The sequence below is a fragment of the Pestalotiopsis fici genome, assembly GCF_000516985.1.
Source record: "Pestalotiopsis fici W106-1 unplaced genomic scaffold PFICI_Scf_16, whole genome shotgun sequence".
In the NCBI taxonomy this organism is placed as follows: Eukaryota; Fungi; Ascomycota; class Sordariomycetes; order Amphisphaeriales; family Sporocadaceae; genus Pestalotiopsis; species Pestalotiopsis fici.
In genome coordinates this window covers 141,456-387,233 of record NW_006917106.1, presented here as the reverse complement: position 1 = coordinate 387,233, position 245,778 = coordinate 141,456, and the positions used below count along the sequence as shown (strand labels likewise).

At 46.6% G+C, this 245,778-nt stretch overlaps 72 protein-coding genes across 72 annotated transcripts; 31 read left to right on the top strand and 41 right to left on the bottom strand.

Annotated features, from left to right (window-relative positions):
- Positions 1 to 11,940: 11,940 nt before the first annotated feature.
- On the top strand, positions 11,941 to 13,536 carry PFICI_15287 (uncharacterized protein; the record flags this gene model as incomplete). Its single annotated transcript, XM_007843868.1, has 2 exons — positions 11,941 to 12,456; positions 12,511 to 13,536. The coding sequence occupies 2 exons, from the start codon at positions 11,941 to 11,943 to the stop codon at positions 13,534 to 13,536; spliced, it is 1,542 nt and encodes a 513-aa protein (XP_007842059.1).
- Positions 13,537 to 14,142: 606 nt separating this feature from the next.
- Positions 14,143 to 14,823, top strand: PFICI_15286 (uncharacterized protein; the record flags this gene model as incomplete). Its single annotated transcript, XM_007843867.1, has 3 exons — positions 14,143 to 14,552; positions 14,614 to 14,723; positions 14,786 to 14,823. The coding sequence occupies 3 exons, from the start codon at positions 14,143 to 14,145 to the stop codon at positions 14,821 to 14,823; spliced, it is 558 nt and encodes a 185-aa protein (XP_007842058.1).
- Positions 14,824 to 16,654: 1,831 nt separating this feature from the next.
- PFICI_15285 (uncharacterized protein) lies at positions 16,655 to 18,192 on the top strand (the record flags this gene model as incomplete). The annotated part of the gene is made up of 7 exons (XM_007843866.1): positions 16,655 to 16,774; positions 16,841 to 16,900; positions 16,965 to 17,173; positions 17,329 to 17,357; positions 17,414 to 17,496; positions 17,550 to 17,834; positions 17,890 to 18,192. The coding sequence occupies 7 exons, from the start codon at positions 16,655 to 16,657 to the stop codon at positions 18,190 to 18,192; spliced, it is 1,089 nt and encodes a 362-aa protein (XP_007842057.1).
- A 174-nt stretch (positions 18,193 to 18,366) lies between these two features.
- On the bottom strand, positions 18,367 to 18,996 carry PFICI_15284 (uncharacterized protein; the record flags this gene model as incomplete). Its single annotated transcript, XM_007843865.1, has 3 exons — positions 18,367 to 18,434; positions 18,489 to 18,835; positions 18,887 to 18,996. 3 exons carry the CDS (start codon positions 18,994 to 18,996, stop codon positions 18,367 to 18,369), a joined length of 525 nt encoding a protein of 174 aa, XP_007842056.1.
- A 1,466-nt stretch (positions 18,997 to 20,462) lies between these two features.
- On the bottom strand, positions 20,463 to 21,482 carry PFICI_15283 (uncharacterized protein; the record flags this gene model as incomplete). Its single annotated transcript, XM_007843864.1, has 1 exon — positions 20,463 to 21,482. The coding sequence occupies one exon, from the start codon at positions 21,480 to 21,482 to the stop codon at positions 20,463 to 20,465; it is 1,020 nt and encodes a 339-aa protein (XP_007842055.1).
- A 496-nt stretch (positions 21,483 to 21,978) lies between these two features.
- On the bottom strand, positions 21,979 to 22,935 carry PFICI_15282 (uncharacterized protein; the record flags this gene model as incomplete). The annotated part of the gene is made up of 2 exons (XM_007843863.1): positions 21,979 to 22,610; positions 22,668 to 22,935. 2 exons carry the CDS (start codon positions 22,933 to 22,935, stop codon positions 21,979 to 21,981), a joined length of 900 nt encoding a protein of 299 aa, XP_007842054.1.
- A 676-nt stretch (positions 22,936 to 23,611) lies between these two features.
- On the top strand, positions 23,612 to 25,782 carry PFICI_15281 (uncharacterized protein; the record flags this gene model as incomplete). Its single annotated transcript, XM_007843862.1, has 2 exons — positions 23,612 to 25,589; positions 25,649 to 25,782. 2 exons carry the CDS (start codon positions 23,612 to 23,614, stop codon positions 25,780 to 25,782), a joined length of 2,112 nt encoding a protein of 703 aa, XP_007842053.1.
- Positions 25,783 to 26,167: 385 nt separating this feature from the next.
- PFICI_15280 (uncharacterized protein) lies at positions 26,168 to 26,628 on the bottom strand (the record flags this gene model as incomplete). The annotated part of the gene is made up of 3 exons (XM_007843861.1): positions 26,168 to 26,329; positions 26,447 to 26,515; positions 26,581 to 26,628. The coding sequence occupies 3 exons, from the start codon at positions 26,626 to 26,628 to the stop codon at positions 26,168 to 26,170; spliced, it is 279 nt and encodes a 92-aa protein (XP_007842052.1).
- Positions 26,629 to 30,464: 3,836 nt separating this feature from the next.
- On the top strand, positions 30,465 to 30,689 carry PFICI_15279 (uncharacterized protein; the record flags this gene model as incomplete). The annotated part of the gene is made up of 1 exon (XM_007843860.1): positions 30,465 to 30,689. One exon carries the CDS (start codon positions 30,465 to 30,467, stop codon positions 30,687 to 30,689), a length of 225 nt encoding a protein of 74 aa, XP_007842051.1.
- Positions 30,690 to 31,261: 572 nt separating this feature from the next.
- On the top strand, positions 31,262 to 31,956 carry PFICI_15278 (uncharacterized protein; the record flags this gene model as incomplete). The annotated part of the gene is made up of 2 exons (XM_007843859.1): positions 31,262 to 31,435; positions 31,492 to 31,956. The coding sequence occupies 2 exons, from the start codon at positions 31,262 to 31,264 to the stop codon at positions 31,954 to 31,956; spliced, it is 639 nt and encodes a 212-aa protein (XP_007842050.1).
- Positions 31,957 to 34,826: 2,870 nt separating this feature from the next.
- PFICI_15277 (uncharacterized protein) lies at positions 34,827 to 35,617 on the bottom strand (the record flags this gene model as incomplete). The annotated part of the gene is made up of 2 exons (XM_007843858.1): positions 34,827 to 35,123; positions 35,186 to 35,617. 2 exons carry the CDS (start codon positions 35,615 to 35,617, stop codon positions 34,827 to 34,829), a joined length of 729 nt encoding a protein of 242 aa, XP_007842049.1.
- Positions 35,618 to 36,604: 987 nt separating this feature from the next.
- PFICI_15276 (uncharacterized protein) lies at positions 36,605 to 37,654 on the top strand (the record flags this gene model as incomplete). Its single annotated transcript, XM_007843857.1, has 1 exon — positions 36,605 to 37,654. One exon carries the CDS (start codon positions 36,605 to 36,607, stop codon positions 37,652 to 37,654), a length of 1,050 nt encoding a protein of 349 aa, XP_007842048.1.
- A 582-nt stretch (positions 37,655 to 38,236) lies between these two features.
- PFICI_15275 (uncharacterized protein) lies at positions 38,237 to 38,488 on the bottom strand (the record flags this gene model as incomplete). Its single annotated transcript, XM_007843856.1, has 1 exon — positions 38,237 to 38,488. The coding sequence occupies one exon, from the start codon at positions 38,486 to 38,488 to the stop codon at positions 38,237 to 38,239; it is 252 nt and encodes an 83-aa protein (XP_007842047.1).
- A 9,443-nt stretch (positions 38,489 to 47,931) lies between these two features.
- On the bottom strand, positions 47,932 to 48,524 carry PFICI_15274 (uncharacterized protein; the record flags this gene model as incomplete). Its single annotated transcript, XM_007843855.1, has 3 exons — positions 47,932 to 48,199; positions 48,257 to 48,402; positions 48,456 to 48,524. The coding sequence occupies 3 exons, from the start codon at positions 48,522 to 48,524 to the stop codon at positions 47,932 to 47,934; spliced, it is 483 nt and encodes a 160-aa protein (XP_007842046.1).
- Positions 48,525 to 52,016: 3,492 nt separating this feature from the next.
- PFICI_15273 (uncharacterized protein) lies at positions 52,017 to 54,503 on the bottom strand (the record flags this gene model as incomplete). The annotated part of the gene is made up of 7 exons (XM_007843854.1): positions 52,017 to 52,446; positions 52,568 to 52,828; positions 52,910 to 53,495; positions 53,561 to 53,751; positions 53,896 to 53,993; positions 54,124 to 54,401; positions 54,500 to 54,503. 7 exons carry the CDS (start codon positions 54,501 to 54,503, stop codon positions 52,017 to 52,019), a joined length of 1,848 nt encoding a protein of 615 aa, XP_007842045.1.
- A 3,498-nt stretch (positions 54,504 to 58,001) lies between these two features.
- Positions 58,002 to 59,849, top strand: PFICI_15272 (uncharacterized protein; the record flags this gene model as incomplete). Its single annotated transcript, XM_007843853.1, has 6 exons — positions 58,002 to 58,251; positions 58,305 to 58,515; positions 58,568 to 58,782; positions 58,839 to 59,015; positions 59,070 to 59,379; positions 59,480 to 59,849. The coding sequence occupies 6 exons, from the start codon at positions 58,002 to 58,004 to the stop codon at positions 59,847 to 59,849; spliced, it is 1,533 nt and encodes a 510-aa protein (XP_007842044.1).
- Positions 59,850 to 60,213: 364 nt separating this feature from the next.
- PFICI_15271 (uncharacterized protein) lies at positions 60,214 to 61,191 on the bottom strand (the record flags this gene model as incomplete). Its single annotated transcript, XM_007843852.1, has 1 exon — positions 60,214 to 61,191. The coding sequence occupies one exon, from the start codon at positions 61,189 to 61,191 to the stop codon at positions 60,214 to 60,216; it is 978 nt and encodes a 325-aa protein (XP_007842043.1).
- A 474-nt stretch (positions 61,192 to 61,665) lies between these two features.
- Positions 61,666 to 62,917, bottom strand: PFICI_15270 (uncharacterized protein; the record flags this gene model as incomplete). The annotated part of the gene is made up of 2 exons (XM_007843851.1): positions 61,666 to 61,992; positions 62,063 to 62,917. The coding sequence occupies 2 exons, from the start codon at positions 62,915 to 62,917 to the stop codon at positions 61,666 to 61,668; spliced, it is 1,182 nt and encodes a 393-aa protein (XP_007842042.1).
- A 451-nt stretch (positions 62,918 to 63,368) lies between these two features.
- PFICI_15269 (uncharacterized protein) lies at positions 63,369 to 64,039 on the top strand (the record flags this gene model as incomplete). Its single annotated transcript, XM_007843850.1, has 2 exons — positions 63,369 to 63,432; positions 63,564 to 64,039. 2 exons carry the CDS (start codon positions 63,369 to 63,371, stop codon positions 64,037 to 64,039), a joined length of 540 nt encoding a protein of 179 aa, XP_007842041.1.
- Positions 64,040 to 64,474: 435 nt separating this feature from the next.
- Positions 64,475 to 65,663, bottom strand: PFICI_15268 (Phospho-2-dehydro-3-deoxyheptonate aldolase; the record flags this gene model as incomplete). Its single annotated transcript, XM_007843849.1, has 2 exons — positions 64,475 to 64,806; positions 64,859 to 65,663. The coding sequence occupies 2 exons, from the start codon at positions 65,661 to 65,663 to the stop codon at positions 64,475 to 64,477; spliced, it is 1,137 nt and encodes a 378-aa protein (XP_007842040.1).
- A 2,790-nt stretch (positions 65,664 to 68,453) lies between these two features.
- PFICI_15267 (uncharacterized protein) lies at positions 68,454 to 69,627 on the top strand (the record flags this gene model as incomplete). Its single annotated transcript, XM_007843848.1, has 2 exons — positions 68,454 to 68,977; positions 69,045 to 69,627. The coding sequence occupies 2 exons, from the start codon at positions 68,454 to 68,456 to the stop codon at positions 69,625 to 69,627; spliced, it is 1,107 nt and encodes a 368-aa protein (XP_007842039.1).
- Positions 69,628 to 83,214: 13,587 nt separating this feature from the next.
- Positions 83,215 to 84,055, top strand: PFICI_15266 (uncharacterized protein; the record flags this gene model as incomplete). The annotated part of the gene is made up of 2 exons (XM_007843847.1): positions 83,215 to 83,247; positions 83,432 to 84,055. The coding sequence occupies 2 exons, from the start codon at positions 83,215 to 83,217 to the stop codon at positions 84,053 to 84,055; spliced, it is 657 nt and encodes a 218-aa protein (XP_007842038.1).
- A 276-nt stretch (positions 84,056 to 84,331) lies between these two features.
- Positions 84,332 to 85,515, bottom strand: PFICI_15265 (uncharacterized protein; the record flags this gene model as incomplete). Its single annotated transcript, XM_007843846.1, has 3 exons — positions 84,332 to 84,963; positions 85,037 to 85,324; positions 85,377 to 85,515. The coding sequence occupies 3 exons, from the start codon at positions 85,513 to 85,515 to the stop codon at positions 84,332 to 84,334; spliced, it is 1,059 nt and encodes a 352-aa protein (XP_007842037.1).
- Positions 85,516 to 86,105: 590 nt separating this feature from the next.
- On the top strand, positions 86,106 to 87,353 carry PFICI_15264 (uncharacterized protein; the record flags this gene model as incomplete). Its single annotated transcript, XM_007843845.1, has 4 exons — positions 86,106 to 86,180; positions 86,254 to 86,643; positions 86,704 to 87,010; positions 87,100 to 87,353. 4 exons carry the CDS (start codon positions 86,106 to 86,108, stop codon positions 87,351 to 87,353), a joined length of 1,026 nt encoding a protein of 341 aa, XP_007842036.1.
- Positions 87,354 to 87,821: 468 nt separating this feature from the next.
- PFICI_15263 (uncharacterized protein) lies at positions 87,822 to 88,644 on the bottom strand (the record flags this gene model as incomplete). The annotated part of the gene is made up of 4 exons (XM_007843844.1): positions 87,822 to 87,829; positions 87,888 to 88,167; positions 88,297 to 88,346; positions 88,413 to 88,644. The coding sequence occupies 4 exons, from the start codon at positions 88,642 to 88,644 to the stop codon at positions 87,822 to 87,824; spliced, it is 570 nt and encodes a 189-aa protein (XP_007842035.1).
- Positions 88,645 to 92,965: 4,321 nt separating this feature from the next.
- Positions 92,966 to 93,295, bottom strand: PFICI_15262 (uncharacterized protein; the record flags this gene model as incomplete). The annotated part of the gene is made up of 1 exon (XM_007843843.1): positions 92,966 to 93,295. One exon carries the CDS (start codon positions 93,293 to 93,295, stop codon positions 92,966 to 92,968), a length of 330 nt encoding a protein of 109 aa, XP_007842034.1.
- A 6,137-nt stretch (positions 93,296 to 99,432) lies between these two features.
- On the top strand, positions 99,433 to 100,624 carry PFICI_15261 (uncharacterized protein; the record flags this gene model as incomplete). Its single annotated transcript, XM_007843842.1, has 2 exons — positions 99,433 to 99,915; positions 100,073 to 100,624. 2 exons carry the CDS (start codon positions 99,433 to 99,435, stop codon positions 100,622 to 100,624), a joined length of 1,035 nt encoding a protein of 344 aa, XP_007842033.1.
- A 1,564-nt stretch (positions 100,625 to 102,188) lies between these two features.
- Positions 102,189 to 102,911, bottom strand: PFICI_15260 (uncharacterized protein; the record flags this gene model as incomplete). Its single annotated transcript, XM_007843841.1, has 1 exon — positions 102,189 to 102,911. One exon carries the CDS (start codon positions 102,909 to 102,911, stop codon positions 102,189 to 102,191), a length of 723 nt encoding a protein of 240 aa, XP_007842032.1.
- A 677-nt stretch (positions 102,912 to 103,588) lies between these two features.
- Positions 103,589 to 106,890, bottom strand: PFICI_15259 (uncharacterized protein; the record flags this gene model as incomplete). Its single annotated transcript, XM_007843840.1, has 5 exons — positions 103,589 to 105,625; positions 105,696 to 105,804; positions 105,861 to 106,029; positions 106,097 to 106,709; positions 106,801 to 106,890. 5 exons carry the CDS (start codon positions 106,888 to 106,890, stop codon positions 103,589 to 103,591), a joined length of 3,018 nt encoding a protein of 1,005 aa, XP_007842031.1.
- Positions 106,891 to 107,805: 915 nt separating this feature from the next.
- Positions 107,806 to 110,100, bottom strand: PFICI_15258 (uncharacterized protein; the record flags this gene model as incomplete). The annotated part of the gene is made up of 1 exon (XM_007843839.1): positions 107,806 to 110,100. One exon carries the CDS (start codon positions 110,098 to 110,100, stop codon positions 107,806 to 107,808), a length of 2,295 nt encoding a protein of 764 aa, XP_007842030.1.
- Positions 110,101 to 112,864: 2,764 nt separating this feature from the next.
- Positions 112,865 to 114,300, top strand: PFICI_15257 (uncharacterized protein; the record flags this gene model as incomplete). Its single annotated transcript, XM_007843838.1, has 2 exons — positions 112,865 to 113,358; positions 113,436 to 114,300. 2 exons carry the CDS (start codon positions 112,865 to 112,867, stop codon positions 114,298 to 114,300), a joined length of 1,359 nt encoding a protein of 452 aa, XP_007842029.1.
- Positions 114,301 to 118,811: 4,511 nt separating this feature from the next.
- PFICI_15256 (Actin-like protein arp-6) lies at positions 118,812 to 120,152 on the top strand (the record flags this gene model as incomplete). Its single annotated transcript, XM_007843837.1, has 1 exon — positions 118,812 to 120,152. The coding sequence occupies one exon, from the start codon at positions 118,812 to 118,814 to the stop codon at positions 120,150 to 120,152; it is 1,341 nt and encodes a 446-aa protein (XP_007842028.1).
- Positions 120,153 to 122,003: 1,851 nt separating this feature from the next.
- PFICI_15255 (uncharacterized protein) lies at positions 122,004 to 124,884 on the top strand (the record flags this gene model as incomplete). Its single annotated transcript, XM_007843836.1, has 3 exons — positions 122,004 to 122,381; positions 122,492 to 123,707; positions 123,866 to 124,884. 3 exons carry the CDS (start codon positions 122,004 to 122,006, stop codon positions 124,882 to 124,884), a joined length of 2,613 nt encoding a protein of 870 aa, XP_007842027.1.
- Positions 124,885 to 125,395: 511 nt separating this feature from the next.
- PFICI_15254 (uncharacterized protein) lies at positions 125,396 to 126,607 on the bottom strand (the record flags this gene model as incomplete). Its single annotated transcript, XM_007843835.1, has 1 exon — positions 125,396 to 126,607. The coding sequence occupies one exon, from the start codon at positions 126,605 to 126,607 to the stop codon at positions 125,396 to 125,398; it is 1,212 nt and encodes a 403-aa protein (XP_007842026.1).
- Positions 126,608 to 129,350: 2,743 nt separating this feature from the next.
- On the top strand, positions 129,351 to 130,159 carry PFICI_15253 (uncharacterized protein; the record flags this gene model as incomplete). The annotated part of the gene is made up of 3 exons (XM_007843834.1): positions 129,351 to 129,399; positions 129,456 to 129,720; positions 129,781 to 130,159. The coding sequence occupies 3 exons, from the start codon at positions 129,351 to 129,353 to the stop codon at positions 130,157 to 130,159; spliced, it is 693 nt and encodes a 230-aa protein (XP_007842025.1).
- A 195-nt stretch (positions 130,160 to 130,354) lies between these two features.
- PFICI_15252 (uncharacterized protein) lies at positions 130,355 to 132,050 on the bottom strand (the record flags this gene model as incomplete). The annotated part of the gene is made up of 4 exons (XM_007843833.1): positions 130,355 to 131,010; positions 131,072 to 131,203; positions 131,332 to 131,733; positions 131,795 to 132,050. 4 exons carry the CDS (start codon positions 132,048 to 132,050, stop codon positions 130,355 to 130,357), a joined length of 1,446 nt encoding a protein of 481 aa, XP_007842024.1.
- A 645-nt stretch (positions 132,051 to 132,695) lies between these two features.
- Positions 132,696 to 134,307, bottom strand: PFICI_15251 (uncharacterized protein; the record flags this gene model as incomplete). Its single annotated transcript, XM_007843832.1, has 4 exons — positions 132,696 to 133,223; positions 133,311 to 133,393; positions 133,448 to 134,146; positions 134,217 to 134,307. The coding sequence occupies 4 exons, from the start codon at positions 134,305 to 134,307 to the stop codon at positions 132,696 to 132,698; spliced, it is 1,401 nt and encodes a 466-aa protein (XP_007842023.1).
- Positions 134,308 to 135,846: 1,539 nt separating this feature from the next.
- Positions 135,847 to 138,023, top strand: PFICI_15250 (uncharacterized protein; the record flags this gene model as incomplete). Its single annotated transcript, XM_007843831.1, has 8 exons — positions 135,847 to 135,985; positions 136,057 to 136,358; positions 136,461 to 136,559; positions 136,615 to 136,769; positions 136,847 to 137,023; positions 137,078 to 137,114; positions 137,199 to 137,801; positions 137,874 to 138,023. 8 exons carry the CDS (start codon positions 135,847 to 135,849, stop codon positions 138,021 to 138,023), a joined length of 1,662 nt encoding a protein of 553 aa, XP_007842022.1.
- Positions 138,024 to 138,483: 460 nt separating this feature from the next.
- PFICI_15249 (uncharacterized protein) lies at positions 138,484 to 139,578 on the bottom strand (the record flags this gene model as incomplete). The annotated part of the gene is made up of 1 exon (XM_007843830.1): positions 138,484 to 139,578. The coding sequence occupies one exon, from the start codon at positions 139,576 to 139,578 to the stop codon at positions 138,484 to 138,486; it is 1,095 nt and encodes a 364-aa protein (XP_007842021.1).
- A 529-nt stretch (positions 139,579 to 140,107) lies between these two features.
- Positions 140,108 to 142,494, bottom strand: PFICI_15248 (uncharacterized protein; the record flags this gene model as incomplete). Its single annotated transcript, XM_007843829.1, has 5 exons — positions 140,108 to 140,876; positions 140,958 to 141,469; positions 141,635 to 141,935; positions 142,282 to 142,325; positions 142,399 to 142,494. 5 exons carry the CDS (start codon positions 142,492 to 142,494, stop codon positions 140,108 to 140,110), a joined length of 1,722 nt encoding a protein of 573 aa, XP_007842020.1.
- A 3,255-nt stretch (positions 142,495 to 145,749) lies between these two features.
- Positions 145,750 to 146,649, top strand: PFICI_15247 (uncharacterized protein; the record flags this gene model as incomplete). The annotated part of the gene is made up of 1 exon (XM_007843828.1): positions 145,750 to 146,649. One exon carries the CDS (start codon positions 145,750 to 145,752, stop codon positions 146,647 to 146,649), a length of 900 nt encoding a protein of 299 aa, XP_007842019.1.
- Positions 146,650 to 147,211: 562 nt separating this feature from the next.
- On the bottom strand, positions 147,212 to 153,533 carry PFICI_15246 (uncharacterized protein; the record flags this gene model as incomplete). The annotated part of the gene is made up of 2 exons (XM_007843827.1): positions 147,212 to 153,150; positions 153,242 to 153,533. 2 exons carry the CDS (start codon positions 153,531 to 153,533, stop codon positions 147,212 to 147,214), a joined length of 6,231 nt encoding a protein of 2,076 aa, XP_007842018.1.
- Positions 153,534 to 156,196: 2,663 nt separating this feature from the next.
- Positions 156,197 to 156,967, bottom strand: PFICI_15245 (uncharacterized protein; the record flags this gene model as incomplete). The annotated part of the gene is made up of 1 exon (XM_007843826.1): positions 156,197 to 156,967. The coding sequence occupies one exon, from the start codon at positions 156,965 to 156,967 to the stop codon at positions 156,197 to 156,199; it is 771 nt and encodes a 256-aa protein (XP_007842017.1).
- A 2,871-nt stretch (positions 156,968 to 159,838) lies between these two features.
- PFICI_15244 (uncharacterized protein) lies at positions 159,839 to 160,927 on the top strand (the record flags this gene model as incomplete). The annotated part of the gene is made up of 2 exons (XM_007843825.1): positions 159,839 to 159,971; positions 160,041 to 160,927. 2 exons carry the CDS (start codon positions 159,839 to 159,841, stop codon positions 160,925 to 160,927), a joined length of 1,020 nt encoding a protein of 339 aa, XP_007842016.1.
- A 773-nt stretch (positions 160,928 to 161,700) lies between these two features.
- PFICI_15243 (uncharacterized protein) lies at positions 161,701 to 162,673 on the bottom strand (the record flags this gene model as incomplete). The annotated part of the gene is made up of 2 exons (XM_007843824.1): positions 161,701 to 162,197; positions 162,391 to 162,673. The coding sequence occupies 2 exons, from the start codon at positions 162,671 to 162,673 to the stop codon at positions 161,701 to 161,703; spliced, it is 780 nt and encodes a 259-aa protein (XP_007842015.1).
- A 907-nt stretch (positions 162,674 to 163,580) lies between these two features.
- Positions 163,581 to 164,338, bottom strand: PFICI_15242 (uncharacterized protein; the record flags this gene model as incomplete). The annotated part of the gene is made up of 4 exons (XM_007843823.1): positions 163,581 to 163,763; positions 163,835 to 164,018; positions 164,088 to 164,139; positions 164,224 to 164,338. 4 exons carry the CDS (start codon positions 164,336 to 164,338, stop codon positions 163,581 to 163,583), a joined length of 534 nt encoding a protein of 177 aa, XP_007842014.1.
- Positions 164,339 to 166,303: 1,965 nt separating this feature from the next.
- PFICI_15241 (uncharacterized protein) lies at positions 166,304 to 167,215 on the bottom strand (the record flags this gene model as incomplete). The annotated part of the gene is made up of 1 exon (XM_007843822.1): positions 166,304 to 167,215. One exon carries the CDS (start codon positions 167,213 to 167,215, stop codon positions 166,304 to 166,306), a length of 912 nt encoding a protein of 303 aa, XP_007842013.1.
- A 1,278-nt stretch (positions 167,216 to 168,493) lies between these two features.
- On the top strand, positions 168,494 to 169,921 carry PFICI_15240 (uncharacterized protein; the record flags this gene model as incomplete). The annotated part of the gene is made up of 2 exons (XM_007843821.1): positions 168,494 to 168,646; positions 168,794 to 169,921. 2 exons carry the CDS (start codon positions 168,494 to 168,496, stop codon positions 169,919 to 169,921), a joined length of 1,281 nt encoding a protein of 426 aa, XP_007842012.1.
- A 170-nt stretch (positions 169,922 to 170,091) lies between these two features.
- Positions 170,092 to 171,557, bottom strand: PFICI_15239 (Homogentisate 1,2-dioxygenase; the record flags this gene model as incomplete). Its single annotated transcript, XM_007843820.1, has 2 exons — positions 170,092 to 171,424; positions 171,490 to 171,557. 2 exons carry the CDS (start codon positions 171,555 to 171,557, stop codon positions 170,092 to 170,094), a joined length of 1,401 nt encoding a protein of 466 aa, XP_007842011.1.
- A 1,936-nt stretch (positions 171,558 to 173,493) lies between these two features.
- Positions 173,494 to 174,498, top strand: PFICI_15238 (uncharacterized protein; the record flags this gene model as incomplete). The annotated part of the gene is made up of 1 exon (XM_007843819.1): positions 173,494 to 174,498. One exon carries the CDS (start codon positions 173,494 to 173,496, stop codon positions 174,496 to 174,498), a length of 1,005 nt encoding a protein of 334 aa, XP_007842010.1.
- A 787-nt stretch (positions 174,499 to 175,285) lies between these two features.
- On the top strand, positions 175,286 to 177,041 carry PFICI_15237 (uncharacterized protein; the record flags this gene model as incomplete). The annotated part of the gene is made up of 4 exons (XM_007843818.1): positions 175,286 to 175,406; positions 175,462 to 175,713; positions 175,775 to 176,579; positions 176,633 to 177,041. 4 exons carry the CDS (start codon positions 175,286 to 175,288, stop codon positions 177,039 to 177,041), a joined length of 1,587 nt encoding a protein of 528 aa, XP_007842009.1.
- A 273-nt stretch (positions 177,042 to 177,314) lies between these two features.
- On the bottom strand, positions 177,315 to 179,581 carry PFICI_15236 (Copper amine oxidase 1; the record flags this gene model as incomplete). Its single annotated transcript, XM_007843817.1, has 4 exons — positions 177,315 to 177,724; positions 177,796 to 178,598; positions 178,653 to 179,218; positions 179,276 to 179,581. The coding sequence occupies 4 exons, from the start codon at positions 179,579 to 179,581 to the stop codon at positions 177,315 to 177,317; spliced, it is 2,085 nt and encodes a 694-aa protein (XP_007842008.1).
- A 916-nt stretch (positions 179,582 to 180,497) lies between these two features.
- On the bottom strand, positions 180,498 to 182,359 carry PFICI_15235 (uncharacterized protein; the record flags this gene model as incomplete). The annotated part of the gene is made up of 4 exons (XM_007843816.1): positions 180,498 to 181,403; positions 181,459 to 181,587; positions 181,640 to 182,091; positions 182,158 to 182,359. The coding sequence occupies 4 exons, from the start codon at positions 182,357 to 182,359 to the stop codon at positions 180,498 to 180,500; spliced, it is 1,689 nt and encodes a 562-aa protein (XP_007842007.1).
- Positions 182,360 to 184,349: 1,990 nt separating this feature from the next.
- Positions 184,350 to 184,841, top strand: PFICI_15234 (uncharacterized protein; the record flags this gene model as incomplete). The annotated part of the gene is made up of 1 exon (XM_007843815.1): positions 184,350 to 184,841. One exon carries the CDS (start codon positions 184,350 to 184,352, stop codon positions 184,839 to 184,841), a length of 492 nt encoding a protein of 163 aa, XP_007842006.1.
- A 1,056-nt stretch (positions 184,842 to 185,897) lies between these two features.
- Positions 185,898 to 186,893, top strand: PFICI_15233 (uncharacterized protein; the record flags this gene model as incomplete). The annotated part of the gene is made up of 1 exon (XM_007843814.1): positions 185,898 to 186,893. One exon carries the CDS (start codon positions 185,898 to 185,900, stop codon positions 186,891 to 186,893), a length of 996 nt encoding a protein of 331 aa, XP_007842005.1.
- Positions 186,894 to 188,662: 1,769 nt separating this feature from the next.
- Positions 188,663 to 189,436, top strand: PFICI_15232 (uncharacterized protein; the record flags this gene model as incomplete). The annotated part of the gene is made up of 1 exon (XM_007843813.1): positions 188,663 to 189,436. The coding sequence occupies one exon, from the start codon at positions 188,663 to 188,665 to the stop codon at positions 189,434 to 189,436; it is 774 nt and encodes a 257-aa protein (XP_007842004.1).
- Positions 189,437 to 189,853: 417 nt separating this feature from the next.
- PFICI_15231 (uncharacterized protein) lies at positions 189,854 to 190,171 on the bottom strand (the record flags this gene model as incomplete). Its single annotated transcript, XM_007843812.1, has 1 exon — positions 189,854 to 190,171. One exon carries the CDS (start codon positions 190,169 to 190,171, stop codon positions 189,854 to 189,856), a length of 318 nt encoding a protein of 105 aa, XP_007842003.1.
- An 853-nt stretch (positions 190,172 to 191,024) lies between these two features.
- Positions 191,025 to 192,873, bottom strand: PFICI_15230 (uncharacterized protein; the record flags this gene model as incomplete). Its single annotated transcript, XM_007843811.1, has 3 exons — positions 191,025 to 192,474; positions 192,528 to 192,629; positions 192,683 to 192,873. The coding sequence occupies 3 exons, from the start codon at positions 192,871 to 192,873 to the stop codon at positions 191,025 to 191,027; spliced, it is 1,743 nt and encodes a 580-aa protein (XP_007842002.1).
- A 707-nt stretch (positions 192,874 to 193,580) lies between these two features.
- PFICI_15229 (uncharacterized protein) lies at positions 193,581 to 197,882 on the bottom strand (the record flags this gene model as incomplete). The annotated part of the gene is made up of 5 exons (XM_007843810.1): positions 193,581 to 193,620; positions 193,683 to 194,212; positions 194,265 to 196,583; positions 196,643 to 196,948; positions 197,019 to 197,882. 5 exons carry the CDS (start codon positions 197,880 to 197,882, stop codon positions 193,581 to 193,583), a joined length of 4,059 nt encoding a protein of 1,352 aa, XP_007842001.1.
- Positions 197,883 to 200,778: 2,896 nt separating this feature from the next.
- On the bottom strand, positions 200,779 to 203,937 carry PFICI_15228 (uncharacterized protein; the record flags this gene model as incomplete). The annotated part of the gene is made up of 1 exon (XM_007843809.1): positions 200,779 to 203,937. The coding sequence occupies one exon, from the start codon at positions 203,935 to 203,937 to the stop codon at positions 200,779 to 200,781; it is 3,159 nt and encodes a 1,052-aa protein (XP_007842000.1).
- Positions 203,938 to 208,281: 4,344 nt separating this feature from the next.
- Positions 208,282 to 209,223, bottom strand: PFICI_15227 (uncharacterized protein; the record flags this gene model as incomplete). Its single annotated transcript, XM_007843808.1, has 1 exon — positions 208,282 to 209,223. The coding sequence occupies one exon, from the start codon at positions 209,221 to 209,223 to the stop codon at positions 208,282 to 208,284; it is 942 nt and encodes a 313-aa protein (XP_007841999.1).
- Positions 209,224 to 210,104: 881 nt separating this feature from the next.
- Positions 210,105 to 210,837, top strand: PFICI_15226 (uncharacterized protein; the record flags this gene model as incomplete). Its single annotated transcript, XM_007843807.1, has 2 exons — positions 210,105 to 210,308; positions 210,421 to 210,837. 2 exons carry the CDS (start codon positions 210,105 to 210,107, stop codon positions 210,835 to 210,837), a joined length of 621 nt encoding a protein of 206 aa, XP_007841998.1.
- An 834-nt stretch (positions 210,838 to 211,671) lies between these two features.
- PFICI_15225 (uncharacterized protein) lies at positions 211,672 to 212,127 on the top strand (the record flags this gene model as incomplete). Its single annotated transcript, XM_007843806.1, has 1 exon — positions 211,672 to 212,127. One exon carries the CDS (start codon positions 211,672 to 211,674, stop codon positions 212,125 to 212,127), a length of 456 nt encoding a protein of 151 aa, XP_007841997.1.
- A 1,468-nt stretch (positions 212,128 to 213,595) lies between these two features.
- On the bottom strand, positions 213,596 to 214,654 carry PFICI_15224 (uncharacterized protein; the record flags this gene model as incomplete). The annotated part of the gene is made up of 1 exon (XM_007843805.1): positions 213,596 to 214,654. The coding sequence occupies one exon, from the start codon at positions 214,652 to 214,654 to the stop codon at positions 213,596 to 213,598; it is 1,059 nt and encodes a 352-aa protein (XP_007841996.1).
- Positions 214,655 to 215,842: 1,188 nt separating this feature from the next.
- PFICI_15223 (uncharacterized protein) lies at positions 215,843 to 216,730 on the bottom strand (the record flags this gene model as incomplete). The annotated part of the gene is made up of 3 exons (XM_007843804.1): positions 215,843 to 216,052; positions 216,117 to 216,591; positions 216,651 to 216,730. The coding sequence occupies 3 exons, from the start codon at positions 216,728 to 216,730 to the stop codon at positions 215,843 to 215,845; spliced, it is 765 nt and encodes a 254-aa protein (XP_007841995.1).
- A 3,690-nt stretch (positions 216,731 to 220,420) lies between these two features.
- PFICI_15222 (uncharacterized protein) lies at positions 220,421 to 221,608 on the top strand (the record flags this gene model as incomplete). Its single annotated transcript, XM_007843803.1, has 1 exon — positions 220,421 to 221,608. One exon carries the CDS (start codon positions 220,421 to 220,423, stop codon positions 221,606 to 221,608), a length of 1,188 nt encoding a protein of 395 aa, XP_007841994.1.
- A 1,208-nt stretch (positions 221,609 to 222,816) lies between these two features.
- PFICI_15221 (uncharacterized protein) lies at positions 222,817 to 229,926 on the bottom strand (the record flags this gene model as incomplete). The annotated part of the gene is made up of 8 exons (XM_007843802.1): positions 222,817 to 223,917; positions 224,022 to 227,647; positions 227,702 to 228,215; positions 228,273 to 228,470; positions 228,540 to 229,065; positions 229,145 to 229,478; positions 229,544 to 229,688; positions 229,741 to 229,926. 8 exons carry the CDS (start codon positions 229,924 to 229,926, stop codon positions 222,817 to 222,819), a joined length of 6,630 nt encoding a protein of 2,209 aa, XP_007841993.1.
- Positions 229,927 to 231,619: 1,693 nt separating this feature from the next.
- PFICI_15220 (uncharacterized protein) lies at positions 231,620 to 232,390 on the top strand (the record flags this gene model as incomplete). The annotated part of the gene is made up of 1 exon (XM_007843801.1): positions 231,620 to 232,390. One exon carries the CDS (start codon positions 231,620 to 231,622, stop codon positions 232,388 to 232,390), a length of 771 nt encoding a protein of 256 aa, XP_007841992.1.
- Positions 232,391 to 236,571: 4,181 nt separating this feature from the next.
- PFICI_15219 (uncharacterized protein) lies at positions 236,572 to 236,994 on the top strand (the record flags this gene model as incomplete). The annotated part of the gene is made up of 1 exon (XM_007843800.1): positions 236,572 to 236,994. One exon carries the CDS (start codon positions 236,572 to 236,574, stop codon positions 236,992 to 236,994), a length of 423 nt encoding a protein of 140 aa, XP_007841991.1.
- Positions 236,995 to 237,565: 571 nt separating this feature from the next.
- Positions 237,566 to 238,979, bottom strand: PFICI_15218 (uncharacterized protein; the record flags this gene model as incomplete). The annotated part of the gene is made up of 4 exons (XM_007843799.1): positions 237,566 to 237,606; positions 237,669 to 238,137; positions 238,198 to 238,642; positions 238,717 to 238,979. The coding sequence occupies 4 exons, from the start codon at positions 238,977 to 238,979 to the stop codon at positions 237,566 to 237,568; spliced, it is 1,218 nt and encodes a 405-aa protein (XP_007841990.1).
- A 1,070-nt stretch (positions 238,980 to 240,049) lies between these two features.
- On the bottom strand, positions 240,050 to 243,146 carry PFICI_15217 (uncharacterized protein; the record flags this gene model as incomplete). Its single annotated transcript, XM_007843798.1, has 3 exons — positions 240,050 to 241,114; positions 241,159 to 242,299; positions 242,557 to 243,146. 3 exons carry the CDS (start codon positions 243,144 to 243,146, stop codon positions 240,050 to 240,052), a joined length of 2,796 nt encoding a protein of 931 aa, XP_007841989.1.
- A 1,277-nt stretch (positions 243,147 to 244,423) lies between these two features.
- PFICI_15216 (Fumarylacetoacetase) lies at positions 244,424 to 245,761 on the bottom strand (the record flags this gene model as incomplete). The annotated part of the gene is made up of 2 exons (XM_007843797.1): positions 244,424 to 244,764; positions 244,819 to 245,761. 2 exons carry the CDS (start codon positions 245,759 to 245,761, stop codon positions 244,424 to 244,426), a joined length of 1,284 nt encoding a protein of 427 aa, XP_007841988.1.
- Positions 245,762 to 245,778: the final 17 nt, after the last annotated feature.

The following is a 245,778-nucleotide window of genomic DNA, read 5'->3' as shown; positions in this document are numbered from 1 at the left end:
TAACCCTAACCCTAACCCTAAATTTGCTAATCGGGACGCTTTTATGCTGGTTTTTGGATAAATGCCGCTTAATTTCGTTATTTATATAAGCGTAATAATATTAATTATAAATTACGATACGGAAATCGGGCAAATAAATAAAAGGATAAATAAATAATATTATTTTTTTACGATAAAAAATTAAAATAAAATAATATATATATAAATAGGTATATAAAAAATAATTATATAAACCCCGTTTTTTTCCTTTTTTTTAATATTTTTTTTTTCGTCGAAGTTAAGGCAAAGGAAATAACGGAAAAATAAAAGAAAAAAAAAATAAAAATAATAAATAAAAATATAAATAAGGGATAAATAAATAAAAATAGCGTATAGCGAAAAAAAAAAGCGGGGGGAAGCGAATTTATATAATACCGATAAATTTATTTTATTAGCTTATTTTTTTTTTTATTTATCCGACCCTATTTTAGCCCGCGGCCGGGAAAAACGTTATAATAATAATAATAATAATTTAGTTTAACGAAATAAATATAGCCTTTTATTAAAATAAAAATAATTAAATTAGGTTAAATCCGTTTAATAATCGAACGAATTTAACGGAAACGCGTAAAATTCCTAAATTATAGCCCCGCCTCCCGTAATTACCGGCAGCTAATAAACCCCGGCTAGCTGCCCGCGCCCGCGGAAACGGCTTTACCGGCGATAAAACGGCCGTAGCGGCTATAGCGCCCGTCGGATCGCGATAAAAAATAAACCGTTAAAACCGCGTTAATCGAAAAGCCTAAATATTAAGTTTTTGCTCCCCGATCGGGCCCGTTTTCGTAAAATTCTGGTTAAATTCGTATCAAATAAATTTTATATTCCCGATCGAACGAATTTTACCCCTGGCCTTTTTAATAAAAATAAAAATGCCTATATAAAATAAATAAGCTCGACGTAAAATTCTTTTAGGCTATAAAATAGCGTTAGCTTATACCGCGGCTTTTTTTCGTTTTATAAGCTTTGCGATAATTATAAATATAAAAATAGCTTATTTATAAATACCCGGTAGCGTATTTACGCTTTTTTAATTATAATCGGCTAAAATAAGGTATATTTTTTAGTTTTTATATTGCGCGCTATTTCGAAAAAGGTAATAGCGCCGGCTTTAAAGCTATATATTTGCTTTTACGTTTTATTTATTATTTTCGTATAGTTATTTTAAAATGCTTAAAATACCGTTTTTTTTAGCCGCGGCAATTATAATATATTACGTAAGCGTTTTAAGCTTTTTTCGCTTTTAAAATTTATTAAATACCGCGCTTAGTTTATTTTCCGTATTTATAAATTCGATTTTAATTTTTCGTTTATATTATAAATTACCCGGCTAGCCGATTTATTTAATAATACGCTTTTTCGGCTAAAAATATATAATTAAATATTAGGCAACGATTAAAGCGGGGATATTTTAATAATTAGCATTTTATATAGCGTTTTTAGCGGCTTTTTTTTTGCCTCCGCCTTTTTCTCCTTTTTTTTTTATTATTATTATTATTATTATAGCATATCGGCTAAGTTTAGGTCCGAATCGCCGTATATAAAATTTAGTATTTTGGTATTTTAGGGTCGCTTGGATAGTTATCCGTTATATTCGCCGTTTCGCTTTTTTATTTATATTTTTATTATTAAAATAGCATTTCTAAAAATTTCGAAATATCGGCTGGCTTTCCGTTTTAAAAAAAACCTTTAATATTAAACGCCTTTTTTTTACGGGACGGCTGCTATTTTTATATATTTTTTTTATTTTCCCTATTTCCGGCTATTTACCTATTTATGCTTTTATTTATAATATTTTTATATTTTTTTAATATAATATATAATATATATATAATTATTATAGGTTATATTATTTATATAAAATAGGCTAAGGTTTAAAATCGGCCCGTATATCGGCTTTAAAAAAGCGAAATCGTTAAGCTAATTTTATATATAAATAATGCCGTATAGCGTTTGTACGGCATTTCCGATAAATTTATATTTATTAGTCGGGACGCTTTTATATTAGTTTTTAAATAAATACCGCTTGATTTTATTATTTATATAAATATAGCGGTATTAGCTGTAAATTATAATACGGAAATCGGGTAAATAAATAAAGGGATAAATAAATAATATTATTTTTTTACGATAAAAAATTAGGATAAAATAATATATATATAAATAAATATATAAAAAATAATTATATAAACCCTGTATTTAAGGCGTTTGCAGCCGTTTTTAATTTTGCTTTTTTTTTTCGCGTTTTTTTTTTCCTTTTTTCCTTTAATATTTTTCGAGGTTAGGGTAAGGGAAATAAAGGATAAAAAAGGGGGGAAAGAAAGGAAAAAAAGGAGGAAATAAGAATAAACGGGATATAAATAAAAAATAAATAAATAAAAGTAAAATATAGCGAAAAAAAAAAGCGAGGGAAAGCAAGCCTATATAATAATAAATTTATTTTATCGGTTTATTTTTTTTTTTTGTTTATTTTTCGCAACCCGCCTAGCCCGCGGCCGGAAAAAACGTTATAATAATAATAATAAAAGGTAATAATAATAATTTAATCCGATAAAATAAATATAGCCTTTTATTAAAATAAAAATAATTAAATTAGGTTAAATCCGTTTAATAATCGAACGAATTTAACGGAAACGCGTAAAATTCCCTAAGCTATAACCCCGCTTTTTATAGCTATTATTAATTAGTAAACCCCGGCTAGCTATCCGCGAGCGCGGGAACGGCCTCGCCGGCGACGAAACGGCTATAGCGGTTATAGCGCCCGTTAAATCGCGATAAAAAATAAATTATTAAAACCGCGTTAATCGGAAGGCTTAAAGCATTAAATTTTTATTTCCTAATCGGGTCCGTTTTCGTAAAATTTTAGCGGGATTAATACTAAACGAATTTTATATCCCCGACCGAACGAATTTTACCCCCCGGTTTTTTTAATAAAGCTAAAAATGCTTATATAAAACGGATAAGCCCGACGTAAGGTTCCTCCGGACTAGGAGGATAGCGTTTTTTTTTTTTATTAATATAGCGGTGGGTGTGGCGGTGGGTATGGCGGTGGGTGTGGCGGTGGGTGTGGCGGGGGTCGGGTGGGCTAGTGTGGGGAAAAGCTTTTCCCCACGATTTTTAAATCCGACGGCGATAACGTTATTTTGCTGGTAAAATCTTTTTATTATTAATAATTACGTTATTTTATAATGCATCGAAATAAAAAATATACCGTTTTAATCCTTATTTTTCGGGCTTTTTAACGCTGGTTTTATCTTTTCGATCGGATAAAATTTGGTGGAGTTTTGGTTGGATTTATATCGAACGAACTCTACGTTTTTAATCGAACGAACTCTACCCCTTGCCTTTTAAGTGGAGACAAAAAGGCCCATACAAAACGAACGGATTCTACGTAAAGTTCGTCCAAGCTATGGGATAGCGTTTTCCGCTATTAAAAATGCTAAAATAACCGTTAAATCGGATGTTATTGCTTAAATTATTATTATTATATATTTAAAATTACGGGGTTGCTTTATTATTTTCGTTTAAATATATTAAATTTTAGCGTAAGCTAAAAGTTAAGCTAATAGCAAAAGGTTTAAATTTTCAGGGTATAATATATATATTAGTATTAGGCTTAAAGGCATTAGCAAAAAATGCCGGTTTACGGGGTATAATATTTATATTTTTATTAAAAAAAGTTTTTAAATATTATTAGCATTATAGCTAAAAGCGTTAATAAAAATACCGGTTTACGGGGTATAGCATTTACATTTTTATTAAAAGAAGGTTTTCGAGTGCTATTAGCATTATAAAAAAAGGTATTAGTAATAATAAAGGCGCTAATAGCAAAGGCGCTAATAGCCGGTCGAATAAAAGCTAGTATCGGAAAAATTTATTTAGGCAAAAATAAATAATAAAATATTATATTTAAATTATTAACCTTTAAAAATTATCGCCGCCGGTATAATATGCTATTACCTCTTAGAAAAGCAAATAACGCGCGATTTATAAATAAATTAACGGGGTCCGGGTTTAATAAATAATTAAAAGCCTTATTAATAATTCTAATATTTTTATATAATAATGTTATAAATATAACTAATATTTTAGCTTCGAATTATAATATACGGTCGTAATAAAAAAATAAAATAGCTCGTCGGTAATAGCGCTATAAATCGCTAAATTTATCGCTAAAGGTATATAAGCCGAAATTTAATAAACCAAAAATATTTTATAGATTTTCGATACTAATTTATTATTATTAAAAATATATTAATATATAATTTTTACTAATAATATAATTAACGCTAATATATATATATTTATTTTCCGGATATTTAAAGCGCGATCGCAAGGAGCTATTTCGGTAATATACAAAATAAATTAAATATAAATATTACGCGATAATAAAAAAGTAATAACGCTAATTATTTTAATAAAAGGCAGGTGTATAGGTAAATATATAATATAATATAAACCGAAAAGTAATAATATAAATATAATTATTTAATAAATTAGGAAAAGCAATTACGCTGCGATATTTTTAATAAAGTTATTTTATTTTAATTCGATTATTTTAATAGAGTATAAAATAATAATAATAAGGGAGAAATAGCAATAATAAAAAAGAATAGCAATAATTTAAAAAAGGCGGTAAGGTAGTAAGCGCTAATAAAAAAAATAGCGGGAATAACTGCCGGTACGGTTACTCCTGTTATTTATAGCTAATTATTTGCATTTTTACCGTTATTTACTATTTTATATAATAGGCGATATTTTAATATATCCGAAATAAATAATAGCCTTAATATAATGGTTTTAATATAATCGTTTTAATAGGTAATACCGCTATAATATTTATTATTTACGGTAAAGTAGTATTTAATTAAGCTTTGCGTATATTTAAATAATTTAAATATAATTATTATTATTAAAAATAAAATTTATAAATAAATATATAATTTTGCGTAATATAATTATTATTAATTATAAAAATATTAATTATAGCTATATTATTTTATATTTGCTATTGCTATTTTTATTTTATTATATATTATTGTTATTATTTATATATTTTTATTATAATTAATTTATATCGTTTTAATCGTTATTTTAATTTGCGCTTTAGTTTAAATTTATTTTATTATCGCTAATATCGAAAATAATAAAAAATTATTTTATAAAAAATCCTATATAGCCTTTTAAAATAAGCTAAATATTAGCGCGGTCGCTATAAAAATTAAATATAAAGCGATAGCGGTTATCGAAATTAAAATTAATATATATTAATAATAAAATTATTTGCTAACGAATAATTTTAATAAAAAATAAATTTACGCTTTCGAATAATTTAATATATAATTAGCTATTAATAATATTATATTATTACTCCGAAAACTAATAGCGCTAATATTCGAATTATTAGCTAATAATAAAACGCGCGCGAAAACGCGAATTTATTTTACGGGAATAATATATAAAAAAGCGAGCGGCGTAATTTAAAAGCTTTTAATTCGGGAAAAATAATAAAACTCGATTTTTAGCGTAATTAATATTAATAAAAAAATTAATATTATCGTATATTATAAATAGCTAATTATAAATAAAATCGCATATATTTAAAAAGCTAATAATATTTTAAAGGTTTTCGTTTTTTATTTATTATTATTAAATAATTAATTAGCTATAATTTTTTAATTATAAAAGCATTAGTTAATATATATAAATACGGGCTAATCGGAAAAAAAAAATTTAGGTAAATCGAAAAGAAATATAATTATTATTCTTATTTTTCGGGCGTTATAGCTAATAATTTATTGCTTTAATAAATAATCGTATAATTGCGATAAGCATTAATATATTATAATATTACGAATAATTATTATAAGCCGTTAAAAGCTAAAAATATAATTTTTTTTGCTAAATTATATAATAAACGAATAAATACCGCTAATAGCTTAAAACTAATCGCGGTTTTAATGCGATATCGTTAATCGCGTTAATAAATGCGATTTTATTTTAAAAAGAAAAATTAAAATATAATATATAAATATTTTAATAAATAGCAATAAATTATATAAAATTCTTTTTCGGCTAAATTATTAGCGCTAATAGCGGCTAGCTACGCTATCGGAATAGCGTTTTACCTAAAGAAATAATTATTATAATAATATTACCGGTTATAATTATAACGATACAAAAAATATTAATATTATATTAAAAAAGCTATATTTATTACGTTAAATAAGCTATTGCTATTACGTTAAAAAAATTACCGCTATTATATTAAAAAAGCTATTATAATTATATTAAAAGAATTGCTATTGCGCTAAAAAAATTATATTTATTACGCTAAAAGAGCTATTATTATTGCGCTAAAGGGATTACCGCTATTATATTAAAAAAGCTATTATTATTACGCTAAAAGAATTAACCGCTATAATATTAAAAAACTATTATAATTACGTTAAAAGAATTACCGCTATTATATTAAAAAAGCTATTATAATTATATTAAAAGAATTATTGCTATTACGCTAAAAAAATTATATTTATTACGCTAAAAGAGCTATTATTATTACGTTAAAAAAATTACCGTTATTATAATTAAAAAAGCTATTATTATTACGCTAAAGGAACCACCGCTATTATATTAAAAAACTATTATTATTATATTAAAAAAGCTATTAATATTAATTAATTATATTAAAAAAGCTATTGCTATTACGTTAAAAAAGCTATTATTATTATATTAAAAAAGCTATTAATATTAATTAATTATATTAAAAAAGCTATTGCTATTACGCTAAAAAAACTATTAATATAGCGCTAAAAAAACATTAATATTGCGCTAAAGGAATTATTATTATTATTATTATTATTATTATATATTACTTATTAATTTTTATTAAATTATAAAAAAATTAACTTTAATTTAACGCTTTTTATATTATAATAATAATAATAAAGGTAAAAGCAAAGGATATAACGGTTTTATTATATAAGAATTAGAGATATTAAAACAAATATAGTAATTTTTACTTTTATAAAGATGGTAATGGCTTAATTTTAACGCTGGGAATGCTTAGTGAGTGGTGTAAATGCAATTATTCGATAAATTAGGAAAGGCAATTGCGTTACAATGCTTTTAATAAGGTTGTTTTATTTTGGTTTAATTGTTTTAATGGAGTATAAAATAGCAATAATAAGGGAGGAATAATAATAGTGGGGAGAAATAGTAGTAATTTAAAAAAGGCGGTGGGGCGGTAAGCGCTAATAGAAAAAAATAGCGGGAATAGCTGCCGGTGCGGCTGTTTTCGCTATTTATAACTAATTATTTATATTTTTACCGTTACCTATTATTTTATATAATAAGCGATATTTTAATATATTTAAAATAAATAATAGCCTTAATATAATAGTTTTAATATAATCGTTTTAATAAATAATACCGTTATAATATTTATTATTTATTATAAAATAGCATTTAATTAGGCTTTGCATATATTTAAATAATTTAAGTATAATTATTATTATTAAAAATAAAATTTATAAATAAATATATAATTTTGCGTAATATAATTATTATTAATTATAAAAATATTAATTATAATTATATTGTTTTATATTTATTATTATTATTTTTATTTTATTATATATTATTATTATTATTTATATATTTTTATTATAATTAATTTATATCGTTTTAATCGTTATTTTAATTTGCGTTTTAGTTTAAATTTATTTTATTATCGCTAATATCGAAAATAATAAAAAATTATTTTATAGGAAATCTTATATAGCTTTTTAAAATAAGCTAAATATTAGCGTAATCGCTATAAGGATTAAATATAAAGCAATAGTAATTATCGAAATTAAAATTAATATATATTAATAATAAAATTATTTGCTAACGAGTAATTTTAATAAAAAATAAATTTGCGCTTTCGAATAATTTAATATATAATTAGCTATTAATAATATTATATCGTCGCTCCGGAAATTAATAATATTAATATTTAAATTATTAGCTAATAATAAAGCGCGCGCGAAGGCGCGAATTTGCTTTACGGGAATAACATATAAAAAAGCGAGCGGCGTAATTTAAAAGCTTTTAATTCGGGAAAAATAATAAAGCTTGATTTTCGGCGTAATTAGTATTAATAAAAAAATTAGCATTATCGTATATTATAAATAATTAATCGTAAATAGGATCGCGCATATTTAAAAAGCTAATAATATTTTAAGGGTTTTCGTTTTTTATTTATTATTATTAAATAATTAATTAGCTATAATTCTTTAATTATAAAGGTATTAGTTAATATATACGGATACGGGCTAATCGGGAAAAGAAAGCTTAGGCAAATCGAAAAAAAATATAATTATTATTTTTATTTTTCGGGCGTTATAGCTAATAGCCTATTGCTTTAGCAAATAATCGTATAATTACGATAAATATTAATATATTATAATATTGCGAATAATTATTATAAGCCGCTAAAAGCTAAAAATATAATTTTTTCTGTTAAATCGTATAATAAGCGAATAAATACCGCTAATAGCTTAAAATTAATCGCGGTTTTAACGCGATATCGTTAATTACGTTAATAAATACGATTTTATTTTAAAAAAAAATTAAAATATAATATATAAATATTTTAACGAATAGCGATAAATTATATAAAGTTTTTTTTTTCGGCTAAATTACCGGCGCTAATAATAGCTAATTACGCTATCGAAATAGCGCTTTATTTAAAAAAATAATTATTATAATAATATTACCGGTTATAGCTATAACGATATAAAAAATATTAATATTATATTAAAAAAGCTATATTTATTACGCTAAATAAATTATTATTATTGCGCTAAAAGAATTGCCGTTATCGCATTAAAAAAGCTATTATAATTATATTAAAGGAATTATTATTACGCTAAAGGAATTATATTTATTACGCTAAAAAAGCTATTATTATTATATTAAAGGGATTATCGCTATTATACTAAAAAAACTATTATTATTACGTTAAAAAAATTAACCGTTATAATACTAAAAAAGCTATTATAATTATGCTAAAGGAATTACCGCTATTATATTAAAGAAGCTATTATAATTATATTAAAAAAATCATTATTATTACGCTAAAAGAATTATATTTATTACGCTAAAAAAGCTATTATTATTACGCTAAAAAAATTACCGTTATTATAATTAAAAAAGCTATTGCTATTACGCTAAAGGAATTATCGCTATTACATTAAAGAAGCTATTGCTATTATATTAAAAAAGCTATTAATATTAATTAATTATATTAAAAAAGCTATTGCTATTACGCTAAAAAAGCTATTGCTATTATATTAAAAAAGCTATTAATATTAATTAATTATATTAAAAAAACTATTGCTATTACGCTAAAGGAATTATTAGCATAGCGCTAAAAAAATTATTAGTATTACGTTAAAAAAATTATTATTATTATTATTATATATTACTTATTAATTTTTATTAAATTATAAAAAAATTAACTTTAATTTAACGCTTTTTATATTATAATAATAATAATAAAAGCAAAGGCAAAGGATATAACGGTTTTATTATATAAAAATTAAAAACACTAAAACAAATATAGTAATTCTCACTTTTGTGGAAATGGCAATGGCCTAACTTTAACGCTGGGAATGCTTAGTGAATAATATTCGCTATTATTACGATTTATCGATCCGGCTTAAAATATTAAAACTAATTTTTTTATTTATTAATGATTAAATACGCGATTATAACCTTTATTTTAAATAATAATTAAGGTATTTACCGGCATTTTTATAATATAAAGCTTATAAAATTCGGCTATTTTATAAAAAACGGTTTATTTAAAAACGTTTTAGCTCGCTTAGCGCTAAAAAGGCTTAAATTATTTATATTATATTTCGATATATTTAATAATATTATAATATAATAACTTTTGCCCGAAAAAAAAAATTAAGGGCTGCGGATAATCGAAATTAAAAAATAAAAATAAACGCAAATAATTAGCGGTATTTATCGGGCTTTAATTAAATAATTTAAAGCTTTTTTAGTTAGCTTAATTTAATTTTTATCGATAATATTTTTTTATTTACTTTTTTTAAATACGCGTTAATTTTTTTATTTTTTATTTATTTTTCTTTTCCCGGCTTTTGCGAATATTTTCGTTAATTAAAATAAATCCTTTTTATAACTATTATACTAATTATTATATTTTATTAATCGGTATTATTAATATATTTATTTTTAGCGATTCGTTTTAATATAAATATATACGGTTATTTTTATTATTAAAAGATATTTATCCCCGAAGGGAGAAACGGGGGTTTATCCCCGAAGGGAAAAATATAATTAATTAAAAGGTATATCCTATTAATTAGCAAAATCTTTACCTTTAACCCAAAGGCTTAAACAAGAAATCCAATATAATTAATATTAAATAAATTTTACGTTTTTAACCGAACGAATTTTACCCCCGGTTTTTAAAATAAAAATAAAAAGGCTTATATAAATCGGACGAATTTAACGTAAGGTTCCTTTAAATTATAAAATAAGTTTATTTAAAAACGTTTTAGCTCGCTTAGCGCTAAAAAGGCTTAAATCGTTTATATTATATTTTAATACATTTAATAATATTATAATATAATAATTTTTGCCTAAAAAAAAAGATTAAAGGCTGCGGATAATCGAAATTAAAAAATAAAAATAAACGCGAATAATTAGCGGTATTTATCGGGTTTTAATTAGGTAATTTAAAGCCTTTTTAATTAGCTCGATTTTATTTTTATCGATAATATTTTTTTTATTTATTTTTTTAAATACGCGTTGGTTTTTTTATTTTTTATTTATTTATTTTTTTTAGCTTTTACGAATATTTTTATTAATTAAAAAAGGTCGTTTTTATTATTGCTATTATGCTAATTATTATATTTTGCTAATCGGTATTATTAATATATTTATTTTTAGCGATTCGTTTTAATATAAATATATACGGTTATTTTTATTAAAGGATATTTATTCTTAAAGGGAAAAACGGGGGTTTATTTTTAAAGGGAAAAATAAAGATTTATTCTTAAAGGGAGAAATAAGGATTTATCCTTAAAGGGAAAAATAAGGGTTTATCCCTAAATGGAGAAATATAATTAATTAAAAAGCATATTTTGCTAATTAGCAAAGTTTTTACTTTTAACCTAAAGGTTTAAATAAAAAAATCCAATATAATTAATTATTAAAATAATAATTATTTATATAAAAAATCCTTTTATAATATATATTTATTTATTCCCTTATTAATATTTTTAAATTGCCATTATAATAATAACGTTTACGCTTAATTTATTAATTTTATAATAAGCTTATTAACGGCTATTAATAATTAATAAGGGTGTTAATTTTAATTTTTATTTAAAATATTTAAGGACTTTAATTTTAAGCCCCGTATATTATTTTTTAAGCGTTAACACCCTTTATTTACCGTATATAAAAGTGTATATTCGTAATATTACGGCTTAATTTTACGAATTATATAAACGCTTCTTTATAATTAAATTATATAATTTACTAATTATACTTTAAAATATTTTATTATATAAATATACTTTTTGCTTATAATCGAATAATAATAATGCAAGCCGCAATAAGCACGCATTATGCTTTATAACATATGCACCATCACATCTTCCATATTTGCATGTTTCATTGCGGAATAAATCCTTAACATATTTGCTTTTACAACCTTTTAAGCTTGGCTGCAATAAATTTGAACACGTATAGCAAAGCCTTTCAAGGACTCTTTCCTTCCCATGTCATTTCCACCTCCTTATATTTCATGGACATGGTCGCAAGATTCCATTTTCATGCATGGACCATTCATCGCATTATACAAGGACATAAACTACAATGTCACAACAATTCATTGGTGCTGTCAATAAGATGACATCTTTATTCAAATTGATTCAACCTGCTTACCATCCTTTGCCTCAAGATTTGTCGCGGGGAGATCCTTGTGCGTATGATCAAGCGCTCTCAGAGAAGCATGTCGAGTCAACACCAAGATGGTATTGGAGTCTGCTGCCCTGGTTTGTAGCTGCACCTCTCGGCAAAACCACACGAAAGCTCCCTAAAGCAACGTCAACGTCGTACCTGAATGGGTTTCGTGGCATTGCCTGTTTGATTGTTTATACAGAGCACGTCAACATACATTACTTTCGAGAGTTCGCAAGTAATCCATACGGCGCCGAGCCTGCTAGTAGTAACCATGGCTTCAGTCAGTTGCCAATCATTCGCATCATATATGCTGGCAAAGGCATGGTGGGGATTTTTTTTGTGCTTTCAGGGTTCGTGCTCACGTACTCGCCATTGAAAAAGATCACTGCCATGTCAAAGAGGCGATGGGAGGACCGCATGACAACAGAGGTAGGATGATGCTCCCACAATGCAAAGATTCAATGGACTGATATATATCATTAGCTTGACGCGCTGCCACTTACCAACGTCCCCGCATCACCGACACTCGCTGCTGACGAGCTCATCACTGGCCTCTGTTCCTCCATCTTGCGTCGTGGCATACGTTTGTTCGCACCCATGCTTGTGGTGGCATGCATGTCCTGTCTCGCCACGTGGTATTACCCATCCTTTTCTCCTGGGAATTGGAGAGCAAACGACCCGACATTCTGGGAGCACATATGGCGCTTTGTTGGTATAACATTACCAGTCTTCAACCCATTCCAGTGGGGCACATATCATCCAACGTCTTTCAACCAATGCTGGACTCTTCCGGTAGAATATCGCGGCTCCATGGTTGTGTTTCTCATGTGCATGGCTACGGCGCGACTGTCAACGCAAGCTCGCAAAATTATAGTGTTAGGCTCGGCATTCTGGGCTCTCTATCTACAACGCGGAGATGTGTTCACTTTCTTGGCTGGCATGTTTCTCGCCGAGCTGCGACTATGCCCCCTTTCTGATGACTTGCCCTTTCGTCTCAAGGTCCCATGGCACATCACGTACACACTTTCGATCTGCGTCCTACTTTTGTCAATTTTGGTCATGGGCTGGCCAGAGAGTGGACCCAAGAATGTTGAGCCTTTCCAGACATTGTCGCAATTCACACCGAGTGCTTGGAGGACCGACGCGGAGTCCGTTGCCTTCTTCTGGAGCTATGCTACTGCACCAGTGTTACTGGCTGCTGTCGAGAATCTCCCTCCTGCTCAATGGCTACTCTCGACGGCGCCCATTTTGTACTTGGGTGAGATAAGTTTTGCTTTCTACCTGCTGCACTGGATGGGTTTCCTGTGGCCTGGATGGGCAATGATGATCCGCATGGTTAATGTTCTTCATTGGCCAATGGATCGATCCTTTTACATCATGTATTTTACAATCCTCGCTCTTTTGCTTGTTTCTGCCGATTACTTTTGGCGCCTTGTTGACGAGAAATGTGTCAAGTTGGGGAAAGCATTTGCAAACTGGCTTGGAATTCATCCCAAGGCTGGAAACTGACATGGTAATGCATTGCAAGGATGATTATAGATTTCAATAACTTCATATCATGCTTCAAACTGAATCAAGTCTGGAAATACTGCAAATTGAAATAAAAAGAATCCATATTTGTCCTTCTCGATGATTTGTCCAATCTAACATGGCAGGATTCATACATCCTCATCTACGCATAAGCTCAGACGCATCTTAGCACCAAGAGCATCAAAGAGGCGATGGACATTCTGAAAATTCAGATGGAATTCTAAAATCAAAGTCCAAATAATATCCCGGCTGGTCTCGGTCTCTCATGGACCGAAGCGTAGCTGACCCGTTCGCCACCATCATTTCCACAAAGGAAGGTTTACCATCTAACTTTTACGGCAGACCACAGCTGTTCAAAGCTAGCATCGCTTTGGATTGAATACATGCTATGAAATTCACCAAGATTTTGCGGCTTATCCGCCCGTCTTGGCGGCTGCAAAGCTAAATCGCAGCAACTCATTTGCCCCTGAAAGCTTACGTAGAACAGCTGTGAAGTATAACTAGTCTTGCATGGACTGAGACCTTTCAATGTGACCTGGAACAGCAGCTCACCTCACACACTCCTTTAACTTGTCATTTTTTGCCATGGCACAATTGAGTCTCGGAGCTGTAAGGTTGATCCTCCTGCTCCTGCCATTCCTTTTGATACATTCGAGTCATGGTGCAGTTCTCAACAAGCCTGCGATTGTCGAGCGTCAATTTCGAGGTGGAGATTTTCAAAGAGGAGGCGGCAACCAAGGAGGCAACCAAAGGGGTGGCAACCAGGGAGGTGGCAATTCGAGAGGAGGCAACAACCAAATTTGGCTGACATATGATCAATGGAATGCTCTGAACATCCAGAACAGTTATCGACGAGGAAGAAACTTGAGACCATTGGTATGGGATCGCATTCTGCAGCAGGATGCTCAAAACTGGGCGAATCATCTGGCGTACATTGACCAGATGGTACATTCCACTCGTCGGGGCAGTGAGGGTGAGAACCTAGCCTGGATCAGGTATGCACATCCATTTTCCCAGAGGAAAGGCAAGCTAATATCTGCTCGTGTCTTGTCTTAGTGGCGGCAGCAATCCCTTGAGTGCCTCGGCGAATATGTGGATGGCAGAGTCGGAAAACTATTGGGGTCAGATTATTCCAAATGGAGACTTTGAGTCGTATGGCCATTATAGTAAGACACGATTTCCAGTATTTTGTTTATAGTGCTCTGACTAACACTGGTGCTTAGCTCAGAGTATGTGGTGGAGTACCAGCAGAATTGGCATGGCTAGTGCTAGATCACGCAGTGGTCGTATCTACACAGTCGGTAGGTATTGGAGCGCTGGAAATATAGTTGGTCAAAGGCCCTATTAAACACTGCGGCCTGGATTCTGCATACACCTTTCTGAACTTGAGTGGAGGAACTCATGTGGTTGGTTGGTGACCTTGTCATGATAAATAGCTGTGAAGAAGCGCGGTAGAGTTCATGGATATTTACTGTCAAGTATGGGAGGATTGGTTTGTTTTAATACTGCTTATTATCACTGTATCTTTGCGCCGTTTTTATCAAACAGATAATGCAGCCCATCACACAATCGAACTGCTGATTCTTGAGTCACTAATATTGCATGGACCGTGATTCTCTTGGACGATTATAATAATCAATGCTTCCCCATTTCAGAGAATCAGCATGGTTGCTGTGCCGTAGGCTAAGCCTTATTCCCCGCGAAGATAGAAATAAGCTGGAGAAGTCTCTTTTAGCCTGTCTGTCAAGCCAAATGGGAGTTGCTGGATTTCAGGCCAGTATGCCAAAAGTGGCTCACCTTCAAGGTTCATGATGATCAAGTATATGACTGATGAGTTTGCACGCTCTCAAGTTTCAACTCCTGTAGGTGAAAATCTCAGACATGGAAACATATGACTGCAATTTTTAGGCATGGGAGGCCATATTGGGGACTTGTTGAATTTATTGGTACACTACGATCCCAGTCTTTGTTGAAGGGGGGCTATTCAGAGTATTGTGCAAACGAGACAATACAAAAAAGACAATATTCGAGAATCTAATGTTCTCCTGGTCAGGCTCCAATATTTGTGCATATAATCGCCTAACTCCGCTGCATCAAAACGCCGATGCTCTCATATGCCGTTTGCTCAAGTGAGCGACAAATTACCGAATGCCGAAGATTCATGCCATGACACGGTGACAGTTTCATAGGAAACGTCCCACTGTGGTGAACAAAGCTCGTCGAGTGCATCCGTTGAATGGCAAGGGCGCTGGTCACTAATACAAATCCCTGAGAGGCATTATATAAGCGATGATCCAGCGGTCCTGGTTATTGGAAAACATGAATCGTCAATATAATTGCCCTGCTAGACTGCAGTACATCCAAGACAAACTACTGTGTAGCACAGCATTTACTCTTTGCCAGCCGCGATTTCCCATAGGGTAAAAAAAAAAAGAACAATATCGCGACTGCGGCATTTAAGCAAATGTGTCTGCATTAATCATATTCAAAAAATTTGACAGGTGCGGGCAGCGTTCCGCACTCGGGTATGGCCGTTGAAGAAAACTTTTAATGGGGGCATTCGTTGAAAATCCACAGCTCTAGGTTATTAGCCCGAGCCGGATCCGACGGAGCCTCATATTTAGCACGTTCGAGAACAGACACCGAAGCACTCGCGGCAGTGAGCTCGGGTTCGATTCTAGCGGACGGACACCAATGTGGAACAATAATCGGGTCTGCTCCACGTGGAAGAAACCTCCCGATCAATTCTTGTGTCCAGTCCTGTTTTGCTGGCGTATGCTTCCAACCAAGCTGGGAGCTTCTCCCAGTTTGCACAATGACGAAACGCACCAGACGGCGATTCGGATACACATGAACTAAACATCTGCTTTGTAATGGTGTCTGATTTCAAGGCTTGCAAAATGGAGAAGGCAACAGTAATGGGTCCTGTTGATCAGGGGCAACGGCGTCAAGTTCATCATTGTCAAATGTGATATAAGTGTAAGGGCCGTACCGCAAAAAACGTCTTCAATTGTCAACCATTCTTCATTCAAGACTGCTTTCATTGATATTCCTTGTACTTTTATTCCAAGTGCACTATTTAGACACATTATTCAAGATGAGCTCATCCACTGATTACAAGTTCGAGGGATGGCAGGCGCTGGACGCCTCGTCTGCTGAGGGAAACATGCGCTGGTCAGAGTTCCAGCCCAAGGCTTGGGAAGAGACGGATATTGATGTATGATAACATGAGTGCCATAACTTGATAATGCGGCGCGCAGTGCCAACTGACAGATGCAAACAGATCAAAGTCACACATTCCGGCATTTGCGGTTCCGACATTCACACATTGAGATCCGGATGGGTATGTACTTGGCCAAAATAAAAACGCTTGCGCCAACTTGAGGTTCATGAACTAATTGCGATAGGGTGCAACGGCTTACCCCGTCGTCGTTGGCCACGAGATCGTTGGAACTGCTGTCCGAGTTGGATCAAAGGCCACTGGTGGCATCAAGGTTGGCGACCGTGTCGGTGTTGGTGCCCAGTCCGATTCGTGCTTGAGCCGTTTTGGCCATTGCGATGATTGCGCTGCTGGAGAGGAAAACTACTGTGACAAGATGGTTTTCACTTACAACGCGTGAGTCTCCCTCGATTGACTTTTTGTCTGTTCATTGCTCTGGTCAGTGGACCAGTATTTAAGGACGTTCTGGCGACCGTGGGTTCAAGCTATAAAGCATGAAAGGATGACATGTTCTGCTCATTTCATGGTCGGATTCACTAACTGTTTCCAAGTAAACACTTCAATGGCGACGCTGCTCAAGGTGAGTCAACTTTATTGAAAGCTTCTTCATATCAGCAAATACTCACACGATTTTAGGTGGATATGCAACCTATCACCGATCCCCGTCGCATTTCGTGGTCAAGATTCCTGATGGTGTCGACTCCAGCCAGGCTGCACCCGTAAGTCACACTGATGTCTTTCTTGCCGCCACATATACTGATTTGAGTCTTAGATGATGTGCGGTGGAGTTACCATGTTTGCCCCTCTCAAGGCCTACGAGACTGGACCTGGCAAGACAATCGGAATCGTTGGAGTTGGTGGCCTCGGTCATTATGGAGTTCTTTTGGCCAAGGCTATGGGTGCCAAAGTCGTTGGAATTTCTCGCAAGGAGTCCAAGCGTGCTGAGGTTCTCGGCCTGGGCGCTGATGACTACATCGCTACTGATGACGAAAAGGACTGGGTTCAAAAGCACTACCGCAGCTTGGACCTGATCGTTTCGACGGTGGCATCTTCAAAGGTCAGTTCACTTGTTGTTTACCATGTGCGCTTCATGTTAAACTCATGCATCATAGGTTCCCATCAACGACTACTTTTCACTTATCAAGAAGAACGGCACCTTGGTTCAGGTTGGTATGCCCGAGGATGGAGCATTCCCGATTGCTGGTCCTTCCATCGTCTTTGGTCGCAAGAAGTTCACTGGCTCTCTTATCGGATCGCCAAATGACCTTCGGGAAATGCTGGAACTTGTCGCCAAGAAGAACCTCAAGGGTCTGGTTCAAGAGCGCTCCATGAAGGACGCTAACCAGGCCATCGTTGATCTGGAAGCTGGCAAGGCTAGGTATAGATACGTTCTCGTCAACGAGGATGCTGCGTAAAGGATTACAGTAGACGATCATACGTGTCAAGTCCAATGCTAGATCTTCTTGGTTCAATTTACTACTCCACCCCAAAATCACAAATCTTGTGTGTTTATATACATGGCTCTCCATCAAAGGTATAGAACTACCACTGTCTTTTTGCATCGTAAAACAGCCATGTAGGCAACCATCTCAATACTTGTTGACCAGCTTGTATACCAGGTTCACGGGCACATAATCTTGGGTCACAATAGCGTTTCCTATGTCATGACACGTTAACGTAGCCTATGCGATTCACAAAGACAGTCACTTACCGTCATACCGCTTAATTTGCCACCCATTGCCGACAGGGAACGCAACCCAATTTCCAGGAATTTCATGGCTCACGAGGTTGTTTCTGAGAATGAAACCGTCATAGAATGCCGCGGCCCCGCTCTGTCCGATATTTGTCACATCAACGAGCGAATATAGGCCATCACTTCCTTTCAAGCCAAGTACGTGGTCAACAATCCCCACGGGATAAGTATGTAGCGAGCTTCTCCCAGGCTTGGTTTGGTTTGGAATAGGATAGAAAGTGGCAGCGGGCTGGTTCCCGGGGTACACTCCAAGCACAGAGTTCACAATCTCTACGGTTTGTCCGTTGAGTGCGGTGCTCGAGGTACTTCTCAAAGCTGTTAGTACGGCCAGCGGTGATTCAAACATGACCACTTACGTTGAAACGGTCAAACTGTACACTGCAGTCTGTCGTTCATCAAGCAGTGGAAGAGCGGAAGAGGCAGTGGCCAGAAGACCGAAGGACAAAAGTTGCAAGAAATACTTCATGATGACGGGTGAGTTGGAGGTATTTACAAAGTCCAAACCAAATTTTTACTTAGGCTGTTGCTGTATGTGAAATCATCTGCGGAGGTGTGATGGTATTTATATCCGTTCAAAAATGGCTCTCCTATTGTCTCATGTATTCGAATGTCGGTATGCACATGGTTGGGCTTACACTGACAAACATGATACAATTGCCATATTGCCAATTTGAACATCTGTAAGCAGCCTCTCTGATTTCAGCTTCTTGGCATATACCAAGAATACCCCCTTCAGAGTTTCTACTGGTTGAAGATTACGACTTGACAACTTGTCAAGTCTCCTTGTCTCATCCTTTACGCAGCTTTTCCGTATTGGCACATGGTTTGAATGAGACATTCACGAGCCACTTTTCTTAACCCGGTGGCCGCTCCAATGGATGGCAGCGTCTTTGTATATGATCGCGACTTGGCAAATTTTCTTCTTTGAGATGCCAATTCAGATTGAGTGCACAGAGTCATGTACAGCGACTAAGCGAACCCGGTAATCCAAGGATACAGATGTGTGTGTTGCATCCGAAAGGTATATCGTGTCCCTATATTTAGCGTTTGCAAGAGCTTTGGCGCTGCAGCTGGAGTCACTATAGTGTGTGCGGCAACACTGAGATCCGGTAGAATCCATATTGGGCATGACAGGCTAAAATGAACGGCGACGATGCCGGCAAGAATCAAGGTTGCAAGCCTTGTCTTACCATGGCTTGCTCGGAAGAGGATGCATTCGACCATCCATATACTTGGGTGAGCAGTAATACCCTCCGCTGGAAGGCCAAGGGGATGACATGCAGATAGTTACCTGTTATAGGTTCGACATGAAAAACTTGCCCACTAATCCCGCGCGATCGTTTGCTTGCACCTACCAACGTTTTTGTATAGAACACTTCCTGGACCGTCACTCATGGTGCTGCTTATCCGATATTGTGTACATTATATGAATGAGACTTTTCTACGTAACCGAGATCTCGTCCCAACACACGGCACGCAATGGCCTACACACATTAAGGTGTGCTAGCTTGCACGACCGTACCCAGGCCAGCCAAACTGCCAGCCAGGTATTGCGGCAGGGCACCCCACTATTCCCTCCCGCTGTCTCATAGCGAGACCGCCCTGTGCTTTTACGAACCGCAGATCTCTGAACCTTGACTCTATTAAGCCATGCCTCAAGTGGCATCAATAATTAACAGCCATAGGAATAGTACTACACTCCTCAGCAACGATTTTCAAATCGCAGAGGCCAATATTACAATCAAGACCTCGCCGCAAAATGATAACTGCTTTTTCTCGGCTACATGTGGGCTTGCAAAAACAAACTGGCTGAGAACCACAGTATTTCTTGGCAGTAGACGCCTAGATGCGAGGCAGTCAACTTTCGGATACATTATTTCTGACATTGACCGCTTGAACACTCTTGCAGAAAGACCAATATAGGAATCATGTTTATTGCACTGGTTCATGTATACGCTGCTGGCCGGCGCTTGATTCCTGTACAAACTTCTCAATGGTTTCCATGAGCAAATTTGGAAGTATTCTGGATGCCTCGTCGTCATCATGCAATAAATATGAGCTTGCTTCCAGGAACTGAGCTCTAAAGTGTTTCCACAGCTCTTGATCCTCCTTGTTCTCTCGCCCGGGACATGGATAAAATGGATCATTACGCAGAAAAGCTTGTGCTGCCCGGTGTACTCCTTCCTTATTCATCGACATGCTTTTGCAGCAATCAAAGTCCAGAATCCACAAGTTGTGGCCGCCGAGATGCGCCGAATGGAACTGTGACAAAGCAAAATCTGGTGCTGGTGCGAGAACAAACTCGACGTCGTTGGCATCGATCTTTCCTTTCCAATACATGAATGCCAAAGCTCTGGCAATGGCAGTCGAGTAGCCAAAGGCGTCCAGTCCGAGATCCGACATTTGATCGATATGGAGTGGATAATTCCGCAGACTGAAGACGCGCAATTTGGATCGGCATTGTCCGAACTTGCGACGACCTAGATATGGGCGAACTAGGCAATCGAGGTTGTTGGTATCAGCTTTGATGTTTTCAATGAGATGAGTAGGACAGAATTTGTCGGTCAGTGCATGACGAGCCTGCTCAGGGAATGGCGGGATCCTCTGTGTGATAAGAATGTTGCAAGCAGTATACCCTTGTGGAAACCGATTCAGGAGAGTGGTAGTCGTCCAGCCAGCATACGTATCTGGAACGAACTCATGACATTCTGGAATTTGGAAAGCGGCCTGAATATGCTGTGGGCACTCATTGTAGGCTGTGATGAGTATCTTGTGAATTTGAAAGTCGTTAAATAGTGACCGCCCGGGGCCGCCGTCTTCGCGTTTGATTGCGACAGAGGAATCAACATTGTGGTGTTCAGGATCACCCCAAACCGATCCGCAAAAGCCAGCGCCGATGCGTCGATAGGCTGTGGATGAGGAGCTTTCTCGGTGGAATACTTTGTGTGCCATGGTTGAAGACTGGTTGCACTAGTATTGTTGTGGACGATTCGGATACTTGTTTGATGGTAAGTTGGTTATCCCCTTAAAGTAGCTGAGTAGATATTTCTGTGTTGTGTTATGTTGCAGTCAAGGAGGAGAAATATTGTGGCCAAAGTAGTAGTAGTTGGTCTGGCTCATGCAGGTGAACAGGCAGGCACAGATGTTCTTGGTTCACGAGTCCCTTTGTATGCGCAAAGTCTAAAGCAGTGACTCACCCGAGTAAGTTTATTCAGACGGAGAAAGCGATGCTCTGAGGTAGTTGGGACACGATACCCCAAGCTTCCTTTCGCATGGTGTCGATCCAGGTTCCAGGTGGTGGAAGCTGCAAAGGTCAGCAGGCTCCATTACTTCAATATACGCGCGATGCCCATGGATTTTACTGGCGAACGAGTCGAATGGATTGCCAAAGTTGTCTGAAAGATGATGTATATTACGATAGAAACCTTGGGGGTATTCGCGCGCATTCTTAACCACCGACAGAGCCCTCTTCCTCATGCCTCTGTTTCAGCTTCTTTTCCGTCTTCATGAACTCCCGAATACCAACGGGAACGTTCTTGTACAAGCCGTCGTCCCACAAGTCTTTGGCAATTTTGGGTTGTGGTGTCGGCCAATTCGTGTCACTACCTCCTCCATCATCATCCATGCTCACTGCTTCATTGACGCTTGAACCGGGCTGCACATGACCCGAGCCAGAAGTCGCCGAAGCTGGCTCTTTCGATCCATCCATTTCCTTGACAGCACTCGCACTACTCAGCGCATCGACGGGACCTTGAGCGCGCTGGGCTTGCAGACATCGTTCTGCTTCTTTACTAGCAGACACCCAGTCCTCCATTTCGTCACGGTATCGGTCCCAGACGCAATTGACGCATCCGCTCATGCAACAATTGTCTGGTTCCTCAGGTTTAGGGGGTACCCGAACTCCTGCGATCATGGTGCTCTTGTCCTTGATTGCCTGTAGTCTCTCTGCTCGCTCGATTGGGCCAGCGAGTCGAGAGCCGAAAATGATGCGTGCTTTCTCCTGCGCTGTCGCAGGTTCAGTGGAAGGTGAAGGAGCCGGCGCCGGGGATGTATCTACTGGCTGGTGTTGCCGTTGGTCTTCTACATGAGGTGACGCATATTAGCCACGAGGTCTGATTCTAGAAGGAGGGTTCTTACGTGCCGCGGCGTTCTTTTTGGCTGTGCTACGAGGAGACTTGGGCGAAGAGGTGGGCGGCTCCTCTGGCTTGGTCTCAGGAATGGGTTGAGGCGTTACAATGATGGCCTCATAGTAAGGGCCGATAGGTAGAGCTTGTTCGCTACCGCTGTTGGGGCCCTTGTTGGCTGGTGGCGGTGTCTTGTTAAAGGACGAGATGGAACGCTTAGAGAAGGTCGAGGAGAGCTGAAGAGCTCCCCTGAACAAGGGGCGAGAGGCGAGAGGCGACATGACAGGCAGAATGAACGAAGGGTGCGGGCAAACGTGTTGAGAGGATAATGTCGCAAAGTCGGAATCGCACGAACCAAGGCACGAAGGTATGTAGTGATTGCTAACGATGGTGTTTTCAACCAATGGCGCTAATAAACTTCCGCTTGGCAATCCATTAGAGAGAAAACGTCATAGCGCACACTTGTCTAGGTGGACCCTTTGACTGAAGCCGACATGGAGCTTGTGTGGTACCTGGGTGCATTACATACATAGGCACCACACCACATGGTATGTAGCCTGTAGCTATGGCAAAGAGACGCGTTGGCCAACCACGCGATTCAACCAGGACGCGATTGGACATGCGAAGATACATTCGTTACACTCACAAAAGATTGTATCATTGCGATTAAAAAGTATTCAATTTGACAAGTGTTTCAAGACAAGACGTGGGTAGTCTATAACTCTTACCCTTTTCCAATCGGTATATTGATGACCGGTTAGGTCATAATTCATTGAATTGCAACAGCCCACCAGGTTGAGAAATCGTGCAAGATCAACATTCAACCCCACCATACCAACACTTCGCGAGTCTACATACGTCTTGAGAACGACATCCGAGCATCGATATTTCCGAGAGGCTTATGAGGATTCATATGCCAATCATGTCAAGTTAGATACAGTCAACTCTGCCACTGATATGGAAACCTCCGCCCCCAAGCGACGCAAAACTTCGAGTCTTCCACCAGGCGGGTCAGATAGTCCTGCCGCTCCATCATCCGGCGCCCAATCTGTGAGACGGTCGACGAGGAGACAGACCTCTTTATCCATCTCCCCGGACGGAGAGGGCCGGGCGCGTACTCTGCGCACTGGCCCAGCGCCTCGAGAATCCCCAAGCGATGGGAGCGATGGTAGCGATGGCGGAGACGACCAGGCCGTGACCGCCCAATTGGAGGGCGCATCAGAGAATAGACCGGCATCTGATCCAGCTGGTTCCAACATGGCACTTGGTCCGTCAGTCAGAGAGCCACAGAGCCCGATCCGTCAAAGTCTCGGTGGAATGCGAGGCAGACCGCGACGCTCGATGCATCGACCATCACCGCGACCGCTCCCGCCGCCTTCAGTGCAAGAGGAGGAGTTACTAGACCCTTTCAAAGGGCGGGCCCTACGCAGATCTCCACCGCGTGGTGTACTGCCTGTGCAAGAGCCCGATGAGCCAGAGCTTCCGCCTACACCAACGGAGAAGGGCTTATCGAATCCGGATGCAGTCAATACGTCACCCATGGGAATCCATAACACGCCGTCTAAGCGACCCAGGAGGAGTAGGGCTCTGGCTGACAAGCTTCGTAGTGGCAGTTCACCCTTGAAGCAACCGCCGGTGCGACCGACTGACTTCGAGTCTTTTGGAAAGGAGGCTCTGGCAAAAAACTCCGCCAAGGTACTTCGGCCGGCATCAAAGAGCTTGGCACAGCATGAAGCGGCATTGTCGCAAGCGCTTCAACCAGCAGCACGTATAGAAACATCGGATCAGGGCAAAGAAAGAAATGCGCAAGAACAGTCACAATCAACCCCAAGCAAGCCGCACACAGCTCGACGTATCAAAGATCCGGATCCTTTGGCGGAGAAGACGGCGACTCGAGACTTGCTGCAAGCGGAAGTCAGTCAGCTGCTGGCTGACCTAGAGGTCGCACGCAGAGAAAACGATAATCTCAATTCCCCACAACACCGTGGCTCTGCTGGGCGGACATCAACAACAATTCAAGATCCGGATGCTTTATTCGACATTCTTCTTCGGCATGCTCCACCGCTCGAGCAAGAGCCCCAAGTGCAAGCATCAGAGGCTTGGCTAAAGGCAGCGCTTGATCCCATGTCCTTCCTACCTTTTGGGAGCCAATTGGCAGCTCTACCGAGTCCTTTTCAACCATTAGATCAAGTAGACCAACTGCCGCCCACGTCACATGAACCACTGCAGATGAGTCTAGCTGAGGAAAGACCCTACCTTGAACTGTTTACACCACTTAGCTTTGCGTCGGCGACTACAATCATCCCTCGCGAACCAAGTGACGATGCTCCTGATGTGATACAACAGCATCATATATCTATAACATCCATGCCAAAAGGACTCTTCTCAGCACAGATAGATATGCTTGTTGACACAAAGACCCTGTCAATATTGGAGCTTGTTGTGCCCAAGCTGGAGCCTGCAGCTGTTGGCGAACTTGGCCCCTTTATCGAGAGGGTTCTAGGCACTGATACGAATTCATTGGGTTCTTCCAGGCGAAATATCGCTGTCATGACATGGGCAATGGCCGAGTGGACGAGGTTAGCCAGTAAGCGGGCTAGATTGTGGTCGTGTATCGCAAAAGAGTTGGGTCATACACAAGGTATCCTGAAATGTGCCCGTGATCTACGGCGGGCGAAGCGGAGGAAGCGTCTCCACAAGACAGTAGTTGATGTTACGCGAGCAAACTCTGACGAGGAAGTGGAAATTGATGGAAACAAGTTTGAGATGACAAGAAAACAATTGGTTTCTGAACTTGGACGGACTGGCCTCGATTTGGTTCTTGGCTCGCAGGGAAAGGATAAGGTGGAATTGCGGATTAACTGGCAGATTACATTTGACTGGACCGGAGAGGGACGAAATACCATCAAACTCCTGGTCCATACACCGGGCAAATGTAGGTCACAGCCCTTGATCCATGTACGCTCGCTACTGACTGACACTGTTTCTGAAAAGGGCACAGCAAAGATACTGCAGGGCGATTGGCGAAAATTCCGGTCATATTTGACAAGCTTGTCCAAGACGGTGATGACCCGATGGGAGCCCTGAAAACGGTCGTTGCACTGCTGGCTAGGGATGAGAAGGAATAAACGCACAGAACAAGCATGAACAGAATTGGCCCATTCACACCACAAGGAAGTCCGGAAAGCATGCAGGCGTCAGATGGGATCGTGCTAGACAAGATCATCTAATGATGATACAGGTACTCTTATTGACATTATGGTGGCCGGCCCAACTACCCTTGACCCCTGACGAATTGTGTCTTCAACATGTTGAATCTGTTGCCTTTCAGGCTGCCAATGCAGTCACTTGGGCGAGAAGTGACCTCTGGAGAGGGTTCTCTTGTCGTTGCAAAGGTGTGGAAACGTGACCTGATCCTTCCAACGCTGTTGCGCCGCCTGCATCGTGTAACAGTATCGCTCCTTGTTGCTAGCTGAGCTCGCTGGACGTGGATCTTGTCGCAAAATGTCCCGTCTAGTCCACATCGACTCCCAAAGCACGCAGGTCCTTCTTCGCCATTTCGATCTCGCCCATGAGTTCCTTGTGTGCCTCGGGTACGTCGTTGAAGGTCATGACATTCCAACCAAGGCGGAAGAGAAGAAAGGCACCGAAAGAGACGAGTGCCCAGAATGGAAGCTATGAATCAACGGTCAGCAAACATGTACTTGGACTCGAAGGCTTTCGCGGTGAACGGTACGAAACAGTGGGCGTTGGTAGCGGCGGTGGCAGCAATGGAGGGCAAATGTGACATACCACAGGAACAATTTCGGTCTGAATCAGTTCGGGCAGCGGCACGAGCTGAAGGAAGAGGGCGAGGTAGAACTGAGTCCACATTAGCTATCAATGACACTGGGATGCATGGGTCGTTTGATGGGAGGAGAGCGCACAGAAGATGCCAGGAGTGCGATTGAGATGGTCTGCTGGGCGCGGGTCATGGTTGCGTTTGGCTGGCTGAATTGTGTATTGGTTGGTTCGACTGGTGACTAATTGATAGGTGATTAAGGGCGCAAGTAATTACAGAGGCGACAGGAGCAGTGGCCGGGCGCGTTGAGTCCTGATAACAGAGGGAAATAGCTGTCAAATGAGTGGCGTGAAGGTAAGAAAGGGGTGTTGTTGTCCTCAGACTTCTTTCAGTTGGTGTCACATTCAGTCGTCGTGCTTGGTGATGGAGCTACGTAGTAGTAGGTCAGATAGGTACAGGAGAAGTGCGATGGTGCCCCTGTCTTTCAGGACACTTTTCGCGTGCCTTCAGCGCGTCAATAGTTATTCGGTCCCAAGACCGTTGGCCAAAGCTCCAGCACTTCTAATTGCCCCGCTGAGCATCTTCAAATGAACACAATGGCCAATAGATGGCCATCTGGTGTCAGCCCTGGGCAGCTGGAGAACTACAATTCATATTGAGACACCAACACTTCCACCAGAACATCAAATTGCTGCATCTATTCCACGAGACAGTTTTGTATGTCGAGCACCTCATACACACAGTACGTGTACTTTATGTTACTGTCTGTACGTAAGCTGGTGTGATTTCCCTTTCTTTTATTAAACCGTCGGCGGGGTTCTATTGAATAGTGTCGGAGGGAGTGTATATTAGTCTTGCGAGCGACATTGCGCGTGCCGCCGCATTTCGTATAAATGTCTTGAATACTTGAGAGAGTCAAGGGAGAGGGGAAAGACCCATGCCGTGACAGTTTGTCCAAGTTCGTCATCTCGGTGCCATTTTGTTGCCTTTCCCTCCGTGGTAACCTCACTTACTGCACAAGGAAACAAGAAGTTTTCGAGGGCAACAATTCAATGCATCAGATTATTTCTTGAATATACTTGGTGTCGGAGCGGATAGGAGTATTCCTTCTTTACTTGATGGAAATATAGCAGTCCAAGCCTGTGTAATCCTTGATCACAACATTGGTTCCGGTAAGATTGCACTACCCTGCAGTTTTGCATATGGCCAAGGAGATCATGGCACGATACAAGCAGCACCGAGTTCAATGAGATGATAAGACATGTGGCCAAGCTTACAACTGGCTCTACATTGGGCTTCATTTCAGGATATTCGAAACAATCGACTCTTCCTAGTCATGCGTATATCTATCGGCCGAGTTGCTGACGAGAATCAATAGACGTTTCTATCTCTCAACTCCGTCCGCGGGCCATAAGTTCCGGAGAGTTTCCGTTTCTGCGTGCAAGGAAATAAAATCATGGTAGGAAGAGCACGGTTCGCCAAGGCCCTGCTCGTCTCCATTAACCCCACTCCTTGCCCAGGTGCTCATTGCTCGCCAAGACATTGACAGCTGCATTCGGATGAAGATCTATGGAGTATCATGACTTGAAGCCTACCGACTTCAGGCCAGACTGCGGAGAATTATGGACAATGTGTCTGCCAGTACTCGTGGCCAAGTACGTAATTAGGTAAAGGAGAAATCTAAATGTGTGCCTTGGAGATGATAATTCCATAATTGCTACCAGACGAGTCAAGTAAATACTAAGGTTAGGTAGTCATAATTGTTCGTGACTCCAAGAATCTAAGAAACCTGTGCGCAGTTTTGGCCGCCAGTACATAAGAAGAAAAAAGAGCGTTTCCACTATAGCTAGCAAACCGAAATTCGTCAGCGGTAATAAGCTGCTTTGGGGAAAGAGGTGGGGGAAAAACGAATAGCGGATTCCGCCGCACATACTGATACTAATAAGCGTGGTACGCAGCAGTAATGGTCCACTATATAAGAGCATCGAGATTCGCCGAGCAGCGATGCTACTAGGAGTCTTTTCGGGGCTAGAAGATGGATGCGCATATTGGTCATTAAGGTAGGATCGTGGGCCAGACGATACAGGTAAGGCAGTAGGTCTTTCATTCGGCTATTGGTTCTGTTGTGATATTGATATCGGCAAATCTCTCCCTGCACATACCCGAAGTCAGGAAATGTCTGGCAAGCCTAGTTTCTGTAAAAATTCTTCGTTGCATCCGCCAATGTACAAGGCTAGCTCCGTAACATATGAGCCTGCCACCTACAGAGACGTACCAATCAGAAGTGGGACGCGTGCGTACCATAGTATACATTAAGGTATGTATGCGCAACGGAATGTCGATCCGGGGAGCAAGCTATGCCTCTTCTCTAGACTCGCCAGAGGTCATAGCACTTTTTGTGGAGTTGGCGATGCGGATCATGGTGGTGAGAGTTCCACTTGCCTACCTGTCTCAGTAATAAGTATGCAATGTTACGGAGAACACAAATGTCAAAGATCTCGTGAGCGACCTCAGCTTTCCTCTTCTTTGCACTAGAAAGACCAGAAGCGGATCTGGAGGAACAAGTAAGTTGGCTCGGTTGGTAGCTCAATAGAGTCATCAGTGGTGGAACATGACATGCTTTGTACACATGGAATGATGGGGAAAATGCAAGGGGATGTTGCCCCTGGCCCATTTCTTGCATGCATATGTTACTGTCAGTTTTGATTCAACGGGGGGAGCTTGAGAAGAGATCCTAGTCAACCTGAACCTCATGGCTCACGCAGCAAGATGATATGTATAAAGCCGTATGAATCAAGTTGTACCTGCTCCACCTCCATGCCCACGGACGTGTTGCGTCTGGAGATCATCATACAGCAGGATGCAACGGGGGGCAGTCATGATATACATCGCCACGTGCTGTAACTGCGAAGCGGGAGGCCGCGAAAACAATTCTTGGAGATTTGGTGAGAACACAGCCAGCAGATGGCACCGGTTCGATCTGACGGTTAATCCGGCATGATCGGAACCATTATTGACATGGTAAAGGACAAGTGGGGTATGAGGATAGGGGTCTCTACACTACATTATGGCTTCGAAATCTGATTTTTCCAAGTAGAAGAAAAAGCCATATGCCAGATGCATCAGGGCCTTCGGAAAACAAATAGAAATGGAGTCGCTAGCGATAGCTCCAACGATAAGGCGCGCCCAGTTCGCCGCCACCAGAGGTCGTTTGCCACGCCCCGAGAAGAAGCGAGGATGATTGTGGACTAGAGCGTTAAAGGCGTCGGATTATAGACTCAGCCTCTCGGGGATGTTAGTCAATCTTGCCTGTCCATGGAATTATTTCCGATTAGAGTCGTTTATTCTTTTTTTTTTGGGCAAAGAAGACTAAATGCTGGACGATCAAAAAGCATACATCCTGTGCCGATGTACAGTCATTTGTATAAGCTGACAAGGTTGCCAACGTTAAAACATGGCAGGCCGGCACTTGAGATGCAGGTCCCTGACGCTTCGTTTAATTAGTAGTTGGCCTTGTGTCACCTTGACGGTGTATTCTCCATCTGGGTCAAAACGCATGTTTGTGCATAAATCGAACTCCGCTTTGCGGAACATTGTCTCCACGCTATACTCGTGTGGGCCAAAATATCCGTACTTCAACACCATGACCAGCAGGCTGAGAGTAGTCTAATCCACCCGATACTACGCTGCGTGGTAGTGAACCCACGTGGATCAAGTTTCATGCAAACCAGAGTGAAGCATGCGTTGCTGTCAGGTACCCTTGAGATTTGTGGAGTGGAGGCAACTATATTCCAGTCCACTTCGGATATCAGGAAGAAGCACCGGTGAATGTGTGCTCAAGGCTAAGCGAAGTCATATACCTCTCTCTGGCTCCATTTACACGACTCGGGGTCTTTCTCTCTCCCCTAATCATCACATACTTTTTTATACGAACATATACTCATCTCTCCTCTTGTCAGTCAAGTTACATCCACAAAGTACCGTTGGTATCGCCTCAAGAATTCTTCAAACGACACGCATGTACTAGACATGGCAAGCAAAACCGATTATCAGGTCGCCTCACTGGCGGCTGGGTTTACGCTGGGTTTTGGATTTCTGACAGTCTGGGAGGCCTTGAAACAGACGAAGAGGAATAAAAATCCTTTACGAAGCACTTACATCTACATGCTCTGGGGCGAGATCGCAGCCAATTTGGCCATTGCGATAATTGCATGGCTGTTTCTCGATGGCATCCTCTCAGCTACGTACGTTTGAGCCCTCCAGTATTCTTTATTCATTGAACTAACATGTAGCATTAGGGTGCCTGTCTTATTTTTCATTGTAAGCTTATGAGAACACGGCTGACCATTGGGACTCGCTGACTTTTATGGACTTAGCTGCTCTTATGGGTGTTCGAAGTGCAACTTTTGATGCAGATCATTATCAACCGAATAGCAATCATTCACGAGGACAAGAAACTAATTACTTGGTTGAAATGGGGAACTTTTCTCCTTATCTTGGTCATTGAGATTCTGGGTATGACTTGTTAACTTCTGTTGGCTTCACCAGAAAGGCCCCCTTAATGGTTAGAAACAGTGGCTAACATTAGAGACAGTCTTCGCGATTTGGATTCCTGCTCACATGGACCCGCCACCCAGTGACATGCAAGTATAATTCTGTTTTCACTGGATCGCTCTTGGCTAACTAGAGTAACCTAGTTTCACCCATATCAACGAATACTGGGACAGAATTTCAAAGGTCTTGATTCTGATTGTGGACGCTGGCTTGAACTGTAAGCTTCTCGAGACAGCATTTCTTTTTCTATTCTCTATTGAGAAGCCAACCCAATGGAGCACACCACGATTCGAGGTCATATTCATATGGATGGTGCGGCTAATCAAGCAACAGGGTATTTTCTGCGAATTGTAAAGAAGCGTCTCCTCGATCAATATGGTCTTGTAAAGTACAAGCCGCTTGTCAGCTTCAATGCCAAGCTCATGGTGGTTTCCATCCTAATGGATGTAAGTGATCCTTGTCTCAAGGGTTTTGACAGACCAATAGTGCTAATTATGTATAGGCAATGCTTATTGGCCTCATGTCTCTTCCCAATCAAGTTGTTTTCATCCAATTCCACCCCGTGGCGTACATGGTCAAGCTCAACATTGAAATGTCCATGGCAACACTCATCACCCGCCTCGCTCGGAGCGGAGCCAACGACGTCTATCTCAATACTTTATCCGAGTCCGACCGCCGACGCCAGTACGGAACCGACGAAAACACCCACAATAGTAGGAATCGTGATATTGGACTAAAATCATTTACCAAATCAAAGATTCGACATGACCCTGAAGATGTCGATCATGACCTTGCTCATGGTGCTGGAATTCAACGAACATTTGACGTTAATGTTACTGTTCAACAGTCCAGTCCTAGCGATCATGACCACAAGGGGCACGTCATGTTTGATAGAATGGAGGATGAGATTTCTCTCAAACGTAACGGGAAAGAGATAGATGGACGAAGCTCTTCGGCCAGCACTTAGTTCATGGCGTATCACCCCCTAACTCTCACTATCTTTGGAACATCTTTTCTTTGTCTTGGTGGAAAGCAGTGTGGTTTTATGCACAAGGGGAAACCCAGCAAGATGATTACAAATTTTGACATTACTACGTAGCAAGATACCCTTCTAAGTTCTTATATTTGAGCTCAACACATTAATCCGATTGATTTTGCTTTCGTCGCACGGCAGGGTCCATCTGTGAAGGCCTGTAATGATATATCTAAAGTATACAAATCGTCAGGCTTTCGTATAAAGACAAATTCCAGGAGAGAAATGAAAAACACAACGAAAAAAATCAAAGACTAGTGTCACAATACTAGCAGTGCTTTCCATTCATGAAAAATCGCAGAATAAATTATCGACTCAGAATCTGGGCTACTTTCCTACTTGTTTTACTATTTTCAAGTGCTAAATTAGAACTATCTCACCATAATAATCTGTCCAACGTCGGACCACTTCACTCTCGATTGATGATATCTCAATGAAGAACCCAGAAGTATCCCAATAAAAATATGAAAGGTGTGACGAGTGTTTGGACCACGGACATTGGGTTCAGAGCATTGGTTCCGGCAGTAACTGGTGATGAGGTACTGCTGGACGTGGGGTGATAGCTTATGGATGGAGATGATGTGCTATGGAGAGTGGAACAAGTAGTAGTTGAGCTTGATGATCTGCTAGTTGATTGGGTTCGGGGTGAGGTGGAGAAGGTCGAGCTGACTGCCCAAACGCTAGGAGACAACGTAGAAGACTGCTGACATGGTGCGGTACTGTGACTAGTTGGGTCGACTGCGGCTGTGAATGTGGTGTCAGGGACAGACGACACAGCCGCTGAAGAAGAAGAGGCCAGACATGATCGGTCAACCCTCGGATCACATGAATATGTTGAACGAGAAGTGGTACTGAGTATGTAGCCAGACGTTTCCGTGCTGTAGGCACAGGTGTGGTGTGTATATGTCACGTAGGTTGTAATGACCTGCTCTGTACTGTAACAGGCCATTGTCGAATTAGGACGGGAAAGCACAGTCGTGGACGAATAAGCAGCAGATGAAGAGTCCACGTGACATGATCTCGTAATTGAGAGCACCGAAGTATGTCCTAGAACTGTTCGTGTTGCCGTAGTTGGGAGCGTGCTAGTGATTATGTTATCGGGAGAGAGGTAGCCGGTGACAAATGAAGTAGACCATTCTGCTGGCGGGATGATTGGTTCTGACGGCGGGTTTACTACGACGGTCGTGGTAGCCATGGAGGTTTGAGTCAGGCGGAGTGTTTCTTCTGATGCGAGCGCGCATGTCAATAGAGCAACTAGGCAGATAATGTAAGATGTCATGATGAACGAGTGACTGTGGTATTAATATAATGTAGGACAAAAAGGTGGATGCTAGGAGGAATTTGACAAGTGAGATGATCTGAACCTGAGAGACTGTTTCTTTTATTTATAAACGACGTTTTCGAATAGAGTACCATACCCTAAAACTCAATCAAGCCCCTCGGGCTCTCGAATAATCTAACGAGAGCGCTTTCGGACTTGTGCAACATCAATTGATTACCTTTGTTTCTGTACATCATGACCACCAAGCATATATCATTAGCGGTACCTTGGAGATGCGTACAAATGTCCCATGGGTTACACTTTGATCCTCTCATCGGCGGATTAATGGGCCAAAACATGATTGTTGCATTGTTTTCTTATGTGCTTTGTGTACTGCGATCATGTATAATTCCATCCCTATCCCAATCCCACAGTCCCGACCTCAATTTTCTAGCCATTGCTGCAGTCACAAGGGAATAAGGACTGGCAACAACAAGAATAATCACTGTTTAATAATCTTGAAATGACCAAAAACCAAATTCTCTAAAAGTGGGCTGTTCGATACCTTCTCCGTGAGAGATATCTGGTCTTCACATTTGTCTATCAATGGTATTACAGCCACGGAAACACCTGTGATACCTCCTGTGCAAGCATACGGCATCGTGCTTGTATGAACTGCATGTACACAACCGTGAGGCTACAACAATGATGAAACATAACGGCATCCAACAAAACCAATTCGTCCTTGATGCAGCCACACTCATTCCACCCTTGCATCAAGCACTGTCAAATTTGCCTGGAAGCATCAAGCTCGGGATTGGTGTTGAGAATCTAAGGTTCCGCACCGGGGAGGCATGGCTTTTTGCAATTGCAAATACATACCATGATGGACGATGTTTTGACAACGCGCTGTGATTTTCCGGGTACAGCAGAGTTCGAGGGGGGCATTCTCGATCTCTTATGCAAGAGGCCATGTTGCCATCGTAACGCAATGGTGAATGCATCCCAAATAGCAAACACACAGCTTGAGTGTTCAACCGGGAGTGCATGTACGAACTTCGGAATATTGCTCTAATTTGATTTTTCTTGATGTCTATTTTGTACCAATCCCGTACCATTGTGACGGCTCTCTCGGTCATGTATAAATCATCAAAGTAGTTTCTCCAGTTTCAGAAGGGCCCTTTGGGCCTTTGGGGGAAAATCGTCAATCCGCGACCCTGTCAAGATCCTACTAGTGTACTTGATGCGTAATGTAATGACCAAAACATGTTATGGATTAGATTCTTGCTCCGCCGAAGCTCTCTGGGGTATCATAATAGGCGGTCCTTCCCTAACGTCCAAACGCCGGCTGCACAAAAGTAAGAAAACACACTCAAAGGCTCTCTGCCAGGCTCGCCAGCCAAGACTGCACGGTTGTGCCTTGCTTCAAGACATTGCTGTCCTGAGGCCTCTGTCTACCATCAAGCTCCATGCTTAACCCGCTGTGTAAAATCCAAAGACCCGTGACACGGGTTTGGAAATGGCCCTTTCGTCTGCCAGGCTCTCAGGCAAGTTCGACATCCAGGACACTGTCTAGCATCAAATCATGATTCCCAATGATGTGCTTCGCCTCTCCTGCCCCACTTGACGTATCCTCCATTTTGAGGCTCCCGAGACCTTCAAGCATTCGCTCAACCTTCTCCTTGACGTCGCGAATTGCATTGGTTTCGGCGCGGGTCCGGTCAAGCTGGGCTTGCATCATGGAGATTAAAGACTCTCGCGCTTGATGAGGCCGGTATTCATTGATTAGGTGATGGAAGTTGAGAAAAAGATCGCGAATATCTGTAATCTTATCTTCAGCCTAACAACGGGTTAGAATGACATGATTCGACAGAGTACGGATCATAGGCATGGACAACATACCGCTCCTGGATTGCTGGACAGGATACCGGTGAGTTCCAGGAAGTTAAGCAGTAGACTCTTGGCCAGACGCTTCAGTATGGTCGCCCGGTCGAAATGTTTGCCGTCCTGGTCTCTCTCCTCAGGTTCTGGGAAAAGTTTTCGAATGCCAGTGCCATTGTCGAGACTCGGTAGCTCCTCTTGAAGTGCATAATTCTGGCCAAATACACGCCAGGCGCCACTAGCTGGCTCGGACGGTGGTTGTAAGTTTCTCAGATTGTCGGGCAGGCCAGAGAGGCGGACGGTACTGGGATCTGCGATGCCCTCTCGCTCAACTTGCTCCTGGCGTAGGTCGGTGATTCTGGCAACATTGTCGGGAGTGAAATCTTTCCAAAAGGGCGGAGGGGCGGGGAATGTGCTCGTGATGGCGTTTTTCGACTCGCCGTCGTCGGCCATGGCGCAAGGATGATTGATGTTCTGGGAGCGGTGTGTATATTGTAATCGAGGAGTTGACGAGTTGGTTCACTTCTTGAAGGCGGCGTGTGGACTTTCAACGTTTCGGGTGAGCCGCAGTCCGTCAAGGCAAGAAAATGCTATCTGACGGGCTGATTGCGCATCACTAGTCCGAGCGCAAGACTTTAAAGTGCAGGGAAACAAAGTCAGATCAAAGAAAGATCTAGTAGCGAAAGAGGAGTGGGCGGCGTTGGATTAATGCGTGATCTTGGATCTCGCAAAGCATTGGCGGAATGTGTGTACGCAGAGAGTAAGTCGCTACAAACATTCGAAGCTTGAATCCTGGAAGCTTGAGCTCCTGCACTGCTGAAAGTAGGTACTACACACCTTAATGTAAAGAATGGCGGGGCTTAGAACAATCAGGTACCAACCAGACAGTATTACCTGCAGCGCATCCATGGTCGTGTGCATGCACCCCGTAAGGGCCGCGCCCCTGAAATTAAGATACAGCTGCTTGGGTGAGTATTTCAATCCAAACAAACATCATATCAACACGTATTTAGTAGATTCAATCTTGCCCTCTCGAAGCTCACTACCTACTATGTACCTAGTAGGTAGGCAAAGGTCAATTGGTGAGTTGGTAGATACCTGCCTACATTACCTACCTGCCTACCTACCTGCCTGTAGTCTGAAGCTCCAACGTTGCGCGCCAATCAAACAATGGTCTATGGTACGCAACAGCCCACATGCACGGCTTTTGGCTCACCATCCCTGAAATCCCAGGTTCATCCAGCTTTGCTTCCATCGTCCATGGATCGTCAACGATAGGCAACACCATAAACATCCCACCCCCCCAAAGACGACAAACCCGGCATTTCCTATTCTCTGCTATCATCGTATGGGCCATTGGTCATTGAGTTCGTATCTGGCTGCCTCGTACCTTCATGTGCATGACAACCTGCCCATTTTCCCAAGTTGCGCGCCACCACCATGTCCGATGCTCGCTCCTTGCTGAGAGCTCACCGGGCTGCGAACCGCATTGAGCACCCCCACGCAGCTTACAGCGACGCCGGCAAGCTGCTTTGCAAGCTATGTCGCGAAGTTGTCAGGTCCGAAGCGGGTTGGGACAACCACCTACGCAGCTCAAACCATGAACAGAAGGAAGCCGAATCGGTAGCAATTCCTGCACCTTCCATAGAGTCTACGAGCAAGAGGAAGCACGACGATGTCGAGGAAATGGATGTCAATTATGGGGATAGTCTGGATAATCCACAGCCCAAGAAGAGGAACATGACTGCTTCTACCACAAACGGTGACAAGGAAAAGTCAGGAACACCTCCTGGGCTAAACAGACGGACCTCGACTACACCAGCACAAGGCTTTGAGATCTCGATTCCCTCCCGCCCCGCCACGCCACAAATAGGCGAAGGCTCGCAAACATCGACACCTAACATGCCGCCCTTGGGTCGCTCGCCGTTGATCGGCCTCGGGCCAGAACATGCTGGCGCGCCAAATATCAGCCATCTGCCAATTTCGACAGAAAGCTTGCCTGTCTCTACGATTGCCGCTACTACGGGGGCTCCCACGAGTGGTGCTATCGACGAAGCAGAGTGGGCAGCCTTTGAAGCCGAGGTTGCTTCACCCGACTATGCCGATGCTGTCATTTCCGCTCCGGCTCTAACCGCTGGAGAGGTGGCTGCCAAATCGCAAGAGGAGGAGAATGAGCGAAGGAAACACTTACTCGACACTGAGATAGCAGATGAAAAGGAGGACGCGACTCGCGCACTCGAGGACGAGTTTGCCGAGATGGCGCAACTCGAATCCCGCGTCCGCAAGCTGAAAGAACGTCGTGAGGAGTTGCGAAAAGGCACTGTTGCAAACCTGGGGAGTACCGCCATGGATAGCACGATTGAAAAGACTGTCAAGGAAGCACTGGGCAAGGAGAATGCGAGTTCTACGAATGCGGTGGATATGGAAAGTGACGAGGACGAGGATGACGACGAGGACTGGGATGATGGCTTCCGCTTCCGTGGTGCATAGCGTGGCCATGACGCCGGCATCTCCACCCCCAAGAGCATTACAAAAACCGATCACACATCATGTTTGGCATTGCATGGATTCAAGACTTGCACCTGTGGCGCCGGGGACCATGATTTAATGGACTGGACGGCTTCAGAATAGGTAGGTTTTACACAAAGGGGTCTTTGGTGCTGTTCGCACCTATGCATTCAGCGCGGCGTTGGTTACGACTTGTTTATTTTGATATCGTTTCGGGTTTCTAGAGTGAAGCTCTTGCGTAGATTGGATGAGCATAGATGGTCTTTGAGGCATTCACTAGAATTGTCTGGCACTGCACCGATTCACTGGTACATGCATGCTCCGGCGTATATAAAATCTGCAATCACTTTCTGTACCATCATTCGTAATACATGGGTAGATATTTCAAGTAGTGACACGACCACTTTGTATGCGGTCGACACTCTTCCGAGCCCCTGTCAAGATTTCAATACAAGAAAAAAGTAATACTATACTCCAACATATGTCCTCGGAAACAGAAATGTCAACATGTCAACAGAAAGACTGATGAAATGGGACTCCTAGCGCCTTGTAAACACAAACTCCTCACTTCCGCAAATTCAAGCAACGCTGCATCCAGTATTGCTGTTCTTTGCGACACGTTCCCAATACTGTCGCAATTTCCATACTCGTCCGACTCCCCTGCTCTCCTCCCATCGCCTCACCAGGTCGCCTCTCTCCCATACTTTGCCTCTCCATACTGCACCCACCCAGCTTCGTAGGCCGTCTTTTAGCCTCTCTCTTTCTACTGCACGTTTTGTAGCCACGAGTCCAGGAGCTACAAGACCCTCTACGCATTCGCCAGGTAAGACGCCTCGCTGTACAAGAGCCTCAGCTGAAGGCCGCAAAGGAAGCCGGCGGGACAACCGAATGGCAACCAGACTGCGAGCCAACTTGCGCGAAACCTGGGTTGTATGGGTCAAGAAGATGTGCCTCGCAATGAGCTCCGACAGTGATGGTCGCGACGGCGACGCCAGCAGAGCAGGGAGAGAAAAGCGAGCACGTTCAAGCCGATGGTGGTGGAGGATTGGAAGCAGAGAAATACTGCGAAGGTGATGATTGATCTGGGATGAAGGTCAGCAACACAATGATGTGGATGGGATGGAGTCAATGGTGGTGTCCGGCTTTACAAGCCATGTGTGCAGGAATAACACCTTCTCAGGCCAGATACACCATAAATCATGAATTCAAAGGGTTAGAGACAGGTTGGGACGAAGTATCTGGCAACAATGATACGGAATAAAGCACAAAAGACGTAAAGTAGGAAAGGATATGGCGTATGGATCAAAATATGCATTGCAGCGGATGCAGGAGAATGGTTTGTCGTTAGATGATACATCACGAGAGGAAGAGTAAAGAGCCAACATACCCTCGATGTGGTCAACAAATCGGATACATCAAGACAACTGAAAATGTGCATGAGTATCTCGTTTGGCAAACGATCCAAGTTTGGCACTGTAGTGTAAGTCCCGCCACACCATTGATTCACTCTTACGGGGCGTATTACTCGTTGTACCATTGCTGCATGGGTCACGTCTGTTACTGGTTCCCATTCTCGTCTGTCCAGATGCAAGCCGGCGGGCGTAGCTAGCGGTGTGAAGCCACGAAGAGTCTCATCGGTAAGTTGTGCGGTAGATGGGAAAGCTCTCCAGGTAGTCCCGTCGACCGATATGGTTCCGTTCTCTCTCAGGTGAATGTCAGTGGAGTTGGATCCGTTCACGTCTGCAGAGCTTCCACGCCTCACATCGTTGTTTCCGTCTTGGTACTCTGGTGGAGGCGAAGGAGATCTGGCTACGGGAAGGCATTGGGCGCTGACCGGCCCAGCCGGCATCTCCTTCCCGTGACGTGTATATGGGTCAAAGCCCTGCAATGTCGAAGTTGATGATCCAGATGGGAGACGGGCAGGACAAGGAGAGCTAGAGGTAGGTAATGACGTTACTTGCAATACTTGGGACGTGATAGAACCCGTTGGCATCACCGAGGTCAGGCTGAGACTCTGTCCGGGCAATGCCTGTTTATGGTCATGCTGATCCTGGTCCGGATCCCCGTCTCGATATGACAGCGCCTCTACGGCCGGCAAAGTGCCTACCATAGCTTGTGGCATATTTAGATGCTAAGGTGGTATTGGTGATATGTCAAAGCTAGTAACGGCACAGGCAAGGCAAGGCAAGGTACCACGGCGGGGATGGAGCCCACAATACAGAGCCTTCAAGGGACAACACGAATATGTTTTTGTACTGCCGGGTGTTCCCAGTTTAGCGTTTTTCCTGTCTGTAGCACGGGATGATTCCCTACGATTTCGGAAACGAGTAGCTCGAGGTAGATCTCGTTGTCGCAAGGGTAAGTGCAATTGAGATGTTCCGGTGGATGTGATGTACACGCTCGGAAGTAGCTCCGAAACTGCCAGCTGGTTCAGAGAGATGATGTGTTGCCTCGTGGGAGAGAGTTCAAGAGAAATAAACAAAAAGATACAAAATAAAAGGTCGTTCAGGCGGTCAGGCTCCAATAGACCGTCGTGGGGTACTGCAGCTTCCCCTCCCCTCTGATCATGGCGCGAGGTTGGTAATGATGAGGTTTGCTCAATCACATCTGAATAAGGCGAGCGGGCGAGCGGCCTTGAACTAGGGTCTGAGTGCCTTGATGTAGGATCCGACTGCTTGAGCAAGTAAAGCGCGCCGGGAGTGTTGTCTCCTAGCACATCCAAGTTCAGATGTGACGGGGTCGCGCTCCAGAAATTTGGCAGGCCCAGGCAACAACTGGTAAGTGGTGTCAGCTTTGTCAATTCCAGCAAATAAAGGCGAAAATCTGCGACGATGGAAAGGAGTCGCGTGTGATTTGAAACTATGGCCGTCTACTAATAAATAGGTCAGATGTATAGATTGAAGCTGAGCACGGGGCAGAAGGGAAACCAGGGACCGAGGAGGGAATGGTGGTCATGGTTGAAACTTGAGACCGACAGTGCGTGACAAGACGTGACAGGGATGCGCGTCTGTATCTCGTTGGTTTTGAGAATTGGTTGCTTATAAGTACCTTGCAAAAGCAGCACAGCAACATTGAAATGTACGTACTAAAATACCTACCTACCTACCTACCTACCTAGTAATCTGCCTACTTTTCGACTGCACGTAATTCGCGGGGCATAAACATGCTGACGAATTGAACTACTGAATGTACCTAACCTCTTAAGGGATCACGGCTCATTTGCCCTTCTGTGACGACCGCTTGTTGAGTACAGAGTATGCCATGCCATGCTCGCGTGATGATGATGATGATGACGACGGCGGCGGCGACAAGAAAGAAAGGAAAAAAAAAACAAGAAATAATCAGAGAAAACAGTGAATGATCGGAAATCGCGTAGTGCTATCAATTTGTATGGAATGCCTGCAATTCCTACGCGTGCACTAAATTGTCGTCATTGTAAATTGTAAACTACGAGAAAAATCCCGAACAAGATATTCTCTTACCCATATATGAATACCAGGTAACCTCGCGGTCTGACAAGTAGCTCAGGCTGGGAGAGATCAAAGGCGGAAAATCCTGTGACGAGTCGCGTCTCGAAAGTGTGACCATGCAATGGTCTATTGACTTGCCATCGCCTAAGCCTATGGAATGCCGGCCACGTCAATTATAATTTTTATAAGAATTTCCCCCGCTTATTCAAAAAACGATTGCGGGTGTTCTGGGATTCTTTCTGTCTGCTTCAGGAAGTTCCTTGAATATTGGCATACAGTACCAAGTCCAGGTAAGTACCCATTGTCCTATACTGGTACCACTCTAGACGTGGATATGCTGGTATGATTGAGACATCTGACCTGACTCTGAGAGGTCAGGTAGTATGATGAGTACAGAAAAGCTAACCAGGCATGGTTAGCGCATCCGTCCGGGTCTGTATATGGTTCACTTTCTGTGGGTTCAGCCAACTCGGAGCTCTACCAGCTGTCTGATGAAGATATCAATCAAGGGACCCTGTTCTGGCCTTGGATCCTGGCTCGTCACGCTAACTAACCAGGCTGTCGTTTTATTTGCCAAAGAAAGAGTCCATTTCCTCAGCCTTGCCGTGGGACTGTTGTTGTCGTCCAAGGTGCCAAATTGTGACCTGTCAATACTCGTTTCTGTGCAGTGGTTACATGTACCTGACAGGTAGGCGGCGGCGGCGGCGGCGGCAGAAGCAGAAGTAGAAGCGGCAGTAGCAGCAGCAGAATGAGTATGTATCCCGCGCTGCGTTCGTCTATTCGCGGCTCAAAGCCGCAGATTAATGTATGTATTGCATTAGAAGTCTCCCTGTCTATTGTGCACTGCAAGCCGGGTCCCCCGGCCGGCCGCCTTGGGCCTGATAAGGTCGTCGTAACAGGTCAAGCAATTGCAGCACTACTCCCATCTTGATTGCCCGTTTGCATCGAGGCCTAATGAACACCAGCTCTCGGCAAGAAATTGGGCTCCAATCGAGTCCTGATGGCCCTGCGGCTCAAGTACAAAGATATTCATAGTCGTTGGGTCGGTTGGAGTGGATGATGGTCCTGCATAGTGTCTTGCAATGGGGAATAATACCATGCCCGGCATGTGGCTCACTGATAAGTGGTGAGCACGGCTAGGTACTCCTCACTCCAATACTGCACAGTATTCGGTGTGGAGCAAGGGCTGATTGACATCAGTGTCGTGGCAGCTAGATTATAATAAGCCTTCCGGTCGGTCCCCGTCCCAATCACAATGGCGATGGCAGCGGGTGTGGATGCGGCATGCCAGCTTGACAGTTCATAGGACCCTGGAAGGATGGGCCAAGATGTATCTACTTCTTTAGGTCACATACTTGGAGGAAAGCTGCAAAGCCTGCAAGGTGGGAGCGGAGTCCTGCTTCTGCATTTCCGACTCGACACAAGCCTTGCCAAAGTCTGCTATGACGAATGATGTCAAGCTTTGAAGATGGGGGGCCCGCATGGGGGCTCAGTGTTTGACAGGAAGCCAAAGGTCAGTGAAAGATACGATTTGCCAATGATATCTCTAAAACCTGAGGGATCAACATCTTTCAGGATAACGGTTGTTGTCGTCCGGCGCATAGTTCCCACGAAAGCAACGTACCAAGGGTGCCATGGTTGCTGTGATGGTCGCTTACAGGGCCACAGCCTGCCTACAGGCACGTCCCGCTCTAGCCGCGTCTACGTTTTCATGATGGGTGGCCAATGAAGTTGTCAATGGATGCCTTGAGAGGCTCTAGATGAGACAGGTACAGACTTGCCCGAGAAAACACCTGTCTCAATAGCAATGTCCTCACAAGTGAGGCTCGACTGCGATTTGTGATGGCCAGCCGAATGTTTGTCTCGATACTGCATTCCAGCGGCTATGGAAATTCAACAGCACACATACAAAATGTGTAGGTAAAGGAAATTGAGCCGTAAATACAAAATCCTGAAGCAAACCAATTACTGGACCGGCAAAATTTGTCGTGACACATGACAACCTGGCTTGTGTGGGTCGGGAGTAAATGCCAGACTGTTGTGCTCTCTATCCATGCAACTAGTATGATGAGGTTATGAGTGGAAAGGAGCTACTACCCCATGGTACTGCATGGAGAGATGCACGAGTTGTTGAACATGAAATGCATCATCACGAGAAAATTGGGTTGCAGTTTTCCTGTTGCGAGTAATTATTATAGAAATGTACGGGATGATCCGGTCGCCAGCAACACTGCAATTGTGCGTCTGCATTTAAATAAAGAGTCATACAATGCGATTCTCGTCAAGTGCTTGCGCAGACGGCGGTCTTGTCTAGACTGTTGCGATGTGCACAATGTCCTGCTCAACAGAGCCAGTACGATACTACTGGGAATACTGGCTTTCTCATTTCTTTCGACCATAACAGCATTTTCTTCATGTCTTGACTGGGAAAATGCTGAGATATAATCATAATCTGGGCTTCAGATAGAGGAAATGGGAGAAGATCAAGAAAAAAAAAAAAAAAGGAAGGGCGATGCTCAGCCCTACCTGCCCAAAACAAGACTGTTCCGAAAGTTCAATAGGAGGTTGCTAGCCTAGGATGTCAGGTCCATCCGACCACTAAAGCATTGTAAATGCACAAAGCCGCCAGTTGCATAGGCGATTTAGGGACCAAGAATATCACGGCATGACGCAGTGGTTTCGCGGAGGCTCTAACTTTTCTTATATCATAATCAGGACTTCAAGTGTGTTGGGCCGAATAAAATAGACCTTTGATACAGGGATCTGCCATATTTGCTTGGAGTTTTCCTTTCCCTTAACTTACCAGTCTTTCATACATGTCAACAAATAGAAGGAAGTCTTTCTCTTGATCATGAACTAGGCTATGTTTTGGAAGAAAAACAAAACAAAGAACAGCCCTAGGTGCCCGTTCGGCGGTATGGCAGTTCATCGATAACAGCGAAGGGGATACATAGCCGAGTCTATAACGTACATTAGAATGACGAAATCGAGCCACCAAGGATGAGTACATCAGATCGGCTTCTTGAAATCAAAATTCTCACAACTCTCGGCATCAGAGCGTGGCAGTGGGCCTGGCCGGGACCCAAGGGGCCTTCGCCACGTTGTTACAACAAAGTACCCCCCAGTGAAGATCCTTGGCCTTCCTATCCCTTCTAGCCGAGATTCATTCCACCCAGATTGACTTTCCGGGCGTGGATATGCCTGCGATGTACTGCGGTATCACTCCAATTCCTCGTTTACCTCTTGCCCAGATTGAGCCAGAGACCGTGGCTGGCCCAGTTTGTTTCGTTCCAGTCAGGCAGCTCTGTCGCCTGTTGTCTTTCTGCGATGGCACATAACCCTGGCTCAACGCACAATAGTTCTCTAGTCACCATGTGTATTATACGTATATACGTATATCTGATTATATGTATTAGAGTAGTTGTTGTTAAAGGGTAAGTCAACAACTTGGTTGCGCAGCCAAGCCATGTCATCAAGTCTGTCTCAAAGTGTTGCACGTTTTGTCTCCAAGCAAGGCTTTACCTGGTGCATAAATACGGTAGGGGCTTTTATTGTATGTATTTGGCTGGCTTGGAAAAGGCATGGCACCGGCCTACCTTGTCGAATGCCATATAGTTCTTCATGGACAAATGGTGTCTTAGGAGGTGTTTAAGAGGCGTGATCCCCAGCCAAAGACTGGTCCCTGACTTGCAGATAGTAGCGTATGCGGGGGGTTGACTAAGTAGGAAGTAGAGGCAATGCAGGTTCATGTAGTGCAACAAAGTCTCAACGCCAGACCCCGTGATTTATTCTTCATGCCAGACCTACGACAAGTTGTGGTGCCTGATGAATGACAGTAGAAATAGCAGTAGGGTTGACAACCGCCACTAGCCACCTCCGGGCATTGGCTGCTGGGCTGTGGGACTACATATGGAGATGGCACCAGGCCTCGTCCCTTGGCCGCAGACGCGGAACGATCAAAGCTGCGTGCAGACGGCAGCACGCGGGCGTAGGGGTCTCCAGGTCAAATTTGGATGTGCAGGTTACGTACAGGAACACTGTCGGTCGAACATGAGCGACAAGCCAATGGGAAGTTTGCATCAGGAGCAGGGGGGCCATGGGGCTACCTGCTGCAAAGATGCTCAATTGTGTGAGTCCATGTACTGAGGGAGTAGCAACAGGTGGGGGACGGTCGAGCAGTTGATGTTCAAGTTTCCCCTCTGCCGACGTGGCATCAATACATCGTCCGAACTTGATGTTGGGCGGGATTCTGCAAGCACTTTGCTATGCAACCCAACTCAGGAGGCATGATGCGTGGATGCTCCACCAATCCTTGAGGGCACTATGGAAGAGTCGGGTAGAAACTATGGGAACGGCAGTGTAGAGAAACATTTGCCAACGCATGTAGAGTTCTATCTGTCCGTGAGGATATCAACTCGGAATCGCACCAACATATCGGGGAATACAGTCCCAAAGCGTATATAAGACTTTTCGCGGCTCCAACTCTTACTGGATTCGAACTATTTGTCGAGCACTCATTGTACTATCTGACGTTGATACTGTATCTCTCTTACGCTTACCGCGAGGAAAATTGCTCTTCCTCCTTGGATCAAAACGTCAGAGAGCTATTGGACACCACCGACTCGTCTCTGTCAGGGGCCTCGCTGGGCGCAAGGTCGTCAACCGTCTGTATGTTATTGCAATGCGCCACCCGAGCTACCACAACTTGCCAGAAACATACTAATACATCGACTCGTGCAGTTCAAACTCCTTTCAGGAATCAATGTGTTACTTCGACCAGACTCGTTGGCAATGCGGATTTTGGCGATGGGGCCACTTTCGAGAGCAATGTACAAAAGAATACCGGACCGGGGAGACATGCGGTCTCAAGCTCATATACCAAACCAACAATGAACCAGATATTTGCAAACTCTGCAAAGATATCGAAAAGAAGCAGCGAAAATACACCAAGCTCGAGGGTGATATCCATCGATGGCAGCGGGAGGGCAATCGAAATGCAACGATCGAGAAGGCGCAAAGGGATATGGCCGAGGCAGCGAGCGCAATCTATAGCATGCAGCAGCAGCACTGGACTCGTCAGAACTCGACTACATGACGCCGGATCTCGCAAAAGGTGGCAAAAATGATCGGGATCTGGGTCGCACTGTCGGTAACCAGCGGGACCCGTTCTGTTAGTGTTTGAGTATTCGAGTAAGGGATCGGGCAAGGGGGAATGATTCGATCCAAAAAGAGGGAGAGAAAGAAAGGACCGGTGAGAGAGCAAGAAAGAGATTGTGTGAGAGAAAGAGAGTACCAAAATAAAGAAGTGAGGAGAGACGAGTGAGCAGGAAGTAAAAGTGCGAAGAACAGATTAAGGGAAAAAAAAAAAAAAAAAAAAAGGCACAACATTATCGAATCAGCCAGTGGGTTTCGTAAGATTGTGTTCGGGGAACTCGTTCCTCTGTATCTCTCTCCTCTCTCTATCGCTTCCCTTCTACATTGGTTCTTGGTCGAGGGTTCTGATCCTTCCTTCGATAGCGTGCGAGTCTCTAAATTGATGATTGATCAATGCTTCGAGGACCTTGGCCATTTCATCCTACGGCAAAGACGTGATAGCCTCTCGTTCGACACGTAGACCTGAAAAATCACACGATTTTTTCTAAAAAAGGAAAAACCACCCCTTCTGAGAAATCGCTCAACCTCTAACTAGTGTCCCGTTCGCAGACACCTTGTCCGTCATATAGGAGTGGCTAAATATTCAGATCACGAGCGGCAAAGGGGTCCGACACAGCGGCAGTGGCAGCTTGTTTTGGACAATGCAGCGAGGACGTCCGCCTCCAATGACGAAGACACGCGAGCAAGAGAGAGGGGAGATGGGGTCCAATTCGAGAGGGAAAAAAAAAATGCAGCGTCTGCTTAGTACATATGCTCTCTCGGCTATCCCACTAGTTGGCACGCACCATACTCCATAACCATGTGAGTGGAAACCCCAGTGTAGCGGTCAAGCCCGTCTGAGTGGACGAGCGATGGGCCGGGCCGCACATTCTAATGTATGTAGCGCACATGGTTAAATGGATCGGTGCTGCACAGGCTTGGATACATTCGCAGCGCCGGCATTCGCCATCCTTTTTGTGTGTTCTGGAAAACTGAAGGAAACCCGCGCCCGGCAGTCGGCTTCGGAAATGATACCCATTGATGGGTACCTACAATCGGAAACCTCAGACAACGATAACAGCGACAACATAAACCGAGCTGGAGAACAAGGGAGCAAAAAGGTAATTATATCGATAAAGGCAGAGGTTTACAATCGGATATAGAAGAAATGATTATACTATGGGTCTATTTTATATGAACAAGAGGAAACTCCTCTGTCTCGGCGGCCCCAGAGGTCACGAGCACGTGGCTGTAGCTCTACGGGCCAATGTAAACAGTAGAGATTATGCGAAGTCGGTCTATGATTGGCCGTGCCCAAAGAACAGAGTAAGAAATCAGCCCAATCAGTGGCTCGCTATTCGTGTGCGTATGTAGCACATGTGCACCGAGGATTGATTCAGTATCCGTGCCAGAGGACTTGGCGGCCTTGTCAGAGCTGGCCTCGGCTTTTTACATATATAGATCCCTCCCAAAGTCGCAGCTCGACATGTCTGCAGAAACAGGATTGCAATCGGTAGGGCAAGAGCAGCTACAGTCACGACGTCAAGCCTAGCAGCAACGCAACAGATGTCTCACCGCTGCTCGCTCAGCAAGGTTACCCTATGGCACCATCGAACGGCGGTCCGCACTACATGATGATGGGACTGCAACCTGTGCTCATGCTACCGTGACCGCGTCGGCAAAGGTGCCCACCAGCGGCTCACCTGCTTTGACTGTAGGCGGGTCCATTTGCGTTTCCATCGTGTCATCGTCACTCAGCCAGTCCACTTGACCCTGAGCTGTGATTGCATTCGTGTCATCGTCGGCAGACAGCTTGGAAAGAATGGTTTGATAGCGGTTGAGGCGCGAGTCTTGGCCGGTGAGGGCGGTAGCATGGGCATGTTGGGGTTGCGACGGGGCAATCTCAAAGATATCGACCAGATTACTGCAAGATGGTTAGCAGGACAGGACCGTGGGCATCGCGCTTGGGTTGCGTCGGTACTTTGATGTCTTAGCTACAACTTTCTGTAGTGCCTCCAACTCTCTTTGCGACTCAAGAGGATCCGTGTGTGTGTTGGGGTTTTGGTCGCCGAAGCTGCCGTACTGGAAGTTGCTTGGATCGTCTAGAAGTAATCGTGATTCATCCTCCTGCGATGAAGTTTGGTAAGCAAAGAGATACTACATCCCAGCAACGGAATAACATGGGAAGTACGTGCCTCGTCGTATGCATCCTGGCGTCCTCGGCCTAAGCATGATGCGCAGGCTCCCATTATGCTGCAAGGCTCACAGACGTCGAGTGCAGCAGAATGCAATTGATGCTCTGCAGCGGCAGAGGCAGTGTTGTTGTGTAATGTGGTAGCGACTGAGCCAGCAGGGTCCCAGATCGGGGACTAATGAGTATGGACCATAAGGATTGTATAATCTGCCTCGATCAGGGCAAGAGTTAGAAAGCGTTCGCACAACGGCGAGATCAGAAGGGCGACGGGCAACAACAGGCTGTTGAAGATTTGCGGCTCTGACGTGCCCAAGGCAAGGCTCGATCATTGGTGTTTGCGAAAGACAGAAGAGAAAGCCATGTCAGCTTTGCGATCCGAGCTTCTGGAGATTAGGTAATGAGGGACTGGTCTCATATTACACCTCCTCATGGATTATAAACGTTAGATTGGTACAAGCCCCATATTTCTTTGCTTTGATCTGCCTGGTATCTTCCCATATCTGTTCTATGGTGCTATACGGCTCATAGAAATTTCTAGCACCTGGTGTGGGTACCAGACGAAGAACCTCAGTAACAGCCAGTACTGGCCAGCACAAATATTATGACAGAGTACGCAGCAGATCGCTGGATTCAATTACGGGGCTTGTAACGATCTAACGTTTATAATCCATGAGGAGGTGTAGTGGTGAATGTGGGGTTTAGCGGGACATTGAATACCTAATTGAATTTGAAGCCTTGAGGTCAGACGTCACAGTACATTAAGGTACGTTCCCAGGTACCCCAGTTTATATCAGTACCTACCTAAAAAGTGAAGAACATTGAAGCGAAAGGAACATTCCAATAGATCGATCAATTGCTTCAAATGAGGGAGTAGCAATGAATGAATCGAGGTACTGAATGGAGGGCATTGCCGAATCCCTGACCGTGAAGTCATCCAAAAATTAAGGTATGTTGTACCTTGTTCTCATCATCAGGGCAATTTCCAGGGTTCCAAAATAGTATCAATTCATATTTTGGTTCAAATTGCTACAGTCTAGACGGTCTATTACTGGGCGGCGACGTACATCTACCTAGGTGCGTTCTTGTAACATAATGTAGTCGGACTCCCAGAAGTCGGCTTCAGCCACAGGTACCAAGTGCACATGGACATATGTAGCTGCTGCATGTGCTATGCGTGGCAGGCAGTACTCTGTGTACGGCAGCTTGCTGCCAATTGGCCTTGAGCTCGACTGTGCTGCGACTGGTCAAAGCAAGACTTCATCAGTATCAAGGCTCAATATTGGGAGGGAAAGATGCAACACCAAACTCTTTAGTTGATCATCATTTCTATCAAGCAAAATCCAATGCTCGATGGTTTTCGATCGTGTGAGCCTATATTTCATACAGGCTGAGCCAATCGTTCAGCTCCGGCGCTTTATTCTGCCAGGGGAGAGGTCACGTACGAATATACCTTTACAAGCGGCTAAGACCCTGCTCATGCTTTACATAATCACATTCATTGGAAGTAATACCATGAATGTTTCTCGAGAAATCTTTGATGGAAACGGGTGGCGCATCTGCCATATATAAAAGCATGTAAGGAAACTGTGCCCTTGCCTCAAGCGGCGCGAGCGGGCCTGTTTCAGGCTCTGCCTCCTCCACTAAGACCAAAACAGTGAACCTTTGCCGTGCATAGCGTTCATACTATTGGCTTTGTGTCTCGTGATCAGCACGTCTCAAACATCCCAAACCAAAGTCCGCGCAATCTCAAAGATGCGTAACGTGTTTCTTCCTCACTCTGGCTAGTTCACTATATGAAGAAGAGACCACCCTACGTTCTCGTTCCAGCAGGGCCAAGCAAGGCTGGACGAGATATACCATTGTTACTCGAGCAATCTCGTCTGATACCATCACACACACACTTACTAGATTGCACTCATCATGGATTCATACGATAACGCAGTATACTACACTTGCTGTGTGGTGGTTGTCTTGCACACGATTTCAGCTTTTCTACTCGTTACGCAAAGAACGTGCGTCATATATGCCACGGCATTTCTTATATCTTCGGCTATGTGGATCAATGTCTCCGTACTCAATCTTTGGTTTTTCCTCCCAATTATTTTCAAGGAGGCGACAAAAATCCAGCTCGAACAGACGGGCGACCTTTGGCTTGATATGTGTGCCGGTTTACGGGCCATTTTCCTCAGCAATGCAGCATTACACACATGTATGGCCTTGTTTGGCTGGGCCATGGGGGGAATGTCTGTTTGCAACTCTATAACGGCATGGCAGTTGGAAGGCTGCGATTCCCTAGATGCGCATAATCATTCAGGTGCCTCGGCACCACTGATTCGACAAGCCCGCCGAGTCGAGAAGTGCGTTGGGATATGGAACATGGGGTACATAGTGCATGCGAAGGAAAGTGGCCAGACGGGCCAGAGACAGCCAAGTTGCATCTTTGCGGGACCTCGCTGGATGCATCGAGGCTACCTATCCATATTATCGCCACCCGTTAAACTACTCGGTGCACGAGAGAACAGAATACTTGAGGACGAAAAGGGATCATAACAAAACAAAAACAAGGAAAGAAAGAAATCAATCATATACTGTAGCCGGAGGAGAGCCTACTTGATAAGGATTCGTTTCTCCGGACTTGTCAATCCATCAGCAAGTGATGCCGCTACGCTTTCTTGAGTGCGGAGGCGCACGTGGACTCGCATGACTATGTACTCAACAGCATCTGCAATCACATTCATTCCTGATATACGAGGGCCCTGATCGAATGAACCGGAAGAATCCGTAAATCTCAGACAATCAGCTCCATAAATCAATATAGCGTCGTGATGCTTCCTACAAAAAATTGAAAAGTACCTTTGTTGACTTCATGGGCGCAGGAATGATTTCTCATCTCTGCTTCGGAATGATATATGCATCACTAATAGCAGCCTTAAGACGAATGACAAGTTACCAACTTGGTCTGGACATTAATGGCATATATGGATTAACCTCGGTGATGTTAGAATCAATATTCTTTGTGGGCGTGATGAGACTATGGGATCAGTGTTCTTTTACAACTATGGCCACGTGATTATAAACGTAGATAGTTGAAATTATGGCACTGCTCATCTAGCAAGATATTTAATTGTTCGGGCCAAATCATGGACAAGACACAATGTTCGAATATACAGAAAGACGAGCGCGATTGAGTGCTTAGAGGCAACAATCGAGGAGTTGCTAGCCATGAGAAGACCTCGACGTCTAATATCTCCATACGTAGCCTCACTGTAAGGATTATGTACACAGAAAGATGGAGCTAGTTACAATAGGGGTAGAGACACAATGCGTTTAGATTGGCTTCGTGAGTTCCCATTTTCTCACATAGTGCTGGAATGACTATCTTTGGGTGCACAACCACTTTCGTCACATACTTCATAAGGAGATATTGCTCCAGCAGGAAGAGAAATGGATAAGAAGACCATCTTCTGGTTCCCAGATTATTCTGGAATGGTTTCCCCCTTCGTTTCCCCCCTCTTTGAAGCAGTACCAGTGCCATATCTGAGTGTCACTACTGCTTGGCTGAGATGAGCATTTCCTCATTGTTGTTGATAGGTGCCGTGTGGTTTGTCGTCTTGTTCAGTTCATTTTCCCCAACCACATTGACAGTACCCTCCATCTCTAGATGATAGTCTGTGTTGTCGTTCTTTTGGCTAAGTTGGAACTCCTCGGCGTCGATATGCTTGAACATGAAGTAGAAAATAATCGTCAAGACACCACCAACGATGGCGGGGCCGCCAAAGTCCCATGTCAGGTAAGGGTCGGTGATGACAGCAGAGCAGGCCAGTCCAATGATGTATGCCACAGCGGTCGTGAAGAGGTTTATGGCGGAGACCAGACCCCTCATGTTCACAGGAGCCCGAGAGTAGGCAATACCATAGGCTGGAACGTTGACAAACAGCTCCGAGATACCACCTATCGCGAATGGAATTGCCATCCACCTGTATGCCAGTTATTAGTTTGAATACCCATTACAATGAACATTACTGATAAGCAGACGATTTGCAACCGAAACAACCCCAAAAACAAAAATTAAAGGAAGAAAGAAAGAAAACGACCTACCATATACTGATCGGAGCCACGCCGTCGCCAATGGTACAGTCGCTGGAACCATATTCGCCACAGGGTGACAGCTTGTATGCATAATAGTTGAGAACGGTATATGCAGCACCACCAATCGAAGACAATGCCAATCCTGTGGTAATACGGGCAATGGGACCGTAATGAATGCCAGCCTTGCGTAGAAAGGGATACAGGCCATAGTTCAAGATCGGGGCAACGCAGATAATGCTAAGCGTGTTAAAGTTGCTGATCACATCATTACTATTGTAAGGTTAGCTTTTTTGTTTCAGCGGGTAGAATTCAAGAGGGAACTTTGGGATGAATAGTGATGGTTGGACTTACGGCACACCATTGGTTGTCAGCATGGTGGATAAGAAACTGGCGGCCGATCCAATGCCATTGTCGTTGAGGTATTGAATTGGGAAAAAGCAAAAGATTCCAGTGGCCTGGAATGTACGGCGGACATCTTCCACGAACTCGTCGTTCCAATCAGTTTGAACGTTCAGGCCCTTTGCACGGATCACTGATGGTTTCGCAGATTCCCAGAAACCCTTGCGGCCGAATCCCTTGATGCCCGCCCCCTTTACGCAGATACCAATGATCCTGATAATCTTGCCAAGGTCACTACCAGCCGGTGGGTGAAGGATTAATCGCTTCTTGAGAAACATGAGGAGGAAAGGCAATGGTAGGTAAAGGAATAGGGGCACGAGAAATGCTAGCCACCACCCTACATATTTTTCAATGTAGGCCGTGGCTACGTTCATGAATCCACCAATGTTAATCACCAGGTAGAACCACAACATAACTCTCTCGGTACCAGACTCTGGGTCTTGGATCACACGCTCGCCCTTCTTCGTGGTGATGACTTTAGGGACGGTTATTGTCATTTGATCCAGTAGCAAGGGCGAAACACAGGGCTTGAACATGGCTATGGCGGTTTTCAGCATCTTGATCAACCGTTCTCTCTGTACAGGAAATGAAGGTTTGACTTACCAGCACCAATTGCCAAGATATAGATAGAGATGAAGTAAGGAATCTTGGCATTTCCATTGGCCAAAAGATCGGGAGCGCCAGCAGCACACATGAGTACATGGGCAATGCCAAAGACGAGAACGCCCCATGAAATCATCTTGAACCGGCCCGTCTTGACGTCCGCAATGTAGCCAAAGATGAGTGGTGAAGCACTGTGTCGCAGCAAGTTAGTCATTACCAGACTAGAAAGGAAAGCATTGCTTGTAGCGAGGCGAGCGATGTTGTCTATTCTCCCCGTTCTCCGCCTCGGCTTCATTGTCATGAGAGCCAGTTTGAATCACAACGGCAATACTTACTAAGCAATGACGCTGAAAGACTGTCCGATAGCATTCGCAACTTGAGTACCCATGCCCAAGGCACCAGCTGTTTGTTGAGTACCAGCTGGAGGTGCACCCTGTGAAAAAGTCAGAGCGAGTTTCCATCATACCAAAAATAGTACCCTTAAGAGCCAAGTAATCGTAAAGTACTATATCTAAGATACCACACAGGTATGCAAGGCAAGCACCTAGGAACACATCACTTACCCAGCCATTGCCTCCAGTAGGCATAGGGCGGTTAACAAAATTACTTATTAGTGGCTGGACGCCATAGTATGAGGCCCGCTCTGAGAACTCGACAATACAGATGAGGTAGGCGATGATCGGAATGTTCGTAGGGACACGGCGCAGTGTCCGGAGTTCCTCCGCCGTAGGTTTTCCTTCATAATCCTCCTCTATGTTGGCAGCTAAATAGGGAGTATGGTCTTCACCGCCAGCTTTCTCCTGGTCTGGGAACTCATTGCTCGAGGTGTCATTGTGGATTGCTGCCTTTCATGTTAGCCTGGACTCTCCGTAGGTTTTTTTTTTTTTTTTTTTTTTTTTTTGCTTTTTCAACTTGACGAATTCATGGTGAATGACTTACCCATCTTGACAAATCAGTGACACATTAGCCAAAAGGTTGTAAGGGAAAAAAGGTGGAAGGACCACGCCGAGGTAGTATGGGTCGAAAGACAGTTTTATTATGCGGACTACGATGTAAGTGCAGTGGATTATACGTCTGGCTAGGTATGGGCGGCGATCGAGAGAGACCCTGGACCTGGATTACAGATGCGGTAACTCGTTTTGTTAGCTGGGGCAGCTTTTGCATGATCCATAACCATTTCTCCATTCGTGGATTCGAAGAGCGGCTACCTGGTAAGTAGTCCACAAAGTCAGCGCATGACGAGTCGTGCAAATTTCGGTTGTTGTGTAGCACCTACTACGTACGCCCGCATATGCGCACAGCAGTGCCAATAAGAAGGACACGGTAGAAACACAGTAAATAGCTGGCAGATCCAGCAGGGATCATCTGACACCCGCGCATCCGTAAAGCTTGAACGGCGCCGCAACGTTGGCCTGATGCCACCAGGAAAAGTTTATTAGCGCCCGAGACTATGGTCGAGCCATACTTGTGACATGCCTGAGTAGGGAGGTCGGTGCAGATCGAGGATCCTTGAGTAGGCAAATTCTGGGGTGCAGCCAAACAAAGCAAGTGACCATGCGGTTGCCAATCGGATCATATTCGTGCTCTGCAACCTACCATAACTGCCATCATGATCCTACACTAGTATGGAAGTGTGCCCTGAAAGGCTCGTTATTCTGGGGTTTTGCTTGTCTTGGGACACTGGTACAGAATACTTTGTGTCAACTCGATCGTATCAAAGTTAAACTGTAACTTACGAGATGGCGTCTCTGAGACGACTCGCCCATCCAGGTCAATCCACTGTTGAAGCTGAAAGACGTCAAGTATTATGCAAGCTATGCCTTCTCGTTAAAGCTGGTTTACCGCCTTACTTGTCGTTCGTTTACACTGGTAGCAATTTGTTAGCACTTTGTTTGATTCAGTTCAACATTCGCTGCAGATCGCCGTCAGTTGTCGGATACATAGCCACTATAGGCATAGACATCCGGCACTTACGACTGCTAAAGACACTACAGTACGTACACACATTGGCCCATTAGCATGTACATTCATTCCACTTACCAAACTACCCCAGGCGATGGGATCAACGGATGGCACACAGACAGTGGGCAGCAGAAAGGGGCGCGAGCTTTTCACTACTACACAGTAGTCGATCGAATCGGTCCGTTTGCTACAGGCGAATCATGAGTTTTGAAAGCTCCCGATGTTCGATAGCATGCTATTTTAGTAGAGGCAGCACTGATGAAAAGTCCTGGGAAACAAGAGTTTAAGCATTTTGTCTTTCTTTTCGTGGCTTCCTCACAGGAATTATTGGCTGTCCTTAATCGGGGGGAGGGGGGGATGCTAGATTTTAGTGATCTCATCTAGGTGGCTGGTTTCGATACCAAACGCTTGGACGGCGGTGTCCATGAAGGGAGCCAGCTTCCTTTTCGTTCTGCCATGTTGTGGCCATCTAGGATAGCATAACTTATTGCTCAAACTGTGTTGTCGTATGCTAACGCTCCACACGACAAAACTTTTACCTCATCGTTAAATTCTAGATGAGATGAGACTCGAGCACGCCATTGATTGCGGATACCCAAGGGATTTCTCCTCGGTAGCTACCGACGGTAACAACCGGGGCTCTGGCTTTGCAGGCACCTAAGTACGGAGACCAGGAGGAGCCCCAAACTTTAACTACGGCCCCATCGCAGACCAGCGAGACGCTGTCCTGGGGCAGCTGGGCACCCAGATAAATCCCCATCTACTGTGTAAAGTCGCCTTGAACACAACACACACCATCGTTTTCTATTTAAGCTCACCCGAAACCATGCACTCCCGTAGCAAAACCATCAGTGAGCACCCTTTGCCAAGCTATCCAATCATGCTTATACAGATCTACTGTAAAGCTTGTATCAGTGTAAAGAAACAGTTGATAGAACCAAAGCACCCGACTCGTGTCGGCTGAAAAGTCGTCTCAAATATGAAGCATCGAGCAGTTTAAATTTTGGTGTGCGATGATGCCAGTGGCGAAAAGGTATCGCTATCTCACCGCTGCCGCGGCGCCTGGCAAGATACGAATAATGGGAGCACGATAAAAGAAAGGCTCAAGTTGTAGAACCATCTATTTGCTAGTGAAACGTTACAGTATCCAAGTTGTCTAAGGTTAGTCGAGTATTTGAGCCTCGGCAACTTGCATTCTTTAGTGCGCAACGTACCGCCAATCCATCGTCTACTTAGTCCTATAATACGAGCTACTTGTGCACCGGCCACTGGCGTAACACCTACGCGGCGTCGCGGCAGACCGGTACGGATGCGCGGAAATAATCAAAATTTCTGTGTTACTGCCGACCTGTTATTCGCCGATGAGTAATGCAAGGAACTTGGGAACGAATAATCCGCGCGCTGGGCACAATATTGATAGATCAATACTTGACACATCGACCCAGATTTTCAAACTAATAGGAGACCCGAACTCGACAGTCAGGTATAATTCGCACCAAGTATGGAGTCTGTCAGTGTTGCCCCGGTTTCTGCGCGCAGCAATGTCCTCGCCTCTCATATCTTCTGTTGCCGGCTACTTGAGCATCAGGCTGGATTGCAGTAGTTGCTTATGACCAAACATGGACGAAGCATCAAGTATTAAAAACCACCTGGTGGTATGCAGGCTGGGCAGTCTCGCCGACATATATATCAAAGCCACCTCCGAATCGAGCTTTGGCCTCAGATCTACCACTTTTCAACCTTGGGATAAAAACAAATCTTAACCGGTATCTGCTCGCTCGCATGGCTGACAGATGCGCTCGTGATTTGCCGCCAAGGCTCACGCACCAAAACATTGGGCCATGCTTTCGCGTTCGTGGGCCTGGCTGGTTGGTGTTCTTGAAACTTGATCAACACGATCAACATGATACTTATCGCCAACCTAGTGCAAATATGCGCTCTATACTAGCAGAAGGCATCACCGAAGCATCGAGAACGAAACATTTGAAAATGCAAACAGCCTTGCTGAGCCATGATGACAGTTCTTTTTTTTTTTTTTGTATGACTTTTTGCAACAGTCCGTGTTATGGTCAATAGCCTGGCTAAGTACATATATTCCGAAATGCTCCCGCTCAGTGCTGCGCCAGTCTCCATAAGCCGAATCTGTCCAGCGAACAGAGACATAGGTTGCATTATAGCTCCATCAAAACATCAAAAGCATGTGAAGTTCAATTGTCCAGTACCAAGAAAGGGATTGCTGGTATTTTTTATTTTCTCCCCTTTCAAGTTGTAAGCCGGATCAGACTGTTGCTACACTCACCCCGGCCAAACCTGCACGCCATGTCGTGTGCTTACCCGATACCTAGACTCCGACTTGGGCGTGGCCCAATAGAGTTCACCGTAGATGCCGCAAGTGAGGCTCCACTATCTCGACATCAACTCTCCCACCTCTTCTTATCTGAACATAAACACTGCGCTGGGCAGCAAATGAACATTCAACATGCCTTCTCCATACGAGCGACTCGAAGAGCGACCGAAAAGCTTCTTCGCTGCATTCATGTCGCCAATCTCCAAAATAAAGACAGTTCTCTGGGGTCCTTCCTCCGTGGAGAGAGCCCTGGTTATCAAACTTGACAGCACTATTCTGCCGTATTTCTCCCTGATCTGGTTTCTCTTTGGCGTGAATCGTGCCAGTTATAGCCATGCATACATTAGTGGTATGAAGGAGGATTTGAACTTTCAAGGAAAAGGTCAGTATCGGCTTTCAAATCAGCCTGTCGCTTCTCAGCATCTGACTTTGCAGATTTCAATTATATGAGCACAATTTATCTCGTCTTTTATGCTATCTTCCAGATTCCCTCAACTTCGCTTCTCACCCTGGCACGACCAAAGTATGTCTTTGTTTTTGCAAACGTTGGCTGGAGCGTCTTGACAATGGTCACGTTTGCTATGCAACACGTCTACCAGCTTTTCATCTTGAATGGGTTTGAGGGGGCTTTTTCGGCTATTGCCTAGTGAGTAAGAACGATGGTCACTGAGAGACACCGGGAAGTTGACATTACGCAGCGTTGGTGCTCATTTCATCTATGGCTCATGGTACAAGCGATCAGAACTGAGCACAAGAGCAGCTGTCTTTTGCTGCTTCGGTCATTTGGGTTCCATTGCAGGCGGGTGGATTCAGGCTGGTCTCATTGAGTCACTCGACGGTAAAAATGGGCTTCCTGCCTGGCGCTGGGTCTTTATCATCGTTTCTCTAATGACAATACCAGTCGCAGCCTTGGGTATATACTCTTATCAGGCCAGTTACATGCCATCTCCAAGCTAATTCGTCCTGCAGGCTGGTTCATCATTCCAGACCTCCCTTCTCATAGAAGCGCTTGGTATCTGTCTCCAGAAGAGAAAGAAATTGCCGTCACTCGTCTCGGGCAATTCAAAAGACAGCAATGGGACCTGACAGTGTTTCGCCGTGTTCTTCTGAGCTGGCAATTCTGGTTGCTTCCATTTATTTTCATGCGTGAGTTCACATGCAGTCCAATCAACTTGATTCTGCTGACATTTGACTTTGCAGTCTATAGCCTGTGTGTCCAGAGCCTGGGGAATAATGTAATGCCACTGTGGATGGCCTCTCGCGGCTATACCGTCATCCAGCAGAACACTTATCCTACGGCTATATATGCCACTGCTATCGTAGGCACTATCGTCTATTCTGTCATTTCTGATAAGATCAATTCACGGTGGCAGCCTTCAATCGCAATCGGTGTGACCTTTATTATTGGCAGCGCCATCCTTGTGGCAGACCCAGCACAAGATGCCGCTCATTTCTTCGCATATTACCTTCTTGGAACCACCTATGCTCCTCAAGCATTGTGGTACTCTTGGTATGTCATCAAACTTGCTGTTCACTATCCTTTTGAAGACACCTCCTGGCCCAGAAGCTATCGTTGCACAAGGCGGCTAACGTGGTCCATGAACAATCAGGATGGCGGATGTCACGGCGCATGATATTCAACTCCGAGCTATCACAACAGGCTTCATGAACTCATTCGATTTTGCATTTGTTACTTGGTGGCCTCTTATATTTTATCCCGTTACTGATGCGCCAAATTATGAGAGGGGTTATATAGCGAGCTTGGTAACTGGCTCGCTCGTGATTCCGTTTATCGGTCTAATCACGTTTCTCGAGAGACGAGATCGCCAGGCAGGGAAGATTGGAATGACCTATCACGATGACGACATCTCGCAGCCAGCTACTGACAGAGAACACATATCAGAAGACACACATCAGCATCAAAACACACACAGCACAAAATCTCCACCCATTGTCGCGGGAACGGATTTGCAACAATGATTTACACAATCCTACATCAACTATGTGGATGGGCGGTGCCAAGATCTGGTCCATAGGCGGTACGTAGCCGGAGATATTTCTAGCAGTCATAGCTAGTAGTCCATCAAGTACTTATGATTTCCGGTACTCGAAACTTTGAGTGTGTTCAGGGCGTTATAGACGTAAATACATTTTCGAGTCGTCGAGAACATACTGCCTGACTGAGTTCGTACGGTACAATGGATTTTTCCGATTCCATCAGTAAATATTGCGTGCATCGTGGTGGGATTTCCGTCCCATCTACAAGTACAGAGCACTATGGCAGATATGCGTGATCCAATGGCAAAAGACAGCAAGTTTTATCCAAACTTTCAATGTGACGACGTTATGCTCGGGAAAAATTATCACATTCTGCCACAAAGTCAGAAATTTCCGCATTGAAGCGGTCCGGGTCCTCCCAGAACAACCAATGCCCACTTTCATACTCTGACCACTTGGCAATGCCTTCCGCAACACCTCTTTCTTTCCTGCCTTTCTCTACTCTTCGAATCGTCTCCCTCATTCCGTCTAGAGGAAAGCAGCCAGTCCTTTTCCCCGCCAAAACCAAGACGGGGACATCAATCGATTCGCATGCTTCTCGGTGGTCATACCTCGTGTGGTCTGCCAACAAACGAGCCAGCCACGTCGTATCGCATCTTCGAGACTCGCCCATGAAGAACTCCTCGTCTGCCTTTGAGCGCTCCTCACTGATGTCTTCCCCAGCGACCGGAGCGAAGCGATATCCCAGACAATCATTCACCAGACCTCTGAACGCATTCTCTGGCTCTGAGATCCAGGCATCTTGGGCGGCCAGCATGGACGCCTCATCAAAACAACCACGGTGTGCCTTGGACTGGTCCCATGAATCGAACGATGAGCGGTCCTGCAGAGGTGCCTGGTCAACAAAAACGTAGCCAGCAATGCCGGCATCGCCAAAGAGCTCAGAATATGTCCAAAGGATGGCGGCGCCAATGGAGCAGCCAACAGGTAGGATGCTGATGTCCCCGCCAGAGATACGAGAGGCAGCAGACGAACGCAAATGGAAGATAACCTCCCTTAGATCTGCAGCTAACCGCGCCACATGATACCCTCCTTGAGCGCGACCGGATGCACCATGACCCCTCAGGTCTACGGCCACGACCCACGCGACAGCCGACAAACTCTGAACGTTGCGCTGAAAATAGGCCGATGAGCCTGAAAACCCATGTATCAGGAGAATGAGCCTCTTGTATCGTGCGTCTCCCGTGGGGATTGGGCTGAGGGGTAGGGAGGTTTGAAAAGCGAGCTTGCAGCCATCGCTGGCCGTAATGTGTGCGTACTCCATTTTCGCCAAGTGCAACAAGATGATAGCAAATTTTGTATGTTGGTATATTGAAGGGGTAAAATTGGCGCAAGTAGGGGAGAGAATGCGTCTATTAGTACCTAGGCGGAGGCGTCCCTCCGGCAGAAGTTGAAACGAGCCATGATCCACCTCCAGTCTCGACACCGTATACAGCTCCGCTTCAAGAGTTCTAATTGTGCTCTACGTCAATTGAGCTGATCAAACCGCATTTCTCAGTTGCAGACTTGAAACTTTGCACGCATATTCATACCCGACCAAGCACATGAATCATAGCACGACGTAATTTATACGAGAAAGCCTAACATGATGAATACATATCAAAGGGGCCATTATCGTAGGCACGTGATCTGGTCAATTCGTAACGTGCCCTATAGTACATACAGGTCTTTTGATTTTACATAAGCTCGTGGGTGAGATAGTTTTGCACCAGCTTCACGGGCGACTCGCGCCTGCACCTCAAGCCTCGCCTTTGAACCAATACTTCTCCCGTGTTGCGGGAACGGACAGGTGTCCATGGTGAAGATCTCTCTTCCTGAATTCCTCCTCAATAAGCTTGTATTGACCAATTGCTTTGGCCTTGTCACCACGTGTTACTTGCTTGGGGGAGAATGCGACATTTGATAGGCGCACCAGCTGTTGGCCATGCTTTTGAATGTCTTCGGTCAAGGTCTTGGGCTTCGGTGGTTTCCTGAAGGTGGCAAGCAAAGAGGATACATTGCTAATGGCGGCGAGTTTGTGGTCGGGAATAAGCTGGCCGGTCAATTGAAAGATACGCTTCGTGATCTAAAAGGACAGGGCAAAATTATCTTGTCAGCAAAATATATCACGACGCATGACGGGCTGGTTGACTAACCGCAAACTTGACATTGGGATCGGCGAGAGGAAAGTGTGTCCACGTAGGGTCCCAAGATTTAAGATATGCCGTTGCCTCTTCGACTGAGCACATGGGGATGCCACTGCTTGCGGGCCTCTCCGAATCTCTCGTCTCTTGCACCTCCCAGGAGAGATCCTCGGCCACGGCACCATGATCTCCGACAAGCGTGGCTTCGCCACTCGAGTTGCATTGGACATCGAGAGCCAGCGCTCTCGCCAATTCCTCCGCGGCACCAATTGGCCATATCGCCGTCATTTCGCCCTCACGCCCAGCCCTCTTGAGGACGATCGTCTCTACAACTGCCCTGCGTACGGCAGTCTCCAAGACTCGGGGATCTTGGATCTTCTTCTTGGCCTTGAAACCAGCGAAATCCCCGCTCTTGTCCCAGTTCTCGCGACGGTCCCACCAGTTTTCCAAGCCCCCGACTGTGGACAGGCCTGCAGCCGACACAGCAGGATTATATGAAGGATCTTTGACTTGATCGGCTGAAACTGCTGTGCGGCGGGCTGGCGGCGGTCGGAAGGTACCCTCCAGTGTGCGGTACTCCTCTGCAGCGGTTTCTGCTAGAGATTCCAGTTCACTCTGGGATAGCTCATCTCGTCCAAGATTCTTTGTCGATGAGGGCGTCGGTTCATCTGACAAGGACTGAGGCAGTGAGGTCTTTTGCGAGTAAAGGCGCATAGAACAGGCGGATGTTGTCCTCGTCGCGACTTGAGCTGTGGAAAGGGGTGCTGCTCCAGCTGCGGCGCATTGCGTCGAAAGAGGTGCAATGAGCTGCCTCGATGCTGAGCATTGCCAAGCTGAAGGCTGACCTAACCTCGCTATCCTCCTCATTTTCTGTCAGGAATTGTGCGCAGAATGTCGATTTCCGTGCTGCAACAATCGAGGGCGTCGGTCTAGAGCTTCCCAGGTTCAAAGAGAGGTGAACTTTTCTGCCAGGATCACACCAACGAGCCCCACAATTTGAGTCGCGGTGGCTTGGGGCACATGTACAGCATTGAGTTGAGCCACAATTTATTCTATGCAAGTTACGCAGATGTACAAAGGATACTTGGAAACGTAATGTACCCACACTACCTTTGCATCCATTGATTGAACCACCAGACAGGAGGGACTCATCGAGGCATTCCACCAGCCTTTGGAAGGTCTGTATGCTGTCTACCACTTTTTGACAGTAGTGAGATCTCTCTTGATTTCCCTCGACGATGCACACCAGCTTGTCTACTCTGATCTGAGAGGCAGTCTGTCGCCGCCACATGTTTCTTTGACCTCCAATGCCACCACCATGATGCGTTTCCGAGTCCTCCTCCTGCTTCTCGGCGCCTTAGTGGCGCTGGCCGCCGCGGAATGTATGTATCGTCCACCGCGCAGTCTCTACATCAATCACGCTCTCTTCAGATCCATCCAATCATCGGGATGACCTAACGACAGTCTGGCTGGTCCATCTACAGAACGCGATGGCGCTGACAAGTGTTGATAGCGGCTCCGACCTTTTGCAAATGCACCTGCTTCACAAATAGCACAATCGTGCGCCTTGGCCCCAAGGATTCGGCGTCTTCTTCTCCCGCTGACCCTTCCACCAATACACAATCTCTCTTCCGCTCGCTGAATCCCTTCACCGCCGAACCACCGCCGTCTATTTCGAAACGAGCGGCTTCAAGCTCATGCGCACAGTGTACCCGCGCCTTCTGTCTAGCTTACAATTTGCCCATCTGCAAGAACGCAGAGGAGAAGGACGTGGTCACCATGTGCTTTCAGCGAGACTCGCGCAAGGATATGATTATCGTCTGGGCTTTCATTGTAGGCACGCTGGGGTTATTAGGATGGGCCGGCGTCAAGAGGGCCGTAGAATTTCGGGAAGGGAAAAAGGCTGCGGCAGCGAGTGGCAGGATCGGTCTACCAAGCAGAGCTGATCGTGGAAGTTATGCGCCAGTCGGAGCTACAGGTGGGAGATGATAGGCAAATATATGACCCAAAGAAAGGAACCTGGGGCAAAAAAGGAAAAAGAAAAACGACGCGCACGTTTCCATACACCTACCTAGGTACCTACTCAGTTGGGCTTTTGTTACCGATACCAAACATTTCATAGGTACGCTGGTCATCAATCAAAGCCGCCTACCAATAGAAAACACAAAGGGGGAAGAATGGGACAAGAAGTGAACCCTGACGCTTCATTGGGTTAGAGCTGCCTTTATAGGCTGATTTCCTCTTTTTTTTTTTTGAAAAAAAAAAATTCATTTTTCAAGATTGAGATAAAAGACAGATCAAAACGCCGTATCATTTTCCCCGGTGGACATATTCTCATTCCATTGAAATCCATTGCTTCTAGTTTGGCCTCTTCGCCGTCTCTTTTCCTTGCGTTGGGATGAGTGCATGCTTGCATATGAATAACTATCCCAGATTCTCCTCAAGCACAGTGACTTGGCCGGTACTATTACCATTCGCGTGGCCGTTTGCGCTGGTCTTGTGTTTCTCTCGGCGTTCCCGAATGGCGGCTGCCAGGTCTTCGAGTACCGCCACGGTGGAATTCCAGTCGATGCAAGCGTCGGTGATACTGACTCCCTTCTTGAGGCCTGAAGGGCCCTCGGGTGGGACTTTCTGGTTGCCCTCTCTGATGTTTGACTCAATCATGACGCCAATGATAGCGTTCTCTCCGTCGCGGAGCTGATCTCCAATCACCTTGGCAACCTTGGGTTGGTTGCGGTGATCCTTATTCGAGTTGCCTGGAGAAGAATTTAGCTTAAATTTTGACAGATAGAAATAGCATGGACTAACCATGGGAGCAATCAATCATAATAGCCTGCTTCTGGCCCTTCTTGATCAGAGTCTCCTTGGCTGCCTTGACGCTCTCAGCATCGTAGTTGGTTCCCTTGGTGCCGCCTCTGAGAATAACGAAGCCATGCTCATTACCCTTGGTTCGCGTGATGGCAGCAAGTCCCTCTTTGGTCACACCCATGAAGTGGTGCTTGGCGGCGGCGGCGCCAATTGCATCAATGGCTACTCCAAGGTTTCCATCCGTGCCGTTCTTGAAGCCGATGGGGAAAGACAGACCCGAAGCAAGCTCTCGGTGCAATTGGGACTCGGTAGTCCTGGCACCGATAGCTCCAACTGAGATCAGATCTGCCAGGAACTGAGGAGAGATTGTATCCAACATTTCGCTAGCAATAGGCATGCCACTTGCAGTAAGATCGCAGAACATCTGGCGTGATATCCGCAGGCCCTTGTTGATCTTGTAGCTTTCATCAATATCAGGGTCGTTGATCAAACCTTTCCAGCCCACAGTGGTGCGAGGCTTCTCAAGGTAAGCTCTCATGATGATACAGAGGTCGTCCTTGAGCTTTTCTGACAACTGACGCAGAAGTATGCAGTACTCGTGAGCCATGGCAGGATCGTGGATAGAGCATGGCCCAACAACGACCAGCAGGCGGTCATCCTTGCCCATGACAATAGCAGCGGCCTCGCGGCGGCCCTTGACGACCGTTTGCAAAGCGGTCTCGGTCATGGGAACCTCGGAGATCAGCAAAGCAGGTGGGATCAGGGGATCCTGACCCAGGACTGAAAGATCGTTAACCTTGAACATCACTCCCGATCGTATCGAATAATGGTGTAGCAATGATGAGGACACAAGATGAAGAGGGAAGCTTGTCAAGAGCTTTCGGTGCAGGCAGCTATAAGCTGTGGGAAGCGGCAGTCCAGTCAAGGTAGGAACCCGGTCAAAGGATCTGCCCCGCTGCTGACATGGTGGTCAAGCTGTGTTGTCCCCGGTGCATTTGGGGAGGTTGCAAGGCATGACAGATGAGGCCGATGCAGAATTTGTAATACCTACTTCTGGTGTCATCCACTTGAAGGGAAGCCATGTCGATTTGTGGTCTTCCCGTAACGTGAGGCAGGTTCAGGGTTACCACAATGCCTGCGTGGTGAGCAAAGGTTGCTATCAAACGTCTGAGACGGGGAGGTCAGGTAAAGACGTGGACGGGGAAGGCGGGTGAAACGGATAGATGCTTGAAGTTGTACAGAGAAGAAGGGAAGAGAGAAGAGGAGGGTAGGGGAGAGAGATAAAAAGTAATGGTTCCTGGTGGGGATGAGAAGGAATGGGATGAGCTGAGGTAAGTGCAGAGCGGTTCGTTTTGCTTGATTATCAAACAGCAGCAACTCCAACACGAAGAGAGAAGTAGAGTAAGTGGTTCAAAGTCTCAGAAGAGATGTCGGAGTCCGACTGAAGCAGGCCCTATGACTCAGATGTAGTCGTGAGTGTGCAATCAATCACTTAATCAGCCAGTGAATTGGCCGGCGCCCAGAAAGTGTGGAGGTAGGTGCCCGTAAATTTTCTTCCCATCACTGCATTACCGCCCAGGATCAATCTTCGGGGCTGCTGATAGTATGATGTAAGAGCAGGGGCGAGGCTTATCAAATCAAGGGTTTTTCTTGCGCTGCAGAAATTGATGCGTATATTCAATAGACTGGTGAAGCCAATTGATGGCCCCAATTTCTTGTCACGATAATCCATTGCATTATACCAGGAATTGTCGTTGTTGAGATTTGGAAACATGAATGCTGCTGCTCCAAGTACCTGAACTATGCGGTGGGGTAGTATTTAATGTACCGAACCCAGCTCCAATTACAGGTACCTTATGTGCATGCTAAAAAGTGCCATCAACTTGAGGATTGGGTCGTGGTGGCACCGCATTCGCTAGAGCTAACCAGGAAGGGGGGTTTTTTCTTTTCTGCTTGTTCTTCTTCGTCTTTCCTTTTATAAATGTATAAAAACGATTATTGTAATCATAAAAAATATGAAATGAAGACGTTCCACAATTTGAAATGTTGCAGCTTGAATGTGGTATAGATAAAAGAGAAAATAACGTCAAGAAAGAGACGAAGGAAAGGGCATGATCCCACTCGGTGCTTTCATGGATCTGGTTGTAAAGCAGAAATATATCGCATCGAATTGGCTGCTGAAGATTGGGGGCAGATGTACTACGCAGTACGTATCATGCACAGGCATGGCTCCAAGGTACATACCTAGGTAGTCATCATGATCATTTGCAAACATACGCCGATGAGAGATTTACAACATGATTTCCTTTTTCCTTCGTCTGCTACCTGGAGCCCGTCGTCTAATTTCCACACCTTGTAACGTGCAGACTCCCATGATGAAGTCATGGCTCGCAAAAAGCCAGACAGAAGGAGAGGAAACAAAACGTTTGTATTAAAAACTCCGAGAATGGAGCCCCTCGATACGCCGGCAAATAGCTTTAGAAATCCTTTCAAAGTGGATCACTAAGCGGACGGTCCAGACCTACAGACCTTTGGCGTCAGATAATATTCTGCACGTTTTTGCATCATTCGTTCTGTGTGCATTTCGCCCTTCCCGACACACCGCCCGAATTGCAGGTGCCAATCAATGGACAGGTATGTGCCGGATATCGGAGAAATCTATGCATAGCTGACGTCTTCGGGGCGGCTCTAAGCCCGTGCTCGGAGCTTTGTCGGCCATCGCAAACGAGGCGCCTGGATGGCATCGCGCGGCTGAGGTTTGGGCACGCATCATGATATAGAACATCGCAGTAACATGAGATCATGAAAGTCTTTATAGTCGACATATTTGTATACTATTTATATCACTACTATCCTCTTACAGATCCACGGCCAAGTCTAATGCAAGCTTCCCGTTGTCCCGGATCGCCAAGTCTGGGGAAATGTTATCCACCACCGGCTATGTGTTTTCCCCCTTCGGCTCCCATCGACCAATCGTCTCCTCCCAGCCCAGCGTTCAGTGCGCTGCTTGTTCCGCCCTTTTTGCTGCCGCTTAGATTCGGAATCGAGTGATCAACTGCCGCCTGGAAAGGTATATTTCAAAGAAACAGCTCTTCCCAGAATGCACCCTCAAGGCGCCTTCAGTGGACCCGACGATTCCTTTGAACAACTTAACCCTTTTGCGGCTAAATATGTTTCTTGTAGGCCCAATATACAGACACGGAGAACATGTCTCCGGCAACGCCTACGAACTGGTAGTACATGGGTTAAAAATGCGAATGGCGCCGGGTCAAGCTGACTTTGAAGGTTGACTTACTGGACACCCCTCAAAGTCAATGAATTCTCAACATGCTGTCCACGTATACTCAAAGTGCGAGGGCTTGGAGCTTTGTTGCTGAGGTACTGTCACTGTTTCTGCTCCTACTCCCTTCCCAGGCCGTACCCTTTGACGAGGGTTCATTACAAAGTCGGCAAAATGGGTATCACTGGGTTGCTTCATGGACTTCCATGCCACAATTGGTAGAGCAGAGCAATCTACCGCCGTCCCCCTTTGTGAGTCCTCCTGTATGGTGCACCTTGCATTTATAATAATCCCGGCCAAAAGCAAGGCAGTTCGATGTTCAAAGATGCTACGCTACGTCAAACTGTTCACCTATCCGTTGGTGGCGGACGTTTTCGATTTCAGCTATCCAATGCATTTGGAGGTAGTGATCTCCCCATCACAGCAGCATCACTGGCGTTTCCAGCGGACGGAAAGGCAGGAGCCAATACTATTGATTCTTCGCACATTATTGGGCTCAGCTTCAATGGGTCAACTTCGACTACAATTCCGAAAGGTCAGGTAGTCTACACGGACGCCGTTGACTTTCCGGTACCAGCACAGTCAGTGATTACGGTCACTCTATATTTACAAGCAGGGCAAACCGGAAACAGCATCACCGGTCACCCAGGAAGCCGAACAACATCTTGGATGCAAGGGGGAAATCATGTGAATGCGAGTGCAGTAACGGGGGCAAGCACTGTGCATTGGTATTTCCTAAGTGCTGTCGAGGCATGGGCAGACGAACCAACATCTGCCCTAGTTATTCTCGGCGATAGCATCACTGATGGACGAGGGAGTACTGATAATGCAAACAATAGGTGAGTAGTCCAAATGTTGGGCCAATCTTCTACTTTTGTGTCTAATGGGCTAACTCATTTCACGCAGATGGCCAGATCTCGTCTTGGAAAAGATGCAAAAATCCGGCGTAACCAATATCGCTTCAGATAATCAAGCTGCCGGTGGCAATACTGTTCTCTCTGGTGGCCTAGGCCCACCTCTCATGCAGCGCTACAAGCGAGATCTGCTACAGACGGCGGGAGTCAAGTATGCTATCATATTCGAGGGTGTCAACGATATTGGTGGCGGCTCAGCCGACTCTTCGACCCAATCTCGCATAGGAGACCAGCTCATATCTAGTTTTCAACAAATCGCCTCGGACGCGCACAAGGCCGGGATCATAGTATTTGGAGCCACCATCACGCCGTTCGGCGGCAACGGACAGAGCTACAGTAACCCAACGCGAGAAGCGACCAGACAGCGTGTAAACAATTGGATCTTGGGCGGTGGCAACGGTAGTTTTGATGCGGCAATCGACTTTGCAAAGGTCCTGGCAGATCCGGGGAATCCGGCGAATTTGGCAAGTCAATACGACAGTGGTGATCATTTGCACCCAAATCCAAAAGGCTATCAGGCCATTGCTGATGCATTCCCATTGACTATCTTCAATAGCAACAGTACTCTACATTGAGAAAATATATGGAGAGCATGTTCGGTTTGCTAGAGTGGTGGCAGTGGACATTGAATCATAAAGCTCAATTACATGCATCGAGTTGCTAATGTAGTCCAAGATTAGCGGAAAGTTCACAGATAAAAAGTTGTGAAGACATATGAGGGAAAAAGAAAAGAAGTAGGTAATTAAAGCAACCGTCGCTCGAACCGACTTCAATGTCCTTGACTAGCCTGTTCGAAAATTGTTTCACTTCCAATCCTTTGACTGCCGAAGCGAACACTAGTAAGCAACCCAACCTGTAGTGTTACCGTCCTTGGTTCTAATACCATTAAAAAGTAAAGATATTCAAATTATAGTAGAATTATCCCTGCCATATATATATATACATTATATAATCCGGAATATACTACGCTTACGAGAGTGGCTCTGGGAACAATTAACCATTAGCGAAAAAACGCAAGGCTCGCATCTAGTGGCATAAGCGCCATAAAACAGTGAGGAGAAACAAGTGGCGACAAAAAATGGATGATAAAGCCAGGAGGGCATATGAATCTCTCAACTTTCGAAGGAGAAATCGCTAAAAAAAGAAACATCGCCCGATGCGAGGGTCGAACTCGCAGCCTTTGGATGACAGCGGCATCAGGATGTTGATGTAAAAGTCCAACGCTCTAACCAATTGAGCTAACCGGGCTTTTCTTGCTTGGGTGAAAGTCAACTGGCTTATTACAAATTACTAAGTATGTGCAAATCCGGGAATGTGGGCGGATGAAAAGCAGTGGATCTGATTGAGAGATCATGAGTCAGATAGGTGGGACTTGTTCTTGGTGTACGTAAAAGCAATATGCGCGTAGTCATTGGGGGCCGCGTTAATGAATTTGGTTTGAGATAGGTCTTGTTATGCAGGCCGTTTCCAGGGAGGGACAAATCATGTTGAATAATGACCATACTTTAGCAATATCCTGAAAAAGCAAGGTTCATGCATTGTCCCGGGCCAATGCCGACGGGCATGGTATTTTAAGCCGCTGTAAGAAATACTTAAGCTATTGATTGGGCACCTTAGTTACTGAAGTCTGATTCGATATGACATCCCCTTTAGCGCTGTGTTTCCCTTTATCCCCTTAGCTGGCGAGCACCCTCCTTGCCTTATATGGTAGGTTAGGTACGCTAAGTCTGGGAAAACTGGAGTACAGCCCATTATTTCAACGAAAGCCTCCGCGTTTCTTTGCATTTTACTCCTTATGAATCGGGTTCAAAAAAAATGAAAAAATAATATTTAAATATTTTAAATGCTTATTTATCTTATATTAAGTGGAAGAATCAAGTTTTCATTATTAATACTAAATTATTCCAGCTAAACGTTCGAGGTATGCATCCGCATATATTATTAGCTATCCTAATAAATACTTCTTAGCGATTAAAGCAAAAAGGGTGGTGCTCGCTAGCTAAGGGGATATGAACTTTTTGTTTAAATCGTTATCGAATGGCAGCTTAGAAAGCGCTCGCTAATAATTTACACTTTATCGTTAATTATCTTTCCGGCAGGATGCATAAATCATTTTACCGTCGCTAAAATTTAAATAATTAATATTGACAATTAATCGCAAGTCACAAAATATTAACACTGTGAAAACATGTCTTATGAATTCGTATGATAAAGCGGGGAATTAAATTAAATGATAAAAGCTAATCTCGAAAATCCGAGGTGAGCTATTGCTATTAGCATAGTATATTTGCCTTTATATTAGAAAGCCGTTTATATTTTTAATTTTTAAATGAATGTGATTGCTTTTGCAACGATTTAATGAGAGTTCACCATATTTTCGCGGCACACTCAAAACATTCGTCATTAATTTACAAGACTATTTTGGTATCTAAAAAATCACAAGTGCGTTGGTAAATACCTAGGCACAATTTCAGGTAAATTAACCACGCGATAGCGTGTTAGAAACCGTTTGTGATTCTACCTAACCCTTTCGTGTTTAAGAGAGACTTGCATATAGGCGTTAAGCTCATTAATGTTCTTAGTTAACTTCTTTATTAATAGTTGAATTCATGACATTGAAAATCTTATAGGCAAGAGGCCATTTAGTGAGCCGGATGCGCATTGTTAAATAGTTTTAATTTAATATGAGGTAAGGTCCGCGCTCTTTTATTTAGGCCATAATATTATGCCATTCTAATAGGTTAAAGTTTTAAAAGCAATTACTCATAATAATTTAGTGGTGTTAGTTTATAGGCATTATTTATGTTTCTTATTATATTTATTATAATAGGTCGTTGGGCAAGATTTGCATTTAACCATAGTGTACGAAGGACGTAAATATACCACTTATCGATAATATTAATATATATATGTAAGCTATATACCATAAGGATTCGGCGGACTCCTTAGTCCCACTATTTAAAATTTCTTATGCTAAGCTCCCCGGCTATGTATATATGTATAACTAACTTTGGCTATAAGGATAATATTTTTGCAAGCTTTTTAATCCTTATAAAGCGTTATTTTAATAGCTTATACGCCCTACATCCTTTCGCCACTTAATTTTTATAGGCAAAAAATAAAGTTATTATTTAAAGAAATTATATATAATGCGTTATGTTTTTTTATTAATAACTTCGCGTTAATGCCTTATTGCAAGTGATTTTTAATGCTTTCGCAATAATAAAAGGAACTGCAAATCTCTTTTAGCCTATTATTCGGCTTATAAAATTATATTTTTAATAAAATTTAGTGCTTATTTAATTAGGATTTTAGGGATTATATTACCTTTATTATTATTATTAGTATATAATTACATTATATAAGCTTGAGTTATATTATTTAATATATTGTTAAAGTCCCTAATAGCCTTTTTTAGTTAATTCTTTCCTTTTAAATTAAGGAAATTATTTAGATTTATCGCTAATTTAATGGTCCTTAATAATTTAAGCTGCTGGATTTATTTAGCGATAGCATTTAGTTTAGCCTGTTTATTGTCCTAATTTGCTGGCTTAATTTTAGGACCTTAAATTAGGTTAAATAGTGTAGTTTTTCGCTAATAATTAATAATAAGCTATAATTTAATATCTTTTTATGCTAAGTTTATTTAAATAATAATTTATAATAGGTTTATAATAGTGTTAACGTTATTTTTATTAATTAAATTAATAATTGTAAAATTTAGCTAGCTTTTGCGATATTAAATTTTAAAATTTTTAATAATTCTTTAATTTAAGGGCTAATATAATGACGTATAATTAGCTGGCAAAATCTTAATTTTAGTGTTTTTTAAACCACCTAGATTTTTAACGTATTTAAGGCTAGTTTTATAAGCGCTAAAGCCATTAATTAGCAAGAGGACTTTCCTTTTAATTATTTAATTATTAAATTATTATAAATAAAATTTAAAAAAGTCACTAATTATCCAGCCTTTTTTATTGCTTTTATAAATTATAAGGAATAATTATATATAGCGGTTATCCTTTTTAAATAGCCGTAAGTTAGCAGCGTAGCCTAGCACTTAGCAATTTAGCTTTTAAAAACCCGTAATATTACAAATATAATGGATCGTGACTTTTGCCTTTTTTTTCTTTTTCCCTCTTTGTTTTTTTATAGCCAAAATCTTATTTAAGGACATCTTTTAATGTGGCAGTCAGTTAGACCTTAAGGGTCCTTAAAATACCAGATATAGGGAGCATATAAATGTCCTTATTAAAAGCAAGGAGCTTACGGAAAAGGTCCGTACGCTCTAAGGAAGTTAACAAATCTTTTTAATAAATAAATATATAAATAAAACTATATACTCCCTCTTTAATTAAAACTTAAATAAATATAATACACCTTATAACTATACCTATACCTTTTAACGCTTTTAGCTTATTTTAATATTATAACTTTTTTAAACCTATTTTATATACTCCTTTAACTATATTATAATTATAAGCCCGGTTTATTCGTAAAACTACTATATTTTATATTCCGCATTTTATTATTATATTTTAAAGGAATATATAGCATTAGCTTTTAATTTTAATTTATTTTTTTATTATTATACGTTTAAAAATATCTAAATTTAAAAAATTTAAAGCTAATATTAAGCTTAATAAAAAATATAACTAGCCTAACTAATTCCTTAAATATAAGCATTTAGCAAATTATTTTAAAATTTAGCATTTCGTAGATTTAGATTTTACGCTTTTTCTCCTTAAAAAAAGGCTTTTCCCTTTTAATAATTAAAAAATATATTAAAGACCTTTAAAAGCAATTTAAAAAAAAGCACCTAGCAGCTATTATAAAATAGGAAAAAACTAAAAAAGGAAAAGCTCCGAAAAAAAAGCCCGTGCCTACAAATCTTACGCTTTAAAAAGCATATAACAAAGAAATTTCCACTAAATAAATCTCATCTAACGTTACTTCCGCCCAAATTAACAAAATATACTACCTAAAAAAATAAATCGATAAAATAATAAACCCCGGCTTCCTATAAATCGTTAAAGTTAAAACGGAAAAAGTAAAGGAATATATTTTTAAATATTACGTTAAATAGCTTAAGGCTTTTTACGAATTAAATAAAATTAATTATATAAAGCGCATAAAACTATAATATAAGCTTTATTTTATTATTATAACTAAAGCCTAGGACTTTTAAAAATAATTCCTTAAATAAAAAATTAAGCGAGTAAAAGCCCGGACGTATTAGGTCTTTAAAATTTATAAAGCCCTCGCCGTTAAGGACTTTTTACGCGTTATAAATATTAAAATTATGCCTAGCTAGGGAAAAAAATAAATAAAGCGTATTAATAACTTTAAAAACGAACTATTTCCGACTTTTAATACCTTAAAAAAGGCGCTTTCTAATTAACTCGACAAAATTACTTTATTAATTAATAAGCTAAGAGTTTTCGCAATTTTAGGCCTAAGCCTAAAACTTTACGGAAACGGAGCATTAAAAAATACGGGATTAACGATTTCGAGCTTTAACGTTTTAGCCTAAAAATTCCCCTGCTTTTGCAAAAAAAAGGGACAAAAAAACCACCGGTAAGGCCCGGAAATATATTTATTTTTAAAATACGCCCTTATAAGCTTAACGGAAAGGAAAATTAAAATATTATTTAAAACGGAGGTAAACAAAATCCGCTTTCGTATATAATAAAAAAAATACAAAAAATTAAAAGGTTAATTTAAAGCTATCGGCTAAATATTAAATAACCTTAATAAAAAAAACCCTAAAAGCGGGTTTTCGTACCCCGGCTTTATTAGCGCTATAATTATTAATTTATCTTTTTTTTATAAAAAAGCATAAAAATCCCTTTTTACCGCTCCCTTTTAACTCGATCCTTTTCTCTTTATTTCCGAAAAGCTCCTAAATACACCTTTTATGCTTTAGCCAAACTTTTACCCTTTTTTAATCGCTATAATTATTAACCCTGCTATTATAAATTTTAATAATATTATTAATATTTATATTACCGTTTTTAGCAAGCATTTATTATCTAATTTTATGCTTTTTAATAATTATAGCGCTATTTATATAATAAATAACTTTAAGTTCCTATTGCCAGATTTTATTAGATTTATAAAGGATAAGGATTAAATCTAGGCTAACACCTTATTTTTTCCTATTTAAAGCTAAAATACCCGTATTATTAAAAATTATATTAATAGTCTTATAAATACTAAAGCAAATCTCGTATTTAATAATATTATTTACCTTTTAAACTTTTATTATAATATTATTTTTAAATTTAAACTAAATAAAAAAAAGCATAATTTTACGGATATAATATTATTATTAAATACGGAATATTAAAGCATAATATTATATTTTATAAGCTTTAGCGAAAATTCTATTTAATTTTTTTTAAATATAAGCCTATATCTTTTTATTTTTTTAATTTTTTTATTAAAATAAGCGTAAGCTACCCCTATATTTTAGCATTTTATTTTATTAATTAACGAAAAATGCAACGATTTAGGGTATATATTTAGCCTAAATTTAACGAAAAATCACTTTAGCATTTTTAATTAAGATACTTTAGGGCTAAAGCTTTTAAGCGGCTTGCTAAAAGCGCAAAAAATGTTTAAATTAGTGGAATAAAATAACTTAATTATAAAATCTATATACGCTTTAAAGCCACTTAAATAATCTTAAAAAAAATTAGAAAATATTAAATAAAACGATTATTTTAGCGGATATCCCTAAATTTTATATTTTACGATAAAGCTTTTAATAAAAGCATTTATGCGCTAATTATTAAAGAAAAATAATTATAAAAATATTTCGTTTTCCCGTTAAAATCCAAAAAAAAAAAAAACTTACCCTAATAATTATTAACTTCGTTATATCGGTAAAACGATAATACCGCCTTTTCGTTTATATAATTTTTTATAATAATAAAACGGCACTTTTACCGGCGCGCGGGACCAGCTATTATAAGCGCTAGGCTAAAAAAAAAAGAATTACCATTTAATTATCAGCCCTTTATATATTTAAACCAAACGGAAAAGCTAAAAAAGCTATTCGAAAGCTTTAGGAAAAAACCCTAATAATACTAATATATACGAATCTTCCTTTTACGCTTTAGCTAAAAATACTAAAAGCCGCGACATACCTATATAATATATTACTAAGCGCTTTTAAAAACTACCGATTATTAAACGAAATGCTAAATAAATAATTTGAATAATATTTCCGATAATATACCCTAAAAATTATACGAAGAATTATTACTAATTTAAAACCGGATTAGAATTTAATATACGTATACAGATATATAGCTTACGCTTTAAAAAAAAAATAAAAAAAAGGTATTAATTTAAAATATTATAAAATTTATTTAAAAGCTTATTTTAGATATTTAATTAAATATTACTTTAACTAATTTTTCCGCATTTAAATTTTAAGCCTAAATTAAATTATAATTATAAGGAACGTTAAATTTAATAAAAAAGTATTTTATAAAAGCTTTTAAAAAGAATAAGAAAAACAAATCGTTAAAAAAAGACTCCGTCCTATTATTAACGAAATTAAGGAATTTAAACCGATATTTTTTAAAAGCGATATTATTTTATAATTTAATTTTTAAGACGCTTTATAATTATATTTTATATTACCTAATTTAAAGGGTAAATTTATATCTAATGCTATTTCCGAGTATATAAATATAGCTTAATAAATCGCGGAATAGCTTAAAAACGACGTTAAAAATAGCCCTTTTAATGCTTAAATATTAAATATTTACCTAAATATCTCTTTAAAAATACAAAATTCTCCTAAGCCAAGGTAAAAAAATTAAGGCCTTTTATCCCTAATAGCCACGCCTAAACTATATAAAAAAACCGGCATTTATAAAGAAAAAAATCGCGGGGATATTTTATAAAAAAGCAATATTTCGACAAAAAATAACTAAAAGCATATAATATAACGCCAAATGCTTAATAATTTAATATTAAAATTAAGGTTTTTAGAAAGTATAGCTATTAATTTATTTAAGGATAAAAACTTTTAGGACGCTAAGGAATTATTATTTTTAACTCCTAAAAACGCTAAAAAATCGCGACTTTTAATTTTTATTAAAGCAAAATACCCTAAAATTAAAATACCTATACGGTCTATTAACTTAAAAGGGTAAAAAATATAAAATATAGCTTTAACCGCTTTTATAAAAAACTAACTAAACGAAATAATTAAAATTAGGCGTAATACGCGTATTAAAAAAGCTTTTTAAAAATACGGATAATTATATATATTAGCAATATCCTACGGAATATTTATAATCTTATTAACCGACTTATTTTAGAAAGAATTCGACGACTAATTTATATTAATAGCTAAAAATAAAAACCCTTTAGCGCATAAAACTTTATATTTTATAATCGCAGCTATAATGCTAAATTATAAAAAAGAACTTAAAAATACTTTATCGGCTTTAAAAAAGCTTTTAAATAACGATAAAAATTTTAGTATATTTAAAAGCATCGCTTTTAACCTAAAAAAAAAAATATATTTAAACGACGTATTATAAAAACTAAAAAAATAAAAAAACCTAAAAAACTATTTATATAGGCCTTAATTTAAAAAGGTAGCAGGCTTTAAATTTAAAACCCTAATATAAAAAAGTATTTAAAAAAAAAAGGATCGCGAAAAACGCTTTAATAAGCTTATACTTTTAATATAAGTATAAATATATAAATTCGATAAAAATAATTATTTAGTAAAATTTAAGGCAAAGCTTATTATAAAAGGAGACCTTTAAAAAAAAAGCGCAAAAAATATTTACGCTTTAATTTTAGCCGCCTAATTATTTAAAATTATAATAGCTATAGCTATTAAAAATAATTTTAAATGCAAATAATATAATATTATTAAAGCCTTTCTTAACGCCTTAAAGGGAATTTTAAAACCTATATATTATAAACTATTAAACGGTTTTAATATAAAGCATAAATATTTAAAGCTTAAAAAGGCTTTATACGGGCTTAAAAATTTATTATTATTATAATATAAAAAGCTTAGTAATATATTAATATAGCTAGGACTCGACGCCTTTATTAAAGAATTATGCTTATTTTTTAACCCCGATTATATAATATTCCTAATATTTTACGTCGATAATATCCTTATTTTTTATTATAAAAATTATAAAAAAATAGCCTAAACGCTTATAAAAAATATTAAAAGGAGATATAAGCTTAAATTAAAAAAAAACGTCTTATAATTCCTTAATATTTAAGTATTTAAAAACCGGAGTATAAAAACCGTTACGTTGCTATATAATGCCTATATAAAAAAAATCGCAGCTAAATTCGGGGTAAATAACTAATTAAGCATATTAGCCGTACCTATAAGCTTAGCCTTTTTAGAAAAATACCCAAATATCGCTACTAAAAGCGAAATTAAAAAATTCCAAAAAATAATCGGTTTAATATTATATATTATTATTATAATTAGATTAAATATTGCATTTGCTATAGCTTAGCTTTTTTATTTTTTTATTAACCTAAGGCTAACGCATTTTAAAGCTAGGCTATAAGTTATTAAATATTTTTAAAATACTAAATTCCTTGGTATTAGGTATAAAAAATATATAAAAACCTAAATCCTAATAGCAAAAAATGCCTTATTCGCCGACGATTAAAAATTAAAAAAAAGCTTATAAAAATATATTATTATGCTTTTTAGCGGTTTAATAATATAAAAGGCCTTTAAATAAAATATTATATTTATTAATACGATAAAAGCAAAGCTAAACGCTTTATCGGAAACCGCTAAAAAAACTTTAATATACGAACGGCTTTATCGGGATTTAAAGCTCGATTTTAGATAAAATTAAAATATTTTTTATAATAATTAGCAAACGATACGGCTTATAATAAACGATAACCTAAAAATTAGTATTAAACTAAAATATATCGATATTAATAATATATAGCTTAAATAAAAGCATATAAAGGGATTTTTTAGGATTATTTATTTTCGAATAAACTAAATGCTAGCAAATAGCCTTATTAAAGCGTTTTTAAAATAAAAATTTAAGCGCTTCGTATTTTATTTAAATTTCCGTAAAATTATATTAGTATTATAAATAATATATTAAAAATAATAAAAAAATTAATTAATAAAAACTACCGGTAAAAAACGCCTATATTATAATGCTTTATTAGGTAAATAAAAAAATAACCGAAAAACCGCAAAGCTTAACCCGTAAAAAGCATATAAACGCTAAATTTATGCTTATTAATATATTATTATAAAAAATTTTTTATTTATTTTTATACTTAAGCACTATATATAAAAACCTTTTATTTAGTTATTTTTATTATCGGAAAAAAAATCTATACAAATAAAAATAGTATTAGAGCTTAAAACCGTTTTATTAAAAATTTGCTGCTAATAAATTTTAATAGCGATTTTAAAAATAATACGGTATTTGCGCTTTACGCGAGCCTTATCGTAAAAATAATTTATATAGCGCTATATAAAAGGAATAATACTAAAATAACTGCTATAATATTAGTTTTTATGCTTTAAAAAATATAAAAAGCGAAATATAAATTAAAAGGAATTTATATAAGCTTATAATTATCGCGACCCTTATTATAACGATAACAGCGATTTCCTAAAATTTAAAAGCATTTGCTATTAGCCGGTATATTTTTATATATACGATTAATAATAATAGCCTTAATATAACGAACGTAAAAAATATTATTGCGTATTCCCGAAACCTTTATAACGCGTTTAAAAATGCTAGCTAAATACTTTAACTTTTTACGTTAAATACAAACAGCACGTCTAAAGCGACGAGCGAAGGGTTTAGGATTATTTTCCTTAACTTTTGCCAACGGGTAACAAAAGCCACGAGCAAAGGGAATAGGTATAAAAATGCCTTTTTTATTACTAAAATAGGCAGAAAAAGCAATAAATTGCTTACGATTCTCGGTAAAATTAATTATTTTAAGCGATTAATTGCAAAAAATATAAATAAAAGGGGCGTAATTACCGGAAGAGGTGCGAACGTAATTATTAAAAATAACTAAAAGCTAAATCGGAACCGGAGTTTTAAAAACTCCTCGATTAGGAGGAGCAAAAAAACCAGACCTAAAAGCTTTACCGGCGCTTAAACCACCTTAAATAAAAAAACGCGATTTAACCGAAAAACGAAGAAAATCGGGATTATTAAGCATAATATTATAAAAATTAAAACGGATAAATATTAGGAATTAAAAAAAGCATAAAAATAAGCGCTAAAAAATCGAAATTTACCGTTACTACTAAAAAGCACGCTAACGCTTAGCTTTACGAGCGCGCTTTTTTTTTTTTTTATTACGACGAAAAAGCTTAGCTATTATTCGGTTTTGCTAAGCCTTAAAGCTATTAAACGAAAACGGGCGGCGCGTATAGCTTTAAACGCGAGTCTTTTTAAGAAATTTAGAAGGAGAGCGAGGCATAATAATAGATAATATAATAAAAAAATGGGAGCGTATAATTATTTTTTAAAAAAGTAATAAATAAAAATAAATTAAAAAAGCTTAAGGAAATCTAACCTAAAAGTAAAAAAAAAAAAAAAAAAAGGAATAAAAGCTTAAAAAACAGTGGGAAATAGGCTATTTATAAATAGGACAATCAATCCGATTAAATAAACCATTATTTTTTAACTCGGGCAAAAACGCTAAATAAATATAAATTAGCAAAAGCGTACCTAAAACAATTATTAAGGGCCTAATAATAGAAAAATTAATAAAACTAATTATTATACCTTATCAAATATAGCTATTACTAAATTTTTTAATTATTACGAAAAAAAAGGAAAAGCTTAAAGCACTAATTTAAAAAAAATGCAAACGTAATAAAAAAAAAAAAAAACTCTAGCTAAGCAAGCCTACACTAAAAAAATTTAAGGAGCGTAAAAAATTAAAGGCAGATGCAATTAAATAAAAAAAAAATCTAAAATTTATTTAAACCTAATTACTAAATATTAAAAATAGATATTAATAAAAAAAAAAGGGAAAAATAAAAATTTTTAAATAAATAGCGCATAAAAAGGTTATTTCTAGGAAAAAATCTATAAATAAGGGAATTTCTATAAAAAAAATACTTAAATAAAGGGTAAAAATATAAAAAAAGCTTTTTTAATCCGGGTTTATATGCAGCAGGCAAAGGTAACTATCGCTAAAAAAACTTATTATTAACCGGTAATTTAACAACTAAATTTAACCTTTAAAATAAAAACGGCAAAAATAAAATAAACCCTAGGGAGGATACAAGATAAATATTTAAAAAAGCTTGGGATCTTTATTTTTGTATTTAATCTAATTTAAAAATAAGGATTTTAAAAGGCTATTTAACTAATATATTTTTATTAAGCTTTTAAAAAACGCCTTAAAAGCTTAGGGGGTATATAATAATTAGTTAGACTTTAAAGGTCTTTAAAATATTAAATATAAGGAGCATATAAATATCTTTATTAAGAATAAAGAGTTTACGGATAAGGTCCGTACGCTTTAGGGAAATTAATAAATCTTTTTAATAAATAAATATATAAATAGGACTATATGCTCTTTTTTTAATTAGAATTTAAATAGATATAATACACTTTATAATTATACCCATACCTTTTAACGCTTTTAGCTTACTTCAATATTGTAACTCTCTTAAACCTACTTCATATACTCCTCTAACTATATCACATTTAGTATAATCCAATTTTATCGCAATTAAATATATTATTGCTTTTATATTAGGAAATAATCTAGCGCAGTTTTTTAAGCCGTGTAGCTGCTTTTTTTATATTAGCAAAAATTAATTCCCTTAATTATATATAAGTTTTAATATAATATCGGGTTTTAAAGCTAGTTAGCCAGCCCTTTAAAAACTTAGGCTATTAGCTATTATTATATTAAGGCAATTTAATTTATAGCTTAGCCGCCGCTAATTATAATATATTTTTAATTATTATAATATATATTTATTTTAAGTGTTATTGCTAATCGAATAGTGTTTTTTTTAGGTTTAGCTAAGCAGCCTTTTTAGCCTTTTTTAATTTATCGTATTTGCTTTTAAATTTAAATTTATTAAAATAATCGTATTTAAAGGAAAGTGCTATTAATATAGCGGATTAAGAGATGGTTCGGCTAAATTCGTAAGTAAAATAAAATATTAGCTAGGCTTAAATCTATAATATTTTATAGGCTTTTATTCGGATAAATTGCCTTTATTTCTCGGTAATCGCATTACGCTTTCGCGCTTTTTTTAATATCATTTTTATCGTTTAATTAAGCAGAATTAAATAAAAGTAAAATTATCGCGATGCGATAAAAATTAAATAAATTATTATTATGCAAATATTTTAGTATATATTTGCCCTTATTACCGATGGATATAATATATAGCTATTAAAATCTATTAAAATGGCGGTAACGGCTAATAATTACGATAAAAATATACTTATAAAATAACCCTTATTCGTACCCGGATGCTAAAGATTATCCTTATATCTTAATATTTATATATTTCCTTACTATTTTATTAATAAATTTATATTTGCACAGATGCTGATCCTTATATCTTAGTATATCCTTATATACCCATATTTTTATAGCCAGAGTTGGTTGTATAATATCGCGGGGTTACCCAAGATTGGAAGACAGTAGTAATGAGAAAATTCCTCCGCGTGCATTACTAGGTCCCCTATGAGCGCTTGTTGAGGTGGATTGCAGCGCCCATCGACCTGCCCAGGATGCGGCATCTACAGAAGGTAGTAGCGGGATTACACAGTGGTGCACTTCATGATTGCAAGAGTACGTGCAGCAGGTACCTACCTGCCTAAAGCCCAAGTACCTACTTTAAGGTACACACGCGCGCGTTGCCGGCGCCCTTACCCCTCCAAAAATTTCTGAGGGTCTGGGGATTAGAGGCATAATTTTTTTTTTCCCTTGCAGTAGACTTTTTCTTTCGTGGGCATTTCCATTCTCCTTCTTTCCTCCTTCTAGGCCAAAAGCCTCACGTGGAAATCGGGAAAAGCAGACATCGCATTTCCATTGCTCGGAGCAATAATTCGCGTGCTTAATCGTCCTGTTTTACTTTTTTTCATAAATTGTATACTCACCACCCAGTCGCAATCATGGTTGAGAAGATCTACATCACCTACAATGACGTGAGTCTGCCCCGCATCCGCCCGCTTTGTCGCATCGCATTGCGCTCTTGAGCATTCCGATCTATGCTACCTCACCTTGCTCGTCCTTGTGCAGAAAATCCCGGCCTCGCTGCTAGTACACAAGGATGCTTGGCTTACATCCGGATTCTTTCCACTGCTCTGTCGCTAATGATAATGACTGCAGGTGCATAAGCTCTGTCAAGAGAGCGCCGTCAAGATCCTCGAATCTTTCGAGCCTCAACTCATGATTGCTATCGGCGGTGGAGGCTATGTGCCAGCGCGAATCCTCCGGTCCTTCCTGAAGCAGCCCGGCTCACCAAACATCCCCATTCAGGCTATTGGTCTCTCATTGTACGAGCAGCTGCCCGAGACGGACCCCAAGAGCGGTGCCACCACCCCCGGCGCCGTCGAGCAAATAGGCCACAAGGTCACTCGCACGCAATGGCTAGACCTGAGCGGTCTGGGAGGTATGGAGCACCTGGTGGGTAAGCGCATCCTGATTGTGGACGAGGTCGATGACACACGCACCACTCTTGAGTATGCCGTCAAGGAGTTGGAAAAGGACGTTGAGGCAGCACGGCAAAAGCTGGGCGTACAGGGAGAGACCAAGTTCAGCATATTCGTTCTCCACAACAAGGACAAGAAGAAGAAGGGTACTCTTCCCAACGACATGATGGCCAAAGATCGATACCACGCAGCTCGTACCGTTGACGATGTCTGGATCTGCTATCCATGGGAGGCTATAGACATTGAGGAGCACGACGAACTCGCCAGGAAGCAAACGAACAGAACAGGCAGCGCGAACTAGAAAACACTTGACATGACTCAATTGGAACGAGAAGATCAAAGGAAAGAGGAAGAACTGGAAATACGGTCAAGCAAAGCCCATTCCAAGACACGTGCGGCATATTTTGCGCAATAGACGATTTACAACAATAGATCGCATAAACAAGCAATCAATCAATCAAGAAGCGCCTTGGTCCAGTACACATGTGCCGATTAGGAGTTGTCCAAGGTTCTAGAACTATTGAGGTTACTTGCTCTGTGTCAATGTCAATATTGCTTTTCGTTTATTTCTCCTAAATTAATTGGATCTTATAGCAGGCATCATCTGCTCTGCAAGTTGAAATCCGACATCCTGCATATCCTCGCGATTCTCTCGTTCCATCTCCTCCATCTCCTGGCGCATCTCTTCAAGCTCTCCCTTCATCCCACAGCAGGCGAAACAGCAGCCACAGCAACAAGTTAAGCAAGACAAATACCTCCGCATCATCTTGGGCCAGGATCCAAAGAAACTCATCAACACGGTCATGATGCCTCTTTGCATTGCCAAATATTCCTCCTCTGTCACGACGATGGGATCTGGTTGTACGAGCTCATATACACCAAAGACATTCGAGTGCCTCCCATCATCACGGGTAACCTGAATCATGGCTACAATGCCAGTCATGGCGCGTGAAATCCAAGTTAGCGTCCCAAAAACTGCACCTGCTGAGCACGCGGCATGGAAATTACTGATCGGCATGTCCTGATTTGCAGCCATGCGTGCAAAGACATACCCGCCAAGAGCATCCGCTGCAATCAAGAATATCGCATAAACCCATCGGTAATACTCGGTCTTGCCTTCCTGATCCTGGACTGGTTGAATATTGCGAACCATTTCGAAGATAAGTGGCACTGCCGCTACCACAGCTGCAACAATAAGCTGCTTGGGTGCTTCATCGGCACAAGTCGTTAGCCTTGAGTCCATTCCTCTTCTTCTCCCGCCGACTCATTGGGATATACTTACTTTCGCCAAGCACAATGTTCCCAACTTCAGTTACTAGCAATGCGCAGACTCCAAATGATGATGTGAGCAGCATGAGCAAGATTCGAAAAACAACGTTTACAGAACTCAAGCCGACTATCTCACGAAATGCCGTCATGGCTGCTTTGGTTGCACCAGCCAAAGCACCCATTTGTATTACTAGTGTTGTCGTTGTCGCTTTGTTAAGATCTGCACCGACGCGAGCGGCAGCGGCCCCTGCGGCAGCATGCATTCCTATATCCACCAGAGCAAGACTGCCGAACCCCAACACTAACTAGAATCAGCCTTGCTCGAGTTAAAGAATGAGAGGTGCCTGGCTTACCAAATCTCCATGGCGCTGTGTTGACCAGCACTGGTGGCGGTACGATCTCAACGCTGCCCTGCGGCAAGACTCTGATATCACCTCGTTCAATCTCTTCGATGGACGAGCTGTCCGTGCTTCTTCGTAGCCTCGATTCCATCTCCGTCGACTCTGTTGATTCTTGTTGGTTCGTCTAGATCTTGTCGATGTAGCTACTTTAGTATGTGAATCGGTCGTCTTTATGCGCGTGACGCATATAGCGAGATACTGTTCCTTTTATGGATGGTCTGAACACAATTGTTCAGTGTCTCCCAAGCCTCAGTCTTCGGTGTCCTCTTTGGGCAAAGGTTATTTAGACCACTTCATTCCTGATGTCTCGCAACAGTTCCGCACTTAGTAGCTGAGTCTCAGCTCTGGCATGCGGTGGGGTTTGAACGACGAGGGTGTCTTCAGCTGCTTCGGGTAGGAGGGGAGCTGATTGGCTCGCCTCTGCCGGCAAACAAGGATCATTAGATGATTTGACGAACTTCACCCCCGCGTCAAAAACATCTTTTGGTCAAGAATGGAATAGCCTAGGCAGACTCGCATCGGTGATGGCTGAAACTGCTTAGACCGGCGAGAAATATCAACTCTGCACATTATAAAATTTGCCCATACGCATACCTTTATGGGGTGCCATCATTTTTTTTTACGTTTTACAATATCTCAGATAACGTGGTTGAATTTCCTTGGATCTGATTAGGTCAAAATATGGCCGCGACAAACTCGTCAGAAGCTCTCGTTTGTGAGTTCATAGAACCCAACCCAGATGTTACTGGCACGGGTGTGAGTCTTTTATCTCTGAGGACCGAAAGAACCCACGGGTTTCAAGACACCTGACAGCTTACTGGTATGTCAGATTCGCGTGTCGATTTATACTCTTTGTCTTGCTGCGGGTATCCTCAAAACCCTCATTCAGCATGTCACCAGCGCCGAGAATTACGCGGAATTCTGCCAATCCTTGAACTCGGCTTTGCAACTCCAGGGCCTCGCACTCTTGTGTACGGCAATTGTAGAGACAATCGAGCGTCAATTGACCTTGTTCCATGCGCTGTGCATCCTACATTTGCTGTCTCTATTGGGATTTGGGTTGGTAGCGCAACGAAAGTACCATGGTGGTGGACTCAATAGGTGGCTTGTATTGGCCTTCTCGCGGATATTAATCGCCGGTGCATTCGTGGCCCTTACAACATACATTTGGATTACGGCGCCTACGTTTGGCTCGCAGCCCGAATGCAATGCCGAGACAGTAAGTCCCCAATTCTTTCGTCTCAGAACATCTGAACTCTCTTGAAATAACACTATTTAGAAATACGTCGTTTTTGGTGTTAGTATAAATGCCACCAATGACGTCTTCCGATATGTCTTGCTCGCTCTCATGGCAGCCATGGCTGTTGGTTGGGTTTTGAGTATGGTGTTCGGTGTCTTCTTCGCGTCGTGTATCTGCGGTGGTGCAAGATCGTCTGCAAAACGACTGTATGGTGGGAATCAAGATGTTGTTGTGCTCAAGAACGTGTGGGCCCGGGTTCGAGTCAGCGATGCCAAATACAAAGGAAGTATCTTCAGTGGACAAATCATGGAGCTGTTAGTCCACACGGGCATCAACGTCTATATGAGTAAGTGTACAATCAATGCAGAAACTCCAAACGATCCACGTCTGAGATTTTCCCCGAGGGAATTAACGGCTAACAAGCTGTGTTATCAGTCGTGACATTAGAGCAGATGGTCCGCGTCAACAAACTCAGCGAAGAGGAGAGCGACTGGACATTCGGGCAGATCCTCGCATTATTCGTCTTGCTAGGAGTAGTTGTTGAGGTAATCAACATTCTGTTATCCAAGCTAGATAGTCGGTCGCGTGTCGGAGCTCCCGAAGATGGCGATACCAACTTGAGCCATCCTATGTCAGGAGGTGTGGGCAATCAGCAAGGCATGTTGCTCGAATCTGAATCAATAGTTTAATTTTTATAATGAAAGAGGGAGAGAAACAAATAATCCGAAAAGTACTTTGAATCGAGCTTTGTTCGTGGGTTTCCGTCCATTAGATTCGAGGAATATCTAAATCGGATACTCGATTTTGGTATTCATTACATGATGATTAGTAACTCGGTTCAATTAGGATTCGTTTATCGATGTTGAAGTCAACCAGGTCGATACGGATCGGTCTATTTCCTACTGTGCGACCCAAAGTTGTGTTTGCGGTTATAGAGACAGTCATGTAGACCTTGTCAGAGGACATGGCGAAGAATCAAAAGTTAAAGCCAGACAGTGTGTATATATATAAATAAGAGAATGTACAAGAAGTCTCGTTCCAACACTCAACATCGTCAACTTTTTTTCAATTGTCAACTTGTCTCTTGTCATATGAAATGAAGTGACCCGGTGTGCTCTTGCGCCAAGTATAATATGTTTCTTAGAAGGTCATGACACTTAGAAACCTGGTCGGAGTTAGCGATGAGCTGTGATTTGGGGTCGTTATATTCGCTTTGAACTCACCGAAGAAGTCGCGAGCGCGAGCACGGAAAGCATCACCGGAGGGCTCACCAGTGGGCTGGGGACCAGCGCCGCCAGATCCAGAGGGGAAACCGCCAGGGCCGCCGGGGCCGCCAGGGCCACCCGAAGGGGCAGCTCCTGATGGGGCCGGGCCAGACGGCTTGGGACCAGCACTTCCGCTGGGTCCTTGGCGGCGGAAGAGCCCATCAGGTCCGGAAGGGGCCACAGTGGGAATGGGGCCGGCGGAGCCACTGGGGCCAGGGAATCCGGGGAATCCGCTGGGCTACAAATTCCAAGTTAGAACCCATTGTTCGAACTAGCGAATTCGTGTATCCCGTAAAGTCGTAATGGGTCTTGAGTGGCCGACACTGACGGCTATCACTTTTGAAGGCAGGAGGCTTGAGTTACTTACCAGACCGGACGGGTGAGGACCACCGCTGGGGAAGCCGGGGAAAGCGCTGGCTATTGGCACAAGTCAGTATTATTTTTCCGGGAGACCTTGCTGTTCAAAACTCAATGAAGACATACAAGCAGCGGCAGCGGCAACGTGGGCATTGCCGGAGGGGGCACCGGTTGGGCGGGGACCACCGCCGAAACCACCGGATCCGCTGGGACGGGGACCGCTGGGGAAGCCGCTGGGGAGACCACTCGGGGGAGCGCCACCGCTGGGGCGGAGAGAGGTTGCAAAGGTGGTGGGTGCATCACCCTGAGCAAAAGCAGCTCCGAAGAGTGCGGTGATAGCAAGAGCGTTGACCTTCATTTTGGCTAAAGAGAAAAAAGGTTGTTTATTGTGATTGTTGAAGAAGGATGATATCAGTCGACCTGCGTGATAATGTAAATGAAAGTTTTCAGCAAGCTGAATGAAGTCGAAATTGACTTGGGAGAAGGAAAAAGAAGGGAGTGTAGAAAAAGGCTTTGAGTTGAAGCTGAGTGAACAAGAGAAGAGTCAATGGCAGGAGGAAACGGGAGCATGATATATATGCCGAGTCAAGCTTGCTGGAGGCGCTGAAGAAGACGCGTGCAGCCCCATCTTCATTCAGCTTACCAGGTGAGTATACGGAATGATACTGCTGCTACTCCTACTACCGGTACCTAACTAGCATCAGCGTTATCTGAAAGCTTGTCATGTTCAGAGTTGATGATGTGCTGAGTATGGTAGATTGCTTTCTCCACCAATGACTCCTGGCTCGAATAGGGGCCCTTGCCTCCGGGCACTATTCAGGGTGCCGGAGGCCATGAGGATAATCAGGTATTGATGAACGCTACTATTTTCGCATCGTTTCGAGCCTCGAGGGTCTAGCTCGTTCAGAGTCCAGACTTGCTAGACTGGCAGAGGATGATGGAAGCCTTTGGGTCTAAGTTGCTGCGTAGGGTATTCCGTATGTCGAACTAGCACGACCCTTGCAGAATGACAACGGCACTTCAAAGTCGTTGTTAGGTCTAATCCCGGACCGAACCCACTTGGCGCCTATGCTCGCCGTTTCTCAGATTGAGAAGTCGTCGTCAGCAGCAGAGCCGCAGGCGCTGATCCGAGGAAACATGGTCACATCGCACAGTCGCTAAAGCCTCCCCGCGAGGGCCTGGTAATCTGTTTTCCTGGGCCGCGTCCAGCTCGTCCCCGAAAGATGGGATGACAAGGGCCCACGACGCAATTCCCCTAAATTTTCCTTGGCGGCCGGGGACGTTCCATTGCCATCTCTAGCGACTGGCGATGAGAGGACGTTTTCCGTTGATTGGACATGGTGGATGACTCCTTGTTTCACCTTCAGTGTGTCCCAGGAGTAAGATGTGGAGGAATGTTTGGTACCACCAACGGGCGCTGGATCCCAACCAGGACCCAGGGGTGAGTCAATCGTCATTGGAGCCACAAACATCGACGAGCCTCGCCCAGGAACGGCTGTTTTGCTGCTAAAACTCCACCGCTGCTGCAGCTCTGGTGTGGCACGGATGTGAATGGTGGGAAATATGCGCGTCCATAGGTTGGTTCGAGTCGTTTACTTGCTGGCACGTTTCCTAAGGCTTCGTCACCTCGACGTCGATCACAGAAAAGTGTTTTGTAGAAATTTGTTCTTTTTTGATTTTCTTCTCCTTCCTTTGGATGAAACCCGCGCTCATCTGTATTACGACCAAGATCTTGGTCGCATTACACGTAAGTACACACGGTTAGTTACTGCTTGCATGTACACAACTAGGTAGGTACCTACATAGGGATTGGCAGCATTATTTGTGGAGACCACAGAACTTCTATTCAAGGTGAACTTGAACTGATCTTTTCTCGTCTGATGAATTTTTTTTTTGGCGATGCACTCCTATTTGACGCTACACGGACCGGTTTTCTCTTTTTTTTTTTTTTTTTTTCTCTTTTCCTTCTTCCCATCCCTTCACCCTGCCTTCCCCTCAAAAATATCGACTTGAGCCTAGATGGAACACATTCTCCCTCATGCCTTGTGTCACACCGTATCGCCAAAGCTCAAACTATGACGCCGATTCATCTTTCTCCTGCCCATGCGGAAACACGTCTTCCGTGCCCGTTTATCTTGCTTTGCCCCGTCCACGCAAATTATAGATCGAGAAGGGTAATGCAAAGCTGAATTATTCAATGTGCACTGGCCGCGAGAGCAACAGGACCTGCACTGAAATGAAGTAGCATTGGATCGACATGTTCATCACGAATCAAAGCAACAATTCCGCTACCGAAAATTCTCGGAGATCATCACTTTCGGGTTGGGCCAAGTTTAATGCATACTTTTCTCACAAGATCCGCCAGTAGGAGCAAAGCTATCGAAATGACTACCTTGCATAAGGCCTAGGTTTGACAAGCTGACAGTATCCTGGGTATTGTTCGGACGAGACTACTCTTCTTCGTGGAGATAGTCAGGGTGAAAAGAAAGAAGTTTCCAATGGGCTATATCTCCAACAGGACGACTTCTGTATCAAACGAAGCCAAGCATATCCATGTTGCAACTGCGCTTGTGTTCTTGGCTTCCAGATCCCTCGCTTATGAAACTTGCTAGCTATGCCATGGTTTACGACAATGTAGACGAGCTATATAGTCATACTAGAGTGACAAAGGCTTTGGATGATCAAGAGCCATGGCTGTCTTGACAGGCTCCAGCAATCTCACAACATTCTCATACTCGAGACCCCCCCCCCAAAAAAAAAAGCAGAGCACTTTTAAGATGCATCGAGCACAATCTGGTCAAAAAGTTCTACTATTGATCATTGCAACGACCTTGACGACGGTCAATGAGTATGACCTAGCCTGTGTACTGGCAGATATGATTTGCATTTGGCCGCCAATCCTCGCTAATCATGACATTTTACGCAGTGAGGAAATGGTCATATACATCTTAATGGCCTCAAGCATAAGAGTAGACCAGTGCATACTAACAGCGGTGCATTCGATTAACGTAGGAATAGTCACTTCTAGGAAGCTCTAGTCCACTACGCCTGGGTCTTCGTCACTAGGCTCTACGGCCCGCCTGTCATCCTGTACGCATATTATGGTTCATATGTATGGGCGTAAGGGAATGGATAGGAGGTAACTGACTGTTACCATAAGCAGGTGCTTGGGAATCGCATCAGTCATCTGTGCCAGATTCAAGATACCATATGCTTGTCTGAGTTGCGTATATTTACTACCCTCAACGGGAGTACTCTAGCTTATGATCTTACAAGGGTAAAGCGTTTCATGTGAAGAAGGTTGAAGCTTAAAGCCAAGAATTTTCCATTCCGAATTGTTGCACAATTCAAACCTAACAGTTATTTTGCCTCATCCTTGCGATAGAAAATAAATCTCAGCTACAATAAATAAGCTAGGGACAACAATACAAACTGACATTACGGCAGTCCCAGAGATTTTTCTATCTTGGCAATACAAAATCACATTTCTTAGTGCGTCTCGAAGTCTTGATTCGAAAAGACAACGTTATCCTTGTATCTCTTTCGAGATGGATCTGATTTTGACCCAGCTTACTACCAGAGACAGAGGTCTAAGGTGGACTCTAAACTTATACCGTAACATTGTTGATACACGGCACTATATTAGCTAAGCTTTATGGATATCAAAGCACTGGACATATTGAGTATGCCGCCTGGCATAAGGAGGATCGGCGCAGGTCATGGTGTGGAATAACCTCTAGTAGGGCTCAATGATGAAGTCTGCTTTTTTTCCTATTAGGACGAGGTCGGGCAACGGGTCTCGTCGTTTCCTTGATGTTAAATGTGACCTCAGATTTATAACGTCGAGCCACCAAGGCATGAGCAAAATCGATAGAACAGATCGCAAAAAGGAGATTACCAATGACTCTGCTTCACTGAGCCAATTATTTATATGCCACACGGAAATTTGTCTATTTCTTCCCTTGGATACTCAGGACAGACTCAAAAGCCGACTGACTAGTATCCTTGCTCAACTATGTTTGCTCAACAACGGCAATGATATCCAGCACTCTAGTGGTATTGCCAATTTGAAGATGTAATGATTATATGCTATGCTGTTTCGCTCGTGATGTAGTGTCCAGTCCCCAGTGATGATTTGTAAATAATGTGTAAATGTTGGAGAAACGCCGGTCGCAATGCTGTAAATCAACTAAAGACTGCGAGAAAAGAAGAAATAGTGTCTCAAAGAAAATAAAAAGGGTAGGTATTTGTAACGCCGAGAAATGCGAGGTTTAGGAGGGTATTCGGACCCAATGCAAAGGGAAATGCATTGAGACAAGCGAGGGCTGTACTCGCCGCTCGTAGCCTCGTTGTCGCCCATGATTGTCCATTGCTTCAACAGCGGCCAGTCAGCCAGCCCATCTTCTTCTTAAATTTTGTCGCATCACCAGACTCCTCGAGCTCGATTCTATATCGTCGAACACTTCCTCCTTCGTCGTCAAACCCAAGTCGTTTGTTACGTTTTGGTACGAAGCAGTCGGGTATGACATATTTCAAAATCCACCCCCTTATTCCATTCCTTGCCGCGTCGATAGCAGCATACTCAAGCCGTCGAGTATTGTCGCTTGTCCAGTAATGCGTCGTTTGGGGCGGTGGAGGATAATGGCATTCCTCCACGTCGTGCATGTCTTGATTAACGTCTAAGTGCCCCTCCATGCTTGGAAATTGAAAGTAGGCGCATGATTGTTGTTGTTGCGACTTTGGGCGATGCGGCGAACGGCCGAGCGTAATACTGGCTCGAGGGTTGGGTGTAGATTTGGTAGCCCGGCGAATTGACGGCCGAGTACGGGGTCGCGGGCTAGACGAGCTGCTCGACGCTGTTGAAATTCGTCTGCCAGAGCTTTGGGAATCGCCAGACTGAGAACCCGAAGGTATTGACGCATAGCCAGAATCTTGCCGCCGCATTGGGGTGGGCTTGAATGTCTTGTGATTCGAATCATGGCGAGGTAAAGATTCAAACAGTTCCACATCATGGAGACTATGATAGGTAGTGACAGACGCAGCAATGCTGGTGGCCGATTGAGAACGACAAAGTTCCGTCCCCAGTGACGGCGACGGCAGCATGATGTAAAGCCTTTCAGATCTCTTTCCGGTAGAGATGCATAAGAAAAAAAGAAATTGAGTAGATAGTGAGTGTTGAAAGCATAGAAATAAGCTGCGGTTCGCCTGCCGCTGGGCTTCCGACAAAGGAAGAAGTCGACTTCGGCTCCAATAAATTTACGCTCTTGTGTCTGCCAGAGATCGAACAGCTGTTTATGTATAGAAAAGTTGAATGCCAAAGGCGACCATCAGAGTGTGCGTGTGTATATGAGAGGGAGAGGGAGAGAGTTGTGTGCTCCCAACGACGATCTAGACGATCGAAAACCAGGTCGACGTCAGTGAGGGTGCGGTAGAAGTTGCGGTCAGGATGACCAGATATTTAGACCCTATGTACAAACGTAGGTAGGGTAGGGAGGTCAAGGTTTTGTTGACGAACGGGGGCAGTCAGTTCGTACTAATTTCCAAATGTCGAATCGCCGAGCCCGCATGTGGATATACCAAGAGGAACGGGCCCAGGGCAACTTGGCTGTAAATGGGATACTACAAGACTCAAGGGACCAGATTCGACAGTTGTTATTGGTAACCATGAACAGAGGTTGCCATCAAGCTGCAGGGCCGATGCGTGTAATTGACGGGACCAGTATGCAGGATGGGGTGGGTGGGAGGGAGTGATTCGCTATTACGCTACTACACTACTAGGTAGGTACTGCATTATTTGATGAGCTTCAGACGCAACGTGCTTCAACCACCATGTGGATTTCAAGAGATGTGGGTATAATACCCTAAAGAAACTTACCGTGGCGGGCGGGAACGGAGCGGGAATCAATCCCCTAAACTTAGCAAGGTGGTTCCGTTTGGGTCGCTTGGGCCAGCCAATAGATATAACTTTTTAGTTGGTTTCCCAGCCTCCAGACCAGGTGACAAGAATGATGACAACTCTTGAATATAATGGTACAAGTCGTTCGCCGTGTTCGACCCAGAATTTAGCTGTGAAAAGGGTGACGCTGCTTCTTCTTATGCTTATCTTCCTAAGCTGAGATTTTCTTTTCTGGAAAGATCAAAAGCTCGCAAATTGTATAGGAGGATAAGGATGAGAGGGGGTGAGTGTTTTTTTTTTTTTTGGTCGTCGTGGTGTTGAAGCGAAAGGCGGTCTGTCTTTTTTTCCTTCCCCCTCGCTTGCTTTACCAACCTAATTTGTAGGAAGATTCTATTATTGATCCCAGCATTTGACTCGATATTGTCGTGACCCCGCCTACCAAGATGGAAACCCCACATGCACCGCACGCGCTGGGCTAGCTAGCGCTTCAGTATTCCGTAGTAGGTCAACTCAGTCAGTCACTGGATCATCCATGCGCCAAGGACCAAGGGAGTTGAGGAATGAGGGCGCTAATGAATCGCACGATAACCGCTCGGCGATCGACTCCACGGCACGACGAACCCGATGGGAGTGATTTCAGGGCTGTCTTTTATTTGCGATCAACTTTCTCGCGGGGCGGTCATATATTGGTTGTCAAGGAGATGAATGGCGAGAAAGGGGTAATGGGGGGGTGTCTTGTGTAGTTCCTTTGCACCAGCAAAAATGTGATCATGCAATAAATTGTGTTGGGCTGAAAAGGCGGGAAAGAAGAGATGGATCAACAAGAGAGGTGTTAGTTTTTGTTGTTATTCATACATCGATGGCGACGCACAAGACTTTCTCGTGACCCTCGAATCAGCCCGACCTTAATGCACACATACCCTTAGTCTGGATTAGTTGCAATCCTTTTGCAGCAGCGAGGAGACCGATTATCAAATCTCGTCACTGGTTTGAGTGTCACGCACGCAACAAACCAAAGCAAGAGGAAGCCAAGCCTAACCTGGTCCGATGTCGCCTTCTTGGGCTTGGAGTTGCTCTTGGCAGCGCTGAATCTTGACTTGCTGTTCCACTCGAGAATAGCCGGGAATAAGGCCCAAAGACGGTAAGGAATCGCTGAAAGGATGGCCCCAAGTTAAAAGGGAAGACAGAAGAAGAAGAGAAGAAGAAGCGGGAAAAGAAATGGAGACCCTGGAAAGGGAGCTGGCCCGTGTTCAAAAGGATCATTGGCCAAAGTCCAGCTTTATTATGTATTCCAGGGAGATAAAAATCATGTGTGTTGGGAATGCCGATAGCGATCTACTGATTGCTGGAGGAATTGTCGCTATGCGGGTGGCTCTCGTCAGGTGTGAAGGCTAGTGTTTCACAGGATACCTTCAGCTGCTGTGCGCAAGTTGCTCCCACGGCATCTTCACATGCATTGCCCATCTCCTCTCAATCACCTTGTAGTTGCATTCCTACCTAGCATGTAGCTAATTGGTCACATGCTCGTGATGCGCACGAACATCAATTGGAAAAACAAAAGCGACACGTTGCATGCGTCACCTAGGCACTGTTTGTGTCTTAATAAGCCTAATGTAGCCTACGCAGACTGTAGATTGTAGTGAAAACCTGACTTACACATGGCTTGGCTGCCACTGAGCTGTATGTCTGCTCCGTCAGTGCTCCTCCCGTCACGGTACCAAGCAGGTCGATCCTTGCCGCGTTGCACCATGCTAAATTTCTCCCCTCTTGTGCATAATGGTCATTTGTTGATTTTTCAATCTCAGTGGTAGATGCGTTTGGACATGATGTCGTGGTCCCATTGCCAATGATGTGGTGAAATGTGCTTAGGTTGAGTGGCAGGAATACACAAATTGCCCCATTAAGTTTACCTAGTAGTCAAAGCGGGTTCTGCCTCCCGAATTGATGGAGTCTGTAAAATACTAACAAGAGCCCATTTTGGCCTGGGCAAACCCTTAGTTATTCCGGCAATTCTACAATTTGATGTATAACTTGCGTGGCATATGAGACGAGTACTGCAGGCATGATGATTCATTTATAGAACCACTTATTCGCATTCATAGGGTCACGCGGCCCATATCTGTACTTTGAGGTGCAGATGCCAGATGATATGCGATATATTCGTTGAGTGATTGGTTTGTGATAATCCGAGAAATCCAGAACCACCACCGCCCAAACCCAAGCAGGCAATTATGATAGTATGCCTAGGCTTCAACGAGCCAACCGCAATACTAATTTCTTTCCAAACCAAGGATATCAAATCAGAATTCTCAGTCCCTATACAAATGGAAAATATTAACAGGACGCATACTCTTGAAAACTTAGTTCTACATCAGACTAAATGACGAGTCATTAATTAAAGTCAGGGTGCCAAGCTAGGTACCACGCAAGCCGCAACATATCAAAAAGGTAAGAATTGATAAAAACAATGATTGCTAAAAGCGATGCCCTTAACCTTGTTCGATCATTCATTTTGTTTCCCTCGTGTACCGTAACCGTTGATTTACTAGTCATTTTCGCCGCAAAGGTGCCACGTACATGGCTTAGCAAATAAATATGACGTTTGTAAAATCATTGCGCAATGGGCACATCTGAATTTTGGTATGCAGTTCGCGATAAGAACTGCACAATAAATTGAAAAAGACCGTCTGCTCTATGCCTTGTTATAACACCTTGTTGCTTCACGGTATTTGGCATGATCCAAAGGGAGGTCGAGCACTAATCAAGCGGGATATGTCAATCGAAAATTGATTAGAGTAATTGTCCGAAGCATAGCTAAATCAACATTTGTGCAAATCTCGTCCCGCCCTGACAGCTAAACTCAAGTCGCCAATGTGAATCATACATTGGAGCTGTATTCCTCTCGCCGTAGACGCAAGTATAGTTGACGATGAATATTCAACTTGTTCTTAATGCTGTCACTCCCTTCTGTTTTGTCGAGCCCTCCTAAGATTCCGGTCGGTGATGAGCTTATGTACGCCCGTGGAGATCATGACCGTGAGCATGAAACCACAAGCAAAGAAAAGAGGATACACCTCTTGTGGCGCGTGCTTCTTCATTTGGCGCAGTTTGCTGATAATACCATGCGTGTGCGAGTTGGATGGGCTGCTAAGCAACCTCGATGTTGGCCGTAGCATGAGCCTTTGTGATGGTTGCATGATGGGCTGACGTCTGTAAGTCGGCGGCTTGTAGGGTGTCTGGGGTGCTTTTGTGACTGATTACAAGAATAATTCGATCTTCTTAGTGTGTTTGTTTATAGATTGAAACTCTTAGTGTTGCTCTTTGAAATATCCTCCGGATTCTGAATTGAGAGAGAAATACTCGAATAGTGCAGTTTCGCTACTAACTCTAGTATTGGCGTTTTGGCAGAGACATTGGCATAGTACTTATAACATGGCAACTTTATATAAATGCGTTCCTGGAAGACCAGATGAGTTGAACTCCGTCGCTGGTCGGAAATACGTTCAACTGTCATGCGAGAGAAGTTGGTCACGGTAGGTGGTTCGATTATCAGGTTCCGTTGCTCCTTAGTGCAGGGGTGATGAATACATTTCTTCAGCCTTCACTCGAGCTCTCAATACAAGGACAGGCCACCAGCCTGTTGCAAAAATGATAAAATACTATTATTGAGTATATTACCAGGTAATATGCTTGAGTATCTCATGAATCAAGAAGGAAAAAGGAACGAGACAGCGTGAACATATATGAAATACAACGGGTTGTACCCCAGTCATGCAATAAATATAGGCCTGAAAGGATTGCGCCCTATTGGCGGGTGCGTACTTTTTGTACTCTGTACACAGAAATAGTAATGTAGGTATTCTCCGTCAGTGGGGACCACGTGACCAAGGAAGGTCATCAATTAACCAAGCATCATGATTTGCAACACGTTCGCCAGAACTTCTTTTTTTTTTTTTTTTAAATCTTCCCACTGGCCTAGAAAAGCTTGTCGAGTTTTAAGCTGCCGTTGCGATAGTATATGCATCCACACGGTCAAGCTTTATTGACATGCAAGGGCCGAATATAGATTTTTTTTTTTTTTAGAAAACAAAAACCAAAAAAAAAAGACCGTTACGACAAAAAAAAAAAGATGCAAATTGCCACAGGAGCAAAGAAAAGTAATCGTAGATTTACATGTAAGCCAATAATAAGTATTTATGCTGGCTGAGAATAAATCAACTTATGAAATGGTACGGACGGATGAACGTTTAGGAAGACAGAATAGAACTAGCGGTAAGGGAAGAAGATGTCTGCTTGCTCTCCAACATTCCAGTCTTTGGCAACTGAGGAATCACTACGTACTTCGTTTGGATGCATTTATTTCGTCTTATTCCATGCGTGACCCGGCTTTTAATCCGTCCAACGTCCGGTGAATATAGGCCCACGCCATGCATGGCAATCACGTGATCGTGTTGCATGTCTCACGTTGACACCCAGCGGGAGGGGGAGGGGGAGGGGGGGAAGATGGTTTACTGTGCAGTGTGTAGGAACAACCTGGAAGGGTGGCGTCGGTCGGTAGTGGTTAGCGGTGGTGGACGCCGTGACCGTTGTAATTTTTTAGTGTGTCGCCCGTTGTGGTTTCGTGGAGTGGTGGGTGAGACCAGACTTACCAGATTCCCGCCCCCAGAGTCCAAACAGACCAGAGAAACCTGTGACTCGTCAGCAATCTTGATTTATTTTCCCTTTTTGCTTACGAGCTACATTACGCTTATCGCTCTGTTACTTGGCTTTATTTTCTTCTACTTCTTCTTTTCTTCTTCTTCTTCTTCACTTCTTGCTACGCGACCTCCCCTTCGCTGCTACCACTTTTGCACCACTCTTCTTCTTATTCTTCTCCTTCTTCCATTTCTTCTTCTTCATCTCACACCCGTACCCGGCTAGTCCGGGTGCCGCTTCTCTGTGTCCATAATTCTCACAACCCCAAGACTTTCCCTTCTTCTTTTTTATCACTATATTTTGGATTGGTCTATTCCGACGCATTATTTTGGGTTTTGGTTTCTTCCTCTTTTTTAACGTTTCGGTCTCTTGACCTGTCATTCCGTCAGCCCAATCCAAACATCCATCCACTGGTCGATCTAGATTGGGAATTTCCCGACACGCGACGCCGGCTGCCACTGCCACTGCTGATGCCGGTTGTTGCACACTCTTGCTCTGTCCAAAGAGACAAGATATTTTGCCCCATTCGGTTCCTGTCTTCCCGATAGACCTTCGATGCTGTCCTCGCCATCAGCCGGCATACCAACCCCCAATACGGTCGCTGCAGGATCAAAGCGCTCGGCTGCATCCGACTTGCAGCGAACTGCCGGCCTCCAAGCCACGCCATCCAAGCGACATGCCACGGCCAAAGCGACTGCCGCCGTAGCTGGTCCTCCGTCCATGCCAGCCTTCAGTGTCGGCGGTATAGCCCCGAGCCCCGGCATGGGCGTTCCCGTCGCCGCCATGTCATCACTTGGGCCGCTTCCGAATTCCCACCCGCCTTCGCAACCGCCACTGCTGGTGACCGAGGACCAACTGACCGGCCGGACACCGGAACAACTCATTGCGACCATTCTCCAAGTCCAGGCGCATCATCAGCAATATGCCGCTACCATATCCGCACAATACGAGAGCATCGCACAGCAGCTGAGTGATGTCAAGGCCAGTCTGGCGAGTCTTTTTAATGGACAAGCCTTACAGCTTCAAGCAGCAGCTTCGGTACGTGTGAGACTTGCTTCGCTTTGCTCCTCAATAGACTGAACTAGCAAAGACTTGCGCCAGTCCCCCTCACCCTTACCTAGGCTCTGGGGTCTCTTATGACTGTCCACTCCATGCTAGCCGGAATGAACTAGAGACTAATCTATATCGTGTATAGCAATTCCAGGCATCATCACAAGGCTACTCTGAGCCCAGAACCTCTAGAGCTATTGCGCCGCCCGCTCCAATGATTTCACAACAATCGCCCTCTGTTTCCAGACTACCAAGCTCACATCCTGGCCCTCGTGCTGCGAGGCCGCCTCAATCGCCACAGAGCTCACACACCGATGCTCGTCTCCTCCCGAAGCAAACGAATTTACAAACCCCTCAAACCCCTGGTCCCCCTGCATACGATTACCGAACAGTAGGCACAGTTGAGGAAGTCTGGAAAGAATATCGTGAAGGCATAGATGGACAGCCGGCGGTTGAAGAACTAGACGCTACCTGGGGCTCGAGATGGCGACCCGAGCCACGCGGGAGAACGTGGTACTCACGACGTAAAGTCATATGGGACAAGATTAAGGAATACCTTGCCGATGGTATGGGAGAGGACGAGGCCGTCAGAGAGGTTGAGAAGCTGCGTGATGGCGGAACTATCAACAAACTGATCCGCATGTTGCAGGATGAACGAAAAGACAAGGGGGCCCCGGAAGAGAGTACCGTTGCATAGTGGTCTGGACCGATGCCGCTGGTACACCAAATCTGATACGCGCGCGGCGCTGCGGCACGACTCGATGGCATTATTTGAATCTTATAGCATAGGCGTTAATGTTTTTTTTTTTTTTTTTCTTTTTTTTTTTCCCACATCCGAGGACGGACATTGATGATACCCAAGGGCAAAAAACACGCAAGGGTTGCATTGGTTGCTTTACACGCATTAGCACATTCAGAAGATCTACAAAGAAAAATGAAAAGTCAAAAGGCATTGCATTATCTACGTACAGGCTGTACGAAAAGGAATGATTTACAGATCAACCTGTTATTGCTTGATATTGCAGTTCCTAAGTCATGTTATCATGGTCTTGGTTGATTGAGACATCTGCCCGCTACTCCAGCATAGCTTGATATGTGTGACTTATGCCTACGGACCAGTCAAACGTCTTCCCACGCTTGGGATTTTCCAGATATTGCAAAAAGCAATCTTGTGCTTATATATCCATTCGTCAGATATCGTCCGCCTTGCTCGCTCATTGGTATATATCACTTTTTTGATATTGCACATGCACTATGGATTGGCGGTACAACACTCGTGATGCATCCGATCACGCGTTTGCCTTGGTTAATGCCTACAGGCGATTCAAGTGTTTGTTCTGCATCAGCGGCCGTTCTTGGGCTAATGTTATCCAAGAATATTGCAATTGCCTTGGTACGATCAAGTACTTATGCAGGGACTTCCGGTTAATGTTCAGTCAGAGTATAACACTTGTACATGACTCATGTTTTGAAAGAACATTGTTAGCGGGTTGATGGGGGAATTTGGCCAAGCTGGAACTTGAGATCACCTTACCAGTGAGTATGCTTTGATGGACAAACAAACTTCTATAGCACGATATACATCGTTCAGCGGTCATACATGATCAAAGAAGTGACAACTCACTGTACCGCTTGTTGCTGATCATGGGCCTCTTTTGCGCATTTCCAACTTTAACCAGATCAATGGCAACATATTAGCCTTTGAAAAGTAAGTTGTTGATTAAATCTTTGCAATCTCGAGGTAGTGAGTATTTGATCAAAAAATCGCCTGCCCGATATCACCAGTCCGATGTTGACGCACGAGCTACTGTGTGATAGCCGTTCAAGAACGAGTTATATGTGTGTATTATATACTATTGGCGACTGAATAAGTGGAAATTGCATCCTTTCTTGTGAGGTACGGCAAATTCTAGTGATGCCCTAACACAGTTATATCCATTCAGTTCTTCTCGGTTTATGTCAGAAAACTTATTTTATCTTCAAAACCACGACTGCATCCCGATGTTATGATTACCTGACCGATTCCCAGTCACACATGAAGAAGGGCTGATTGTGAGGTGTGATATCAATTCATTGGATGGCGTAAAGCGTCGACACAGAGTGGCCACATGGCACCTCTTAATAATAATAATCGTAGTAGTAGGCATTTGCTATCAAAGTTCTCGTAGCTCTGCACAATCAAGTTGCCAGGGTTGGCTACATTATGGGGAGACCCTAATGAAGCCAGGATTCCTACCGCTGTCATGAAGCGGCCGCCTCCGTCAATCAAAGTGCACTTCTCCAAGATACGGGGTCATGTGGAAGTTTGGCTCAGGAACTGGACTCCACGCCCCATATGTCTGATTTGGAAAAGTATCCTCTGACTCGACAATGCGAAAAAAGTTCATTCTCCAGTCCGTGCCGCTGGCCTCACCCGAGTCGATATTGAACAGACCCAGCGGAATCTGCACATAGGAATTCCATGTCTGGCCTGCCCGATCGAGGACCGTCTGTGCACTGAAGCCGTCGTAGATTGGGTCATTGATAAAGTAGTGATCGAAAACAGCGCCAGTCTCGCGCGTCTTGGACGGATTGTAAACGAAAGCTTGCCAGGTGACATTGGCTGGTGAAACCTCAAACTCAAGGTATGTTTGCGGATCATTGGTGCCGCGGTAGATGAACGCTTCCATGACTTCGTACTCGTAGAGGCCATCATTGGTGCCCATATCAGGGTCATAGTAGAAGTATTGCTCATCGAAGGCCGTGAAATTAATGTGCAAAAAACCGGCCACATCATCGTAGCAAAGGCCGACCTCTGTTCTCGGAAAAGGTTCCCTGTCTGGAACCGATAGAGAATACGAAATTGTAGCCATGGATGGACATTGGTAGACCACAAGAGAGGGCACCTCAGGGTATGAGGATGCCGCCTTCTGGGCTTGCGGCATGGCTGTAGCAATGGCAAAAGTAGCGGCTGTCACCGCTGCAATACTAGAGAACCAGAGCATGATGAACGACTTCAGCGCTTATTGAACTTTGAACCGTGGATGAAGGTATTGAGAAAAACAAGGCCGTTCCCTTGCAGTTAAAGGTCGAAGAATTCCCTGGGATTCCCGTAAATAGACAAGCGAAAGGGCGGCAAATACGGACCCCCCGCTTTCGACAGTCATTTCCCTAATCGGAACATTTCATCAAGGTCGCATTCTGCCTATGATATGAGATACCATGTACCCAAGTCAAATACCGTCGCTTATACATCAGAACTGGAAAGAGTCAAGCCCTGAGCAGCAAAGTAGTTTATTGGACCGGTAAACAATAAGAAGTGTAGCCTCACAATCCAAACCGTCATGACGGCCCTTTGCGTTCTTCTCTTTTCTTTTCCTTTTGAGTAGATGTCCATTCACCACAGGGACAACCTTGTGACATGGTCACACGACCGTGAAAAAAATTATGCCGCATGACCAAAGCTGCCTGGATTACATGCGCTGCGCAATGACATCAACCAATCACTTGTGCGAGAACCACCGTGGGATTTCTTTGTTGTGCCACATCAGTGTTCGTGTCTGGAACTACGCCTCGGTGGACTGCACCAATGGAGACGCCAGATCATAAAGCGTTAAAGAACACTTTCTGTCGAATGTGTTTATGTTATATATCTCTTTGTATATTTTCAAGGCTAAACACCTCAATACGCCAGTTTCCGCTGCTCCCATGCGTCGCTCCAAGACATTGTCGGCCGCTTCATTCCCGACTGTATGATTGCATTCGCGGTCAATTTCAAGCCACCCAGACGGCCCCCGACCGTATCTTGGGACCAAACTGTGAGGGCAAGATAGTTCTCCCCACTGTAGTCTAGTATGCCTTGTGGGACAGGAAAGCTCTGCTGAGGTCCAAGCCTGTTGATGTACTTGCCAAACTGCCATCCATTGATGTATAATTGAATTCTAATATCAAGAGGCATACCATCATCCCTAGTACTGTTGCTGAAGTCGAAGCTCAGAGGTATGTCCCAGCCGTCGGGAATGTCGAGGTTGAACTTGGTGGTGTAAAAGCCAACTCCAGGTGCCCCAATGTAGCCAAACGGCGAAGCTGCTTCCCACTCGTCTGCTGGGGGCGCAGGTAAATGGAACCCTTGTCTTTCCGCCCACATGCCACCTTCGTTCAAAGGACCACGAACATGATCCGCGTAGTCTTCGTTGCCAAAGTTGCCTGTCAACCTCCAAGTGATGTCTGATTGTGCATGTCCTGATAGTTGGTAGTCGATAATTCCGCGGGGAGTTTTCATTGTATCGTAACCTGGAGTCCAGCTTGTCTCCTGGCCCATATGGTCAATCAAAACAGTCAAGACATATCTTTCGCCTCTAACCAAGTGCATTCCGCTCGCGTTGCTCAGCACCAGCGTTTGGTTAAACGATTTCGCCGAGCCTGACCCTGTGTACGAACCGACATAACTGGAATTAATCCAGACAGAATGCCCAAATCCAGACCCTCCTGTTATCGAAAGATACAATGACGACTCGTTGCCGTTGGCAATAAAGGAGCCACGGTATATAAGAGAGCCTGTATGAAAGCCATAGTCGCTCGCTATAAGGCTGGTAGGCGTCCTGAGAGTGAATTTTGTCCCATTATCATCTCGGGCGGTATTGTTTGTTGTCTCGTGGTCGGCAAGAGGCCATGAATTATCATCATAAGTTGGCTGTATTTCTGGGAGTGAGTCGATAAATTTCCACTCCTGCGCTTCGAAGTCTGGCAGGTCAATTCTTGGCGCATCAAATGGCAGTGGTGCGGATAATCGGCCATTTGATGACCTTGTGCAGTCAAGACGTTGACCATTGAAGTAGACTTCATCGCTGTCAGGGAAACCAGCGACGATTTCTAGCTCGGACGTAGCATTGTTGTCGCCCGTGAGCTTAAGTGCTGTCCCCGAGACGGTGGCTGTTCGAAGGAGGTATCCAGCCTTAGCTATGACTGTTTCCTTGGTCTGCGAAGAGTAATTGCCAATGGGTGCTGGTGCCTCAAGCTGCAGAACCCAATACTTGAAGGCATCGTTGCGCCATAGCAGGTAAACATCCAAGTCGCTGCCATAGTGTAGAACCTTTCTTTCCCGTGTAACTTGCCATTGGACGATCATCGTTGCTCTCTGGCTGGCAATCTTGACCGTGCTATGATCGCCCTCTACCGTCGGTTCCCCCAGGCTTGAGAGGAAAGCTAACTCATGAGTCTCTCCTTCTAGCCCATATAAGATCAAGATACGTTTGTTGCCACTCCAGGAATGAGCATAAATATCTGCCGAAGAATAAATAAGGTTGACTCCGTCAATATTATAATCGGTAGTATGGATCTTGGAATCTCGCCCATTCAAGGTCAAAGAACCACCAAGCTGCGGAATTGTCACGTTACCCTGACTAGTTGCGACTGAGAAAGTGTAGGGGGTCGATTCGAGTGAGGTATAGTCAGAGTGCCTAGTAACGTAGAATGTCGTGTCGGAGCCGAAGATCGGTGTGGTCGTCAATTCGGAAGTGCTGACATATGAATTGTTTGTGAGATTGCCGGGGGTTGCGCTGAGATATGCCGGGGAAGAGTTGATAAAGTGAGCAATCAGTTTGGCCTCGGCGTACTTTTCTCGTGCAATGGTGCGGTCTTCCTTGATGGCTGAACCGTAATCATACGATGTGTAGCCACCAGATTGGCCCAGATTGCCCCAGTTTGTCCCTCCATATGTCTTCATTGGCCGTTAGCAGACATTCGTGGATGTCAATACATCTTGTACCAACTGGAGAGGGCTGACAGACCATGTAGATATTGAGAATGGCAACACCAAAACTGAAGTCATTCTTAAAGAAGAGGCGCTCGTATTCATGATTTGTGAGAGAAGCACAGCCTTCCAAGCCGGTGCCCGCCCTGTGTGTAGGGGATCAGTAGATGACAATATATTGTGACTAGCGGGATCTCTGTACCAACTGTCAATAGCACCACCTTGAAACTCTGGAATGGCATAAGGGGTCGTCGGGCTCTGTTGCAAATGAAGTTCCCGCCAATCGGTTGGCAAGTTGCCGGCAGTCCAATTGGCTGGGTGAGCACAATCCCAACCGATTGGGTAGCTGTCGTGGCCATAGATATCAGGTCCTGTAGTCAAATTTTTTTTTTTAGTTTGATTGCGCGACAAGATAGATATTGGTAATTTTGCACGTACCGCCAGGTTTCTCTGGGGTAAAAAGCCCAATGATTGCTGCTTCATTGTTCACGAAGGGAACGACTATTCCTGCGGCACGGAACAGATCGTTCACCGTTTCAATGTATTCAACATCTGGCCAAGTGACCCAGTTTGCTCCAAAAGTATACTCATTCTCTGGCTGAAACAAGACAACTGGACCACCGTTTGTAATCTGGGCATTTGCGATAATCTGGCCAATGTGTGAGACATAATTCTTTGTGGCATCGACATACCCAGTCTCATTTGTTCTCAACGTGGCAGGATTTCGCTGGAGCCAGCCGGGGAACCCCCCGCCGGATACTTCTGCATTAATATATGGCCCCGGACGAGCCAATAGGTAGATTCCAGCCTCGGCTGCTGCCTCGAAAAAAGGCTCCAAAGCAAAGACACCTTCGGCAGAGAACTGGCCGGGTTTTCCCTCAAGAAGCGCCCAGTCAACATAAAAGGATACACCGGTGTAGCCAAGAGCTTTGATTTTTTGGAAGACATCCAGCCATAGCCCAGGTACGGGGAGTCGAAAGGGATGGAACTCTCCGGAATAAAACATGACACGCTCTCCACGGACAAAGAGTGAGTGCTCGTCCCATGTTACCTGTTAAAGAATTAGCGTCAATCTCTTTCCCCATGACTTGCTCAAGCAGTACCAAGTCTTGTAATGCATCCCGTCTGTCTGAATGCAATACTTTATACTGTTTCCCTCCCAACGAAAGGCAATGAACGGAAACATAGAAAAGGCTGGCCAGGCACAGCAGTAGATGTGTGACAGTGCCCATATCGACAATTAGACAAGCGATTGACTCAGTCAAGATGGAGGAACAGCGCGATGTTTCGATTGACCATGCGGAGGCCGCGCACCTTTTGAAGAGGCCCCAAGACGCTGTTATTAGTCGTCAAGACTGAGCCATGTCGGTTAAGCACGAGCATGAGAGCTTGCGTTGGACTACGGCTCCGCGCACCGAGCAGCCGTGGAGGATTGCAAAGCATCACAGGCATCTGGTTGGTGGAATTGACGTGTAGATGCCAGCCGACATTAGGTCAGTGGCCCCAGCAACAACGCCCGTCGATAGGAATAGTCTATCGAGGCAGGTATACCATCTCCACAGACGCACTAAAGGATGGCCTGCTAGCGTTTGAACATCCGGGCGGCGCAAACTATGAAAGAGCATGGGGACATTACTACTTCATATGTATGTATTCGCTGGATTATATGCCTACTTAGTACTCCATGGTTCCTTGACAGCTGACAATTGCGGGGTAAGCGTCTCAATCAACAACTAGTTCATGGCTTGAGTTATTGCAAAATTGCAAACATTGTTCACGAGCGCTTTCTATCCATCTACCTAGGGGACTAGAGTAGTATTATGGACTGTTGCAAATGATGGTATATCCTGACAATGAATGGACATTTTGAAGCAAGACAATTGTTAGAGCACATGATCACCAAGTCGAGTCTCTCTTATCTATATATGATGCTGCGTATGCTATGTTTGCCACATATGTAGCAGTCTATGATTTAGTTTGGGTATCTTAATAATGTATAGTTGCCGGTATTCTGTATCCTGCGAAGGCTTGGGCCAGATCTACAAAACCCAGCCACATTGAACAGGTGAATGAAGGTGGAAAAAACGATCCTGATTGTCTAAAGCCATCAACGCCACCATTGCTAAGTGCTAATTGCAGAGTGAGATTCATGCCGTCATAGGAGCCCAGTTGAGCAACCATTCACGGACTTTATCCAGAATGGGGCCTTCGGCCTCGCATGCTGCAATGCACCATTCAAGATCCCATGCCTTCTCTGCTGCAATCATCTCAGCCAGCTTCCTTCTGCGCTGATTCGTCTCATCAACGCAAAAGTACATGGGCTCTTGGTTGTTCCGCACCGACTCCATCAGCGGCTTGATCAAGGGCAACACAGCTTGAGCACTTGAGCCCTTGATCTCGAGACCCGTATTGGATCGGCCTGTCTTGCACCATTCATTGGTGCACCATTTCTTCCCGCATCCTTGCATCATTTGCGTGAGGTACCGCCGCTCGATGCGTCGACGAAGCGCCTTGCCCTCGGGATCGTGGAACTGGACATACAATGGCGAGAAGCACATGGAACAGAGCTCAAGGTCGTTCCCAGGCCCCTGACCCATTTGCGTGCCAGCACCAACAGAGCCGTTCCGGCCCACTCCATGGACAGTGCGTCCGCAGTTGGCATTTCGACATATTTGTGGTTTTATGCGGTGTGCCTTGTCTAGTTCGTGATTTTTCAAATGCGCCGACATATCTCGCAAGCGAATAATCTTGCCGCAGAGGTGGCAATCAGTAGTTCGGGCACCATCCTCTATTTCGTGCTCCGATAGTCCGGAGAGGAGAGTTTCGGGAGATGGGTTAAATGGATCACCCTCCTGCGGAACTTCAAGATGGCAGAACTGGCAGAGTATAGTCTTCCCAGGACACAGTGTCGTCCGATGGCGCGCGAGATCGGGTATCGAATTTGACGAAAACGGGCATGATGGACATTGTCGCTGTGTGTGGTAGATATCATCATGTCGGACCCTGCTTGCCGCATTTGAACCATGCGCCTGATCATGAGGACAGTGCCAGTGGTCTGACCATTCGGCTGAAGCCTTCTGGAACACCTCGCCACACTCGGGGCAGGCTACATTGTTGCGTCGGCAGAAGTTTTCATGCAGGACAATAGTCTGCTTTGGTATCCATTGGCGACAATTCTGGCACTGTTCATCATCTAGAGTCTCCTGCTCGGGTTTTGCCGTCTCGGCTGGGGTGGGCGAGCTTCCAGTGACGGATCTGACTCGAAGTCTGAACGGAACTGCCAAAGGTTCTGTAGGCAGACCAGTTGGCGGGATATAGCCATGAACGGAGACGAGAACGGCTTCCGCCTCCTCCAACTCGACATTGGTAGGTTGAATCGTCACACGCTTGGTCCCGTTAGGTGTAGCTTCAAATGCTGCGAAAACATGCTCCGTCTCCCTTGGAACAGCACGTTGTCGCCGTGATTTAGGACTGATAAAAATATCGACCGCGTCCGCAAGATTTGAGCTCAAACAAGTTAATTCAATCTCAACCGGCCGTGATCGGCTCCAGGAGGGTAGCTCATAGTCAACATAGTCGCCAGGCAAGACCTGGCCCTCAACGGCCTTCCAGATATTGATCTCATGTCCAATAGAAGTTTGCCCGACAGCACCATGGGCCTTTTGCGACTTGGCTAGAATCTGTCGCATTGTCTCTCGGGCCTGCTCCTCGTTGAGCGCCTCGATGTCTACCTCCAAGTCTGTGTCAACCACACAAATGCCGTCTACTTCTGGTCGAAATTTGTCGACGAGAAATCGGAAAATCTCGCCTTTGACGCCCCGAACTTCTAGAAATGCGCCATTGGTCAGAGTTGTGAAGCTTTCCCGCAGTTGCCGCTCCAAGAGGGATTTCCAATCGTCTGGGTTATATCCAGCCTCTAGGGGTCTCAAACGGACATATGTCCCTTTCGGCAAGCGTCTTGCGTGGATAGTTATGGAAGCTGACAGCGCGCCTTCCGTGCTCGATACGCTCTCAGGTATTTTGTCATTGGTCGTACCCGGCATAGTATTGTGATCAATGCCGAGAGCTTCCGTCAGGTACGGGCTGAGGATGACCTCGCCTTCTTCGGCCGAGAATTCGCGGATACCAGCGTAAACGGCATTGCCGTTGACTTTGTTGACCAAGCGGAACATGAGCGGGTTGGGTAGCTGTTGGTGTGAGTCGGGCTGGAATGCATGTTGGGAGCGACCGAAGGGGGACGCGTATGGATTCGACCGGTCGTAGGCCGTGGATGTCGATGGCGAAAATCTTGTCGAGGTTGTTGAAGCCGCAAGCAGCTGCTCTAGGGCTGACTGTGGTAGTATAATCTTGTCGCCTCTGAGGTCTCTCGACTTATATGTGGACGGGCTGGCGACGACGAAGGTTGCGCTCCAATCTAGGGACAGCTCTTCCTGTTCTGCCATTGTCGTGAACTGGAGGAGTTCTCGGTCAGTGAAACTGGAACTTTGTCTTGACGTGATTCAAGTAGCCAGTAGTCTTGTTTTGTCGTCCCAAAGACAGCGAGAGTTTTGGAACGAATGCAGTAATCTATCTGCGTCGATCGATATGGAGACACACTTTGGGGCTCGTTTATCGGGGTGGAATTGGTCCACACAACAGATGGACTGCGTTTGAAGGAGAGAAAGAATTATAACCGGGTCGCTCTGACATGGCGAGTGAATGAAGACCCTAATGCTCCGTCTGTCGGTTTGTCATCGACATGGTCGTCAAAATGAGGGGGGGCGAGAAGTAAAGAAGTGTCTGTCAGCAGCGTTACGGATGGGAGAAGCCATACTAGTATGTGTAAGTTGGAAGAGAAGTATTCTTCAGCCTTCCACGGCCATGATGACGTCTTGGTCATGTTGCCTGCGCGCGGTTGATAGTGACAATTACTAACTACTAGGTACCTACATACGTATGCACCAATTGTACCTATGTCCAGTACGCAGGTACTCCGCTGGAAGAGACAAATTGAATGGCGGGGTCCTTGACTTGCAAGACAGCATGCACCACTCCAGTGGATCGCGGCCACGCCGACTGGAGAGTCTGTGCTATGGGAATTCAATTAGCTATTATTATATTAGCAACATTGCTCTCCTCCTACCATATATTGCGGTTTCGTGATCAACGGACGCAATTCCCAGACGCCCACATGGGAGTTAATGAGACGACTTGTAATGTGTAGTGAAGGCCGTTGGAAATTTCCGCCGCAGTGGCTGACTGTGGTCGAGTTATGCACCTTTGAACATGAAGTATTACCTACATAGCAATCTACCCTACCTAGTAGTATGTACATTTCTTGCCAAGTGAGATTGTATAGAGTAGTTAGTGTAGCAAGCGACTTCATTAAAGATACTTAACGGCAAGAAGCACGAAATTACGCGTTTTTACTAAGACTTTAAGTTGTCCTTGGATTTTATTAAGACATTACTCACGGTTAGAGACAGAAATTTAAGCGCTGATCCGCACATCTGAGCACCTGAACGCTTAGCCTTCAAGCGCATGCTCAGCAAGCGACTGATATCACCTACATTATATACTAGGTAGGGGTTTGTTTCCATTGAAGCATTTCAAGTTGCTATAAACCATAACAGAAGGCGCAACTAGATAAACGGAAATTGGAAACATTACCTGCCTGCTTATTTGCCTACCTAGGTACGTAGGATACACCCTGGATTCAATGGCTACTACCAATGGCAACAGGTCGCCTACCTTATTGCCTAAGTTCATGATAGTAGTCTCACAAGCATGATCAGATATCCAGACAAATGTCCCCAGACTTATCTTATATGTACGCAGTGGACAGTACGTTCTGACTATAATGTATGGGGTAGGTTATTTATATTCCTAACCTATACTTCGTAGCTACTTGCCAGGTACGTGCATAGATACACTTCCCGTACATTAACTAGGTATTCCACGAAAGAGCACACTCTGCAAAGTAAGTACTGACGATTATGATCACTGCACTACTACTCTGTACACCACATCAAGATGTGCTGCAGTCTGCATGAGTACATAAGTATTATCTAATGCCGCCTAAGCTATATACCTGTAAACTTTACCAGATTGCAAGCTTGTGTTTGATATTGTCAATGAGCTCTGGAGAGAACCAATATATGGGCGAATATGTTTCGCTTTGCACCTGGGCGGATATACCTGCCGTCAAGTGAAATAGAAAGGCATACTGTGCAATACCGTCCATTACGATCAGCATTTTTTCCACCGGCCCCCCTGGCAAGCCAAGCCGTTGCGGCCTGTCGTTTTGAGACCTACGAAAACACATCTGAGAATGCCCAGAGAGTGCATGGTCGTTTTTGTTGAATGAGATGCTAACGAGCCAGCACTTGAATGAGTGGCCACTACATGTGCCAAGTGTTCTCGGCAGCCTCTGGTGAGCTATCCAGGTCCGAGCCCTCTAATATTGCAGCGATCTTTATTGTTCGGAGACGCTGAGAGAAGCAAGTTCCAAGAGATCGTCCCGCGCTCAACCCCGTCTGAACCTATGCAACGTCAGACGGGTGATACCCTTTGTGCAGCTAATGTCTTGGCTCTAGAACCTGCCAAGTCAATCCTCACTGGTTTGGGGTGGGGGGTCCCTGCTCCCACTGGCGAGTTTGATGTCGTATTCCAAGGTTATTGGTGCCAGCCATTACTATTAGTACCCAAGTTTAGTTGTGTGCAGCACCTACCTACACAGTACCTACCATTTGTAGGTATGGACTGAGTTGCTATCATACGTCCGGTATCCGGAGATTTTTTTTTTCTTTCTGCTTTGTTATAATCAGCACGATGTTGCTGCCATTGATCTAATCATTTTTGACCGACTTGCGCCCGTTATCAAGCAGTTCAAGGTTCTGCCCTGCCTACTGTCGTACTCCGATTCTGCAAAGCTCAACTTTTCACTCTCTCTTGACTACATATTAGTAGGAGCTGTGCTCCTGGCCGTCCCTTTAGATCTTTCTGCCCGTTCACTGATTCGTATGAATTGGTTTGATTGATATCGTCATCCTCATTACCTATCCACAACTTGCATAGGTACCCACCTACCATCACCGCTGGCCCATTTTATCGAGCTATCCGCGACACCGACGTCTGCTGGTTGACATTTGGACTCCCAGACCGTCCGCTGAAATATCGTGCAGTCAGCAGTGTAAATACAATCCACTTAGCGGCAACTGAAGTGTAATGGCACCGGTGGCCACTCTACACACCACGCGCGCTTCGTCCGACTTACCCGATTTGAATCTCTTTGACTTGCTCTCCAACAGTCTCATACTTCACGAAATCGTACCCTTCCTCCCTATATCTGCTCTGCTCAACCTTTCTGCCTCCTCAAGAACGCTTCGCAATCTTCTTTATGACACGCCTGGTGTCTTCCGATACGTCGATCTGAGCAGCTGCAAGTCTGCCACCTTCGACATTGCTGGTATAGACCGTGGCGGAGAGGTTTGGCGCAATGTCCAGCTGGACGAGAATGTTACTGAGGATGAATTCTATTCGGGTCCGCTGAGGGGTATTCTCTACAATCTGCAACGAACTAATGTGCTGCAAAATGTGCATACACTTGTGCTTGATGGTCTGTCGGTGACAGCGGACCTTGTCCACGAGATTCTTGTTGATCCCAAGTACCAAGTCCGCATCCTTTCGGTACGCGGGACGAGGAATCTAAATGAACGAAGGTTAGTGAGAATGCAGCTCCTATGGAAGGAGCGCAATCGCCTCTTATCCACATACTAACATTAGTTGCGTGATGTAGACTGATGCAGACGCTCCGATACGCGTGTCGCCCCGGTCGGCCTGAGGGCACTCCTCGTCTAAAAGGTCTTTACGTCTTCGGGACGAAAGACTTGCCATCCATTTCGCCTGCAGTGTCGAAAGCATCGCCGCCTCCTGTTGCGAGCCCAAACATTAGTATCAATTGGAACCACAAGTCTAGTCATGCTTTGAAAGAGAGCATGAATCTTAGTGGGAGTGATTGGTACCACCGAAGAGGTAAAGTCAGCACCAAGCCCATCGCTGTTGATGGGTGGGCTGCTACCATGCTGGACTGCCGCGGCGCCATTCAATTCGACGCTTGCCTTTGTACTGGCCCTCGACATCAGAACTCAGTGGCATTCGGAAAGGTGCCAGTTGCGAGTGTTCCGGGAGCGAACCACCCATGGAATATTGCGACTTTTGCACTGGGTGGTTGCGCTACCTGTGGTTGCGCCCCCGAGGGTTTCACATCGTATAGCGATTCTCCTTTCGAGCAGCTTCCGCTGCTGGCGCCTGTGCCACTGCATTCCTCCAGCGTGAAGACGGCCTGTCGGCCTGAGTCAACAAGCAAAGACGGGTCGAATGCTGCCAAGTTTGTCCCACGTTGTTGGGACTGTGTACGAGATCGCTTTTGCTTCAGCTGTCTGCAGTGGTGGTGCGAGGCTTGCTACCAAGCTCCCACCAGCGCCGAGCTACAAGCAGCGCAGCATGTCCATATTGTGCAGGATTCGAACGAAGCAGCTGATTACGAAGTACTTCAGCAGATGGAAGCTCTGAAAATCAAGGTACGGGATCATACCTGTATAGAATGCCAGGTTTTGAAAGAGCAAACTTGGCCTTCCCTTCTACACCTCAATCCGTCCTAAACATCTACGGCCATGCCTTCTCTCTTCCGGATCAGACAGGATGAGACCTGATTACCTGAGTCTGCATTCATGATTCAGCATCTCATGACTCCCTGGAATCCTATGCAGCGGAATTTTTGACCATGAACCCCGGCGCATTACACGCATTCGAGGTAACTGCTTGCTGATGTGCATATACACATATAGACTCCCAAGATAAAGCGCGATTGCTGGGAATGCCAGACAAACTGCCTCGAGTGCATTGCTGAAACACAGTTGCGATGCCGAGTCTGTGGTGGTGGCTACTGCATCGTACACCATGAAGGCTCTACTCAGACCTCATGTGATTGTAAGTGTCATCACTCTAGAGTTTCTCACTTTGCCGTTAACCAAAACAGGGTGCTCTGCACGGGGTCGACGGATCAGAGAACTGTACTGATCCAGATTCTTCAAACGTCTCCCAATTATTACCACCAAACGCACTCGCAAGTTATCGCTCATGGGTTGTAGGGGTAGCATTTGCAGCTTTCTTCTATTTCGAAAGGATAGCAGTATAAAGTCCTGCAATCTCCTCTTCTTCATTACATAAAAGAGGAAAAAAAAAAGCGGGCAGGCTGGAGAAGAGAATCACTCTCCACTCATTTCAGTTTTCAAGACCTACAATCTAGGGTCGCCTTCTTTCACTGCATGGCGCATAGAGACCGATCAGCCAAGTAGGGCAAGTGTGTACGCACGATGCTTTTCCTTTTACAATAATAATTCAAAGTGGGTTCCTAAGGTATGTAGCTTTTGTCAGGTCGGATACGATGAATAACACTCTACTATATCTTTGCTTCGTATCATATGCCCTTTTGATGATGTTGACAATGTAAACATACCTGGGTAGGTATATGGCACAGATAATACATTGGAGCTTGAACGCCATCTTCTTTACAACAAATATAAGGTAGCAAGGAGTTTCATGTAAATCAAGTGCAGTGAGATGTTATACTTATAATGCCTATATGAACGCACCTCGGTATTCAGCCCAAATAAAGGGCCGCCAGCGAGGGCTGGTATTTTGGAAACGTTGTACTACATAACTTGTAGATTGTTATGTGCGGCGCATGATTCTCGTCGCAGCTACATATGTACCGGTTTTTTTCACAAAGTTCGCGGACTCACTTTCACTTAGGGGGACTAGTGGGCCCCTCAATTTGACCCACTTATCCAACGTTACTCCAGCTGCTATAAGCTTTTTTAGCTAAAACATATTTAAATTATATGCTATAAAAAAAAACTATAAATAAAGTTTACGTTCGAATTATTTATAAATAAGGTTATTATACGATAGATTTTTATTGATTTTTACTAATAATTAATGTGTAGACGTTATTTATAATGCGAATCCGGACGAGCCGTTTGCCTTCGACGAGCCTTATTACCTTTTAATCCGCTTAACCACCGATCCCGCCTTTCCCTAAAAGATTGGCATTTTATTTATTACGTACGATAACGAGGACCTAAACGAGCCCCCGATAATTATATATTACGGATAGGTTAAAAAGGAGGATAGGAAGATCGCAAAGGATTTGCTATACCGCCTATTTGCCTATAAATTACGGTATATGCTTATCCGGACTAATAAAAAGTATAGCAAATTAAATGTTAATTTAGGTATAAAACGCCGATATATTTATAAATTAGCATAATTAGTTTATAAATAATATTAAGCAGATTTAATTACCTTTAAAAAGCTTAAATCCGATAAGTTTTTAAAAATTATACTTTTATATGGGATATAGCCCGTGCGTTAAATTATATTAATTTCCTTTTTTTTTATTAGCCTTTTCCGTTTTATATTGTGCTTTTGTAGTAATATTATTATTTTTTTTTTATTTTGCCTAATCCCTTTATATTAATGCCTAAATATTTAATAAATTTACGTAGCTTTTTATTTTTTAATCCGCGATATTAATTAATATAATTTTTATTTATATATATAATTTATAATATTTCGTTTATTTATGCTAGCATTTTCCGCTTATAGTTTTCGAATTTAATGCTAGGGTTAATAGTAATAGCCTAATTATCGAGCTTGAGGTTTTTAGAGTCGATGCCTTTAATTTTAATATTATTATTTTTAGCTTTATTAGGTAAAATACTAATATTAATATTTTTAAATAACTTTTTAACGATATATAATTTATAATTTTGGAAATATTAAATTACTTAAGCAATTATATAAGTTATTATAATCCGGCGCTTTAATATATTTTATATAAATATTAAATCCTTTTTTTTTTAGCTATATAATTATCGGTAAATTTTCGTAGCTTTACCTTTAGCGGTAAATTAATATATATATTTAAAGGTTAAAGTATATAAATGCAATTAGGAGGAATTATAGCCGGCAAAATATTATTTTGCTTAAGTTTTTTTTTAAAAGTATTAGTTTTATAAAACCTCGCTATATTTTATACGAATATAAAATCCCTCCTTATGGAGTTTTTTAATAGGATTAGTTCTTTATCCAATTATACGTAAATTAATTTTTTGTTATTATAAGCTATTTTATTTAATTTAACGGTAACGGCTTTATTTTATAAATGCCTTTTATTTTTATTAATTAAGCTTTTAGCGGTGCCGTAAAAAATTAGCTTAGGCTTTAAGCGCTATATACCGTTATCGAAAATATATAATATAAATATAATTTAACGCTTATTTTATTTATTTTTAGTGCTTTTGCCGGCTATATCCTTAGCCCCGATTATATTATAAATATAGCTATTAAGGAATTCGAATAATATAAGGACTTTATTTATATTAAATATAATTTTTAGTAAATAATATATAAGCTATTTAACGCTTTATAATTAGGCTATTTTGCGTATAAATTTAATAAATTTTTTAGCTTATAGCTTATAGTTTTTTAATAATATACTTTTTTTTAATATAATTCGCTATAACGATAAATTCCACCGGATTCGGAAACGAATAAACCAGCTATTAAAAAATATTAATAAAAGGTATTATATAGCCGTTAGCTTATATAATGCATTTTCGTTAATATATAGGGTTTTATATAATCGCTTAATAGCGCATCTAAACCAGCCTATAAATATAACTTTATTTTTTACCCGGCGCTAAAGGAACGCTTATATTAATTTACGTTTTAATTTAGGGAATCGTGGCTTATACTCTATATCCTTGCCGTATAATATTTTCTTTTTATTCCTTTATTAGCCGGATAAAGTAATATTTATAATATTAAAGAATTTAGAAGCTTTTTATAATATAGGTGATTTATAATATATTCCGTTTTTTTTTTATTTAGTGGATGCCTTAATAATCGACGAAGCGGTTTATTAGGGTTAAATTATATACGGTGCTAATATATTTATATAATAACCTTTTTTTTATTTATAATAATATATTTATTATATTTGCCTTTTTTATATTTATTTTTATTAGCTAATAAAGCGGCTTAAATTAATTTATATATAATTAATTATTTTAGATTTAAAGTTTTCTTGCCTTTTTTTTTATTACTAAATATAGCATCGAATTTATTATCGGAGGGGATATATTGGCCGGATTCGGAAGGTAAAATACTCGGTTAGGTTGGGATCGGTAAAATCGGGAGTTTTAATTAACTAATTAAATTAATTATAATAGGATTTAAAATATAATTTGGCGTATTTTCGTATATTTAGAAATTTAATATAGCAAATTAAGGGTGTAAGCGTGGCTATAATAATATGCGTAATATAATATAGTGTGTGGTATATTAATGCCGTATAGGCTTTATAGCTATAGCCGGCTGGCGCTTATCCGAGTTAGGGGGCCTTTTATTAAAGGCATTCGCATTAATTAGGCCTAGCGGCAAGCGCTATAGAACACTAAAATCCATCGCTAATTAAGCTGGATTAACTTTAATTAAAAGCTGCTATTATGCGTAAAAAGATCGCGATCAACGCGTTGTGCACCATTGTTTTGATATTAGACCCCTTGTATGCTTAGCTAATTGAGGGGCCCACTAGTCCCCCTAAGTGAAAGTGAGTCCGCGAACTTTGTGAAAAAAACCGGTATTCCACACACCGTGACTAGGTACTAATCAGGTACCTACTACTACCTAGCTACCTACATGTAGCACTTACGCAGTAATCTGTGGATTTAGGTACTTAGGTTTGTAGGTACTTACCTAGTAGTGAGAATTAAATTAACGGTCCCCCGAAGTCTCCGCTAAAAATTCCCCAGCGCTTTAATAAAGTGCAAAGCTCGCTTTCCTAAAGCTACTAGGTAATGCAACAATTGCTTTCAAGCAATGGAGACCTAGGTAGGAGGTCAGCAATTCAATTTTTTTTTTTTTCCCTAACAGAAGTTGGCGAGACATGCCGAATCGCGGATCATACAGGCTGAGGCAGAAAGCCACGCCGATTTGAGGGCATACATGTGCTTACGCGATCTGCCTTTATGTGACCAGTAAGGCATACGATTTCTCTGAAACGGATTTTGATCCAACGACAGCGGGCCTCGCAGCCAACTTCATCATGGCTCCGCGCAAGCCCAAGACCTCGCGTCCATCGCAGCTCTCCAAGACCCTCGTTCTCGACAATGGTGCCTACACGATCAAGGCAGGATACGTGACCGAGGAGGCGATCGACAAACCCAGGGTGATACCAAATTGCATCGCCCGCGATGCCGATCGCAAAGTTTACGTCGGTTCCGAGCTCGAAAAGTGCAAAGATTTTGGAGAGATTGCCTTTCGCAGGCCAGTTGAGAAAGGTTTTGTGGTAAACTGGGAAGCGCAAAGTACCATTTGGGCGAACGAGTTCATGGAGGATGATGCCCCCCAGCGCTGCGACCCCTCCGAGACCCGGCTACTTCTCGCTGAGCCGTCCAGCTCTCTGCCCGTCCTCCAGACACATACAGATCAAATGGTCTTTGAAGAGTTCGGATTTGCGAGCTACTATCGTGGAAACGGGCCATCCTTCAATGCATACCATGATATACAGGCTATATTACGGACCCCCCGCCCCTCCGACACGGTTGTTCAGCTGCCCGTGGAGATCATGATGCTGATCGATTCGGGCCATTCACATACGACAGTGACGCCTCTGATTCGTGGTCGCCCTGTTCACCCAGCGATAAGGCGCCTGGATGTTGGCGGGAAACTCATGACGAACTACCTGGCTCGACTTTTGTCCCTCAGGCATTACGACATGCGCAACGATACGTACATTGTAAACGAGATGAAGGAGCAGGCTTGTTATGTGTCTTTGGATTTCAATCGAGATCTCGAGAAGACATGGAAAGGCACCAGAGGGGAGAAGAGGCAAGATTACATAGACGGTGGTGGCATAGCAAAGGACTATGTATTGCCGGATTTCCATACCAGATCAAAAGGCATCGTCCGCGAGTACGATGTGTCGCAAGCCTCCCGAGCAAGAAAGCTGGCAGCTGCGCGCGCAGGAGAGATTAGTGAAGATGTCTTGACACTGCGGAACGAGCGATTCACGGTCCCAGAACTGCTTTTCCATCCCTCGGATATTGGCTTGCGCCAGTCTGGCATCGCCAACTTGGTTGTGGAGTCACTGCAGGTTCTTCCAGTGGGTCTTTGGCCTGGACTGCTTGCCAACATCATCGTGGTTGGAGGCAATGCTCTTTTTGAAGGCTTCATACGGCGCTTGCAACAGGAAATTGATCAGCTTGTGCCTGACGAGTGCGTTGTCAGGGTGGCCCGCCCTGCAGACCCGATTACGAGTACTTGGCAAGGAGCCGCCAATTTTGCGAGGTCCGATTCTTTCAACTCGCTGTGCGTGACCAAAGAGGAATATGAAGAGTACGGTTCTGCCTGGATGGCCCGCAAATTTCTGATAGGAACTGAATGAAACGCGAGCCGAAGGAGTGCGCCCAAAAGACCAGGCGCAACACTCGATATGCGAGCAGAGCAATAATATTCCCCACCCGTAGATAGTTACTACAATCAAAGGTACCATCGAAGGGGGCCTCAAGAACTTCGCTCACTGTTAGCTCATTACTTCCCTCTCTCCCCCCCTCTCTCTTTACCGCCCTTAACGTATCACTTATTTGCAAACTATACTCGGGACTGACTGGTTCAGGTATCGAGTTAGGGACGCGTATAGCCACGCAGTATCGACAGGTTGGGTGCTCCTGGACTGCTGGGTTGACTGGCACAATGCCATCCCGTACAGATGCTGAGTACAATGGCATTCAGTACTACATAACATTTGTTGTCCTTCACGTTCGAGAGTCGAGGTAAGAAATCAAAGTGAAAGTGCAGAAATACGCTTAATACCTGATTATCTAGAGTTTCGCCATATACTACGAACCTGGATAGATTCACAATGCAAAACAGTGACGGTATATTGGCCTATCTTATAGCATGTGTATTCATATTATGTGGAACGCAATCGCTTAATTATTTCAAGAGGACATGACGAGGGCTTCAAAAAGGCACGTTGTGGGCACCTGGCTGGTGCCTAACTAACGTATGAATAATTAAGCACATATAGTATACCAAACTTGAAAGACAAGACAAAATGAGGGACCTCAAAAGCTTTTTTGGTGCAAAAGTACTACATTGCTTTCAAGTTTGTGCCCATACTATCTACATCATTGCGGATATTCGTCAAGCATTACCTGGCTAGAAACGGGTCGCCTCGTTAAACCTTGGCGGGATCCGGTTCATATCTTGGCTCGGCTAACAATTATCGCTCAGTTTGTAGAGCTCCAGTGGCAAAGGGCACCCATCTGCCATACATGCCATAACATCCATCCTTGGAGCTCCAGCTCTGTCGAATGAATGAATGAATGAACGTCTGTCTGGACGGGTCTGGCGGGCTGGCTTCGGTTGTCTTTTGTGGTGACGTCTATACTACTCATGTGCTCGCGGTAGACAGCGTATCGATAGTCTTTGATAAGATGCCGCATGGGCACCACAACAACAACAACATTGATGATTGATGGGTAACCATGAAGCGCATACCTAGTATTAAACTAGTCGCAACCGGCTCGGGGCCATCGACCCATGCTTAATGTCAGGTACCTACTGGGTCTCTATTTGCCTGCCTGAGCCGACCTGTAGCGACCCAAGGTACTAGGTAGCTACCTGACCTACCTCACACCACCTGCCTACCTACCTATCTTACCTCTAGCACGTTCCCGCCCCCGGCCTGTCCCTCCAATCCGTCAAATCATCAATCACATACACTTGCCTTCAATTCCGATACTGAGCAAGCAGCTGCATGCATACACTACATACGTGGACCGCATGTCCAACCTATCCTACATTATCACCATCATCCCATCGGGAAAATCGTCACGGTATTGTGGTACGCAGTCCGTTTGTCGTTGATTGATGCGCCAGGAGGAGAACAAGGCGTTTTGTTACTGCCGAGCTCGCCGTCCCTCCGCCCTCTACGATCCCACGTCCCTAGCCCACGAGCTACCGAGAGCTCCAGTGCCCCATCACTGCGCTACATAACCTCCTCTCTACGCCGCCTCATCTCGAATGCCCACGATTCCGCGGTCGCGATCTCGACTCGCTGGTTTCTATTTGGCAATATTGCGGTCCAATCCCGCTCCTTCGTAGCCAGAAGAGGTGGACTACTGCGAAATCAGCAGTAGGTAAATCACCTGGGTGTGGCGCTGGGTCAAGTCCTCGCAGGCAAGCAGGCAAGCAGGTCGCGGGCAGCCGGTGCGGGAAAACAAAAAGAAAGATGGGCAATGCTCATACGAAAGAAGCGAGAGAAGGTGGGCGCGGCGGTCGCTACGACGCTGCCGCTTCTCCATTTGGTGCTGGGCCATCGACCTCCGAAAGATCCGCCCGGCGGTCGAATCGGCGGGAGCTGAGTGCCCTTGAGGTCTTGACCGGCGGTTCCTCTAACGCGCGGAGAGAACAACCCGATGCTCCTTTCGAGCGGAGGGAAACTAAACAGGAGAGAGAAGCCAGGAGGCTTGAACGGGAGCGAGTTGCACGTGTCAAGGAACGCGAGCGTAGCATGAAGGAAGAGCATGTCGATGGTGGGTTCCTTGTTACGATGGGCGTTTACACTGCTTCGGAAGATTTCAGCAAGCCCATCGTGAGGCAACTGCAAGTAAGTGGACCAGATTCGAGGAGAGCTCCATCATGGGTCAATCCTGTTATGGCAAACCTGTGTGGACGGCTTCTCCAATTCGCAATGCTAACGTATGATCACCTCTCTAGATTGAGCGCAAGATAGCACCTTTCTGGCGGGGGCTAGATGATTTCAGAGACGACTGGGCAGAGCATCAGATCATTGCGGCTGCTCGTGGTCTTGATATTCCACCCGCTGATGAAGTGCCCGAGGATCTAGTCCCTCAACCGCGGCCTGTCGAGTCGCCAAGTACATCTCTGCAGAACTTGAACAACCTGACAGTTCCCATGGGGGGTAGGACACTTTCGACCGCCTCGGACAAAACCGGCTCGAATCCTGGCTCGGCAGTTGCATCCCCAACGTCGCCCGCGCCACCAAAGTTGTCGTCGTCTCTTAAAAGCCCTCACAAGGCAATTGCTGGTGTCTTGAGCTTGTCTTCCCGCAATGGATCGCAACAGGATATTACGCCTCGCGAAATCAACCTGCCCAACGATCCGTTTGTGAATGGCTCCCCTCTCGAAGTTGTTCTGTATAAGGATGGTACTGAATGCCCAATTTGCTGCATGTACTATCCCCGCTATCTCAACAAAACGCGGTGCTGCGATCAGTTCATATGCAGTGAGTGCTTTGTCCAGATCAAGCGACCTGACCCACATCTTCCCGACCACCATCCGGACCAGCAGAACAGCTCCGAACCCCAACAGTCGAACACTGAAGAGCAGTCCGGTGAACTCGTCATGGAGGCTGCTTGTTGTCCGTACTGTACACAGACCGAGTTTGGAGTCACATATGAGCCTCCCGCATTCCGTCGCGGTTTGGCTTATGCTTTCACGCCACCAGGCCTTGGCTCAATGGGTACCGCAATGTCGTCTTCCTCTTCACTTGGATCTAGCTTATCGCCTACATCAGCTACGACGCCAGGAACCAGCAACCGCCGGCGCGCTCAGAGTCTGTCCGCCAACGATCCCAATGTGATCTCCACGGACCGAATACGACCAGACTGGACTACAAAGCTCAATGCCGCTCGACAACAACAGCGCCGACGAGCTGCGGCAGCTGATGCTCTGCATCATGCTGCATTCGTGATGAACCAAAATGAATCGTCCCGATCTCTGTTCGGCCGATCTAGCCGCTTCAGCCGTCGGCAGGGCGGTGGTGACAGTCCGGGTTCTACTTCCAATGTCGGCACAAGTGGCCAGGGACCTGAGCCAAGTCAAGGACCCGAACCGGGTACCAGGTCTTCATCTGCCCGTACAGGGCCCTCAAGGGAGCGGATAGACGCCGCTCACTTGGAGAGCATGATGAGTGAGTTATTCAAAAATATCTTTCACAGCCCCAGGAACGGCATTGGTACAGCAAGATCGTGGTTCTGCACTGGTAGCCACGATAAGTGACCTATCAGCTGCCATAGACTTTTTCCCAACCTCAAGCCCGTGTGTACAGATATACTGACGTAGCAATAGTGGCGGAGGCGATCAGGCTATCGTTGGCTGATGAGGAAGAACGTAGGAAGAAGGCGGAAAAAGAAGCTAAGAAGGAGGCCAAGAAGAAGGAAAAGGAAGAACGTAAAGCAAGCAAGCGCAAGTCGAGTATTTACGGTGCTTCGGAGGGGGGAAGCTCTGCCAGCGCCAGTACTCTATCTCTGAGCCTCGGCTTTGGCCGGAAACGTGGCAATAGCGCTGCTGGCGCCCAAAACCAACGTGCCGAGGGCATTCCCACTACAGCCAGTGTGTCATCCGGTCAGCCTACCGAAACAACAACCAATGCGGATGCTGCAGCTGGATCAAATGGCAAGGGAAAGGCAGTCGAGCGGACCGAAGACTCTACGTTGCCCATTCCCATATCACAGCCTTCACGAGGATCATCGCACCTTCGCCACATAAGTAATGCGAGTTCAATATCATCTAGCGGAGCGGAGAGCGTGCAGGAAGGCTACGGCAATAGAGAAGATGGTGTTCCCGAGGAAGCCGGAGCAAGCAAAGTCAGCCTTAGTGGTGGTAAAAGTGAGGATGAAGGTACCGGCACAGAATCCATGTTCAATTTCAGAAGTCTAGCCGAGATGGTTGGCGTGCCTCTAGATGGAGAGGAGGCCGCGGCAAAAAGCCAACATATTTCTCGACCGAGACATGGCGACAATGATTCGGACAAAGCCTCTGAAGAACATCATGAGCATGTCGAGCACGTGGGCCCGGCAGTAACCACTGCGCCTACGGGGACAGCTGAAGAGGTTGCAGGAAGCTCAAGCTCATCCTTGAATGCACCACGGGAATCGTTGGGCACAACATCGCTCAAGGTCGACACCCAGCAGGCACAGCCAGCTATGGGAAGTGAAATGTCTAGCACTTCTGAGCGCGTGCAACCGCCTCCAAGTGTCATGATCACGCCAGAAACCCCAGCCCCCGTTGATGATAACGAAGATGACGATTCGAAACAACTTGGCTACTCCAATCGTTTGGAGCGATCGAGTGAGGTCGCCCAATAATGAGGGTAGCTCTAGATGGGGGAGCAACATATACGATCACATATCCGCGGCGTTGAAAGATACTCATTGCATTGTGGCAAGGGACGATCTATAAGCATCGGACTGGGGCGTTCTTCATTATGCTATGTGTGCTTGCCTTTTTTTCTTCCTTTTCTCCTTCCTCTTTTCAGTCTGACTGACAAGATTCGCGCGATCTTGTCAAGTGAATATAGATGGCTAGTATGACGCCACCCCAGGTTGAAAGACTTGAGAAGGTGGACTTGAGAAGGTGGAGATGGAACGGGTAGAATAGGAGAGACAGACCAACAAGTACGACTTCATTTAGCGTTGCTAGTAGTGACATGTTTCAGGGATTTTCTATTGACTCATTTCGAGATTTCGAATGCTCATGGCTTACCATAATTGCCCCATTGGAGGGACGAGGAGCACGCATCATCACCATGAGAAAAAAAAATACACGAGACTCTATCATAAAGGCAAGGATGTGTCGCAAGAAACTAGACCCTGCCAATCACAGTTCAAGCTTTTGGATGTACTTGTCGTATATGCCATCGCTCTTGGGATACACTCCCCGATCCTCTTTCCGCCGTGTATTGACGAAACCCGGGCCGGGACTGCTCCAGCTGTAATCTTTCCATTCACCAAGCACAGCCCACATCTTCTCGACGAGGCTCTGAATTTTTTGCCGCCTCTCCAGACTCCAGGCATGTGCTTCGGCCATCTCGGCGCTCGAAGGTTTTGGATTGTAGCCCTCGATTACACTACAGAAGACCCGCCATGTCTCCTCTAGCTCGGGCACATTGGCGACGCCCATGACGCTCACGCCCACTCGCGTGCCTGCCGGTAGCCAGGGAGAGGTGCCGCCCCGTGACGCACCATCACGGGCCCAGTTGTCCAAGGCCCAGCGGATAGCGACTACTTCGAGCTTCTCATCAGCTTCCGTCGCAACAGAGACAAGATCTTTAATCGAATCCCGCAACCCCGACGGGCTCGGATGCCAAGCTTTCATGGGCCCATTGTCGGCGCCGCGCGTGGTCAGGAGGCCCATGCCCAGCATGCTGGCGTTGAGTACCACATCCACGCCAGCCTTGGTGAAGCGTTGCACCGCAGATGTTCCGAGTGTGGTATTCTGGATGGTGAAGTGGCTGTAGCTGAGGACGGCATCGAGCGGCTCTCCCGTCTTTTCGAGAATCATCTCGGCAAGATCGCAAAGTACGCCAACGGGATAGCCGCTGATGCCGACGTATCGGATGATGCCTGCATCTCTCAAGCGACGCAGCTCTTGTACAGCCTCTAGAACCTCATCGGACGATACAAACTCAACGTCGTGCATGTAAACCAGATCGAGGTAGGGGGTGTGCAGACGCTCGAGACTGCGGCATACCGAGTAGCGGACCCAGGCGGCGCTGTAATCAAACTCGTCGCCGGCAACGCGGCCGGCTTTTGTCACGAGAAAGTAGGACTCGCGCGAGTACTTGGACGCGTTGGAAGGGTGGGCGAGCGCATCGCCGAGGATGGTCTCCGAGGGGCCGTAGTAGGGGGACGTGTCAAAGGCATTGATACCCAGCTCGAGAGTTCGCGAGACAATGGACAGGGCGGGGAGCACGTCTGGGTTGAGCGGATCCGAGACATATTGTGAGTTAAAGGTCGCCGTACCGAGGACCAAGGGTGGCATAACCTCGTGCAGAGGCCTGCGGTTCGAGGCCGGGCTGAGGGAGCCCATCCTTTGCCGGCAGGTAAGGGATCTTGGCCCGAAGGCTGGTTGGTGTTCTGCGAAGTCGGCCGTTGGTGTTTCGGTCGCGGATGGCGGGGCACCAGAATGGGATTTTGGAGGGGCAGTTTTTGGGAGGATGACTGGCGGCTTCGCGTGGGGTGTCTTTGCCGATCGCAGTGCAAAGGGTCAATCCCAAGGGAGGAAACAGGCAACTATAACTAGGTATACTATTCCGTAGGCAAAAGATTGCTGAGAAAGATGAATGTCTCTCATTTGCGGGCGGGCGCCAGAATATATGGAATACGCAGACGACCAGCTATGCGCCAATCCAGATCAAGAGAAGCGCCTTTTTGATATACATGTACATTATACGCGATCCACATTTGGAAGAAAGAAGGGGGTGGGAAAACGCAAATGAACTATGTTCTTCTCTTCCTGTGGTATCTTTCCTCCTTTGCGAGGGATTTTGCGGCCTAGTCGCGACGTCGCGAACAGGTGAGGTGGAAACCTCGACGTTACAGCCTCTCAGACACGGTGGATACCCCATGTGGTTTTACAGGCGTCTCGAACAGATGACGAACACTACATATTCAGTCGAAATGTCCTTTGGGGGGAAAAGAAGAGAACAGTGCATGGACAAAATGGGGGTTGAGTCCTTTTTTTTTTTTTTTTGGCGTCCCCTACTTGTTCACATGTCATCGAATTACTTTGTAGCTGTGCAGGAATCCAAAGTTCCAGCCTTTACAAGACGACATACATCGTAGGCGGAATGTCATGATGCTTCACCGGTGGAAAACAGGGGCACTAATTGCCTACTAGCAGCTAGATACCAATATACGTAGGTGCCTTCTACTGTGTAATCGATCGGTGGTGCGCCCCACGCCATGGTTTGACCGCTATCACTATGAAGTTTAGACTTGGCAATGAATCACCAGGCAGATCCAAGTGCTCTAAAACTCCATGCTGATCACTCCAGTGTCGGCATCGGGTTGTGCCTCTCAACACGCAATCATTGACTTAGATAGACGCTTGTCATATTGTTATTAAGTACCAAGGCACAGGAATCATTTATCACAACATACCTAACCTAGTATGTTCTTAACTCGAGTATACGCATATGTGTACAAGTTCCAACACAATCCACAACCGCCGTGTACGTAGGTAGTGTATAGCAATGTGAATAGCGATGCCCCGCTGTTGGGTGTCTCTGTTACACATAGGTACGTGGGATTTGCAATCCCGTGATGGATGTCTCTTGTCTGCAGATTACACGAGCTATATGAATCTATATTACCATTGGCTGAGTATCTATTATGGGCGACGCATGTCGCATCCCGGTATTCCTAGACTGCTGTGTTTCTTTGATAGTAGCCTCGCATCCAATCTTGCTTTACGCGGCCACCAGCGGATCTTGATACCACCGACAAACAATGCGCTAGGGGCACGCAGGGACCTCGGAGCCTACCATCGGCCGATGAGATCTAAAGATTACTGTACCGTGTACCCATACCTAAACCTCGATCTGATGTAGATCGCCGCTACTACCTGAGTTCTATTTTAGAACATGATCGGGCAGCTAACTGGTCTCAAAGGCTGATGCTGTCAAAGCCTGCCCACAAAGGTTTACAATACCATTCGTACAGACCTCCATGTACGAGCTAGGTAGGTACTCCCATTCGCAGAAAATTGCCGGGATATATCTCGCCCCGATACTTGGTTATACCCTCGGCTGCAAAGGAGTCGCGGTGCGTTTATAAAACAAGTGTATAATAAACTAATCGCTATTGAAATCTACATTGCTACTTCCGTCTTTCCTTGTTGTCAGTCTCAAATGAGTGAATAGATGTAAATGAAATTACCGAGTCGGTTGCTGCGTGTGTGATTCTTGCTCAACTTGAAACGCAGATCATTAGAATGAAGTACATCCGCCGACGATACAATAGCATATCTGTCCCGTGCTACTGCTGATCATGGCAGCCCTCGGGACCCTGACAGTACGAACGAAAACACATTATGCCTGGGTTCGGATTATCGTCACGATGTTTCCGTCTACCAACATTTCAGCCTGAAGTCATAGCATGTTGCCAAGTAGCCTTTCAGAGTGCCCTAGTTTCTGCATATCCAACTCTATCATATTCCTGGTCACTGCCAACTCGGTTGTTGCTAATTAGGCTATACTGGCGACGGTCGGGATTGCACCAAAGGCATTCTTGACTGGTCAAATTCGCCACGGTTAGGTTCTTGTCGCATCTGGTCAAAGATATGCTATTGGACCTTAACTTGCCAGTATTTTTATTCGTTACTACAATTGTAGGCAATCTTGTGGAGTGACTTCACTTGGCGATACGGTCCATGGTAAAGGCAAATGCTACATTTGCTTTGTATGTATAATGTATAATCGGGTAGCGGTCCATTGCCAATGGTTTGGAAATGGCAAGAAGCCCATTCGCCGCGTCAAAGACACCATGCTTTCACCATGGGAAAAGGCATTATGCAAGGTGACTACCACTTTCGCTCGTACCAACATGTGGTTCCGTGCTCGAGTCGCATCCGGCATCTTTTAGATTGCTCATGATATTTGATGATCTCATATTGAACGTGACATTCTGATGGTAGGCGGTATATATTTGTGCCAGCCTTATATATATGGCGCGACTCTGGAGGCATTTGGTCATCCATCTTTCACCACACGACTTGGTCCCTGCTTGGTAGAGTCAAAATCATCATAGCTCAGTTGCCACATAGGTTCAAGATGAAGGGCCAAGCAGTACTACTGCCTTTGGCCACGTTGGCCAAATACGGTGCGTCTGAATCACTTCCACAAATATTGACAAGGGCCAACGTTAACAGAGCAAAGTATTTGCGCAAGCAGACACTGTAGCATACACCGACGCAGAAACGGGCATCAAGTTCCAATCCTACACCGATACTGTCACAAACACGTCCTGGCGCGTAGCACTTCCTTTATCCACAGACGGCAACTATGACGTGCTCGTCCAAATCGAGGGCCCGAGTTCTCTGGGTTGGATCGGTTGGGCGTGGGGAGGCACAATGGCTTATAATCCTTTGACGCTCACATGGCCAAACGGAAACTCGGTCATCCACTCGTCTCGCATGGCATAGTTTGTCTTCCTCCAAGGCAATTGCCGAAATCGCTCCCTTGAAGCTGATTTGTGAAATAGTGGTTACCATTCGCCAGACGTCTTCAACGAGACAACCTATCAAGTTCTCAAAGGCACCACCGTGAGCGGGGGCAACCTCAAGTTCACTGCCTTGTGTAAAGGGTGTAGCTCTTGGGCAGACCCTGATGGGAATCAACAGAGCCTGGATCTCACTCAACCAGCCCGTCTTGCCTTTGCCCTTTCCCACACAGTCGTGGCCAATCCAGGCGACAGTGCCTCGAGCTTTGATATCCATGACTCTGTTGGTCACTGGTACGCTGATCTGGCAGCAGCGAAGTCTGAAGATTTTGACACCTGGGTCAAAGATAATACCATACCGGCTAGCAACGCAACGGTGATCCTGCGACACAGGCCCATTCGGCCAGTAGAAATGAAGTAATGGATGACAAGGGTTGAATGCACTGTATAGTGGCCAAATAGAAACAACATGCTAAGAGGCTAAATAGAGAAAATTTCCTGCTATGGATCACAATACTCGAGCGTAATCTGCATGCCGAGATTGAGAATCCTCAGCCACTACATGCACTCTCGTGCAGCGTGCTGGAATCTATTGCTCGTGGAATGTTCGCATCTCCTAGTTCTGAACCGCTACCAGCAACTTCTGAAAGTCTACCTCCAGGCGACTTAGTGAGGACTCTATGTACGATGACTGAGCCGACCTCCATGCCTTGAGACCCCTGACACGATCTTGGGCCTCTTTGAGCATGCGGCTCATTTCGGTGGGCTGGGGTCCGCCAGTCGTGGCTCGATTTTGAACGACGGCGGCGGGATTCAGAGTCTCGCGAAGCTCTTCAGCACTCATAGGCAACACCGCGGTGCATTCGAGCTGCAAATGTTGATGGGCTGTAATCCATATGTTCTGCGCCTGCTCGTAGGGGAAGTCACTAGGTCTAATATTGTTCTTCCTCGCATAAGTGACCATCTCGGAGACAAAATGGTGACCAACTCTGAATGGAACATCATGGCGGATCATCAGAACATCTGCAACCTCCTGCGAAGCGGTCCAGTCACTATTCAGCTCCTCCAGAGCGCGCTCTGCATTGATCTGCAAAGCTCCCAGGATTCGTGCCAAGTCTTTCAGAACAGCTGTTGCTCCCTTGACAACCTCTACACTATCACTGGTGCTTCTTGCGTCAATCATGCCCGGTGTAATATTGTGAGCTTGTACTGCTCTACCGAAGCCCAGAGTAATGATCCTCGATGCATCGGCACGAGTGCTATTGAGTATGCCTGGGTAAAGTCAGTCACCACTGGATCCGAGCGAACTATTACTTGGGTCGTGAAACCTCACCTGGGTTTCTCTTCTGAGGCATCGCCGAGGAAACATAGGTATTATCGCCTCCCTCTTTCAAAAGAATCCAGGGCCTAGGGTTTCCATACTGACTCATAACGTCCTGGATAAATGCACCAGCATGGAGCATCACTGCATCGACAGATTAGCAATTGACTTTTCGGGTGAACGACTGAGCTCCAGTTGTCCGTTTTGGGTATTCTCGTCCAATACAGCTGCATTGTCATGTGGGCATGAAGTAAGATGGGGATGTTGCTTACTGCTTGTGCAGACAGCACCCAATTCCACGGGCATCTCAGTGCCAGAGATCTGGACGGCGTCAAAGGCATTGTCGGCCACCGCGGCGAAACCGAGGTATGACGCCATACGCTGCCTGTCCAAGGGCCAGCGACTCCCGTTCAGGACCGTGGAACCCATGGGACACCGGTCAAGGCGCGCATAGAACTGCTGCAGACGTTCTGCATCTCGGAGAAGGCCTGCGACATGGCCCAAGAGGTAGTGTCCATACGAGTTGGGCTGAGCAGCTACGCCGTTTGTGTAATTGGGTACCAGTGTATTCACGTGCTCCTCTGCCATGCTCACCATTCGGGATATAGTACGATGCAATTGATCCGCTAGGTTCAGCGTGTGCTCACGAATTGTTGCTATCGTTGCAGTTGTGTCTGGGAGGGGTGAGAAGGTGTGTATGTCACGCTATCAGGGGGGAATAATTCGTCTTCTTACGCATGTCCTGGGATGAACGTCCAACATGGAGACGTGTGGCTTCAATTCCGGCAGCCTTGATAAGTAAAGGCTCGAGAGTGATTACACGGCCGGGCCGTGCTCCATCAGGCTTGCTACCATCGTCGAGGATCTTTGTGATTCCATGCGCGATAGTGCTGCCCAGTTCTTGGCTGAGGAGCTTCTCGTCGACATTGATCGCCGTGCTGGCTTTGTTGATTTGATTCAGCCAGTAAAATCGATCGCGAAGCTGCGCCATCTTCTTTAACTCGCGTGATTGTGCACCAGATGCGGATGGATACTGTGGTCGTTGTTGTTGTTGTTGTTGTAGCTGCATAATCCGACTGACCGTGCTGCTTTGCATGGATGAAACAACGTTACAACTTTCAGTACTCGATATCTTGATGTGCATTCTAGGTGGCGCCGCTGTGGGGACAAAATGCTCGGATCCCAGAATAGCGGGCTGATAGGGAACAGCCTCTCCATAGTTAGCCCTGAACCAATCAGAGTCTTTTTGATGGCAAGTCTATCAAAGTATACTATTATTCCTTTTCAAAGTACTATTTAGTCCAGATTGACCACAACTAATGAACAATCGCTCATTATGCCGGAATGATCTATGTACCTATATACATTGGGTATAGAGTGCAAGGGTAAAAAAGAGGAGGAAAAAAAAAGGAAGAAAAGGCCTAGATCGGCCAGTGATGATGATCATAACGTTGTTGTTGTTGTTGTTGGAAATGTCGATGATGTCGACAAAGATATGCGAATGCGCAGTAACAGCCCCCCAAAAAGTACATTTTCCCAACATGTGACACCAGGCTCCATCTAATAACATTTCTAATCCGTCTAAACCATATGCCGTCTATCGAGTTCCTCTATAAATGGAATGCTGGTATCTTGTCTAGAAGGAGAATATTTGGTCGCGCATAGTCGAGAGCGCAGCCGGCTTCTCGAAGCCGAGGTCTTGGAGCGACTTCTTGGCTGCATTCACCATGCCTGGAGGTCCACAAAGAAGGACTTTGGATTCAGCACTTGGTGCAGGGAACTTCTCGGCCATTAGGTCCTTGGTGACATAACCGGAGCCGTACTGCCAGTCGGCCGGTGGTTGGTCCAAGAGGTAGTAGAGCTTGAAGTTCTGTGGGTACTTTCGAGCCATGGTCTCCAGCTCGTCTCTTAGGAGAATGTCGGCTTCCGTCCTGTTGGCATAAATGAGGCTGACTTCTGTGAGATCGCGGTCGTCCTCGCAGATGGCACGGATGAGCTGGTACATGGGTGTAATGCCTGTACCACCGGCGAGCATGCCGATTTTCTTGCAAAGTCCAGGTCGGTAGCGCATGGCACCCTTTGGTCCTCGGAACTGGACCTCATCACCGGGATTCAGGTTGGCCAGGTAACGTCCAGTGAGAAGTCCGTCAGGGTAACACTTGATCTGTGGTTGTGAGAACGATTAGCATATGTGTCTCAACAACTCTCTGTCTGCGAATGCTAAAATAGGGATTTTGTTGTCGTCACATACCACAAGCTCAAGAACCCCCTTGTCTGCATTGTTCGATACTGGCGTGTATGATCTGCTCACTGTCTTGCCGTCGATAGTGGCCGCTTGATACTGTCAGCTAGCTCAGAGAACGAAATGGATCAGATACACAAACTCACCAATAGAGACATGCTGGCCAATTGGCAGACCGAGAACAGTCTGGGGCGTTGGAAGTTCAAACACAAACTTGTACGTGTTGGGTGCAAGCTCAATCTTGGCTACCAGTGGCAGAGTCTGGTATGTTGTTGGGTGCAACCAACCACGCTCCAGCAGCGGCTCCGACTTGACCGGCTTGGGCAACTTGAGGTGAGATGGATATTTTGTAAAGTCCCCGTGCATGTCGAGGAGTTCCAGGCCTCTCTTGAAAAGTACGGAACCAGCGACCGCGACGGCTCCGGATGCCACGAGGAACCCCTCGACGAAGCCAAAGCGCTGAGCTTGGGGACCGCTAGCCTTGAGCCAGCTCGCCTTTGGTAGCGAAAATGAAACTGACGAAGCACGTCCGCCACTGATTTGAGGGTACAGGTAGTAACCAAGTGCGCCAAGTGCAATCACAGTAGCTCCAACCGCCGTGGGTACGATGCTGGAAGATTGTGCTTTGGCGGGCTTCTTTGGCGTTGCAATGAGCTTGACGGCTTTGGGTGCAGCCTTTTTGGATGATCCCTTCAAAATACCAACTTGATATTCCGCCATGATCTCAAAAGCATCCTCTGAGTGACCGGCATTGTCAAACGCCTCAGTAGCATCAGTTCCCGCTGCGTCTACCAGAATATCACTTCCGCCAGGATGGTCGTGAATGTACTTTGTAACATCATAGACTTCAGAGATCTAGGTCAGCATACTTGCATTATGAGAAGAAATAAAACAGACAGATTCGAGAAGACTCACCCTTGCCCTGGATAACCATGAAACAATCCTCAGAGGCCGCATGAGCTGCGACCTCCTTGGCGGTATACTCGACATCAGTTACAGCAGTCATCTTGGTGGGAAATGCAAGAAGCGAATTGTAACAGACTGGCTGATAGTTGTGCAAGAATTTAGTAGAGGTAGGACTATCAAGTGTTAATTCCTGGAACTCGAGTAAAAAGACAAGGCAGCCTTAAAAGGCACGAGGAGGCTCCTATCCAGCAACAAGACGCCGTGTCTGGTTTGATCGGGATGACAAGGGGGCAGAGTAAAAGAGACCATGGACCGCTCAACCATTCAGTGCTCACGCATATCCACAGTCCTCTTTTCCGCCGATGCTGGGTTGAGATGCCGAGGCTCGTGCAAACTCGCGACGATATTCAGCGGGTCCGTAGATTGCCACAGGCAACTCAAAGGCTCCATCTGGGCGATTTCGCGGCATAACTACCTGAACCTAGACAGCATTAACAAACAAGCACTGGCGGTACTAATCATTTCTAGTATTTTAGCAAGCGCAGTTCTAGTGCTAAAAAGCGCTCCGAGTACCGAGGCGTTCCCAGAAAAAGAATTGTGGTTCCAATAGAGACACTAAAAAGTGCGAGGCCATTCATCATTGTACATACAGCATTGTATGTTGCGATATCATGTCTTGCCGGTATCTCCGTAACGACCGGGCATGGTGGCAGAGCATATTTCACACGCAGTACGTGCAGCATTCGGCATTCGCCAAGATAAAGATTCTGGAAAGAACTTTTTCTTTAAGCCCTACGCCTTGTCCGTTCAAGCCATTGCAACCGAACATGCGCCTCTCCCGACCGAAACCGCCGCAAAAGGTAGAAAGTTGCAGGGCCCCCTGACGGTGTGCGTGAGCCGAAGGCTCCCCTGCCACCGAATCTGGCCCGTCTAGACCTGAGTTGGCAGTCTCCCGGCAGATGGCCATGCCCCAAAACGTGCTGTCCGAGATGCTGTGATTACCAACTCAGCACTATATACGCTAATATCTGCAAGCATGGACAAGCCAAATGCCTGATGCCGATCGTATTGCTCCACTATAGCCACGAGTAAAACGACCCGTCAAAACAAGCCCCTTGCGCCCCCCCGTCGAAAGCCACTGACGTGGTGGGAAGGGTTCGGAGCGCGATCGTACCAGATAGAATTACAATTCCTGCATCCCCTATTGATTGTGGTAGGATAAGTTGTGGACTCCTTCACTTTTGTCCCTCTCCTGCAATGCGCGTCGGAGCCGTTGATGGATATCATCTTCATAAACACCGACGGTCTTTCCCCTTGACCATGTCGTGTCGTCTTATCAACACCGGGTCCTCCGCCCCTAGTCGTAAATAAATTTCTGCTTGCCTCGGCTCGGCACCAGCTCCACTGAGGTCAGGACGAAGGACTGGAGCCCCCTTACCTAGAAACTAGTTCGTAGTAGTACCACTGACGAACAACAGGAAGTTTGCCGCTGCTAGGTACGTATCAGGTGAATAGTTTAAATATCTCTTATAATGCCTGCGGAAGAGTCTTTGTGGTCTCGAGGGAATTTTTGGTGTATCTGGTATCTATCTCAATACGACTTCATTGCCTTTCTTGTACACCGCTCAAGTAAAGCATAATGGCTGCCAGCAAACAATTCTATCTGCTCGGGGAGGACCCCTTGACGTCCTCCAAGGAGATCGACATCTCTTCAGTGGCCGACGAAGATGATTTGAAACATACAATTGCTGCTCACTTTGCCATTGTGCAGTCTTCTGGTACGATGAGACTTGCGTGCCATGAACCACTCCTCGATGGACTTTGCTGACCTTGCGTGCGTATAACTTAGGAGTCGGCTTCGCGTCAAAAGACAATGTTGCCTTGACCACACTGGCCGATGTGCGTGCTGTGGAGGAGCCTATTGCCATATCCATCGACGGCAAGGCTGTTCGTGAGATTCCCGGCCCAGCGGGTCTGCCCTATATTGGCAACTACTTTGAAGTCTATCCGGACCATCTCGGAAACCACCAGCGACTGTTCGAACAGTACGGCCCGCTGATCAAGACGACAAACCTGGGTAGCGTCGTGTACCACACAAACGACCCTGTCCTCGCATCTATCTTTTTTAGCGAGAGTGACTTTTTCACCAAGGTGAGCACAAGATTATGCAATTCCTGGCAGACTAATTGAGCTGGCCCCCAAAAGGAACGGGAAGGGGAAAGAAGAAGAAAAGCTAATGATTATAACATCTAGAACATTATTCCCGGTCACCCGCTGCATCCCATCAAGAACCCAGAATCTGGTGTCTTTCTCGGCGATACTGACACAGAGGAGTGGAGGACTGCCCACAAGGTACGCTATTTCAATTCATCCAACGACTTGGAACCGGCGACTGACAATCCAATAGTTTCTGCCTCCAGCTTTCGGACCCAAGGCCGTCCGCCACTATGCACCAACCATGCAGAAGACGATAGAAGATGCGTTCAAGGTGTTTGATGAATTGGATGAGAGAGACGAGGCTTGGAACGTTTATCCCTACATGCTGAAGTTGGGATCGCAAGCGTAGGTTTCTGCCCATATTCACGCGAGCCCGCCTGATCTTTTTTTTTTGCACCTTTACTGACATTTTCTCCTTGTAGTGTTGGAAAACTTGTCTTGGGACTTGATATGAAGCACTTCACGGCCCCAGACGCCCCATTGCACGAGATGGTTTTTAGAATCGCACAATCTCTTAGTCTGAACAAGAAGGTCACGTCCATGGGAAGTTGGTATGCGCACATGCCGTTTGGCGCGCCCAAGCAGCTCCGCGATGCCAGGTAAGTATCCAAACCGCCGCCTTGGAAACACGGTGCTGATATATGGTGATGCAGAGGGAGAATCGTCGAGATGGTCCAGGAGTCGATCAATGTAAGTCTCTGTGTCCCTCGTCTAATGTTGCAATCTTTGCATCATTTGAGTCTGGACCGACCCACTAACTCTGAGACTTGATAGGCTGCCTCAAAGGGTATTGAAGATTTGGAGCTCCAAGAGGCTGCAGTCAAGGCAGAGAACATGGTCGACTATGTTCTTCGCGCAACAGACTCCAAGGGCAACAAACTCCCGGCTAACAGGATCATGGAGCCGCTGGTCGTGGCCACGGGTGCTGGATTCACAACTACCAGTTCGCTGCTCTCATGGCTACTTTATGGCCTCGTCGCCTATCCTGGAAACCAGGAGCGGCTCCTGCAGGAGCTGATCGACAATGGATTCGACGAGAACACACAGATCACGGCTGAGCTGACGCAAAAGCTCACCTTCCTCGACAAGTATGTCAAGGAGACTCAGCGACGCCACAACCCTAGCTACCAACCTGCACGAACCTCAAAGGTCGACATGATCTTGCCGGGTGGCTACAAACTCCCCAAGGACTCGGTCTGCGTTGTCGCCCTGCACCATATCCACAACAACCCCAAGTTGTGGGACAACCCAACCCAGTTCGACCCTGACCGTTGGGACACTGAGAAGGTCAAGTCGCGACACCAGGCGTCCTATATTCCCTTCGCCACAGGTCCAAGAATGTGTATCGGTTTCAACTTTGCGCTCCAAGAAGTCAAGGTGAGTCTGCGCCGAGGCAGAAAATCCTCTCTTTCAAATATGCCATGACTGTATTCTAATCAACTGTCCTAGGTCTTCCTTCCCAAGCTCATATACAGGTACAACTTCAGCTTGGCTAGCGATGGCCCGCTCGAATATGACCCCATGTTCCAGTTGATCAGGCCCATGAACTTGTACGTCAGAGCAGAGAGACGTGTCAAGTGGCCAGCCAAGAGCGGCTAGTCTGGCCTCGCATATCCTTTTGTCCTTCGGGGATTCTACTATATCTATTTTGATTGTTGCATAGGTTGGCGTTCAGAGATAGGCCAGTCGCTTTTTCTTTTTAGACGAAACATACCCTTTAGACGTAGACTTAGAGAGAGATAGAGCAAGGTGTATATAAAATCACTTTTATGGTCAATCTATTGAATGGGACCACAATTTTAAAGTAATTACTGCTGCTTATTTTTCAACTCATGATGGAAATCCCACATGATTTAGCTGCGAGATTTCTAATTCTAGTTAATGTCTAAATAAGCTCTGGCCCTTTTCCTTCTCTTATTAGTAAACCGTAATGATATGAAGTGTTGCTCGGGCTCTCTAGAACCAAAGACCAGCGTTGTAGGGAGTCGTAATAGTATATGTTTATGAATTATGCTTGAATAATGGCAACCTCTATATTGCCCAGACGTGGTGAGATAATTTATGCCTGGCCCTTGGCGGCGCTCTCATACTCCTTGCTGAATGGGTAGTCTAAGTAGCCTTCGGGTTGCACAGGCGTGTAGAAAGTGTTGCGGTCATACTGGTTGGGCTCCAGACCATGCTGCAGACGGAAGACAAGGTCGGGTGTCGACAGGTAGTAGCGACCAAAGACGACAGCGGTGTCATACTTTGCGTACTCGCTGTCAACCGCGGTCTTTGCCGAATCCAACTTGAAGCCTCCCGCAACGAGCACTGGTGACTGGTTGTCCCAGATGTCGATGAGGAAGTCAATCCCCTCTGTCTTTTCCTTGTCCGCCCAATTGTTGACGCGCGACTCGATAAGGTGAAGGTAGGCCAGCTTGTACTTCTTCAACTCCCGGACCAAGTGGGAGAACTGCGGCACAGGCTCCTTCATCTTCATTGATTGGAATTCGCTCCATGGGCTGAGGCGCAGGCCAAGACGATCAGATCCGATGGCTTCGGCCACGGCAGCCACTAGTTCCAAGGCGAACCTGGATCTGTTTTCAACAGAGCCTCCCCATTTGTCCGTGCGCTGGTTGCAATTGTCTTGAATAAACTGGTCGATCAAGTATCCGTTGGCGCCGTGAAGCTCGACTCCATCGAAGCCGGCCACAAGGGCATTTTTTGCGGCCTTAACAGTGATGTCAATGGCCTCTTGGATCTCCTCCTCGTTCATTTCCTTGGGCACGCGGCTCTGCGCGTCGATCGGGACCGCGCTCGAACTGAGGCACTCATACCCCTCTGCCGCGGCGCGACCGGGTAGGCAAATCTGCAAATACATGAAGCAGCCCTTGTCGTGTACAGTATCCGTAATCTCCTTCCAGCTCTTGATTTGTGCATCCGACCAGATTCCCGGGGTGTGATCACCGAAGCCGTGCTTCAGCGAAGGCATCGTCGCCTCGGCAATGATAAGAGTGCCCGGGGCAGAAGCGCGTTGAGCATAGTATTCCTTAGCGATGGGCAGAATTACATGGTCTTTGTCGCATCGAAGGCGTGTAAGTGGTGCCATAACGACACGGTGCTTGAGCTCAAGTCTCCCCAAGCTCAGGGGTTGGAACAACTTGGTCGTCTCCATGATTGTGAAATTTGGACAGCAAAATAACAAGTTACGGGATTATGTGAGCGCGGTAGGAGCAAATATGGATGAGAATAAAAATAGTTGTAGACGTCTGCTGGCTTCAACGAGCTGGTGCGCTGTTCAATTGTGCTTCTTATGCCACACGGCTGATTACTAAATACTAGTAGAAAGATAGCGGTTGGCTGGTCGCAACCGTTGAATATTTATTTCTTGACATTTTTGCGCTAAAAGACAAAGGGTCCAACGTTTATGTGGAGATCGGACCGAAGACAGTCCTATGAGATGTGATCGGTAGATAAAAAATATAGCGCACCGACGGCACAAGAAGATCTTATCAGTTGTAGGTACGTACTTTGTAGACGGACGACGACGATCTTTGGAGTTCGGAGAGAAGAGAGGTCTTGTGGCAGGCTCGGCAGGTCCGCGCATCGGAGAAGGCCTGGTCTGAGAAGCCATCCCCTGGCAGTTTGGTGGGATCCCATGTCGGGGATTGGAACCATAGCTTTAGGGTGGTGGAGCCCGATGGTCAAACTTCAAAGAAGTCACGGGTTATACACCACTCTCGGTCGAATCCATGAGGGAGCGAGTAGAAGTCGACAAAGTCCCCCGTGCGCCCATCCTCAAGCGTGGTTCGGAGATCGACCTTGACGAGTTTGATGCGCATCGCCTCCGGTATCTCAATGTCAATCCGGTCCTGAGGAATTTCACGGACGAAGCCATCGGATCCTTCCTCGAGCTCAATCGTCTTTTCGCAGACCTGAACTATAATGTCACGGTTCCAGAGCCCTTCTTGGGCCGGGGCCCGTCTGAGGAGATCAAGAGCCTGGCGGCGGACCCGCGGATCTCTGCACTTTTGAATAATGACAAAGAGAGGAGGCATGAGACCCAGTTCAAATGAAAAGGGTCCAACTTTACCCGATCGATGCATGAGATCCAGTATTTGCCCGGCGCTGTTTACTGCTTCTTGGAATCTGGGGAGGCAGCTGTCGTACACCAACTCGCTCTGCTCTGTACATCCGACCATCCAAAAGTATATGGACTCGGACCGCAAAAGAAGGAAACCAGTCAGGATGGCTTCTTCTACCGACTCTCTCTTGCGGGAACTCTGCTCCTTGTACGCCAGAAAACGTGTATGCCACCGCTGCAAGGTTTCACGAAGTTGCCGAACGCGAGCCTGGATTTGGAGCAAAGCGGCCCCCCTATCCATATCGCCTACGTTGACAAATTGGGTAAACTGGGGCATCCACTTCATGAAAATTCCCTCCTCGACAGCCCGACATGTGATAAGTATCAAGCTACATCACAGACATGTAAGTAAAGTCACGTGAGTCGGACAGAAGCAGAACAGGATCTCTGAACGTGCCACTGGAACATACCTGGACAATTCGGTCTGTGCTTGTATCGTCGAGTTGATTGCACCGTCAAGGTCCGCGTCCGTCTCGGTCGTTTGGATGACGGAGCCTTCAAACATGGACGACTGAATGTGAAGCCGCGAGAAGGACTGCTCAAGACCAGCCAAGATTGGATCGGCATGATTTGGGTCCTCAAAGCTCGAGATGGGCCGGAATTGGTTTCCGCGTTTGAAAAGTTGCAATGCTTCATGTTCGTGACCCTGCAGAGCTTCAATTGAGAAGAAGAGGATACAAGTTATGCCTGCTAGCTTGATGTCTTTCCGGCCGCTCTGCATGGATCGCAGAGTCGATTGGATGGCCTTTTGGTAATGGTGGACAGCAAAGGCTCCATCACCACCACTTCCGGTTTCCTTGATGATGGGCGACTGCTCTTTGAGGCGCATAGATCCATTTTGTAAGAGCAGGGATCCAATAGCTAGACCAGCATGGCGGATGGCTGGTTCTGTGTGGAATAGTTGTGGTATATATCTACACCACTACGACGACTTGTGTCAGTCATTGCCTTTTCTGGTGGACAAATGAGTTTGGAGTGGCTCTATTAAGCAACTTGTCCAAGCCTGCTTTCTTACAGCACCAGTCTGGGCAATGTTTGCTCACAAGACAACGTGAAAAAGGGAGAGATGACACCAGAAATTGCTTACCAGGTCAATATCTGATGAACATCCTAGAGTGAAGGTACCACTGTGGAGAAAGGCGTGGAATGCCTTGTGTTCGTCAATGCTATTGGCAAGTCTGGTATCGAGGAGACCTTCGGATAAGGGCGACGTTGCGGATGCAGCTGCAGCTGCAGAGGTAGACGCAGAGGCGGAACGCAAGAGGGAGCTCTGGCGGCTGGCAATAGTAGATTGTACCTCGGACGTCTTGTAGCCCTCGCACCGGCGACTTGTGCTAGTGCATCGGAAGCACCAAGGCTTTGCCTCGTCGCACTTGATCTTGCGCTTCCTATAGGTTTGGGCCCCAACATGTTAATCATCAATGCAACGAGAGTGGTTGCGCGCATGTGAGTGTGTTTGGGTGCTAGGTAGCATGGGGGAGTATAGGTATGTAGTGGACAGATAGCTTAGGTAGGTAGGTAAGGAGGTAAATGTTGGACAGCTAGAGAGGGTGTGGGTTGTGTCCTGTAGGTAGGTACGAGGTAGCATGTGCATCTTTCGGACTTGTGTTTTTCGCTTCCATGCTTCTTGCATCCTTCCATCCACATTCTTTCGCTTCTTTCTTTTATCCTCTATGGGGACGCACTTGCAAGTCAGACACCCGGTCCTTTCTTTCCGGTTCCCCAATCTCCCACCATTTGGGCGGCCGACGCCCGGTAACTTCTTCATTTGTGTATGCCTGAGAAAACATTAATATACAGTCCCAGTTCACTGCAGTCTCGATGTAGTCCACTCTGGTTGCTTGTACGTACTGTAGCGTGAGCTAGGGCGGCGTCGCTTCGCTTTGGGATGCAAATCGAATCAGAAGTGTATCTATCTTCCTCCGCTCCGGCCTCAACTGCTCGCATTGTGGAGATTCGACTCCCAGCGTCGAGGGGAGCGGCTCGATTGGATATGCCAATGGGAATGCCCAGTGTTTGATTACAGGGGAACATCAGTCATCTCCGGGCAATCATTGGCTTGGGGACCACCCACTTCCAGATCATTGATTGGCCTGCAAATCGACAGTGACCCCCTCAGAACCGCCTCAAAATTGTGGGTCTCAAAGGTAGACTCCAGCACAGCGGTATGGTTGCATTACGCATTATTATATTCTCGACGCTTGATTCAAAAGAAAAAGACTCTCTGGATATTTACACACAGGGCATGTAGGTAGGGATACATGTATGACATTTGCAGAATCAATATGAAATAGTCAGTCGCTCAACAAGAATGATCCAGACTACATGGTCTGCATTCTGGTGATTACTAGGTACTGAATCAGGAATGTCCCTCTCTGTGTTGATTGTTTACTTCTCACCATCTATTTGTGCTTTCATGATAATCCCTTGTAAGCATTTGATGGGCACTTTATTGCAAGAGCACCGACGAACAAACATCATGACCTTCTGACATTGCCTATGACTGATTTACTTTCGAACCCTGATGCTGAGCCGCCCCAGGATTGCTTGTCAGCAACTGTAAATGGCCTGGCTTGCCAGGATTTCTACAGATCTGCAAATGGAAACAAGAAGGAAATTTAAATTTCTTTTCCACTTGCATGGCATAAAAACTCGAGCAAAATTTCTCCTTCCATAAGCAGTACTGTACTTGGAATGCTGCTTCGAAAACGATTTTCCATGGAGGGCCGCTAGGACTCGAAGGTTTTCAGCAAATAGGGAGGTGTTTTGAGCTGGCATTGTCGACATTTCAAGCCGTTTTGCGGTATAAATCTTGGCGAAACAAAATAAGAGTACCTAGATTTCCAATCATTTCTCAATTACGAGGAGTATGAGAAGTTCATGATATGTTCGATCACCGAGGCAATGTTCTTATTATACTTTGGCGCCGCGGTCTTGCTTTCTTGAAAGCTGATATGATCTACCTCGGTACTTTCGACGATGTCGCGTAATAAATTTGATGCAAACAGAATGTTTGCTTTCGCTTCAGTAAGACAATCAAGTGTTCTATGCAGCCATGTGTCTTCTGAACTCAGGTTCGGAAATCCTTCGTGGATCGATCGTCGAGTACCGTGTATTATCGCTTAAAAAAGAGGTCCAATGACTAGGAATATGATTTCGCGTATGTCAGCAGCATGTGGATATCCGCTCGTGCCAGGTCTGCGGTCTCAGTTCACGGCATCCTGATGATCCTTGTTTTGCCAATGATATGGCCCTCGGATCGAATTAGCGAGCGCAAATACTCCATCAAAAAGTCTATCATCATGTCGAGTGATCGTCATAGCCGATTATTTCCGGGGCGGCGGGAGTAAGTAGGCTATTGCGTATTATTATGCTTACAACTGAAGCCTCGAAGTCGACTACTTTAACTTAAGAAGGCCGTCTTTCATGCCAGCTTCCGAGTCCCCTACTTCGATTCCAGGCTGTGGCGAGTAGAGGGCAAATCCGAACCAAGCATATAACTTGAAGCAATTGTCTTGTTCCTGTTTGTTCAGATGATTACCCCGAAACTCAAGACTTACAACAATTCAATGTAATAGAACCGTGCTTGAACATTGGATAGCGCATTGCAAAGGCCCGCTGATTCATCCATAGTTGATTGAGTATTTGTTTTGACTGTATATGATTTTGCACAGCACATGCACTTATCGAAGATAATGCCTAATTCCCCCCAAGCTCATCGCAGACCTGTTATTATATAACTGAAGCCATTGCGCGACAGGCGTCTACGTTTCGTAGTATTCAATAAGTCCACGCGCCTCGGGATGGGGGCAGTTTTTTTTTTCTTTTTTTACTTCTTCTTTCTTAAATGAATCCATCCTCACCCTCACTGGGGTTGATGTAAAAACAAGCACCGTCATTCCCGATTCAAAGAAAATGGGAAAATTGTATTCATTGTATTTTTAAAGATAGAAGTGAAAAAACGTGGAGAATGATCTGAGCTTTAAGCGACATTAGTGGCTGTGGATTTCGCCCGTATACCAAGATCTCATGGCTTGCATAGCATCAAACCCCTTCCAAAATACAAGAAACAAAATATATATGTAAAAAAAAAAAAAAAAAAAAAAGAATCATTTCAAGAATGCTGCGAATCGGTTATATCTAATATCCAATTTCAGACCCGTTACCCGATGTTTGTTTCTCACGGAATGCTTGGGGCGAGCTAGTTTCTATGAGCCGCAGTACTGCGCCTGCTGATGTAACCTCAGGTAGGTGAGGTAGTACGCATCCTTGATGCGAGGCGGCCCGCAAACAGACATATAGTCAACTGAAGTGGAAAAAGAAGAATGAGAGCAAGGCAGGAGTATCTTTTTTTTTTTCCTCTTTTTTTTTTTAAATGCGATAACGAGCTGTGAGTTTTCATGATGAAATGCAAAGGGTGAATCCCTCTCAATTGTGTTTGGGGTGCCGATACTGAAACCATTAGTGATGACCTGGTCCCCTACACCTTGCGACACTAACAGCTATTGCTGTGATCTTCCTGGCATCAATCCAAAAATATGTTCAAAACTCACAGGTGCATAACTACTCACTGCTAGGTAGGTAGGTAAAGCAAGCCGAATCAAAACACCTCTCATTCCATTTAGATGGATTTCTTTCTATCAACACCATGATAATCATAATTGAAAGGTTCATGTAGCCAATCCAACCATCACATGTTCTGCCGGGTCAATACGCCAACGCGGAGATAGGTACAGAGTACCTTAACGCTACCAAGCTCCTTCGCTTTCAAAGGGTTGATTGGAGAAGGATTGGAAATTGGAGACTGATCTGGCTCACAAGCTGGGCGATTGGGCGGAGTCCTTGCCCCTGCACAGCCACCTCAAGTGCTTTTTTTCCATGCCCTCAACCCTCCCGTACAGAGTACAGAGTACATACACTACACCTGCATTGCATGCAACAGGCTGTAGCCTTGTGACGGGCTATGCATTCCAGCTGATCCCCTCAATTCTCACGCTGTCAGGGTCACCTTGGCGAGGCTCTTAGGATCACCAAAAAAATCCAAGGCCTGTGACTTGAATGGGAAGAGAGACCATGACAGAGTTGCAAACACGCGTGTCAAGACTCATCGTAAAGACATCACATGTAGCTATTGCGTCCTATTCTGGGCATTCTCACAGCGACCTCAATCGCCGCACTCTCACAAATCTCACCTAAAGAAATATGACGCCAGCGCCCGACAGAAGAGGGGCAGCAGCATCAGAACAAACAGGGCCAAATCAGGAGCCAACAACAGAGCAAAAGACAGAGCAGGCAGATTTGCAGCAGCAGCAGGAAACGCTCGCCATGCGACACGAGAATCATCCCGCCTACGTCGCGGAGCGCTTACAGCTCGAGCAGCGTGGCTTTATAGGCAAGTCGGACCAGATTGCGCGCCAGATTGTAGCTTGGCAACAGCTGGCTCCCGACGAGAAGCAACACACGGTCCCGGTGAAGAAGTGGGAAAAGAACATCATCGCCGAGGATGGCCGGGTCGAGATTATTAGCAATTGGGCATCTTTTGATGTTTTGCAGTATCAGGACAAGCCTGCGAGCGCGGGCATGTCCATGATCCATCTTCTGGCAATACCCCGCAACTATATTTTCAACGGCGTAGACCTGGACGAAGAGTCGGTTGACATTCTCGACGATATGATCAGTCTGTTCGAGGTCTCGTGGAAAGACCCCGCCATTCGCCTCAAAATCCTCGACTCTCAGCGCGAAGCCATCAATCGACGTGCCGAGGCCACAAAAGGGCAGCCATTTACCAACGAGGCGCATCAGGTTGCGCTTGACCATTACGCTTGGCTCGAGTCCACGATTAATGACCTTGACGCTGGGGACTTTTGTTACGGCTTGCATCTTCACCCCGATAACAGTGCCGATTATCTGCACCTCCACATTATCGCTGCCCCGTATGAGTTTCGAAAGTATAGCACCTCGAAACACGACAAGAAAACAAAAGATGCCATTGAGGTGCGTGATTTCATCAAGCGAGCGGCGCAGGACCAGCGCGCCACCATGCCCAGAACTCCATCTATATCGGACGAGGCATCTAAGCGGTCGCCCGTTGCAGCTACTTGATAATTACCGTTTGGACTCGAACTTTATCTTTGGAAATGTTTGGTGTTGTTGGGCAACTCCAGTGATGACTGCGTTTTATTTCACTTCTTTTTCATTTGTTTTCTTTCCCTCTTTGGTCAAGTGCTGTGGGCGTTATGATCAGGAACTGTTCTTGCCACGGTGGCTTCAATGTTGGATTCGGGGTCGGATATGTTTAGAGCAGACGTCTACAAATGCAGTATCGGCAAGGCGCCATTTGGTAGGAAGGGACCTTGGTTATGAACGAATTTTGTTTTTACAAAGGTCAGTGTTGGAAGAATGCCATACAGTCATGAGTAGACTGCCTGTGATTCGTATTCACATATGTTCTGCGATCTTGAGAGACCGAGTGCCTAGCCCCTAAAACAATGCCTTTCTTGATCGTTTTCGTGAATTTGCTTTGCAAGCAAGTACTTTCTCGTCAAAAAAGAAGCTGAATACATTAGCACTTGTGTACAGTCCGAAGCCACTATTGCCTTGGTTTTTGTTATTCTCTTCCTCATCCACCACCCCATCCCCCTCACACTGCGAATACTCCATGCTTTTATTGCTGGGCAGCATTGGTTCCTGCGCCACCAGCTGCACCACCACGCATTCTCTTCTGTCCTCCAGGACCACCTGCTTCAGAGTCGTTCCTGGTTCGTTTGAGTCCGGGTCCGGGCTGAAAGTTATCGGCGCCGGGATTCAGACTCTGGCGTCCACCAGCCTGAGCACCACCCCGGTTGCCACCGCGGCCACCTCTGCCACCACGGGGCGCCTGATAGGTTCCGCTCGGCTGTCGCAGGCCACTCTTGGGTAGGTTTGACGGGGCGGGAATGCCCGATTTGGGAAGGTTGGAGGCTTGCGGGTTTGCAGCTGCTTGGCCTGGTTGCTGCGCAGCTGGCTGCGAGTTGGTGCTCGATGCAAACGGATTATTCACAGAGGTGGGTTGGTTGCTTTGCTGTGCCTGCAGTGGAGCGAACGGGTTCGCTGGCGTACCGGTGCTGTTTGCCGTAGCAGGTGTTGGGATGGAGGATTGGGGCTTTGTTGGTAGATTCGAAGTGGCTGCAGCAGGCTGGGTGGCCTGGCTTGTGGCAGTCGTGGGACCAACCTGGGCAGATTCTTGATCATCATCAGCAAAAATCCCTCGTACCACTGAGAACTGGGTTGACTTACGACCTCCAGCGCCAGTTGCTGCGACGGGCGCAACCGCGGACACAGGTTGCTTGGGCTGCGCCGGCGGTGGTTTGGCAGTCTTTGCAACGTCCCATACTTCGCTGACAGGTTTTGTTGGTGTTTCCTTTGCGGCTGTCTCGACCACTGCGATCTTTGCTTGTGCCATTTTTGCATTGTTCTGTGCCATATTGATCTGCACCGAAGACTTTGTAGATGCCATCTTCATGGCTGCCTCTCGAGCCTGCAGAAGCTTTTGCTCAACCTCCGACTTCAGAACGTGATTCTGCTCGCACTCTTCCTTGACCCTCTTCATTGCCTGCTCGACCTTGGTCTTAATGTTCGTGGTAATGATGCTCTTAATTGTGTTGTTCGTGGCCACAAACCTGCGGGCTTCATCATCAGAGATAGTTTCCAGATTAATCTTTGCCGGCGTGGAAGCTTCCCCAAGAGTGCCTGGCGTAGCTTGGGAGGGCGTATTGGGTGCTTGGCTTTCAGCTGATGCATTCGTCTTCTGCTCAGCTTCCCAAATCTTCCTCTCTTGTTCTAGTCGCAAATTCAAATCCGCTTGCTGCTTGTCAATGGATTCCTTCATTGCCTCCCTCTCAGCCTTGAGCTTATCGTTCAGCGCCTTCTTCATCTTGTCACTGCGCTGACTAAGAATAGCTGCTTGATTATCCTCGATATCTTTGGCCTTCGCCTCGAACTCAGCAGCCTTGGCCTCTGCTGCTGCGATTCTCTGTTCGAGTCCCTGGCGCTCCTCATCAGTCATGGGCACGGCAGCGGGTGCGGCTGTGGACTGGGCTTCATCAGACCCGTTCTGCATTGCGACATCGCCGCCATTAGTGTCGTTGTTGCCAGCGGCTGCCGCATTGGCCACTGCTTGATCCCGTTCGGCAAAGGCAGTTTGGAGTTGTGAGCGAAGCTGCTCAAGCTCTTGGTCAACGTTTGCTTTCTGTGCGCTGATGGATTCCAACTCTGCTTTGACTTGAGAAAGTTGCTGCTCTAGGCTGGTGACTTGTTCAGCAATTTCGGTACCACTTGGTGCAGATGCTGTCGCTGGCGTCGGTGCGACAGTCCCCGCCGCCTGAGTATTTGCATTCTGTTGGATTTCTCGTTGTAGCGCTTGAACCTGGCTTTGGAACGCTTTGATCTGCTCCTCCGCGGCTGTGTATTTGGCTCTCTGGGATTCCACTTCTTGTTTGGCTGATGTGAGCTGAACGCTGACTTCGTTGAGCTCTCCTTGTACGCGATCCTTCTCCAAGTTTGCTTCGTTCTTGGCAGCAGTCAATGTTCGAGACCGCTCCTTGAATTGAGCCACAAGCTTTTCCCGTGTGGATTGCCAGCCGGTCTCTTTTTCTTGCAGGGCCTTCTCCAACTCCTCTATCTTATTCTTGAGGGGTATTTCAGCCTCTCGGAGCGTATTCCGCTCTCCTTCAAGGGTAGCAATGGTCTCCTTGAGCTCTTCGACCTCGGCTGGATCGGTACGTCCGTGTTTGGCAATGATATCCTCGCTCCGCTTTTGCCAGTAGTCCCGATCATTTCGTATCTGATCAATCTCAGCCTGCTTATGCTCCAACTGGCTGTTGAGCTCCTCGATAAGCGCTTCGAGAGGCCGAACCTTCTCTTCAAGCTCTGCAACCTTGGCGGACTTGTCAGCCAATTGTGCTTCAAGCTGCTTCTTCTCGGCACGTAGTGCTGCGCTGCTTTCCCGGAAGAGATTGAGCTGTTCTAGCTTATCCATCAAGTCCTTGTGAGACATGGACGATCTTTCATTGCTAGATTGTGACTGCCGCTCTTGTTCCAGCTTAAGTCGTGCGTCATCGAGCTGAGCATTGGCGTAGCCAAGTGATTGCTGCAATTGTTTCGCTTCACGGTCCTTCAGATCCAATTGAACTTCAAGTATATCCTTTTCGCGGCGCAGATAATTGGCCATCTCTCGGAGCCCAGCTTCAGAAGAAGACGTAGGTTGCGGCGGAATGGCCTCCATAGAGTCATCCACAGTAGCGCGGGTTTGTTGGAGCTTTGCGACTTCGTTCTGCATGTTCTCAAGGCTGGCATGCAAAGTTTTGTTTTGCTTGTCGGCATCATCCCGTCGCGCTCGTAAATCAGACATCTCTTGTTCAAGCTTCTTGCGCCGTTCCTCCCAAGAACTCTCGTTTTGTAGGAGCGTCGCCTTGGCCGATTCAGCCTCTGCTCGCAAGGTGGCTGCGGCTGTCCGTAGCTGGTTGTACTCGTTACGGATAGATTGCAGTGTAGCAGCCGTCTGACCATGCTTGGCAACTTCTTCTTCGTATTGTTGTTGAGCACGGCTAGCAATCTCAGCCTGAGTTCGCAGGTCTTGCTGGTGGCATTGAACGGATGCAGAATAGTTCTCGTCCTGTTCCTTCAGGCGCTTGATCTCAGCCTCCAGAACAGACTTCTCGTTTTCGGCGCGACGCGCAACCTCATCCTGGGAATCGCGGAGAGCAGATAGCTCAGTGTTGGTTCTCGCAAGCTCTGCAGACAAGTCCTCGATCCGTTGCTCTAACTCCTTGATCTTTGAGTCCTTGCCAGCCAATGCGGTATCCATCTCTTGCACATATTGATCCTGCGCTGTTTGAAGTGCTTGGAGCTCCTCCTCGTTAGCCTGGCTAAGCTCTTTATATTGGTTTGCTTGGGCTTCGGCATTTTCAAGGTGAGTCTTGGCCAATTCCAAATCGCGCTTGAGGTCGGTGAGTTCGTGTATGAGTTCTTGGATGCGCTCCTCGCTTTCTTGAGCGATGTTTTGTGCAGCGCCTGGTGCTATAGAGCCGGGTCGTGGGGTAGGACGAGGCTGCAAGCGCTCCGCACGTTCTTCGGCGGTCCGCAATTCGATAGTGAGCTCATCCACGCGAACCTGGAGGTGCTCCTTGCTCGTCTTGGTAACGGCAAGTTCCTCTCGGATCTGGCCGAAATTCCCGGTCAGCTCATCAATGCGCTTCTGATACTGCTGTGCGTCAAATTCCTTGCGAAGTTGAAGTTGTTTCCCTTCCTCCATCTGATCTGTCAAGTTGCGCTTCGCACTCTTCAACTCCTCTTCCAGAGCATCAATCTGCGTTTGAAGGCGGCGCTTGGTTTCTGCGTCGCTCAGTTCGCGCTCGTTTTGCAGTCTCTGTTGTGTGGCCACGACTTCGTTCAAGCGCGACCTTTCATTCATCAGACTATCATTGTCCTGGGCAAGGCGCTCTTGAATGTCCTTGGCTAGCTTTTTCTCTGCCTTGAGGTTGGCGTTTTCGTTGCGTAGACCCTCGACTTGGCTTCGAGCCTCGACAAGATCCTCAGCGGCTTGCTGTGTGCGAATATCTTGTTTCGACAAATTCTCAGACTGTTCGCGAATGCGCTTTGACAGTTGCTCGTTCTCGGATTTCAGTGCTTTGAAATTGGACTCAAGCATCTCGAAGCGCGAGTCTTTGAGACCTAACTGGCTTGCAACTCTGGCATTTTCTGCCTGTAGACCATTCCGCTCTGAAGAGAGAGTATCTATTTGTTTCTTCATGGTATCACGGTCGGTGTTCCACTCAGCTCGATGTGAGTCGTACTGTTGTTGAAGCTCTCTAAGAACCGTTGCGTAATCTGTGCTATCGCCGCCCAGGATCGAAGCGCCATTGTCCTCAATGCTAGTGAGAACACCGTTGTCGCCGTCGATGACCGAGCCGCCGACGTGGGTGCCTCTGCTTTCGGCTAGACGGCGGAACATATCTCTCTGCTTGACTACTGCTTCGTGCTGAACAAGCATTGAGCGCAGTCTGTCCTCCCATTCTTTGATGGTGTCCCTGAGACGGATAACCTCCTCGTGATCCTGAGCAGCCTGCTGCTTCGCCTCGGCGTCTTCGGCATTCTTCATCTCCTCGGAAAGTTCATGTATAACTTTCAGAAGTTCTTGGTTCTTCTCTTGCAGATCTCGAATATCTCTGAAGACGACCAGACGTTCGGAGATGAGTTCATCAACATCAGACATGTTGTCCGTCGCATTGCCCCTCTGTAATCGCTGAACTTGAAGCTGCTCCTCGAGCGAGAGTTCTTGGCCCTGGTGTTCCAGATTGAAGATCATCATTTGCATTTGCGCACTCAAGTCGCGCACCTGCTGTCGCGCTATGTTGATCTCTGACTGTGCTGTCTTCAAGTCAGCTTCCGCCTTTCGAGCTGCCTTCTTTGCCAAGTCGCGCTCCTTGAAGCTTTCATCAGAAAGGTGCGACATGTTCTGGATCTCATGCTGCAGACGTTCGTTTTCGGCCTGGAGCTCTTCAATTTCCGGGCCCTTGGCCTCCAACTGGTCCATCATCTCTTCAATCTCCTTGGCCAAGTGTTCGTTGTGTTTCTTCTCCTTGGCCAACTGTCCCTTGAGTCGATACACCTCATCCAGAGTCTGCGTTACCGACATGCTCTTGCGCATAGAACCAGGGGTGGCAGCGAAAGGAGAGGCTGGTCGACCTAATAGAGATCCATTCAATGGTCTTGGAGTTTGTGGAGCAGATCCGGGCTGGCCTGGGGATCCGCGTGTATCAGCTAGGACAGCCTCAAGCCTGGCAACCTCAGCTTGTAGGTTTTCAACTTCATTGACGGCTTGATCATGTGACTGGCGAGTCTGTGCCAACTCCTCACTGATACGGCGCACGGCATCTTCCCCATCCCGTTTGACCTGCTCCAACCGCATATCCATTTCTGCAAGCCTATTCTTCAGGGAGTTAGATTGTTCTTCTCTCATGTTTGCAAGGCGCTTCGTAGAATCGAGATCCTGGCGCAAGCCTTCTTCCCGACTTGCCGCAAGTTCGATAGCCTGTTGTTTCTCTTGGTAAGCCTGAGTGAGCTTGGACTGAGTCTCGTCGAGCTGCTTGCGGAGCTGACGTATAGACTCTTCAAGGGTCTCCTTCTCGCTTCTGAGATCTTGGTTCTCGCTCTGTAGTCTCGAGATTGTGCTTGTCTTATCCTTGCGGACCTGGTTCAACTCGGCTGCTTTCTTCTTCTGCTCCTCTTCCCAGAACTCGGCATTCCTCTCGGCCATCTGCAGCTCGGATCGCAGACGTGACTCGGTAATTTTGAAGGTGTTCGAGGCGCCTTGCGCATTTTGAGCTGCTTGTTGGGCGGCGGTTAGCTCTTGGTTGAGCTTCAAGTTCTTCTGATGTAAGGCTTGAAGGTCTTGAGATAATTGTTCGTTGGCAGTGTTCTTGGTGTCGATGATGGCCAACTTTTCGCGATTCAGCGACTCAAGGGACGAAACCTTGGCGCGAAGGGAGTCGACATCGGACTGGGAAGTAGAGTTGGACGACCTCGTAGACTGTAATTCGTTCTCGAGGGCATGCCTTCTAGACTCTGTATGATGGGCAAGTCAGCTGGCATGTACGTTTGGTAGTTCAAATTGGTCATCAGGGAGAAGGGGGTAGAACAGATGGGTGTATCTTACCCTCCTGCTGCAATTTCTGGCGGATCTCTTCAACTTCCTTTTGTGCTTTATTAGCCCTCTCGTTGCTCGCATCTCGCTGAGCCTCGGCGCCGCGGACATTGGTCTCAAGCTCAACCTCGAGCTGGACCTTCTCGGAGTAAAGCGCGTCGAATTCATGGGCCTTGGTGGCTACAGCAGCCAAAACAGCTCGAACAAGTTCGGCAGTGGGATCAGTAGCGACGGTGGACAAATTTTTCTCCGGCATACCCAGATGGGTAGCCAGGTATCCGACGTCCACGTCGGCGGCTGCCATCCTGTCAAACGCGGCCGGAGCAGATGACAGTCATGAGTGGTGCGATGGCTGGGGGCGGTAAAACCAACTCGGCAGCGTGATGCAGATGCGCCCCAAAGTCCTGGCTGGCAACCCGAAGTCTCGAAATCAAAATCGGCTCCAACTCAAGGATGTGTATGGCAGTACCCTGTGCACGGCAGAGCGTGGCATGTATCAAATTGAATGTGTCTGCGGTTGGCAGTTCTTTCCCTCCATACGAATGTGAGTGGCAATGGTGGATCGGAACCAGGGAAGGCACAAAGACGATTGAAAGCAGGAACGTTGGCGAAATGAACGATGGGCGCCTCCAGGCAAAGTTGGAAAAAAGACAGGAATCAAACCCTGAACGGGTGCTCGCGTTTCGTGTGAAATGTGTTGTCAAGTATGATACAATCCTCGTAGTCCAAGAGTAAGCCAGCGAGTCGCTGGAAACCCTTCGTCTTTGACTTCTCTGCGATGTCAAATATCAACAACTGTTTTCGGAACTCAAAGACGCGACAACAAGGCTGAAGCAGCTGCAGAGGTAACGGCAAAGACGAAATGGAAGCGGGCCCCGGGTGGCTCTTAGGTTTGTGCTCCTTCGAGTTAGGCCCAGTTAGTTGACCCAGTACAACACTAGGAGCTGGAAGGAAGCTTGGACCAATTTCCATTTGGAGTGTTGGACAACGCCGTGTGGAGACGGGGGTTGGTGCCTGCCAACCGAGCCAACCTGCATGTTCATTACGTAGGTAGGTACAGTCCGGTAATGTCTTGCACTGAGATTCAAGATCAAGCCACACGTCAATTATGTGGATAGTAGGTAGCTAGGTATGTAACCCGAAATGGATTTGATATGTGTATCGCCAGGTACACATAGAGTTCAATTGTCGTTACTACCACTAGGTAGGTATGTAACAGCTTGAATCCAGGACGGACACAACCGCACGCCATCAATTGAGGCAATGAGAAAGAAAAAAAACCAGCCCTGTCAAGCTCCTCAGCTTCAGCTACCTGAAGAGTACATGATAACAAGAATATGTGCAAAGTACATACTTTTTTGTTTGAGCAAGATGGCCCAACATGACATTTCCTGCCCTCGATAAAGTTTGGGCGAAAACTACAACAGATCATGATGATTCCATCAACTCCACTGCTTCTACTTTGCTTTCAGACAATGCGGCATGAGCAAAGAGCAACAATAGCAGTAAATGTATAATCAGATGAGCCAACGGACCACCAAGGACTGCCTTGTGATGTACATCTCCAGCAACATGGCCTGACAGCCGAGCTAAAGCACGGTAACATGGCCAGATGTGATAAAACCCGAGCGAGGCTGCAAGCAGTCTTTCAATTTCACCCAGACTACCACCACCCCTCGCTGTACTCATAACCAGGCATATCAGGTTGGTGGAGAGGAGCAGCCCGCCATATTGCAGTAGGATGAGCCGTGCTGCAGGCTGGACGTCGTGGAGCTGTTTATGAGGAGTGAAAATGAATGTGAAAGCAGCAGGCGTTTCGACCACCATGTGTAAAATAAATGGCAACCTGGAAAGCATCGTTGTAATCAAGTAGGTAGGCAGCCACACGAAGATTGTCCAATTGATTGGCGTGAGCGAACGGAAGTTGTTGGATTGCCGTATAATTCAATTTTCAGGACCCTGTATCAAATGTGCCTATGTCGGTAAGCAGAGAGTTGAGTGTCACGCTCAAACGATTTTACGCTGATACAAACGACAAGACGGCGTTGGCTTATTAAGGCACCTGAGTTTTAAACTCCCAGGGCTATTGTGGAGCTCGCCGCAAAACCCCGGCATTCAAGTTTCAGTGCTCACTACTATTCAATCCGTCATCTTGGTTGCAAGGGTTTTTTTTTCTTCTTCTTTTTTTTTCCTGGGCCAAGGCTATTTCACACCCTTGCCAGCGTTTATTTCTGTGTCACTTTGAAAAAGCGTCATTTTGAAAAACTGTAGTGCAGGCATGGAGTCAGATTAACCGGTACATACCTAGCTACCTACCTAGGATGACGGCAAGCCAAGGCTGATTGGTGAAACCCAAGCCATGCTCATTCCGAGCTCGCCAACATCAACTATTGCTCCTTGTATAACATCATGCCAAGAAATTGATTGTTGTCTCGTGCTTTATGCATCTTCTTTACATCAAACTGAAATACCCATCATCCCTCTGTCCTCGGTCAAGAAAATAATCAGCCTTCCATAGCATATTTCCTACGACATTGGAACTTATGACATATAATGGAGCTCTAGTCACTTGTGATTGGATGGTGTTTGTGATGCTTGTTTTAAGACTATCCGAGTAGCATAATGTGCTTGAATCAAGAATCAGAGAATAAGCGACCAGAAAAGAATGAGCAGAATTTTCCATGTATAAACAATGAGACGACATGTTACGAAACCCCTATGTTTCGTACTGCAATTTGAATATGGACAGATACGAGATTTATCCATAGGGGGCCAAGGAGCACATAATACAGGCTCCGTGTCAAGTTGAATAATCTCTTAATTGGAACTCAGTTCTAAATCATACCAACTCCAAACTCCAAATGCTCTCCTCGCTGAAACCCTTGCCAGACGCCTGCGCTTGAATGATTTCTGACGAGCAATTGCGCCTAGAATAGCCTAATGAATGAGAAAGTCGTGTAGCTTTGCTCAAGCAGACAGATTGAAGGCCCTCCGGCGCACCACTTGCCGCAAGTCCTCCCGAAAGTGCGTAAATGGCAGGACGAGCATAGTACTGCCACCATCGTCACTAGAGCCAATGATATGACCTAGCAAGAATGGGCGGTTGGAGGCGACAGATCTTCTTACCCAAGTGCCACAGTCTTCGGGTCGAACGGAGTAACTCGATGTATTCACAACGAGTGCCTCGACCTTGCGTTTCGAGTTTCCAGCCTCGACACAAAAAGATTGCTGGGCAATGACGACACCGGTTACTTGCTCCCCGCCTGCCGTGACGAATTCCACGAAATCCATGACGATGGGAGTGTCAAGATATGTATGGAAGCTGTCAACTGGAATAGCGTCCTGCTTGATAGCTTCCAGATCGTTCCGTATCCATTCTGATTTTAAGCGTACAAGTCCGTATCCTTGGTCAATAGAGAAATGCACAAGGTGACCAATAATACCGACAATCTCCTGGGAGCTTCTATGATAATTGATATGCCTCGTCATGGTTAGGCAGCGGCGATGGTCTTTGAGCTTGGTAGATGAGCTCGTCGTTGCACATGATGACCACCCAAGAAGCGAGAGATCGTCCACGACAACCAAGTAAAAGTGATTGCCGCTTTGAATAAGTCCACCAGCAGTCACGATATTGGTTCCTTGAGGGCCATTACCCTGATAGCACACAAGTTGAGGTGGTCTCCAGAAACGATAGTCTGGGCTTGCGGCGAAATTGGATTGAAGTAGGGAAACGTCCATGATGAAGGAAACGAATATTCAGAATAAAAGGCATAAGTAGACACTGTTTTCAGAGCCAGAGTCCAAGTATTTGTTTTATTTATGATAAAATTTGGCTAGATACTCCATCCTCAACCACAACCAATTGCTGCCGGGATCATTATTGCAGTGGAGGACAACTTGACCTTGACCAAAAGAATGATCCGTCTGAGCCACCATTGGGAGGCTTTTACTGAACCAAAAGACATTCACATAAGATCGCTACGCAAAGGGTGAAAAACGACTGAAAACTAGAGTTCTCACTTCGGCCGCCCGGTATGACAGCCAACGGTGAGCCCGAGGAGGGAACATGATAAAGGCGTTGAGAAGCATTGAGTAAGTGAAGAGTGATGAATGAATGAACTGCGGCTCCAATGTCCATGTAAGCAATCCTCCTAAAGCCTCTTCTTTGTAGGGCTGACCAGCTCAGAAAGTTAATATGATGGCCGGGCCGAGGCAAAGCTAAAGCCAGAATAGTAACACTAGCGGTAACTGTCACCGCGCGAAGGATCTGCATACAATTCACAAGGTGGAGACTGTTATAATATGGCTGACAGAAAATTGGTATTCTAAAGCTGGGGATGAATCGGGACAACTGAGCGACACGTGCTCTGGGCCGTATGATCCCCAGGTCTTGGGGATGTTTGCATATGATGATGCCCATGCATGAAATAAAATCCTTCTTAGGGCAGGGTTGCCGAGGCCGTGCAATTGGTCCACCGTCCATCGGCCCAGCGATCTGGAAACGTTCCATCTCACAGCCTGGAAGGATTCTGCATGCGATTTGGTCTTCCACATGGTAGAGCCGGAAAATCTCCAATCAACTGAGGCTTAGTTATGATTAGATAGCCGCACCCCGAGCTGGTAATTGAACAGTCGGTAAGTATGTATGTAGCCGGATCGGAGCAAACCGAATTGCAACGTGGGATCACAGAGAATGCCAATAGTATGTCTCAGGGGAATAGTATGGCAGAACTCCCCAAACATAGGTTGGTGGCTTGTTCAGTTGCAAGTGGTAATAAGTTCCCAGTTGGACGGCAATGAGCAGAAATGGAGCATCGCAAAGTCTTGTAGGTAGGTTATGTTCAGAGCCGCAATCGAGTATGATCTTGCACATAAAGTCAGCCCAAGATGTGGCAACGACTGGCGCTAGTCGATTATCTTTCGCCGATGCAATAGCATATTGAAGTTGCACTTGTTTCAAAAACGTTTGGCTATTTTCGTAAGAACTCCATTAGTTGGGACTAGGGAGGGGTTGCCTTCCACGATGTGCGCTGTATCGACGCCAGGCTTGCGAGCTCTAGTCTGGGAAATGGACTGTGCAGTCTTGACCTTTTTGGATAATTAGAGAATGTTTGCAGGGTATTGACCTAATGACTAAGCTCCCTTCGTTGGATTAGAACCAATGGGTAGGCTTACCTGGGCGCAGATGCTGATATGAGAGAAAGGTTACAATTGCCATACAAAAATGGCATCAAAGGTCAAACTGAAGAAGACTTGTACCATCCCCAGTTCATCTAGGCGTTGTGCAGGGAATCGGACCTAGAGGCAGCCAATCACTAAAAATACATCATTGTACCGTGCCTGGGTGCCAAAGGTGCCTGAGAAGCGGCCGCGTGGCATTGGGTCAGCCGTCAAATCAACCTTATCGATTGTTTTCCTCAATTGATGCTAGGGCGTAGCTCGCCCTAGGCGCATTTTTTGACGGGTCTCACTGTCATTGCCGCGTAGTCCCTTGTAGGGCTAATCTGGCCATTGCCTCCCTGGACATATATTAGGTATCTCGCTCCGCGCATGATCTTAGGGATAAATTGAACGCATGCCATTCCCTACGGAAAAAAAAAGGAATGTATTATTTGCTGTTTCAATTCGTACAAAAACGCCAAAGCTCGCATGCATAGTATGTATTTATCTTCTTAAATTGCATTTACCTACCTTCTTATAATTACAGGAGGGACCAGCGTCGAGGGCCACAGCAGCTTGCACGGTGGTATTAGATGATTAATAGTTGTGGTGCATCAATCCAACGTTATTAGCGGTTATACATTCACAAGTTGTAGTAATGTACACCAAAGTGTTTTTTTTTTCAACATGACGCGCAATACAGACTCGCCTCCCCCGTAGGTGGAAAAACAAAAAACGGAAACAAAAGCATTCTCCATCGTCGTCAGTCTTGTCCGCAATGATTATGGAGAACGAAAACAACACACTATCAATAATGCATACCCGCAAAGGTGATCATGAACTTATGAGACGCAAACCATGATATTGTTGATATGAAGTGTGTTTGGTGCTTTAGTAGGAATGCTGGTCCAAGCATCGCGAGTTCTTGGAACATATTCCAAGCATGGTTGAGCAGCACGTAATATGGCAAAGCTTTATCCCGTTGAAGAAACTACCAGGTAATTAAGGCAGGAACCCAGCTTGTAACATGTGCATATCATATAACTTTCATATAGACCAGTAAAAAGATAAGAAGAAAAGCGAGAGGCCGCGGTCCCGGACCTGCTACAATAGTGAGTATTGAAAGAATGTCTCAACACAGTATGACATTGCCAAAAACTCATAAAATCTCCTAGTGGTAAACATGAAACACAAATGAGCGAGTCCTCAAGTTTCGTGTGATAATCGATGACAAGTTGGCTTATCAGATCATTGTACAAAAATAAACAATGCCCGGTCATCAAAACTTGCTGCTACATGCAAACGGACGAATGCTACCAGCACCTGCAATATTCCATCTCCTTTAATTCGAACACAGTTTTGTCGGAGTTGAGTACTCTTCTTCTTGATCCGAGCCTGGTGCTTCCTGAGATGCCTTCAAGTAGCCGCATTCGTTACCGGGTGAACACCATGGCCGATACTCCTCTGCAGTCTATTGAGACCGATTCGCCCGATGCACTTGACACCATCTACCAGATGAGCGTGGGCAGCCCCATCAATGCGGCCATGACCGGGTTTAAAGATGAGACAGCACCTTCCAATGGTATATTATGAGCAGGAGCAACAAAAGCAAAGGGCCACACACATTCACTGAAGCTAACCTTCATCTTAGAAGCCACCTTTGACCAGCCCGTTGACACCAACGACAGCAACTTGGACAAGTCACGGCAGATCATGGAACAACCGTCAGAAGTGTCGAATCAAGTCGTCTCTGAGCGCGGGGTTGCTATGGATGCTTTCAGCTCTTCGTCACTACCACTCCAGACACCGAGTCCCTTGCCCAAGAAGCGCGGTCGCCCTCGCAAGCAATCACTTCCGGGCACTACATCAAAGGTTTCAAATGGCCAAGTTGTGGTTGCCACTCCCCCTCGTAAGCGCGGGCGTCCGCCCAAGTCGGCCTCCAAGAAGACCAAGTCACCGACCCTGAACATGCCCACTTCAGAAGACAGAAGAAGCATCCCATCCATCCATCGTTCCAACCGAGCAAAAGACAAATTACCCAAGAAACTATTTGATTCTTCAAACTACCAAAAAGTTCCTCAGACAACAACAGCAACAACAACAACAACCACCACCAAAAATGGGATGTCTGAAGACTTGGGAAGTGGAATGGGTATGATGACCAGCTCAACTCCGTTCCCTGCTCCTGCTGGATATGGAAGTATGGCACCCACTGGCTTCGACATACCTTATTCCGGCCGCAAATACAGCACTGGAAAGAACGCGGTCAATGGGTTTCAGTCAATGACATCCGACACTGTCATCATGGCACCATCACCATTGCAGTGTCCATCATGCAACATGGTCAAGGGCATCATACAGGACATCTTATTTCAACACTCGGTACAAGAGCAGGACGTTTGGGTGATACCTCAGCTCGCAGCTGTCGAGTTGCATCGTTACTTTGGTGGAGGCACTCCATTCCCTCAGAAAGACGTCCTCATCCCCGCCGAAAAGGTAGAAATGATCCGTCATCTGATCTTTGAGAGTGGCAAATAGGGGGCACAATCAGCTTTGCATGCAAGAGACAGTATGAAAATTTTAGATGGAGACTTCGTCTTGGTGGATGGATTTCTCATCATGCTGAGTGAGCGCACACGACGTCGGGCCAGTAATTCGTCATATATGACACTTGAATTGCCCATTAGCGCACTCTGTCAGAAGTGGGCTTCGTGTTGTTCGTTAACTGAGAATTATGTAATTTTGCAGAGGAAATGGACAGTCTGGGCTGGGATCTCACTTATCCCGTAGACAATACCAATTATGGCCCAGGAATGAGTAGCTGCCACACCAATGATTACAGCTCTACCCACGTGCCTGTTGTACATGATTGACGTTTCCACCTTGGGTATTCGATGGTAATTGGCCTCTGTTCCAAGTACTGGCTGATGTCTAATCGAGTTTGTTTCTTCTTTCCTTTCCTTCCCCTGTTTTTACCCCCTTCTCAACAGGTTGTGCTAAATTGGCGGAAGGTACTGCCCCTTCCGTTCCTTGTCGAATAAATGCTTAGTACAGGGTCTCAAACTAATAGAATACATTTCCTGTTGAGACTGTATGGCGAATGGGGCTTTTCTTCTTGTTTTAGGCCGAAACCAGTAGAATCTGTCCTCGTCCGGCTGTGGTTGGCACATTGGGATCATTGCCGGTGTGTATCAAATATTGGAAGTCGCTAATTCAATAGACTCAGTACAAGAACGGTTGGACTTAATCTGGGATATGAATGAAGCTTGTGATGGCCTCCAGCCTTGAAATATTCGTGTTTAAGAGCTGACTCATTGTGGTTGTCGTCGACTCCCGATCAAAGAAAGTAGTCGACGGAGTACGTTCGCAGGCTTCTTTTCTGTTGAAACAAGGTTCTTCATGACCCATCGTATTTCATCTGCTACCACCTCTGGTCTGTCTTGGATGACGTTGTGTCCACAATCTGGCACATGCAGGTAGCGATGATGGCGAGATAGTGCAAGCTGGGCCTTTTTGAGCCGCTCGTCTTCCTTGTCTGTAACGTCGAGGATCTGTTTCTGAACCTCGAGAGCTGTCTTCTCGGTATCGTTATCGGCCGCATTTACAGCGTGCTCGTACTGCGCCCACTTTCTTATCAAGGTGTTTGCCCGGATAACGCTGAGTGGATTGTCACCGAGAACCTGTCTCCTGTATTGCTGCCGCTCCATCTTGGCGTCCAATGCGGTCTCCTGGCCCGTCTCCGCCAGCACCATTCCCGCCACGTCTCTTGGTCTCTTTTCTAAGAATGTCCGGGCAAAGGTGCCTCCGTCTGGTGGATTATAATATGTTAGCTTCTGATTTTGCCCTGTACACATATACTTGTAGTATATGATCGAACTGCCCGAGCAAGAATTGCGTGCTTCCTGAGAAAAACCATGAGATCAATAAGAAATTCACAAGGCAGATTCTCCCATATCTCACCGCAAAACTGAAAATATTCAACACCTAGTTTGACTACTCACAGGAGTGCGCTACGAGCACGTAAGGGGGCGGTATCTGCAGGCGTACCTGTTCCAAGTACTTTACCATTTCGTCTACTGCTACGCTGGGCTTCTGGCTGGGCTCGCCGCGATCCCAAAGCAACACACGGTATGAATCGCTCAATGAATGGGCCAGTGGCAGCCAGGAGGCGCATGAGTCGCCGGATCCATGGAAACATATCACCACAGGATGGGGATTTGGTGTGTTGCCGAATATTGTAGCTTTCGTATCATCGCATACTGGTGGGTTTGGAGCGGGAACCATCTTGCAATTTCTTGATAGTGTACGCGCTGCGTCGACGCGAGGGGATGAAGCAGGCTGGGTCATGGTCTACATATACCTGGGAGATGGTAATATTGTTTGATTGTTCATTGCCTTGCCTGTGCAGGGCAATGTGAGATTGAGTTCAGTTAACCCAAATTATCAGGATTTGCGCACTTGGTAGGGAATGTATTGATGTACCTAGGTAGGTACTCCGTGAAGCAATTTTGGTTGGTGCCTAAATACCTACGTAACCTTAGTAGCTATTGGATGGACCCGGAAAGTCGGGGGAATCCTGATGCCTGGCACTAGCGCTGTTGTGCCTCAGTCTCAATCATCCTGGTTAATGCTTTATATAAAAGGTACTATTAGTACCGATGTAGCATACTGGTATGAATATGAAATACCCCAGATATGGTCCCGTTATATATTCTAGATTCCAGATACTGGGCAGTTATAGACATCTAAGACTTCCCATGTTATGTAACATGCCGCTGTGGATCTGGATTAAGGATCGAACATTGAGAACAACTCTGCTATCTCTTTTACCAACGATCCGATTTGTTAGCAGTCAATCTGAAATTTCGCACATGTGCCCTTTGCAGCAAATAAACAGCACAGAAATATGTGAGCACAAGTATATTTATACAAGGTTGCCAGACGCTGGCAATCCTATTGGAAATAGTTCCCGTTTCCGACTTGTGCGTTTAGTTCCAAGAAGCATGTCTCTACGAGACAAGATCGAAGTCGCTATGACACTATTCGCCGCCTAAACCAGACCATGCAATCCGGACAGCCTTCCACAAGAATCCGTACGCCTTGCATAATTCAACAATAAGACAAGAGCCAATGAGAGCCCCTCAGGATTACGAGAGATCAGGTGCGGGATTGGCAAGTCGGTAGAGGTTCACTATGCGTCATCGCCGCCCTTGTTCTTCTTCTTCTTGCCACCGCCTTGTGCGATACCTGGTGTGGATTGGAGGCGTACGTGCAGACGTGTCCACTCGTGCTTCTTCTCCTCTTCCGTGTTGCCGTCGCGAAGTCCGTTCCATTCGAAGCCCTCCAGGTAGGGCTTGTCAAGCTCGTCATCCGCCTGTGTGATGAGGTCTTAGTAGAGTGTTTCCTAACTTCATGGAGCGAGAAGCGCAAGGATCCGAGACTCACTCTCTTCTTGTTCGGCTTGTGCATGGCATCTAATGCGTCCTTGATGGTGACGCCCTTGAGATTCCGTGCTACCACGGTCATGCCGAGGGGAAACTCAATCTCAATCTTCTTGACCGGAGGGGTCGTCAGCATCTTCTTGAGAATCTCCTTATCCTCTACTGATGTAGAAGACGAGTTGATCTTCCTGTGCACGAACAAACATTAGAAGAAAAGCTTTAAAGAAGACGGCACCGCCTGTTCTCGGTGACCTTACCACCCAGTCTTCTGTGTCTCAATGGCTACGTGGATTACTGTTTCGCTATCCCCTGAACAATATATAGTCAGTGGCTGTTTTGTGGCACAGTCCGCAACGGGCAGTCCTGACCCACAGTAGATTGGGAGAAACTTACGAAGGTCGTCAATGTTCATGACACCTGGTGCACTCGAGCTCATTCTCGTCTTCTTGGGTGGTGCTTCATTCAGACCCTGGACAGCGGAGTCCACCTTGGAGAGAGGTTCCGACATGATGGCGGCTGGCGTAGAGGAAGGTGCTAAAGCAGTAATTTCCTAACTAAAGAGCTCTTGTATCTGTAACAAGAGCTGGTGGGCAGTGAAGAGATGTACTATGGGCACCTCTGGGTAGTATCTGCAAGGCGTTGGAATTGAATTGGGACTGTAGAAAGATAGATCTTGCTGGTAGGTTGCCTGTCAGCCACAAGGGGGGAGAGGACAATGGAGGATGAATCGTGAGAAGTGTTCAATGTTTGTGTGTTTAATGCTTGATTCGAGATTGAATGTAGACAAAGAGAAGAGAAAACAAACAAGAGTTCAAGGGAAGAGGGGAAAGAGGTTAAGAAGGGGGAGGGGAAGGTGGGAGGAGGGGAATCGATCAACCGTCCAGCTGCCACATCCTATAGTAAGTGTGATGTCTAAGGTATGTAGATCCTGCCGACCACTTGGCCGCCAGTCGATGCAGGAACTGCCTTGAGCATAAACGCCCCGAACACCAACGGCCGGCAGCTGCTTTTTCCATGGAGCAGGGGTTTCCATATCAGCCACCGGGCTTTTCTTTTGGTCTGTCTCAATTTTTTTTTTCTAATGGAAAGGGAGGGAAGCTGCGGGACGATGGTCAAATGTCGTCTGTAGCAGAATTGTATGTTGGCATGTATCGTGCCAGTCTCGGATCGTCTCTGGTCTCACTCCACGTCTACGTCTGGTGGTGCGTGAGAGGGTGTCGCAATGAGCGGGGTAAACCTTCATTGATCAAACGGACGAGCATCGCGTGACTGCCGAATGACGAGATGCAGACAGGGACTGGCTGACTTGCAATTGCAGCAGCAGCGCCACAGCTTTCTCTCATTGCGTGACAATGCCTTAATTGGAGATCAAGAAGAGAGCGAGAATGGCGAGGTAACACAGGCATCTATCTCACTCTCCACGCCATTGCAAGCTGGCAACCGTACGATCCATTGCACGATTGGTCAGAGCTACCCCTGGTCATGACACCCCGTCACCTAAACTGCTCAAAGTGGTTTAACGTACCATCATTTCGGGAGTCGCCGCTGTGCTTTCCACGATCCGCCTTTCCCGGGAGTCCACTTGAGCTCAGCTAGCTTCCAGTTAGGCAAATAGAGGGGCTGTGAGGGGCCTCAAGGAACCTGGACAGCGACACGGAATTGCGGGGGAAATCTGGGGTACAGCGTTAGGTGGGGCTCCAGGGCTGCCTTTTTTTCTCGGGTTTTCGCTTGTGGACGATTGATGATTTCCTTCATAGTGGACGAAGCAATTGAGTGATTCAAATACTACCAGGTACCAATCTGCCTATTCATATAATCCATCATTCCAGTCATTTGAGGACCGGAGAAGAAGGCAGTCTTTCTACCCATCTCGGGTATAGCAAATGTTCTTGCTAGGCAATGCAGTTAGAGTTTGTTGGGCCCGAAAGTGTCGTCTTGCCTTGAGGTAGGTAGGTCCGGAATGAGGGGCAGCTGACCATTCTAGATGTATAGTACACGATCTAAAGCCATAGATTGGCAGGTAGGCAAGAAGAAACTTTTGTTCCTTGAATGGGGGTTTCAAGGCACGCGAGATGAGCGGAGATCTCCATGATCGCGCCCAAGCTCCTTTCACAACTCGAGTAATGACTTGACAATATTAATACGAGTTCTGAGGGTCTTGGGGTAGCTAGTATCTTGCCTACATATGTAGGTATCTACTATATACCTTCATGTAGCGTACTACCTAATAATTATCCGGGGATGTCCTCTACCTTTCTAGGTACCTACCTAGGAAGCTGGGCTTTGGTGGTGCATCAAGCAGCATATTGCCCTTCTTCGCATACTGGCCACTTTATAACCGCGTACTGCGCTACTATGTAAGTACTTTTCAGCGTATCCTATTCAATAGGTTTCCATTGGTTTCTCGAGTGGCATCCACTGGTCAATAGGATCATGAAAATGTATTTCCGCATTTTATCTACACCAACCTTGATTACCAATTCTGACGATCTGTCCCAGACCTCAGCTTGTTCCCCTCTTCTCTCTTCGACTTCTCCTGCCCCGCTCTCCAAGCTTTTAATGCCTGTATCTCAAGCTGTAGGTCTTGAACATCTCCACGCAGTCCTCGCATTTTGCGGTCCAGCTTCGGCACCTTCCGCGCCTCCAGCCATGATATAAACCCACCCACGAATGGACACAACAGGCACACGGCACCCAGCCCATATTTTTCCCAGCTCCGGACCACGTAATACGCCCAATTCTTTTTGGGACGTGATGGCTGCACAATCCCACCGTTGATGATGCCTTCGTCCCAGGACTGCATTTCAACATTCTGCTGAGGCGCCGGTCTGGTCTTGCGCGTACTATCGAAGAGCTTGGCGATGATGTGTATGAGCCACCAAGTCGGTAGAAACAGCAGAATGACGAGAATAATGACCAGGAGCTTTATCAAGGGCTCAACGATATGATCATGGATCCAATCATGGATCGCCGAAAAGACCTTGTCTTCGAGCTCGGCCACTTTCTTCTTGACTTCTTCCCAGATCTTCTCGACCTCGTCCTTGATCTTTTCGATCGCTTCCTTGGCCATAGCGACAGCTTTGTCCAGAGTCTCCTTGGCCGTGCTTACAGCATCATCAAATGTCTTCTTGGCTGCATCTACTGCATCGGCAACCTCGCTCTTGACCTTGCCCCAAACTTCGTCGGCCACCGAATCAAGATCCACGCCAGGTATATCAAAGCGTTTTGCTACATCATCTGGATGCTGGACTAGTGGTAAAAGGTCGACAATTTCCACTGATTCCGGCTCTAGATTTCTTCGATCGATATCTGTCAGTTGCTGGACTGAGCCATTTGCCACATTAGCAACATGTAGGATCGCGAAAAGAAGCAAATGTTTACGCATTTTACAGTCTCGTATCTTTGATGCCAGGTCAGCGGTCAACTAGAGCTCATCCACATATGCTGTACCAAGAGGAAGCTTGTAACAATTGCCTGCAAGAGTATACCTTTCAATGGATATTCGTGGTGCGCAGTGTTTGGAAGGTGTAGAACAAAGGACATTGCCAATACTTTTTACCGATTCCGGTTGGAGGCGATGGCGAGGGAGGGAACAAAGAGGAGAGGTCCGTATTCCCAAGCGCGCGCGTTGTATAACCAAGTGCCAGTCTCCTTGTGCTGCGTCAGGATATAGTGATCATCATGACCACTTGGACGAATATTCGTGCCATGATGACAGCTGGTGTGAAAATCCGCTGTGCATGACTTGGTCCCACAGGTTGACACGTATGAGATTCAAGGCTCAGAGGCGCAATCAATTGCACTTTCCAATGCAGAGATGTCGAAGACCTCAAACGCCTCTTTTATGATCTTTCTAGCCAAGTCAAATGGTAGCGAGCATCTGGTCCCTAGGCAAGGAGCCTGGGTCGGCGTTCTGATTGCTTCCCTCTTATGTTGACCAAGAAAGCTCTTCCGAGACTTGAACTTCCACAAGACGGCACCAAAAGATGGATGCAGCAGTAATAATTGGAAATTGGGAAGCAATCATTCACGCCAGTTTACCTGAGTCATCTTCTGGGTTTCCGACATGCGTGTGTTTATTGGTTGCTAACAGTCAACATGAGTGGAGCTGCGCAGGATCAGCTTCGCACTTCAATCGTGGCCGCAGTCCGAGATCATGAAGATGCTCAGCGAGACAATAGCGAACCAATAACAGAAACCGAGGGCATCGGAAGCTCTGCTGCTAATCGCACAGAATTCTCAATTTCACGGTAAGTGTATATTAGTCGCGGGCGCCTATTCGCATGGCAATGGTTGGGTCTGAGGCGCACTAACCTGGCTTAGCATTGGAACGGATCGATAGATGACGTCCTTGACTCTCTGACAGGGGGCGACCACCCCTGACTAACCTCACGCACGGGTATTTCGTGCATCGACGGAGCCGAAATAACGGACAATTGATTCGGACTTTTATACACGGTGTCTGCCTGGATAGGCGAGGTGGCCCCGACATTACCCAAGCCTCGGGGTCGCAATAGGCTTAATAGCGAGTGTTCAGTTCTCTTCAACATTGGGGAACAAAAGTGCATTGCATGTACTATAAAGTCTGAAGATTGGCCCTGACCTTCAAACAAGTCCGGACAAAATTGAGTTATCACAGAGTTTGACATCAAAACAAAACACAATGGGCCTGAAAATACTCATCAATGGGGCTGGAATTTGTGGACCAGCGCTGGCTGTCTTTCTTCTACGTTCCGATCCATCATACACGATCGCTGTTGTTGAAAGATCGACTGAGCTACGAACAGCGGGACAGCAGATCGATCTTCGAGCACAGGTTAGTGGTCGGTGCCTTTGAGCTTTATTCCCATGCGTTTGGTGATGCAAAGTTGACATAGACTTGTCCGTCTCCTACTAAATGCCACCTCTCTCTCCAAATATGTGACCTGAAGGGAGCAATCACTGACATCTATGGGTGGGTTAGGGCATCCCGCTCATGAAGAAGTTGGGCCTGTTGGAAAAGGTTAAGGAGCGCACAGTGGTCGAGAGTGGGCTGGCCTTTGTCGACTCAAATGACAAGGTCAAGGCAGTCCTGGGCGTGAACGACTCAGGCAAGGGTCAGCAGTCCTTTACATCCGAGTACGAGATCATGAGAGGCGACTTGGTCGATATTTTGTACCAAGAAAGCTTGGACGTGGGCAAGCAGGTCAAGAGAGATGGTGGTAAGGGAGGTGTCAACTACGACTTCGGAAAATATGCCACGAAACTCACGCAGGACGATACGGGCGTCGACGTTGTCTTTTCCGATGGGACAAGTGACCGCTTTGATCTTGTCGTGGGTTGCGACGGGCAGGGTAGTCGAACGCGAAGACTGACTTGGGGAGATGAATTGGAAAAGGATATTTTCAAGTCTCTCGGGGCGTATATTGCATTCTTCACGATACCAGCAACGGGCCAGGAGGATATTGGCAAGATCTTCCACATGCCCAACTACCGTGTGATCTTCACAAGGACGGGAGATCGGCCAGTTACCCAGGTCTGCCTCGCAACGATGAATATTACAAAAGAATTGGAAGGTTGCAGCAACAAGACAATCAACGAGCAAAAGGAGGTATGGAAGAAATTGTTTGGAGACTGTACGTGGCAGCACGAAAGATTGCTCGAAGGTCTCGACAAGGCCGAGGACTTTTATATGAGCCACGTTGGCCAGGTCAAGATGGACTCGTGGTTCAAAGGGCGCGTGGTCCTGGCGGGCGATGCCGGATACTGCCCAACGCCATTTACGGGCCAGGGATCGACAGCTTCTCTTGTCGGATCCTACATTTTGGCGGGCGAGCTGACGAAGCACAGCGACAACATTACTGCTGGCCTCGAATCATACAACAGAGTCTTGAGGCCGTACGTCGACGAGATGCAGAAACTCGTGCCTGGCACTCCGAATATCTTATATCCCAAGACGGAATTCGGAATATGGGCGCTACAGACATTTCTCGGCATTTTCACGACGCTCAAAATTGACAAAGCAATCAACATGATGCTACCGGAAGGCAAAGGCGGGTTGGTGATACCACAATACGAAACACTCAAACTGCCTGGCGTTGCAGCAAGCTGAGAATCTATTGAAATAAAGGCCTGAAAATTTGGTCAATAGTATGTACCATGGAGGGCAGGTTGATCAGTTAGTCGCATGGCTTTCATTTTGGACAGGTCTTGAGAAACTCGCATTACAGGATTTTTGATTTGTTTAACGAATGACGAATTTCGATTTTAAATTATGATACTCTACTTAAGGAGATGAGTTTCCGTGCTGGCACCGTCAGGTTTCTTCCAGTGAATCTTGAGACCTCCCCAACTGTGGTCATTGTACGCTGTCTGCACCTTGTTGCATGTTTCTAATCCCCATTCCGTAACGCCCACCATCAAGCAACTCTCAAACATGAAGGCGCAGCTGTCCTTACCGACTAGTTGCGGCTGGAGGTCTGCGTTGCTGGCACCCTCATAACTGGCAGCATCCGGACCATGGCCGCTCATGACGTTGTGTAGACTTGCTCCGCCGGGCATGAATCCGCCCTGACCGCCCTTCTTGGCGTCGTAGACACCACCGATCAGGCCCATGAATTCGGACATGGTGTTGCGGTGGTACCATGGAGGGCGGAAAGTATTTTCGGCCACGAGCCATCGGGGAGGGAAAATGACAAAGTCTGCAATGGCAGTGCCCACGTGATCGGACTGGGCTGTGAGCACCGTGAAGATGGACGGATCCGGGTGGTCAAAGGAGATGGAGCCAATGGTGTTGAATCTGCCGAGGTCGTATTTGTAAGGATAGTAGTTTCCATGCCATGCCACGACATCGAATGGAGTATGGCTCTGCTGTGTCGTGAATAGTGCGTTGTTAAATTTAGAGATGATGTTGTAGGTATTGGTGCCCTCGGCCGCGGTGGCGCCAAAGTCCTCACTGAACGAGGCTACAGGCACTTGGAAATCGCGAGCATTCGCCAAGCAGTTTGAGCCGATTGGGCCCAGCTCGGGCAGTGTGAAGTGTCCGGAATACAATTCCAGAGCGTAGCCACGGACGGGTCCTGAAGGTAGATGGACCTGGTATTTGATGCCGCGGGGAATAACAGCAATCTCCATGGGTCGGACCAGCAGCCATCCCAGCTCTGTCCGGATGTCCAGAGCGCCGTGTTGGGCTACAATCAGCAAGTCGCCGTCAGCAGAGTAGAAGGCATCCTTCTCATCCATGGACTTTCCAGCCGCAAAGATGTAGTAGCCAATACCATGCTTGAGCGTGGGATCGCCAGCACCGGCGACCAACTTCATACCCGTCACAAAATCAGTCTGCTCATCCTGAGCAAACGGGTCCCACCGAAGCTGGTTGGGAACATATTTCAACTTCTTGTGGCTATAAGGTTTGTCGGCTGTAAATGGGCCGCTGGTGCTCTCTTCAAAATTGGGGTGAGCACATGATGGAACGATGCGGTAGAGCCAGGACTGCTGATTCTCATGTCTTGGCGCCGTGAATGCTGTTCCAGACAGCTTCTCGGCGTAGAGGCCATGTGGTGGCTTTTGAGGTGAGTTTTGGCCAATTGGCAAGGCACCAGGTACAGCTTCGGTTCTATATGTGCTATGAGTACAAGAATATCACCCAAGACGAAGCTTGATGCAAGATGAAGAACTTACTCTTGATATGAAGCGAAGCCGTTCTGGTATCTGTACTTCTCCTTGAGCTCAAATGTAGTGACTGGCATTTTGGTGGATTTGGACGCAGTGATGGAATACAAAATGGAATAAGACTGAATCAGTCCGACGAGAAGCCCCGCTCGGTGTCTCTGAACACCATATATATCTGGAATTCACCGCAACAAAGCCGAAGTACCAAGTGGATTACGGGAGTTGCTCGGGACATGCGTGCATACAGGCATCACATCACGACCATCTCTTGTGGGAATCGGAATCGGAATTTGGTGGTGATTCACACGGGTATTGTCCCAGTCCATTCCGCGCTGAGTGGGCCGCCGCTTTCCACTACTAGCCGGGTAAGTTGATAATGTAGTGGTGTATTGCGGGGGCGGGGGCGGGGTTCTAGCTCAGGTGCACTACGTACGGAATATTAGCAGTGGTAGGTATGTGTTATACACTGAACTAGCAAAAGTCTCTGTACCTACACTGCTTGATTTGTGTTTCTTATCCGCAATGTTCCCATTCCTCTCTTCTCTTTACACTCCGTATGTTCCTTGAATTATTTCTAAAGAAGTGAGGAGAAAAATCACTGCAAATTACTGCAAATTTACCGTATGATTCAGTTATATAGCCTTTTGTTAATCGCACATTTTTCACATCATATGGCAGGAACCTGGGCACCGTTTGCTAAGTCGGAGGACAACCTCGAATCTGTTAACAGGATCCGATTGATGATCACAGTTTTGATCTAGGCTTGAAACTACTTTTTAGCAGAATTCCTCTTGTTTAGAATGTCCAATTGGGAATTTCTTACTTCTATTCCGACTATTCATAACCAAGTCGCGATTCAAGGACTAACGAGCAATATAAGCAGAATGAATGACCTGTTTCAGTTTCCAAGAGCTGTAAATAAATGCCTAGATTGACACCAATTGTGTTATATGAGTTCACTGGTAGGTAGTGAGGTGCACTCGATTGTATCATGTTACCTGCGGCTCTCCACCTGATGTTGCTACTGCGAAGTGCTTTCTTCAGACTTTTCACTAATCCACCGCTGAGCATGTGGATTATAAAATATGCGGTAGCTGCAAACTCGGTATGCAGGGGAAAGCCCCCAGGGAGATGTGGATCTAGGGATACGATCTAGGAAGGCACCGTTGCTCGACAAGATTACTCTTGATAGCCCGGATTTTGTGCATGACGGCCTCCACCGTAGTAACGCGGTCCATGTCCACTGGTGGAAACGGAAGGGAATATATTCAAGGAGGATGCAGCACAATCAGAATATTTAGGCAATGCTTTATTGCACCTCCTCTTCCTCGCCTTGCACGACCTGCTCAGTTGCCCCGGTGATCCCAGAGAAATTTTGTCCCTGGTCATCCAGAATAAGCAGGACAAGCCAAGGAGATGTGGCGTCTATCTGATCGATCGACCAGACATGCGATATTCGAATTACCAGTATGGTGTGTGCATGCCGTTATGTTTGATCACAGAAGGCGACAAATGGGATCATCTCTCAGGTTCGGCCGTTGGAGCGGTCGCCGCTAACATGCCCCAAGGTATCCCACGAGCCTTGAATATATGAAATACCTGCTAGGGTACCCTGAGGTAGATGCTTATCCTTGTAGGTATCAACAGGCAGCCATCATTCATCAGCGGAAGCTTCGCGAATGATCGTCGAGTCTTCACGTAAATATTTACCTAGGTTCATACAGAGACACTTCATTGCTAGCATCATGGAACATGAATGTTGGAATAGATGTGCCAGGGAAAGTAAACTAGGCTTACCGTATATAAAACCGAAATATAAATACAAAGATATCTCTTTGAGATCAAGCGCTGCTTGCCACAATATTTCACTACCAGGTTTTGATCTTCAGGTCGTTCTACATACTTGACTAGTTCTTATACCCCTTGTACCTCTTTGTCCTAGCTTCCTGAATTATCTACTCTGTGCGCTCTCAGACCTAGTTTCAAGAGTGTTTACCCACGCTTGCGCCTATAATGGGTCGTTATACTAATAGCCATGCCAATCCTCAGGGACCAGGCGATGCACGCCCGACCGCTGTTCAAATCATTCAAGACGAGGGCTTGGAGGGCAAGCTTGCAGGCATAGTGATAGTTGTGACAGGCGCGACTTCTGGTATCGGCCTTGAGACTGCTCTCGCTCTATCTGCCACTGGTGCCACTCTCATTCTCACCGCTCGTGATGTACAGAGAGCTGAGTTGGTCCTTGGTGATCTTGCTAAGCATCACGATGTCTCCTTGGTTGAAATGGACAATTCGTCGCTCAACAGTGTGCGCAATGCTGCTCGAACTATACTCGCCAAGTCAAATAATCAAGTCAATATTCTCATCAACAATGCAGGAATAATGGGTGTCCCCAGTCTTGAGACGACCGAGGATGGCCATGAGATGCACTTTGCCGTCAATTACCTCAGCCAATTCCTCCTCTTTCAAATTTTGAAGCCCGCATTGTTGGGTAGCGCAACTGAAAACTTCCCGTCGAGAGTCGTCAATGTCTCTTCTTCTGCTCACCGAGCTGCGGATCTCCCCCACAGCGACAATTATAGCTTCCACGGGGGTACCTATAAGTTTGGTGCAGCATATGCTCAGTCCAAGCTCGCCAGTATCTACATGGCTAATGAACTCGATCGTCGATACGGACCTCGTCACCTTCGGGCTACGAGCCTTCATCCAGGTGGCGTCAATACCAACATTTCTCGATACGTCGGAAAGGGATTTGTTGAACAAATCATGGCGAACGAAGCTTTATTCAAAGTACTAAAGTCTCCGGCCCAGGGAGCCGCCACAACGGTACTTGCTGCTGTTGGCAAGGAATGGGCAAACAAGGGAGGTAAATACCTCGAGGACTGCCAAGAAGCAGAGCGCGGCAAGGATGATCGTAACACTTTCAGCCCTGGCTATGTCAGACAAACTTATGAGCCAGTTAGTGAAGCTCGCCTGTGGGAAGACTCATTGAGGATGGCGGGATCCTTTGTAGAGTGATTATAATCGCTTGTGGTGACGCCACATAACAGAGCGGGAAGAGAGTACTTCAGACTGTAGTACAAACGCAGCCACTTGAGTGTGGTCGAGGCAACCTCAAAGCAAGAGGTAGTTCACCAAATGAATGACAGAGTATACGGACTGAAATGCATTTCGTATCACTTAATGCACCCACTCGATCTGGGGGCCCGAGAGGATAATTCAGATGACGTAGCAATTCAGCTGGGCCTGGGCTCTGGTATTAAACACGTATATTTATCAAAAATTTTACACAATTTCCCATTTTTGTTTCATTACTTGCAGACAACGGCAAGAGCTCATACTTCCTAATTATTCAATTTGCCTTTTTTTTTTTTACACTTTTCTCCTTGTTGGATCTCGCCTTGCCCTCCAGGATTTTCAAGACAGGGACTCTTGGCTGATTGAGGCGCAATTACGACTAAAAATTATAGTACTCTTCGGAGACTTACATGGAAACTCGGAGACTTATCAAGGTCTGATAATCGTCAGCGCTAAATAATAGGCGCATCACTTGCGGCCGCTATAGTCATTCAAATGGGAGTCACTATTCCTATAATCCATTTAGTCAGATGTGTGGTTGGTTTTGCTCACTATAGCTAACCCGTTCTAGATAATTAGTAGCGATCTAGAAATCACAGTCAGCAGAACGGTTACCCTCAAGTTACCATGCAGGTCTCAAGTACTTAAAGACAATGGAGCGGACATTCTTTCTATCCAAGCTTCTTGAATATCTTTAATTTAAAATAGCACAAAATACTCTTTGAATATGCTGAGCTTACAAACGGTAGCCCTTGGGGCATTCATCAGCTTAGGACTGGTGTATGTGTTAACCACATTGTCGTACCGCCAACGCTCGAGAGGAGCCAAGCCCATTCCAGGGCCAAAAGGTATTATAACTAAAACTGATTTCATTTGCACAATACTAATTTATGGTCTCCTCAGGTCTCCCTCTTCTCGGTAATATCCTGGACATACAAGGTCCGAATCTAGTCCCTACATTCAACAAATGGAACAGCGAATATGGACCCATTGTTGCTTTCAGCATTTTTGGCCAGAAGCAAATAGTTCTCGGTACCGAAAAGGCAACAAATGATCTTTTTGTCAAGCGAGGGAACAACTATTCTGAGCGAGGGACACCACCGGCTGCCGCCTATGTCTCCCGTGACTATGTAACAGCATTAATGGGAAAGAATGGTATAAACCAACCCCTTTTCTTTTGCACAGAACCACTTGCTAATTTATGTTGGAATAAAAGACGTGTGGCGTCGCCAACGTAAAGCCCTACATAGCGTCCTTGCCAGCACGGTGGCAGTCACCTACGAACCCTTCATCGAACTCGAGTCAGCATACACCCTTCAGCATCTGATTGAGACGCCGAAAGACTTCAACAGCCATATTGAACGCTATGCGTATGGAGTCATATTTCGCCTCGCACTGGGTCAAAGCGTTGACAGTATGAATGATAAGGAGGTGCTAGAGTCCAGCAAGTACACCGACGATATACTGGACACTTTCCGCCCGGATAAATATTTAGGAAACCTAATTCCGTCCCTGCTCAAGTTACCAACGTGGCTTGTTCCATCGAATGCAGAACTAGACAGGCTCGCAAATGGAATGGAGTCTCAGATGAACTCATTCGAAGATAGCGTCAGAGAAGGCATGAAAGACGGGTCGGCACCAGATTCCTGGATGCGACATTTCATAGAGAACCGCCAGAATCTTGGGTTGGATCGCCCGGAGGCTAATTATACTTTGTATGCCTTGGTTGGTGCGGGCACCAGATCTCCATACAATGCCGTGTTGAGTTTTATTGTGGCCATGATGGAATACCCGGACTGGCAGCAGAAGCTTCAGGATGAGGTGGATCGCGTGGTTGGGTCGGAGAGGCTTCCGGTTTTTGAAGATCTCCCCAACCTTCCCATTGTCCGCGCCATTGTCAAGGAAGGTATCAGGTGGAGATCCATTGTTGCAGAGATTGGTATACCACACATGACTGAAGAGGATGACTTCTACGAGGGATACTTCATACCAAAGGGTACTATTCTGCACGCAAACTACAGGTAAGTCTCGCAGGATTATGTTCAAGGCAGCCGACTTACCATGAATGCCCTAGTTCGATTCTCAGGGAGCGCGACCTTTATCCGGACGGTGCCGCATTCAACCCCGACCGTTGGCTCAATCCTGCTTTCCCAACATATAAAGAGCCGCTGACGGTCCATCCCAATCTAACCAACTTTACCTCGTTTGGTTACGGTCGTCGCGCCTGTCCAGGTACCAATTTTACTGAGCGTTCTCTGACGGTAATGGTGGCACGTATTGCATGGGGCTTCGATATCAAAACACCTATCGATCCTGTTACAAAAGAAGAGATCAAACTGAATATCCAGTACGAACCGACACCAAATCCAAAACCACTCCCTTTTCCAGCCGACATATCTCCAAGAAGCAAAGACAGGGCCGCTATCATTATGGCAGAGGCTGAGAAAACACGGAAATCCGATCCTCTACGAAAGGACATTTAGAAATCGAGTTCTGCTCCTTGTAAAACACGCAAATGCAATGCGTGATCATGTGTTAAACTCTCAACCACGACCAGAAGCAGCGATTCGTTTTGTTTTCTCCCAAGTCAATAGCACAGGAGTTGCATTATGTCTTGCTCGCTGAGTGCGAAAAATGTAACAATCTTAGTTCGTGCTACTCAATATGTACATCTTGGAGCCTTTGCTCGTCATCCGAAACTCGTTATTTATCATCAGAACTTTCATGAATGTGCCAAATATACGAAACATGTGTTCTTAGTGTCCATTTACTCCATTCGTTGAGTTGCTTCCACAGCAACTACCGTTGGCACCATTAGTGCCGTTCGTAAATGCCAATTTGCTGAGCTTATCAGCTGCATTTAGCACGCCTGCGTTCCCGGCTGCCACCTGGCTCGGCGTGCTAGAATAGCTGGGTGGAACATCCATCACGGGGTTATTCGTGAAGAAATTCCTTGGCTTGAGGAGAAGAGTGATGGGTTCGACTGGCATGACTGGGAAGTCCTCGGGCGAAGGGATGTGGACGACTCCAAAAGTGTGCCACAGAACAACATCGGTGTTGTCGATGGATTCTGTACCGTCACCAATCCATTCCGGAAGACCCAGCGATGGCTCTCCCGATGTCTGAGGTACATGGCGGCCGGCTGGCCAGAGCTGGTCATCTTTGTCTGCAGCAAGTGTCAATCATGATATCCTCATACGTAGGTAGGTTAGGTAGTCAACGGAATGGGCAACTTACATTTAGTCACAGAGACTGCATGCCTGGCGAATCCAGCTCGCTTCCAAACCAAGGATCCCTCTTTAGGTAGCAGTGGTGGGACCTCGCGGCTTATGAGCTTGTAAGATGCAGCCTTGCCGCTATATGGGTGTAATTTGTTGGTATTGCACATCTCCCATGTCCGAACGGTTCGTCCATTGTAGTCTGTCGAGGCCTCGCCTGTTGTCGCCAACTTTGTGCGCTTTGCATAAAACGCATTTCCGTAATAATTCTCAGGGCTGCCCACGGGTGCATCCGACGGCACCGCGTCAGACATGAAGACGGTGTTATCTGGCCCATCAATGTTGGGATCAACGCGAAGGCAGAAGAGATGTTGGTGATTGTGTGCATTGACACCGGGGTACACCTGCGTACCCCAGCCGTGGGTGTCTTCATCCGCGTTCATGGCGTAGGTGTTGAGGATACCCGTCAGTTTGATCTCGGGCTGAATGGTACCATCCTGGTGGAAAATCCATTGAATGGCGTACTCATAATTGGCCGCAGTGAATACCTGTTGGACAATGAGCTTTCTGGCTCGAGTGACAATAGTAGAATCGTCACGGAAATCGCTGTGTTTGAACAGAATGCCAGCATCTTCCTCGTGAATGCAAATGGCGTTCTTGATTGTGCGAATACCACCAGCTCTGGAGGGAAACTCGGCATCAAGATAGTGAATGGAACCCTTGCAATCGCAGCCGAGAGATAGGCTGTTTGTCATGTACCCGGCGCCATATTCGCCCAGATCAAATGCATGCTTGCGTTGATGCGGGCGCTCAGGATTGCCGCTGTGTTCTGGTCAGAAAATGTTTTCTTTTTTCAACATGAAAAAGTCCACTTACTAAGGAACAACCATCTCTGCAAGAGAAAGACGATAGAAGACTGGCCGCACTGTACCCCTCTCGTTGATTGTGATGTTGTTCAAGACAATGCCTTCTCTGTAGTTGAATCCAATGTGGAACTTCCAGTTTTGCCATTCAATCTCACGTCCAGTCATCTTGAAAGACACGCCCTCGGGTTGTGTGATGTTGATCGGCTTGAGGTCCTGTCTATAGCCCCCATTCTTCTCCACAGCTGCCGGATGATAGTTGATGGCAGGAGCTCTGCTAAGTGGCCTCCTGATCTCTGGGATATCGATAGCAACGATGGATTGTTTATCAGCGTCATAGATTGGGCAAAAGTCCAAAGGGTACTGGTACTGGCAATCGTCCACATTCGGCCGGTAGTACATGAGTGCCTGCTGGAGGCGGACCTTGCTGCCGTGGCGCTCGTCATATCCAATGGTCCAGGGGTCGCAGTAGACCTTGTGCATTTCTTCCTCCGGGATGCCGCTAATCTTGCACTGCTCGATAACCTTGGGGTCTTTGCGGCATACATGCTCGACGGCAATCAGCTCTTCCATGGTAATCTATGACATTGCGCATTAGTCACTTTTGTACATGTGTGGGACATGGATGGTACTCACGATAGGCTGAAGACCATCGAGTAGTTCCCAGCTAATGATCTTGTCGGTCTCGATGTCGATGAGACCATCATATACTTTCCCACCAGGCGCAATAACAACCACGTCAGCGACACGCTTGGGCTTGGGTGCATTGCTCGGATCTTGTAGCCATGCTGTCATTTCCGCTTTCCGCGGCTCCTGCAGGGCAACGACATTGAAGAAAACATCGCCATGTGCCTTCTTGACGATGCTAATAGCCTTTTCGATCTCGCTGGCCGTCAGCGGATCAAAAGGATGCAGGTCAGATGCGACAAAGTTGGAACCCATTGTGCTATTGAATGCTGCGATAGTACCAAGAAAAAGAAGAGGGCGTTGATTGTATACACAAACGAGGGAGGTCCGGCAAATATATGTCAACCGGTTTTCTTATGCACCGACTCACTTACATATATTGCAAGCACGAGAGCCGTGTCTTCATAAACACTAGCAAGTCTTCCGTGGAAGAAGAGAAGAACATGCGTAATATGCCTCGATAAGGGAAAGCTATCCCTTCGACCAATCGCATAGACCAATGCCTTGAGTGGCCTCACTAACAGTGCGACAAGCTCGATAAGCCGGCATAGGTGTAGAGGCGCCGTGCGTCATTGGCTCTGCCCGGCCCCTCTCCCCCCGATAACGACTGCTTGGCCAATGAATTGATGCCCATTTGTGCCCCTCATGCGAGATAAGACCTATCGCGCCCTCAGTAATGGCGATGATATACGTTCTGAAGCTGGGGTAAAGGATTGGTGAATGGCTTGAATTGTGCCCATGACTCCTACTATCGGCAACTGCCTCGGAAAAGCCACAAGTCTGTAGCGTTGACCCACGAGTTCATCTGTCACAGTGGCTTCATGTTGATGCACAGGTTGTCATTTATTGTCTAGGTCTAGTCTAGCGCATACATTCCCCCACAATCTACTTTAGCCTACGCAGAACTGAGATGGAGGGGCTGTATTCATGTTCCATACTACGACGTACTCCTACCTGCCAATAAAACTTCCTAGGTTAGTAGATATACGCTCAGCCCAGAGGTAATCAGCGGTATGTTTACTACCTAGTACATATCCAGACAGCTCTATTCTAATTTTTGTTGGTAATATGAACAAAAAACGGAAGTCATTGGCACCAATCGACAAAACCGATGTAGCTGTGTCAGCTATGCAGCAAATATAGGTGATAAATACATGACTATGGACTTTATCTACAGCCACTCCAAAATCACGCTGTCCCACATGAACCCTCTCCACTGAGTATACCGCGTGATGGTAAAATCAATAGTGTTTGTTCCTTCAACAAGAATTCCGGGGCCAATCTCGTACTGAAAGAACCTCCACTCGCCGCTCGTTTTTCCGGAACGATAAAGAGCTGGGTCGGAAGCGAGACTGTCCTTATCCAGCGACCCTAGAAGATTCCCGTTGACGCTAATGTTCAGTGCGGCACTCTGCGAGTATCCGGCAAGTGAAACGCTCAGCAGCGCTCCACGGTCGGTATGGTTTGCTACATCCGCTGCTGTCAAGGCGAATTGAACGGTCCAGGTACCGATGAGTGATTGGGCATAATACCAGTCCGAGACGTCCGAGGCGTCTATGTCGTATGTCAGGTTGGCTGGACTTTGATCCGCCACACCGTGTTGGTATGGTGGGCCGCCATTCTTGAAGCCGAGAGCCTTCTTGTCAAAGTCGCCGATCTGGAAGATCCTTTGGAGCCCCGAGATGTCCCAGCTCAGAGTACCCAGTTCTGTAGCCTCGCCCTCAGAAACGACGACATTGGTGGTTGTAAAATTGGAATAGACATCTCCAATATCACCACCGTTTGACCATGCATACAGTCCATATTCACCGGCACGGACTTGTGAAAAGGAGAATTGACCATTCTCATCAGCGTCTGCGGTGTAATAGTAGTTGCTACCCTGTATCAATGGCCTGACCGTAGTGTTGGTGTCACCAAGATAGACAGCAGCACCTGACGCTGCGCGTCCGTCGGAAAGCTTGAGAGTTCCCGACAATTCTCCTCGCCGATGGTAGGCTGTATCATTGAGCCACGAGTATGGCCAGCTTTGCAGTTCATCCTGGCGCTGCCTCTCGACGTCTTCCAGTGAGCCATCATTCTGTTTCCTGTTTTAGCCTGCGCAGGTGGAAACAACGGATTGGAGGCCTACATACCAGATACCAAAGCCACGGGCCCCAAATCTTGCCGACCGGCTGCGGAGTGGTTTGGCCAACTCGGAAATGGGAAGTGTCTTGGAAGACATTGAGCTGGACAGAATCGCCCGTAGAGGACTCTCGATGTACCTGCAAACCATCAGCTTCTCTTGCATCTTTTTCTCCGCCACAGGTTACGTACAGTCAAAGTCTGACTAAGCTGATTCGAGTTGTGGTAATCACCTCCTGGAAATATATACCACGAGCCAACTACACCTGAGCCATAGATGCCGTAGTAATCTCGGTCTCTCACAAAGTCGGAAAAGTCATACTTGGTGATGAATGTGCCGTCACTGAGTTCCCATGTTTCATCCTGCACCTTTGTCGCGTTCGCATACAGCGAGAAATCCGGCAGCGGCTGATCTCGCAGGTAGGTTCTTGCGTTGAGGAACAAGGATGGGTCAAGCCTCCACAAAGTTCTCAGAATGCTCAAGTCCGGCACGGCGGTATTTACAAAGTACTGGTACGATCCCGCGAGGCCATCGAATATGACCCAGTGAAGATCGCCCGCTGAGGAAGAGAAACTTATGTCGATATACCCATCGCCCTCTGAGACGATGGCAGCAGAGGTCCATTCAAAGTTGTTCTCTCCGTCTACCAGATGGTGTCAGTAATGAAGGGGGTCCTCGCGGCTGACAATCCGTGCCATGCTGTGCTCACCGTAACCCATGTAGTGCCCAGCAGCAGTCCCGACCAACTCATGACCGCCATAGTGCACCTCGGTTGCGTATACCGAACCTTGAGTGACGTTGAATAGATCGTTGCCAAAGACCCAGGTCGAGCTATCCAGCTGAGTGAGAAAAGGTGCTGCAGAGACCGTCGCGGCTGCGTAGAGGCAGCTCAGACTCGAAGATATACGCATGATGAAAATGGCCGGATGAGCAGCGTGCGCTCTCTGTTGATGCGACCAAGACCAAACTTTTCAAGATGATTCTGTCTCGTTGGCCCTTAAATGGACTTTCACAACTTCCCAATCATGGCCATCGCAATCAAGGTCCACGATGGCGATCCGGGTGGTTCTCCGAGCATATTGTAATGAGCATCCACTATACGCAATCATCTTGTTGCTCAATTGGCGGATTATTATCGCAATCCCCGACGGACCTGATGAGCTTGCATAGCAACGTCGGCGGGCCTTGGGCATAGGCACTCGGTTAGTATCTCGATGCTCTTAGCGACATCACGCAATAAAGCAGTTCAATTGCGTATTTCTCCTCATATAAACTGCGCTTCGTTTAGTATTCATACATAATGCTGATTTCTGAATAACTGTATTGGCAAACAAAGGCACTGCGTCATTGGCAAGAAAATAAATGAATCATCCGCATTCATCATGTTGGATACACTTCTAATTTTTAACAGACAATGGCCCTAGGTACTGGTTCTTGGTCGATGCAGCAGGGATGCAAGTATTTCACACGACGAAGCGAGACTTGCGACTCGAAATGCAGTCTACCCTGCATGATAGGTTGTGACTTGATATCCACGACATGGGGTCAGGGAGGGGCCGTCTATTCTCCAGCGGCAAAAAGAGGTCCCATGCAGGCCGTAAGCGCCCAGGCTAAACCCACCACATCGAAGCTCATGTGCTGGAAATCCCGCGACCGTTTAATGGCGCCCAATCGTGATGCGATGCCGCAAATCCATTGAACAGTTCTATTTCTAGCGCATTGGAGAGAGAGAGAGAGAGAGAGAGAGAGAGAAGAAAAGTTACGTCGAAAACAAAATGAGAGAGAATATCAGAGGGAGGAATCTTTTTCCAGAGATAAGCACTACATAACCACGGCAAGTTCTACTAGGTATGTAGCTTCCATGAAAGTGCTACCAGGGAGTCGACATCTGGACTCGGGCAAACGGGTGCAGCTTGAGAAGTTGTAGCTACATTATGTACATACCTACTGCGTACCTAGGTATGTATCTAGTAGGGATGTCTTCATTGTCAATTATAACATCAAGCATATTAAAAAATCGATGACAGATCTTTAACACGAATTAACTTTGCTTGGCAATGCAACTCTGTACTGCAAATCACTGGGGCGGATCAAAAGAGAAAAGAATGCACTCCAATCTCAGGTCCTTATTTTCTCGGTTTTGCCATGTTCCGTGAGCAGATAGCAGGCAGATAAGAGAGCAGTGCAGCCCATCAAGTCCCTGGTAGGGGCACATTGGTAACCCAAGCGAATAATGATTGATCTTCACACAGCCAGGAGTCGGAGCCGTTCGCTGTCAGCCTCAAGTTGGTGGGTCCAGGGCCGCTGAACAGGGGGCAGCAGCCAATTGTGGGCGGTATCTCGCCCTCACCATCCCATCTGCTACTCCAGCTTCTGGGACATGTGGGATCTGAGCGCCCCGAAAAGGGAATCTGAAGCAGGAGGACATCACTCGTCTCTACCCTTTCGGCCCAAGAGCTGAGACGAGATGACACTCGATGCATGAGATGGATGGTCCAGGTTTGAGGGCCCGATACTGGATGGCACGCGGAAGGGCGGCCTGGGGCTGTGAGAACTGTTCCTCCAGCTTTCAAGGTTCTTGGGGAGGGGCTTCCCACAGGTAGTGTAGTACCAAGGCTCCAAGATATGCATATGTAGGTTGCATTATTACCAGGCACATATGTAGTCCTGCGTAGTCCCTCTTCCTCCCCTTCTTCTCTTCCCTTCTCTTTTCCTTTCGTGAGTTGATCTCGTCACTTTTGAAACTACACGTTCGCTTTCCTCGGATCCGTGTATCGTTGAATTGTGTTTCTAGTGGCAGGCCCACGACGTCTACAGATCATAATATACTAAACGCCACATTGTCCCTGTTCTCTACTCCGCCGCGACGCCTTCTCCCCGCCCTTCCATCTCTCGTATATAATGGCCGGTATAATGAAGCTCCCGACGCCTTGGAGGTGCCTTGTCCTCCTGCTCTCCATCTTCCAAGTGGCGGCCGCAGCCAGCGACATGGTTCGCGTGCTTACGCCCCGACAGAGCCCAAGTGCCAACACGCTCCTCAACCCAATCTGCGAAAATTACTCAAAGGTGGCCAACCTGTCCGTCATTGGCCTCAACTCGACGTATCGCGCAGCGTTTCTGCGCTCGGCACCAATGGGCACGGATGCAGCCTCGAGCATTCTGGATACGCAGTCGCCAAAGTTTCCCGCCATGATGATGGACCAGAATCTGAATGCGCAATGCGGAAATCTGAGCACCATTGCTTTTACTGAAGCGGCCAACAACTTCACCAGCGGCATCGTCGCGGATCTGGTCATTCAGCCAGCGCCTGGTATTGGGGTCATTGGGCCTGAGACGCCGCTCGTCGTCATCACCATTGTCATTCTGTTTGGTGGCATGTTCATTTCCCTTTAAGCGCGCCCTGGCTTGAGGATGTGTTACGATGGATGTCCTTTACGCCTCCCACACGTCGCTGTCGGAAGGATCGAGATTTCAGAGAAGGCAGATGATGATTTGGATGGGAAAACAATTAATCATCACGGAAAATGGGAGGTTTGCATTAGGTTCAAGAGGGTCACTACCTCCTACCTAGGTAGACACTTATTCAATACTGTGCTGCCTACATCCATATCAACTGGAGCTTACCTACTACCTACTGGGTACCTAGGCACTAGTGTATGACAGAGTTGGGCAATCAATTAATACTCTGTAGTGCTATCTACCTACCTAGAGTAGAAATGCACCACTAGGTTGGGACCAAGGTTGCTCATTACTGTGCACATTTATATTATGGAATATGATAGTTCGAGATTACCAGTCTTTGGCACAAGAGACTTGTATCCTTGCTGCGATGCATGCGCCCTTGACAGGCATACAAAATTTAGTGACCTATGCATTTTGCAGTTCAATATTTTCTAGGTTACTCACTGTTGAAAAAAAAAAATTACAAACGTTCCGCTCATGATATCTACCTACCAAGGTACCATGGATATGTACAAATCTTGTCTTACTGGCTGACCTATTTGATGATCAAGCCTCTAGTGCTATGTAACAATTTATGTGCATCGTACTGCAGGCTGAAAAGTCTATCAATACATTAAAAGACTGATGAGTATCATCATTCTCAAAAAGACTTCAATTTTCTACCAGAGGCAAAATTTGCCCCGCAAATGGTGCTTTCTTTGGTGGCGTTTCTCCACTAAAAAGTCCCAGCACCTCAGTAGGTGCCTAGCAGCAAGCAGTATGTACATCTAGCATCAGTGCCCCGAGTAAGCTCGGTACGTAGGGCTTGTGGCGATGCCGTCAGTGCAAATTCCAACTTGCAATTTAACGTGTACACCCTAACTAACATAATACGTTTGCGGACAATCCTTTCAACAAGGCTAGGAGCAGATTCTTCCTCCTGGCTTTCGAACACTCATATTGTCTTGCTATCTACCTGCGCATTTTTCTGGGACCCTAGCCATTGCGATGCGGAAAGTGGTCGAGCAGGTTGGAGAGGAACAAGACCTCCAGCCCTTGGAAGACAAAACGGAACCACTGCTACTGCGCTCCAAGCGTACAGAACGCGCCGAGAAGAGGCAACGGCTCCGGGAAAAGAAGCACAAGGTCAAATCGCACGTGACGCACATCCTGGATCTTCCGCACGAACTGGTGCTCGAGATACTGTACTATTGCCAACCCAGTACCTTATTCAACCTTGTGCGTGTGAGTAAGGCCTATCAAGCCTTCCTTCGCGCTGAGGAGGAGAGGATCGCGTACAATGTATGCGACTTTCGGTATCGTTGTCTGCGAAAGTGCTTTCACAAGCCCGTTTTACTTGAGCATGTCGATCCGGACGCACATGCATCTCTACAGAGCATGGACAGAGTCGAGCTCAAGAACGCCTTGACCAAGCCGTATCAGCATGTGCAGTCCCCTGATCCCACTATGATTTGCACCTGTTTCGCCTGTCTTCTGCGCTGGACGAGTCTGAACATCATTCCCGATTTTGCACACTGGCAGGGAAACCTCGATGCCGGTGAGCCCATCCCGGTCATCCCACGAGGGAAACAGCCCGAGTGGAACCGGAAACTCGTGGGGCTTCACGCTGACATCGTTCGCAAAGCGATCGTGAGCCCATTGTGGCACTCGAGGCTTCTTCAAGAGCATCTCAGATCTACGGTGCGCGCCATTAGTCGCCACGCCGCCAACAAGGGAAATAAGCGGCGAAGATTTCGTTTGACCCAAGACGACATTGTCTCGGAGACGGATCATTTCCTCGAACGGAGTGGGCCGCCCACTACCGACATCCCCTATATGAGAGATAACTACTACATGCTGGAGGCGTTTTTGCCGAATCGCGGTTGGAATGGTGAAGAGGTGAGATGGATGTATGTTCCTCAAGAGCAGCACGAAACAGACGTAAAAATAGTGGTCTCCTGGGCAAAATGGCGGGCACAGAGGAATGGTTTGATGACCTCATGATTGACGCCTCTAATATTCAGGTTTGTGTTTAGCCAATGAGCTCAGCCGGCCCAGGCCAAAATCGAAGTGTTTCAAATAACGGTTATAAAAAAAATTTCATGATTGATGCTCCCCATGTACGCCCATCTGTTCAAGCTCGATAGATTCCTCTGTGCCCATGTCTTTGTTCCATTGACTGGATCTTGTGCTCCCAAGCCGATACAGATCACCAACGAGTGGCTTGCGGAATTGGTAGAAAAACAGGATTGCCAGTGCGATCCATAATATACCTAATAGCGCAAGAACCGAGGTGATTATTTTGACTTGTACGTGTAAAGAATTTTGCTCGGAGAGGTATAGAGAGGCCATGCTGCTGGTTTATGGTGGAGGCTCGTCTTGATTATGATGATTTATACCAAGTGACGACGAGTGCTAAACCTCGTGCTCTTGTCGACGGGTAAATGCCCACTAGAATCAGTGATCTTTGAATGGTATTTCGTTGAAGAAGAATCGTCCAATAAACTCGTGAAGATCCCCGTAACTGTGGCAACTCAAGTGAGAGTAAGCGTCTACCGGACTCAAAAGATGCAATAGAAAATGGCTGGCGGGATCAACCTACTTATCATTAAACATGGAAAGAATCTCATCCTATTTAACCCTACAGAAAAAAACAAGCCTCCATTGTTCGACCCGTGTTAATATGCACAACTCGATCAAACGGGAGCGGAACTTGCCAACACACCAAGGAAGATATCCCTTATTGAATGGTCATGAGTAATCAATACAAGCTGCCAATAGTAGCCGTATGAAGCAGCTTCTGCCAGCTACTTTAGCCGCACTTTGATGCATTTAATCATCTTCACAGGCTAACTACAAAATTTTGCGAACCACTGCAGATAGCAATGTAACATGAAGCAATCACTTGTAAAAAGTGACCCTTTCAACTCATCGAAACCTGATTTCATTAAAATTCATCAAATAGCCAAGCTGGGTGAGCACGAGACCTGCTGCTGCTTCTACCACTCGGCAATAGGGCCTCATCTACCGTTAGTTCTCAAAGCTACCTACCTTATCAGATTAAATAAAGCCGCACCCCTTTTAATATACTCCTCAACGACTCGAACTCTATTTCTATGACACTAATATGGATAAGATAAATCCCAAGGCCAAATAGAAAACCCAATCCTCCGTCCAATACATAACTGATTCTATTCGAATGCAGATACGCGGCAACTGGCACAGAAAGAAGTTGGAAAGCAGGGTAGCATATCCTCGGAAGGATTGTGGATATGAGATCCTGGGTCAAAGGTTTTGATGCGTCCTGATTCATGATACTGTAGTAAACTAGATTAGACATGAGGCAAAATTATTTCTAACAAACGCAAGAGGCAATCTTCAAATAAGCGTACAGTGGGAGAAAAGTAATCGTTAAAAGGTTAAGAAAAAGTTGATGCATATGGATTTACTCCCTAGGTACGCGTTCATTCGTCCATATCTCAAGGTTCGGCAAATTGTAAACACTCCTATCTCGCCGTATATGATCATTTCTACTCAAGTTCATCCATGTAAAAGACTTAGACTTCTTTACCAATTGAATGCTGCCCTTTTTTTTTTTTCTCGCGAGGCCACATCAAGTCGGAGTTCGGAACTGATTTGCATCGTATCATATCATACTGGGCCGGGATTCTCTGGCGCGCCGAAAATCCAACGCCGACCTCCAAAATGGCAAAAGTCGCAGCTGATTTTCAATCCCCACCACTGCATTTTTTGCGCTGTCTAAATTCTACAATATGAAGGGAACAATAAATCTACCCCTTTTCTTGGCAGCGATTGCGTGTCTGCCCGCTTTACTGGCGCATTCACTTGATCAGATTCCACTTAGCAATGTTGCGTTTGTGTTTAGAAACGCCACGGCCGACGATGCCGGCGATATTGCAACAGTAACCATTGACGCGTTCTCTACTGCCCCATATTGGGATTATCTCCACCAATTTCAAGACAAGTACCCCGGGTACGCCTGGCAGTGTGCCAGAGACGTATACAAGTCAGTGCTTGAAGACGACAGCCCAGACGCGTACGTCTTCAAGGTTATTGCGGTACCCGACCGAACAGCCCGGTCGGGTTCCCGCGTTGTTTCCTTTTCCGTCTGGGATTTCAACAGGACGGGAATGCCCGACAGCACGTTTGCATCTTTGATGTTCGGAGGTACGGGTAATTGCTCACAGCGGCTTGATACGAACACGACACGAGTCGATCATTATTACAAAAGTATCCTGGAGTCGGAGAAGAAGTATTTAGATGCTGTCTTCAAGCACCAGGTATATGTCGGAGGGCTTGCGACACACCCCCAGTGGGACGGCCATGGATTTGCCAAAACCCACCTCGACTGGGGAATGGAAATTGCAGATAACTTGGGACTACCAACCACGTTGACAGGTACTGAGGCAGGCCATCCGCTGTACAAATCAGTCGGATTCGAGGATCTTCACAATACGACTATCGAACGACTCGATGGGAAAGGAATCATATGGCACGAAGTCATGAAATATTCCGGTGCAGACTGAGTTCCAGCGACGGGCCAGGTACTACATGCTTGACATGTATCCATCAGTCACCTAGCACCCATTTGCACACGGTTGGTTGACAGTATAAATCAAGTTTGGAAAGTGCAGGGTCGATTGGTTTAGAACAAACGGTAGAACGGATACAAGGAGCATCGAACCAGTGTTTCCAAGACAAAACGTATCTCAAGATTAGGGTAGTACCGAGGTCACCCTCCAGCACAGCATGTACATCATCGCAAACAGGGATCGAAGCCATTTAGATGTATAGACTCGTGAAAAGTAGCTGGTGCACTATAACAATGATTGATGGGATACTCCTCCCTTGTTGCAAGTGACCGCCGCATGCTGGTACGTGTACCGCGGAAAAGCGTTCATTTGTCGTCTCGTAACATATCCGTAGACAACAAGCCGCAGAGCTTAGCCTTGCTGCGGCTTCCGTTCCCCTCCGGCGACACCCTTTACTGTGTTTCCTAGCGAGTCGGTCGCACCTCCAACCGTGTTTCCCGCGCCATCTGTGACTCCCTTGGCCAGATTGCCGACACCTTGGCCAGTTTGATTCAAGGTGTTACCAAGACCTTCGGTGGTCTTGCCCACGGTGCCGCCAAGGCCTCCAAGCAGTCCGCCTTGTCCCTGGGCTTGTTGGCCACCAGTCAGGACGTTGTCGACGCCGCCCATGAGACCGCCGAGCAAACCGCCGCCCTGCTGCTGTTGTTTGTTTTGCTCTGGGTTGCTCATGATGGTATGTTTATGTGAGATTTGAGTTTGGGTGTTCCAATAAAATGATATTAATAGTAGTTCAAACGTTTTGGGTGTCGAATTGTGTCACAACCAAAGCTGAAAGATCATGGAGTGAAGATTGTGGGAGCCTCTTTATATGAGCTTTGGATCCATCACAATGATGTATAAGACCCCGCAATTGTCACGACCTGGATACGTCAGCACCGGAGGAGAAACTTTGCCACACCATGAAATCCTGTAGGATCACATGGAAGGGTGTCTGGCATGATTTGTCCATAATGCTGCTATTGGACGTGGTACAAACCTAGTTTGCACTTGAGTTAATTAGGTTATTATTGAATAGGAACTGTAATCCCCCCAAGTCTAGAGAGCTCGCAGTCCCAAGCCCGGACCACTTGAGCTATTCAGGGTATTTCGGATATCTGGAAGCTTAAAGTAGTTGTCATGTAGGTGAAACGAGATTAGCCTCTTATGCCCGATCGCCGGTCAGCAGCCAAATGGGAACCAAAGAGCCCGCCTCAATCAAGTACAGCTGCAGTGACCTTGGCATTTGTAATAAGAAAGGTTGTGATTGAGTCTCTCATTAGTCGGACCAATCGCATAAATTTGAATATTGAAATCAGCCCGGTGTTGTATTTAGTAGTTATGCTGGGAAGCAGGTATTACTTAGGTTTGCAACTGTGATAACTTATACTAGGTGTAATCGGTAACTTGTGTATGCTCGTAGAATTATAGGTATTTTAAAGGAATCGCCAGGCCCAAGCCATCTATCGTCACATTCTGGAAATCCCGTCATTATAAATAGACTGTCGGTCTAGCAATGGACTCTGCACGCCGACTTCTAACTTATTCAAGACTTCTGCTCCTCCATCACCGGGCCTTCTGTTGTTGTCATTGTTGCTGCGGTATCACTCTCCGGTGACTTGTTCGTGTTGACCTGTTCCGTCAAGTCGGTACCAGAATCTGTTTTTTTGCTCCGCGAGAAGACACTCATCGAGGGCAGATTGGGCATCTGAGGCATTGAGGGCATCTGACTTGGAATGTACGACTTGAAGCTCGGCCCTGATGGCATCTCAGGCATGGTTCTTGGTACGTATGACTTGATGCCAGTACCGGCCTGCTGGGCGACTCCAAACAAGTATCTCATGTAAGTGCTTTGCGCCGAATCTTTGGCCTCGATAGTCTCCGGAGCCGTGTCGTCATCATCAGGGAGCGGCACCATGGAAGCCGCTGCCGCAATGTCAAGTGGCGACTCGTCTGGCAACGAGTCACCATCGTAATCCTTGTCTTCTTCAACATTAGCCTCATCGGCTACTGTCTCTGTCTGAGGGATCTCCGTGCCATCTCCGGTTGTTGATACAGGCTCTTCAACAACCTCGGGCGGCGCCGGAGCTGCGAACTTTGGGTCCTCGACAATTATGGAGTCTTCATTGAACCATGAAATGACAAGTTCGCTGGCGGTGTCGGTCATTTGTTCGTAGTTGATGTTCTTGTCTCTCTTGAACATGCTCATGTGCGCTTGCACTTCGTCTTCCGTCTCCGTGATGACTTGTTTCGAGAAAATGTGACTCGCAACATGTTCCTTTTCAGGAATCGCACAGAATGTTCTTTCTGGAACAAAGTAACCACCGCTCCAGACGCCATTTTCGCCGAGTGATGTGTAAAAGTCATGGATTCCCACGCCTTTGAGTTCACCCATGCGTTCCAGACGTCTACTCAACTCTTGCTGCTTCATCAGCGAGCCGATGAACGTAAAATGGTCCGAGAGATATTCAAATGATTTTCCGACGTTACCACGGTTGATGTAGGCAAGGCCCTGGCCGAGCGCGTCGACACTATTCTGGTATCCTTCTTTGACGGATTCTTGAACACTTTCGCGATTGATGTTCCTCATGTTTCTCATGCCCTCCATGATCTGCTTTCGATGCATGTAAGCAGCCACACCACCGGCAGCAATGGCCCCAACAGTGCCGGTTTTGACCGCGATCAGCTGCCAGCTCTTCCATGCTGGATTCGAGCTACGCGCAGGAACGGCAGAAGCCGTAGCACGCTTCAGTGAGAGCTTACTGAGCTGTGCTGGTGCTGCAGCGGATATAGCAGTCATGACGTTAAACACACTGCTGACTTTCTGGTAGTTGGAGAAAGCGCCGTAAACAAACATGGAACGCGCAAGGCCGTTGTACGGGGTATCAAATGTCAAGATGCCTTGAATGAGTGGGAAAATCGGGGTGTCGTCAGCGTCCTTGTTGGCGATTTTCTCATTCAAGACTGAGAAGAGCGCATCTGCTGCCACAAAGCCACTATGCAAAGAGGTTTCAGCCTGAGTCTATTCAAAACCGTTGATTGTGCTTACCCCATTGAATGTGCGACCAAGATAACACCAACATCACGATCGTGAGGTGGCCAGGGCTTCTCACTGTGTGCTTTGCGCACATCCATGACTCTTTCACGTAACCTGGGTCATGTTAGCTCTTCTGTCCATTCTGTTTGATTCCAGACAACGCATACCATGACAAGAACTGTTCCGTAGACTGTGCTAATTCTCCCTTTGTCTCATACTTTGGATAAACCACAGACTCAACATTGTGATTGGGAATTTGTTTTGCGACTTGGATTTTCAAGTCATGGGGAAACGATTGGAACGTATCGTCATCACCCTTGAACCCATGAATAAAACAGAGTAATAATGTCCTAGGCATTTTGGTGGTCAAATATAAATACTAAGATAATGGAAGTGACCTGAGCAGTATTCGTTATTGTCAAGTAGGGAAAGGGATATAGGATGAACTTTGAATACTTCTCTTGGGTCAAAGGACTCGAGAACGCCACCTGACCAGCCACACCACCCTCCAAGCATCAAACAGGGAAGTGGATAGTCTCGAGGACCAAGCCTGCCTTAGATAACCGGTAGCGTAGTCGTACTCCCATGCGCTGGCCAATACTGCCACTAGTTGACCCTACACACCAGTTCCTGGACTCTACGTCATGTCTAACGTCATTTTATGAATTAGAGTTTTTTCAAATGTTACTTCCTGTTCCTGTTGAAAACTCGAACTTGACCATGTGCCTGTGTTCGAGTATACGCCAATCTGCAACTGTAGTATGAGCAGGCAGTGATTAGCTGTAATTTGATGCAACTTTTGCCTACCCATGAACTGCCTAACATGGTTCAATCACACACAGGGAGATGTTGAGATTTTTAAAAGTAACATTTAAAAATTGTGAGACTATACTATATGACCAACAAGAAAGCCCACATTTTTGTTTTGAAGTAACCCAACCTTGTCGTTGAAATGAAAATCATACAGGAATCATTACTCGTAGCCCCCCAAAATAAAAAGACCATTACGCTACTATCCTCAAGTAAAATTACATTACAGATGCATTATGTAGTGGTTGAATGGAATCAAATGATTCCAAGGAATTTGCTGCCACCACTCTTGCCCCTATGACAAAAGCCAATTAGTATCAGGTCTGCGCTGACGGTAGGGTTGGAGTGTTAACTTACTTCTTCTTCTTGTCATCCTGTCCAGTGACAGCTCCGACAATGCTTCCAAGTCCGAGACCATCAAGAACCTTGGTGAGACCAAGTCCGCCAAGCAGGTTATTGACAAGTCCACCCAGTCCAAGGCCATTCAGCAACTTTCCAACAAGACCTAACACTCCGCTGAGCAACAAGCCAACAGCGGCGATGATCTGGAAAAGAGGCTCAGCCAAAAGACCCCAGAGAGGGTTAAGTTCCTTCTTGGCATATTTCATGTCCTCAAGCTTGCGCTTGGCATTCTCAATGGTCTCCGTGACGGTACCCGTCAGCTCCTTGAGGAGATCTGCAAGATGATACTCCTCGGGAGTAGCCTCGCGAGCAGCTGTCTTGTGCTTGGCATTGGCAGAGATACGGCCGTCAGGGTCGAGGCCACGAATGACACCGTTTGCCTCAGTCAAGATCTTACCACCCTCCTCAATGAGAGGCTTCACGACCTTGACGAGTTCCTCCTCATCACGCTCGTCCTCTGGGGTACGTTCAGCTCTGTCGATGTTCTATTGAGTTGTTAGTAGATAGCCTCGTAGATGGGAGTGAAGTTAAACAAACCTCCATGATCATCTTGCAGATTGGGCGAATCTTGTCAAGAGAATGCTCAATGCAGACGCAAATCTGTGCTGCAATCTTGCGGTCCTGCTCCAGTTGCAAACGCTTCTGGCGGTCCTCCTCTGATTCTTCCTCTACAGGCTCGGGCTCGGGCTCGGGAATATCTTCGAGCAGAGAAACATGACCCACGATGCTACCCTTCTGGTCGACAACATCGCCGTCATCGTCAATCTTCTTGCCGGCGCACTTGCTCAAATCACCGCTGGTCAGCTTGCCGATGATATCTCCGTTCTCATCAACAACGTTGCCCTCACGGTTGACCTTGCGACCGGACATGGGGTTGACATCCTTGGCAACCTCCTCGGGTTCCCAACGCTCGGCGTGGCCAAGAACGTTGCCATTCTTGTCCAAAATGTCACCATCGTCGTCAACAGCACGGCCAAAGAGAATCTTTGGGTCACCAGAGACAAGACGACCAACAATATCGCCACCGGGAGTCACAACGTGACCCTCCTTGTTGACAGTGCAGCCAGGAAGCTCAGTGAAGGGACCTTCCTTAAGGCCCTCACGCTCGGCCTCAGGAATGAGCTCAGCCTTACCGATAACATCACCACCTTCGTTGCGGATAAAGCCTTGCTTGTCGCACATCTTGCCAATCAGACGCTTGAGGTCACCCTCGATGACGCGACCATAGATGTCACCATGGCTATCCACCGCGTTACCGGCCTTGTTGATGCGCTTGCCAGCGAGGGAGGAGTTGTCAACCTCGGGCTCGGGTTCTTCTTCAGGCTTCTCCCAGCGCTCTGCATGGCCGAGCAGGTTACCATTTCTATCAAGAATGTCACCGTCGGCATCGACGGGCTTGCCCTTCAGCTTCTTGGCATCACCATCCACAACGATACCAACCTGTTCACCGTTGAACAGAACTTTGCCCTCATCACCAACGGTAGCGCCAGGGAAGTCCTCGAATGGTGAGGGCTCCTTGTAGTCCTCACGCTCCTCATCGGGAACAGGCTCGACCTTGCCGATAACCTTTCCGGCATCGTTGAAGACCTCACCATTGTCTCCGACCTTTTTACCGATGAGGTTCTTGAGAACGCCCTGGACAACACGTCCCCAGACTTGGCCTTTGTCGTCGACAGCGTTGCCAAACTTGTTGATCTTCTTGTCCTTGAGCATGGAGTAGTCAGTCTGTTCGGGCTCGGGCTCGGGCTCCGCAACAGGCTCTTCAAATTCCTTCCTTTCGGCCTTGCCGATGACGTTGCCGTTCTTGTCAAGGATATCGCCGTCAGCATCAACCTTCTTGCCAATCAGCTTCTCAATGTCGCCTTCAGAAACGACACCAACTTGGCGACCCTCAAAGACGACGACGCCGTTCTTGTCCACAATGGCGTCAGGGAAGTCCTCGAAAGGTGAAGCCAAATTCTCAATGGCGTCAGGGACAACCTCAACCTCGCCAATGACGTTGCCGCGGCCATCCCAAATCTGACCCTTCTCGTCGGGCTGCTTGCCAATGAGCTTCTTAAGCTCGCCGCTCTTGATACGACCCATGACGTTGCCCTTGTCGTCGACAACGTTGCCGGCCTTGTTAATGGTGAGACCTTCCAAGATGGAGATATCGGGGAGCTTGTTCTTAGCCTCCTCGAGAGCATCCAAACGCTCAGCAGCCTCGGGAACCTCGTCCTTGATGCGCTCTACGATGGTGCCCTCAGGGACGAGGTCGACCTTGCCTAGGACAGTTTCGTTGTCGCCGAGCAAGTTGCCATGTTCGTCGATTCCTTTAATCTCCTTGCCGATGAGATTCTGGATATCGGTATCCTTGGCAAGGTTACCAAGGATCTTGCCATTCTGATCGGTGACTTGGCCATCCTCGGCCACGGTGAAGGGGCCCTCAAACATGGCAATGACCTTGCCAGCAACAGTGGGAGCGAATTCCGGGATCTCAATGGGCGCCTTCAGATCTTCGATGGGATTTCCATTTTCATCGAGTGGAATTTCGCCCTCGACACCCTCAATGGGGTTGCCGTCCTCGTCGACAGCACCCTTGGCACCTTCGACAGCTTCACCGGCCTCGTCGACGGCACCCTCTGCACCTTCGATGGGCTTGCCAGCTTCGTCAAGGGCTTGCTCGGCGCCTTCAATAGGGTTGCCATCTTCATCGAGAGCAGGCTTGGCTCCCTCAACGGCCTCTCCCGCTTCACCGATGGCACCCTCGGCGCCTTCAATGGGGTTACCATCTTCATCGAGAGCAGGCTTGGCTCCCTCAATGGTCTCGCCCGCTTCATCGACGGCACCCTCGGCACCCTCGGCAGTCTCGTCAAGCTGCAGATGGAAGTTTAGTTTATGACCTGTTGTGTCAAGGAAAATGCGGAAAAACTGACCTTGCCTTCGGTGCCTTCAACACCCTCCTCGGTGGTGTCCTTGACGCCCTCCACACCTTCGTCGGCGGTGTCTTTCACGCCCTCGACGCCTTCGACACCTTCCTCTGCAGTATCCTTGGCGCCCTCGACGCCCTCCTCTGCAGTGTCCTTGGCGCCCTCGACGCCCTCCTCTGCAGTGTCCTTGGCGCCCTCGACGCCCTCCTCTGCAGTGTCCTTGGCGCCCTCGACGCCCTCCTCTGCAGTGCCCTTGACACCCTCGACACCTTCTCCGAGTGTGTCCGTAGCGCCTTCGGTAGTCTCGCCAACCTGGTACAATCAGTGTGTTAGCGATGATTGAAGGAGATCATGGCGTTTTGGCCCGGAAATAGCTGCATACCTTGTCGCCGGCACCTTCCAAAGTCTCACCGGCCGTCTCGGTTACGCCTTCGGCCGTCTCGCCGACCTTGCCAGTAACACCACCCGTGGCGTCATCTACAGTGTCGGTGACGGGTTTTGTGGCTTCATCAGCTGTGTCGGTGACGCCCTTTGCGGTTTCACCGACTGCGCCAGTGGCACCCTCGGTGGTGTCGCCAACGGTATCTGTGGTACCCTTGACCGTATCACCCAGCTTATCAGTCACCTCCTGGGTACCCGTCGCGCCACCGACCGTGTCCGTGACACCCTTGGTTGTATCACCAACGGCACCCGTGAGACCCTTGGCCGTCTTGCCGATTCCGCTGGTTGCGCCCTTGGCCAAGTTGCCGACTCCGCCCAATGCACCGCCGAGACCACCGCCGCTCGGCGTCTCATCGCCCGCAGCGCCCGTCACTGTGTCAACGTGCTCTCTAGAGGTTGTGGTGTAGTGGTCATCGAGTCTGGAGGCAACGTCTTCCAGCGGCTCAGCCTTGCCGACAACACCACCATTGGAATCTAGGATGTCACCTTCCTGGGTAACGACAAAGTCTACAAAGTCTTTTGCGCTGCCCTTTGTGACCCTGCCAATTGCATTGCCATCGTCGTCAATTACCTCTCCCTTCTCATTGATACGGCCTGCGGCCGGTACCATCTCGCCCTCCTCGCCCTCGCCGGAATTGGAGACATCGGCATCTTGGGATTGCGTTTCTGAGTCGTTGATATCTGGGATGGAGCGTGGTGCCGAAGTGTCCAGCTTGGACTCTGAAAGGGGCTGGCCGGCCTTGGTTGGTGTCTCTGGCAACTCGGACTGTACTTTCTTCTGTGCGCTGCCAACTTGCGAGCTCATGATTGCGGAGTTCTGGGTATAGGTAGAGTGAATAAGAGGTGCAAGTGTTTCTTTCAAGGGTAAGAGGTTATCAGGTAGTTGTGTAGTTATTTCGGTTTTGATTTCTGTAGCAGTGGGTTGGGTAGTCACTACTGTCTGTTTTACAGTGTTGTTGGTCATAAGAATGAAGAATTAAAAGTAAGACTATAGAGAAAATACAAGAGCAGGAGAGTTTTGTATTTAAGAGAATGGGCAATGGGTAAAAGAAAAAGACAAAAGCCTATCGTGATCCCTCGAGTCTCAATACAAGAAAGCAACTGGAAGAGAAGCTCCAATCACTTACGTCACATCAGGCAATCATACTGGGTAGCTTCACAGCTACACCCCAGCCTGACTAACGGGATAACACACGACGAGAAAGCAACGAGCTTCTGGGAACTGCTAGGTAGCAGTTGGGGTAAGAGCTATAGGCGCTTGACGTCTCCCATGGCTGGTTTCTCCTCCTCTGTGCTACTTGTTTCAGCATTGCTATTCGAGCCAGGACCCTTTCTGCAGCCACTTCTTCGACGTCATGTAGAAGAAGTATATGAAGCAGAACGTCATGAAGGAGGGTCACGGTAGGGAGGTACTGGTAGAAGTTGCTCGCTTATGCTCCGATGAGGTCAAGCCACACATGCGGCTACAGGTCGATGATCTACTTGGGGACCAGGCCGAGGCGTGCCGATCACTTTCGGCCACCCGCGGTAGCAGGGACCAGCGGGACCTAGCTAGGGAGGACTTTGGAGTGGAGGGGCAATGTTCGTTTTCTGTGGCTCACCGGGCTGGTGCAATATGATTAGAATGTGACGAGAGAGAGTAGAGTTTCTGTAACTGTTCTGTCGTGGCGGTGGGCACGGTTGGGACGGCCATGCGCTGGTGGTCGGAGAGAGGCAGCACCCTGATTGGTTAGCCGAGACCAAAACAGGGAATAAAAACAAGATTCTCTGCCACAAGGTACTTCAAGATGCTCGCCCAGACGCGGCCCATGGCATATCTCGTCTATCCAATCTGACCAGACCCCCCCGGGTGGACTATAAGACAACACGGTGGAGATCTCGATCGTGTGGAGTTTGGCATAGGATCGAGAGGAAAGGCCAGGCGCGGACTCGGACGCGGAGACAAGAGGTCACATACTATGCCTGCATTTCCGTGTCAGAGAGTGAAGTCTGGACTTACACGACATGGAACAGGCAGGTATGGAAACTTGGCAGAGAAGGAATGTAGTTTGCGCGAGCTGCATCAGCCACCCACCGGAGCCACACCCACAAACTAGTTAGCATCGTCCTGGCCACTTTATTTGAGTTGAATATGGGCAGGGGGGGGTGGTGAGGTGAGCAGGTGAGGGCCCAGCAACCCAGTAAACCCAGGGCCCAGCTCGCTTGGCTTTCCGAGGCTCATTGCCGCCCGCAAGCCCGTTTGCTGATGGGGTTGGGTGGGCCTCAGAAAATAGTCGTTAGTAGTGGTGCTAGAGGCATATTACCCACTATAACACCTAGGTTAAGGTAGAGAAAACATGGGCTTTTTTTCTTTGACTCTCGGCCTGGCATGATATGAGATAGCTCCGTATGGAATGTCTACTTGGGTAGAAAAGAGACGAGCGCTCCTCCGGAAAACAGACGGAGTTGTCCCTATCGTCCTAGTTCAGCGTTTCAGTATGTATTCTCCGCCAGTGGTTCTTTTTTCTTCTTCTGAATCCTGCACATGGCCAATTAGCAATCAAGACATCGATCGGGTTTTCGTGGACGTGCGGAGCTGGCAACGCGTACACTGCAACTACCTGTTCATGTACTACGCTATAATGTAGGTGCCAATTTAGGGACTATATTAGTGCTAAACATGAGGCTAAAAAGAAACAAAGAATAAAAAGAATACCGGAATGCCAGCCTACGGTATGCTAACCTAGGGATTTGGTGCGATCGTGTCGACTAAGTGCTAGCGCTTGCATCTAGTAAAGCAAGTAATGAGTCTCAGATTGAACCGACCGTTGAGCCCAAATTCGGGCTGCTGGGGCTACTTGCTGGCGTGGGCGTGGCGTAAGTGCGGGCGGGCATAACAAGGAAAACTGTCCAGGCTCGTGGCGGGCGGCATGCTGCTATTCGCTGGTCACTAGATTATACTGCGGGGACCCTGCCACCCTTCACGTCACCCTGACTATCGCGAGACACGAATCCTACACACCCAGAACCGGTTTTTCTGCCCACCTCAAGCCACACGCATACACACAGGCATACACACCCTCTCCACACCTCTCCATGTAACATGAATCTGCCGGGACTATGTACTTACCATCAGCGAAAAAGAACTTTGAAACGTCATTTCTGGTTAAACTATGGCGCAGGCCCTTTGTCTGTGGGCAAGCAAAGGCACAATACCCGAGTATGCACACATCATCTACAGAGTACTTTCCAATTCGCTCTCACCAGTCCCTTCTCCTTGCGGCGCCATTCAGCCTACTGCCCCACCTAAAATTCCAAGCAACCGCCGCCCGAGCCATATCATTAGTCATGAGAACATGACAACTCCAATGTTACCTTTGCGTCCTGGTGGGCAGGTGTAGGTATGTATGTAGATACTTGCCATGCTGTGTAGGCATTTTAGACTTCTCGTATGCAAGCTTGACAACAGCCGAGTACAGTAGCGACTTGAAGTCAAAAGGTACAGTAACATATATTGATACAAGTGAAATCGACACGTTAGGTGCAATAAATCCGTCAAATGCATGACCTCGATGTTTCTAACCTCATGCAATGTCTCCGTCATAACCACTATATACCATTATGATGAAGAAAATAGTCACAATCTCTTATACTTTGAGAAGTACAACAGTTCAATCAAACCATTGTCAGGTGAGCATCACCGTCGCTGTTTGATATTCCCATCATGCGGAAGAAGACGATGCTTCCGCCGTCTGCCGTGTCTCCTGCTTGAAGATTGTCGGTATTCTGATTGTCAGTTGAATCCCGTCTGGTGTAGACTTGACATCCAGAAAAATGTCGGCTGGAATCCCTCCCTCGTCGAATTTGGCCCTCGGCTTTTCGTTGTCCGATTGTCCTTGTTCCCCATTGGTTTCATTCCTTGGTGCACTCTCTTCCTTGCCATTATACGGTGCCAGAGCGTTGGTGGGCTGGCCTGGCTTGCTGTGCATCTTTCCAATGACATTACCAGAGGCGTCGAGGATATTTCCCTCTAGATCAACACGCAGACCCCCGGGCAAGGGTGTATCTCTACTCGCGCTTGACTTGTTTGTCTCGGAAGCTGTTGGTGGCGGGTGGCCAGTGAAATTCTCCGTGACATAGCCAATGAGTTCGCCACTGTCGCCGTAGACCTCGCCATTGTCGGCGACCTTCTTGCCAATCATGGAAGGCAGGTCGCCTGTAGCATGTCCCAGCACTTTGCCAGAATTGTCCACAATGTTTCCAACGTCATCAATGCTGTGGCCACCGAGGCCGTTGGCTAATCTGGCAAGATCGGGTGGTGGTTGGCTGTCAATGGGATTGACCTTTTGAATTTTGGGAATAGGAGATATGTTCGCCGAAGGCTGCTGTGGTGAGTGCACTGATGGGTCCAGGAACTCTTCTGGCGGGTCATCCAGATCATTGACGTTGGGCAGGCCCTCTGTGCTCCGCAGATTGTCGACTTCGGGCATGTGTAATCCCGACTTGGAAGAAGAAGAAGGTCGCTCTGGCCTAGGCAAAGGTATGTCGATGCGCCTATTGATATGAGCAGGCTTGCCCATGTTGTCAGCCTGTGCTTGAATGCCTCCAGCAGCTTCATTGCTGGTGGCGTGGCCGGTGGCATCCGACGCGCTTGGCTGCTGCGGCGCTTTCGCCGCGAGGTCCTCCTGAGCTCCAGCCATTGCAGCCTGCGCAAATCCGTTCGCCGTTGGCGCTGTCTTGGTTGACTTGGACGGAAGCGAGTCCGCCGTGTCGCGGGCGTCTTCTCTCAGCGGTGCGACCTGATCCCGTAACACTGCCGGATTTTGTGTCGCTTCACTGATGATGGCGCCGTCGTTGAGATAATGTGACGAACTAGGTACCCCCGCCTTGTCCTCTGTCGTAGACTCACGTCTGGCCGCTTGATGCAAGTCCTCCCCTTCGGACTGGAGGTCTTGCGGACGACTGGAGATGGAGCCACTGAGATCCAGAGGCTTTCCAATATGGTCGCTAGCAGTAATGTCTCCGCCTTTGACAATGCCCTCAATGTCAGGAAGTCCAATCTTGTTGTCGTGTCTGGAATCAGCAGCACTAGCAGTAATGGTGGTGGTGTCGGTGGTGGTGGTGTTGGGGGAAGCAGCAACCTCTGCAAGTTTCCGTGTTTGCGACGCGTCGCGGGCAACTTTGTCGCCGGTGGCTTGTCCCGTTGCTGGAGCTGCAGTCGTTGGAGCTGTCGGTGCTATGGCGGCTGCTGGTAAAGCTTCTGTGGCGCCCGACACCTTAATATTTGCGGGGGCCGTATTGGTAGCGCCAACCACTGCTGCTGCTGTTGGATTTTCGTGTGGTGCCGGCAGCGCATCAATGGGTTTTGACGACCCGTCGGAGAACCCGCTCGTAGTATCGCGTGTCTTGTCCGTGCTCGTTGCCGGTTGCCGTAATGGTATTGTATGATTGTTACTACCCTTCGGCAAAGTATCCTTTGCTCTGCTTGTTGGTTCAACTACCAAATCGTCGTTGTTTGGCAGCTCCTCTACGGCGTTTGTTGACACGTCAGGAAATCCACTGATGCCGTGTCCGCTTTTCTCGTCCGCATCCCGCGGTATAATTGTCTTGTCTTGCGATTGACTGTTCACAGGGTCTGAGATGATAAGCTCGTCATTGGTCGGTAGCTCGTCAAACGGATGGCTCGATACTTCTGGAAACCCGTGTATGCTGTCTTGGGGATTGCTCAGCGTCTCGGGGACTGCTTCGCTAGTCGCAGTGCGCGATTGCTTCTGGTTTTGAGTTTCTGTGATAGGCGGCTGATGTTCTGCGTCGTCGCGAACTTTATCGGCAGCGGCTTGTCCAGACTCGTGGGTCAAACCGAGCGCGCTGATCACTGTGGATGTAGGATCTTCTGATGGTGCTAAGAGGGCTTTGACAAACTCGCTCATTTCATGGTTGCCCTGGTTAGTGAAGTATTGGGCCAGGTCGCTCGGCATGTCCCGCTCATCAACAGAGCTGGTTGTGCTGTGCTGCTGTGACTCGTGTTGTCTGCTAGTTGAGTCCTGGGGTGATGTTTCTTCCGTAAATTTTTCTCCCTCATTTTCTTCTTTTCTTCTTGTATTCTTAGATTCAACATCATGGTCACCAGCGCCAGTAGTCTGCTTGGGAACCTGACGAGCATCTTCAATGAGCGGATCGGTGGCTCGCTTGGACGGGCTCCTTGTCGCATCCGTGGCTGTTTCGAATTGTTGTACTCCAGGCGACCCTGGTATTGTGGAGTCGTGGTCGGGGAGACCCCCTGCAGCTCCCGTCATGACCATCGACGACTCTTTGGAGAGGGTCTCTGGGTCTAGGTCTGGGGCGTTGGGGTCGTCGTGGCTGGCACCCATATCCGTAGGCGTGAGAACGTCATTATCTATGAGCCCAATGGGCGTGTTGCCCGTCGTGTCTGAAGCAACGCTGTCTGCCTTGCGGCGCTTTGCGACAAAAATCTTGGTACCTGTGCTAAGGGGTGCCAGTGGCGTTGACTTGATGATATCTTCGGGCGCTGGCTTGGAAGGCGTCGATTGAACGTGCGAGGAAGCTTTTCTGACGAGCTTTGGCGTCGCTCCCGAGGGCTTTCTAAATAGACCGGGACTCGGACTGGAAGACTTTGCAGACGCTGGTTCTGCGCTCCTGGGAGTCACCGAGATACTATGTTGCTTCCTGACAGGCGGTGTTTTAGTCTTTGACGCCGCCTTGAACAGCTTTCTACTGGGAGTCTGTGGCCCCGCCGTGTCGGCCATGGTTGTCGCGATCAAGAACTTGATGCGGTTGAGGTTGAAAAGGATAAAATAGATAAAGTAAATGACCAGCGCAATGTTACGGATGCGGTCGACGTCGACAGCGTTGAGATTCATTCATTGACGGGACGATTTCGTAATCAAGGTTTATATCATTTATTCCACTAAGGGGATGACAGACAGGTGTCAACTTAGGTTGCCAGTGATTGATGAAATTGAATTTGCGAATAAAGCAAGAAGCAAGCACATAATCTTGTCAGTGCAACTAGGTGGCAGAGCAAGTGAGCATATCCTGATACTTTTTCTCCCTCCTCCATCGTTTTGGCAAAGGGGATTAAAAAAAAAATTACCCCCCACCAAACATCAAAGCAATAATAGGCGAGTCGCTGCCTACTTTTCTCTTGTCCTTGGAGAGAGATGAGACACTCTGTGCTGTCGGGGTGCAGCAGCCACTTGGAGGAACAGCTATGATGGCATACATTAATTGTACTCTGTAGACCAGACACCAATGTAGTGTACCTAGGTATGCTGAATGGAAACCGACATGGAACCTGATCTTGCGTCATACCTTTGACCACTAGCCGAGGGTCCTTTTTTGCCGCACGCTGAACAAGGTTCACTGATTATACCTATATGCCACTGTGAGCATGTAAAGAGATGTGGCTGAAATGGCTATTATGACTGTATGCAACTAAACGAGATAGGAAACAGCTGTTGGTTGCTTAGACTAAACCAGGTGGATTCTATGGCAGGTATATAGACAACACTGGGACATATTCCATGGTCATGCAGAAAAGGGCGCAGGAAGCCAAAGAGATAACTCAGGTAGTGTATGTGGTAGTGTCTTTGTAAGCCAGTCCGGACCACCCCAGGCCCCGTCAAACTCGCCCAAAGATCAAGCTGACCCCACACAACCTGGCAAGTTGGACGCGTTGCAACAATGCAATACTCCGTACGTACATACATAGGTAGTGCTTGGGATGCCGGAAAGATGGTGTTGTGGCAACGTGCATCACAGCTTTCCAGACCATGTCTGCTGATAGTGACTGCTCATACACGTCGTGCTTAGTACTCCATAGGCGCGGTACTAAGTTTGGCAAGCTATATACTTGCTGCCTTAGAAACAGAGAAGGGGGAGAGATAGAGAGCATTGAGGCAATGGCCCAAAGGCTTTTAATTGCCGTCTTTCTTTGGATTTCTTGGAGAAAAGGATATCCGCTACACTAGTGGGCTGCCTCCACTGGAAAGAAGGGAAAAAAAGAAAAATGGAAAATCTCCGATCATGTTGTCGATCAGCTCACGATAACCGTGTCCATCCAGGCTACGGACAGGGATGGAAATGACATTGGTGCACGTACATTTAGTATAGGCAGTGGAGTGTACGCAGTAGTAGGATTGTACGCCCGACGATCCGGAATGCCATGAGTACTACCATCAAAATGCCTACAATGCATACCACATGCACCGAGGTGCCGAATTTTGAACAATAATTTAGCTCTGAAGACTGTCCATGCGGTTGTGGCTCTGCCTTCGAAATACTCTTGATAATCTTGGAACAAAATACTCGGCAATTACGATCCGGGTTCACTGTAGCCCTCGGCTGGTCGCGTATTGGAAACAAAGTTGATTAGCAGCAGGCTACGCCTCTTGTTCTCTTGCGAGCAGCGCGTCGCTCATGGCGTTATGAGTTTTTCCCCTGTCCGTTAGTAACCCATGAGTAGTGCTATTCTATAACTCACCGGGCTTGCCAGGTAGGTAAAATCAATTCTTTATAAGCTTTAGTATGGGCGCTATCATGAAGTAGAGGCTGATATCATGCGGACAAGGGCAACGATTTTGTGATACTAGTTTAATAACATGGTGATCATTTCAAATATCTTGACCCGATCGCGATCCTTTATTCAGGATCAGCAGATTTCAATCGATGTCGAATCATGCCAATGGAGCTGTACGAGCGGGCAAAGGGAAGGGGACAGGTTCCTAGCGACTACACAATACATCAAATTGCCAGAGACTCAAGAGCGGTGTACAGAGTAAGGAGGGTTTGACTTTAGTTGGAGCTGGTACACAAATCATCATTTGTAAATGTGACCCAAATTTTGTTAAAACTTGGGGGCGTTTGCTTCTAATTATGACCATGACCAAGAAGCACGCTTATCAAGTCATTGTGGCAATCATTTATGTGCTTGGGTTCAACCATACTCTTCAACGTGGGTGGGCGCACATTAGAATGCCGACGCTATCGAACAATCCTGCAAATTTCAAGGCGGCGGGAGTGGATGGTGAATGATGAAAAAGATGGTGTGGTGGGCGGAGGGTGGAGAGCAGCGAGTGTCCCGCTCCGGTCGCCGACACGGCAAATCCGGCAACAGAATAAGTGATAGGTGGTCAAATTTCATTGCCATTATCTGCCTACCCACGCACCTCTTTTCTTTTATTTCATTTACCCTAATTAATCATGCCATGTCATGGCGCTGTAAGACAAATCCTGTCTGTCAAGTACACTAATAGTGGGCGGGCTAGTCAAAACACAACAGGGAGGCAGGAGTGAGACTGAGTAACTGTTGCACTAGATTAAGTTGACATCCGTCCATGTTACGGCGCGATGGTACAACATGAACTAGAAAATGGACTGTCAGTTTGAAGGTGTCAATCACAGACTTCCTTTGTCACTAAAGTATCAATGCCCGCAGGTCTGTGCTGTGGTCTATGCATTTGAGATGAGCAAAAGTAGGTGCGTAGTTAAAAAAAGATTTTTATCAATGTAACATCTCGAATGCCACAGTTGTACTTCGTACCCGGCGATAAGTCGCTGTTCCGCTGTACCGGCGCTCGCTATCCATCATTTTTATTCTTTTAAGGTTGTGTCATCTGCCCCGAAAGTGCAAAGGTAATTGGGATAGAATTCGAGAAACGGCATCCAGATTGCCGAATTCGTTCTCTCGAATGCCCTTGACTGAACTCAAAAAGTAAGAAATCGCTACACGGGAGGGAGCTTACCCCAAGGCTAAAAAGTAAAGGTTCGTACATACCTACCAGTCTGCCATTAGAAACATGACTCCGTCCACCATCAAGTAAATATAGCCAACCTTGGGAGGGCAGGAATGGCCTCTCCGTCGTCGTCGGAATCCGCACATATCTGGAGACTCGGTCGCTTCACCTAGGTGTGTCATGTAAAGACGATCCCAACATTGTCAGCAAACACAACATACACGGGTACGCTTGGTGAATGTTGACCCCGAGTCACCTCCTCTGGAACTAGAGCATACAATCATTATCGTCATGTCTTCCAACGAATAGCACAACTAGACACTGACAAGTAAAGTATCACATCTAGTCCCGTCAGCTACGTACCTAACCTAGGTACATAGTGAGGTGCTGCCCTGACCACCAGAAGCACCCAAACGACTGGAGGCTACACTAGGTCGCCATCCTTGGGTAACTTGCCTCCGCATCCAGCTTGCGTAATAAAGTGTGGATTCATGGGAACCCCCTGCATTTGCATGGCAAGTCCAAGAGCTAGAGTGCATATAGCTAGAACGCTCCCGTAGCGGCGCCGCTGTATGAGACACGGCCCCGTTTTCAACCGCACCTCAATGGGAATCACCAATTCCATGGCTTCTGGGTAAAGCAAAAGAATTGGCGGATAGGGAGGGGGAAGCGCTGCAAGAGAGCCACATAGTCGATAATTTGCTCTCCCTCGCTCCCTGTCAGCTGATGACGAGAGCCACCAGTTTCTCATTTACAGTTCTTTTTACACACCCACGTCGCGCATGACTTGTGTGCTTGCAGGATCATTAGACCACGTAAAAAAAAAAAACTCCTTAGTCGAGTTGCAACAGGAGCAGGACTCATGGTCATGACACCGCATTATATTAAAAGTACAGTGGCTAATTGTACTGTCTACGTACAGTTTGTGTCGTAATAATCATACATGTCTTCCAAAAATACCAGTTGCCCCAACGCCAGGGAGGACACAAAGGAAACAGCAGTTAGAGACTGTGGCGATCTTGTTGCAGAGCAGGTTTTTGGTTCCCATCCCACGCAGATGCATAACAGTTGCCTCTGGCCAAAAATTGATTGGCCACATGTGAGGTAAGGTAACAAGCTCAAATACCATCCCTATCAGAAAGAAGATTGCTATTAGTTGACTTTTTCCCAATACGCTCCAGTGCTTTTGTGTTTGTCACACACTCTCTCTTTCTAGGTGGCAGCCACGCAGCTTGGAATGACTGCCCAAGGAAGCAAGCTTGTATCTGCCTCTTAGACAAAAGCCACAGACATGCCAGCTTTGCCTTTCTCTCTTCTTCTTCTCTTCTTGGCTCTCGCTCTCGCCACCCCAAGAGGAACACACTCGTGTGTGGTGTGGGTGGAGTTCGGTAGGCAGCAGCAAGGGCTGATGACCGTCGTTTTACATATCACTACGCAGGAAAATGCTTAGTGAGACGACGATTTGCATGTTTACATCTCACTGTGCAAATGAATGCTTAGTGAGACGTGGACATGTGAGAGCGAGAGAACGAGGAGCGAGAGAGAGAAAAAAGGAGCGAAAGAGAGAGAGAGAGAGAGATACGGTGGTAGGATCACATCCCAGGCTCCAGGGCTATAAGGGTCAAGGAATGGGTAAAAAGGAAATAGTACGTACAAGAGAGCAAGAGTCAGGTCACCGTGAATGCGCGCCTTCAGTGTGACCTCGATTTCAAGGTTGAGGTCTAAACGGAGCTTTAGCGGATTCTTTCCGCCATCGTCCTTTGGTTGCTGCATTTGCTGTTGCTGCTGCTGCATCATCATTTGCTGTTGCTGATATTGCTGCATTTGCTGCTGTTGTTGCTGGCTCTGGTCTTGCTGTGGCTTCCTGCTGGCTTGCCTGCGACGGCGAGGAGCAGCTACCTGCTTCTCGTTCGAAGAGGCGTTCTCCTTTTCACTCATCCACGATGGCGCGTTGCGGCGCAGCTTCCGTCGGCGCGGCTTTTCATCAGTTGCAACATCACGCTGCTTTGACTGCTCGCGCTGCTTCGACTGCTCACGTTGCTTCGATTCTTCACGCTTCTTCGACTCTCCTCGCTGCTTCTTGGACTCCTTCTTTGGCGATGGCGAGCGGCCTTCGTAGGCAGTCTTGGCGTCATCATCCTCAGCTGGCTGGTCCTGCTCTGGGCCATCTTGCTTTTCCTGGCCGTCTTGAGCTGCTTCAGCGTCATCACCGCCGCCTTGCTCATGCTCTACACCCTCCTCACTCTCTTCTTTTTGCTGCTCTCCATCGTCCTCGGCATTGTTTTGTTCCTGCTGTACGTCATTGTCGGCAGGCTGTTCTAGTTGTTCTTCTTGTTCTTGTTGCTGTTGCTGTTGCTGTTCTTCGCCTTGTTCATGGGGTTGAGCGTTCTGGTTTTCTTCTTTTGAGGCCATTGTAATATATTGCTAGTACAGATAAGACGAGTGTTGTAGTAGTACGGTTGTCAAAAGAGGTCTGCTTGATTTCAGTTGGTGTTCTGTGTTTACAGTAATTCAAGATACAGAATTACGATTGAGAGTATACAGGCACTAGCGGGGGCTACTCGTTTGTTTTATTCCGGATGAGAGACCTACTTGAATAACAGGATTACCAGGCACTCTTGTTGCACACTCCATCGGTCAAGCTCACAAGCTGTGACGCAATACCTCACTCGATCTCTCGATCAAATTATTTCCAGCTTTCAAGGCATTGCCAGGTTGTTCTGCAAGACCCCTGTCAGTGACCGGGGTATAGCCAAGCGGTCGATCCTCTTGAGTCTAGTGACTAGCCGGTACGATTCGATACGAATCCACATTCTATACCCACCTCTCACTCAAAATGTCGCGCTGCCATGAGATCATACCCCATTTGTACCCGCCACACCAAAGTCGCTTGATTCGGGTCAGTCGCATGGATCAGGCTATGAGCTCGTTAGACGCAGCAAAAGCTTGTTTTCCCCCATTCCAGTCACTCTGCTTTGCGGACCAAGTTGCCTGACAAGACTTTCTATGTTGCTATGTCTCTGTAAAGTTCTGGAGCTGCGGGACCGTCCCATCGCATACATGCTTGAACTCTGTTACGAGCACCCGGCACACGGCAGCTGACCATAAGATCATCCTCCAACGTTGCCGTTCTGCATAGGTCCACTGTCAGGCTATCTGTCTATCACGCAAGCTGGTGCATCGCCCGCCACACGCTTTCGATCAGGGCCTTCTTTTTTTTTTTTTTTTTTTTTTCCTCACACGCCCTCTGCCGTCAGTACGAAGGGGGGTGAAGAGAGAGCGAGAGAGAGAACATGGCGCTCGTTGCGTTGAGCACTCTCGGCCTCCTGGTGATAGACGCCATACCTACAGTAATCGGCGTCGCAGAGGCCATTGATGCTCAGAAGAAGCAAAACCAGCAAGCGAAAGAAAGAATAAAGTTCAATTTGACTACCAATTTTTCAATCGACGGAAAATCCCCTATACAGACAGCTACTGCGGTATTCAAAGACAACAAGGTAATTAATTCCCTTGTGCCCTATATTACAGAGTAGTCCTTGTAATCCTTCGGATATTTTCTTTCCCAAATCCACATCACAGAAGCAGTCACTCATTCGATGGGCCGAGTAGCTGTATCTAGACCACCCCGCACATCCAGTCTCGGGCTACAAGTTCAACGGTTTCTATTTTCCCTACCCGTGCGAGGAGAAGCACCAGGGTATGGTCTCCATGGCCTCGGATGATCCTCCGGCGCTGCACTGGATCTATGCACACAGGGACTCTGGGGAGATACGTCACGGCACTCGAGGTGAGACGGCAGGACACATTATTGGACCCTGGAATTGGTCGGATGATGAGGAATGGCTAGTACTAGAGGACACACCTTATTTCTACGCAGTACAAGGTGAGGATGGAGCTTGGTCTGTATACCATGATAAGTCCAAAACCCTCAAACAGCGACTTGCTCCATTGAAGGTATTGGATATTAGCCTTCACCGTGAGCTTCAGCTAGGCGTAAGCAGTCGCATGGTGGGCGGAGATAAGTAAGGCTTTTCAGTTCTATAGACTTGATCAAGCCCACGTTCTTTTTTTTGGGTTTCCTCCGGCGCTGGAGTTGCAGTTGAACCGGATTTCATTCTATTCCTCGCCGTCTTTTCATGTATCAGTTTGCCACGAACTACGGAATACTCAAAGTACTTCTGAGTACTCCCCCCTCTCAAGTCCCAGAAACAGGGAAAAGCTGACACGCAGCCTCCAAGGCCGATGGACTCCACAACCCACTTAGTATAGGTCCGGGTGTGCAAGTGCACCAACCCCTGTCAGACACCAGGCAGCCCTGTCAAGCCGTTGACTTATGATGTAAGTCCAGCATTTCTACAAGTGTTTCCAGAATATATCCAGCGATTCAGATCCTATACAGGCAGGTTAGCGCCCAGTCCAAGAGCCCCATCTCGATGAAAGTAACATGGGGTGTCTCTATGATTGAGACGGACAAAGCGATGCCACACAACATATGGCATTGCCCGCAGCCCCGGTGCGCCAAGCTCGCATCATGCTGCTCGAAACAAGATTCCTTCCCACCCTCCATTTCCTGCAAACCATGCCACCATGACCCCAGGAATACCCTTATGACGTACCTCGTCAGGGTGTCTCTGCTGCAAGCACTTTGCCCTGTTTCCTTGCATCGATTTTGTCCTATGTAAATACTCTGGCCCAAGCATTTAGACCTTTTCCCTACTAGCCCCAGTCTTCGCCAAAGAATCTTATCATTCCACAACTGCCATACTTTATTGCTGCTGCAAGCTTGAGCAATCACGCATAGAGCTTGCTTCTCAACTTTCAAACGATTTAAAAAAAAAATCCACATCAATAACCCCAACAATGTCATCCTCACGATCAGGATCCAAGGTACCCAACCGCCGCCAGAACCGCCGGGCAGCTTCAAGGAAGCCGGCACCCCCACAAGAAGACTTCAGCGAGGAATATTCTGAGGACTACTCCGAGGAAGAAGCACCACAGCCGCGGCGCCGCGGACAACAAACCAAGCAGAAGGGCGGCAAGCAGGGCGGCCTTCTGGGTGGAGAGGGAGGTCCTCTGGGCGGCCTAGGTGGCGCACAAGATTTGCTACCTGTTGGCAATGTCGGCGAGACAGCGAACAACCTCGTCGGTGGTGCCACCGGTGCTTTGAGCAACGTGGCGGGTGGTGCCCTTAACCAGGGCGGCGGTGGCGATAAAGGCAAGAGCGATACCTTGAGGCTGAGGTTAGATCTGAACCTTGAGGTTGAAGTTACGCTCAAGGCCAGAATCCACGGTGATCTGGAGTTGGCTTTGCTGTGAGTCTCTTTTTCTTCCCCCAGTTTCCCTCTTTGCATAACATGACATTCCTCCCCCACCCCCTTTGAATGGCCCACAATGTACATCAAGTCCTGCTTTCCACGTCAATAGTCGACTCGTATCTTTCGAATGCGATATCCTGACGCGTTCTAAAGGGATGGTGCATAAAAACATCACTACTTCTTTTTTTTGCACACCATACATGTTGCTTCTTCCCAGAATCCCTTGAGATGAGAGGCCAGAGGTATTGCCGTTGGCAGTGCTTCGGGGAAGGGGATCAACGTCACGATATCACAACAACATATTTGGTTGAGACGTGTACTGATATAATTAGGAACTGAAAGGACGATGTAAAAGAACTACTCCTCCTCTGTCAGACAAGCTTTTTACCAAGCATCTAAAAGAAAAATTACAAATCCAATGGCTTATGAATCTTAATACGCGATATCTGAGGCGTTTACCGGTGGGACGAGATGGGCTTTGCGTGGTGTTACACTCTAGAAGTCACATAGGAATGCTTCTGTAATATATCATATATATACCTCCAGTGATACAAAACACTATATTCAGTGGAAAGTGTTACAATATCTTATGTACCAAGTGAAACATTACAATTGCACGTGCTGCCTGTTGTGCTATGTGACTAAATTGGTACAAACGGCCAAGGGAATGGGGGAAAAAAGGAATAGATCTGTTCCACAAGTCTGTGCCGGCAATCTCGGTGTGTACAATCTCAACCATATTAGTTAGCAACATCGTGGCGATCTACCCGCACAATGGAGCTTCCTTCGATGGCTAGTCAAGAGGGAGCACCCGTGGTGCCCTTGACCATCGCTGAGCTTGCGCTTATCTAGGTGTGTGGGCTACCGAGACAACGGCCCCTAGTAAACGGGAGTTCAAGTCATGCCATCGTCAAGCTTTTTGCTATTCTACAATCGATATATGTTGGTCCTAGGGAAAATTCGTAGGGATCCGTATCGCAACCTTGTGTGAAATATTCGTTCAATTTTGATCCTCTACATCACTCGTATCGAGTATCTTCAGAGGATCAGTCATGAAGACAGCAAACACGGCTGCCAAGTAGCTATGAATATTGTCGTTCTGCCAAATTACTTGCCTAGGTACATATGGGTAAGAGCAGGTCTTCGACGAGAACAGCATGGTGGTATGCTCAAAGACGGACTAGGAGCCGAGTGACTCTCGAGACGCCCCCCCGTGGACGAAGGAGATATCGAGTGCTGGTTGTGGCTTGACGGGAGGATACCAAAGTTACATCTTTATGCGCATATTCGCCAATACTGCATTCTGCATGGCACATGCATAGTAGTGAGGCAATTGGCAGTGATGTGGCTGGTAAAGAACTAGATCGTAGGTACCGGTACAGTAGTATACTTGGTGGACTATAGTTGACTAATGTGTTACGTGCTGTTATTCGGTTGAGCTTGTCTGCAACTCATTCCATTCTGTTGAACTAGGGCTCAGCTGACGACGAGTGTGGAAGTAATAAAATCCTGCCAAAGAATCCCCGACTTTCCATGATCTCGTGTGCTTTCTTTACTTCTTCTAAACGGTATCGCCCTGCAATAATCGGCCGCAGTTTACCTCTTGCCATCAAGTCGAGCACCTTCGCAATAATCTCCTTTGTCGATCGTCCACATCCGTGCATGGTGAGGTGTTTACGGAAGAACTGTATCATATCAATGTCTACAACCTCACCGCCATGCGCTCCGATACTCGCGATGCGGCCGCCGTCTGCTAGGCAATGAATCGAGTCCTTCAAGATCTGGCCCCCAATTCCGTCAAACACCACGTCGACGCCCTTGCCTGCTGTCAATTTCATGACGGCTTCAATGAGCGTGTCCTTTCTGTAATTCACGAAATCGTCCGCAAAACCGAGTTCCCGAAGACGTTCGATCTTGTCGTCTGCTCCGACGCATGCAATGATTCTCGCCCCGGCCAGTGTTGCGACTTGCACAGCGTGACTGCCGACACCGCCCCCGGCACCAGTGACCAAAACTGTCTCGCCCGCCTTGAGGCCGGCAGTCACAATGAGTGCCTCCCATGCCGTTGCGAATGGAGTCATACCAGCTGCTACATCTTCGAGTCCTACGTCGTTTGGAATCCGCACGAGCGTGTGCTCGGGTACGCAGACCTTTTCGGCATACCCTCCCCAGTGTGTCAGACCCAAGATTTGAGATGCTGTGCATATGTTCTCCCGGCCACCCCGGCAATTGGCACATTTTGCGCAAGATAGGATAAAATGGGGCGCAACGCGATCTCCTACCTTCCACTGGGTGACAGCTGACCCAATGGACTCGACGACCCCGACGGCATCCACGCCCGGTATGTGAGGCAAGAGCTGAATGGATTCCACGCCTGAAGTGCCATTGCGCACGTCGATGTCGACGTGATTCAAGGCCGTGGCTACCAATCGAATAACAACTTCGTTGACCTTGGGCACTGGATCCGCAATGTCTTCGTAGGAGAGGGCTTCTGGACCACCATGCCCATGAAGGACGACTGCTTTCATGGCTGCTGGTGGTGGTGCGTGGGACAAGCTTATGGCGTAAGTATGCAATCGGCCATGAACAGGAGTGCGATCTACCACAGCTGGATGCTATAGGTAGGGGCACAAATGTTGCGAGGTGGGTTCTGATGATGAATACCGAGTACCTATTTATTTGAGGCCAATAACGTGGACCACCGGACACTTCCGAATTGGCTGGCTGGCCTATCCGCTTTACAGTTCGGACAAGGCCCGAAAACTTATCAAGGTGTCCCAAGTTCTTGTCACAATTCTCCCTCCCATCATCACATGCTGCTCACGACAAAGGCAAGATCGAGCTCAGATGTCGAGCTTCATTTAATCGAGATTGCATTGAGTATTTTTTCTAGCGATTCAATTAACTTCACAATGGCATGGCTATAGCCGTATGGTCGCGCGCAGCGCCATTTGATTCATTCCACTAGGTTTCCGCTAATTCCGAGCCATCAACCTACGAATCTGCAGAAAGAATTAAACTAAACATACAGGGCAAAAAGGCAACTAGGAAAAAGTTCAAAAGCTAACACACAACACCGGGGATTTGTTGGCTGTCACCAATTCAAATATGAATCTAGCGGCTATAGGATATATCCACCTAACGAGAATGGACTATTCCCCTTCATAGTCAGAGTCGAGTTGAACTTGCAAAGCGTAGTCGCGAAATGCTAGTTTGATGAAGGCTTACCAACATAGCTGGAATTACATGATAGACAGCTTTTTTATTATGAATCAATATTCTATATAGTCCTACGGAATACGGTATAGAGTTTTCATAGGCCATGAATTCTGTAGCTCTAGAAATCGGGGCTTGAGCATATACATTACATGTCACATGTTTATGTTCGTGTCCCCAGAGCAAGCCATCTGCCACATTTGCCTATCCTCAGCGAAAAACAATGTGATAATTTATCGGCTTTTTCTTCTCCTTCTTCTAATTCTTCTTCGTTTCTCCTGTATGTACTACTATTGTAGTATATGCGTTAGCTATAGAGAAAAGAAAGCCGAGCGACCCGCCAAAAAGGGCGTCGACTCTTGATGATTTCAATCAATTCTTCCTCTCGGGCTCAGGTCCAATATCGACGAGCAGGGGATCCGGCCCTGCTCTCATCATCCAAGACCTGTTTCCCATCATAATGATATCATTTATGGCGCCTAATCCTGGCTATTCTTCTTTTATGCTTGAAATGACCGCTGATTCTTGGCCGACTTGGAGGAAGTAGCAGCCTTGGTAGTGTTGGCGCCTGCGACTTGGAAAGCGATGTTGCCACCGAAGGGGCCGGCGTTGTTGTTGTTGACGACCTTCATCAGACAGAAATTGCTCATGCCGCTGGCGGCATCGGTTCCAGTGCAGGTGAGACCGGCAGGAACCTTGACGGAGAATGTCTGGAGATCTGGTCAGTACATTTCCCCCCCAGAACACCGCAAGGAGACAGGATTTTCCACTCACTGCATCAGCACCGACATTGGTAGCACGCTTCTGGATACCAATGGTGTGAAGGGCCCTTGCCATCATGCGCTGGACCACGTTGCCCTTTCCATTACCGACCATGGCCGAAGTGGCCGTCAACTGTGTGCCCTTGGAGTATGCACCAGTGCCGGTCTCGTCGACCACAGCGAAAAGATTTCCGTTCTTGTCGTTGGCGGTGCCATCGCTGGTGACGATCCTCCAAGTGCCCGTGATGGAGCCGGTGCCGTCGGCGGCCACTTGAGGCAGAGTGTCGCCGGACAGGGCCATGGCGTCTGCCAGATCTGACACCTGTAGCTTGCCGTTGGCGGTGGTCTTGCCGAGACCATCCTTCATGGGGTCATTGGCGTTGCCGCCGAAGACGGTGGTATCCTTCTCGGTCTCAGCGTTCTTTCCGAACCTGGCCACGACCGCACCCTTGATGCCGAGAGCGGTGCCGTTGCCACCTTGGTCGCCACTAGATGTTCCAAAGGTGAGTATGCATGGACGGGATGAGTCAAAAAGTAGTTGACTTACGTGACAACCTGAACGTTGCCGTGTGCGCTGATGAGGCCGGCAGCGGAAAGGGTCAGGGCAATGATGTAGCTGGTATGCATTTTGGAAGTTGTTTGGATATGTGTGGGATTGAAGGAAGAGGTGAAATAAATAAAAAGAGAAAAGAAATTGTCTAATAGTGATTATTAAGAAATGAAGGGAGACAGACCGAATCAACCGGTTGTAAGTGTACGAAGGAAAGCAGAGAAGAGAGGAAGCCTGATGGTGGTGATGCTGAGAAGGAGAAAGCTGAATATACACGATATTGAAATGGGTATATATAGTCATTGGATTATAATCATTACGATGCTTTTGGCCGGCACAAGTTGCCGTTCTGCTCCTCTGTGACTGCCATTGGGCTTGAGGCTGTAACAAGGCCGCCCACCTTCGACATGGCCTTCGGACACGATACATGCTGCTTTGGGAAGAAAATAAGAAACCACGGTCCCTAGATCCCTGCATAATGGCAGCGCAATAGTTCGGCAGATCCATGGTGTGGCCGGACTGGCCTTGGTGGAGCATCTCTACTCCCCACACACGAGACAAGAGGGATCGCTGAAACCTGGTTGAAGATCCATACAGGAACTTTCGAGTGTCAATTGCGCGTCTAAATAAGAAGTCTGAAAAGCTTGTCGAGAGCGCCACGGCGCCACGGCGGGGATCGACGGGCACAAACTGGGATTATGCGATGCGATTTTCTCAGGGAACCGCAGATGCTCGGGTCTGTGCCGAGAAGATCGATCTCACTCACTGGTGGATTGATTTACCAACGTTTTCTGCTTGTTCTTTTTTTTTTTTTTCCCTCTATTGCCCTTCTGTCTTGCGTTTCCCTTCAGCGCTGTACTTTTTTGCCCAATAGTTCAACCCAAAACGCGACACTTGAATGACAAGACGACATCCAATAACAACGGCAATCAGACGAAAGCCATTTGCGACAGCGATAGTGCTCGAAACAGCTGAGACACCTGAAAAAATGTCACGAATTTGAGCTGGAAGGCAAGGGTTCCAACGGCAGGGTGCAAGCAAGCGACCCATTGGCTAGCCCCAAACTACATTAGCACCTACCTGTACACTCTGTACACGATGGCCCTGATGGCGCCTTCATGGGTGTTCTGTGAAAGCATGTCTCAGGCCAGACAGCGCCAACGAACCCCCCACATCCCATCATGTCTGTCCCAATGCAAACTAATAGAGACTTTGGTCAATGCACAAAGAGATTCGCGACTGCCATGCGCCTAAACGCCAGTGGCCGCCCTGTATGTACCTGCCTGGCTTCCCCACTATCGTGTGTCAGGGCAGCAGCTGCGTTGCAACGTTTGAAGCGAGTGCAATTGGAAACCAATCAGACGAAGATGCAGCAAGATCTGAGAGTAGTTAACCACTGAGATAAGCGCCACGCTAGGAAAAGAACCAGACAGTTTGCGCAACGTTTATTGAATACTATATTATATGCTTAAAATATGCACCTTTATGGCCCGTCCGTCTTGTTCGGATTAGCGAGGTGTATTTTTGATGTTCTCGTCCCGCTTTTCTCTTCTTTTTGGGGGGCGGGAGTTAAATAACATGAATGCAAAGCCTTCTACACCATTCATGATCAAGAAGATATCTTCTTTAGCAAAGCATCAAAGGCATGCCACTAAAACCCTTCTTAAGGGGTTAAAAGATGAAGTTCGCCACGGCACTATTCGAATTCCTTCTTCAGGTGTTGATGGGGGAAATTAAAGTCCTCTTTGACCATGCAAATATTTATGCAGCACGTGTTTTGACTGATACCATTGAAGTTTCTATTTCATCCCTACGAATTACAATAAGAAATTCCAGATTAAAAAAGCATTAACAAAATTGGCAAAAACATACAACACCGGGGATTCCCCAGCCGTCACCGATCTGAGTACTGATCCAGCGATCACCAGTTTATCTAGGGCAGAGCGGACGGGATGCCGAGTTTTCTAGTGTCTGTGGTCGTATGTGACAAAGGGTACATTTGTCAAGATCTATAATTCAAGCGATACAATGATTAGTGTTCTTGGTATTATGACGATTTTGATATTTATCTACGATACATGAATAGATTCCTGGAAACGATCCTTGATCGGCTTCGCCCAAGCTACAACACCAAAGGAAAGGAACAAGGATACACAACAGCCAATACAACAAGGTACCATCGAATCAGGCCTAGAACAGCACGCCAAGTGCCAGGCTCGACACAACGCTTCACGAATACCGTCTGGTGTGAAATTCAACGAGCCAACAACCATTTAGTTGGCTTATATGGCATCTCAGTGGGTGAGAATTATCCCTTTACGACACCGACACTTGTCTCAATGCTGATCGCAATCCCGTGCAATCCGGTATCATCCAGGTAACCGCTGCGAGACGAAGCTTAAGCTTACAAAAGAGACTGCATTTCCAAAGACTTACCCTTGCCCTTCAATAATGTAGGGATCAAAACAGATGCTCTGACATCTTGCCATATTCAAATGAGATTAGACATGGATATGCTAAAAGAGCGATACATTCCGAGGGAAATAAACTGTAGTTGACTGATGAATGCAACACAAACTAGTTACTACGAAAAACATATAGCCCATCTCCTTCAAACGATGGTCAGTCTCTCAACTTTGATTCCACTCTTCTTGAGCTCGGCATGGGTGAGTCTTGGGCACAATTCGTTCGTTTAGCATCAGCTTGATACCAATATGGATGCCCATATTGGTCCTGGCCCTCATGCCATCCATCAGGAAGGGCGAGACCTAGGACTAAAAAGGCCTTGCAGCGTGATAGAATCTTACGATGAGCTGAATTGTCAGCGTATCAGGTTCGGTTCCAGCCTACCACCATTTTCGGAGACTTGATGCCAGCTCAGGCAGATCTCCCGATCTCGTCAATCTTTGCAAACAGCATTATGCCGATGGCGACTCGAACGCTACTTCGTGGAGAATGAATTGCAACAAGACAGGGCCTGCCACATGGGCGACGTGTCAATTGTAGGAGCCTCAGCAGGCGTACCTGATGCGAAGTGCCAGCCGTTCAAGAAAGGGACAGAACGGGACTCTGGTGTTCGGCAGAAAAAGTGAGCCCGCTCGAGATCAAGGCCAGCTATTGAGATCGGAGAAAACATAAATCGATGTGAATTGACATTGCGAGCTTTTCGTTCGAGATTTAAGATCCGTCATAGACCCTCCCACTCACAATAAGTTCCTAATAAAGTCAGGAAATTTGAGTTTGGTGATTCCCTCTGTTCAGTGGATGACTAGGGCGGCTGGTCAACCATTCTCTCCATCAAGGTTTGATAAAGGAGTCAGGGCGGAATGTGTCACAGATAGACAGATGCCCCTTAATCTTGCAGAATCAATAGGAACGACTCGTCTATTTCACAAAGTTCGCCAAGTTTGCGATCAAACACCTATTCACGGCTTATTCCTTTAGGACAAGAAGCTCTACTATGAATTGCGGCATTCTCAACACAACAATCACTTGTGGATATTCGAAAAATTGAGATAAAAAACACAGTTTAGTGCTATGACATGTATACGGTATGTCAGGCGGGACCGCTGGCTTACCTATTCATTTGTATATATGTATTTCAAACTCCCGTCAATCGGGTTGACGACCCAAAAACCAAAAATTGGCCTGACACCGGGTTGCTCAATTGAATATAGAAACAGCCATTTGGCACAGCTGCACCTATATAGGCATAGCTTATCTTGTCTTACAACTATTGTGATCGTCTATTCGTTCAATTCGCCGCCATGCTGGCTGTCACGATTCCTCTCGGCCTGCTTGCTGCACATCACGCTCTCGCAAAGCGACACAAAGATCATCATGATCAAGGTCCCGGTTATCATATTTCACTTCCTCATTACAGCAACAAACCTTCACTCATATCCATGACCGCGCCATCTACTCTCACGGGAAGCCCTACCATTATTGACACATATACGATCACTTCAGTCAATACAGCGGCAACCACAAGCTCTACGAGCTCCGATTCCTCGCAAACCAACTTTTACATTCTAGATGCACAAGAAGAAAGTGAGATCCAACTCTGGCCTGTCGTTGCGTCGAATTCATCTGGGACTGGATATACCACTTTCTGGACACTCATGCCACCAGACGACTTTCTGGGCGGACTAACTCTCAACCTGTTTACGTTGAACGAGAAAGGCAATCTGATTTATGTTGGCCCCACCGCCTCTTTAGCTGGCCGTGCTGCGTACACCGATGGATATTGGTTCCTCTTTCTGGATCCAGAGAGCGACGCTGCTCAGCAGTATGAGCTCTGCACCTGTGCCATCGACCCTGCTACCTGGCAGTTGAGTTGCAATTGCGGAGGAGTGGTTGAAAATTGCAATACATGGTTGATCGAACAGGACTCCTGCCGTCTCTGGTATGCGCATCCCTACAGTCAATCGGACTCGGGAGAAGCCCCATCTACAACCACGCGCGAACCCCCGGCTGCCATTAGGAGCAGCTCCACGACTCGACATCTTGCGCAGCCAACTTTTGCTATCCACCAAGAAAAGGGGCTTGGAGAGCTCGGATTTTCCTCTTCAACACCAATTGGTACCAACGAAAGCATTGCCTTCACCAAGATATTTCCCATAGGAAGCCAACAACCTCTCACTTTCACTCTGAACGAACGTGGAAATCTTATTCTAATCACTCCTGGTCTTTCGACCACCGGCTACATCGCATATGGCGACGAACATGATAATTTTGTATTTGCCAGGCCTGGCAACAACGCGCTCGTCGGCGCTCGCGAGAGCATATGTTCCATCGACGGGTGGGCATACCAGTTCAAGTGTGGTTATGTTGGCGACCCGATGATTTTTTGCAATCTCCGAAATTCTGGAACTGGAGAGCTTGTAGTATGCCCTGGCGTTGACTGGGATCACAGCTGGGTGAACCTTTATGCTGTCCCGGTCATTCCGACTTAGGTCGTGCATATGCCAATTTTGTTGCACCGCGGCATTAGTATCACGAGTGGCTCTTGGATATTCTGTGCGTTCACTAGTATAGACTGTTCAATTCACGAAATCTGAGGTGGCTCAGCTGAACAGCAGCGCAAAACGGTACGCAAAGGATTGGGGTAATGGCAGGCGGTAGATGAGTCAGCAATCTGGGATGTACTGGTCGGCTAACAGGAATGTTATTGGTCACCAGATTATCTAGGGCAGAGCGGACGGGATGCCGAGTTCTCTAGTGCGTATGGTCGTATGTCAAGGTAGATCCTTTTCAATACTATATATTTGTAATAACAACCCTCTCTGTTCAAATCCATCTTTGAGTATCGCAATAGTCTTGGATATACCTACAGTGCGTACCTAGTATGCCATGACCTTTGACCGCAAATATATTATCCAACATACTTGAGTGAGCCAGAGTGTCTGGAAGTGGTACTATCATGAGTCATAATTGAACCCAGCTAAACAATTGAAAGGGTTTGAACTTGATTGCCCATTACTCTAAGAAATGTTTGCAGCCTTACCATAGCAAGCGTTAGCAAATGCGGCGTTGTGGTGTCATGGCGGGTCCGTGGATTCAGCAGCAATGAGCATAAACAACTCAAGGTCTTGTTTATGTGATACTTTCGACCCACAATGTACAAGCTTCAACATGGTAGGTCTTGTGAAGGAGACTCATGGTACCCACTTCGTGATCACTCTCGCGGAACCTGGAGTACACATGAAAAGAAAAGGCCGTTTGAAACATGAATTGTAAAGTGGTGCAACTCTGCTCATCATGTGGCTTTCCGCAGTAGGAAACAAGATACTGATCAGGGCAGTTGTTCCGAATGTATGGCTATTTGAACTTGAACTATGGTATCAAGCAGACGATCAACTCCATCTTTCAGTCAACAAACACTACAGGAGGCTAGCATGGACCATTTGTACGCAAGTTTACATATTTACTCGTATGCACTAAACAGTGTCGCCGAAGGAAATCTCATCAAAATGGTACAGATAAACTCGAAAAAACATCTAAATAAATAACCCATGCGTTATATGAGACAAACAATCGCTGCGTCCGCTATTGACATTATCATGCAATCTTCAATCATCAGACGTCCATGTTTGGATACGCTCCTCACTTAAGTGCTCACCAAACAGGGTTTTCCCTCAATAGCATCATCAGTAGAGCCAAATTAAGCAAATTTCGCAAGAACCTTCTCTGCCAATTCAACCAAGCTGCCGCTCTGCGTCACATCAAAGATTGTGATGCTAGGTGTAACGTTAGCTGACAGCCAGTTCCGCAGCTCGACTGCAACCAACGAATCCACTCCTAGTGCGGCGAGTGGCTGGTTTTGTTGAATGTCAGATGGGCTGAGGACGAACATGTCGGCCAGACGAATAGTCAGCCCTTCCACCATGGTGTCAAGCTTGCTCTCGGCAGATTGCAGCCGTTCTCTTAGAGAGGCTGCATTTGTCTGCTTTTCATTCTTCTTGGAAGTCTCAAGACGCTGCGGAAGCGCCATGAAACGACCCTCGCGACGCCAGCTCAGTTGTTCCGCGTCCGAGACTGACCACGGTGCAATGCCCGCTACCATCTCTGCCTGCATTGGGTTGCGGATGGCGAGTTCGACAAGGCGAAGGACTTCCTGGACGGTGTGTGCTCGCCAGCCTGCCTTGCCGGTGCGTTCAACAACACCGTCCGTCCGAGCTACATAGCCAGCTCCCAGTACAGCGCCGAGATCAATCGATACGCCGGGCAGTCCTCGAGCGACACGGTTACAGGCTAGAGCGTCTTGGTAAGTCGAACCAGCAGTGTAATTCGACTGCCCGTGGCTTCCCAAAACTCCCGTAACAGACGAAAGCATGATGAAGAAGTCTAGATCAGGAGAGTTGAGAAGTTCATCAAAATTCTTGGAGCCGTGGTACTTGGGACCCAAAGGTATAGCCCATTGATCCGGAGTCATGGATGCGAAGGAGGTATCCTCGAGAACCAGGGCAGATTGAACAAGTCCTCGGATAGGCATGATGACCCTGAGTGCGCCAATAAATCTTTCGAGATCTCCCATATCGGCGATATCGCAGCCGAAGGGAATCAGCTTTGCACCCGCCTCCGCAAGTTCATCTCCCAGTTCTCTGGCGCTCCGCAAGTTTGTGTTGCGTGATACAACGATCAGATTCTTCGCACCTAGACGCGCCAGCCAGCGCACAACTTCCCGACCGACACCTGTCAAGCCTCCTATGACAATGTAGCCTGCATTCGGGTCTAGTTGAAGAGCAGGCTCCTCGGTCTGCTTCTGCAAGTGACTGTTAGCATATATTACACAGTAGATATCAAGGGTTAGCGCGGGAGGCTTTCAATGTCATATTAGTGTCTTAGGAGTTCGGGTTGTCGACTTACTACCAATTGCTCTGTACCATGCTTCAAGGGATTTCCGGCTTCTTGGGATGACAATTGAGCCTTGAGTAATCGTGGCACGAGAATGTTTCTGTGCCTTTCTGCCAGCTCACACTCCTGAATTTCTTGAGCATGATAAGTGGATTCGAGAATCCTGCGAATAACTTCGACATTTTCTTGTGAGCAATAAGGCCTTGATGGGTCCAAGTCAAGAGACACATATTTGTCGCCGCCTTGCTCCAGGCGTAATGTACGCAGCAAGCCCGCATGTAGAGCTGCAGCAGCGTGTGGTGCTTCGATAGCTGCACCTTGCGAGATCCACAAAATCCGTTCGTGTTTGAGTGTCATGTTCTTCAGCGTGTCAAAATCGGACGGCGCCATGGACACGAGAGACTCGTGATCAGCCGCCAACAGGCACACAAAAGCCGCCTCACTTTTCAAATCTTCAACGTCGTGGGCAATTACCACAGGAGCGTTTGTTGTGGCAGCTACTGTGTCTTTAAGCTGGTCCATCCACTCTTGCGAGAGTAGCTTGCGCAGTGGGAACGGGGCAAGGATAATAGGTTTGGGCTGCACAGCAATACTGGTCATCGTGACTTCCTCTGCTGTCGCAACCATGGCAGAATAGTTGGAATTATCGGCACTTCCAGCATCGCCGAGAGCAACATCCAGTCCGCCGAAACCAGACTCCGAGAGATATCTGACCCAGTCCGGAGCACTCAGAAGCGGCGAGTTCTTCCTCTCATCCTCCTTGCTCAGCCACCAGCCAGAGAAGAGTCCAAAAGTCAAGCTTTGGTCGAGGTGTGGTGTTGTTGTTTCAAGCAAGACAAGCTTGCCGCCGGGCCTCAACAGCTTCCTGGCATTCCTCAGGGTGTGCTTGAGATCGCTCGTGGCATGGAGACAGTTGCACGAGATGATCAAATCATACTCGCCTTCGACAAACCCCTGCTCAGAGGGCTCACGCTCAATGTCTAATTTTTGAAAGTGCATCTTGCTCGCAAAGTTCTCAAATCGCTTACCTGCAGCCTCGAAGAAGCCTGCAGATACATCGGTGAAAACGTATTTTTCTGCCATCAAAGGCACTCGGCCACCTTGCGAGAGACCCATGAGAGCAGGCTCGGTACAAGAGCCGGTGCCGGCGCCGATCTCCAAGATACGAGCGCCTGGGTTCTCATGAGCGAACAGTTCCATGTATTTCTCTATGTGTTTGAGACATCGCGTGAGCTTGATCATATTTGCGTAGTACTCGGAGAGGAACCCATCCTTGGCCATGACTTCCAGAGGATCGGCCTGTCTGGTCAAGAAGCCAGAAAGATTTCTCGCCACCAGGTCTAGCATGCGTCCATTAACGCAAGATGATGCAGCCATTCTCTCATAGAGCTGGAGCTTCTCAGTCTGGTCCTTGACTGCCATTGACCTGTAGAACTCATCGTTCTGTTCACGCATCCAATGAACGTATTTCTTGTGGTACCATTCGAGATGCTCTTCCACCTCTGGAGTTAGTTCTTCAAGTGCATCATGTATGACATTGACGGTGGCTCTCTGAAGATCATCAAAGAAGACAGCCTCGGCTGCATCAGGTACCTCGACAATGCGCGCTTGTAGGTCATCGGCAGAGAGGAAGCTGAGGTTCGGCTTCCAGTCCGTGTGCAGAAGCAAGAGTTCGTCAGAAGGAGGAGGGCTAGCACTCTCAGCGATGGAGACCATTGTCAGGCCATCTATCTTGATCAAAGGTCTTCGGTCTTTGTCCAAGAGACTGTAAACAGTGATGGAAACTGTAAAAGTTTCAGGGCTTGCATTCGCCATTGACACTCTGAGCCCAAGCTCTGTCCCAGGGGTATCTGGAATATTGGCGTCAATAAAAAGGTTCGTTATAGTCCGGGGAACCGAAAGACCGATTTTCCCCAAAAGCTCATTGGGCAAAGCAGCCCAAGCGGGATGGAAGCATGCGTCCAATACAGTTGGGTGGACGAGGCAACTTGACGCAAACGAAGACGGGGACATTGCAACAATGTCGGGTATCATAATGGTCGCCTCAGCCGAAAGATCTCCGCCTGAAAGCCGCGTCGCATTACGGAAAGCTGGACCAAGTGTAGGCCCACACCTCTCGACAAACTTGTAAAAGTGCCCGACATCCATGGGCACGAGATCAAGTCCGCCTGCCAGAGTACTCTGGGTAAGGTGGTGAGATGCGGCAACTTTGCCTCGACAATGCTTGACCCAGCTTCCGCTTCGACTTCTGCTGTAAAACACGAACTCCCTGTGTGCAAAGTCGCCATCGCCTGATGGAGATGGCTCCTTGATGACAAGTTGTATTTCCAATGGCTCTCCAGAACCAGAAATGATGACAGCCGTGGAAAGATCCACGTCGCTCATGGCATAGCCACCGCTAGACTCGCCTGTTTCGTCGTCGAGTTGCCGCATAGCCTCTGTCACCATGACCAGCAGACCCGCTGCTGGATAAAGAATCTCAGACTGAACTACATGATGCTGAAGCCATGGGAGATCCGAGATGCGGATCGTGTTGCGCCAGATGGCTTGCTCTGGATTGAGACCTTCGACACGAACGCCAAGAAGATCGTGGCGTGGGTGCTTGCGCTGCATGTAATCAATCGCCACCTTGGGCACATCCCAGTAACTGCTGGAATGGTTCCATGCGTAGGTGGGTAAATCGGACACTACCTGACCAGGCTGCGACTGTTCCAGGCAGTTGACCTTTGCAAGATCCACGGGGTATCCTCTGCAGTATAGCATGATGGCCATGTCCTTCATGGTCTTGACTGCGTCTTCCCCTCGCTTCAGGCAAGTGCCCAAGTTGTTTTTCATTGACTGCAGCCCCATGCCGTCAATGATTTGCCGGATCGGCCCTTGAAGGGTACCATGGGGCCCGACCTCGATGATCACATCGACGTGGCTGGCGGTCGCTCTACCCTTTGTGGCTTGTGAACCTTGCACCATGGCTTTCAAGCTGTCGTCGAACAAGACTGGCTGTACCATATTCCGTACCCAGTGGCTTGGGTTGTGAATTACCGACGGGCTCTCAACAATGCCCCCGGTGACGGGTGACGAGAATGCCGCTGCAAAATCTTGCGGGTGCTTAGGTTCGAAGTGAGATTCCAGCGCGGCGGTGTACTCTTCTGCTAGAGCCTCCATTTCCGAAGAATGGTACGCCGCCGGGACCTTGAGACGCCTGTACATGAGGTTATCCTTGCCCGCGAGTTCTTCCACTTTTTCAAGGGAAGCGATATTGCCCGAGATTGTTACACTATTGGGACTGTTGACACAAGCAATCACTGCAGTGTCTCCTACTTGTGCAGCTTTGAAAAGATCTCGTGCGTTTTCTTTGCTCGTAGCAACAGCCGTCATGCCACCCCGAGCTCGGCCTGCTTCGACAAAATCAGAGGTCAATCTGCCACGGATATATGCCACGGCCACGGCTTCCTTAAACGAGAGTCCTCCAGAAGCATAGGCGGCGGCAATCTCACCGCTCGAATGACCCGTGGTAGCCGTCGGCACAATGCCCCAGGTCTTCAGGAGCCTCACCAGTGCAAGCTGAAGGAGTACAGACATGGGGAAACTGAGATATGGGTGGTTGAGCTTGGTGTCTGATGCCGATCTTCCGAGCTCCTCTGTCCTGGTATGTTAGCAAATGAGCGACGTAGAAGAGGACTGAGAAGCCGTACCTATAGGATCCCAGTCGGCGCCCAAGGAGCGCATATACGCGCCTCCCTCACTCAGAGCCTCACAGAATGCCGGGTAAACATGGACAAGTTCGCGGCCCATTGCATACCACTGAGCGCCTTGTCCAGTGAAGACGAAACCAATCTTTGGTCGTTGGGGGCAGTTGATTGGTTTCGGTAGTTCGTTGATGAGCGTCTCACGAAGCGCCGAGAGCGACGAGCTTTGTACAGCGAGGCGCCATGGGAAATGCGTACGACCCTCATTCAGTGTGTAAGCAAGGTTTGGCAGAGTCCACGTCGAAGGTGGCAAAGCCAAGGTGTCTGCGAGTTTGGAAGCAGCCGTTCGCAAGCTGTTTTCATCCCGAGCACTCAATGACAGGACGTATGTTTGATACGACTCGGTGGAAGTTTCATTGATTTCTTGCAGCCTTGTCTGAATTTGGGTGATTTCACTTTTCGAGCCTCGGTCCTGAGGTGGTGTTCGCGGCGGTGTCTGCGGGGGAGTTCCATCTGTGGCCTCGAATGGTCTGTTGTAATCTTCACTGTTGCCACTTGGCAGTGCCTCTTCCAGAACCGGCTGTTCAAAAATTTGAAATTCGTCATTGCTCATAATGCTGACTGGTGTGATGTTACCATTCTTGCGGCGATATTGGCGTGCGAGATGACTTGGTTCTTCTAGGATGACATGTGTGTTTGCGCCTCCGGCACCAAAGTTACTGATTGAGGCTCTACGCACAGCACATTCCGGCCATTCTATCAACTCAGTCGGTATCTATGGCTGGTTAGCTTCGATTACTTAGAGACAGGAGAGGCGGCCAGAGTAATGCCCGGAAAGCATTACCTTGATATTCAGTGCTTCAAAATCTATTCGAGGATTGTGTTTCTTGAATAGCGCCTGTGGAGGTATCTTTCCATGTTCCAACATCATGGCAACTTTTATGACGGCAGCTAGGCCGCTGGTGGACTCTGTGTGCCCGAAGTTGGCTTTGACGGAACCAACGTAGACTGAATCTTCAACTGTCCTTCCTTTGCCAATAGTGGCGCCGAGGGCGCCGAGCTCAATCTTATCACCGGCTATGGTGCCAGTTCCGTGAGCCTCAACATATGTGGTGTCCCGAGGATTGAGACCAGCTCGCTCGTAACAGCTGGTGATGAGTTGCTGCTGAGCTTCGGGTGATGGCGTGGTGATTGTTTGTGTACGTCCATCCTGGTTCATGCCAGTCTCTCGGATGACAGCCCTTATTGGGTCGCCATCCCGGAGAGCGTCTTCGAGCGGCTTCAGGACTATGCAGGCGACGCCTTCGCCACGACCATAGCCCTGAGCCTTCTCGTCAAAACTAAACGATTTTCCGCCAGGGCCAGTGAGTCTGTAAGCTCACATGTAATCATTAGCGATTTCTTGTATTACCAATTTTTATGTTTTGTGTGAAGGGTAGCTTGACATACCCAAGATTTGATAAACTCATGGACGATCCAGGATGTAGTATGAGGTTTGATCCTCCAACAACGGCCATGTTGGCCTCGCCCGTGCGGATACTCTGACACGCGAGATGCAAAGCTGCCAAGGCTGTCGAACAAGCAGTATCAACACTGACACTAGGTCCCCGGAGATCAAAGAAATGAGATAATCGATTAGCGGTAAAGGCTGCAGCGTTTCCAGTAACATGATACCGAGGCAAGCTCTCAGCATCCTTCATAAGTAGATCGTGGTAGTCCCGAAACATGGACCCAGCGAAGACGGCTGTCTGAGTCCCGGCGATTTTCTCTAGGGGCAGTCCAGCTATCATCCATGTATTATTAGCTGCCGTCACTCTCTACCTCCTCCTCTCTGTTGTATTGACTCACCTGTTTGAAAGGCTTCAAAGGCAGTTTCGAGTAAGAGCCGGACTTGGGGGTCCATGGCCTTGGCCATGTCGGCCGTGAAATTGAAAAAGGAGGCATCCCAGAGAGAAACGTCCTCGTTGAGAAAGTGACCACCATGGCTATGAAACTAGACAAAATGAGCAAGCCAAAGCAGATGAAGAGGGTTCGTGGAGGCTCACGGTGCCAAGATGCTCTGCTTGAGGATGAGAAAAGGCTTTTTCGTTCAGTCTGTCCTGTGGCCAGGCAGACCATGTGTTACGAGCAGCAGCGCATACCTCCCATAACTTCTCGGGAGTATCGGCGCCACCTGGAAAACGGCAGGCCAAGCCAGTGATGGCAATGGGAATAGTCTTTGGTTGCTCCATTTTGAGCTACTTGAGAAAATGGGTTGGATTTGAAGCTGGTGGCTAAGGCGGTTAATTCTTATACGTACTCCCACTAGATACGTACTACAACTACTTGAGACAATAAGTAGCCATGACTTCTTTTCCTATCCAGTCCCGTCATGTCCTGTCCAATCCCGGCCTGGGCCTCGGTCGCCAGCACGACATGATGAGGCGGCCAGCTGCATGTGCAGCGATTAACCCAGGACTGGGGCACCACTTGGGCACATTGCCGTGGTTTCCAAGCATACGTTATCTGCTCACATTGTCTTCCACTTTTTAGTCTTCTGTATAAGTGGTACGAACTATGGTTAAGCATCGTGAGCATGATCATGATGTATAGGAAAGCTAAGTTTGTATCGTAGCGCTAGTTGCACTGCTGCATGTGTGTATGATATGATATCCACTGGACCCTCACGCAAGTACATGCTACTCTGATTGGTCAAAAAAGCATCGTGAATTAACCGCAATAATCCCTTTCTGTAGCTAGGGTCCCCGTCGCGGATGCAAGGCGACTTGTCCCCCATACAAATGTGTCATGGGAAAGCATTTGTGGGTATACTCCCTCCGCAGAAGATGCCAATGTCCCAATTGAGACTCGACAGAGCTGCATGAGAAAGTGGCGATGACGGGCGACCCCCCCCCCCCCCCCCCCCGCTCGCCTTAACGCGAAGACCACACACATACCTAGGCGAAGTCCCGTACGTGGTCCAAAATGGTATAGTAGCCTCCGAAAACCAGTCGAGCGAGTGCATTTCTGCTGCAAGGGAGGTTGGAACGAAAACGAAAAAAAAAATACCGCCTGCTAGGAAGCCAAGCATAGGCGCTCGCTCTGCTATGGAGATACGGTAGTACAAAGTCGCAGTCAAGAAGATCATCACATGTATGTACGTACGCGGCGGTGGCCCTGCTTTTATGACGCATTCATATGATCTTATACCTTTACACGCTTTGGGCCAATCAGTGTACGACAAATGCCACAGCTGGTCCCAAATGATTACATACCGTAGCCGTAGTAGTACTAGGCATCGGGCCTGATATCTATGATTATACGCACCGGTTTTTTTTGGTTTTTTTTTCCCTCCTATTGGGCTCGGCCGCCAATTGTCCCCATGACTGGAGAAGACCCGAAGACACCGCAAGATTGAGGGGGAGAAAAAAAAAGAGAGCATAACGGGATCGCAAAACTCCGCACATGGACCCTGCTTATCGTCGATGGTATATCATCGTATTGAATTTGACGTATGCATCTACTACTACTGTGTAGGTACATACTTCGTACATACATGCCTACCTTGCTGTTGGGCCCTGCTGGCCCTCCTGGCCCTCGCGGAGCCAAGGGTCGCGATGCACTATTTGGCCCCGCAACCTGCAGGTCAGTCCATCGGCGAGCAAGCACGCAGGAGGATATGCGCAGGAGAATGTCTTTGTTGGCATCCACCGGCTCGCACCGCTGCTCGGGCGGATGACCTCCTGGACGAGGGCGTTCCCGTATTTTCCATCACCGCCCCGAGGGCCAACGAGTACTTCTACTCGTCGGCATGCCGAAGTCGTTGGAAGTTGGTTGATTGTCCATCTTGTCTTGTCTTGCCCTGTTCTGCTCTGCCCTGCACTACACTTCCCCTAGTCTCTTTGAAGCACATAGCATCAGATAGCAGCCCAGCTCCCAGTCTCAATGGCAGCAGCAACAGCACCATCTTCGGCCTCCTCTGAAGGGAAAATGGCAGACCAAAAGCAATCCAAGGATCGTCGCTACAAGGGCGTGTACTCACGATCCTTCCTGTCGCGCGTCTATGACCACTATGTCCTGGGTTTCAACATGAATTATATCTGGGGCTGCAGCACCAAAAAGGTTCTGCTTCCCTTCTTCTCAGACAACTTCACACAACAACATATGGACATTGGCGTCGCCACTGGGTGGTTTCCAGCCGCAGTACTGAGCCGTCCGATTCGCAACCACGAAAAGCACCAGCTGACGCTCGTGGACTTCAACGAGACGTCGCTCAATGCGACCAAGGCTCGAGTCCTGGCAACAGCTCCTGACACGGTGGTAAACGTTGCGCAGGCCGACATCACGGCGCCGCTGCCCGACTCTCTACAGAGCGGGGTCGGTACCTACAAGTCCATCACCATGTTCAACTTGTTCCACTGCGTTCCGGGTGGTCCAGAGAAGCTCAAGGCTTTCTCAACGTACAAGGAGCTGCTGTCGGACGATGGAGTGTTGGCGGGGTGTACCGTCCTAGGTCACAAGCACGCCAGAAATTTCGTCAGCAAAATGTATATGAAGTATTACAACAAGATCGACCTTTTCAATAACTGGGACGACGAGCGCGAAGCAATTGAGAAGGCGCTCGAGGAGGAGTTCGAGGACGTCGTGACAGAGGTCGTCGGGATGATCCTGTTGTTCAAGGCGTCGAAGCCGCGTAGGTCCGGCAAGATGGTCTAGATGATCACTCGTTTTTTTTTTTTTTTTCATCCCGGAGATTCCCTCGGGGGTCTTGCTGTCAAAGCGCAGGCGCACGTATATACGCTGTCACGATGATGTTTGTATGGTTGATGCATGCGGAAAAAGGTCGATCGATCAGGATGGATATAAGAGGATTCGATCTCGCAGGAGCGGGGCGTATGTCACTCACTAGACGCGATTGTTGGGGAAGAAAGAGCGGTTCTTTGCTTTTTGTTATATAGATTAATCAATTGGTTGCTTTTTCTACATCTTCTTCATCAAAGTCTAACGGCTCGGGACGCGCCACAATCTGTGCGCAACGATACATCAACTATCGTAAACATCAAGATGATAGCGCCAAAAAACGAAAAAAAAAAAAAAGGTTGATTTCTACCCGTCGTACCGTCGCAATTAGTTTGATTACCTGCCCAACTGTGGTAGATGAGCTGCTGTTTACTCTGCTGGCGATACCCGGGGCCCGAGGCAAATCCACATTTTTGCTACGGTTGATCGTCATCCGTTCATTGATAGTTTTTCGTTAGCGTTGAGTCAGACTGATCGTGCCATCATAGCGGGATCACATCACAACACTTGAGCAGGGAGACGAACAATGAGCAGCTGCAGTCTGGTCGCCTACCACCCAACGTCGACCTACCTACCTACCTACCTACCTACTTACCTCGCGCCCATCTAAGTGCCGACTTGCTCAGTGCTACCTAATATCTCGCGTACGTTTCATCGTCACATTGTACACGTGTGATATACATAGGCACCATTCGGGGATCTTGCGAGCCACTTTGACGTGAGTATACGCTGACGGAGCTTCTCCGGGCTATGTTTTGGTGCGGTCCATAATTCCATGGTAGCCGTCATCTTGGTTCGGGACACATCCGTCGCTGGTTGGGGCCTTTGGAACTTTCCTTTAGCTAAAGTTGGGTCGCTCACTGCTCATCAATGTTGGTCCTAAGTGATTGAGCTGGATCCTTGGCATGTCGATAGTGGTGATGAATACCGTAGATACCTGCCTACCTTATCAATGATCAGATTTCGTCCCATTTGTTCAACCCAGCCCAAACTTCATCGAACGAGAGATAGTTTCAGTTGAGAAGAGAGAAAAAACTTGTCCCCGGTCCAGTCACGGGTGCGGTGCCAAGATGCCGCATGCGGTCAAAGTTTGCCAACGCCCCTGTCGAATAAAGGCCCCTAATGACTTCAGCAGAGGGTGAATTAGTAAGTCAAACGCCCTGTTCAGTCAGGGTTTCGCGAATTGAACGGACAATGCAAGTGTGTGTCAGTACCGAGCATGCATACATGCCTGCCTGCCTATACGTACATGATAAATGACGGCAATACGAGCCATTTCCCCCTTGGCCGGCCCCCTCCCATCCCCCCCCTCCCCCGGCAGTCCCCGGACCCGAAGGAAGCAAACATAATGACCGGGAAAGATGTCCAGGTAGAAGTCTGCTACCTGCAGTATGCATGTTATATTGTAGCAAACAACTGAGACCCTTGTGAATTTTGCCAACAACAACGCGAGCCCGGAAAAAAAAGAACGCAATACAACGGCTGTTAGGGCTTACAACAAAGAGTACTGAGCAAAGAAGCAGACCTAAGAGCCCGTCTCGGGCCACGCGGCGGTCGCCAATCGGAACGGAATCCATAGTGGTAGGCTCAAAGTCTAAGCCTCAAGCGGGCATAGGCTGCGACGCGCCAGCACCGACTATTGATAACCAGAAACAGAGAAGCTGCCAGTGCCACAATCACAATATGAACATAAGAAGAAAACCTCCTTGCTTCGTAAATCATAAAAATCCACCAGAAAGAAAAAAAAAAACAAATGGAGAAAGCTGCACATGAGCGCCAGGGGTGTGAAGGGGGAGGGCCTAGTGGTCGGCGTTCGGGCCCTGATAGAAAAAGAGTTCATAGAGCCCAAACGATCGGCTCTGCTTGCTTGCCTTGAATACCAATTGTTTCTCTTGTCTCTGATCCAGTCTCCTGTCTCTCACCCCGCCCTGTCTCCTCTCTCCTACCTAGGATCCGGCAGTAGGCAGTCAGTAGACCTCGTCCTATTTCAAACCCAAACCCCAAGACACACGCGAGCCAGGTCGGCAAAGTCCACTCTGTAACCATTGCACTGGATCTCGTCTCGTTACCCGCCTGGAATCCAACCAGCCAGACACCGATTCAGTAGTAGTGAGAGGGAGAAAAAGAGACCGAAGCATACACCCGACAGACGACAGTCTTTTGCCCGGCCTCTCTCCACCGCCCCGAGGCCTCGGCCGGTCCCCAGGTCTAGTGTGCCACGTGTGTGTGCCGCTGCTTTGCATACGTCCATACGTCCCATCCAGCTTGACACGCTTTTGCTGCTGCTGCTGCTGCTGCTACTGCAAGTAACCTGCCTGCCTGCTTGCTTGCCTCCCTGCTTGCCTGTCTGCTCGCTTGGCTGCTTGGCTGCTGGGTTGCTGCTGCTGCTTATTGATCCTTCTCTGGGTGACCTTACCTACCTTTTATTTTGTATTTTTTCTTCCCCCCCATCCCCTCTGGTAACATCAGCACGCCGCCACCCCTCGGCACGGTCCGAGGTGACCTCTTTCATGGATGGACAAACGAAATCAAACCGGCTCCCAATTGCGCAGCCAACCTTCACATGAGACATCAACAGGATCTTCAACTTGGTCCCACGACTCCTCATCCCTCCAGGCCTCTCGGCCTTCCATCAACAAGGCTAGTACCGACTCTCTCACCGCCTCCTCGACAGCACCAAGTACACCGTCCTCCCTCCATCAGATACAACCCAGAGGCTCCTCTTCCACGCATGCATATGCATCATCCAAGGTACCACCACTCTAACCCATATCTTCCGTCGCCACCCGGGCTCATGCTGCAAGAGATCGAGCCAGCCACGAGGGGGGAAACAAAAAATATGGCTATTTTCAACTGACCACTGCCAATTGCCGAACAGTCTCAAGATGACGAGAGCCGCCGAGTCTCCATCTCAAGCGCGGCATCCGCCGATCCTGACAGTGTGGAGTACTTTCCCGCGGAGGACTCGTCCGACGGCTCGGGACCAGAGACGGTCAAAACCCTGAAGCGGTAAGGTCGATCCCCCCCCCCTCCACCCTCTTCTCACTCTCTTTTTGGCCGCCTATGGGTGGATATTGTCTTGCCTGTGGATAAGCCCTGTCTGTCTGTTTGTTTGTCTCTGATTCTGTCGGTCTGCCAACAAATCCGTGGAAAACTGGCCAAGACTAACAACAAGCCGCATTCACGCAGGACCTCGACGGTAACGCACCAGAGCTCCAACCGGCTCGTGCGGTATCTTTCCAGAAAACTTGGAAGGACCTTCAACAAGAAGGCTGGCTTTCGGGGAAAGGCGTTTCTGCCGAACGATCAGGTAAGCCGGTTATCCCTTCCTCTACTATACCTCCACATCATGCCATGCAGATAACGTCGAGACTAATCCGGTTTGGCTCCATGTAGATCGAGAGGGAGAGAAACAGTAAGCCGTTATCAATTCATCTAGCTCTATACACGTCAGATTTACTTACCCTTCACAGTACTGCAGCACCAGCTGTTTCTAGAGGTGCTCGATGGAAAGCTATTCCTTTGCCCTGCCCGGCCCAGGAGGGTTCTCGACATTGGGACGGGCCCGGGTCTCTGGCCACTTGTGAGTCCTCTTGCCAACTTGCATTTCATACCTACCTGGAGATACTGACGGCGTGATGCAGCAAATGGGCAAGCAAGATCATTTACTTTCCCCCCCTCAAATGACCGAGATGTAGTACTAACAGCCAGTGTTCAGCCCAGAAATTTCCAGACGCCCAGATTCTAGGCATAGATGTTGACCCCGTAAAACCGCCGTACATGCTGCCAAACTGCCGCTTTGATCTAGTTGATGCATCACAGCCCTGGTCTTTTGATCAAAATTTTGATTTTATCCACATGCGCAGTAAGCAGTCCTGTTGTTGTTTCCCCCGTCTTGTCCCCCTATTCGAGGCTCTTCTGCAGGCGTATGCGGTACCCTGCTGAGTGTATTGATGCGGCAGCCCAAAGAAGAAAAAAAGGGACCGGGACCCGGGCACTCGTAACGTATATCTTGTCGGAAAGGCTGACTGACTCCGGTATTGCTCTGGTTAGTGGTAGGTGAATTGCCCAATGGGAAGAACAAGCTGTTCGAGACCATGTACGAGCACCTCATGCCCGGTGGGTGGATTGAGATCACCGAATGGCTAGTCAAGTTTCAGTCTGGCAACCGTTCTCTGAATATGTTCAACATTTGGAACAAAAACTTCAAGCGAGGCTTGCGGAAATTCGGGAGCTCTCCGTACTGGGCACTTGGGTGGAAGTCCATCATGCAGGATAAGGGCTGCCTCCATGTGACGGAGAGGAGACATCCCGTGCCTCTCAACCCGTGGGCACCTGGTAAGCGGTTGCAGAAGCAGGGCAAGATGATGGCAGAGAATGTTCAGACTTTCCTCGAAGGTGCCACCATGCCAATCTTCACGGGAGCCCTGGGCTGGACGCACGAACAGGTGCAGGAGTTACTCTCTGCTCTGAAGAAAGAGGTTGCGGATACCGATGTCCATGGATACTTGACACTGTAAGAAAGTTTTATGCTCACAAAGCAATTGAAGATTTGCTAACGCGGCATTTGCTGGGGATAAAGCATGACTGTGTGGTGCCAGAAACCTAGGGAGGGCTCCTCCATATCTTCGAGTGCTCGTACGACCAGGTCTGTTTCAACACAGGGGACAGTTTGATTGGATTTTTCTCCCACTTCCTAAATGGGGTTGTGGAGCAATATTGAAGCAGAAGCCCCCACCAGACATGGCAAACATATAGGTCGGGGAACATCCGGTAACGGGGTCGTGGTTGCTCGAACATAACGATGGAGGGACCCGGAAGTGGAAACGAAACCAGGCGGGACTCAGGAGGACGGAAAAAAGGAAGGAAAAGAAGCCATGACCATGATGATGTTAGACAGCGAGCAGCGTGGGCGTTCTGGAGCCGATCAGGAATCGCATTTCCAGCAATTCGCCATATTCCCCCAAAGATATTTGCCAGTACCCCCCAATCGTCGCATTGGTAGAGAAAATCAAACATGATACAAGTGTACAATGCGACTGTTCTCTTTCGCGTGCTCTAAGTGAAGGGCTTTTGATGGGTCAAAGAGTCCTATATCCGATCACAGACAGCAATATACGGAGAGACGACTCCTGAACATGTGTTTTCAGTATGATGGTTCTAACACTAGCCATCGTAGTTGCAGCAAACTCACCTGAAAAGAAAATACGCCCCGTCGTCGCATCGTGGACAACTGTGGTAGATCCGGGCAGGACCTCACCCAGACCGTCTTCCACAACCTTTGTAACCTTGTATCCTCCGTTGGCATCCTTCGTGATTCTAAGCCCAGCAGTAGGCGTATCTTTGTTGTAAGGATCATTTATAGCTGCAAAAAACTTGATCGCGTTCGTGATGGCCGCAGCGAATATTTGGCCATCGCGATCCGGGCTAAGGTTATCGATCGCATATCCAGTCTCGATTGTGTGTAGTTTAACGAGATCACCACCAGGCTGCGGTTGGTATACATCAATGGTGCCGAGTAGTGAGCTAGGGACATATATCAGCCCATCACGACCTCGTATCAAACCGTTGGGGAACTTTTGTCCAGGCACGACCTGGCGGCAGGCATCGCCATCACAGAAAGAAACATCGCCTGTTCCGAGAATTGGCGAAAGCTGGTGTCTCTAGAGCAATTCCTCAGTATTTATTCACCATGCGCAGTCTTGAGCGTGGAACAAACCTACCCAGCCGACTTTGGCCGCAGTACCATGATCATTTGTAAAGTAGAATGCATCCGTTCTCCCACCAACCGGGGCAATCCTGTTCGGGCTGACAATCTGCTCATGCGAGAATGTCTTGAGATGCTCCATATGGTTGGCCCTCGGTCCAGCTCGAAACAGCTCGATCGTGGTGTTGGCCCCATACTTGGATTGCTCCGAGATCTCTCCATTGGTGAGATTAAGAGATGGCCTCTCATTAACAATCCAGAGGCGGATACTGTCCACTTCGTCGTCGTCGGTTGCCCCGAATCCAGCAACATTGAGAAGGCCATCTCCATTGGTACCTGCGAACCCGGGCATGGACAAGACGCGCAATCTGGTGACATCGGGACCTGCGGGAAGGTCATCTACATCGATTACGATGATTGCGTCATTCAAACTCCGTCCTGATACATCAAGGCTGCCCTGGCTACCACACGAGGCCCATCTATCAGCTACTGTCACGCGCCATTATGATCGTCCACATCAATTGATTCCACTCACCTCGGTGCCCACGCTGACCTGGCTAAAGGATCCGAGCATGCTAGAAACAGTTGCCGCGTCGCCTCTGAGAGCCACATGTCCTCACAGGCTTTGAGGCGCTCGTGGTGAAGCCTGCGGCACGTGTACGGGTAGGCGCTGAGGGGAGCACTAGTCTGGCCGAGGCCCAGGGCGAGACTGATCATGCGTGGCAGTTGTGCTTGGTAAAGCAAAGCGCCCAGCCCCACGACCAAGATGGCCGTCAACTTGAGGATGAAACCTGGCATCCCGATGGACAGTTCTTAGAATCAGGTCAAAAATTCGATTTTTGGTGAAGGGGGGCTTGGAAGGGGGGGACGAGGCGGTTGGAATTATTCAGCTGCAATGAGTTTTATATCATCCCAAGACTATGTGGAGTTCGCAATGACCGAGAGTCGTCTGATGCACATGCAGTAAGACGGAGCAGTAAGACGGCGTATATGTCTCTTTGTGGCACAGCCGACGCTCCTTCGTCTGGGGTACATATGCATGAATGTGACGATTAGGGCACATTAGAGGTGGGTTTTGAGTTCCTGGTGCTGCTTTGAGTCTCATCTTGTCATATGGTAAATGAAGTCAATAATTGAAGCGACCGCCTTCCCTTTTTTTTTTTTTTTTTTTTTTTTTGGGCAATCACACAACTCAATAAGATGACCATGGGAGCCTCAAAGTGTAATTGGCGAAGCAAAGATTTGTTTTCAACAGGCTCACTATCGGTACCTAGACGTGCAAACAAGGCAGGGAACACTGGATTGATTACGGCTCCAGTACAAAAGAGCTGCAGACTGATAGATCTGCCTTGATATTGAGATAAAAATGCGTGACAATCTCTTGAGGCCTGTATCAAAGTCCTGTCATCTTTTCGATTCCTGCAGAAACTTTGAGCACGTTCACATGACGAAAGATTTGGCCAACGCGAAGTACAATTTGGTCATGGTACCCATACCATACGATGTACAGCTGCGTTCCTGGTGTAGAGACAGAGCAAGGCCCCAACATACGTATGATTGTGCGACAAGCTGCGGCTGCCACTTGCCTCCAGCCGCATGCACACTAGGCCTTCAATGTTACAAGGCCTTATAATGTCCAGTCTCATACTTGGGGGAGATAAAATCATGCTGTAACAGCAGGAGGACCACCTCGCAGGGACTTTGGTCAGTATGGGCTTGGTATATGTAAAATACACGTTGAAAAGCAGGGCTGGCTCGATCACTTTGTTGCTTCATCATTCGAATACCAAGTCGATGCAGGTTTAAAACAAAAATATAGGTACAGGATATATCAATACATGGCTAGCCGATGCAGCAGAATCTAAAGCTTAAAACATGTCCCTAAAATGACTGTAAACGCTTGGGACGGCAGCTCCTGACACAGAAACGCCAAATGGCCCGATGGGCACGCCGTCGTCCACGGGGACAGGCTGGGTAAGTTCGCTACCTGCGCGGCTTGGGTCTGCAGAAGCACCAAGAGGGTCAAGAGGCGGGGGTGGGAAGCCATTCATGCCCATGTATCCTTCAAAAATTCTTGACATCTCATGCGAAATCTGCCATCCGTTTTGGGCACCATCGACGGCCGGTACACCATTTGGAGGTGCACTAGTGGGCGGCACAGGTCGGGTGAATGCCGCCGTAGAACCGGCTGGCGGTGTCGTGGCCGGCCCCATATGCCCCGTGGCCAAGCCTGCCATGGCTAATGCTGCGCTTGAGTGAGGATCATCCACCTCGGCAAGTCCCAGTCGCGGTGCCACTTCTTTGAGGGACTTGATGGTCCGCCAAAGACGTTGTGACACCCACGACTTGGTGCTCAGGTCTCGAACAAGTTCAAGCGCCATGTAGAATTCATCGCGACAGGCGGCACTGAAGTTGACGGGCGCATGGCAAGAAGCTAGAAAGAGTACGGCAATTGCTGAGGTCAGGAATTGGTGGTAGAACACCTGAATCTTGCGGTAAATGTTCGTCGTACTGTTGAGATGAGTCAGGTACTTGATGGTATTCTTGGCAAGCTTGACGGCTTGTTCTGCGCCCCGGAGGTTTTCCATGATGCTACTGTGAGTGTGCAAAATCGGCATATGCAGCCATGTTCGTATCTGATTCAGGCGCAGATAGGTCCAGATCTGTAGACGTTGGAGATTGTAGTCCTTTTGGGTATGCATAGCCGAGCTGATCTCCGGTGGCATGGACTCCCAATCCTCAAGTTCGAGTTGGACTTCTGCAGGAACTTCCGTGTACCATTGCTTGATTTGGCGGTCAAGTTCCTCAATGTCATTCTGGCGAAGATCCAGAGCCATATTGGGTTCAAAGTGCCTCACTAGACGCCATACTTTAGCACTAAGCTGTGAGTATGACACCATAGCTACCAGATATGGATGTTGGTCCTGGGCTTGCTGTCAGTGGTAGATTTCTCAGGCATCCATAATTTGCTACTCACCGGTAGAGGGAGATTTGGATCAATCTCGTCGTCTGAGACAACATAAGGAAGCCCAGTACCAAAACTCCACCGTCGGTCCAAAACATACGAGCTCCAAAAGGTGTGGATGGCGTTACGGCGATCCTCCTCATCCGGTATCCGCAGGATCGCCTCGCGTCGATGCAATCCCAACTCAATGCAGTGCCGCAAAGCCTGGCCAACCACCCTCCATGCGAGAATTTCATCGTTGGCGAGGAAGTGGTAGACACCAAGCAGACAAAGCAGCGGCAGGTTGGCAACGTCACTCGGATCGCTCATGAGCATTCTGTTGAGAATGGGCTGTATACTGTCCAGAATTCTAACCGCCTTGCTGCTGTCACCGTGCTCTTCAACTATCAGAGCTGTGGCCATGACCAGCTTGAGAATGACAGTCTTGTGGTCCGAGATACCGGCCTCTTGGCTCACGGGACGCTTCTGGAAGTGCTTTTTGACTGCATCCATCCACGAGGCAAGGATCTTGGTGTGGTTTACAACAGTTTCGACTCGGATGACGGGGTACATGATACCGACCTCCTCCTCGTAGACTCGGCAGAGGCGAATCATCTCGTCCTTGTCAAATTCCCAAAGAGGGTCCGGGAAAGGGCGCTGCGAGTCAGGGGCGGCTGATGCGAGCATTGGCGATGTTCCCGGCGTCTCCTCTGGTGGGATAGCACCATCATCGGGTGCCTCTTCGCCCATGTTACTGTAGCCCATCTTGTGCAGGGTATTTTTGGCGACATCAAGGCTAAAGTGAGTGCTGGTCGGGCCTCGGAAGCCTGGCTGGCGTGGATGGCTCACGTCGGGTCGATGATGAGGCGCGCCTGAAGCTGAAGATGAAGGAGTGCCTGTGCTCGCGGGGGCTGGTAAAGGCAGAACCCTATCCTGAGGTTGAAGAGGAGCGAGCCGTAACGTCTCGGACCGCAGGCTGCTGATGTTATTGAAGAGGGTCTCAACTTGTTCCTGGAGGCGCGAAACGGTGCTGTTCATCTGCTTAAACTCTTCCGAGTCCTTGAAGTTGTTGGTGCAGCAATTGGGCGCGTAGAGACATTGAAGGTTGAGATTGCCACATCGTTGGCATGGTGTCTCGCCATTGCACTTAATCTTGCGACGCTTGCACTCATTACTGCAACAAAGGAGAAATCATTAGCACAAAAAGTGGCAAAAAGGAAGATAGAAGAAAGTTGGTGGCTTGGAAGGACATGTCTCACACCAAACGAGGGGCATTAGATGGATGGAGTAAGTTCTGCACAGGTAAGAGGTCATACAGACGGCAAAGGGAACAAGGCACCCGTCCAAACAACGAGAGCCGCGCTAGGGATGGTGGTGATGACTATGATGATGGCAAAGAGGATCGTGATGGTGATGATGCTGACAACTTACCAGGCGATGGAGATGTAGCGGTTCCGCTTGCTTCGCTGCTGCTTGCTGCTTCCATTCTGCGAGCCATCATCTAGATCCTTCCTCTTGGATCCAGCGGCAACGACGCCAGAGGTAGCATTGTGATTGTCGGAAGTGGTAGTCGAACTCGAGGCTCCGTGGTGATGTTGCGCGGAATTATGGCCGACCGCGGAAACGGGAGAAGCTGCACTTTGCGGCGTGAAGCCTGTCGAGTCGGGCAGGGGGGTGATGGCATTCTGGCTCAGGTATTTGAGGTCATTGACCTGGTTCTCGAGGAGATCCATCCCTCTGTCGCATTCGGTTTTTGTTTGCCCAGCGGCCGTCGCTACAATGCCTCGTCGCACGTCTTCGCGCGACTCGACGGATGCAAAGTTCCCTGGCCATTCACTGATCTGAGATTTTGAGTGAACTCCGCGAATTCCGCTAGCAGTCACAGGTCCCTCTTCCAGCGGCCAAGGCAACGCCCAAGGGGAGGGGCCCGCCCCAGTCCCCGCTGGCTGCCAGGGGGCCTCCAGCGCGTCACGTGATGCATCGTAGAGTTTATTGGCTCTTACCCAGTCGGGACTCGCCATCTGGGGCACTTCCGAGGTTGGCAAGCTGCGCTGGGGGTGGTTCGGGGGGGTTTAGATCGACGAGCAGATCACCATCCTATGCTTGTCTCTGGTGCCTCTTTTGGCGGAGAACGTATCTTCCTGGGCGGGTAAGCAGCTCAAGACTTGACCTTGGTACGTAATGCGTGTACAGCCGCTTGTTTTGTTCTTTCTTAGGTGGCCAGGCAGGCTGTGAGGTAGAATGAAATGAAATCAGAGAAAACACAAGAAGGCTGCCGTCTTGCAGGCCATGGCCTTTACTCTTGTATTAGTATACTTGGAAAGACGATCTATCACAAAAGCGTCGCCTCCCCCTTAGAGGCCGGCGGCTGACTTCCTGACTCGCCGGCAGGTTTCTGCTGCCAATCTTGCCTGAAGGATGCACCACTGCGAGTCACAGCGCACTGTTGTCAGGCTGATGGGGTGCTATGTTACATTTACCCATCTTTGACATTTCAGCTGTCCTTTAGCTCTCTGGGAGATATGGGGGCCGTTGCTGCTGAATCCCTGAACCCAGGCTTGCCAGTCGCCTTGTATAGCAAAGCAATGCTTCCGATTCGTCATCTAGGCATACTAGGATGGTCTTTGGTGAAAAGGTCCGACGCTGATCAAGAGATTATCGAACGCTGACGGTCGAGGCATAAGAGAAATCTTGATGAGTACCTACCTTGTGAATTCCACGATCCATAGTGCTACAATACTTCGTACCTAAATGCATAATAAGTATCTTAGTGTCTGCGACTTAAATATAAAAGCAATAAATAAATCCTCTTGCGTCGTTTACGCTCCGGTGCAGCAATATAATTAATCCTGCAGGAGTCCGTATATACCCAGGTAGGTACACTAACCTAGCGGAAGTCTGCGCACAACGGCCTGGATTGATTTAAATTTACAAATATATGTTAGAAGAAATTAGGAAAAGACAAAGAAAAAGGAGTGTAATTAAGAGCAATGATTATTTTCTTTACCTGGGTAAAAATTGGTCTTTTCCCCCCCTCTTCGCAACGGGGAAAAAAACATGTCTTCCAAAGCAAGATAGCACTCGTGCGTACACATTTGCTTACTGCTCACATTGTGTACCTGTCGGATTTCATACTCACATCTCCAAAGCTTACAAGTTCACCAAGGCTCAGGCGTACGGTCGTGAATCTTTTGTTCTATCTAAACCCTACCGCGTCTGTCGGTACAGTCTCGATTCTCGACTATCAGGTAGCAAGTACAGGAAGGGAAGTCCGCTCTGGTTGGATTTGCGCCAGCGCTTACCTTTGGATAGCAGTAAGGATTGTTCCTCTGCAGTCGCCAAACCCAACCTTTGCGCCATCGTTGCCACACACGCCACGCATCGTAATGGTATCGCCATCTTTCAGAAACTTGCGAACATTCATGCCGGCAATCATGATGTCTTTCTTTCCGCCTTCATTCATCTCCAATAGGCTGCCTCTTTCAGACGGCTCAAGACCACTAATGGTACCAGAACCCAAAAGATCACCAGTGTTTAGATTGCAGCCTCCCAGCGTGTGGTGAGCAATCATTTGCGGGAAGGACCACATGAGGTTCTTTGAGCTTGTCTTGCTGATCGTAGTTGTGTCTCCCTCGGGGGCTATTGATGGTTAGCACGGCAGATATGCATGGATTAGAGGTTCCCACAACTTACTGGTCAAATCAATCTCCAGCTTGATATCAAACGCTGTCTCTGTCTGACTCTCGCTCAGGTAGTCCTGACGGGGCGCCTTGTTCTCAATACCCGTCGTTCTGAATGGCTCGAGAGCATCGGCCAAAACAACCCACGGGCTAATGGTTGAAGCAAAGTTTTTTGAGTTGAAGGGTCCCAGTGGCACATATTCCCATGCTTGAATGTCTCGGGCACTCCAGTCGTTGAGAAGGACATAACCGAAAATGTGCTCCTCGGCATTGTCGACCTTGATGGGGTCTCCGAGAGAGTTTGACTTGCTGATAAAACAGCCCAGCTCGAGCTCGAAGTCCAGTCTTCGGCAGGGAGCCGTGGTTGGTTGCTTGGGTTCGGCAGTTGGGTCGAGCAAGATCTGACCCCAGGGTCTGGGGACGGGTGTGCCAGAGACAACAATACTCGAGGCACGGCCATGATAGCCCACAGGTAGGTGTGTATAGTTGGGCTGCAAGGCGTTGGCGGGCCCTCGGAAAAGGACTCCAACATTGTATGCGTGGTTGTAGCCGGCATAGAAGTCTGTATAGTCACCAACACGCATGGGCAAGTGCAACTTGACCTTGCTTTGTGGGATCAAGGCCTTTTGCCGCAGGGACTCATTGTCTTTCAAAACATCGGCATACTTGGTGTCGACGGCCAGGATGTCTTGCAGCAGTTGCCGAACCTGGCGGTGAACTGGTCTGCCGAGGGCAGCAAAATCGTTCAAAGTTGGCTGACTAAAGACGTGATCTTGGTCGCCGCCATCAATGAGACTTCTGGACTGTGACAAAGCCTTGAGGTCCAGCACATGAGAGCCAATTGCAGTGGCAGCACGAGGCGTGGGATCGTCTTGGGTGGTGATGATGCCGAAAGGGATATTGGCCAGTGAGAAGGGACTAGCCGGCGACACGTCGGGAACCCAAGTCGTCGCCATGTTGACTGACTGTGTGG